The sequence below is a fragment of the Wolffia australiana genome, chromosome 1 (genome assembly GCF_029677425.1).
Source record: "Wolffia australiana isolate 7733 chromosome 1, ASM2967742v1".
Lineage (NCBI taxonomy): Eukaryota > Viridiplantae > Streptophyta > Magnoliopsida > Alismatales > Araceae > Wolffia > Wolffia australiana.
This window is the reverse complement of record NC_135835.1, coordinates 9,269,728-9,555,593: the sequence shown is the minus strand read 5'-3', so window position 1 is coordinate 9,555,593 and position 285,866 is coordinate 9,269,728. Positions and strand designations below refer to the sequence as shown.

The following is a 285,866-nucleotide window of genomic DNA, read 5'->3' as shown; positions in this document are numbered from 1 at the left end:
ACTGCAATCAATAATTATATGAACACAGATATATAGAGGAACAAAAGCCACACTTATACTGGCAATAGGTTTTTTCTTTCAAAAGAAATCGGATATTCCAAAGAGAATTAAAAAATCAGTCAATATGGACACAAAATTTCCAAAGCAGTATAGCCTGGGTTGTGAGCAAGAACACATTCCTAGAAGTAGGATATTCAAAAAAAAGAATCAGTCATAAACATGCATAAAATTTCCAAGGTATTGTTAACTCAATTTTGACAAAGAATATGCTCAAACAAAAAGCAGGGTATTCCAAGAGAATGAAATAATCAGTCCCAAAGAAGCATAAATATTTTCACATAAAAATAAACACATCATCAGATGGACCAAAGTGCTCGTGAGAAATATTCACCCAATCTTTAAGCCAAAAAATATTCTATAGGATCATGTAAAGCTGAAATCAGCGGATATGATAGAAGAGACATAATGAAATGCACTTAAATAAAAAATCTGAACTAATTGTAGAAATCATATAGTATTGTTTGCAGAAAATAGGATACGTAAACAGTACTAAGAGTAACCTTTACAATGAAAAAAACAAGCTCAACGTTTGAAGTGCAAAAAATAATATCAAGGACCGAGTAAAGCTTAATCTCAGAAGGTTTAAATAGTTGAAAAACTTGTAAAATATACTGAAACAAAAAAACAACAAAAAATTACACCCAAGGCAAACTTACTTTGACATTCCAGTCCATATCAACCAACAAATTCAGTGATTTTAAATCACAATGCACAATTGTAGCAGAACTGGTGTGCAAACAATTCATCCCCATGGCCTAGAGACAGAAATTTTGGTAAGCCGATTTCCTGATTCCATAAATAATTAGTTTTCCGAAAGTTTATCTTACACATCAAGGGCAATTTTAATCCGTTGTTTCTCATCTATTTGGGAGTTTGAACGATGAAGAATCCGATATAAGCTCCCCCTGAGAAATCAAAAGTCTTCTATCAGAAAATGAACCAAGTAAATTTTAAGTTGTTCCATATCGAAACTCTAAAAAATGAACATTCCATATAGATGCTCAAATTGATAACTTTAGAAAATTCACAATATAAATAAAATGCAAAGAATTTAAAAGATAAACGTTGAGAAAATGAAAGGCGCAAGATTTGAATTTGAACAAAGACCACATTCGAAATTGCCATTAGATATTCCAAAATATTACAGAACCAGTCTAAAAGAGATTACAAAAATTTTAAGCAATGACCTGGGTTTTGACAAAGAACACGTTCGAACTTGCAATAAAATATTATAGGAGACCACAGCCCTCAAAATCAAAACAAAATGTCTCAATTTTATCCAAATTTTCTGAGGATGCTCTAAACAAAGCTTGTTCGAGGTAATCAATGACATTAGCTCGTATAAAGAGATGAGGGATAGTCTGGAGTGGGTGGCGAAAATTTAAGAACTCCATTAAAGAATTTTCCATTTGAAGTAAGGATGATTTTGGCCTCACCGAATGTTGGGTCTACATGTTGGGCCTGCAACGCAGACTATGGTCCTTTCATCGACATTCCAACCATATTTAATGGCCAATCCTAAGTGGCAAAAGATAAAAGAGTCAGAGGATTTTTTAAAGAGAAAAAGAGACACAGTAATATGAGATTTCATATAACAAAACATGAGTCCGATGAGTTGTCACACCAGGCGTATCTGGATAGTTCTACAACAGAATTCTCAATTGATATCCAGTCTCATCCTCGAGAACACTGATCAATTTCAGATAGTTGTCATTGACAATGGATCAATCCAAGATACTTCAGAAGATTCTAGGATGGTAACGCAAGAGCATCAATGAAAAATTAGTAAAAAAGAGCATCAGACACTTTATGCTACACTTACCGGATTGCGACGTTGTGCGAGATTGGTGCTCACAACGTGATCGACGTCGTGCTAACCAAAAAAGCAATAGTGAAAATAGAAAATAGATACGAGGGTGACGACTAAGTTAAATTCCAAAAAGATAGATCCAAATATGTGAGAACGTTTAGTGATCAATCATCCAAGACACAGTAATTATAGAGTACTCTTGACATTGGATGGAGGATTAGTTTTTCACAAGAATTCTAGATGATTCTCGCATCTAACTCGCAGCCTTCTTCTATCTTCGTCGCCGGTATGGTGTGTTGGAAAACTAATCTGCATCATGAATAAGTGAAAGAATTTGCCATCACCATCATCATGATTTTTGTTCATCAAGTCAAGGAGAAATAATGAAGTTCTCAGTGTGTAAATAAACTGATAGTTCAATACAGCAGTCAAGGAACAACAACATAGTATATGTCATAAGAGGAAGACAAAATCTTGAGAGTCTAACTGGTGGGTGCATTCACACGAATGTCAAATGGCCCATCATCTTCATTGTCGTCTTCGTCCTCTTCTGCTCTCAAATCATCGTTATTGTACCATGACTTCAACATCATCAGGACTTCGACGCTCTTTGCAGTGAGCCTCCATTGCTGGTTGTTGATTACACGGTGCCCTTTTGAGAATAGACGCTCACACGAGGCACTCGTTGCTTGAACTGTTAGAAATTCCTTCGCCACCAATGCAAATGCAGGGTAAGAAAGCAGACCTGTTATGGGGGTAAAAGTAATCAGATATTCAATAAGGAAAGCACGAGATTTTGAATATAAACAATATAAATTATATGATACCCGTCGTCTTCCACCAATGCAACACATCCATACCAAATGTTGGTGGGGCCGTTGCATATACATCGAGCTCTTCAATCGGATCAACTCTTTGTGGTAGCTCAGACGGATCTAGTAGTTCTTCGAGCTCCATTTGTATGAAATCACTCGTCGTTGATAGAGCAGATGGTTTGGTGGGCCGACTCCCAACGTTTCTTGATGCTGAATGTGACTCCATGATATTGCGGACAGTAGATAGAACCTCATTCTTAGCATGTAGATCAATCAAGCGAAGCTTCATAGATGGGTCAAGAAGAGAGGCAATAGTGAAAGCCTCATTTCGTCTGTGCCTTGCTCCAAATAGCGACATAGGTACCGTGCTGAAGTGGTTTGAGTAAGTCAACAAAATTTTCTATTAGGTCCCATTCTACGTCAAGTAATACACGTTTTCGAAGAGCGGATGACATCATCATATCAATAACAATTTTCTTCTTAATACACTAGCGTAGCATTTTGAAATTAGAGCTCCACCTTGTAGGACAATCTATCGGGATCCTCCTCATGTTTGACCTATTTAACTGTCTGCAATAGGAAAAGTACTTTGCCTCTTGCCTCGACGATCCTCTTACAGCGATGACCACCTCTCTTAGGCACCAAACAACATCCCCTAAGGAAATAGCAGGAGGATCTGGCTCCTCTGCATCCAAGACATTATCAAGGTTTGTGAGGTCTACTTCATCAATAAAACTTGACTCGGGCCCATCGTCGACAACATTGAGCACCTTTAATCTGGCATGCATAACTGAGTTGATCACATGCGCAATACACAAGACCTGTCTCTTTGCAGTAAAACGGGGGTTCACTGGCCGCAACTCTCGTTCTAATGTCATCATCATTGTTGCTTTATTCGAAGCATTATCTGTCGTAATTGCGCATACCTTCGTACTTGGCTTAAATTTTGCACGAACCTCCAACACAATCTCACTCAAGCACTCCCTAGTGTGCGGGCCCTCCAACTAGCGTATAGCGAGGACACATTCACACATTTTCCATTCTGTATCTACCCAATGAACGGTGAGACCTATAAATGAGATTTAATTCGCAAAAGTCCAACAATCTAGAGTGATGGCCACTCTTTCAACACTATCCAATCGGTCAAGAATACCGCTCTTTAACTCAATGTCAATCTTGAAAGCATTTTCCTTCACAGCCCTTGTCGATGGAATGGATATCTCCTCTTGTGCGATGTATCGAAGCAGTCGCATGAAGTATTTTTTACAGACAATGATCCACGGTGAGGTTGACTGACAGATGAAACGTACAAGCTCTTCTTTTGTCGTCTCCGATGTGTGAACAGTCAACTACAATTTGTCATTACCTTGTTGATCAAAGATGTTTGCCACCGATAGTTGTTTAGAAGAGCTCCCTTCTTGAGCCTTCAATTCGTTATACTCTTTACGGTGAAGATTTAGCAAATGTGGCCATAGGATCGTACTGCAACTATACTTATGTTTCTCTATTGTCACAGCACGACCCCGAGTATGAGTCATACATAGATTGCATGTGAAAACCTTTGGCGCCACCTCTGTGAAGTGTATCCATGCAGCACATTCATTCTTTCTCTTTCTCTTCATTTGGTTGTGGACGATGCTCCCCTCGGACGATGCAGACCTCTCAAAGGAACCAGAAGCATGCGAGAGAGGTGTTCTAGGCATCCTAAATTACAATTGAAAATATAAATTTCTTAAATAATTCATCCAATACCAAACTAATTTCCGACAAAGTTTGATGTGCACTTATAAAGTAGAAATGTTCAAGTAGAGAAGTAAATTGAAATATATGAAATGTAGGAAAACTATAATATTGAACTGTAGATTCATCCTCATCCGGGTAGTTAAGGAAACAAAATAGATGAAATATATGACAATTAACTGACAAAAAAAAATCTACAATCCGTGCCTCATTTTTCACATATTTACGCACCTTATAAAATACCTCCGAGGCAAATTCAGGAATTTCTCTTATCGTTATGGAGAAGGCGGAGAACACTGCGTAGAGCTTTGTATTGAAAGGCAGAAAAGACTACAGATTCCCAGATATGACTTCTTGCTGATCAATAATTAGACAGAGAGAGAGGGGGAAATCAACAGCAAGAAAGAGAGATAGACCAATAGAGAGACAAAGAGAGCGAGTAATCAATAGAACGTACAATCGAGATGGATCAAAAGATAGACATAGAAGGAGAGAGAGAGATCAACAAAGAAAATGAGGGATTGATCAGAGAGAGATGTATATAGGAAACTAAGTTTATTCTTGCACAACTCCCAAATTCAAATCAGTAATGAAATTGTTGACATAAATTTTACATATTAACATTCATGACCTATTAACATTCTTGATTTGATTTAAAAACCAACCATGTTGTGCAAAAAAATTAAGTGCTAGGGATTGGTAGAATTGGCTAATCCAAGGTAGAAATGGTTGTTTATTTGTGAACGTTTTTCGTTCGATTTGTGGAATGAAAGCTCATGAGGAAATGAAATTCCCACTCAATACGGCAAGATAAAGTTTGGGAAATTAATATCCCTAATGTAGATGTGGAGGATCCAAAATTGGGCGTAGTGAACACGGATCCATTGGAGAAAAATTAGGTTTTTTCTGGATTTACGTTACTTTCTTCTAAAGAATCCAAATAAATTTATTCTGCAGGTTCATGATGATCTCAAATGGCAGTGAACTCGAATTTTCCCCCATATCCAGGAATTGGTGTAGCGCGTCGTTAATTTGTGGAATGACCGTTATGTACGGAAGGCTGCCTTAACATCTGTACCATGTAGACTTTGATCTGATTCCCAATTGGTTAAACAAGAGGATGAAAATCTACAGATTCTTGATGTGAGTGGTTTCTCAGAAAATCATTTCATTAAATTGATCTGTGGCTTTCTTTTAATTAGTGTACACTTCTTCGAGGTACGGGACTTCTAGTTGATTGAGATAAAGAACGGCTCCATGTTTGAAGGAAAGCCTACGAAGAACAATCAAATATGCTCCACCAAGTCAAAGTCAAGATCGGAAAACAAGCAGAAAAATTAAGCGAGAAGTCAGAGGAGATATCTTCTCTAAATAGCATGTGACTCAAATTGGGTTTCCAAGAGAAGAACTCAATGCTGAAGTATGTTAGTTCCTCACTCGACCAGCTGCGGGTGAGTTCCCAGGAGAAGCTGGCAATGCTTCATGAAGAGAAAATGACCCTCAAAATCAAGCTGAACGAGGCCAATGCCCAGATAGTCGATCAAGCTCAGAAGTTATCTTCGATTAAGGAAGAAATCAAGGAGCTCAAGAGTCACTTATTAGAATCTCAGAAAAGATGTGCTAAATTCGAGAGAAAAGCAGAGGTGGCTAAAGATTTGAAATGGAGGGAGGAGGTGATGATGGAGCTGGAGAGGGAGAATGGGCAGCTCCAGGAGAAGCTGAAATGGAAGATAGAGCAGTTTGCTTATCTCGAAGATGCCAAGGAAAAGCTTTTTGATCAGTTCCAAACGACCAGGAAGGAATGGGAAGCAAAGAAATTTGGCATGGTCGATGAAATTCTCTCGTTGGAGAAGAACTTGGAGTCCAAGTCCAGACTAATGAATGACCTCAATTTTTGTCTCCAGATGACAAACCAAGCTATTGCCCACAAAGAAAGCCAGTTTAAACTGTTGGAAATCCAGATGCAGGAGTTCAAACTAGCGTGTGAAAATGTTATGAAGGAGTATGAGGAGGCCGTGTTGAAGATCAACGAGTTATCAAAGAAGGATGATGATGAGATTACATTCCTTAGAAGCTCCTTAATGACTAAAGACACTCTCTTGAGGGAGTCTGAAAATGAGAAGAAATCAGAAAAATGGCTTGAGTAAAATTCTCACACCAGGATAGAGGTGATGACAAACTTCACATAATTTTTTGTGGCTGAATATCTCTCTCAAAAGAAGATTTGGATCAGTAAGACCTATGTTTCCAAGCAATAATCAATCCAACCAAAAATTAACACGGACACATAGAGAGAGGGAAATCAACGTAGAGAAAGGGAGGTAGATCAAAGCAAGGAAATTAACACAAACTGAAATCAAAATAAAAAAAACTTACCAAAAACTTAGCAATCCAAAAAAACTCTGCTTCCTATGCTCCTCAGCCAAATCCGGCGCCGGAGCAGCGAGTCTGCCAAGTGTCGACGGAAACCGTACAGACTGTAGGTTGAGGCTTGAGAGTGGAGAATAGAGAGTACATAGACGGAGAGATACGAGATTAGGGTAGTCAACTACAGCCAATCGGGGACGGACCAAAGAGAGAGTGAGAGACCAAGAGAAAGAGAGTTTGACACAGAGAGGGAAGAATCGATTTTGTTTTTTTTTTACTTTAAAAAATAATTCGCACAATTTGCACAAAACAAACCGCACAGGGGTCTGTGCAAAGTTCTGTGCAAATTGAATTTTGTTCTGCTCGGATAACTGAACAGAGCGCACAATTCACATAGATTCGCACAGAGCTAACCAAACGACCATGTCTAGTTCTGTTGATCTTCTCCACCTTTGTGATGAATCCACGAGTCCTTATCATTCCCTATGGGCATCCGTCCTGATATTCGATTTCCTGAAAATTTATTAGAGATCCAAACACCGATATCGGTTACTGGTCCAGATATCACAACTTGATGGATAAAAGTGGTATCAGTGTCTTATATTCGGATATCAAAAAATACTTGAATAGAACTAACTCTTGTAAAAAGGTTTGTACTTGACTTGTGCTGAAATACCTGGTATCAAGCACATTAAAGATCGTACTACTCAAATGATGGAGATGTGATAAAATATTTTTCTTGTGTTATCTCAACAATTATAATTCAAGAATAAATGAGGTTATTCCAAATAATCACCATTAAATGCTTGTATAAATTCCATTAAAACCAAAAAATTAAAATTGAAACCTGCTCTTTGTGTGCCATTAGGCGCTAACCAGTTGGAGTCATTTATGGGATTTCCCTGTTTCGTTGGAGGTGCCATTTTATTCCATATTACATATTTTAAAATTCCAATTTCATACCAGAATCCTGATTTAAAATTAGGATGTTAAAGGTTTTACCAACAGGATAGATAAAACATGTATATTGAACCATAACGTTTAGGTAAGAGTTTTGATGAACCTTCAATTTAGTTTAACCTACACCAACAAACGGTTAATGCATTTGACTTTTATGTTTTATTGATTGGGCATGGTGGAGATAATTTGGTTTAAGAAAATTACATTGACTTGAATTTTAAGAGTAAGTGATGTTGGGAAGAGTTTTGTTATTGGCTTGGAGGAGACTTAGGAAGAGGCTCATTGTGATTCAGAAAGTGATTCATAACGAGTCAGACTTCGACTAAAGAGGAGTCAATGAGTTTACATAGGTATTTTCCTCTGTATTAGTTTTGTCTCTCGCAAGATCCTGAGCACTGAAACTGAAAGACATACTCTTAAGGAAGTTTGGGATGGTGAAGATAATTTAGGACTTCATAAACGTCAACCAGTATTAATCAATTATTTTACAGTTAAAGTAGCTCTACGAGCTAAGAGGAGTCCTGAATCATCTAAACAATGCCTTGAGGAGTAGTGTAATGAGACATGTCTAAGCTTTTTGTTCGCTTGTCAATAGTGAATTTCAATGTGATCTGTTTCTACTCAAATAGGGTATTACTTGATATTGGTCTGGAGGATCTATGCCTAGAAGGCTCTGTAAAAAAATTTCCAGGGGCTGGTTTCTGGAAATTTGATCATCTATTTTTGGGTGTTGAGAGATTTTTGGTGATTGGAACTCGAGGATTATAAATAGTAATTAGCTAAATAGAAATATCAGGCATAATCCATGAATTCCGACATTTCATCACCTCAAATTACGACATGATTTTCTATACCATAAGTGAGTAATGTATAATGGATAAATAATTTCTCTGAAATAATAATATGGGATTTCATAGTTAAAACCTTATAAAATAATCATTTAAATTTCATGTCCAATCACATGCACGATGCATACTTATAAAAATACTTAAATTAATTTTAATATTCATTGTACAATTTTTTTCCTATAGTATCTCTGCCATGAGAATTTTGAAATGATTTTTCCAAGTATTCTAATAATTTAATTTTAATAATAAAATGATTGAGAGAGTGTGATTCATATTCTCAGTTTTCTGATGAAATCATCATTTTCATCTTGTTAGCTATCTGTTATTGGCCAGTAATATTCATGATATTTAGATAATAAATTGTGCTGAACCCAAATTACATACATAAATATTTGTATCTCAACTTGATCATATATTGAGATATTATAGATGTATTCTAAGGGTTGATCATGGGTTGAATAATGTCATATGATGTTGGAAAGTATTCATTAAAGTCAGTCTCCAAAAATTTGATTTTATAAATCATTAGGAAATTATATCTGAATATCTAAAGTTATTGGTCATTGTTGACATTTCCCATGTATGTTATGTTGATCAAGACCTAAAATTTTTTAGAACGTTTAAGAAGGATCCATTGGGGTCCTTAGAAGGTTACATAGAAGTATTTAGCATTATCAAGATATTTAAAGTTGTTGGTCAGTTTTGATTTTTCCGTGAATACTATGTCAATAAATACATCAAAATGTTCGGAAGAGTCTACAATTTCCTGAGATTTTGATAAGAACGCCTTAGAAGTCTAGATAATTTAGAAGAATCTAGAAAAGTTAAGATGATTCTAGAATAGGCTATAAGAATCTAGATACTACTACGGATCAGAGAGTTAACCAAGCAGACCCTCGCAAAGCTCCCCCTTGTGTTCCAATTAGATTAAACCAGTGCTTAAACATTGATATATGAAGAGTTTTGGTCAGCGTATCAGCTGGGTTATCCTTATTGCCTCTCTTCTGCACTGTAAGTTATCCATGCGCCTCATTATCTCTTACAATGTCATATCAAACATTAATATGCTTGTTCCTTTGATGGTGCATAGGATCTTTAGCAATACGCAAGATGTATTGCACTTTGGCTGTTGTAATATGCTATAGTCATCCCTTAACATGAATTTAGCTCATCAACCAATCCTCTTAACCAAGTTCCTTCATTTAGTGACTCAATGATGGCTATGAACTCTGCCTTGGTGGTAGATAAATGTGTTTTTAGGCTGGAGTGTAGCCTTCCATCTCAAAACACCTATAATGGTGATTATGTATCCCATTAAAGACCTTATTACATCAACTTCTCCAGCATTATCTGAATCAATGCAAACACAAATATTATAACTCTTTTTCCAAATCTAAGTAAGTATCAATGTTACCTCATAAATTTAAAAAAAATCAATTTCTATACTTGCTAATGAACCTTTCTTGGGTTTTGTGTTTATCTTAACGCTTATAATAAGTGCAAAGACTCGTGTCTTCATTACCATTGGTCTCAAAGTCTTCTAGTTGTTGGAAATAGATTTTTTCATCAAGATTACCATGAAGAAAGGTTGTTTTGGAATCCATTGTCTAAAAATTCAAGTCATGACATGAATTGAAGTATGTTTTACCATAGCTCAAAAAAACACTGTAGTCAACCCCCTCCACTTGACTACAACGTTAACAACCAAAGATTCCTTTTTTATTTCTTTTATTCCTTGAACCTTCACCAGTCCTCCTAGAAAACCATTTTCACCCAAAGATTTTCTTATCAATTGGAAACTTCAAGAGATCCCATGCGTGATTCTAGCAAGGATATTCCGTCATTCTTCCATGGCTGAAATCCATTTGTCAAATTCGGAAGAAGCAAATAATATTGAAAAAAATATTGGTTCTTGTTGAATAGTACCTTCTATAATAGATAGCATATTTCATAAGCGTACCTTAATGGTGATCTTAATTATCTCCTTTAATGATCTCGATCATGAGAGTAATCATATGTTGGAGAATTTTTTTTGTTTTCACATCAATCGAGCATAGAAATTTCTTCTAGCATATAGAAGAGATGTAGAAAACAAATGCCTCACATATTTTCTTGAATATTTTTTTCACGTTGAGTGATACTGTTTACCTTCTGGTGAAACAATGAGGACCCAATAAAATTAATATCATTCTCAATCAAAAGATTAGGATATGTTGAATCAAGAACCATGCACTTATTTACTCTTAGCTCTAGCTTGCCTTCATCAACATGAACAATAAATTAGAATAGTGAGGAGGATAACCTGACCACATATCCTCTATATTTTTAAAGTTGATAAAATATTTTGGTGAATGGATTATATGATATCAGGCAAAAAGCCTTTGTTGAGATATGTATTTGAAGGCTTGTAATGTGCTCTCTCCAGTAAGGTCTAGTTCATTCTTTCAGCCACACTCTTTTGTTAAGGTGTGTTGTGAATTATTTGGTGCCTTTAATGTCCTCATCTCTATACAATTCATTAAATCCAGATAAAAATATTATATTTCATTCTCAAATACCTGATCTTTTATTTTTTATCTTTTTTTTATGCAAGCAGCTACTGATGCATAGACTTCTATGTCATGTCAATCGCACTTCTATGTCATGTTTTTGTGCATTGAAATAAAATTCATTTTATTATTATTTGTATGATATCCTTGCATACATGCAATGGGTTATGGAATTGTCATGAAATCATAATACATCGGTCACTATTATTTATTTGCATTATTTAGATAAAACTTAAGATGGACATCAAAATATTCAGAAAGAATAACACTATTTGATCATACTTATATGATAAGTATAGATCATCATTGTTGGGTTATGTGCCTTGGTTCATCCATGGAAAACTTGATTCCATGATACATAAGTGTGTTAATCAATTCTCAATCGATCTATAAGACAATACATTAAATGTACCTTATGATGAACTTGTTCCACCCTTGACTTTCCCACTCTAAGATCATTTGGAAGCCGTTCATGTGTCCGGCCTCAAGAAGTATCTACACGATCATGTTCACTTTGATCTCCACCTCAACTCAGCTTGAAAATCTTGAAGATCTTCTCACCATGAAGACACTTTCCTTGGTTGAGTGGAGAAGAGAGTAGATTGGAGAACGGGGGGTTCTCAATTCAGGATGGCCTGGGCGCTTGAAATGAGTGCCCCTTCTTTATTTATATTTTACTTAAGTTTTTCTCAAAAACCCCATAAAGTCAAATATGTTCAGCAATGCCTCTATGATCTTATACATGTGACCCTCTAGGCCCATATATTATTCTAGTTAATAACTTTAGTATTCCAATAAAAATTATTGACCAACCTTATTAATTAACTATATCAACATATAGATTAGCAAACTAAGGATCGATTTAACCCAATCAATATGTTATGTTTCCAGCCAGTGGGGTGACAAGCTACACCTCGTGCTCTAGAAGATACCAAGTAGTGTTTGAACTCTCTCGTGGAACCTTTACCATCATCAGTTATATGTATAATCCATCATCTGTGCGAGACTCTCGAACGACTTAGGGTATGGTTGATTGTCAAATCCTAATCTGGCATTCGATTAGTATTGATGCATAACGGGGATCATTAGATAACTTCTTCCCCAATATCCTCACTACCCCGTATGGTGAGACCATTCAGATATTGGGTACAAAACTGGGCGCTTGAGACCAATTACGCAAGACATTTTGGTCAAAGTTTGTTCGTTATCTACATGAATGTAACTGATATCTGATATCTGTTATCGAATATTGATGTCGGATGATGTGAAAAATTTCAGCAATTATCTGTTACGGGCTTGTTATCCGTCTCCGTTCATAGACTTAACAATATTCGTTGTTTCGTTATCTGATATCATGTTTGGATATTGGATAACAATAACAATATGCGTAATGAGCCAACACTACTTTTTAATGTTATGTTGGGCCAATACATAAGTCTACATTCTACAACATCTTAAAAGGGTACTAATAATGATTTTAGGGCTTTGATTTTGCTTGAGGAGCTAATGCTCGTGGATGAGCAAGGGTGATTGAACTCATGCTGGCGGAGGAGCTGCTGGCAACAGAGCTGGAGCTAGACATGTTGGCGAAGAGTAACCACTAGAGCTACATCAAGAGTAATGGGCGTTGGAGCTTTTGCTGTTGGAGAAGCTATTGGATCTACTGTTGAAGGCAACTATAGGAGTTGGTGAATACGTTGGAGCTAGACTTTGTTCTCCTTCACTTCAGGTATGTTCTCCACTTCTGATTGAGCTACCTAACTCGACAAGAGTTCCTCTATTCATTTATGTATGTACCTACGGATATATCTACCTAAAAATATATATGTATATATCTTTTTCAAAAATACATAATGTTGCATTTCCTGCTCCCGTGCACATTTAATACCAATGTTACAATCATGCATCAATCTGTATTCCCCATGAGATGTAATGAGATGTATTGTTGCATGTATTTTGGAGTTCTTCTCTGCCATCATCTCCTACTTCCTTTTAAAGCGGGCTTTTTATTCTTCTTAATTAACCTCCCTCTTCATGTCCATGTTCCTCCGTATATTTACTTGTATGTATCTATATCTATTCATTTCATTATTTCTTTCCAGCTATGTATGCATCTATAAATGTAAATATCCACACATATATCTATCTTCCAATCTATCTGTGGTCCAACTATGTACCTATGCACATATTTATCAACTAATCTATCCAACTGTCTTAGTCCCTCGCCTATCTATTTAATAATTGACCAATCTAAAAATTTATATAACATCATACTTACCATCTATCGATCTATCAATGGTGGGGGACAATACAGCTTCGAAGACCCACTTGTATTAGCTCATCATGCGAGGGCTCATGCACGCAACCCAACCTTCAGTGTATCTAGCCTAGTCAACGGGCCACGTTTTCTTTCCTTATATTTTTCTTGTTTAGTAGGACTTGTATGTCGGCCGCGTATGTGTTTGTTTTTTTCTTTGTTCATACGTGTTTGGGCCGTTGTACATACCTACACGTTTGTGCGTGTGTGAGCTCATGTGTGGGCATGGTAGTTGGTATATCTCCTATTAAGGGGCCCTAATTACTTTTAATTGGGCCTTCTCCCCTTTACTTCTAAGGGGGAAGGCCCATATTTACCCCTATAAGAGGAGGGGTCGCCCATAGGAAGAAGAAGAAGAAGAAAAGTTTGAGAAAAATGTGATTTTTAAGGATTTTCCATTTTGTGTTTTTTGTTTTTGTCAAAATTACAAAACTGTCATAGTGACCTAAGAAACCCTAGTTTGGGTCATCAGAAACTACCATCGTCTCTGGTGCTCTCGCCACCACCCCCAGCCTTCCGTCCGCGACTGCCATCCCCCTCGGCCGCCCGTGCTGCCATCGCGGTTGACCGCGCCGCAGCTGCGATCGCAAACGCTGTCGGAACCACATTTACTGCCGCTAGACACGCCTGCAAGCCGTTGTCGTGGCCACAACTACATCCGCGATCGCAATCGCAGCTACAGCCATCCCGGGCGTCAACTGCCACCGCGACCGCAATCGCAACTACCAGCCATGACTACATGCCTCGTCATTGTCGTGCCAACGTGCCTCACAAATGCCGCACCTTGCTGCCGCCTCACCTTGCCACCACCACACTGTCGCATCACTGCTACTGTTCCGCTGCACTGTTCTGTCCTGTCTTGTCGGCACAACACTACCACGCTCTGCCATCGCCACGTTGTCGCGCCGCCTCCACGTCCTGCCGCTATCGTTCTGTCTTCCAGACACGCCCTGCAGGCGCCACACCACCGCGTCATGTTGTCTTCACGCTTTGACACTGTCACCGTGCCGCCACCATGCCATGTTGCTACTGTTATGCCACGCCACATCCTACTGTTGCTGCGTCACGTCCCTCTTTGTTGTCGCCGCATCCTACTGTTGATGTGCCTTGCCACCGCCGAGCCCTACCGCGCTAGACGTTGCGCCCCTTGCCATGCCCATCGTTGTGACCGTCGTCACGTCCATTATCCCGCCTTATTGCGCCATCGCACCAAACTGCATCGTCATCGAGCCTACGTGATGCTCACCTTCTACTGTTGTCGAATCAGGCATTGCCTACATTTACCGCTACTGGTACACTCCTAAACTCCCACTCAGCGGTATATTACTTATTTCAGTGCCTTTGAAACATTTTCTCCACTACCAGGGTTAGGTTAGTAATAGATAGGAATACATCAGTGGGAATAGGTTTCTATCAGTAGGATCTTGGTTGGCACTTCGAACAGTACACGTACGAATGATGATAGTCATACTCGCACTGTCCGCCTTCAACCCGTCGTCTAGGTCATCGGGAGCCTAGTGGCATTCCCATGTCACACTTATCGTAGCCTAGTGGTCATTGGTGTCCGTCGGCGATAGATTTATATTTCTTAGTGATTTCCTTGTTGCATCATCTCTGGCATTACATCCACGTTAGCCATTCCCACTACATGACATGACTGCCCTCGCCCTCCCTGTGGTTTAATGCGAGCCTTTCGATCCCGTATCAGAGCTTGTGTTAAGCGCTTCTAGTACATGATCTGTCTGACACATCGTATTGGTATTAGAGGCGATCGTGCTAACCTCTACGCTTAGCACCGTAGGTCAATTTTTTTTTTCATATTTGCACTTTAAAGCACGCATCGCATATCTTGAAATTCATAGCATGTACATTCATACATATATTTGTTTTCTCATCATCGTAGGAATCCTTATCCTATTCATAGTATCTGGCTAAGACAATGGGTCAGACACGTAGCGCCGTCCAAAGAGATTACATGTCAGTTTCAGAATGGGATAATGACCCCAATACTTACGATGTTCCTTGGGAAAATCAATTTTACATTGATCGTCAGGGTACTTACTCGGACGATGATGACTTGGACACTCATCAGGATGATAGAGAATCATTTCAAGGACTGAGGTGGCCTTGCCGACATAAACCAGAGCAGTATCAGTCACCCGAGCCGGTTGTCGCTACCTTTTATGGAACGAACTCGACTTGTGGGATGATCGTTTCCCCAAAAGCCCCTCAACACCACCGACCTTCACGGGCATATCCGCCTCAATACCTTTTATTCTTATTTTCCAACACGCCCACCTTACGTGCATCATGCACCACCCTACTCATCGGTGCTGGCACGATCATATGCGCCGCCGACGCCTTCCCATGACTATGACCCACCTAGGTACAGATACACCCATGTGCCGTCACGCCTAGTGCCTTCCCATGAATATGACCCACATGGGTATGGATACACCCATGTGTCGTCACACCCAAAACATTCCCATGATCATGACCCACATGTAGCGCCACCTTATGAAGCACCACTAGCACCTCCAGCCCCACCTAAGTGATGGAAATATATGTGGCCGGCAAGCCAATCACACATTCCGCATCTCGTTCCATATTCATTAATAGAACATATTCATTATAGTGCACGTGTGATGCTCATAATGAAGTCCATGAATACATGATTGGACTTAGTGAATTATGATGAGATCGTAATACGGAGATTACTAGTCTTTAAGCATGTGTTCTAAACATTCCTATTCAAAGGATACGCGAGAAGGACATCAAAGTATCCGGATAGAATAGCACTATCTAGCCTCGCTCATATGATGAGTATGACCGGTCCCATAGCCATTAGTGTGGCGACACTAAGGATAGATAGTGGGTGCTCTTTAGTGGAAAGAGTTCACTGAATTGATCCGTATGAATCCCTGAATGGTATTATACCGAACTGTCAATCAGGTTGATTCACGTCACGGTTGTGTAAGTGGTCCTCAGACCTGAGACACCAAAGACGTCTTGTGGACGGACGGTTGTACTTTGGCTATGGCCATCGAGTCTCTAATCATGGGATTCTAAACGGTCTTAGTTCGGGTGCATCAAGAAGTACACGAAGGCGATTGAGTGGTCAAGATGGGATCGTCTACCCTCGGTATAAGAGGTGACAGCTCAAGGAAGACGATGCAATGAAGTCCTTGGCCAAGGCAGTGAAATATCGGAGAAGAATTCTTCGATGATTTCCGAATGCATCAGTACTAACTCGGATGACCGATTAGGGTTTGACAGTTGACCATACCCTAAGTCGTCCAAGGAGCATCAAGTGGATGAGGGATTATACATACACGGTAACCGATGATGAACAGGTTCCATGAGTGAGTCGATACACACTCTTTTGTACCTTCTAGGACACGAGGTGTAGCTTGGCACCCCACGTGTTGGAGTCTTGACCTATCGATTGGGTTAAATCGATCCGATGTTAATTAATCTATATGATGATATAGTTAATTAAGTTGGAAGGCCAATAAAGGTTATTAGGCCGTTGGAGTCGTTAACTAAACTGATACATGGGCCTAGAGGGTCACACACAAATGGTCTTTTGGACGTTGGAAGATATACTTAAGTTTTGGGTGTTTTTATGAAAAATACCCACTTAGTATAAATAGGGGAAGGCCCTGAACGAAATTCACCCAGGCCAGAATTGTTCAGGGGCCTTTCCCCTTCTTCTCCACTCTCCCCACACCCCCTCTCCATCCCTGATGTGATCGGGACGACGTAACGACGCTGATGGAGAAAGAACGGGGCTCGTCAACGAGAAGGAGGAGATCCGACGCGCCGAGGACTGCGTGGATACGTCTAGAGGCTGCACACTTGAGCAGCTCGACTCATCTCACTCTGGGATCAAAGAAATCGCGAATGAGATTCGTGCAAAGGTACGCCGTTTCAATGTTTTTGTTGATGCCTTTCGATTCGCAAAGAGACTTCCGCTGCGCATCGTTTTAGATTTATTCATCCAAGTCAAGGCCCCTAGGACCCAACACTAAGTACCCTGCGCCTTACGCATAGACCTATTCCCCACAGGTCCCCTTGACAACACGGGCCTTGTGTGGCCAAGCTCAGATCCATTCACTATCGTATGACCAGAGGGCTCCTCCTGCACCATATCCTTATGGGATGCCTCACACACCTCTGGCACAACCCCCCCCCCCCCCGTACATGTCACGGTCGACCCACGCGCCGCGTGATCCTTATGCTGCATACGATATCCCACCGGCATATCATGTTCCGTCGGCTCAACATGCTTATCAGCTGGGAACGTTGACCAGGCATTTTGGTGCCCTGGCCCCTCCCGCTCCACCTCCAATTGCACTCGCTCCTTACGCACCATATGCGCCCCTGATCCAATATGGGCAGTATGCCCCACTGGCACCACCAATGCCTATGAACCATCCTGCACCTATGGAACATCATACGATGTGGTACTCGGACTACACGAGACCTTCAACCTTGACTCACCCTCCTAGGGCCGCTGATCTTGCACTAGATACCACGACTCCAAAGGATATGCGTGAACGCAGGAGGGATGACTGTCACGCTAGGATTCAGATGAGTGTCCCACGGGACGATTCAATCTACCAGACATGATCCCACCATCGCCACTCTTCTACTACACCGACATCAGAGCCTGCCACCCCTACCAGCCCAACACATGCTTATCGGACTACACCATCACATGCTTTTGCAACGAGATCCCCGAGGCCTGCTCCTGCGGAAGCTCCTCGAACTCCTATTGCCCCTCCATAGTCCATTGATACTGTCCCCACACAGCCTTCCCCCACCATATTATCACGTGCTACTATGACGAGATCCCTGATTCCCGCTCTCGCGGAGGTTCCTCGAGTCCTTACAGCCCCTTTGCAGGCCTCTAAGAACGCCCCTATGCCGGCCCCTTCTATAAAACCTTCCTGTTTGTTGGCGTCGTCCCCGAGCCCCGCTCCTACGGAGGCTCCTTGAGCTCTTGTTGCGCATTTGAGGGCTCCCAAGACGGCCCCCTTGCGGGCTACTTCTGCACCATCGCATTCATCTGCAATGAGGTCTGCGAGACCCGCTCCTTCACAGCGGGGCCCTACACTGAGTGTTCCACAATCGGCCCAACAGCCTACTCTGTTGCCAACGCTATCATTTGCATCGTAACCTGCCACTCCTACATCCCTACATCGGGCCCCCGAGGCCATCCTTGCATGAGCCTCACTAGCCGCACCATCGCGTCACCCTTCGACAATACCCCAAGCCCTGCACCTTCATACAGGCCTCTTGATCATATTTTTGGGAACTTATTACGTTTCATTCACCTCCAAGTTGACGGTGAACCACCCTTTTAGACACGTCCCATGTGAGATTGTTTTCAGCCAAATACCACGCAAGCCTCCCAGCCCATACCTTTAGTCATCCATTTTAGGCTCTCAGATTATGGAGTTGCATTCACGCATCATGTGAGAGAGTTACATCATAATATTCATGCATGCATTGCACATTCCAACATGAGAAGTATGAACTAGTTGTCGATTTACATCGACACCCAATTAGTTATTGTGAGGGCGTGACGGAGGACCATCCAGCTGATCGCGTCCAAACTCGTTGCCAGCCCCTACGCGGAGCCTGAGTCGACGTGAAGAACCAACACTTCCACTATCAGGCTTGAAGCAACATTCAAGTCGTCTTGGACGATGCCGAGCCATTTTTGTGTCCTTTTCTTTTTCATTGTCTTTGAATTGTCAGAGTCCCCTCCTGCGTGAGTACCGGCCTCCTGCGTGCGTTTTCATTTTTTAATTGTTAGTTGGCTATCATCTTTAGGGGGAGGAAATCCATATTGGGCTTCTTCGCCCCCTAAAGATCCCTTTAAGGGGAAGCCCAATAGACTTTCCCCTTAAGAGGGGGCCCCATTGGGCTTCCCACAACTGCCACTTCCTCTCTATAAGGAGGAAGGGTGGATGTGGGAGGCTTAAAGCTTGATCATTTGTGAAAAAACCAGATCTCGTTTGTGAAAGTAGCAGTTATTCTTTGTTCATCATGCTTTGTTTCTGAAAAAAGAAGAGGATTTCGTAGAAGAAGAAGAAGAAGTCTTGTTTCTTTGAGGGTGTTGATCATGTGAACTTGTGAGGATTTCATCGAATTCATCCGTTGAGTAGCATTCATCCTCATGGTGAAACAAAGATCCTCCCGAACATGAAGATTAAACGTGCTTCACCCTACCAGTTCGTCGACTAAAGCAACCTAGCTGGGAAGATCTTCTGGGTGTGGATCATCATGTCAAAAGGAGTTGTTCGTGTTGAAAGCCGCTGGTCCTACTCGTCGTATCTCTAAAGCGGATTTCAAAGATAATCCGGACGGTCCTGATTCTACCGTGGGAAAGCATTTTCGGCATCCATTCAGAAGGTGAAATCTGCTTCATCTTGATCGCAAGCATTATTGCTGAGTTTGCTGGATGAAGAACCCCAAGACAAGTGATTAAAATCTTCACATACTATCTTGCGATCGTGAGATCTGTTCTTGTCACCCCACTATTTTTTTTCTTGCATCTACCAGTGACGCCTCCATTGTTCAAGTATTGAAATATCCTTCTCGTACGCATGCTCAAAGGTGGAGGTCTACGAATGACCAAACAATCGCCCCGACTACTATCGACTATTTTTTGGATCGTGAATTCAACGGCAAGGAATCAACCACGATTGCATTCTTGAAGAGGTAGAGAGCTCTGGTAACACACTTATTATCAGACTCGAATTCGATCGTTTGAGCTGCTCTACTTAGCCGAGGCTCCTCGGATGGTAATCTGTGACATCGGTATGCCAATGCCAGGTGTGTCCATTCCCTTCTCTTCAATTGCCATGTTGATTAGTTCTTTAAGTGCCAATCTCTATTTTTCTCATCGCCGCGAGTGAATTAACATGAATTTTAGGATTAGCCACCGTATCTGGAATAGGACTTTTCTTTGTCGGTATTGGGACTATTCGATTGCGTTGACGGTGTAGACGTTCTTGGACGAGAATGTCCCCCACTCGTTATCATTGGGAGCTTGATTGTGACAAAACCCATCACGTGTCGTCAACTTGAAATGCAACCTAGGTCATTCACCGACTGACATGTTTTCGCTAGTGATTTCTCAAATCAAATACATTATTTCTGTCATTTTCATTGCATTTTAGATTTTACCCTCCGGACGTAACACGAAAGTGTCTACCCGACCGTCGTGTTACATCAGGGTGACTTGGTTATGGGTATGTTGAGGCTTGAGAGATACTCTCCAAGGGTCGCTATGACGCTCCGCGCTCGTAGTGTCGGGCCTTTCTCGATAGTTCGGATGGTTGGGAAGGCTGCTTGCGTTGCGAGTATTTCCCCTGATTGGGCGATATGCCCCATCGTCAATGTGTCCAACCTTAAGCCATACCATCCCATGCCACATCTTTTCTCCACCAAAACGTCGTCCCCTTTTGGCCCTAGTAGTCTACCTTCATTTGTGACTGAGTTTGCCAGTCCACCTTCCTCAGTTTGCAGCCCACTTAGGCATGAGAGTGGAGAGTAGGTGCTAGGGGAGATAATTAACGTTGTAGGGAAAGGCGACACGCATCAACTGTTCCTTATCCGATGGGAGGTCCCCCCCTCCTGACGAAGCACTCGTGGATATGAAAGGTGAGCTCCGACAGCCTGTCCGGCACAGTTTACCCATCGAGACAGTGTAGTTGGTCTCAAGCTCAACACAGTCGAGTTTTCCCCACCCTGGGAGGATGATGGGGGCCATCCAACTTTGGAGACCCGCTCGCATCAGTTCATCATGCGATGCCTCACCTACGCAACCCAATCTTCAGAGTATCCGGCTTAATCAACGGGCCAAAGAGGTTGATGTTATCTTCCCTAATATTTTTCTTATTTAGTTGGCCTTGTATGTTGGCAGCGTATGTGTTTGTTTTTTTCCTTGTTCGCATGTGTTTGGGCCGCTGTACGTACCTACACATTTGCGAGTGTGAGCTCATGTAGAGGCATAATAGTTGGTATATATCCTATTAGGGGGACCTAATTACTTTTAATTGGGCCTTCTCCCCTTTATTTCAAAGGGGGAAAGCTCATATTTACCCCTATAAGAGGAGGGGTCACCCATAGGAAGAAGAAGAAGAAGAAAAGTTTGAGAAAAATGTGATTTTTAAGGATTTTTCCTGTTTTTTAAGAGTTTTTTTGTTTTGGTCAAAATTATGAAATTGCCATTGCAACCTAAGAAACCCTCGTCTGGGTCTTCGGAAACCTCCGTCGCCGCCGGCGCTCCGTCCACGACTGCCGCCCCGCTGGGCCACATGTGCTGCCACCCGCTACAGCCGCGACCATAGTCGCCTGCTGCCGCGGCGGCTGCCAAACGCGGCCACCAGCTGCCGCCGCGATCGCAATCGCAACTGCCAGTCGCGACTACGGGCCTTGTCGCCTTCGCACCACCGCGACTACCTTGCTGCTGCCGCTGCGCCTGGCCACCACTGCTATTGTTCAGGGGAAAGGCCCTTGAACAATTCTGGCGTGGGTGAATTTTGTTCATAGCCTTCCCCTTTTTATACTAACTTTGTATAATTCATCATCAGTGTAAGACACCCAAATGACTTGCTAACCACTAATGACACATTATTTATTATATTAATATCATGATAGTTCCATTTGCATTAAACTGATTTTTTATGCGTGATATAATTTTTAGAAAAATATTTTATTTTTGGAATTTTTAGTAGTTTTATCGAATTCTTCAACATCAAATTCATAAATAAATAATTTTATAAGGTAGAAAATATATTTATACAATTTATAAAATTAAATTCACAAATAAAATAATTTCTTGAGTCAGAATAAATAGTTTTAGAATTTTTTGAAATTAAATTCGTAAAGAAAATATGTTTCTAAGTCATTATATATTAGAGAATTTATGTACTAAAATATACTTTCTAGAATTCTTTGAGGAGAAGCTTTTAATTTTTCTGGTTTTCCAAAAACTTTTTAGCTAGACTGAGAATCTATCACTTGGATGAATGAGGATACAGAAAATCAAGTGGTTAAGAATGACTCAACTTCAAATCATGAAATCTAATGTTCCATAAGAGTTTTGGGCTGAAAGTTTGAGGGTAGTTTTTTTATGTACGATGAACCAGGAATCAGTGTTAAATACAATGTTTAAGGCTTCATCACCCGGCACTTGGGGAGCGCCGAGTGATGGTTGACGGTGGTGGCGTGAGCAGGGTAGAGCAGATGAATGAAACACCATTGCTGATTGCGACATATATGCTGGTGGATACACGTCGACGAGCAGCGGAGTGGGTGCGAGCAAAGACCATTTTACCATCACCAGTGGCAATGGAGACGGAGGCATTTGATCATGTCTATCAAAGCCTCAAAATTCCCAACAATACATTCATAATGTTGCTAATTTTCTAAATATGTCTCTTACACTTATGTAGATTTTATCATCACACATAGTTTGACATCTTACTTTTAACTATGTGTAATAATACATTAGTTTCCAAAGAAGTTACTTTATCGAAATATCTCGTTAAAGTAATCCTATGAACACAATGAAGCAATGAAGAAGCAAGCAACTAAATTAGAGCCCCCATTGCTACTTAGATATTTAATGACATTGATATGATGTAGACATAGCTCTATGATTCCAAAGGAGTCACGGTGACGGTCGTAAATGAGCTGAAATTATCGTTTTGATATCAGAAAATAGGATCAGGTGAACATGAAAAAAAAAAACGGTTTATTATCGTTGTTTCTGTGAGCACTATGCAAATACTAAAATACCGGTATTTTGTCTTTTTCAATTTTAAAATTGATGAAAACAGTGTAGATTTACTTTTTTACTCGGTATTATTAAAGAAACGCAAGTTTCGGCGGCAAAACTGTTGCTCTAAGAAGTGGAGTGGGAAGAAATAGAGCGAAGGAAACGGCTGGGGAGATGAGCGACGACTCTCGAGGAGGATCCCCAGACTGGTTACGCAATTTCCAGGTTTGATTTTCTTCGTTGTTCTTGATTCCTGTTGCCTCTGCTATCTAGATAAACCATATTTTGACCAAAATAGAATTCAACTTTAAATGCTAGTTTTGTGGTTCATCGCCGGGTAAGGGTTCAGTTTTCTTCAGATTGACACTTTCTACGGCAGATTTCCGTGTTGAAGTTAATATAGGGTTGATTTTCTTGTCAGAATTATTATGCGAAGCAGATTGAACTCGATGTTTGTTTGCGACTCAGATATTTCAAACATTACTAAAGAATAACCTAGTTTTTTTTTCCAATGGTTGTGTCTATTTTCTTACATTTTCTTTTGATATTCTTTGGTCAGACGCCTATTACTGGCTCCATCCTCTCTTTGTCGTCAGACTCGAGCTCTTCTCATGGCAACAGCTCTAATCGAGATCTCCAAGAACGAGATAAATTGTCAGCGGAGAAGGATCTCGGGAAGAGTTCTATCCTCATTGAAAGTGGCGATGGGGGCCCTGAAGACCCTGAAAAAGGAGTCCCGAAGACGAGTCGAAAGCAATCTTCTTCCAATGGATCAAAGAGGCAGCCGAAAAAAAAAGGGAACTCTGAGAATCATATAACTCCCAAGGCTAACCTGAAGCGAGAGAACGATCATAATCTAGACGAAGGTTTGTCTGCCTCGCAGCCATTTGCTCTTCATTCTGTTTGACCGATCTCAACACTTTGTAATATTTTTTGTCTTCCCATGTTTATTCATATAATTTTCATCATTTTTATGCGCGGAAAGAACCCAGTGATCTGCAAGATAATGGTCCTGTGGAGGATGATGGGGAGAAGCCCATCATTACCAATGTAAGTTTTCTTAAAGTCACTGTCATCTCTGATCGAATCGTATCATCGTTCATTAACTGCTTAAGCTTTCTCTGATATTCATGATATTTGGTTAAAGTCAGATAATGAAGTTGGGCTCTTTGATTTCCAGGTGTCCTCAAGGTTGCCCCTAGTGATGTCTGACAAAGTCCAGCGTTCTAAGGTACCAATTTTCGGCAAAAATTCTAACTAAACTATGAAGAGACTGAAGGGATATATAAAGAAGGAAATCTGGATCAGAGGATCAAAGGATAAAGAGAATCTTCAGAAGGCAACTATAAATCTCCTTTTAAATTTTGGCTAGAAATATTCTTTTCTTCATTTCTTGACTTCTGCCTTTTTAATCTCTTCGATTAATTTGTTGCTTGATTCTGAGCACTTCTCTTTGAGAAGTCAGTTGGGGTAGCCTATCAATATGCCGCTGACGCAACCCTGATGGGGAAGTATAGAATGAACGTACTCAACCTGCAAATTTGAAATAAATGAACAATTCCAATAGATCGATCGTCTCAAGGTCTAGAGAGCAGAGAGGTTAGGGAAGTGAGAGAGACATGTTCCCAGGGTCAAGGAGGAGAACGGTAACAGTAAGGGGATGACGAAGGATCATCAATGGAAGGGGTGTTGCTTTCCTGTGGATGCTGTCGTCTGCAGAATGAGAGAGAGAGAGAGAGAAAAGGACATGAGCTGGGTTTCTCACTTCGGTATGCATTCCCTTCCCAAGCTTGACGAGGGGGTTGAAATGCTCCACTAGTGGGCCGGGCCTTCCAATTGGGCCTGCTTTTATCTGGTCTTTCTTCTGTGCATTGATCTGACTTTGGATCATATCAACCCCCGTCACGGAAGTTATGTAATCCCCGCATGAAATTCATCATTTTTATGTAACATCAATAAAAACCAATGTAGAATGTCCTTGGCTCTCATGATGCTAAAAAATTTTGAAAAAATTTTCATGCGAAAAGTCCTGAGTCATCAGGTGGGGTTTGGATCCTCAATGTGTGGTGGGGGTCCAAATCATGATTTAACATTCGGAGTCAATGTTTTAGATCAGTGTGATGTTACTTGTTCTATTGGAAGGCGTTTGCTGCTTCACGCCGACGCTGACTTGTAACTTTTACGAAGATGGTGGCAGACAGTTGACAAAGTGCTATTGATATCGGCCTTGGGCATTGACATCATCATCAACGCCAACTTGACAATGTCATTGATATCATTAACAATTTGTCAACGTCATTGTCATCTACAGTTTGTAAACATGTTTGAAAAAAATCTACAGTTTGTAAATGATAAGGCCGATTGACCTTAACAGTGTTGATGAATTTTTAAACTAGAATTTTATTATGTTGACTACTGATGCTGAAGTCAATGTTAAATCCCCATCAACATTAATGCCTACCATTAACAGTTACTAGTCAATATAATTGGTCAATACCGTCATCATCATCTTCAAAGGTTGATGACAGAAAAACAAAGGTAAGGTGGGCTTGTTGAAAGGAAGATCTAAACATTATTTCCATCAATATAGTCTTCTCCAGGATCATGTGCCCCAATTGGATCAGATTGAGTGAATGGACTGATCTATCGTTGAACAACCCTCTTGATCTTTTGGCTTGCTCATCACCGTCAGGATCCAGCCTATGCGATGAGTCTAATCTTTTGATCAGATTCGCAACTGGATGATGAATCTATCAAATCTTCCAATTAGAGGAGATTCTGTCTGACGTTGACTAAAATGTACCTTATGACTACCGGTTTACCTTTGTATCTGTTTCAATGGTAAGACATCCAAAAAAGAAACTGCATGGATGTGATTGGTGAGAATATCGTGCCCATTTTGTGCTCCTCAGAATTATTTTGTTCTTTGGATGGAAAGCAACTCTACTAAGTCGATTTGAAGGTCTTGGGACAGATGAATACCTGGCACCAATGTGGTGGCTGTCCCAAGTCAGACTCAAGAATGCTCTTAGCTCTTGAAATTTTTGGACAGCAAACCAATTTATGAAATGCTAAAATTTTCTCTATTTGGGGAAACCCTTTCTACTCACATCTGGAACTAATGTGATCATAGAGAATTGTTGAGTTGATTTTGAAAATTTTCTCTACTAAAAAGTCGAATATTTATTTTAGCTGATACACAGGCTCTCCTCACTGATCCCTGCCGTAACTAGCAATGATTGAGATGTAGTTGATTCGTCTGACAATCCAAAATGTACAAGCCTAAATTCCAAAAGCCTCAGTCTAGTGCTTAATGCACTATTTGTTAATATCTCTTTTAGTGATACTTATCAAAATCACAAAAATATTTGATTGACCTTTGATAAAATTGTTCTTTCACGGGTTTTATCAAATAATCAATCAAATGAAGAGATGCATATTAGGTCTTTTCAGTCAATGCAAAAGTGCTTTGCTCCGTTTTTCCTTAAATGCCGAATGGTTCTAGGTGAAAGAAAGCTTTTTATATCCCATTTTTTGGAAACAACAAGATCAGTAATGACTGAGATCTTGAGTCTTCCTCGGCAAGATTTCAGCCAGAAATTGTTCCTGCTCCATCTTGGATCTCTGTTTTCTTCCACCATTTCAAGTTGAGTTCGTTAAAATATCGGTTCTATTGGTTTTGAAAAATAGGCCCACCTTATCTAATTCAGAGACTGAATTTCTCTGCATGAACTTCATAAAAAAGTTCATCATAATCAGACTACATCATCCAATTTTTCAGAGCATTACATCCCATCCCTTCCCATCCCTGGCACAGACGCTGGTCGGGATGTAACAACTCAGATCGCCTCCATCCCAGAACTCAGGACAGAGGGCGAGATGGGAGGGGACAAGGAGATGGGTCCCTTCAACTTAGGGATGTTATTGTATGCATTTTTTGAATATTTTTTCAATCTTAATTTTGTATTATATTATTCAGTCCTACCCTGGATGCTTCCTGGATCCCGTCCAGCCTCATGGGATGCTGGATGGGACAAGATGCAGACATGATAGGATGGGATGCACGCCCCCCAGTTCACATCCCTTGTCGCATCCACCAGGCCAAGATGCCAGTGGGGATGTGTCTTGACCTGACCCATTTTGTCCTGCGTCCTATGTCCGGTACATATCAAATTATACTGAGGACGACAACTGCAAAGTGGATGTCTGATATGTTCCCGATCGGGAGTGTGATTGTTCTGCCCATGTTAGAAGATTCCAACAATGATATTCCAATAACCAAAGATGCGTCCAATGTCGTTTGCTGAGTGACAAGAGGTGGATAGGAGAGAAGTTCCCGCGGTCGAGACGACAGAATATGAATGGTGAGAGGATGGCGAAAGATTGCCAAAGGATTGTTGCTGTTTGCTGGGGGATGATGTCGGGCTTGCAAGCACAGAGAGGGAGAGTCACGACTGGAACAATGCAGAGGAGAGGGAGCTATAGAAACTCACAAAGTGATTTTCTTCCTGCCCTACCTTCAGAGAGGAAGGGCTTAAGTAGATTTTGAAGCGGGCCAGGCCTGCACTTCTGGGGTGGGCTTCTGTCGGATCTTCTTATGGAGATAGACACTCTAATGGATCGTATCAATATCCAGAGCCAATAAGTGTTGACTGTTAAAAGTTTAGTAATTCACTTCCATTCATGATTTAACTCTGTTGAATATGTTCTCCCTTGTAGGCCCTTGTGGAATGCGATGATGACTCTGTAGATCTCAGCGGGGATGTTGGTGCAGTTGGACGGGTTGTAATTTCAGAAACGGGAAGTAGAAGCCACGAAATGCTATTGGATCTGAAAGGTTCCTTCAATGCTCTCTGTCTCGGATTCATACAATCTTGGTCGATTGATGAAATTCAGAAATGAGTTTTATCTAAAACTCAATGATCATTAACTTCCCTTATTCCATGGAAAAAACTTTGAGTAGCTATGCATTATTTTCTAGGAGATGCATTTTTATCATTCAAAGATCATTATGATTAATAATCATCTTGGGAAATGAAAAACTAACAACATACGTTTCTTAAAAAAAAATAAAAATTAACCACATACGAGTAGGAAATTTTCTTTACCAAACGTTCATCGGGATGCCAGTTTTTACATGCTGATGTATTTTCTCGTGTTCCTGCTTCTTGGCTTTGCAGGGACAATATATAAAACTGCCGTAGTCCCTTCCAGGACGTTCTGCGTTGTAAGTTATCCATTTCAATGTGTTTGGTGTGATTCTTACAAAACTGACTTTGTATAACCCCAATGCGTTTGTGCAGGTCAGCTTTGGGCCGTCAGAAGCAAAGGTTTAATTATTTTGGATTTCAGCTGCCGTAAATCCGAATTTTCATTTTTATTTTTTATGGACCAACTTATTTCCTTAATCTTTTCCTTCTTTCTTCCTTTTTCCCGTCTCTTTTGCCTCCTGGATGGTTATCTGTAGAGTATGCATCTTCAAACATTCTATAGTAAGGAATTCTTCAAACATGTTGTAGATGATTTCTCGACACGGTCAGGTGCTTTCTCTCGAAAGATGCCCCTGAAAACATTACTCTATAGCTATAAATCTATTCGTTGGTACTCAGTTTTATGAATGTGGTAACCAGGGGGCTGTTTTCCATCTATATTATATTTGCTCCGCCTTACTACACATATTTTCAAAGATTCCAGATTCTCATAGAGAAGAAAAATGCCATTCCATCTTTTTTGAGAGAAACGTATAAAAAATGCGTTATTTTATATTTCTTCGTTTATAAATACACTTGTTGCCTTTATCTTAGGCCTCTGGTCGTTTTTCCAGACTTCTGGACCTTCTCTAATAACTCTTTTGGAAACGTTGTTATCTTCTCCCGTGACATTTCACTTACTCTCAATCTCGTGAACAAAATAAAATTGTTCAACAAAGTTTCTTCCTGTTTTCCAAACTTTTGTTGTTTAATAACTCGTATACAGTCCCTTGACAATTCATTTTCTCTTGATTTCTTCAGACATTAAATGAAATTTCCTGGAGATTCAACGATTTTTTCTTGTGCAGAAAACTCTTCTTCCTTTCTCATTCTGTCCGTTTTATGCACCGTCATTTGTCGTCTGTGGGTTAGGTGGAGGCTATCATGAATGATTTCATCCAATTAAAGCCCCATTCCAATCTGTTCAAGGCTGAGACTGTAATTGAAGGTTGGGTACTCTCAACCCACATTCTTCTTTCCCTGTAGTCATTTTGTTATTTCTTTTTCAGAGTTTTTAATTCGGCGTATTCCTACTTCCTAGTGATTTATTCCACGGTTGAAATGATCTTCTGGATAAAGTTTTTGATTCAGCCTATTTCCGAATATTGCGCAATATTTTTAGTGACGAAGCGTCCAACATGTAGACTGTTTAATTGATGCTTGGTGGGTCCTAATCCTTGTTTTCATAAGATGGAATATCAACTTTTTCATGAGAATCTCAACGTGGACTTGAATTTTCGAATACACATTTTTCATGAAAAAGTTTCAATATGATCCTGCGGCGAAATGTCGTTCATTGAGGCGTTATTCTTGCAGGCGTTCTTGATGGATTTTCCTTCGACATGGATGATGATCGGGAAGGGGACCCCAAGTCATCCGCTTTTAAAGGAGCACAAGGCGGTGAAAATGATGATCACCCATACGAGAAAAATCAAGGGAAATCTGATAAAAAAGTGGTAAAAAAAAATTCACCAAAAACTTCAAATCATATCCATATTTATTGTTGAACATAAAATATCAGCTCAGTAATCTCAATTAACTGCAACAAGTTAGTATTTGATTTGGCATAGTAACGTCAGTACCATTATTTCGCTTCTCATTTCTCGTTATTTATCTGCGAACTAGGTTATAATTCTCTATAATATTTCAGCCGGAAAAATATATAAACTGGAGAAGCCAAAATTTGATATTCAAATCCTTGACCGAGCTAAAGAGAAGTAGATTGTTTAACATTCTGACAGAGAGTATTTGCAGGTAACCAAACGCAAGAAGGCTACTGTTGCCGCGAAGCCACCAAAGAAAGTCGCAAGGAAAACCCAAACCTTGAGGGAAGCCAAAAACTTGAAGAAGTGAAAAACGTCGACAAATAACCTCACTGGGAAGCATTATTTATTTCCATCACCTAATGAGTTCCTAGATTCATACATGAGCTGATCAAGTCTGGAACTCAGAATATGGTGATCATTGTTGAGAATTTATTTCATCCACAATGTTCAAGAAGGAACAATACTATGATCAAATTTGCTCCTCCAACAAACTTCCATTTATGTTTTCGGTGGAGAAAGGTTTAAATTTTGAAAAATAATATAAAAAACTAGAATCAGGTGAGAGGGATCAGTTCTAGAAATTCATCACTTGTCTTCATCTTCATCTTCATCATCATTAACTTGAGATAATTCTTCACTTGGCGCAGAGGTTTCTGGCGTTGAAATCTTGCCGGTCAACGGGTCAACGGCACGTGTGTCACGTGGGCCCCCTTTCCTTGCCATGGAGAGTAAGGGCGGGGGAGGCATCAAACCAGCTCTAAATAGGAGCCGTTGCACCGGATCAGACGGCTGAGCCCCCACTGACAACCAGTACCTAAATCATCAAAGAAGGTCACTTACAAGAAGGGAAGCACTTCTGTAGTAAAATTATCAAGAATTTAGTACATTTGCCATTTTTTGGGATGAAATGATACAACTAACGAAGAAGAGGAATCCAGGGCATGATTGATACTTGTTTATCTTTCTGGGTTAGCATAGTAGTAATAGGGTTTTTCCTTGATCTGGGTAAATTATTTTGCAGTAAAAATCTAGATCTGAAGTAATGAAGAGACGTTTCTGATGCACAAGAGTATAATGATGGAGGCAAAAGAGCTAGCCTATGACTGATCAAGGGAATTGCCAAGGGGGAGAACTGCTAAAATTAAAATTTCAAGGATTTAGTATTTCGGCCATTTTTGGACCCGAATCTGTGACACAAATATATGAGAGAGACATGCAGGAACATGATGACACTTGTTCTATGTCGGGAGTAGTAATAATAAGCAATTCCCTTGATCAGAGTCAGTTATCCACAGTAAATTTTGCAGTAAAAATTTAGATCTGAACCAATGAAGAGGCACTTCTGTTGCACAAAGACCTAAGATTGATGGAAACAAATCATAAAGAGGGATAAAGAACACTGTAAACAGCAAGCAATGCAGAGTAGGTTTCAAATCAACCCACAATTCAGGATCCTGAAACGCGCAACGGAAACAGACTTACTTGACTCTGTCAAAATTTAAGCCCATTCGTTTCCCTCCATCTTGTCCTGCGAAACAACAGCGGATTCAGCCACACGAAAGAATCCGATCAGTCTTCGAGGCGTCAGATTAGTTCCACGAGTTCATCTCAAGAAAGACGAAGAACACGCATTGAGAGAAAGAAAGGGGGGAAAATGGAAGGCTTACCGGGTAGTGGGTTGTAGTAACCGAGCACCTCGAGATGCTTGCCGTCGCGCGGGGAGCGGCTATCGGCGGCCATGACCCGGTAGAAAGGCCTGTTCCGGCAACCTAATCGCGAAAGCCGGATTCGGACTACCATCTCCCCGCTCTGATTCTTATTCTTCTTCCTCTTCCTCTTCCTCTTCCTCTAGGGCTTTGAGAGACTGAAGCGTTGTTGCTCAACTACGTCGTATAATATGTTTGGTGGGTTTTCTTAGTAACTCTCTTGTCTTCGTCTACTGTTTCGGCCCATTCAATTCCTTGGATCCAAGTTTCGGCCCACTATGTGTCTTCCCAGTTTCCTTGGCTCTCTAGAGGATAGGCCAAATTCTGGCAAAATAAAAAAGTTGTATGCATATTGCCCCACTTGGAATATCATCTAGAAGAAAAGAGTTGGATATATATATATATATATATATATATATCGTTCCTCTCCAGATGACTATGGATCTTCTGTGTATTCTGGAGTTCCCCTTTCTCTTTTGGCTTCTTGTTGCTGCATTGTTCCAAGTAAAAAAGATGTTGGCAAAAACAACAATATTCTATAATGTAGAGGGATTTAAAGAAATTTATATGTACATATACATATATATGTGTGTGTACATATGTATCTTTAGTTCTTCAATTGATGATACATGCATGCTGTTTTACAAGAGTATTTTGGGCTTAGAAATATGCATAATGCATTCTTTAGAGATAATAACAAATTATGAGCTGCTTATAAAACCTGATCGTGTGACTATGAAGAGTAAGACATTGGTTATTGAAATGAGAGAAGAGAAGACCATCCATGATCACTCGACAAGTAGCTTTTATTTTCCCACCCAATTGGTAAATCATGGTTTGTACCAAATAATTATTCATCTTGTACTCTTGTCCCCTTGTCCCCTTAATGTCAGTTTTAAAGACGATAGCCATTGATGAAGGTTAGCTTTCATCTCTTTGGGTAAGAATTGGACATCTTGATGATGGTGAAAAAGACGCAAACTTTTCACGCTACAGATTTCAGTAGTGGGCTTTTATGTTGATGTCTTGCCCGGATACTGTTTTTCTTGTGCATTGCATTTTTCCTCTTTTTTGTGGACACTTTCTTTTGGCAATTTTCTTGTATATTTGTTAGCTAATTGCCTTTGCTATTTTTCATGCCTCCTTGTTGAATGCTCCTTTAATCATTTTTATTTCTCCTCGCAGTCTTCCTATGCTGGTTTTAGTTCCCTCCCTCATTGATAGTTATTCTAATCAAAATCCTCCAATGGCACAATCTTACAGTATGAGTAATCTTTGGTACAGATCATGCTCTATTTCATTGAACGACAGGTACACTCTCCTCCCCAGAAGAGCACACGAGACCCCAAGTTCTCTCCCTTCTCCTTCCTCAGTGAACTCATCTCTATTCAACTCAACAGGATTATCTTTATGGCAATGTAAGAGAAAAGTGACATTTTATAAATTGGGCCTATAATGCATGTCTTCATCTCTTTGCATGGATAGAAAATATGATGTTACGTGAGAAAGAATAAAAATTATTACAAATTAATGAAAATAATGATGACATGTATTACAATTATTCTATGTTTATTGGGCAAAAGGAGAGATGTCACCTGATATGCTATGCTGGTGGTGTATTCTTTGTACCATTCTTTTGTGGTGGTTTTGTGATAGATCTGAATTTTTTTTGAACTTTTGAATATGAGGGGACCTGAGCTTATCCATGTGAAATATGTCTCTTGATATTGGGCCATCCCCTAATGCACTTGTGCTGCCCTAGCGGGTCTGTTTTCTTAGGCATGCAACAATCTACCTATCTGCATGCTTGATTTCCTATATGTTTGTCCGTCTGTCTATCTGCTTGCCTGCCTACCAGCATGTCTGTTTTTCTGTCTATCTATTTATCGATTTTTCAGAAATAATTCTATGTTTCTTAAAGTTATTTATTTTCCCATATCTTTTACATGTGACATGGTATTAAGACACCGTGTGATATGCTTTCAAACTTTTTTCGCCTGACAAATTATTTTTGACAAACTTCTCTCGTGGTCATTCATCCCAAAATGCTCCAACCCCAGCATGCTAAAATTCAAAGTTATTGAGTCTTGGTTTTTTCTTTAGGAAGCCAAGAAGATATATCTATCTGTCTGTCTACCTATCTATCTATCTTTTTATTTTTTATTAGAATCTCTAGGTTTTTAAGCATTCATTTTATCCTAGAACTTTTATGTGTGACGTGGTATTAATACATCACAAATTTACCCAAACCTCATTCCTAGATTTATTAAATATAGTTTATATAGAGAATATGAAATGCATGAGGGTTTGAGAATGATTAAATTTTCTGATGAGGAGATAGAATAAATGTCAACGCCATTTATAGACTCAATCATTGGTAAATTTACTTGCGGACTACCGGAGGTGAATTCGATTCATGAAGAACGTAAATCTTAATATCTTCTTGGCATAAATTATAGTGAATTATCTGGATGAGAGGCATGTTCTCCTTCATTTTAAAAACAGAAATGACTTTGAGAAAGATTGAAAACTAAAAGCCAAGTAGAAAGTAGTATCCTCCAATATGTGATCCTTTCACTGGATTCCAACCTTCTTATCATAAGACAAATCATCCCTAGTACCTGTTTGGATATGACATCCAGGCTTCAGATCTCAATTCTTTAATCCTATCCCGTTCCAATCCATAATTCCCATTCTGGAAGATTCATCATCACAAATGAAGGTGTCAGAAACTTCATTAGACCTGGGTATGCCAGAGAATGAGTAGAAATTGACATTAAGAAATCAATTCCTTAATACATCATAATTCAGAACAGCTCTCAGGAACTCATAAAAGCATCTAACATAGTAGAACATAAGCCAATACAATGTGAACCATGCCCGATGATGGTCCATACTATACACAATTTTAAAAATAAACATGAGATCCATATATCTCCCATCTCTAGTTACCCCCATAATTTTGACCTTTTGTTCATGAAAAGTGCTTGATGTGATGATATATATTATATACATCAAGAAAAATAAACCTGGTCCATGATAGATAGAGAACAACAAATCTCTTTCATGGACATAATTCAAAAAAATTGAATTGTCCGTGTGCATTGAAGAGGCTATGCTATTTCTCAAATTACCAAAAAAGGATTTGTCCGCTCCATTGCTAAAAAAATTGAAAATGATGTCAGTTAGAAATTGAAGTATTATTGGTTTACAATAGTTTTGGATTTGATGAAAGATATATGTTGCGAGATATATAAAGATAATGGAGTTGATTTGAATTTTTTTTATTTGAACGCTGAATTGAGGAAGAAGAGAAACAAGTAGAGAAAATAAAAAATAGTTCAGTGTAAGGGCGTATTTGGGTGGACATCACAGCTCCATACAACTTACAAAAGTCCAAAATTATGGTTAGTATAACCTCAAAATGTGTGTATCAGCTCGTGAGACTCACATGTTGCATAATAGCATTCTAATACCTTCCCTCAATCCCATGAATGAATATGAAGCATTCCTAGCCTGGACACCAGAGCTTGATGTTGGACTCTCCGAGGGGCTTTGGTTAGGAGATCAATCAATTTTTGCTTGGTGGGAATGTCAATGAGTTTGGACTCAATGTTTTCATACAATTAAGTGGTGATTGATCTCAATGTTTGAGGTCCGGTAATTCTGAATAGGACCATGGACCAAACTGATCACATATTTTTTCGCACTAGAGGGTTGCAGGTTGCTAATGACATCTAATTATTAAATTAAATCATGAATAGTCTATGTTCATTGGTATTAAAAGTTTTATATGTGTTATTGAGCTTAAAATGGATAAATATATTTTTATACTGATATTTCAATTTTTTGTATTTTTCACATTTTTTGGATTTCGCAACATCGCATTCTCAAACAAAATACTTTTTAAAGTCAATAATATTTTCGAGAATTTTATAAATTCATAAATATATTATTTTAATTTTGGAAAATATATATTAATATTATTTTCTTTGTAATTATTAAAGGATTTTATGGTTTTATATCCCTCCGCCATGTGTCACCACTCGATTAACTCAAATAGCAACCAATCAATTATTTTTCCTAATGATTAATGCCACTAATCAATGGGATAATGTGACATTAGGAGAATCATTAGTTAGCGACTTCTTAAAATTTTAATACACAGTGATGTGGACTAGAGAAAAAAATAGGGTTAAAATCCCATGGAATGTTATGATATAGATGGAGGGACACGGCAGCAGGATAAATTTCAGGGATTTTGACTACAACCAATGCTCTGTAAGTGAAAATAATGGTGTGCAAACTTTTTGTCACTGGGGTGAAAGGATAAAATGTGTTGACATGGTGTGCGCTGATGCAATGCCTCACCAGCTATTGAATGCATTAATTATGACACATGTTTTTTTATTGCGACACAAGCTATGTAGCCTGATATCATTGGATGAAATCCAAAAATGTGTAGACATGTCCAATGTCACAGATTATATATTTATCTATGGTTAATTATTTGTTTTATTTAGTGCAAGATAGGTGGCACTTTCTGAGCCATAGATTGAGGACGACCTAAAAAACATGGGTAAATGATTGGCAAAGAATGTTCAAGGTTTATAAGGATGCACAACCTTAATAGAGATGCAGTGGCAGCACTAACAAGAAGATAGAGTATTTACATAAAATCAATCATTAGGATTGTTTGGAATTTGAACCTTGATGTCTGATGATCCAATAGGCTGATCTAGCTGACATTTGAGGGAATATTTTTCTTTCTATCCTCTATCCATCCATATCCTCCAATCTATAAGTAGAGGCACCTAACAGTGTAGAATGTGCATTGAACTTTCTTTCTAGAAATGCAGGCTCTTTGAGAGAAAGAGAGAGAGAGGGAGGGAGGGAGATTGAGAGAGACCAAGAGAGAGAAAGAGTCACAGAGAGATTCAGTGAGAGAGAGCAAGGGAGATTGAGAGAGACCAAGAGAGAGCCACAGAGAGAATTAGAGAGAGAGAGAGAGAGCAAGTGAGATTGAGAGAGACCAAGAGAGAGCCACAGAGAGAATTAGAGAGAGAGAGAGAGCAAGTGAGATTGAGAGAGGCCAAGAGAGAGTCAGTGAGAGAGAGCAAGGAAGATTGAGAGAGACCAAGAGAGAGCCACAGAGAGAATTAGAGAGAGAGAGAGAGCAAGGAGATTGTGAGAGACCAAGAGAGAGTCACATAGAGAATCAGAGAGAGTCAGAGAGAGAGAGAGAGCAAGGGAGATTGAGAGAGACCAAGAAAGAGTTACATAGAGAATCAGAGAGAGAGTCACAGAGAGAGAGAGCAAGGGAGATTGAGAGAGACCAAGAGAGAGTCACATAGAGAATCAGAGAGAGAGAGAGGGAGATTGAGAGAGACCGAGAGTCAGATGGAGAGAGAGATTGAGAGAAACCAAGAGAGAGTCAGAGAGAGAGAGGGAGGGAGAGACACCAAGAGAGAGTCACAGAGAAAGTCACAGAGAGAGAGAGTGAGAGGGAGAGAGAGAGAGACAGAGAGAGAGAGACCAAGAGAGAGTCACAGAGAGAGTCAGAGAGAGAGAGAGACCAAGAGAGAGTCACAGAGAGAGAGAGAGAGACCAAGAGAGAGTCACAGAGAGAGAGAGAGAGACCAAGAGAGAGTCACAGAGAGAGAGAGAGAGACCAAGAGAGAGTCACAGAGAGAGAGAGAGAGAGAGAGAGAGAGAGAGAGAGAGAGAGAGAGAGAGAGAGAGAGAGAGAGAGAGAGAGAGACCAAGAGAGAGACACAGAGAGAGAGAGAGAGACCAAGAGAGAGTCACAGAGAGAGAGAGACCATGAGAGAGTCAGAGAGAGAGAGAGAGACCAAGAGAGAGTCAGAGAGAGAAAGACCAAGAGAGAGTCACAGAGAGAGTCAGAGAGAGAGAGAGACCAAGAGAGAGTCACAGAGAGAGAGAGAGAGACCAAGAGAGAGTCACAGAGAGAGTCAGAGAGAGAGACCAAGAGAGAGTCACAGAGAGACTCAGAGAGAGAGAGAGAGAGGCTATTCTTGGTGTCATGGATGATTGAGGATAAGAAACAGATAAGAGGATCAGCTCACCTGCATTGTCAAATTTCCCTGGTCCATGGCGAAGATAAGGACCTAGGTTTAATTTACTTACCTTTCATTATTTTATCTTCATCATCCATATTTAGGTTGGATCAATGTCTTAACTTCTCCACATCACTTCCCATCATATGGAACATCTCTTATGCCTTTCCATATCACTTTGTTTCATCATCGCACCATCAATAAACATTCATAAATATTTGCATCAATTTATACATGCACTCTTACCCGTATCTCTTTATCCCCCTTCTCATTTCATCATCATTCCTTCACTCCACCCTCATCTTCATTCTCATTCACTCTCTACACCCCTATCTTCCACATTCGATATTTCATTGCAATATTCACAATAGCTCTATTAATATTATCTATCATCTTCCAACCATAGCATTTTGTTCATCTCACTTTCTTGTATTATATGAGTCTTAAATTCCTAGTCGTCATTCCCTATGGAGATGATCGTTATTCCTCACAGGCTAGATGTATCTCAATGAATCAAACTTTTATTAGTAATATTGATTACACTCTAAAACCAAAGACAACACAATTTTTACCCTGAAATTTGATTTTATCAGTTGTGTTAGAGAGAAAACCAACTCTTGGAGGATGCCTTGAATTCAAAGTGCTTCACACATGCCCTAACTGACAGCTCAAATTCAGCTTCGGTACTGTATGTGGAAACAATTGATTGCTTCTTGCTGTGCCAGGTGGCCAAGTTGCCTCACAGAAGAGAGAAATACTCAATCGTAGACTAATGATTGATATGGAATCCATCATAATAAAAGTCAGTATAAACTTTGAGACTCAAGAGCGCACCTTGGAAAAAATGTGAGGTCAAGACCTATGGTCCCTTTCATGTAACATAGAATCTGGTAGTAAGCTTACAAATGAGACACCTTAGGATGACATATAAAATGTCTAAGTACATTCATGAAGTAAGAAACGAGTCTTCCAATAAAGCATTGGTGAGTTCATGTTGCCAGATTACTTATTGCCTTATTTAAGTTTAAGGTTTTCTTACATTAGAGTAAACATAGGTTGGTAATAGAGATATCCAGTTTCATTGGGAAGATCAAATCTATATTTCTTCTGGGACAATGCAATATAACAAGAGGAACAATCCACCTCAATTCAAAACGGTCTAAAATAGTATCTGAGTGGGCCTAAAATTTTAATGTCAAAATGATAACTTAGTTACCTACTTATGGTAGGAATGCACTTGGTAAAGTTTCTGGTTATAATAATATCATCAGCGTGAACCATGAGAATGTGAATGTGATATGGAGTCAACAGTTGATAGAAAAGGGTATCATCACCGTTGCAATGCTGATACCCAAGATGATTCATGGCATGAGTTAACCGCTCAAAGTAGACATGGGAATATTATTTTAGTTGATAAAGAGCCTTTTGAAGTCATTGATCATAGTATGCATTAGCTGCCATTGGATTCACCAGCATAGGTGCCACATACTTGACATGGTCAGAGCCCACATAAGATTCACCAGTCATGGGTAGTATTGAGCCCAACAACCAAGTAAAGAGGATATCCTCTTTACAACACCATTTGATATACTTTGAGTAATGCTCTATAGGAGGATCATCGATCAGATGGTATAATTAGGCCCAAGGACAAAGTCTACGTTGACTGTATTTTGTCCACTGCTAAAGGTTTGACCTGTGAATAAGTTGTGTGGGGAAGGTGCGGTGTAACACTTCTCCCACATAGACATGAGTGTAGCTCCCATATCAGCACTAAAACTTGCTTCCATTTTAGCAATACATATAGGGAAATATTTCTGGGAGAGAATAAATGTTTAGAAATAGATAAGGAAGTAAACAAAATCCAATTCAACAAGGTAGAAGCATGCTGCAGTAGTACTCAGGAAGCAGGTGTTCCAACTCTTACCAGAACACGGCTCGGCCACTCAGCTAAGGTGCAACAGCCAAAGAAGCAGATACATGCATGCATTTGGACTCCGGCATCAAGATTAGGGTAGGCCAGGCAAGGAAGAGTGGAGACAAGAGGACAATTCAGCAGAGAATAGGCAGATCGCCCGCAGAGAACCAACATACAAGATTGGTGTGAATCAATGAAGACGAGAGGCAGGTAAAGCAGATAAAAGTGGCTCATTTGTACAGGAGCATATTGAGCTGGATTAGTCACATCACAATACCCGAGTTAAAGGGTCCGTAATAACAGCTGGTACAACCTCAAATTGTGTGCAGATTGGAGTACTAACGCATAATATTATCAGATGCTATATCTGCTGGCATCGGAAAGGATACAAATAAACGCTCTATCCTTTTGCATAACTACCACAGACACAAAATTTTGTAAGCCCTCCAATATTAGATTAACTGTCAGCAGAAGGGGAAAACCAGGGGTGGGGAGAGAAGGCCTCGTTTCCTAAGGCTGCCCTTGTTGTCTGGGCTGGCCATAGCCTTGAGGGTTTTGAGCGGTGCTTTGAAGGCCAGCCATGCTGGGCTGAAGGCCCTGCGCATTCATCCCTTGCATCCCTGGCTGAAGACTCTGATGGCCCATGTTCATCCCCTGCTGCTGCTGGACTCCCACAACACCACTGGGGTTTGACCCACCCATGCTATACACAGCTGCAAAGAATTACATTTTAGTACCCACCAAACTGTATAACCATTAATCATTACATCCAAGATCATCCGCTGAGCATGGCTGACCTGTGTGAACGGACTATTGACAGAAGTGGAATGATGAGAAGTTACTATTTCTTTGGTTGCGTTGGAAATTATTCAGTTTATACCGGGTTCTATGTGAGACGGATATATTTAAGGGAATAATATTGAAAGTTTGCTAAGATAGGTGCGTTTGGAGATTAACCCAAGAGTACGAGCAGAAAAAAAATTCGGAGAGAAATAATGTTGGGAGATAGACCTAAAATAGAAGTTTCAATGCGGAAGAAAAAAATGGAAAAGTACAGAGCTGTATCACATACTTTGGTCGCCTAACATTTGGGACTGGAGATTCCGCTGAGAAAGACCGCTGGAGAGGCCATACTGCGACCATAAAGTTATTAATTCCCACAGCCCCAAAAAATAAAATGCAGAAGATGATAAATTATCAAAAAAAAATCTGACGATGGGTGAACAGCTCTGGTGGAGAGCATATATATTTCTTATTTCCAAATTTAAAAATAAAAGAATGTAGAAAAGGAAGTGGCCCACTGAAATAGGCCAGGCCAAGACTTGTGAGGTGACAGAGCAGCCCATCACCGTAAACACAGGGACTTGTCAGAAGATACAAATAAATATCAGATGGGCATCAGCGGAAGATACAAATAAATGTCAGATGGGCATCTGATGGACGTGATAGTCATCTTCAAGCGCTCTAGGGCTGCTATACTCTAGCTCAAGCTTTGTGTAGGATTTAGACTGATCATTACCACTGGCATAATCGAATGAAAAGGGCGATGCTTCGGCAGGGAAACTCGACCGGAGTCTGTTACAAAAAATGCACCAGATATGTTCATCCAGAGCCTAGATCAGCTTCTAAGACAAATTGAGGTGGTTAGGGTCCATAAAATATTATCCAGGCAGAAGAGTACACAGAGAACCAAACATTGTGGCAAGCCAGGGTATTGCTCGACGTACACAGAGAACCAAACATTGTGGCAAGCCAGGGTATTGCTCGACGGCCTGATGATCTGCAGACGGGGGGGGGAGGATAGTGTTACATTGCAGAGTTAAAAGTGTCAGTCCATACTTGGTTACAGGGTTTTATGTAAAGTTGTAATACCTATTCACCAATTTGAGGCAGGTAAAATGCTAATAAAGGTGAGCAATTCTTAGGGTTCATTTTGAGCAACCAGAGCAGCAGTCTTCTCCCATCGCCATGCCTCCTCTCTCCACCAATCCCCCCAAATCAACAAATAGAATGATGTTTCTCTTCCAACACGAATATTTCTGTTTTTTTCTATACTTGGTCACACTAATCCATCTCTCATAGCTATCCTCTCCATCTAAATTCAAATCTGGGTCTTTAACAAAATCATAGCGGTTTCACGAAACTCTCTGCATCTTAAGTTTGTGGGTGACATATCCACGAAACAAACTAATCCGTCAAGATTTTTCAAAGAGTTCCACTGGACATTTGTCAAGGCACAATCATCCGATGGAAAAAATGCTATTGTTGGGATGCAGAGTTACTCATACATTTAGATAGGTATCCACTATAGCTCACTCAGCTGACTCTAGATGTTGATTGCATGTATCAGTTCTTATGAACTGAAGATCAACTCTCATTCCATCACTAGACAGTCTTAAAATGCTACTCTATATCTACCTCTGTGGAGTTCTACATAAATAGTGTAGGTAGGGAGGGAATATAAATAGAGAATAGAAAGAAGAAGAGAGAAAAAGAGAGAGAAAAAGAGAGAGAGAGAGAGAGAGAGAGGGAGAGAGAGATGGGAACAAAAAGAGAGCAAGGCGAGGCAGAACCCTATGCCCTGGGAGTCAGGGTAAGACCAATAAAACTGAAACCCTATTGACAGACGCAATAACAGTGAGAAGGGCTTCAGAGACTTATGCAGGGATATGAAAATTACATGAAAGACTCCACTTCCAACGAAGAGATTTACAAGAAATACTTCCCAGTGTTGTGGTGACGAAAGAAGCGTCAGCAGAATAGTGAATCAGGTGCATTATGGCCATTATCACTAGTTCATCTCGCTGTTCTTGCCAAAGTTTTCAGACAGATCCAAAACTTTAAGAAAAAAAGCCATTACTGGAAATAGTTGTTTCTTAAATGGGCATGACACGATTCTTGACCTGGAAGCCATATAGGAAGAGAGGGAACCTTCCGAAAACACTGTTCAACTTTTTGTTAGAGTACTCCCATATGAGAGCATAAATGGGCATAAGTACAAGAACCCATAAAGGGCCCTAATGAGATTCTCATTCATGGATCTCAGGAGGAGGCTCATACAATATAAAGCAAGAACTATACTAAATAAAGAAATACAAGAAATATTTGACATCTAGTAGAATACCTGTGTTCTCTGCAGAAGAGACTGGGATGGAATAGAAGCTGACATATTTGACATCTGGAAGTAATAGATAAAATATAACAGTAATGACTAAAAGAAACTAATAGCCAGCCGGAGTAAATCCAAAAAATATCTAACCATCTGCGGATGTTGAGGTGATTGCACTGCATTGAATAGGTTGGTATTTGCTGGCCCAGAAAATTGACCCAAATGGCTTCTTAGCTGATTACCCTGGCCAATTTGACTTTGTGATGCCATGTTATGCTGAATGTGCCCAGATTGAATCGGCCTGTTTTGGAATTGTGGCTGTCCTAGTGGCTGAGGATACTGCATCTGATGCTGGCTCGGTAGCTGGACGAAAATTGTAAATATTTTGAAAATCAGTCATTCAACAATTACCTGAACACATTAAAAATAAAGTTAATTAAAGACCAGACAGGACGTACTGTCTGGAATTTTTGCTGTCCCTGTCCCTGTAGATCATGAAACTGCGTGGTACTCTGGAAATAACAAATAATTAAACAGAATAAAACCGCAAGACAAACTAATCATTTTTTTGAAAATTGAATAAATAAAAAAATTAAATTCTTACCTGCCCTAGCACACTTGATATGGGAGACTGTCTCAATTGTTGCTGGGCAAGGAGCTGTTGCTGGTGCTGAGGTAGTTGTACTATCTTTTGTCTTTGCTGTTGTTGTGGCGTTTGCTGCAGTGGTGAAGGTATATTCATAATGCTTGACGACGATCGAGGCGAGTTAACTTGTGCAGGAGGTGGAGTCGATGCATTTTCAAACGAAGTAACCCCAGGCGACTGGACAGATCTCCCCATGAATTGTGTTCCTGAAACCTACATTTAAACTTAGTTCTTCAATTAAGATGTCATCTGTACGGGCAACTGGTAACCATGTCAAAGTTACATTGAAAAGGGAAGGTCAAGGAGAGACTAGAGTGAAGAATAAAATGTTAAGAAATAAATATAACAAAAAATTGTAGTTCCCAATACATTAGGTCTGTGAGGCTGATAAGAATCTTCCACGAGTATACCAAACCAAGAAAAGGAGAAGAGGAAATTCACATCTCGCCACACATGCGGGATGAGTCACACGTGGGACAATTTGAATAAAAGAGCGGGAACGGAGCGGGAAGCAGAGGACTATAAATAAAGAGAGAAAGGGAGCAGAAGGAGGCGTCAACTGTGGACTTCGTTCGATCGTCAGGAGATCCTCCTCGCGTGGTGTTGCCGATCCGGCGAGATCGTTGTCTGATCCAGGGAGCGATATTATTCTTTCATACTATCTGATGTTCGCCACGATCTTCTCTTGCTATTCTTTGTTCAAAACTCTCGACCGTTGTTACACAAGTGTTTTTCATTTGGAAGATCCTTCCTTATTTCTAGTATTCTCTGAGACGTCCGTATATAAGATCCAGTCATACTCTTAAGGATCTTAACAGAGGCAGGGTAAAAAAAAGGTACTTATTGTCGGAACCAAATAAGACATTCCTTTCATTGAACGTGAAGTCCCAGTATACATACTGGGTTACAATACAATCGGGTCTGGAAGACACAATACGGCAGATCTGATAAGAATCAGATCTCATTAGCGCATAATTACAAGACGGCAAGATCCATAGTTTTAAGAGGGAGAAAAATCAAAGCAAGAAGACGGGCCTGCATCTTCCGACACTTATTATATATACCGTTACATGCCCCACATAACATGCAAGCGACTCAATGATTTCTTCAATAAATCAAACTTTTGGTATAAAAATAAGCAAAAGTCAGACCAGACTAGACTTTATTTGGCTCGAAACTAGGAACCACAATATCAGATCTTCTGTGATCTTTATGTACCGATCAATATGGACCTTCTTGACGGGCATAACAGCGATGCAATGGAAGAACACACTTTTCCAAGCGTTCTTGCTTTAAAACTTACATCTCACTGATTTCGACAATATATGGGCTACCCTCCATAAGTCTTGAAAATCAGAGAGGTACAGTCAAAAGGAATGAGACATTCGATGCAGCCATCATAAATGTACGTACACCTCACATTCCTTTGAGTTGTATATAGAATAATATTTATCATCCGGAGTAACATATTAGACGACACGATTAGAACTCACCTGCATCACCCCTCCCTGAGAGTTAATGCTCCCAGGGTTGAGGGAAGACTGTGAACTCCTCAGGTTAGCACCTGCATAAGGGATACATGATCATAAAACTAAAATTTAATAGGTGGAAAAATTGAAATAAACAAAGACGAAGAAGGGCATAAAGAGAAATGAGGGCCCCTCTTATTCGAGCTGCTAAATAAAGAAATGACAGATGAATAACATTTAATTGAACAGAGAAATCAAGAGAAGTATTGGTATGTTTACCAGCTGCATCTCCGAAGCCATGTGATCCATCAGTACTGGGAAATACATCCATTAAATGCAAAGGCAATGATGATGAAGGCTGCCTCTGATCAGCAGGTAAGCGTAAACCTTCAAATCAAATGTGTTATCAATCAATTACTGTGCTTCGTTCCACGTTGTTAGAGTCCTGATGAGATAACTGATTCTTGAAATCGTAGGGTTATATATACCCCCTTGTAAGGTCATTAGAGGGACTTTTGATGAATGATTACCCTGTGGTTTCTTGACACGAGTAGCTGTATTCGGCTTTCATGAGGGCAAGAACTCCCGATTCGAGGTTCTTGAGAGTTTGTTCTCCTATCACTCTCTCTTCTTTTCTCTTACCTCTTCCATCTCTCCTATTCTCCTCTCTATCCCTCGTCCTGTTTCTTGATTTTGTTAGATCTCTATAGTGATGGCCTTGGCAAATCTTGGAGCGTCGCCTGATGCAGCTTCTGCAGATGACGTGTTGGCGGCGTATCTTGGATCAGCAGTGGATGGAACTGCCGATATGACAGAAACGGCAGCGATCGCTGATATCTTCTTTTCCTTCTTGATTGGTTGAGGTTGACAGTAGATTTGCTTCAATTCCAACAACTGCTCTACATTTTGCAGACTTCGCCGGATGCTGGCATATGAATCCAACTCTGTTGCCACAGGTTGCAAGAACTTCGGCTCTGATACCAATGTTACAATCCCCATGGAGATCTAACAACAATCAAGAAATGGAAGAGGGATAGAGAGGAGAATAGGAGAGATGGAAGAGGTAAGAGAAACGAAGAGAGAGCGATAGGAGAACAAACTCTCAAGAACCTCCGAATCGGGAGTTCTTGCCTTCATTAAAGCCGAATACAGCTACTCGTGCCAAGAAAGTACAGGGTAATCATTCATCAAAAGTTCCTCTAATGACCTTACAAGGGGGTATATATAACCCTATGACTTCAAGAATCAGTTATCTCATCAGGACTCTAACACACGTACATGGCAAAGTCAACAAAGCGTTTGAAATGTGTAGGGATGAACAGAGGCACCTTCACCATAATTTACAGCTGCTCGAAGTACATTTTCTTGCTCTTGGATTTTAGCAGCTTGAGCCTTGTCCAGGGTTGGAATTAGTGTTGATGATTGACGTGAGCCTAAGCCAAAGGACTTGCGTGCATCAGATATTACTTTTTCAGCACTTTCACATGCTGCGCCAATCATGTCGATTCTAGCCTGAGTACTACAAAAGAAGTTGAGCATGAGAGGATGGAAAAGGGGTAGATACAGGAAGAGAAACAGAGAGGCTTTATGAAAAACCGGCCTAAATAGCTTTACAGAACCTTCAACTTTTCGATCTGCATAGGTATTGGAAGGCCTTGCATTCCATACAATAACTGCTCTTTCTTGGTGTTATCTTCAACTTCCATCTCGGGTAATAACTTGGAGGAAATCATGACAGGAAGAACTATTCAAACAGTAAAAAGATAAGGATCAAGACTCAAGGTAAAACCGTTGAGCAAGAGACGTCAAGAATCACGAGAAGGACATACTTGTTGCATTATCTGCATTAACATTCTTTGGGTGCACAACAAAAGCCTTCGAGACTTTCTTGATGTCTTCCACTATGTTGAAGAGCTCTAAGTTTACCATGGAAAACTGCCCAAGAACCTCATGCCTGTAAAAGGTCACAAACTTATTACAGCTTTCGTTCTTAAATTTTTTTGTTTCTTCCAGAAAAAAATGAGGAGACAAGATAAAGTCTCTGAAAAGGAATTAAAAAAAGAGCCAAACCCATCTCCTTACACCAACATGTAATGATTTTATCAAGAATCAACATTAATGTTGATTATATTATAACCAACATGAGCATAAAATGCTTTCTAGAGCCAACACATGAACATCAAACTTTCTTCTTTCCAACAAGATTTCTAATTCATGGAAAACCTCAAGAATTATGAATTATGATATGATTTTCTTTCAAATAAATGAATTATGATATGATTTATAATTTTTACTTAAAAAAAAAGGGGATGAGTAGTCTGAAGGCCATGTGTAACAGGAAACGTTGCATGTTTTTCAATACCAAAATACTATAGGAAAAAATAAACAGAAATCGTTTACCACTATCAATTCTCATCTCTGGTTCTTAAACATGAAGAGACTTCTATGCGGATAAGTAACTTTTCTCTGTGGTTGTCCAACCGCAGTTTAAAGACAATGAGAGATTACCATTTTGGGACAGAACTGCTTCTTGCAATGATGTCAAAGTCCTCAAGAATTCTGGAAATAGCTTTATAGAGACCCTGAGCACGGGTTTTAACGGACTCCAAGTTGAGCTGCTGCTGCAAAGCTGGGTTCAGAGGCTCCACTATCTTCACAGGTGGTGGAGCACCAAGAGCACCATCCTGCATCATTTGCTGCTGCTGTTGCATTTCTGATATATTTCCCGCAATACCCCCGGCAACTTCCATGATTCAATTCTCCACAGTCACAATTATACAAGAGAACTGCAAGAAATGGTGAGAAAAGATAACTCCAAAGGGCAACTTGACGATATCCAAGAGGACAGCATTTATACAACAAAACTTTACTTGAGATGCAGAGGCAACATTTGAGAACCCACTATGCATATATAGGAAGGACAATAAAATATTCGAAATTCCAACACTAATAATCCAGAGAAACGGAATACAAAGACATTCAAAAATGTTCATCACTATTTTCCACACGAATCCAAAGGACCAATTTCCACAACCCTTGATGACTTTAATGGATGCTATCAGTATTCAGTTTCTCATCACACCAGGGCCATGAATAAAGCTAACCGTAAAAATTAAGCATGGCTGTTCAAATTTCTTCCCAAGTTTTTTTTCAAATACTATGTGATGAAAGTGTTAGGAGTCATCAAAATCTTGATCCTACTGCATTACATCCAAAAAGAGCAGATCCTAAAAAGGGGGTCGCGCTCCACAGAGTAAAACGAGAACAATAACTTCGGAAAAAAAAACAAAATAACTGGAAACAAGATCTAATGTTTCATTCGGCAAGACGGCGAAAGACAGCAGAATGTCAAACATAAAATGATATCAGAGCCAAAAAAATTACTTATCATTACTAGTCTGATTAAGAGAGGCAAAAAATAGGCGTAAAGAGTTTAAGCGATTCAATATCGTATACATTAGCTGTTCAAACAGAATAAAGATTTGTTCTCACCAGGTTTCCGAAGTGCTTGCAAGGGCAAAGAACAAGAAAATCCCCAGAAGTAATTTTCAGCGGCGAAACGAGCTGCTCTCCTAAATCAACACAAACACAAGCAGAGACAAAACTGCGGGGCGGTTTTTGGGCGGAAATGCGAACCTTCCACAGATGAAAACCGCCCGTATTGGCTAGGATTATATTATGTTAGTAGACCAATTATTAAAAAGTGTAATGTGTTGAATTTATTATCTAAAGTCTCGTAGGCTTATATGTATTTGGTACAGTTAGATTGAATCGAATTTTTAAAATCTGAATGTAAACTAATATTTATTTAATATTAAATACTGGGTGGTGTTTAAATAACTGTTAATCCTGTTTGATGAATTCAAGAGATAATAAAACATGATTCTGATATGAAAAATAATGAAGACAACATTCGTATAATAATTTAATAGACATGATGTAAGTTGAATCTTTTTACTTTGTGATTGATTTCACTTTACATTATAAAAAAACTCGTAGGTGAATCAATCACAAAGAATGGTTGAAAAAGTTATCTACTGTGGGTGAATTTAGGAAATACGTAGAACTTAAGTGATGAAAATTTAAAAATAAATTCAAAGAACTTTCATAATCACTGAACTCATATAAAATATATTCTTAAAGCATTTGAGACTAATATATTTAATGCATTTTAAATTAGTGTTGTGCATAATAACAGCAATTTTAATTCAATTTTTCATTTACGGGATCGTGTTAAATACCTTGAGAAAAATGGAGTGTAAATACCAATGAATCGAGGCTTTTGGTAAAGTCTACCATCAAATAGTCGAGTACATAATTAGTGAAATAGCTTTGAGAAAAAAACTAATAATTTTCAAGTTAATCGACAATTATGTCCTCATCGTTATCCTTACTAAGAAAGTTTCATTAATAGCGCACTTTGCTCCCACTGGCATTCCAGTGTAGCTAGAAGATTGATGCCTCCGTCGTCAACCTGGACCATTTGTAGGTTATAACACCATGACTGGTGGAGAAGAATTTCTCAGAGGGTGCACTAGTCACACCAATAGGAATTAATTGTCCATCCTCATTAACAATAGATACAACTGTTCTCTTGTCCTCTTCAACCACTATAACAATGTTTCTTACTTGATTGGAGGTGAGCTGTTGTGCACATATAGCTCGTGTTGGGATCCATGATTGGCATTTTCTTATTCCAAGGTAACTTCACACCAAGTATCTAGATAGAACCGCTGAAGACTTCTAAGCTGGATATAAACCCCTAGAATGAACTTCGCCAATACCATTCTCTTTTATGGTGACACTAAACATACTAACAATGTGCGAACACTTGTACGCGTGGTCAATTAACCACAAGGAGGGATCACAACTTCACCAATGTCATGATGGATATTATGTGGCCTTCAAGCCAATCTCACCCCCATGTTTTGTTTAAGTTCATTGAAAGAAACATTTATAAATTATTATTCCAGAGCAATGTTTCTAATGAGGTCAATGAATATGTGCAATGAATAGTGAATTATGATACAATTATAATATAATGATCACTAGTATTTAAACATGTATAATAAATATTACTATTCAATGGATTGCTGAGATGGACGTCAAATTATCTAGATAAAATAACACTATTGATCATACTTATACGATAATTATGGCTGATCCTGTAGCCGTTAGTGTAGAGACACTAAGGGTGCTCTTTAGAGAAAGGGTTCACTGAATTGATCTTTATGAATCCCTGAATGGTATTATATCTAAAATTCAATCAGGTTGATTTATATCACGGTTGTATAAGTGATTTGTTGATATGGATGGACATATTTTGATTACACCTCATAAGTCTCTATTCATGGAATTCGAATAAGTCTTACCTCATATATAATAAAATGTACACGTAGATGATTGAGTGGTCAAGACAGGATCGTCCACCCTTGGTATAGGAGGAGATTGACTCAAGGATGATGATGCAGTTAAATCCTTGGCCAGGGTAGTGAGGATATTAGAGAATATGTTCTCTAATGATCCACATTACACGCCAATACAAACTAAAAGGATAGATTGGGTTTGATGATTAACCATGCTCTAAGTCATTTGAGAGTGTTACAAGGACAAAGGAGTGTATGTTTACAAACTGATGATTTAAAGGTTCCATGAGAGAGTTCACTTGATACTATGTATCTTCTAGAGCATGAGGTGTAGCTTTGCACCCCACGGGCTTGAAACATGACCTATTGATTTGGTTAAAATGATCCCTATTTAATTAGTATATATCTTGATGAATTTAATCAATGAGTTTGGCTAATAATAATAATTGGGCCATTAAAGTTAGTAAATAGAATGATACATGAACCTAGAGGATCACATATAATAATATAGGGGCATTGGAAGACATACTTTATTGAATAGGTTTCTATGAAAAATGTTAAGTACAATTAGGGAGGGCCACCCGATTTTAGGCACCTTGGGCAGCTAGAGCTGAGCGCCTCCCTTTTTCTTCCTTCTCAATTTCTCCCTCCAATTAGGAAGAGTGTCTTCATAGTGAGAAGATGTACAAGAGTTTCAAAAAGAGTTGAAAAAGAAGTGGAGATCCAAGGGCACCTTGGTCGTGTTGATATTCCTAGAGGGCGGACATGTGAACTACTTCAGAATACTCTCCACGGGACCAAGTCAAGGGTGGAACAAGTTCTTGATGAGGTACACAAAGTTTTGTTTGTTTTAGAGATCATTTTGGAATCCATTTCAGCTTCAAATGCTTAAAAAATTATTTTCTCTCTTTCAATCAAGCCCCCAGAACCCAAGATGCCAAAGGCTTAGTTTTTCATGAGATTTGACACAAACTTACCCTCTTCTTCTTTGTGCTTGCAAGACAAGGGTTATAGATGGAGGTCCATTGTTAAATTGGGATAAAACAATTTACATAAAAAGGATTGAGTGTATGGTACATTTCATGAGAATGTCTAAATGACTCATTTTTTGTTTGACGATGACAATAAATTCATTTTCTATTTGTGCTTTTGATTAACAAGGGATGATAATAGCCTTCTCAAGGAATTGTAATATTTTAGTCATTCATTTATCAGTTTGAATTTCTCTTTAATTAACAATAGTTTCTTTTGCATCTGCAACACCGTTATGTCAAGAAAATATTTCTTATCAATGTTGCAACCTCCATATATATGTGCAATTTTTCTTTGGTTGGAAATCTAAGGGAAACTTCTTATGTTTGGTCAGCCCAAAATGATTTCTTAATTTTTCTTATCATTCTTCTCATGGCATCAATCCACGTAGCCCTAATTATCTACCTAAGTTAGAAAACAACATCCCCCTAGAGATGAACTGTGGTCATTCTCTATTTCTATATCACCTCTATCATTCAACCCATCAGCATTAGGGTCATCAATAATGATTTTCTCTCATGACACTTTTGTTGGGTTCTAGAGGCCTTGACATTGATGAATAAAGCAAAATATTCTACAGTGAAAGCCTTGAACAGAATCAAATGGCATCAACAAAACCATGAAACGATGTACCTTTCCACGGATCGCATCCGTGATTTCTTGGATCCTGGAGTGAGACGAATCAAGATGCTCATGTGTGCAGCCTCTAGACATATCCACGTGATCCTCGGCACGTCGAATCTCCTCCTTCTCCTTCACGAGCCCCGTTTTACCTCCACCGTTGTCGTTACGTCGTTCCGATCGCATCGGGCATGGAGAGGGGGTGTGGGGAGAGTGGAGAAGAAGCGGAAGGCCCCTGAATAATTCTGGCCTGGGTGAATTTTGTTCAGGGCCTTCCTCTATTTATACTAAGTGGGTATTTTTCATAAAACCCCTAGAACTTAAGTATATCTTCCGACGTCCAAAAGACCATTTGCATGTGACCCTCTAGGCCCATGTATCAATCTAGTTAACGACTCCAGCGGCCCAATAACCTTTATTGGCCTTCTAAATTAATTAACTATATCATCATATAGATTAATTAATGTCAGATCGATTTAACCCAATCGATCGAGTCTCCGACATGTGGGGTGCCAACCTACACCTCGTGTCCTAGAAGATACAAAGGAGTGTGTATCGACTCACTCATAGAACTTGTTCGTCATCAGTTAACGTGCATGTATAATCCCTCATCCACTTGACGCTCCTTGGATGACTTAGGGTAAAGGTCAACTGTCAAACCCTAATCGGTCATCCGAGTTAGTACTGATGCACTCGGAAATCATCATAGAACTCTTCTCTGATATCTCACTGCCTTGGCCAACGATTTAATCGCATCATCTTCCTTGAGCTGTCACCTCTTATACCGAGGGTGGATGATCTCATCTTAACCACTCAATTGTCTTCGTGAACTTCTTGATGTACCCGAACTAAGACTGTTTAGAATCCCATGATTAGAGGCTCATTGGCCATAGTCAAAGTACAACCGTCCGTCCACAAGACGTCTTTGGTGTCTCAGGTCTAAGGACCACTTACACAACCGTGACATGAATCAACCCGATTGAAAATTTGGTATAATACCATTCAGGGATTCGTACGGATCAATTCAGTGAACTCTTTCCACTAAAGAGCACCCACTATCTATCCTTAGTGTCTCCACACTAATGGCTACGGGAACGGCCATACTCATCATATGGGTGAGGTTAGATAGTGCTATTCTATCCGGATACTTCGATGTCCTTCTCACGTATCCTTCAAATAAGAATGTTTAGAACACATGCTTAAAGACTAGTGATCTCCGTATTACGATCTCATCATAATTCACTAAGTCCGATCATGTATTCATGGAATTCATTATGAGCATCACATGTGCACTATAATTAATATGCTCTATTAATGAACATGGAACGAGATGTGGAATGTGTGATTGGCATGCTGGCCGCATATATTTCCATCAACCTTAAGGACAAACAGACTTCTCAACCCATCTTGGATTACAAGGTTGATGATATGTGCGCTATAGAGTATGCACCTAATGCCTCCCTGCACTATAATGTGGATCCACTATTTTTAATTATTCTTCAAGGATGATCATCATTTTCCTATTATTAAATGCATTATCAATTGATCGCTGTGCACGCATGGAATTACATGGAGACACAATTCCGTTAGTGATAGAGAATAAATAGACGATGCATTACAACAACACAACTAAAACATACCTCAAACTTGAACCCCAACTTATCCACCGTCTGAAGTATGGTCTATTTCACATACTCCTTGGCAGGGAAATTTCAATTGGTGTTGGTTAGGCACCTGCTCACATAGTTTCCACTGTGTCTAACCAATGCACATTCTCCCCAAGAGAGCAATTTTGATCTCCAAAGTCCACACATCGAGGGTAAGTGTCACAAGATCAATATTGACCAAATTTATATCTTATCAATTTCAACTCTTGGGTCGAAAGCAATCTGTCATCTCTCTTCAACTCTAATCATGCGACAATGGGATTGGGTGAAGGCCAGGTATATGCCACCTTTTCATTATTTATTATTAATTGTTAAATATTATTTTATTATACACAACAAAAATTGATTCAAAGACTAGGGATGACATCTCTATGGATGACAGTAAGGCTTCCTATCATTAAAAACCATCACATATTTTGAATTAGTATACCAAAACAAAATTCTATTTATCAATGCAAAGTTAGCAAAGAATTAACAATATAGTATGTTCTATTACATGAAAGTGCGTCCTATCAAGTAACGTGGAGAGCTAAAGCCTCTATTAATGTGAACCATGTCTCAAGTTATTTTTTCAAGACATAAAAATATTCAGGGAGGATCCCACATAACAAAAATAAATATTTTTGGACCTCATTATTATTATGGTCTGCCTTGGTCGCTTATCGACCATCCAAAATTTTAAGGATGTCTTTGATTTTTATGCACAAAGTGATAATGTAGACATCAGAAGTGGGAAGATAATACAATTTTCAGCAGCTGGGATATTTACAAAGTAATGTCCAGGATGGAACAATTTATCAAGCATGTTGAAAAAATTTCACTTGCAATGGAAACTTGGACCACCTCCAACTGTGTTTCCATACTTGGGATCACTTTGCATTGGATTGAAGATACGTGGATACTTTGTGAATGAGTTATATGTGTGCTTGATTAATTGGTTCTCATAAAGGTGATGGGGGACCATCTCGCCACCAACACCAATGGACGCCAACAGCCACATCGAGCAGCACGAGTCGACGTCCGCGACCCGTCATTCAAGTACTCGGCTAAATGATGAGTCATCGGACGATTTATCTTCTTTTCGTATTTGCACAATTGTAGTTTTCTTTTCGGATTATGGACGGGCCTATTTGTGTTTGGGCCTCTTCCTTTGGATCATTTCTTTATTTTGTTGTTACGGGAAGGCCGCTCGTCACGAGACGATCCTTCCCCGTCATGGCCCAATTGGGCATACCCCTACCCTATATAAAGGACGGCATGCCCAAGAAGACAAGTTGGAGTTGATTTGAAAGTTGAACTCGTTTCTTCATTTTGGCTCCCCCCTCTCTATCTGGAGATAGTTTCTTTATCGTATTTAGTTTACATTGTGGGAACAACGCTCGCCACGCCTCCTGCCACGTCGAAGAGTTCGTGGGGAAACTGTCGCTAGTGCCCATCTTGTTCGTCTAGATCTTAAACAATAAACAAATTCCTTGATCTGTTATTTTTCAAGAAAGCTCTAGGATCACCCTCTTGGATCAATCTTGAAGCATCTTCTTGATCATTTTTGGAAGCTACAAACGCCGTGCCGCAACGACCCCACATCGCTGCCGCCACCAGTGGGGCCACCTCCGCCGTTGCTCTGCCTTGCCACTGATGCTGCCACCAGCGCACCTGCAATGCCATCGCCCTTGCCGACGGTGACAATAGCGCGCAAGCTCCGCCCTCCCTTCTCAACCTTGCGCACAGTGCCTGTGCACTGCCCAGCCGCATGCCACGCGCTCCGCGCAGCCCCCTTGCGCGGCTCTGCGCACCCGCGCGCTTGAGTGTGTGCTGTGTCCCGCGAACGGCCGCGCTCCTCCCCACTTGTGCGCCTCATGCCCATTAGAGTGCCCTGCATTCAACAGCACTCCTGCGCGTCGCGCCTTACACAGAGCCCCCGTGCGGCCTCACGCATCTGCGCGCCTTTGCGTGTGTCGTGCCTGCACATGCCTGCACTCAACCCCGTGCATACGCGCGCCTGCGCATGCGCTGTGCCCGCACAAGCCCACACCCAGCCTGCTGCTCTCGCACCGATTACCTACCTCGCCGGCCCCAATTGTCGTCTCGGACTAGCTTTCTAACACATCGGGCCTTAGCCCAACAGGTACATCGTCTTCCCACACTCGCAGTTACATTATTTATTACAGTGCTATTGACGTGTGTTACTATCGCCTCCAAGAGTGCAAATCATCATGTAGGATTTAGCCACCACAATTGTGTGAGGGATAGGGAATTCTTTTTGTGGTGCCACTAGTTCTAGTTGAGAAGGATTGAATACTGTTGGGTAATTAACTTTACCCCTCATTGTCGTAGACATTCAATTGGTCCAAAGGGACGTTGATTAATTCAAAGGTTCAATTGTGACCAATCAAACTCTGTCAACTTAATTTAGTGTCGAAATTAATCGTTGCTGCTGAGTAATTTTCATTAACTTTACGACTTTGCATTTCATTGATATCACATCTCCCTAGCTCGAAACCACTTCTCCTTGCATTGTAACATGTGCCGATTGATCTCGGCGAGTACATGTTACACCAAAAGTTGCATACTCCATGGAGGTATTACACATTCTGCTAAAGGCTTATAACCTCACTCACAAAGTAAGTAATTAATGATAAACTAATATGTCCAGATTCCTAAATTAACATGAATTTTCTCTTTTACGGGGGCCTGATATCAAAAGTAAAATGCCAGTAGTAATAAATCAATGGTATAAGGTTGCAAATGTCAAAGAAGGGTAGCAGCTCAAAGTTCATCAACCAATATCACACACCATGCATAGGCACATTTTCTAAATTTTGATGTGTACTGTCTTGAAGGAGCTAGGTTTTTGGGTATTTAAAAATTTCTTCATCCTAATGTTTCTTTCATAATTATTTAGTAAATAATTTGTGGGTTTCTCGTTTGATGAGGATAATGATGAAAAAAATTGCCAATAAGATTCATCTTTCCATTAAATAAGTTCTACATCAACTTCAAAAACTTTTCATTGCAGCAAAAGCTTCACTATAAATAGTTTGCCATTATTTTAGTTAACTCCATAATTTGGGCATGCAAGAGCACAAATTTAACATTAAATATGTCCCCAACTGGTGTAATTCTACAAATGAAATGATTCAAGTAGCCGTGGAGAACAGGAATGTATTAGACGAGATGGTGAGGGATAATCTGAATAAAAACAAATATAGTTACATCATCATGGATGAAGAGTAGGATCTCTTGAAAAGGTTTTCATGTGAATTTGAAGTTATTTCTTTCTTTCTTTATTTGATAGTTTATGGCTTAGTGACACCTAAATTTAGAAGGATGGTTTATATCACTTTTTTCTGGCTTCTTAATTTGATCTCTATTTTCATTTAAATAGTTTGACATGGTTGGTGGAATAAATGAAGTCAGAAACAAGGATGACAAGACTTGTAACGAGTTCACTACATGTACATTCAAAGTATTCTCAGCTGTAACTTATAAGAAGTTCATTACTAATAAGAATGATAAAATGATTTCCAAGAGTAGGCTTCATTATGATTTCGAGATTTTAAAGATTTTTTAGCCCATTTGATATTTTAAATGATTCTTATTATTTATAATTGACATAATCACATGTATAACAAATAATAAGAAGAAACTGACAGCTCAATGAACATAATACTGTAAAAAAATTGGTGAAAAAAATTAGTTCTAAAACACTATCAGATATGAATTTTTCACTAATAATAATCGATTTGCATGACAAAAAAATATTGCATTAAATTAGTGCGGGATCTAAGCAATATTTAAATGACTGCAGCTGATCCGACACTTTGCACATCATCACTGGTCAAAATGTTCAAACGTAGTGAATATTGTCGCATGATTACGATTTGAATAAAAAGATAATGTAATCCAATCAATCATTAAATGTTAAGACAATATATTTATTCCAGTATTAGAGATGTCACTTTACATGCCAAACATTTTCTCTGATACATCTGTTGAGACCAAAGGCCTTGAAACCATTATACTTAGGATAACATCCATCTAAACCGTGACCTTGAATACAATATGCAATAATCTGGATGCATGATGAAGAAAATGTTTTGATATCAAGTTGACACAACGTCACAGTTTTACGTGTATATACTATATATTGTATTTGTCACCTGAAGGTGATAGAGAAAATGGAGAAAGTAGATTGGAAATGTTTTAATTTCAAGATTTTCTCTTAAAAATTCTTTTAGATTCTCCTATGTTGGTATACATCATTTGAACCTTTGATGCAGTAAAGTCAATACTAAAGTCATTATTTGACCCTTTGTCCTCCTAGGACATCATCTTACCATTTTCATCCAGTTCAAAATACTCATCATCCTCATCGTCATTCACTGTTGTACCGGTGATTATTCTAGTCCACTTGTCATCCATGGGTGATTATGATGATGCCATAAATCATCATCATCCACGAACGCTAAGGCCAGCCCAATACAATATACACATGTCCCATCCCATCTGTCATTCTAACTATAATAGTTGCCCCTAGATCTTATTCTTAGGCCCTTTATCTTCTGTGTCTTGTCTCCATTCCCTTGCTCTGTACAAGTGGGGTTTACTCTCTGTTGGAATAAATATGTTGAGCTATTTCTTCTCCGCATAAATACCTATACCAAGTATGGCTCTTATCCTTGCATCTTACGTACTAGCCTATTCATTTATTGATTTTTCTCTCTTCATCTCGTTATATAGCTTTGACCATCGATTAATTACAATGCCATTAATTATTCAAAGTTTGAATATTTTGTTCAGTTAATAAATATTATCCGTTGAATGAATGAACGGGGGACGCATCCCATGTCCCGTTCCATGTCCCAGCCCTGGGCCGGGATAAAACGTTACGTACGTGCCGTCCCGTCCGCTGTCAGTAAATCTTCAACATCCGGACACTGAATACAGCTCAGGCAGTGGGACTCGCAGCACTAGCTAAAGGGTCTTTACCCAGAGTGGTCCCTTACCGCGTGAGAGAGCAAGATAGACTTAGAGAGAGAGTGTTTGAGAATGAGAGAGAAAGTAAGTTAGAGAGAGAATATGTTTGAAAATGAGAGAGAAAGTAAGTTAGAGAGAGAATATGTTTGAGAATGAGAGAGAAAGTAAGTTAGAGAGCGAATATGTTTGAGAATGAGAGCGAATATGTTTGAGAATGAGAGAGAAAGTAAGTTAGAGAGCGAATATGTTTGAGAATGAGAGAGAAAGTAAGTTAGAGAGAGAATGTGTTTGAGAATGAGAGAGAAAGTGAGTTGGAGAGAGAGAGAGTGTTTGAGAATGAGAGAGAGTGAGTTAGAGAGAGAATATGTTAGAGAATGAGAGAGAATATGTTTGAGAATGAGAGAGAAAGTAAGTTAGAGAGAGAATGTGTTTGAGAATGAGAGAGGGAAAGAGTGAGAAAGAGAGAAAGAGAGAGTGAGAGGGAAAGACAGGAGTGAGAGAGAATGACATGGGAGTGGCCAGTGGGAAAGACAGTGAGAGAGAATGACAGAGAGAGATGTACTATAATCGAAACGGCTGGTTAGTAATTATGCTTATAAAACTTCCCAAAGCAAATTAAAATCAGGGTTACGAGCTAAATCCGTTCTCAATAATACCCGCGGGGTATCTGACACGTATTCGTTAATCACTTTCGAATCCTTTTCAAAAACCTCCTCGGACCGCAGTTACCGTTGGGGCAGCCTCAATTACCGTCTCCGCTGGGCCGTCCGATTAGAGAATCGGACGGTCCACAAACATTCACGGGCAGAACCAAGACCAAGAAAGGCATTCAATTCAATCTGTCTTCTGGTTGTTGACTCTCTGTAACTTTTAACCCAGTTGACCGTTTCTTCACTCTCTTTTACTCTCTCTTTCTTCCTGTCTGTATTTCTCTGTCAGTCTGGTCTGCGGTTGAACACTGTTCTTCTGCCCGTTGCTATCTGTCTTTCGAGCTTTCCTCTGCCGTCTTCCTCGCCGACCAAGCGTATGAGTTTTAACACAGCGGGAGATACGCTAGTCAGCGGAGATGGGATGCGCGGCGTCGAAGCTGGAAGAAGAAGAGGCCGTAAGGCTCTGCCGGGAGAGAAGGAACTCGATCAAGCAGGCGCTCGACGAGCGGTCCAGATTCGCCGCCGGTCACGTGGCCTACATCCAGTCCCTCCGGCAGGTCTCCGACGCCCTCCGCGCCTACCTCGGCGACACAGCGAAGAGACTGAGCTCGCCGGAGACGGCGGCGCCTGCGGTCCGCTGCTTGCGCGCCGGCGGCGCCCCGGCGGCGGTCACGGCGGAGGAGGCGGCGCCGTCGCCGGAGACCGGCGCGGTCTCCGAGCACGAGGTTGGCGCGGACGGGTTCATCTTCTTCTCCCCTGCCATGGACTGGGATTTCTTCTGGAGCAGGTTTGCGGGAGACGAAGATCTCGCCGTTTTAAGGCGAATACGAGAAGCGGAAGGGATACCCGAGCTGGAAGAAGAAGAGCTGCCCGCTTCAAAGCCAGAGAGCCCCGCCATGGATTTGCCCTGCGAGCTTCCTTCGGAGGAGAAGACGCCCGGCTACACCGTTTACCTGAACAGGCGGCCGGCGAGCTTGGCGCAAGCCATGGAAGACATCGAGACCCAGTTCGCGATAATGCATGAATCCGCCCGCGAGCTGGCGTCTGTGCTGGAATCGGACGGCTGGCAGCAGCCGCGGTTGACGAAATCTCGAGCGCTGATGGCGAATCCGACGGCCGTCGTTCTCCCGGCCTCGCCCGGATCGTCGTCGTCCTCCGACGGGCAGCATCGCACCCTGGAGAGATTGTACGCGTGGGAGAAGAAGCTCTACGAGGAAGTGAAGGTGGGGAAGAGCGGTGACTACAGACGATCATTCAACCTTCTTATCTTCTGAGTTTCTTCAGGCGGGGGAGAGGATTCGGGCGGGGTACGAGAGGAGATGCGCGCAGCTGAGGAAGCAGAGCGAAGAGGGGGAGGAGCCGTCGAAGGCGGAGAAGACGAGGGCGGCGGCCCGGGAGTTGCAGGCCCGGCTGAAGGTCTCCGTTCACTCCGTGGAGGCGATCTCTGCAAGAATAGATCGGCTCCGGGACGAGGAGCTCTTCCCCCAGCTCGCGGAGCTCGTCAGAGGGTAATGGCGATCTTGATCATGATCTTGATTGATCTTGAGAGAGGGCTGATTGATGATGGGGGATTGGGCGCCAGGATGGAGAGAATGTGGGGGACGATGGCGGAGTGCCACCGGGAGCAGCAGGCGGTGATCGACGGGGCGAAGCAGCTGCTGGCGAGAGGCGGCGGCGGGGTGGGGGGGCCGGCGGAGGGGCTGGAGGCGGAGCTGAGGAGCTGGCGGCGCCGCCTGAAGATTTGGGACGAGGCGCAGAGAGGCTATCTACGTTGTCTCTCGGCGTGGGCGATACTCTGCGGCGGCGCGCCGCCGGAGACGGCGGAGGGAAGGCCGGCGGTGTTCGGGCTCTGCGCGCAGTGGAGGAGGACGCTGGAGGGGGTCAGCGCGGAGCGGGCTCTCGAGGGTTTGGACATGTTCGCAGCGGGGATCTCCGCCGTGGCGGCGCAGCGGCGGGAGGCGGCAGCGGCGGAGGAAGAGGACGCGGCGGCGAAGACGGCGGAGCTCGCCGCGAGAGTACTCTTCGCGGGGATGTCCGTCGCCGTCTCCGCTCTGGCCGAGTTCGCCGCCGCCTCTCGCGACGGCTACGGCGAGCTGCTCCAGTCGCATTGTCCAAAGGAAGACCCCGGTAGATAGAGAGATTGGTTGTTTGGGGGAAGTTATAGGAGTTTTATTTAAATTCTTTTGAAATTACGTTGCATGTTCCCGCGCTTTTACTGAAAATCTGGCTTGGGAATTCTAGGGACCTATGAATAAAAATCCCTCTCCTTCTTCTTCTTCTCGCGTCTTCCTCTTTCTCGTCTTGATTGCTCGTGAAGAGGTTCTTTCTTCTCCGAGAGATCAGGTAAGTAATCCAGGCCTCGTCTCTTTTTCTCCGACGATTGGTCTGTTTTCCCGGATCTGTCGTCTGGGGCTAAATCGGAAGATTGAGCCTCCAAAACTCAATCAGATGTCGTCTATTTCTCTCCGACAATTGATAGTTTTCTCCGATCTGTAGTCAGGATTTGAATCGGAAGACTGAGCCTCCAAAACTCACTCAGATGTCGTCTCTTTCTCTCCGACAATTGATAGTTTTCTCCGATCTGTAGTCTGGATTAGAATCGGAAGATTGAGCCTCCAAAATACACTCAGAAGTCGTCTCTTTCTCTCCGACAATTGATAGTCTTCTTCGATCTGTAGTCTGGATTACATACCAAACATATTACTTACCAAATGTCGCTCAAATCTCGTCTCTTCCTCTCCGACAGTCGACACGTTTCCTTGGATCTGTCATCTGAGAATAAATCGGAGGATTTCCCGTGTCATTCATATTTCTAAGACTACATGTTTTTAGAGTTAGAGATCAGGTAAGTAATCCAAACCACCAAAACTCACACTTGATACTGTTTCTTGGAACTGTCGTCTGAGAATAAATTGGAAGATTTCGCGTAATATTGATATTTCTTAGACTACATGTTTTTAGAATTAGAGATCAGGTAAGTAGTCCAAGACACCAAAACTCACAATTGATACAGTTTCTCGGATCTGTCGTCAGAGTCCGAAGATTTCGCGTGTTACTGATTCATAGAGTTAGAGAGGGGGCGGAAGGTTGGGCCGCATGTCGGGGCCGCGGGCGCCGGTAGCGGAGAATTCGGGGGGGACGGGGACGCCGAGGTGGGAGCAGACGAGCTGGATGACGCTTCGTGTCGTCCCGCCGAGGGACATCTTGTTGACGGTGACGGCAATCGAGAAGTCATGCGCGGCGTCGCAGAAGCCGGTGGAGCCGCCGATGCCGGAGTGCCCGAACGCCGCCGCCCCCAACCGCCGGAACCCCAGCCCGAACACGCCCTCGGGAAGGGCCAACTCTGAATACTCTCCCCGACCCATGAAAGCGTCGCGGATGCTCGGCTGTGAGAAGATGGTCTTCTTCTCGGGCACGTCCGAAGCCGGCGGCGCCGCCGCCGGGCTCTTTCCTCTGCTGCTGCCGCCGAAGAGCTTCTTGCTGGACTTGCTCGGCGGGGCCGGGAACTTGGGTTGGTGCGGCCGGCTGCCGAGCGGCGGCGCGGAGAAGGACGAGTGCGGCGGCGGGACCGCGCCGGCGGCGGCCAGGGCGGCGTAGTAGCGAGCCAGGGCGCGGGCCGAGCAGTGGCCGTTGGCCGCAGGGATGACCGCGCGGCGCGCGTTGAGGGTGTTGAAGAGGACCGGCAGACCCGCCGCCATCTCCGCCATGTTCCTCTCCCGCACCACCGCCGGTGCCTCCGGCGCGCCGCCCAGCTCCGCCAGACGCTCTATGTCGTCCAGGTCCAGGGTCAACGTCGCCAGCCGCTCCTCCACCCCTGCAAAGTCAAAGTCAAAGTCAACGACTTGCCGTTAATCTCTTTAACGGACGTGGGAAGAGTCATCTATCATCGCCCTTTACCCGGTGGTATGCCGATGTAGAGCTCCCCGTGGAGGCCCAGCGGCTGGACTATGGCCTCCTCCAGAATCTCTTGGAGCTTTCTTCCCGACGCATGCTGCAACATCCCCAGAAGAAGAATTACGATGGTGATGATGATGATGATGGCTATGATGATAGAAATGATGGATGAGGATGATTATGATGAAGATTACTATGATGATAGTAATGATGGATGACTGAGATTATGAAGATAGACATGATGGATGAGGATGATTACGATGATTATGATGATAGTAATGACAGATGAGGATGATGATGATGACGATGACTATGATGATAGTAATGATGGCTGACGATGACTATGATGATAGTAATGATGGATGAGGATGATGACGATGATTATGATGAGAGTAATGATGGATGACGATGATGACGATGACCATGATGATAGTAATGATGGCTGACGATGATTATGATGATAGAAATGATGGATGAGGATGATGACGATGACTATGATGATAGTAATGATGGGTGACAATGATTATGATGATAGAAATGATGGCTGAGGATGATGACGATGACTATGATGAAAGTAATGACGGATGACGGTAATCATGAAGAGGATCGCGTAGATGATGATGGTAATCATGACTATGATGATAGTGATGCAGATGATGATCATGATGATGATAGTCGATAGTTGTTAGAGCTGATGATGGATGCGGACAGACCTCGATGATGGCGCCGCAAAGCCAGCCAAAGGAGAGATAGTGGTACTGCTGCAGGGAGCCGGGAGGGGTCTCCGGGGTGGCAGCGGCGATCCGCTTCAAGGATTCATCCCAGTCGCACATCACCAGGGGGGAGTCCTTGATGACATCAGCCATGGCGTTGGCCAGACCAGAGGTGTGGTTGAGCACATGGTGGACCTTTATCTGGTCTTTAGACTTGACGCCAAACTCCGGCCAAATGCTCGAGACCGCCTCCTCATACCCCAGCTTCCTGCATGAGCAAAGAAAGACTCAACATAACTTTTGAGAATGGGTCAACGGTATATTTACGGAATCTGACCCTTGGTCAGCAAGCCAGTGAACCATCCCGGCTGTGACCCCCTTGGTGGCAGAAAATACAGGGAACAGGCTATCATGTCCCACAGGTCTTGGATCATATCTCCCAAGAACACCTGCAGCAGTGTCTATGATAACCTTTCCATCCTTGTAAGCGCAAACCTGAGCAACAGCCAAAAAAAATCTACTGTAATGATAAAATGCCTGAAGAATGCCAACTCCCATGAATAATTTGAATAACATTTTCATTTTTGCATCCAAACTGGGAACGTCAGAGAGGAGGGAAATGGTACCTGAATGCCTAGCACCTTATCCTTTCCCAATGCAACGAGGAGTTTTCGGAGTTCGGCTTCCACTTCGGAATGCACCTGTGAGTCAGCAATCCAGGTGGTGCTGCGCAAGGACTCGGGCCCAATTAATCTATTTTGGAAAAAGCTTAAAATTAGTGGAATTCCGGTTAACCAGGTTTTGTGGGTTAAAGAAAAGGAAAGAAGCCCTAACCCCTTTAACGTGGACTCTGCAAAAGGCCTCATGATTTCCTGATAAACAATCCTAACATTCAGGGTGGAGGAAAGCCCTGTCGATTGTAATCAAGACAAAATTATTTCCTCCCATGTAATTGTTTCCCAAATAATAAATAATCCCAAAAAAATGCGCTAGCCTTGCCTCGGAGAAGGTTTAAGACGCGGAAAAATATCACTGCATCGCCAGGAAAAGCATCAACCTGTTCACCAAGCATCGACCATAAAACCCATGTAAGAAAAGTTTTGAAGGACGATGAAAGTTATGAGTGGCACAGTTACTTACAGGATTGAACCGGGCCATTTCCTTGTTACTAAGGTTCATCTTCTCTTGAATGACCTTCATATTCTTGGTTCTCTGATCACTTAAAGCCTTCATGCTTTCCTAGAGAATGAAAAAGTCAACGGACTGGGGGACGAGAGAAAGTGATGGGTGGGGTTTCCTTTAATTTGTACCAGTGCTTCGTTTGCTGGAGTTGTGGTCCGGAAAACTACATTAGTAACCTCCATAGCTTGTTCTGGTATGTCGACACGCAGCTTTAATCCCATCTCCGCAAAGGCAGAAAGAAGGGCCACATGATCCCCCTGTTATCATGCATGTTGATATTGAGAGATTTAAAAACGTTAAACAACAGAAGAATGGTAAAAACATGTCTGTTCTAGAAAAAAAACAAAGTACCAAACCTCCACTCCAGCCAGGAACATTTTTGCGAGCGCCTGCTTCATTGAGACAGAGATGGACTTTGTGAGTCCAAAATCGAGCAAAATTGGACGATGGGGGGCTTCTCTGCTCACTAGGAAGTTACCTGCAGCAACCAAACACAGAAGATTTTGGCTAAAATAAATATCCAAAAGTTGTGTTTCTGCAAGAATGCCACTATTTCTCTTTCAACAGATTCGAGAAACCCCTTCACTACAACTCTACGCATCTTATGCGAACTATTTATTAGCAAGGAGATAATCTCCAGATAAAAAAAATTGAACATCCCCAAAAAATTGAACATCTCTACCAGGATGCGGATCTCCATTGAAAAATCCGTCAACATATAGCTGATGGGCATATGCGCGCGTAATTTCCTCCACTAGCTTCTGTCTGTCAACGCCAAGAACATCCAGCGCTTCATAATCATTCAAGCGCACCCCATCCATGAACTCGAGTATCAGGACTTTCTCAGTGGACTGCCCATTTTAGAAGTCAACAGGTGTTGCATTGAACATGTTATATTATTTCTAAGGATAAGAGAAGGTTCAGCATACCTGAATAATTTCCGGAATCAACACGTCCACGTCATTATGTCCCGAAATTTTCCCCTCGGCGGTCTTGCAACGGAGGTTCTCTGATACCCTCCTAGTATTTTCTAAAAAATAAATGGAAACTCATGTAAATATATTAAGAACGAATCCTGGATGCCCTCTATGAAATATGGATAATGTGGGTTGGGGGTTGAAGAAGGCGCACCAGCTTCAATATTGAAGTCTAACTCTCTTGGAGCTTCCCTGCACCACTCGTCAATCAATGGATTGAAATCATATTGAGGTTCTGCCCATGCTATCCAGTTAATTATCGCTTTTGCATTTTTCAGATCCTGCAGAAGAACATGACCCACTTAAGAATTTGCTGTTTTTAAAGCAGACATCGTAAGAATTATGTTATATAAGATCAAAGAGGACCTCCAGAATGACTCGCTTGATGCCCTCGTGTTGAACTTTAACGACTACCTCCTTCCCATTAGCCAAAGTTGCGCGGTGAACCTGTGCAATCTACAACCAACAGATTCGCACGACCAAGAAAGTCAATCAACTTTGAGATTTTCAGTTAGAAAAAGATGACCACAATACTTACAGAAGCTGTCGCCAGAGGTTCATCATCAAATTTGGAAAATAAACTCTCAAGTTTATCTCCCAACTGTTCCTCTATTGTCCTCTTGACCTGCAGAAAGGAAACATGAACAATATCTCTTAATTAATATTAAAAAACGCTCAAAAAGGATAAAGATCGATGCAAGATGACCTGCAGTCAGAGTCAAACGTACCTCCATGAGAGGGCGAGGAGGAAGGGAATCTTGCAATTGTCTCAAAAGACAAATGTAGGCCTCAGGAAGAACATCTGCTCTGGTAGACAGGTACTGACCAAGTTTGACCCACAGGCCTTCCAGGCCAATGATTAAATTGAGCAGGCGGCGGGCGTTTCTCTCGTGAGTTTTCCTCCATATTTCCTCTTTCTTGATTTTGGACACCCATTTGTTCCTCTTCTGAGATGCCTACAATCACAAATAACATCAGCACTACCATCTTTTCCTGATCTTCCGTTTAATGGGAAGATTAATCAATGGTGGATTATATACCTTGTAGTCCATGTAGATCACCAGCGCAAGGCTGAACACCTTTAGCCGCCTTCGGCAGATATTTGCCCATCCCATCAGAAATTTCAAGACGTTGATCTGAGTTTTCTTCTAAAATATTAGCGTTCATCTATCAGAATGGCGCTTCCCCTTTTTGATGAGACATTTAAAAACTACAGGGCAAACAAAATTGAAAGCAAGATGTACGATTTCGTCCGGGTTACAAAAGAAATCTAAGTTCCTCGTTCACGAAATTGAAATCGGCTCCAAAGTAGCCCGCCCAATTGACTACAAAAAACTAGAAAACCTCGGAAGATTGACCGTAAATTCACAAAAAAGCGACAGAAATAGCCTCAAAAGCACTAGTCTCACCTTACAGAAGAATTTTCCGCTTTCCAAACAATCCAAAGCTCAGCAACAAATAAATTCAGCCGGGAAGCAACAGGATTCAAGAAAAGCCAGCAAGCATCAAATTCTGGGCAAATCGACTCAGCGAGCACGCGATGCAAAGAAATCTACAGGAAGTTTCCTCCTTGAAGCTGGAAAAATGAGATCGCAAAGCCCAGCAGCTTCTTTGGAGAAATGAGGAGGGACTCTCTCTCTCTCTCTAGTCTCTATCTATATATCAAACTATATATCTCTATCTCTCTCTCATACCATCATGTGATAGCCATGAGACCACATCGAACCTATGCCGGGTGAAGATCAGGAGCAGCACTGCGTGACGGTGGAACCGCAGCGAGAGAAAGGCGGTTTGTAGGGGGAAGACTAATTCCCTTGACTTGGCATCTTGATTAACCAATGATATTTGCACACGTGTCGCGCTCTGGATTCCTCATTTTTATAATTATTTTTTTGTGTAATTTTTTGTAATGATAGTCAACGAGATAATTATTTTTCTGTAAATTAATCCAGTCTTTACCTCCTGAATATTTAATTGTTTCACATGATAGATCCAGTCTTGACATGCAACATTAACCTATAAATAATCAGTTGAAGGAAAATATTTTATGCACAACTGGCAATAAACTTTTTTATGGTCAGAACACTTGTTGGAAGCTTCATGGGAAGGTAGGGCTTGTTAAGCCAAGGACATGATAAATAATTATCTCTTTATGAATGAAAATTATGCTTAGTCCTTACATGGAAATAATGGTCTTCTATTTTCATTAGTTGGTGCACCCTTGTCTCTACTAAGAAATTGATGTATCCCTCTCTCTTCCTCTGTCCCTTCCTTCTCTCCCTCCCTCTTCTTCCTCTCTCTCTCTCTCTCTCTCTCTCTCTCTCTCTCCCTTCATTCTCTCCCTCCATCTTCTCACTCTCTCTCTCTCTCTTTTTCTCTCTCTTCCTTCTCTCCCTCTCTCTCTCCCTCCTCCTCCCTCTCTCTCTCGTTCTCTCTCTTCATTCTCTCCCTCCTCCTCCCTCTCTCTTCCTCTGTCCCTTCCTTCTCTCCCCCCCTCTTCTTCCTCTCTCTCTCTCTCTCTTTCTCTCCCTTCATTCTCTCCCTCCCTCTTCTCACTCTCTCTCTCGTTCTCTCTCATCCTTCTCTCCCTCCCTCTCTCTCTCGTTCTCTCTCTTCATTCTCTCCCTCCTCCCTCTCTCTTCCTCTGTCCCTTCCTTCTCTCCCTCCCTCTTCTTCCTCTCTCTCTCTCTCTCTCTCTTTCTCTCCCTTCATTCTCTCCCTCCATCTTCGCTCTCTCTCTCTCTCTTTTTCTCTCTCTTCCTTCTCTCCCTCTCTCTCTCCCTCCTCCTCCCTCTCTCTCTCGTTCTCTCTCTTCATTCTCTCCCTCCTCCTCCCTCTCTCTTCCTCTGTCCCTTCCTTCTCTCCCCCCCTCTTCTTCCTCTCTCTCTCTCTCTTTCTCTCCCTTCATTCTCTCCCTCCCTCTTCTCACTCTCTCTCGTTCTCTCTCATCCTTCTCTCCCTCCCTCTCTCTCTCGTTCTCTCTCTTCATTCTCTCCCTCCTCCCTCTCTCTTCCTCTGTCCCTTCCTTCTCTCCCTCCCTCTTCTTCCTCTCTCTCTTACATTCTTATCCTTACATAAGCTTCCATCTTTTCTTGATATTGCAAGGTTATCTTCTCTGAACATGTCCTGTGGTGAGAATCATAGTCTATCTTATACTGGTAGTGGACTAATTACCTGGGATCTATAGTTTTTTTTGGTGTGGACCTTTTTCTGGAAATCAGAAAATACAAACTGGTAAAAAATAATTTCTTCCATTTGGAATAATTAGTATTCAGTAGTGTCTAAGTTAACGCAATATGTGATGGTTGCCATGTTCCTAAATTATTAATAAACTAATCATCAGGAAAATAGATGTGGTTCTCATTGGAGGTTATGTGATTGAGGTCTAACAGCTGATCTTTAAAATCCCAAACCTTTGACTGAAGCAAGAGACATTGGATGGACCTCAAACTCTATATATATTGTGATGTACGTTTGTCATGGATTTAGAGTCTTAAGACCATCTTATACTGATTTTATTGATAAAAATATGGCCTCATTGATTCATAACCGGAAAAGTGTGCCAACCCCCTTGCGTTAAATGTGATCATAGGTGCGATTAAAAACTTTCTTGTGAAACTAGCAAAAGATCAATATGCATTCAGTGCTCAATGTTTATCTCAAGTCTTTGTGTGCCACGTGTCTTTGATCTTGCTTTTATTTATGCTATGGTGTACTCATGTGAGCCCTGAAAACTAGGGGACATATACACTGACATAAAATTGATGATATGGAAATTTAATCTTGAAAGCTTAAAGAGCTTGTGCTGAAATGAACATGACGATGCTTACCACTAATATCTTAGGGAGCTACCTGATACTTCACGTCTAGATCCAATGTTAGTGGCGCTTTAGTCCCATATGAAACGTTTCCACAACCTTCAACATTATTTTAAGCTTATTTTAGGGATATGGAACAAAAAAATGAGACACGATGGGTCCTTTCTAAGACCCACGGCGAGGCAGCTGATGAGTAGACGATGCATGTCATCTAATTTGTTGGGAATCTTTTTCTTTTCATCCCCCGTGTTTATTTTATTTGATCACTTAGTGTCTTAGAAATGTTAATACACCTTGAGTTGTAAAGAGAAAGGAAAAAATATCGAGGCCTAAAAATTCTTAAAGAGTTCAAAAATAGGGAATCTAAATATCGACATACTTTGCCACATTCAGGTTCATCACTTGCCGTTTAATATAGAAATACTCAAAAAAACTTGTAAAACATGATTTTAGCGATGTAAAATGGCATAGTAAGAATATCTTGTTCGAAAATGCAGCCAAAATGTGGCCTTGCTCGCTTGTTCTATAATCACATTCTATATGATATCATATGATGAAAATATAAAAACCAACTATGTGATACATCTGTGAAGAGGGTTAAACGTTTTTTTATAATTTGGAATCGTGCTTAGAGACCTTATGTTAATCACCCGTTATTTGATGGAAATGACTGGGAACCGATGGTGTTATAAGCTCCTCCTATCTGCAGGAAGAGATTTCCGTGTGCGAAGGCCTAGAGGGCCTATTGCAATCCTTTTCTCTCCCATTTTTCTTTATTCTATTCTTCATATCTCATCTCGATATCCTCTACAATATGATGTTCAAATGCTCAAAGCGCCTATCTAAATTGGCATTAGAGCTTTCGAGAGAATGGAGGTAAAATGTATCTAGTTTTGCTTCACTGAACTATTCCCACCTCACATCTAGATCCATTACAATATGGTCGTCAAAAGATCAAAAGGAAGAATCAAAATTAGTCAGAGTTATGGGGAGATTGGAGGTAAAATGAATGAAAAATATGTTAGCAACTGTACAATGAAATTTGGTCTATGCACCATATAGATTCACTCTTTAATGGTGATTAGTTGACATGGTTTTCCGATGCAAACATGCACACGATGAAAACCTGTACTACGACGGTGGCACCATTGCGCGTGGTTTGCATCGGCGGCAGCTCGCTGCATCCCACGTAACGTCTGTAGCATTTTACAGACAACCGAAACGCCTGACTCTACCTGAAGTGCAATAACTGCATGAAATATAGATAAATTTTTATATAGTCAAAGGACTGAACGTTTCAGCGGGTCGAACCAGTTGGGCAGAGTGTCCTCTGTGGCTGAATAGCCTGCATAGAACAGTCTGTGCCATTCACAGAGATAGTAAAGAGAAGGGGGCTAGCCAGGTCGCCTATTGCCCGGCTCTGTGGTCCATGCATTTTGTCAACATTGTATGCGGCAAGATTAATACCTTGAAAGGAAGAAAGAAAGAAGAATGATCGATTTATCTTATTTTTGGATAGTCATGACTTCTTTGATTCCGTTTTGCATTTCATGTTTACTTTTGAATAATGGGTTATTCATTAACGGGTTCTGTTGTTGTTGAAGGCATGTAAATTTAATCAGGAAGTCACTTTTAAGATTATTTCTTATCCTTAGAATGTGGCACTTGAAGAAAGAAAGTGAGGACATTGACTTATAAAGGTTTTATTAATGTTCAACATTAGGCTTCATTGATTGCCTAAATCACCTGGAACAATCAAACCTTGGTCAGTGTAGTCTGACCTAGTTCAAATAATAGAAAACCATAGAAATGTGTTCATGACATGATGAGATATCAGAGGACAAAATGAAATAACAGAGATAAAGTCACTACATTAAATCATCTTGTTTATGAAAAGAATTTGAATTTAGACAGCTCGGTCAACTGGACAAGCTATTTAGTATGTTGTGTGTCAGTGGAAATGTGTCCATTGTGCATATTGGTGGAACAAGATTACCGGTCCTCCCGCTAGATACCCAAGATTTCTTATGACCGTGTAGTTTAGAAGGATATTTCAGCAAGAAGAGCCTGCTATTTATTTGGAGTTTGTATTCTGGATGCACTTTTGTATATAAACATGTAATATTTTAATTCAAGAATGAAGTTAATGTTTTTCTCCACTGTAAATTTATAAAGATGATCTCCCTTAGGAGAATGAGTGTTAAAAGTCCACGTGAGAATCCCATTTCTTTTAATTTTCGTGCTACACGTTGATGGTTAGCCTAATTCATTCGCCATACTTCTATATGTGATTAATTCTGGTTTTAGCTGTAAAATTTAATGTCATAACACCTCATTAAAACCTATTTTAAGTATGCTGATGGATGGGACGGTAAAATGCTTTTTCACGAATTAAAATAATATTTTCTCAGTGTTCCAGGACAAATGATTGTATGAAAAAATAATACCTCATTTTGTATCTTCAGTATCAGACATAAATTATAAAATCACTGCCCCCGGTTTAGAGGTCTCATAGATGATTATTAGATCTGAGATGTATTTCATATGTAGCTGTTATTAATGTTTCATCTTCATGATACAAGACAAGAATCAAATACAAAAAATATGTTTCATATTAATTCTAAAATTTCTGGGAACTTTGTGACATGTGAGTTATAATTAATTTACCATTCATATTTTTGATAACATGCATTTTAGTAGCTTAATCTGACCATATTTACATGATTATTTGTATTAATTTAATTATATATGCATTTATCAAGCTTAAAATCATTAAAAAAATTTTAGAATGATACTCTAAATTTCTGACATATTATGTATTTTTGGAGATTTTTCTAACATCAAATTCTAAAATAATATAATTTTCTGCATCATAACATGAATTTTCTAAGTCGGAATTTGTATTTATTTGTATTTTTGGGCCTTTATTTTATTTAATATGGATTTAAAAATATATTTTAGGACCTTTATTTCATGACGCCACGTGTTGTCGTTCGTTTCGTCGAACGATGATGGATTAGGATTAAGTGTAATGATTGGCGAAAACCACTCATTAAGCTCAATTAATGATTGGCGTCAGCCAATCATTTCGCTAAGCAGTTACGGCATTGCGATTAGCGATGCCATAATTGCATTTAATGACTAATGAATCACTTTTTCACTTCTTCCTGGCTCTGACGAGGACAAGGAGAGAGAAATATTTGAATTAAATTAACGGCTAGAAATTATCCAACTTCCAGGATTGATATCTGACGGTCCAAAGCTTGGATTGAGCTCAAATTATATGGGCAGTTTCATCTTTTTATCCTCTATCCATCCATATGGTTGGATCTATAAATTGAGCCCCCAATTTTTGTAAAAAACATCTTTAAGCTCTCTTCATCCTAGAGAGGCAGACTGAAAGAAAGTGAAGTTTTGAAGGTCCATCAAGTGTTCCTTGGTGTCTCTAGCGCTTGGAGAGGTTCAATAAAGAAGTGGGGAGGTTGATATGTATCAGGAAGATGCCATGATCCTGGCGGAATATAGGGATCTTAGGTTAGCATTTGCCTTACATTTAATCATCTCCAACACATTCAGCTAGTTTAACCATTTTCACCATCCCTCACCTTCATCCATTACCATCATTCCTCCACTTCGTCATCATCTATTATTATCCATCCTCCTACACCACCACAATCTCGTCACCTACCTTTATCTTTCCCATTTAAGCCAACATTACTATCTCCTTACTCCACTCATCATCCTACATCAATATCACTACATCATTCAACGTATCCACCACCTACCACACCGTTGTTACGATATCATCTCGCTTCCCATTCTCGTCCAACTCAATCCCTAATTAGTAAAACCCTAAGCCATCTCTCATCTTATTGTTCACTCTCATCACAGATTCACTACCGTATACATAACTCTTCTCATCTTTGCTTCACCCAATTGAGATCATACTTTCCCCAACATCCGTTCCATGTAGACATGACCCTTACATGTAACTAGCTAATTAAATTATTTAAGAGTATAGGTTTATAAATTTTACTGATTAAACTCAAATTCTGAAGGACTTAATTTTACCTTAATTTTGAGTTTATCAATTGTGATGATTTAATTTAGTTTTTATTGTATTATTTATGTGAACATACAATTTTATGGACACAAATATTTCAAAATAACTGCGGAGAGGAAAGTCACTCTTGAAAGTGTCATGATAGAATGTATGCATCATAGACGTAGCTTATTATTGGAGGTTTTGATACTGAAATTTTGAGCCTATCTATTTTTTAGGACGGAAATGTTTTCAAAACCAAAGCTCAAAAACATAATTTTTACGTGAAGTAGTGAAAATGAATCTTCAACCATATATCAATGGTGAGTTATTTTCTAAGAGGAAATATCTGAATACTATTCTTTATTAAAATGCAGACCTATGTAATAAGGTGTTTTTTATTGGTGGAGGATCAATAAAATATTAAATTGAAGGTAGAATTCAAATAAAATAAATCTAAAACTTAAAGAATTACTCTATATCTTAATCTATATTGATTGAGTCTCATGTAGTAAATGCAGATTAAAAGTGAGTCAAATGCTTTAGGTATGAAGGAATTAACAATTAGAAAAAAAAAAGGCAAAGCTGGAGATTAAAAACATATGTTATCCTGATTTAATTTCAAAAAACAACAAATTTATCATGGATGACATAAAACCAAATCAACTATACTGAAAGTGAATTACAGCCAAATCTCTTTCACTAAGATGAGAGATTGAAATTTTAACTGTTTGGCCACAGATGAAACTTGCTAATCCTATTGAGTATGACTTCCATTTAATATAAGCATTTTACTTTTATTTTCTTGTAATAGCGCATACACGTCTTAATCCATTATATGTAATGTTTACTATCAAAGGTATATCAAGTGACATAGATATCTGGAAATGGATTCAACTGATTGTGACAAATATGATATTATTGCTGAATTAAGAATATGTTTCACGCATGAGCATGTTTGAATACTCTCTACATATATATTATTCAGAACTATCTATGATCTTTCAATTTTTTTATGGCTTATGAGCTTATTTATGAAATTTTTTTCAGTTTGGTTTATGTTTCATTACGAAACTTTTCTTTGAGATAAATTTTGAAATAGTTTGGATTGTTAAGTTCAATAATATTCCATGTCCATCCTCTTCTGTCTTTGTGCTAGAGATTTCATAAATTAATATCTATTAACTTTGATGTAAACTTCCTATTTTAGTGGCATGTTTCAGTTAACTACAAAAACTATTACGATACTATATAGAAACTATCTAAATCACCCCTTGTATTGGGTGCATACATTTCATGTTGGAACTAAAATTGACATCTGAATCATTTGATCAACTCAAAATTAAGGTTGTTAATTTTGTTCATATTTGAGTTTAATCAATACTATTTAATAAAACCATTTCTTAATTAAATGTAGCTAACTAGTCATGAGTAAAATTTTCTCCATTGAGAAAAATGGCTAGCAATTTAATATATTTTTAAAATGGTGATTCAAGGTAGAAGACATGATGCTTATAAAATACTAGTTAGTGAGATGAAGAAACTGGCAAGGTACGAAGATGATAGATAATATTTATAGTGTTATTATGAATATTTATATGAAAGATAGAAGGTAGAAGACAGTGATGAAGATAGGGAGTGAGAAACAAGATAAGGTGGGTAGAAATAAGGAATGATGCTGCTATGATAAGGTGGATAGAGAGATACTGGTAAGTTTGTATGTATAAGTGGATTTAAATATTTATGAAAGTTTAACAAAGATGGGAGGATATAGCGAGGTGATAAGAGAGGGTTTAAGTGGCGATGAATATGATGTAAAGTGATGTGATGAAAGGTAGAATGGAATAATTTAGGGCAATGGGACCGACCCTAGGTTCTTATGTTTGGCTAGTACCACATTGATTTGTAGATGTAGGTGAGTTTCTCCTTTTTTTTCAAATAACCTTCAAATTTAAGAAGCAAGTTCACAGACCAGATTTAAGTGTGTGTTATCTCTAAAATCATAAGTCATGGATGGAAAGATGGTAGAAACACTTAGAATCCTTCAAAATATCAGCTTGATCAGCCTTCTAGATAATCATATATTCAGGTTTGACATTTTTGATTGTGATGTAAATGTTCATATAACAATTCACACTTGACCAATGCTTTTTATTGGAGTTTGGACTTCATAAAATCTCATTCCATTATATCTGCATTAAAATCCATGTAGAAGATTCAAATTTTTTACATAAAATATCATAATATTTAGTTATTAGTTATTATCACTCTAGCATGTAACACCCCTTTAAAGGTGGTAAAAAAGGTTAATTTCAGCCTGGAATTTGTGCAATAGGTGAAAGAAAAAAATAACACTAATATATGGTGGTGGGATTCTGGGCCATGTTCTCCTCAATGTATAACTGCTCCCGTATATTCATCTTGACAAATTGGTTTTGAAGTCGAGATGCTCTCATACCTCGCATACTGGCACCCCTAATGTGGCTTTGCCTCATGACTTTGATGTTGACATGGCACAACTGATGTGGCTATTCTATTAACATGATTGTGCAACGAATGAAGGAACACTGTTGATATAGCTGTTTTGGTGATGTAACTCTCAAGTTGGGCTGTTTTATAAGTAGTGTGGTGCTCCTAAGATTGTATTGATGGCTCATACGTCTTCCCTTTCATTTCATATGATTGATGGAGATAATTATCCCGAATATCTTGAGGGTCTCTTGAAACACCTAAAATGTCATGAAACCCTATAGGTCTCCCACAGCTCTTGTGTGTCTCTTGTCGCTCTTACTATCCTCTTCAAATTAGGAGACTTGGCTTCGAGATCTTGAACAGGATGCCTAATTGATGGGGGTTTCTATCTTTGTATCCTAATTATGGGTCATGCTAAATGTGAGGATCCAACCATGAGATATTAAGCATGGACCCTTGTATACGTGGAGGTTTCCATCTCAAGCTCTTCTATAAGACTCCGTATGTGAGAGGCAAAGTATGAGGTATTGGGTGTTTATGTGATAACATGCATTTTTAGTACTTTAATCTGATCATGTTTTACATGTTTATTTGCTGTAAACCACTTATATTTGCATATTATCAAGCTTAAAATAATTAAATCTATTTTTAGAATGATTTTATGAATTTTTATGCATTTTTTATGTATTTTTGGGGATTTTTTATAACAATAGATTCTACAAGAATTTAATTTTTTGGGACGGAATATGATTTTTCTAGAATTTATCAACATTAAATTTGGAGAGATATGATTTTTATAAGTCAAAATATATATTTATTTGTATTTTTGGGATTTTATTTTATTTTATATGAATTTTATAAGATTTTCTAGCCTTTTTATCTCACGCCACCATGTGGCGTCATTAGATTCATCGAACAGCAACAAATCACAGCTATCAGTAATGATTGGTTTGATTTTTGGATTTTTCCAGCGCAGGGGCGACGTGGACCAATAAAAAAATAGAATTTTTGCAATAAATGCTTGCATGGACTGAGGCGCAAAAAGACAAAAACTGACCTTTTCTTCTCTCCCTCTTTGAAAGGCGATAATGGGGGGCGGGCGACGAGGCGCAATGACATGATGTCGCGTGTAGACATGGCGCCAACGTGTACACGTGGCGTGCACCTGTCAACCAAAAATAAGAAAGCGCTGATGTGGCATGCTCTGACGCGATGCCACATCAGCTGCGAGAAGAATAAAGCAAACTTTTTAATAATATAATAGAATGATTCTTTTTTTGTCTTTTTCCAACTGCAGGTATAGGTGGTGACTCCGAAAGATGTGAGTACAGAAGATGAGAAGAGACATAATTTCCAATGATGTGACGGTTCAATGGATAATAGGTGTGTTTGAGTTATAGGTGAGAGGTGTTATGTGTTATGTGTAGACGGTGATGAGGAGAGAGAAAAAATCAATTGCTAGGATTGCTCCAACTTCAAACGGCAATATCTGATGATCTACAGCTCCGATTGAGCTGAAATTTTCAGCATTGCTTTGTCTCTACCTCCTCTTTCTATCCATACCATCTGATCTATAATTAGAGGCCTGGATTACTATGAAATTCATCTTGAACTTGCTTCCTACCTGAGTGGGCTGATTGAAAGATAGTGAGTTTTGAGATCTATCAAGTGTGTTCTTGGTGTCCTGGTTGCGTGGGAAGAAGCAATAGAGAAGAGTGGGAGCTTACCAGAAGTCACAAATTACCATGATCCTGGCAGAACGTAAGAATCTAAGGTAAGCATCTTTGCCTTACGTTGCTCACTATCATTCCATTTCCTTACACCCCCGTTATCTCGTCTCTATCTTTTCCATCACATCACTCCTACATTCAATCACTATTGTATCCTTCACATTCTCTATCTCACCCAAATTTTACTTCGCATTATTCTACGTCCACTTCCTCTTTTTCTTTACTAATTTACGCTAAATATTCCAAAGTACGGTTAAATATATTTTTATTGAATAATCTCAACTACCAACGACGAATTAAAACCCCTAAATTTTAGATTATTAGTATGCCTTCAAAATGAGTTTTTTGTCAATTGTGTATCCTTCCAAAATAAAGTCCAAAATCATCATCTGTAATGATGATTTATTGACATCCTTGTCTTAGAAAATGAACTATTATCATTTTTTCTCAGAACATGATTAAAGTTGTCATAGTTTCCAGAAAGGATATTGCTTCCTTGAGCACTAATCATGATGCCTTCAGAACCACAATCACACACCTTGATGACCATCATGATACCTCTTGAAGCAAAACAACATCACCGCCTTGTGGATTTAAATGATATGCCACACTAGATGTCGTTGATGAGCTCAATTAAGTGTTTAATTTTTGTTGACAATAAACCCACATTTGTCGAGTTCTGTTGGGTTCTGTTGATTTAAGTATAGAACATTTTTATGCAATTAAAGCTATGATTGATTCCAAATCAATCACTAAAATAAATCAAAGTTTATGTACCTTGTCAGAAACTTTTTCTACCCTTCACTTGCTCCCTTAGAGATTTTTATGAAGCCATACACGTGTCCAACATCTTGTAGCAACCATGCTCTCATGGTGCTCTTGGATCTCCACTTCCTCTTCTCCAATTTTTATTGAAGCTCTTTCATATCTTTTCACCTTGAAGACACTCTTCTTGGTTGATGGAGAATATGAGAAGGAAGGAGAACCTTGATCTGGATGGTCTAGGAGCCAAAAATGGGTGCTCCTCCCCTATTCATACTTAAGATGTTTCACAAAATCCATTAATTAAAATTATATCCACCAATGCCTCTATAATTGTATGAACAAAGTCTCTAGACCCATGTATCATTCATGTTAATAAATTTAGCGGCCTAAAAATAATTATTAGCCTTATTGATTAGTTAACTATATTAAGGTATAGGTTGATTTATTGAGGATCTATTTAACCAAGTCGATAGGCTAAGTTTCCATCCTATGGTTTGCCAAACTACACTTTTTGCACTTAAAGATATATAGTAGTGTTCAAAATCTCTCATGGAACCTCTATCATCGTTAGTTAAAATATATGTATAATCCTTTGTCTGCATGATAATCCTGAATGACTTAGGATATGTTTAATCATCAAACTCTAATTCTTGAGGATATTAAATTAAATGTAGCCTAAATATGTATCCAAACAAGATCAAGAATTCACCTAGAGTATACGGATTAGAGTGAAAAAAACACACACATTCATTGGAGAAAAACAACCTCCTTGTGTGGGATGATCAATGTTCACAATAAAGTACAAAATATCAAGTAAAAATCGAGAAAAGAGACCAAGTTCACCAAAGGGACTAACCAACAAGAAGATACATACTCGGGGTCACCTCCTCACAAAATCCTCTTTGGAAGATGCTTTATTGTCCCCCACTATTCTCCAATCTCCAATTAGCTTATCTTGAACCCTCCACGGTTTCTTATAGAATCCTCTCAAGAATTCCTTTTAGAATTCCCCACAAACCTGATGAGGCAGGCACCTTTGGCATATACCAGAGACCTCTCTCTAGGAGATTCCCACACCTTTTTTGAACTCCTTTTTAGATCCCTTCGCTTCTAGAATAGTCTGGAGGACTCCATAAGATTCTAGAAGCATCTAGAAGGCTTTTATGTTGAAAATTCTAGAAGTATCTAAACGATTCTTGGAGAGTCTAGAAAATTCTATATTATTCTGAAAGCTTCTAGAACATTAAAATTCAACAAGTCCATCCTCACACAAATCCATCCTTTGGTTAGTACTTATGGATAACTAGGATCAGTAGATAATGCTTTCTCCAATATCCTCATTGATGGATATTATGTGACCGTCAAACTGAATCACACAATCATGTTTTATTTAATTTCATTGAATAAAATATTATGTTCATTATTATTCCATTGTGATGTTTATAACCAAGTCTATGAATACTATAAGTATAGCTGATCTTGTTGCTATTAGTGTACCGACACTAAGGATAGAAAATGGGTGCTCTTTGGAGAAAGAGTTCACTAAATTGATCCAAAGAGTCCCTGAATGGTGTTATACCTAAACGTAAATCAGGTTGATTCATGTCACAATCGTATAAGTGATCCATTGACTTGTGAAGAAAGAGTATCTCGTAGATGGACAACTAAATATTGACTATGACTTACAAGTCTCTAATCATGAGATTAAAACGAGTCATAGCTCGGATGTAGTAAGAAGCTCACATAGATGATTGAGTGGTCAAGGCAAGATCATCCTGATGGAAATATATGTGGCTGACAAGCCAATCACACATTCCACATCTCATCCCATGTTCATTAATAGAACATATTCATTATAGTGCACGTGTGATGCTTATAATGAAGTCCATGAAAACATGATTGGACTTACTGAATTATGATGAGATCATAATATGCAGATCACTAGTCTTTAAGCATGTGTTCTAAACATTCCTATTCAAAGGATACACGAGAAGGACATCGAAGTATCCGGATAGAATAGTACTATCTAACCTCACTCATATGATGAGTATGGCTGGTCCCATAGCCATAGTGTGGAGGCACTAAGGATAGATAGTGGGTGCTCTTTAGTGGAAAAAGTTCACTGAATTGATCCGTACGAATCCCTAAATGGTATTATACAGAACTGTCAATTAGGCGGATTCACGTCATGGTTATGTAAGTGGTCCTTAGACCTGAGACAGCAAAGACGTCTTGTGGACGTACTTTGACTATGGCCAACGAGTCTCTAATCATGGGATTCTAAACAATCTTAGTTCAGGTACATCAACAAGTTCACGAAGATGATTGAGTGGTCAAGATGGGATCGTCCACCCTCGGTATAAGAGGTGACAACTCAAGGAAGATGATGCGATGAAGTCCTTGGCCAAGGCAGTGAAATATCGGAGAAGAGTTCTCCGATGATTTTTGAATGCATCAGTACTAACTCGGATTACCGATTAAGGTTTGAAAGTTTACCATACCCTAAGTCGTCCAAGGAACATCAAGTGTATGAGGGACTATACATACACGGTAACCGATGACGAACATAATCCATGAAGTGAGTTGATACACACTCCTTTGTATCTTTTAGAACACGAGGTGTAGCTTGGCACCCCACGTGTTGGAGACTTGACCTATCGATTGGGTTAAATGGATACGACATTAATGATGATATAGTTAATTAATTTAGAAGGCCAATAAAGGTTATTAGGCCACTAGAGTTGTTAACTAGACTAATACATGGGCCTAGAGGGTCACACGCCAATGGTCTTTTGGACATTGGAAGATATACTTAAGTGTTGGGGGTTTTTATGAAACATATCCACTTAGTATAGATAGGAAAGGCCCTGAACAAAGTTCACCCAGGCTAGAATTATTCAAGGGCCTTTCCCCTTCTTCTCCCTTCTCCCCACACCCCCTCTCCATCCCCGATGCGATCGAGACGACGTAACGACGACGACGGACATTGGACGGGGCTCATCAACAACAAGGAGGAGATTCGATGTGCCGAGGATTACGTGGATACATCTAAATTCTGAACACTTGAGCAGCTCGACTCGTCTTTCTTTGGGATCCAAGTAATCATGGATGTGATCCGTGCAAAGGTACTTCGTTTCATGATTTTATCGATGACGTTCAATTCTGTTCAAGTCTTTTGCTGCATAATATTTTGATTTATTTATCCATGTTAATGTCTCTAGAACCCGACACATCCACCCTTGGTTTGAATACTACTTGGTATCTTCTAGAGCACGAGGTGTAGCTTGGCATCCCATGGGCTGGATATTTAAGCTATCAATTGGGTTAAATCAATCCTTAGTTAATTAATCTATGTGTTGTTATAGTTAATTAAAAAGGTTGGCCAATAATTGTTATTGGATCACTAAAGTTATAAAATAGAATTATACATGTGCCAAGAGGGTCACATGCATAAGATCATAGGGGCCTTGGTGAATGTATTTTACCTAATGGGTTTTCGAGAAAAAAATTAAGTGAAATATAAATAAGGGAAGGGGCACCCATTTTAAGTACCTAGGCCAGCCATAATTAATCCCCCCTTTTCCACTATGTTCTCTTCTCCACTCAACCAAGGAGAGTGTCTTCATAGTGAGAAGATCTTCCAGATTTTCAAGGAAAGTTGAAAAAAAAGTCGAGATCCAGTAGTAACATAATTGTGTGGATACTTCTAGAGGCTGGGCATGTGAACGGCTTTAGAAAAATCTCAGAATGAGCATGTCAATGGTGGAACAAGTTCCCCATAAGGTACATGTGATGTATTGGTTTTAAAGATGAATTTGGAATCAAATCACTTTGGCATTCATGGAAAAACTCATTACACTGACCATGCTTGAACCAAGACATGCTTGAACCAAGACATAGAACACAGCACTCATTACACTGACCACTGGTTTAGCTGGATTACCTTCCTTTAGTCAATGTCCTCTTATACTTAGGACAGAAAATCCATTTTGACCACTCAATTGCCTCCGTGAGCTTATTACTACATCCAAGCTAAAATTTGTTAGAATTCCATGGTTAGAGGATCAAAAGCCATAGTCCAAACATATCTGTCCATACTTAAGATGTCCTTGATGTCTCATGTCAAGGTATCACTTATAATACCATGAAATTAATTAACATGATTGACGTTTAGATAATACCATTGAGAGATTTATACGGACCAATTTGGTGAACTATTTTTCCAACGAGCACCCACCGTGTATCCTTAGTATCTCCCCACTAATGGCCATAGGAGACAACACTCATTACACTGGCCACTGGTTTATCTGGATCACCTTCCTTTAGTTAATGTCCTCTTATACTTAGGACAGAAAAAATCCATCTTGACCACTCAATCACCTCTGTGAGATTATTACTACATCCAAGCTAAAATTTGTTTGAATTCCATAGTTAGAGGCTCAAAAGCCATAGTCCAAACATATTCGTCCATACTTAAGATGTTTGATATGATGGTTGTTCCATGATTTTCTCAAAAAATTTTAAGAGTGGTTATCAGCATGTTAGAATCTGAGCTAGTGATGAGTGAAAATTTTCTTTCAAAATAAAAGATGGATTATATGAAGATGCCATTTGGGTTATCGAACGCTTCCAACACCTTTCAGCTGTTTATGAATCATGTTCTTAAACCTTTCATTGAAGAATTTTCTGTGGTATACTTTGATGATATTCTGATATTTTGCAAGTCTAGGAGTGATCACATCCTTCATCTAAGACAAATAAGTGAAGTCCTTAAGGCTGAGCAATTACTTGCCCACCCTAAGAAATGCTCATTCCTGATTTATCGTGTTTCCTTGTATGGATGTATCCTATTAGTACAGGGCGTTTCTGAGGATCCCGCTAAAGCAGACACCATCACTAAGTAGCCAACCCCTAGGCGTGCCCATGATATTTGTAGATTCCAAGTCCTAGGTACATTTTATCGCCGCTTCATCCTGAACTTCCGCATCATCGTGGAACCTATGACATAGTGCTTGATGGATAGCCATTTTGAGTTGACTACGATGGCTGAAAAATTATTTGAAGAGATCAAGGTCAAAATGATGCAAGCATCCATCCTCCGCTTACCCAAATTTTAACAAGGTCTTTGAGGTTGCATGTGATGCATTTGGTTTCAGAATTGGCGGTTCTTCTAGTGAAGAAAACCATCCCATTGCATTTTTTCATGAATGTGACACTAAGCTCAAATATTCTATGCATGATAAGGAATTGTATACTATTGTTTAGTCTCTATATCACTTGCTTCAGTACCTACTCCTTATGGAGTTTATTCTTTGTTCCTATTATGAGGCTTTGAAGTACCTTCATCCTTTCAAAAGGTAAATTTTGGACACGATTGTTGGGTTGAGTACATCCAATCATATAAATTTGTTTTGAAGCATGAGAAGGGAGTCGAGAATCTGATTGCTGATGCATTGCATAGGCAAACCTATTCACTAATTGTTTTGAGAGTTCAGGAGATCAGCTTTGAGGACTTAAAAGTATCCTATTTGAAGTGCCCCAATTTTTCCCTTATAATCCAGTCCTTGGAGAACGGTTCCACGCTGAAAAAAAAGGCTATATTCTTGAGGGTGGCTTCCTCTTTTATGATCATCATCTATTCATTTCACGCACATCTCTAAGAGTCTTTCTTGTTTGGGAGTTACACGTTAGGGCCTTGAGTGGACACTTTGGTCCTGACATGACCATCGCCTCTATTCAATATAGATTCTTTTGTCCTAGTTTGAAGTGAGATGTTACAAATAGTGTATCTCAATGCTGAGTGTGTGCAATGCTAAGCAGGTCAAACAAAATAATTTGAGCCCTCGTAAACCATGGGATAATGTGAGCATTGGTTTTCTCTTGGGGCCTCCTTACACTCTTAGGCGTCATGATTTGATTATGGCGGTCATTCATTGATTTTCTAAAATGACTCATTTCATCGCATGTTTTAGAACTTCTTCTGCTTCTCATGTTGCCCAACTCTATTTTGATGTAGTCATTCATCTCCATGGTCTACTAACAAGTATAGTGTCAGATAGAGACGTTCAATCCACTAACAATTTTTTGAAAACTATTTGGCACATTTTAGGTAGCAAACTCAAATTTTCTATGACTTTTCATCTACAAACTGATCATCCAACTAAGGCTGACAATAAGAGTCTAGATAATCTCTTATGGTTTTTAGTTAGGGATTTTTTATAGGCAAAACACACAATGCCATGTATGGCCAACCCAAGGGTTGTGCTCGTAGACTGATCCAGCCGTGCTCTGGTAGCCACCCATGGAGGTTTTATATATTAAATGAAGTGTTTATAAGCATTTATAGGTGTGGAGCAAGCGAAAATGTCCCAATTACACCTGGACCCTACTAGCCCACACCCATGATGCAAAAAAGGAAAAATACAAATGTGATACCTGTGAAGCTCCCAGAGAAGGCCGCGGACGCTTTTTTTTCTTAGTCAAGGATAACCTCAAATCTTGTGAGTGCACTATTCTACGCACCAAGTTTTCCTACAATGCATCAGTTAATTGCACCACTAGCATGAGTCCTTATGAAATTGTCCACAATCACCCCCTCATAAACCTGCCAATTTGATACCCATGTCCCCCAATGCCGTAGTCTATGATGGCAGTGAGTTTTTTGCCAAATATATTAGAAGTCTGCATGAGGAAATGCATCATCTCATCACAAATAGCAACCCCTCATACAAACAGACTGAAGATTTACAAGTCAAACCATGTATTTAGGACTTGTATTTTCTATAAAATGAAGATAAAGATATTTTCTAACACTGTTCAGGTATTTTTGTGAATTTGTCTTCATTTGATTTGTTGAAGAACTTATTTAAAATCCTATTTATTACCTTTGAGTATTTAAGGCTGAATTCATTGATGATTTAATGAAAATTAATTACATGAAGATATTATTATCCAATGGTAATATCTTTATTAAAATGATGTGGTAAACATACCTAAAAGCTTATGATTATTTTAAAGCTCCAATCCTGGGCAGAATGACTTGTTTTTATTCTTAATTCTTGAAAGGAATTTTGAACTTATGAAAAAATTGTAAATATAAAGAAATTAAATTAAAATAATTATTATTTTATATCTCTTAATCATAATCAATACATATGATTATGAAAATTATGAAAATTACCATTATGCCCTTTTGGAGCTCTAATTTGAAACTCTCTTCTCCTTGTCCTTTGAAAATCACACTCTAGAAGCTAGCAGGATGTTTCAAGATTCCAAGGAAATAAGGCTGGCTTTTGAACTTCGCACATCCTCCACCTTGTGATAAGTTTACAATCTTTAGCATAACTCTCATATTGATTTTTAGGTTTTGTTCAACATATGAATTGTTTTAACATCCATAAAAAACCAAAGAACCTAGAACTGCATCATTTCATTGAGTTTTGAAATACTTACATGGGTTTAAAGTTGGACACGAAGGAATCGGGCGATAAACTAAGGACGTGGAAAGATTGATCTCTGAAGATTTATTTGATTTCATATTTAACACTTTGTGTGAGATAACAGATGTGAAAAATTGAATTATAAAACGATTACAGGTGGAATCATTGCATTTGGTGAAGGAATAAAAAATATATTTGAGTTTTAAGCACCAAAGGTCAAACATAAATCAAGAATTTAATCTTAAGAAAAATGTGGAGGAGAAGAGGACTGAAGAAAGAACAACCACAAACAAGGAGATATTACTGAAGGGAAGTCATAGTTACATGTATGAATCTTTATCTCTGAATTTATAAATTTTTTATATAAAAGTATTATTGTTGAAATACATAAGATTGGTCTTTGTCTTGAATACTATTTAAGCAGTTATCATACTAAGTGTTGTTTATGAGAAGACATTGTTCAGAAATATATTTTTATTGCTAGATCTTTGTGATCAGTTAGATTAAGTCTTTGGGGACCATAAGATGAAGGCTTTGAAGGGCAAGTTGAAGTAGATCAAGTGACGTCATTCTTGTTGGGTTCTATAGGCCTTGAGATGGATGAACAGAACAAAAATGATGCGCAGCAGAAGTCTTTTGCGAATCGAACGGCATCAACAAAAACCATTAAAACGACGTACCTTTGCACGAATCTCATTCGTGATTTGTTCGATCCAGAGCGAGAGGAGTCGAGCTGCTCAAGTGTGCAGCCTCTAAACGTATCCACGCGGTCCTCGGCGCGTCGGATCTCCTCCTTCTCGTAGATGAGCCCCGTTCTATCTCCGTCGGCGTCGTTACGTCATCCTGATCACATCAGGGATGGAGAGGGGGTGTGGGGAGAGTGGAGAAGAAGGGGAAAGGCCCCTGAATAATTCTGGCCTGGGTCAATTTCATTTAGGGCCTTCCCCTATTTATACTAAGTGGGTCTTTTTTCATAAAAACCCCAAAACTTAAGTATATCTTCCAACGTCCAAAAGACCATTTGCGTGTAACCCTCTAGGCCCATGTATCATTCTAGTTAATGACTCCAGCAGCCCAATAACCTTTATTGTCCTTCCAAATTAATTAACTATATCATCATATAGATTAATTAATGTCAGATCAATTTAACCCAATCGATAGGTCGAGACTCCGACACGTGGGGTGCCAAGCTACACCTCGTGTCCTAGAAGATACAAATAGTGTGTGTCGACTCACTCATGGAACCTGTTCATCATCGGTTACCGTGTATGTATAATCCCTCATCCACTTGACGCTCCTTGGATGACTTAGGGTAAAGGTCAACTGTCAAACCCTAATCGGTCATCCGAGTTAGTACTGATGCACTCGGAAATCATCATAGAACTCTTCTCTGATATCTCACTGCCTTGGCCAACGATTTAATCGCATCATCTTCCTTGAGCTGTCACCTCTTATACCGAGGGTGGACGATCTCATCTTAACCACTCAATTGTCTTCGTGAACTTCTTAATGTACCCGAACTAAGACTATTTAGAATCCCATGATTAGAGACTCGTTGGCCATAGTCAAAGTACAACCGTTCGTCCACAAGACGTCTTTGGTGTCTCAGGTCTAAGGACCACTTACACAACCATGACATGAATCAACCTGATTGAAAATTTGGTATAATACCATTCAGGGGTTCGTACAGATCAATTCAGTGAACTCTTTCCACTAAAGAGCACCCACTATCTATCCTTAGTGTTGCCACACTAATGGCTACGGGACCGGCCATACTCATCATATGAGCGAGGCTAGATAGTGTTATTCTATCCGGATACTTCGATGTCCTTCTCGTGTATCCTTTGAATAGGAATGTTTAGAATGATGGAAATATATGTGGCCGGCAAGCCAATCACATATTCCGCATCTTGTTCCATATTCATTAATAGAACATATTCATTATAGTGCACGTGGGATGATAATAATGAAGTCCATGAATATATGATCGGACTTAGTGAATTATGATGAGATCATAATATGCAGATCACTAGTCTTTAAGCATGTGTTCTAAACATTCCTATTCAAAGGATACGCGAGAAGGACATCAAAGTATCCGGATAGAATAGTACTATCTAGCCTCACTCATATGATGAGTATGGCCGGTCCCGTAGCCATTAGTGTGGCGACACTAAGGATAGATAGTGGGTGCTCTTTAGTGGAAAGAGTTCACTAAATTGATCCGTACGAATCCCTGAATGGTATTATACCGAACTGTCAATCAGGTTGATTCACGTCACGGTTGTGTAAGTGGTCCTTAGACCTGAGACACCAAAGATGTCTTGCGGACGGACTGTTGTACTTGGCTATGGCTAACGAGTTTCTAATCATGGGATTCTAAATGGCCTTAGTTCGGGTGCGTCAAGAAGTACACGAAGGCGATTGAGTGGTCAAGATGGGATCGTCCACCCTCGGTATAAGAGGTGACAGCTCAAGGAAGACAATGCAATGAAGTCCTTTGCCAAGGCAGTGAAATATCGGAGAAGAGTTCTTCGATGATTTCCGAATGCATCAGTACTAACTCGGATGACCGATTAGGGTTTGACAGTTGACCATACCCTAAGTCATCCAAGGAGCGTCAAGTGGATAAGGGATTATACATACACGGCAACTGATGATAAACAGGTTCCATGAGTGAGTCGATACACACTCCTTTGTATCTTCTAGGACATGAGGTGTAGCTTGGCACCCCACATGTCGGAGTCTCGACCTATCGATTGGGTTAAATCGATATGATGTTAATTAATCTATATGATGATATAGGTAATTAATTTGGAAGGACAATAAAGGTTATTGGGCTGCTGGAGTCATTAACTAGACTGATACATGGGCCTAGAGGGTCACACGCAAATGGTCTTTTGGACGTTGGAAGATATACTTAAGTTTTGGGGGTTTTTATGAAAAATACCCACTTAGTATAAATAGGGGAAGGCCCTGAACGAAATTGACCCAGGCCAGAATTGTTCAGGGGCCTTTCCCCTTCTTCTCCACTCTCCCCACACCCCCTCTCCATCCCTGATGTGATCAGGATGACGTAACGACGCCGACGGAGATAGAACGGGGCTCGTCTACGAGAAGGAGGAGATCCGACGTGCCGAGGACCGCGTGGATACGTTTAGAGGCTGCACACTTGAGCAGCTCGACTCCTCTCGCTCTGGATCGAACAAATCACGAATGAGATTCGTGCAAAGGTACTTCGTTTTAATGGTTTTTGTTGATGCCGTTCGATTTGCAAAGAGACTTCCGCTGCGCATCGTTTTGTATTGTTCATCCATCTCAAGTCCCCTAGAACCCAACATAGAACACATGCTTAAAGACTAGTGATCTCCGTGTTACGATCTCATCATAATTCACTAAGTCCGATCATGTATTCATGGACTTCGTTATACGCATCACACGTGCACTATAATGAATATGTTCTATTAATGAACATGGAATGAGATGTGGAATGTGCGATTGGCTTGCCGGCCACATATATTTCCATCAATTCTGTGCAAGCCTTCGGGGGTTGAGGACGACAAAGCTTCATTGACATTTTCTTTTTCTTGGTATATCCTTATTCAGCCTTATTTCCAAGTGACTTGCTTGGGGGACATTCACACAAACACACTTTGGGCACATCATCACCTTGGGACAAATACCCCCGAACATCATTAAGGATTAGCCTAAGCTGTCTAAAAATAATAATTGTGTCTCCCATTTCCTCTACCTCATTTCTTAGGTAGAAAAATATTGGCTAATTAAAAATAAAAATATAATATACATAGAGAACCTAATTCAACCCCCCCTCTTATGTTATTCCTTGACCACCTAAACTAACAGGATGAACTGTGATTCCAGAAATGAAAAATGTACCTTGTTAGTTTTAATGGAATTTGCATTCAAGATGGACTAACATTTGGGATATTCGCTTGCATTGTGCGATAGTTCATGATGTTTTAGAGGTTGTTGTAGAAGATTATATAGAATTCCATATATTGATGGTGGATCAAAGCCTTTAGACAGACCGTCCAGTTACCATGTAGAAGATGGGATGTAAAAATCGGAGAAGAAAGAAAAGATGAGAGAAGATGAGAAAGAGGGAACAGACCCAACCAATCAAGAGGACTTCAAGAATCATGACTACAAGAATTACAGATATATTGATCTAAGCTGAATGACAATCGTCTAGGTGTATAGTTATTATCTATATTTTGGCAGAGATTACACTTCTGAAATCGCGCATTCAAAATTTTTAAAAAAATTCTTGTTCTTTCACGAGAGGTAGAGGTTTGAGGGATCTATATTTCATTATTTCTCCATTATTTCACTGAATCATGTTTATTGAAATCAACAGAAAATTTTGGTAAAATGTAAGATATTCAGTCATTGACATTTTCATATAATCATAAATTTGTAATTCATGTGAACCATAGACCTAAGATATATCAAATGACAAACAAAAATTAAGGGGCTTATACTCAAATAGAAATATTAACCAAATCAACAAGTCAAGCCTTACATATAGGTTGACGTTAAAGATTCAATATTTCTATCCCTCTCATTCATTCCGTGCTGGGAGACTAATCTCTTAAGTGTTTAGGGCATCTGCTTGGTGCTTCTTGTATGACTAATAAAATATGGTGAAATTGTGAGAACTGATGAGATATAACAAAATATGGTGAAAGATAGAGATTGCACCTTCAATAAAGATAAAAATCACAAATTACAAAATGGAGCTGACAATATAGGGGTAGTAGCTGATGGAATTCTATGGCCTACAAACCAATTGAACTTTTATATTTTGGTAAAGTTTACTAAAATGAATCCTATTATTATTATTATTCTTGTGAGATATTTATAATAAAACCCTAGAATATATCTAATGATTTGTAAATTATGATGAGATCCCCATACTTAATCCTTTATCTTAAACATATATTTTAAAAGTAAAACACATTTGTGAATAATACTCTTAGAAGGACATTAAAATATATGGATAAAATAATATGTTATTCTAATACTCTTGATGATGACAATGGTTGATCCCAAAACCATACAGGTTGAGATACTTATGAGTGACAATGGGTATCTGGTAAATAAGTAATTCAACGAACTGATATGTTCGAACCCCTTGATGTTTTAATACCTAAGTATTAAAGTGTTCAATCAATATCACAATTGTATATGTGGTTCTTAGACCTAAGGCATCAATGACATTTTATATATTCTTAAATTTAAACTATAGTCCACAAGTCCCCAATTGCACTATATAAAAAAGGTCTTAGATCAGATGCAACATTGAAGGGTCAGTGTGGGACTTTTTGCCTACATCATAAGAGGAGATAAAACTCCAAGACGACAAAGAGATGCACTCTTTGGCCAAGGAAGTGTAGATATTAGAGAACGAACTATGCAATAATTTCACTATGCATAATAACTAACCCGGTTGACTGATTAGTGTTTGATGATTTAGGATTAACGTAAACATGTCTATTGAAAAAATCAATAAAGTTCTTTCTACTTTCCTGAGTAAAGAGTGTAGCTTGATATCTCATGTTTTAAATTTGATACATTATTTGATCCATTATTACCTAATTCATATACCGTTCATAGTTAATTAACATGTTTAGCCATTAAAGACCTATTGGGATAAAGTATTATGGGAAGAGAAAGATACAAAGAGACTGGACAGAGGGAGTATGGAGAGAGAGGATGGAGAGATAGAGACATAGATTGATAGAGAGGGAGAGAGATAGAGACTGATTGACGGGAGAGAGAGATAGAGAGAATAATAGAGAGGGAGGAAGAGAGCGTGAGGGAGGGAATAATAGAGAGGGAGAGAGAAAGATAGAGAATGATAGAGAGGGAGGAAGAGAGCGTGAGGTAGACATAGAGAGGGAGGGAGGGAGAGATAGATAGAGGAAGAGAGAGCGTGAGGGAGAGAATGATCGAGAGGGAGGGAGAGATAGAGAACAATAGAGAGATTGGAAAGAAAGAGAGACAGAGGATGATGGAGAGATGGGAAAGAAAGAGAGACAGAGAATGATAGAGAGAGATTGGAGAGACTGTAAAGAGAGGGAGATAAAATGATGGAGAGATTTGAGAGAGAGATATCTATAGAGAATGGTAGAGATACAGAGAGACTGGAAAGAAAGAGAAATGTGAAGAGATTGGAGAGAAATAAGAGATAGAGATATAATGATATAGAGATTGGAAGGGGAGCTATATAGAGAATGATCGAGGGATAGAGAGATTGGAGAGAGAGACACAAATATAAGTTAGAGAGAGAGAGAGTCAAACCTAACAAAGGAACAGACAGTCGTAGCTGTCAGATGTGGGATATCGGGACCTGCCGTCGAGATCTTCGGAGTATCCAATATTAAAGAATCAAATATTCAATTTCTGGATAAGAAATTGAATGCCCTGCCTGAGTAAATGCCACCATCCTAAACATCGTCGGCTTGCCTCGCATTACCGACGTCAAATCTCTGGCCCCAAAAGCATTTCCTTGATCAGGTACGTCTACAGTCCCTCCACGTTCTGCTCTCGCTCTCTCTCCGACTCCCTCTATCCGCAGACTGAACCTTTCATCGTGGCGAAAGGAGGGATGGAGGGAAAGAAGGGATTTCAGGCGCGTAGGTCGTGGTCCTCTCATCGTGAGTTGGTCCTGTCAGAGAGGCCCGGGAAGCAAGGGAGCCCGTGACCGTGGTACGGTACATGCACGGGCTAGCCACGTACATCCCGAGGAATAGCTTGACCATGCTGTACTGAGGAACATTGAAGCTTCTAATGCCGCCGCAAGGTCTCCTCTCGCCGGCGCCGGCGCCGTTTAAGACGACCATTCTCAAAAAACTGTAGCTTTACTCGCGGTTCAGGGCGAAACGAGAGGTACAGGAGGCATGATAACAGAGGAGAAAGAAAGAGGTCGCGGCTAAAGAGAGCGTAATAAACAAAATAGAGCGACTTTGCAAGAGAGACGTAGAGAGAGGGAGATCGATGTAGGAAGGAGAGGATAAAGAAAGAGATAACAATGAGAGATAGAGAGAAATGGAGAGAGATGATAGAGTCTCTTTTGGAGATGCACTTTGGAGGGTGATGATCCTCGCTCCCGTGAGTTACAGAGAATGGCCGCGGAAAAGAGAGATAGGGAGAAGGAGACATAAGTAGAGAGAACGCAAGAAGGAAAGTATAGAGAGTGATAGGCCGTGACAATTGAGGGATTTGAGAGAAATAGGGAGACGGAGAGAAGACGAGAAAAGAATAGTGAGAGACGAGAGGATTGGTGTCACAGTAATTTTCTTACGACTATCTGGCCGGTTTACACATTTTGGAGAGTCTTAAACATTTCATGGGTGATGGGTACATACGAACTCATTTTGATAGTTTATCTTATTGCGAAGAGTCTATAACATCTCATGAGTACACACTTATAGACGTTCTCAGAAAAGCTGATTTGATCGAAACCTTGAGACCGTACAGCACGCTGAGAAACGTCAGCTCATAGGAAGAGAAAAGTAACAGGATTATCCCTCAAAAGAGCACGGTCGGATGCATCAGCCCAAAAAAAGCTACATCACAACCCTAACAATAAGCTTCAAGCGCTGGTCTTCCAAAGACCAGCCGAATACGAGAACTGGGACTCGTCCCTGCAGGAGGACGAAAAACTAGATGCTCCAGGGCCGGCGAGTCCGCTCAGCTCCATGAAACCCTCAATCCCAAGGTTCTTGAACCGGGCCTCATCTCGAAAGAGCAGCTCCAAAACTCTGCCAAAGAAATCGGCGTCGCAGGGTAGAACGAGGCCGCCTTCGGCGGAGAAGCCAAACTCTTCTTCGGCGAGGCTGAGAAGGACGGAGAAGACGGGGAAGTTTAAGAAACGGGTCGGGATGACGAAGCGCCGGCGCTCCGGGCCTGCGTAGACGGCGAGAAACCCCGGCGGGACGACGCGCGTGGCGGCGCCGACGTCAATGACTGCCGCCAGACGGCGGCGGAGAGCGGCCGCTCGCCACCGCGTCACGCGCTGCTTCAACTGCACCACCCGCCACCACATCTTATCCCACTTCTTCTCCTCCGTCGACCCTTCCTGTTCGCCACCCGTCACTCTACCCATATCTTTTGTAACTCTCCGAGTGTTTGAAGAGTAAATATGGTGAGGCGAAGCTGTGTTTAAATAGGAGTTTCTCGGGTAGAATGCATTCTGAATCTTTAAAATGGATATTTTGGAAGTTTTCGATATGGGTGGGAGGGCGAGGATTAGCATATCCTTGGGTGCAGTAGATTTAGGGAATCCAACCGTCGAGTTGAAATCTAAAGGCTACGAGCTGTCCATCGGGGATGGCAGAAATCTTCTGATTCCTACACCGACATGGGTTACAGGGTATCCGTCGGTTTCTAGTTGTCATTTGTTCTCTACGGGTTCATGAAAGAGAAAAGAAATTGAATGCGCAGTGCCGCTGGAGAGTCTCAGAGAGAGAGAGAGAGAGATGACGAATGGTTTTTTTAATATTGGTCCTGTGCGCTTTGTTTACCATCTCAAATTTTGATTACCAAGTTGAAAGTGCTATTTTGTTAATCATGTGTTCAAAAGTAATACATTGGTGGTCGGACGGCAACTTAAAGGAGAGAAAGTTGGATAAACTGATACAACCAGAGAGGAAGAAAGACCCGTTGGATGGATACACCCGGAGAGTTAATGTACGTCCGAATAAAGAGGTTCAATGCCCTCGGTTGTGATGAATGACTGAATGGTAATTGTATACAGATCGTGGCGTCCCATCCCAAGGATCTACCCTTCTGGGAGGACGCCAGGGAAAAAGAGAGAGAGAAAGAGACGGAGAAAGAGAGAGGGAGATCAGCATGAGACTGGCTTCTGCGACTGTTGACGGAATCGATACAAAGGAGTAGCCTCCGTTGAGCAGTCCTTGTCCTTCTTCCGCTTCTTCTTCCTCTTCTCGCTGTCGACCAACTCCAAGATTTCCTCGAAGAAAGACACCGAGCAGGGAATCCTGAGCACGCCTTCGTGCTGGAACCCGAATTCCTCCTCGGCATCCTTGAGAAGAGAAACGAATGACGTGTGTCCTAGATGGGCCGTTGGTATCACAAATCTCTTCATCTCCTCGCCAACGCAGACATAGAGGAAGCCTCTCGGCAAGCCATCGCCCTTCTTCTCGCTGCTGTTCTTGCGAGAGCCCGCCTCATTCTTCCACCTCTTCAGCATCCCTCGTAGCCTCACGATCTCCACGATCTTGTTGCTCGACTTCCTCGCTCCCTCCATGGTTGGTAGATCTTAATTGGCTTCTATATCTATATAAAGACTCTGGACGATGAAAAACCAATAACTTTAATGATCATAACATGGCTTGGTTCCAACCGCCCCTGCCCTCTGTTTTTTCTGCAACTTATTTCTTAATCGATCACGCAAAATATGTAAATGGTTGGAGACGGCGACTCGGGAATCTTTCTTGCGCGTCGGGTTGATTTTTCCCTACATTAGTTGTACATTTTGGAGTTTTCTCTCAGTTTTCTTGAGGGAATTCAATTTGCAATGTTGAGTGCAATCAGATGAGAGGGACTCGTCTGGCTGCATCTAGAGCTGACGTTGCCGGGAAGTGCTTAGCAAGATGGGGACTAGGCATCTGATTCTGCTTGGACTTGCACGGGATGTATTCGCCTCCACCACTCGAGTTCATTCGGCTGAAAAGACGCCCTTGTTGCTACAAACCGCTGATTTCATATTAAAATGTTATAAAGTAGTGGAATATTAAGTCAAATAAATCACACCTTGGTTCATAGAACTTTTGCACTGCCAGACAGTAAAACCTCACTAATGAAGAAGAGATGGAGCAAAATAGTGGTGAACCAGAATATAATCAAAGACACGATTTAGCTGCTCTCTTTAGTGTCCTTCATCATGTGGCCGAGGTCTCATGAGAGAATCGATGCATGAAAAACCAATCTCCAGGCAAAACTTGAGCTAAATATAAGTTAAAAAGCTTGAGACCATTTACGTTGTTTTTCCAAATACCGCAACTCCAACGTTATCTCCTTCAAGATATCCCTCGACAGCACTTTGTGTGAAGGAATAAACATCCATGGTTTTGTGATGTTTACTGGTGGATTTTTTGCTTTCGCTAAAACGACATTTATTTATGATCTTTTTGTATGTGTCCACTTCGCAACAACTTGCAGTCCGGATGCTGTACCGTCCAATACCATATGGAATCAGCACATGGAATTGTTCCCTCTGTTTCATTAAAAAATGGCCGAAGCACATGCGTGCTGATGTCTTCACTGTGAATAAATAATTAAAGGCGATGCTCCTACAGATGAACTGTTTGGTAATTACAGTAAGCTGCTCCCTGACTGTCTCGAAAAGGAATAAACATCCATGGCATAACTTCCTCGGTCTTACTTTGAAAGTTCCATCATCCTATTAAATCCCTTACTACGGATAACTATCTATCCATCCACCCACCCATCTGTCTGTTTTTTCATCTATCTACAACATGTTTTCCATTACACCTCTGACGCGACCTATATACCGCTCTTTCCTTCTATCAATTTACCTATCTATCTACCTAAAAATGCACACGTCAATTTATCTAAATTTCAAGCAATCTATTTTAAAATGTATTTTTTATAGATTCCATCAGGAAAGAGGAAAATATCATTTGGATTGATTTATAGACACTTCAACCAGTATATACTTATTTCACTACGAAGGGTATTTTTATCAGTGGCAATGATGAATAAAAATCAAAGAGGACACTGGATGGTAAAAAAACTAAAGAAACTTATTAATTCCCTATCAATAAAAGGTCAGTATAGTACTTTAGAGAGAACACTTTTAATTATGTGTGTATAAAGCCCAATATTCTGTGTATGCACCTTCGAAGAAGACGTTGACATCATGGGAAGAGCTGAGCAAATTTATCTGGAATAAGTTGGAACTAATAAGTTTAATAATAATCAAACTCATACCATCTTAATAAGATGTTGTCAATGTGACTACTTCATCATTAACAATGATAGTTTACATAAACAACATTCAGATGGCATCGTATCCATATTATTGAGATTAATCTTCATATATGTGAGTTTCGTTAAATTTCCCCACTGCTGCGAATAAACATCCAATTCTCACATTGACCTTCAGGTGGTGAAAGATAAAGGAGAAAATAAATAGTAAAGGGTGATAGAAAAAGTATAAATACTTCCTTCCTTTAAATGTTTGCATTAAACTTTAGTAGATGAAAGATAAAAAGAGAAAGGAACCACTTAAGGATAATAGAATGAGGAGGATATGCTTGATTCCGTGTCTTCTCTGTGTATTAGTTTCTGATACCTGCTCGTTCAGACAGCTAATTTGACTGATAATGGTGCAAAACGCTCATGAAAACCTCTGAAAAAAATAGAGTATACAAGAAAGGAGAAGAATAGAGTGTTGAGTGAATATTTGTGTTTATTATAGTAATTATTACGTTATATTTTTCATGAAGGTGTGTGCGTCAGAAATAAAAACTCAGTGGAAGATCAAGATCAAGAATACCGTTGGAGAATAAAATAGAGATAAGGTGATTTGTAATGGATTTCTAGATTAAACATTTTTTGATATTTAACATTGAAGGGTTAGGTGGATCAATTGGAGTTAAGTGATGATATGTCCATATGTGGAAGCTTTTGATGGTTGAGGATGATAACTTATTAAAGAATAACTTTTCCTTTATGATAACCAATCCATCTCGTCTTTGTCAGTCGTAATTTAGGGTCAGTACTTAGCATATAAATTAAATAGCAATAACAAGTTGCGAACTTAATAAAATGTTATTAACCCATCTTTATATAAACCTTAGCTAAAAAAAACAACATGAGAATATTAATGGGAAGAAAATAAAAAAAATGGAGAATAATTAGCAATCAAATAATATAGCTAAAATTTATTGTTTTCATTTTTTGGCTAGACTTACTTTAAAGAAAGAATACAGCTTAAAATTAAAGCTGTAATGATCAAGGGTTGAACAAAAAGAATAATATAATTTGAGCAAAATAAAATAAGACTGGGGAAAAGGAAAGTCTTTGAAAGTTCAGCTCGGTAAAAGTAGGATAGTTTTGTTAATACAGGTTCACTTATTTTTAATAATAGTATCAAGTTTTTATTAAGTACTGAGGTGAATAAATTTGAGTATTTTGAATATTGAAAGATGGGATACTTTAGAGACATTTCAAAATTGCACTGATGGATAACACGGGCCCACTATAGGCTTAGTAACTAGAGATAGAGCATAGAGCCTGCACACGCAGCAGGAGGTATTGATTGAATTCAAAATTGTTTTAGTTTTGGAATTTTATGATATGGGACTAAAAAGTTTGTTTCTTGTAGTTGTAGGCAAGATGGGCTCATGAAGATCAAGAAATGGATTCCGGCCCAACAGGCCGCGAAATTAAAGAAAGGAGATATAAAAAGTGATTGGGATTTGAACAACCCCAGCCCAAAGACTGCATCTTAATGGGCTGATTTTAAAAAAACAATATAACTCACCCAATCTTCTAAAAGAAGATCAGATGGTCCAATTTTAACATCTAACCTCTATTGTATTCTCTCTCTTCCTCAAGTTTTGATTAGTTGGGGCGGTTGACGTGGGCAACAACATCCACATTATCATGGCTTGTGATTTGTCTACGGATGTTGATTGGGACGTCAACCACTAATGAGGATTGGTTCATGAGGCATGGTGAGCACCATTTAAGAGAGGGTTCACCGCTATGATTTAATGGCAGTCAGTTGGTCCCTTCCATTAGATAGAGCGGACAGCCAGGGGCAGATCCATTATTGCCTACCAACACCTGTCATCCTCCTCTAGTTGTATGTCTGTTTCTGGCAAAGGGAATTCCCAGATGGGATCCTACAACCCCTGGCGGATGGCTTTGAGGTGGTACATGCCTCAAAGACCTACAAGTCACGATTCACAACCTTTTAAAAGTTTTTAATTGCTCTTTGATTAATTTCCAATAGTGAAAATGAAGCAAAAATGGAGATCCATCCTAGTTTGTTTATCTAATCCAACGTCATGATAGCTCCATGCCAGCTTGATTAGCTCACAAAGGCACCAAGGAAGGTTCAAGAATGGGTGGTGATTGGTTCCCAAAAGACAGGATCTGGAGAAGCACACCAAGGCTAGGGGGTGGAGATTGGTGCCCTTTCTCTTGCTTGTCAAAATCAGGGAGATTCTGGTCTCTTGGAAACTTCTTATGGTTGAGATTGAATCGCTATCCTTAAATTGACTTTGGTGAAGCACATCAGATTCAGTATAAATTGACTTTGAAATCAAATTTTCATTTGAGTTTCTTACAACACCCTAAATGAGGCATTTGTAGAACGATTTCTGACCCTTTGAAATTCTATCAATTTTTACTTATTTCTCTTCAATTTATATCAATTAAATAGCATAAATTAATGTTTTGGATTCATCAAATAAATAGCGTAAAATAGCATGTCAAATTTTACTTATATTTTAGTCTTACGATCCATCTTATTCTTATTCCTTTTCCTCTCTATTCATTCTCTTATATTGTATTTAAAAAGAAAATACACTAATTCACTATCTCATTACATCTTTATATTGCTTTAGTTATTATATCAAGGCTATTATCTAGCACTATTACCACACTATTTATCCATACCTTTCCTTATAATAAAGACATATCTTCTATTAAGAGTATTATCTGTATTAATCTCTATCTTTCTGTACACCTTAATTTTCTTGTATTTTATTGAAAAGTAAAAAAGACCTTTCCTACTATGCATCTGAATCTCTATCCTTATCACAGTACTATAAATTAACTTTATGTTCGCAAGTATCGACTACCTCTCATCTCTTAAAAAGATTAATGACACAAACATAAAAGTATATGATCTCACATACATATCATTCCTATTATTCTCTAATCCTTCTTTACCTTTATTATCTTTCGCTATTATATCATCTTAAATAACACCTTTTCCAAATTACCATAAAAAGACAGTTATAATAATATTATCTCACTTCTCATCAGCTTTACTATTACTCTACTCCTTATCTTGTTTTATTATAAACTAAGTTATCATTAATTAAATTTATCCATAGTTCCCATACGATTCTACTTGACTGTTCAGAGTTTTCTTTCAAATAGTCACTGGAAAGATTGATTAGTAAAATTTGTTTCCGGTTAAATTTTATTCTAGCCGGTGATGACATCACCCGAATTTCTGCTTAAATCTGTTACTATTTTTAAAAATAGCTATTTGAAGCAAATTACATCAGAAACACCATGGTAAAATATAGAATTTGAGAAGAATCCCATAAAACAAAGTTCGTAAAAATTTCATAGGGAAATATATCAATGACGTACTGTGGATTGATCAATTCCAAACCTCCCAGAAACCAAGAAGACACTAAATTAACGACATTAAAAAGGTCCCCACCCGACTGGAATTTCAACTTAATCAGTATACATCTCTAATATCATTGATCTTCACGAATAAAGAGGGCACAAATAAAGAAACGACAACGATGTAAAAAGTATAGTTAGGAGGGAAAAGAAGAGATTGAGAGATGAATTGTTCCTGACCTATAAAAAGCATGAACAAGGCAGAAGAGTCGTCTCCTTATTAAACCATTACCACCGCAAGCGCATCATTCCAGGATTTTGATGACGTCTTAATTCGAGTAAAAATGACAGGAAAATCGTTTAAAGGAAATAAAAGACAGACACCAAGCACCTAGAAGGCTTCGTTTATTCCTCAGGAGAGTCGGAGCGGATAACTGCCAAAGACACAGAATAATATTACTGCAAAGTATACGAACAGACACTACAAATTCTACAAGATTTACATTTAAAATTAAAAAATTTAAAACCAAACATTTAGGAGATGAGGGGGATTTAAAACCACATCGACGGTACTTTTATTAAAACAAAATTTTTCTGCTGTAATTTGTACAAGTAAACACGAACTTTATCAGTAAAGACTAGACTTTTCGGAGGAAAGTATGCACCGTTTCTCCATCAAAAGCCTGCCCAAAGTACAAAGCGAAAATCACAAGCATCAAATGAAAAACGGATAAACAGTGCCCATCAGTATCTGTCTATCACTCACTCTTTGCTGGGTTTTATAAAAAAGGAGTAAAAACATGTTTGAGAAATCATTTCTTCATAAGGCAAAACATAACAAAAATGATATGTTGCCGACACAAAAAAAATCTCAATGATGTTTGGATGAGAGCCCTGAGGAAAAAATATCGCGTTAATTCACAAGAGAAATGAACGAACCAAGGAGAGATCTTAGAGTGAATGTGTCAGACAGGCTCATAATAAGGGATTTAACCAAAAGCAACTAGCATAATGGATTCTATTAGAAACTTGATACCAAGTGAGACAGAGGCAACATAAAGTCTCTGAAGAGAAGAAAAACGAAACGAAAGGAGGGGGAAAAAAGTCTAGGACAGGAAGACTTCATTTGAAAATTTAGGATGACGAAAGTGAATTAGACTTCAAACAAAAGATATGAGATGCAAGGCGCCGATAAGATAACCAGTGAAAACGCTTTATTAAAATTCTGTGCAGACCCGCAGATCAAGATAGAGTACAAATCAAAATCCGGATTTCACTGTCGGCTTACGCATCATGACCAACGGAACGAAAAATAGATAGAAAAGAGAACACGAAAGAAAAAATAGAGGGTCCGAAAAGAAAGATCCATCAATCTACAAAACAAAAAACGGAAAAAAAACCGAAAGAACCCTAATAATCCGGGCGATCACCACAAAAAAACATCACTAGGGAAGAAAACAGCAAAATTTCCCCGAAAGAGGGAAGCTCACCGGGCTTCTCAGGCTTCCCGTCAGCCCACTTGGAAATGGCGAAATGAACTTTCTCCCTGGTCGCGGCCTCGGCCTTGTGCGGCTCCTTGAGGCAGTTGCGCACCAGCGAAGCGCAGATATTCGAATAGCTGATGTACGTCATTCCCGCCGCCCTCCAGAACGGCACCGCCGCGCCCGACGACATCGTCTCCTCTCCTCGCTGCCCCTCCTCCCTTCTTCCTCCCCACGTCAAAATCTGAACCCCGTACACAGCGACGGTGAGGGTAAATCTCAACCGTCAGATCAACGGAAATCGGTCAGCCCCGCCCATTAAAACAAGCCCGTTCGAGCCCAAAACTAAGTGATTTGGGCTGGGATTCACATTTAATTGGCCCAAATTGTAGTCTTTGATGATTCAGTATCCATTGTAGGGTGGCTACCGTTCAGATAACGAATACAAGTTTTACCTGGTGCCCTAGAAGATACAAAATATTATATCACATAATCTTAACCATCATCGATTATCATGTATATAGTCCATTCACACATGACTCCTGAATGACTTAAGGTATGACTAACTGTAAAAAAATAATCAATTATTTTAGTTAGCACCAAAGTATGACAAAATTATCAAACAACACCTTCTCAGATATTTATACTACCCCAGACAGGGATTTGACTACATCTCCTTCCTTAACTCTATATTCTCTAATACCGGGGGTAGATGATCTCACCTTGACCAATTAATCATCATTGTGAACTTCATGTTCCATTGAGCTGAGAGGGTTTGAAATTCCATGATTAGGAACTTATAACTAATTAATGCTCAAAGCCCAATCATCAACCCACATGACATATTCAATGTTGGAGATCTAAGGGTCACTTACACAACTATGACATAAATTAACTTAATAGACAGTTTTTTATAATATCATTCAGTGATTCGTATGGATTAATTTAGTGAATTATTTTCCCTAAAGATTACCCATTATGTGTCATTGAATGTCTCCACACTTATGGACACAAGAACGATCATATTCATAAAGTGAACGGGACTACGCAGTTTTATACTTTTCGGATATTTTGATGCCCTTCTCAAGTATCCTTCAAATATGAATATCGATAAACACATGTTTAAAGGCTATTGATCACACTGTTAGGTTCTCATCATAGTTCACTAAGTTGTTGCATGCATTCGTGGACTTCAATTTTGAGCGCCACATGTGCATAATAATGAATATGTTGTATCCATAAAATATTGAATGACACACAAAATCTGTGCTTGGCTTGGTTCATGCTGCTGCAACATATACCAATAGATATTTATCTTCCCCCTTTCTCATCTTTTCAACATTCCTACACTCCATTCTTCTGATGTTTCTCTCCCATTCTCTATTTACATCCACAACCTCAATCTTCCATATTCCATGTTAATATTCATATTCTGTATTAAAGATAGTTATGGCCTTCTTATCTCATCATTTCTCTCTTCTACATAACTCTTAAAATTATAACTTCCACTTCACCATATTAATTAACACTCAAGGAATATTAAATTATTGATCACATTTTCCATGTGGAGATTCATCATCATTAACTATCCATATTCCTCTAAGTCAAGCTATGAAAGTATTATTGGTTAAACTCAAATACCAATTAGATATTAAATATAAATTGGAATTAATCATAGTTATCCTATGTTAGTGCATCTTTCCCCATTATTGTATAGCTTTCAGTGAAGAATGGATCCTCCATGTAAGTTTCTATGCGAATGATAACAATAGCTGGAAGAAAAGGTTGATTACATTATGAGCTTTCAGAAACATATTAGGTTCCTCAATTTATGGCTCAACGATGGAAAACAAGTATGTTTGATCTCAAATTTTAAGAAAACACAATTACACGCATCCAACAAATATAGTTAGACCAATTTGAATATTAAAATTCATTTTTCATTATAATTTTATTTTTTAAAAGACCTGTTCATCATTTATCATAAAATATTTCTTGATAAATATCCAATAAAATAAATTAAAAAACTCAAGACAATCCAGGATTAATATATAATATGCAGTCGCCAAACCAAGCATACTTCTATGTCATATTTAAGTTCACTGAAATAAATGTTTACTCATTATTATTATCATGTGATTTTTGTAATAAAGTGTTTGGGTATGATAAATGACTTAGTGAATTGTGATGATATCATAAATAAAAATCACAATTATCCATGTATATACTCTAAGTATTCCAATTAGAGTCATCAAGATAGACATCAAACGATATGAAAATAATTTTAGTATTTGGTACCGCTTATATAATTATTATAGATGACTCGCAACTTTAAAAATCATTGCCATTATTGTAGAGACATTAAGGACAAACAATGGATGCTCCTTCGTGAAATATTTTGATGAATTCATTTATACAAATCCCTAAATGTTATTATACACAAACATCAATCAGGTTGATTTAGGACATTGTTGTGTAAGTGGTTGTAAGACTGGAGACACCAAAAACATCGTGTGCATGGGCGATTAGGGACTCATAAAGCATAGTCTTACAACCATTGATATGCATTATGCATCGGCACTTATTGGAACACCAAATTTAGTTTTGATGGTTAACCAAACCCTAAGTCATTTGGGATCTTTTGAAAATGAAGATTTATACTATAATTGATGATAATTAAGGTTCCTTGAAGGTTTATAAGTTTATAACCTGATGTCACAAAGTAAAGTTTGCCACTCAGGTTATAAACTGTACTTATGAATTAGGTTGAATCGATCATTGATTAATTATTCTATGTGCCAATGTAATCCATAATAAGGTTGGTATATAAATATTATTTAATCATTAGAGTTATATTCTGGACTAAAACATTGGCCTCGAGGGCTACACACATAATATATATAGATGTTGGAGGTTGTCCTTAAGTTATAAGGACTTTTATGAAAATGTCCAGATTATTGTAAATGGAGGGGACACCAATTTTGGGAGCCCATATCAGGGAGACCTTGGTACTACATCTTTGCCCTCTGGTGAGACTTGAACTACTTGATGGTAGGAAGATCAAATACATCTTCAAAAATAATTAAATTTCAAGAAGATAATTTTAGAAGCCAAACACATGAATAGCTTAAAGGTACACTTCAGTGTAACAAGTTGATAGCAGAATCAATTCTAAACATGGATATATGATCATCTCTCATTTTATAGTTTAATAAGACCCCATTATATGCATTTTTCTATGTAAATTGATTTTGGAAAATTATTTAAGTTAAAAAACTCAACAAGGATGGCCTTGAATGCATGCACAATTCAAGAGGAAATGATGCAACTAATGATAATGACATAACTGGATAATATTTATTGAAATCCCAAGTAAGAAAACATAGCATAATAAGACAAAAATCATTCATGCAAAAACATATGATTCAAAATTTCAAACCATGTGAACTCAATCTCCCAAGTTAACTAATTTAATATATATATATATATATATATATATATATATATATATATATATATATATATATATATATATATTGGTGCTTAAGGGGATTGGGAAAGATAGATAGATAGAGAGAGAGAGAGAAAAGGAAACCGATTAGAAAGTAGGGAAGATAATTATGAACATATTCAGAATATGCAGATTATGTATTTTATCTTTTTTTAAGATAACCGACTAAAATAACATGCTTCGATGGAGGTTTAAAAACTTCAAATGTAAAAAATGTCTGGTCCAATTGGAAAACTATCAAATATTTTCATGGTTTTCAAGTAAAAAGTAGAGAGACTGAAAGATATGTCTAGTCTAATTTCAAATGAATGAAAGTATTTATAATTACAATTATTTATAATTACAATTTAAAGATATGTTTCACTCAATAAAGATATCATAACATTTAATCATTAGACAGTTTAAATATGAATGCACTAAACAAATAGTTTACCCTAAACAATATTAATTGAGCATACAATAAATAGAAGGCAATGAGTTACCTCCATATTTGTCCCCAAGATCCACTCCCTTAAGCGGCCCATATCAAGCTACCCAAAACAAGGTCAAAAAAAAACATTACAAATGGAAAATTAAAAATCTAGATGCTTCCAATGACACAATAATTTATTGATTACTTCATGTTTGACATTCATCTTTCCATGAATCTTTTACGACAACAACATCTTGTCGAGAAGGATTACTTTTGTATATCCCCAACTAGCACTTCATCGTGATCATAGGGTTGGTCGTGCGGTTCTGTTTGATTTTTTTGGCCGGCGTGCAAATTTTTCAATTGCACGAAAGGACAGTTCGATGACAGGTGTGAATTTGTGCAAAAAAATTGCATTGCACATCGCACAAATTTGCAATGGCGAAGGCCCATCAGTAATGTTCAACTGTAATGGGCCATTACTGTGATTTATGTTCAATATGTTAAGTTCATGTTCAATAACTAATTTCCTTAAAATATTGAAGATATATATTCAAGTTAAATGCATTTGATGATAATTATTATGTTTTATATTCAATAACTAATTTCCTTAAAATATTGAAGATATATATTCAATATAAATGCATTTGATGATGATCAAATTAATCCCAAAATTATTTATTAATCACTAGAAAATGGTTATAATGTTCTTAAAATATTGAAGATGTATATTCAAGTTAAATGCATTTGATGATAATCAAATTAATCCCATAAATATTTATTAATCACTAGACAATGGTCATAATGTTCTTAAAATATTGAAGATATATAATCAAGTTAAATGCATTTAATGATAATAAAATTAGTCCCATAACTATTGAGTAATCACTAGACAATGGTCATAGTGTTCTTAAAATATTGAAGATATATATTCAAGTTAAATGCATTTGATTATTTGATGGGCTAATGGTTTTTTAAAAAATATTATAGGTGAAATTTAAATTTTATAATTATTTGATTCCCCCTCTAACTAGGAAATAATTATAATTTTGGTAAAACATAGCGCATTATGTTCAATATGTTAAGAACGTTAGTTGTCACGTGGACTCATAGTATTGTTAAAAAAAATATGATTCAAAATTTAATTGATAATTATTTGATTCCACCTCTAACTATATAATAATTATAATGTTGTTCAAACTTAGTGTATTCTATAATATAGTATGGAAGAAAACATTTGTGGACAATAGAAATGAATGGCATGTCACCAAAAAGTATTCAAAATAGAGTTTCAAAAGTTCAACATGCTAATCAACCGTTGGATCCTTGTCATCATCTTCATCATATTTGTTACTACCATTGTTCACATCTTCACCCACTTGCCACCAACACTTCAGTGTCATTAGTAACTCGATGTTCTCCGCCATCGACCTTGATAGCTTGTAGTTGATGACGGCGCGACAACGGAGAAAAATCTCTCTGAGAATGCACTTGTCGCCGAGACTGAGAAGAACTCCTTTGCAATTACTGCTAATCTTTGATATGAGTACTCACCTGTGACCTCCACCAATGTAACGCTTTTGTCCCCTTGATAGGAGGTGAGCTAATGTAGACATCTAGCTCGTGCATTGGATCAAAGCTGGGTGTATGGTCATTATCCAACAACAACCCATCAAGTGCTTCAGTGAAAAAAGCTGTCATTTTCTTGGGGGGAGTAAAAGCTCCAAAATAAGCTGAATCAGCCATGTTTTGATCATTGTTGACCCTGTGCGTAGTTAATAAACTTCACACATAACTAATGAGTTCATCCCAATATTCATGGTCAATTAATTGTAACTTCATGGATGGATCAATGAGTGCAGCAATGGTGAAAGCCTGGTTGGAAGTGAGGGCAACTACATATTTCGTCAGCTTGGTCTTCATTGCTAGACACACATTGTAGACAAAAGTTTGCTGACGTGAAGATATGACACTTTTTACTTGAAACCTCTTTGACTCTCTGATTCCGCGCATGACAACATCGAGATGCCTCATTATCGCTTTGAAGATAACAATCGCTTCATTCGTTGTTGGTGCCTTTGATTGGCAAGCGAGGATGGAAGCCAACACTAGGGGTTGTAGTATCCTTGTAAAATCCTTGATCATCTACCATTCTTTGTCAACCAGCACAGGTTTCTTCAACACATTCACTACCATGACATCAAGAATATCCCTCTTCTTGACACTTGCAACAAGCATCTCAAACATTGAATTCCACCGGGTAGTGTAGTCTAAGGGAATCTTTTTCTGGATCAATAGGCCAAACTGCTTGCACAATGATATGTAGAGCTTGTCTCATTTTGTTGACCCACGTACTACAGTGACAATGTCCCTCAGCCGGAGTAGTGCATTGCCCAACGTAGATGAGCTGAAGTTGTCATATGTGTTGAATTCTTCACTATCATTGCCGCCAAGACTATGATCATCCAAAATGAGCTGCTCTGATGGTGACTTTGTAACCCATAGTGAGCTTAGGCCGGCCAGGACTACGAGGCTGATGACGTGTGCCACTCATAACACGTGCCTACTTGTAGTCAAATGAGGATGTAATTTCTTCAATTCATCTTCTAGAGTAGTAATCATTTTCTTGTTATTTGATGCATTGTCGATGGTCAGTGATCATTTGCGTAATATTACATCATAAAGGTAAAAATGACATAGTACAAACTATTAATTTGATGCATACCTTTGATTTCAAATCAAACTGTACCAAAATTTGGAGAACAGACACTCAATTTTTTCCCCATTGTGGAGACCTTTCAATCGGCGTATCCCAAGCACATGCTCATAGAGTTTCCACTTCGAGCCCACCCAATGCGCAATCACCCCTAAGAATGCAATGTTGTCTTAGAAGTCCATGTGTCAAGTGTTAGTGATACACGGGCAACAATGGCCAATTTTTGTCATATGTTTTTTTTCATATCTGTGTAAATATCATGTGCTTTTGTTTTGATAACTGATAAGCCCAAAATGAGTCATGTATATTTTACCCAATTTTATGAAATATTGCATTTCATGCACTAAATAGAGCAAATGATAAAAATGTTGCATTTTAATGTCATTTTATGCATGTTATACAATTTAAATATTTTTTAAGTTGAACTATACATTTAATACCTTTTTAATCTTCTCGTCTTCTATTTAGTATGTTGCCTATGAAATTGTAGGGGTGAAATCTGTATTGAATTTGAAGAACGAAATAAGGAAAAATAAATGAAAAAGAAGGGGGCCTTATTGGGCCGGCTAAGGAGCACACACAAAGCGCCAGGCCTCAAGCAAGCAGGCAGGCTGGCAAGCTGGCACAGCCGGCAGCGAAGCCCACCTCACATAGAAGCCCACAAAGAGCCCAACACAGGCTTACAGATCGCATGGAAGAAGTACAGCTTTCGATTTATTTCATCTAACATCATACACCGAAATTTATATACTCTTTTGTATTTAATAATTTTCCAATATGGGATTGCAAAATCCCACTTTTAATTAGAATCGCAACGGGCTGGGCCAACGTGGAATCTATGGACCGCGACCCAACGGGCCGCGATCTTAAGGAAAACAAAGAGAAAAAAGATACCGGGCTTCGAGCCGACCCGGCCCGAAGCCACTCTCATTTCGGGCCTTTTTAAATAAGAGGTCTAGATCTTAGCCGTCCGATCTTCTCAAGCAAGATTAGACGGTGAGATCAGCCTCTTGTTTTCTAATATTTTTGTTTTATATGTTGCAGGCTTTTGATTGGCGAGGATCGTGAGACCCCTCGGCGATGAATCAGAGAAGACGACGTGGACAGAACTCTGACGGAGCAGGAGACGGGGTACACCATCCAAATCGGGGTCCACGGTTTTGATTTAATCGCAACCATCGATCCCAAATGAGGCCCATCGAATGGCCGGGGGCAGTTTAGTCCAACGTCGCCCCTGGCCCTCGACAAGGCCATCGGGCCTGCGGTTGATGGCCGGCAGGGGGACCGCCAGGCCATCCAACAACGTGGGAGAACTCCCAGGTCCATCCCCCTCCATCGGACAGCCTAAGGCGCCCCTTCCAAGCTATTAAGAGGGGACAGAGAACCCCAATTCGAGATCTCCGGCCGCAAGAAAAGAAGGGATGGCGAAGGACTCTCCAAGGTGACCCAGTAGTTGGCGAGGTGTCGTGACACGCCTTTAAAGGCTCAAAGGACTCTCAAGAAGGTCTCGGAGGTCAGTTCTTCATCAGGTCGCACCCGAACGGAGGAGGAGAGCAGGTGAACGACTAAACGGAAGCTCCACGATGGCGACTGGTGCCGCTATCCCTGTTCTCCGAATCAGGGCGTTCGGTGAGATCTAATCTTGGTAGATAGATCCCTTATTTATCCGTTTTGAGCCTAGCGGAAAGTTTTATCAAACATTTCACCGTATAGTGCATTTGCGATCGATTTTGATTCACAAATTTTGTTGGGGAATTTGAGCGAGGCTAGATAGTGTTACTCTTTCCACGACTGGTGCCTGCAATCACTCACAAACTTTTTCTTCTTGTGGTGGGACCATTCTTGAGGTATTAGTCCTGTGGCAAGGTAATTCACATAGTGGGCAAACCAAGGGAAATTGTTTCCTTGCACAGATAGAAGATATTCATCAGGGAAAGTAGTACAAATAGGAGTTTCATTAGGAACATTTATTCTAGAAAGATGATCTGCTACTACATTTTCGACTCCTTTCTTATCTTTAATTTCCAAATCAAATTCTTGCAAAAGCAGTATCCATCTAATGAGTCTAGGTTTTGCCTCCTTTTTCTTTAACAAAAACTTTAAAGCAGAATGATCAGAATAAACTATTACTCTACTTCCTAATATATAAGGCCTAAATTTTTGTAAAGCAAAAATTATAGCTAGCAGCTCCTTCTCGGTAGTAGTGTAATTTAGTTGAGGTCCATCGAGAGTCTTACTAGCGTAGGCAATGGCCACCGGCTTCTTGTCGTTCTTCTGGCCCAAGACAGCTCCCACAGCAAAATCTGAAGCATCACAAAGAATCTCAAAGGGTAAAGTCCAATCTGACGCCTGTAAAATAGGTGCCCTTATGAGGGCTTCTTTTAATGTGTCGAAGGAGGTCTTGACCGATTCATCCACTACAAATTCTGCATCCTTGGATAATAGGTTAGTCAAAGGTTTGGCAATTTGAGCATAATTTTGGATGAACCTTCTGCAGAAGCCGGTATGGCCGAGGAAGCTTCTAACTCCCTTGAGGTTGGTGGGAAGAGGTAGACCCTTGATTACTTCTATCTTGGCCTTGTCTACCTCCAACCCCTCCTTGCCGACCTTGTGCCCAAGGACGATCCCCTCCTGCACCATAAAATGTGATTTTTCCCAACTTAAGACCAATTTATTTTGAATGCAAATTTGAAGAACACGAGATAAGTAGGATAGACATAGATCGAATGATGACCCAAACACATAGAAGTCATCCATAAATATCTCCAAGCATTCCCCCACTAACTCAGAAAACAATGCATTCATACAACGTTGGAAGGTAGCTGGTGCATTACAAAGCCCAAATGGCATTCTCCTAAAGGCAAAGGTTCCTTCAGGGCATGTGAATGTGGTCTTTTCTTGATCTCCTGGATGGATGCTAATCTGATTGTATCCAGAATATCCATCAAGAAAACAGAAGTAATTCTGCCCTGCAAGTCTTTCTAAAATTTGATCGATGAAGGGAAGAGGATAATGATCTTTTTTGGTCACTAAGTTGAGCCTCCTGTAATCAATACAAACTCTCCAACTTGTGGTCAACCTAGTGGCAACTTCTTCCCCTTCCGAATTTCTATCTACAGTAATGCCAGATTTTTTTGGGACCATATGTACAGGACTAATCCAAGGGCTATCTGAAATGGCATAAATGATATCAGCACTTAGCCATTTCAATATTTCACTCTTCAATGTATCTCTCATGTGGGGGTTCAATCTCCTCTGAGGCTATCTGGAGGGTCTAGCATTGTCATCTAAAAATATTCTATGTTCACAGATCTGTGGGGGGACCCCCCTAATATCCTCTATTCCCCATGCAAGAGCAGCTTTGTTATCCCTTAAAACTTTCATCAGAGCCTCTTCTTTTTCAGAATTCAAATGGGAAGAGATGATCACAGGGTAATTTTTGAAGGAATCCAAGTAAGCATACTTCAGGGAGGACAGCAGGGGTTTTAGCTCACGGTTTTCTACAGATTCACTGTCATCATCAGGAGAGAGGTCCAATAAATCAATCTCATCTTCCTCATTTTCCAAATTTTCACAAGATCGTATCTCTTCACAACTAGCTACAGAAAACTTCGTGAGCCTAGATACATTTAATTCCATCTCTTCCTCCCCTATCCTCAATTTTACAACCCCCTTTTCCCAATCCTGGACTGCTCTAGCCGTGGCCAAAAAGGGTCTCCCTAGGATTATAGGAGAATGTGATAAATTTTTTGGTTCACTAGTATGGGTGACAATGAAATCAACTAAAAATTCATGCTCCTTGACTTTGACCACTACATCAGCTAATCTCCCAATAGGTTGCCTGATGGATCCATCAGCTAGGAGTAGATCCATACAGGTTGGTTCAGCTTCCCCTAATTTTAAGGTGTCAAAGAGGATCTTGGGTAGAATATTTACACTAGCCCCTGAATCAAGGAGGGTTTTTGGGAATATCTTTCCTCCTATTTCACAAGTGATAAGAGGGGCTCCTAGATCCCTTTTTTTGGTGGGAAACTGATCCAAGAGAACCGAGCTTACAGTCTCTGAGAGTTTGATTCGCTTGGTTCTTTTAGGGGTAACTAAATCTTTCACATAAGATTTGTAAGTGGGGATGTATGTCACTGCATCTACTAAGGGAACTGGGATTGTAGTATTCTGAAAAGCCTTAAGAAGTGGGTGTTCCAATGAAGGTGTGTGTTTCCTATGGTTTCTAATGGCTTGAGGAAAGGGGACCGAAGGTGTCTGCTCAACAGCTTTTGGTTTCTCTTCCTCACGCTCTTCATCCTCCTCTTCATGATCATTTTCATGCTCAGATTTTGGTTCTTCTACCATTTGTTCAGGCTTTTCTAAAATCTTTCCATTCCTGAGTTTTGTCACACCTAAGACTTCCTCATGATCATCCATTGAAACACACTCAGTCATGCATAAATTCCTAGGATTGGAAAGAGGTTGGGTAGGAAATCGACCTTTAGGGGGACCTGTTTCCATCCCTTTACCTTTCTGGAGCTGCTCCACACTCTTCTTTATCCCATTTAGCTCCTCATAAAACTTGTTCTGCTGATCCTCAAAGAATTTCCTCTGCTGCTCCATCATCTGCATCATCATCATCATCATGTTATCATTTGAAGTACTGGATGTTACCTGTTGAGGTAGGGCTTGAGTAGGTTGAGCAGGATATGATGAAACTTGGTATGATGACTGCTGCTGGTGTGGAGGGGCATAGGGCTGAGGCTGGTGATGAGGTCGGTGCTGAAATGCTGGCCTCGCCGATCGGGTATTGAAGTTCCCTTGCGACCCCCTTTGTTGATTCCATGGTTGGGTGGAGTTGTTAACCACCCTGATCTCCTCCTCGTCCTGCTCCATTGAGTCTGGCTGGCATGCCCCATCTTCATGATCATATGAGCTGCAAAATGAGCAGATTTTAGTTTTAATGAGAGGGGAATTCACCTGCATTACCTTCTGAAGTGCCGAAGTGATCTCATCCAGCTTCCTGCCTATCATGGCATTGCTAGGTTCTCCCTCTTTGTTGCCAATGTGGAGCACTCCAGCTCGCCTTGTGCTCCTTCCATTCCTATTGGCACTTATCTGCTGCATATCTATTTCTGCTATTCCTTCCAGAATATCAAACACTTCATCATCATAAGCTTTGTAAAAATAACCACCAGCAGCATTGTCAACTCTTTGCTTATATGCTTCACTCAACGAATCATAAAAAATTTCGGCTAATTTTGATTTGGCCATTCCATGATGAGGACATTGTCGAATTAAATCATTAAACCTTTCCCATGACTCACAGAATGATTCAATGTCAGATGGTGAAAAATTCTGGATTTCTCTGATGAAAGCTTTCGTCTTCGAAAGGGGGAAATATTTCCTCAAAAATCTAGTTTCAATATCTTCCCAAGAGTTTAAAGTAATTCCTAGCTTCTTAAACCAGTCCTTAGCTTTATCTTTAATAGCATACTGAAAATAAAGCATCTTAAGCTGTTCAATAGAAATTCCAGCAATAAACTGCCCTGAGCAAAGCATATTGTATTCTTCCAAGAAGCTCAGAGGGTTTTCATTCGGTTTGCCATAAAATGAAGGAAGGGATAAAAGTAAAGTGTTGTCAGGTTTGAAGGTTACCCCCTTTCCGAGGTCAACATGAAGCTCAGTTCGGTTAACCATGCCTCTTCGGTCTGAATTTTCCATTAATGTGCTTCGGTGGGGAATTTGGTTCCTCTCCTCTAGAGGTGGGCGTCTCACTTCTTCCCCAGCCATGTCTGGTTGTCTTCTCCCTGAGAACGATGGCTCTGGTGTAGTCTCTTGACTTTCTTTGTCCAAGTCTGCGGTTCTAGACCTTGTAACAACCATGAAACTCAAAGGAAAAGAAGAATTAGTAGTTTTAAGAGTGATTTCTCACCCTTTCAGAGAATACCACAATAAAGATAAGAATGAATATTAAAAAAAATCAATCTACTAAAATAACAGCCTACTCCCCGGCAACGGCGCCAACTAATAATCCAGAAAAATTGGGTAAAATGTGTCGTTTAATTCCCTGATTAATCCAGTAAAATTTATAACCCTTGTTAGACTATAGAGAAATTATAGTGGTGAGCAAGGGGTCGTCCACAGGGAGCAGGAAATAAGTTTAGTAGAATTGTTATCAAGAAAATCTCTTTTGTGTGTTTTTCTTACTAGAAAGAACTAGTGATAAAGAGACACTTAAAATTATAAAGAATTTGATAAACTATAGTGAAATGAGACAGAAATGCAAAAAGAAATGTAAAATATCCTAAGAGATGGTCAAAAAACGTGAAAAAGTTACAAGAAGTAGCGCCCGTCGGCGGCAGCGGCGGTCTTCGCGGTGATGGAGGTTCCTCCACTCAAACTTGAATATCCGGAGCTGCAGACCTCCGTTTCAGGAAATCTTGGAGGCGTTGGAAAGAGGAGACACAGGCCTATCCTTCTGGATAGTTACTGGTCAATCTGGAGTGGAAAAAAAGAAGGAAACTTGGCAGGGAAGAAGGGGGTCGTTTCTCTAGCAAGGGACTCTCACCTATGACAAGGGTTTACAGGATTCCTGCAGAGCTCCTCTCTTGCCTGAAGATTCCTGAGCTGGGATGTTGCTTCTATCCTCTCTCCACTCTCAGGATCAAGATCCAGAGCTGAAAAACTCCAACAATTTCTTGATAGAATCAAGATCCCTTACAAAGAGGAGGAAGAGAAGCTTAAGTAGGGTTTCTTGGGACCAAATCTGGGCTGTTGATTCCTGACATGGAATGAACGACCAGATTTGGTTCTGGGGCCCTACAGCCACGTGATAGGCCCCCCTCCAATCATATTACAGTCTTCAGAAACCCTTTTTAGCTAGATAATGATTCCTCCCTTAGTTAGGATTTCTTCATTTTCTCCTTGATCCTTCCACATTGGGAGCTGCTTTGGTTGGTTTCTTGACTCTGTTCCTGGGCTTCTCTCACAGAATGGAGCCCATGTTTTTGGGCATGTGTTGAGTCTCCTGAAGTCCTCTGAAGATCCCAGGACCATGGCTTCAGCTCCCTTCAATTTCTTCATGCCGCCTCCATCATTTGAGTCAGTCTTTCATCCTTCATTCAGAACACTTCATACTAGCATTAGATCTTCACCACTAAACTTGATGAGTTGAGTGGGGGTTAGTGGTAGAATTCGGGAGTTAACAGCAATACTAAATCAGGGTGCAAATGTGAGGAAGACATGAAGATCAGTTAATTAAAGTATTTACATGTATTTAAGTAATGATAATGACGCATTTTAGCATAGAAATACATATAAAATCATGTGATAATCTGGGATTATCAGTGTACTAGGTAAATTGAAGCCAACTAAATAGAAGGGTTTAACATGGCTGTATTGTTGATTGCTATGTTTTTCCTTCATGGCAATGCAAGAATCAAAGACTGTTGTCCGTAATAGCAATATAAATTTGAAATCATGCCATAGTGGTGTTCAAGTGGATAATTAACAACTTCGTAGTGCTGTTGACTTCAAGATCTTGTTGAAGTATAACAAGGTGACCTACTACTTTTGGCTGATGGTAACGGTAAGGACCATGTTGAACAATACCTCTCTTGTCTCGTGGATTGAACTCCTTATTGGCATGTTAATCTTCACCTTGTTTCAGTTTGCAACCTCTAATGATTCATACATTTCTTAACATATTTTGCACTTTTGGTTGAATTCCGAATCAAGGAATCTCTAACCCATGATAGAGCTGGTGAGACTAGCTTGGCCTTACGAGTAAAGGCCTTCTTTGCAAGGACTCTAACTCTAAGTTGACTGATATGATCCTTGGTAGGATCCTTAACCTACCTCGAGGGTAGTTTCATCATGTTTGCCCATTGGGGCATTTCAGTCATTTGGCTATTATGTATTTCCTTTATATGGGGATGCCCTCCCTTTGAAGTAAGGTATCTTGTCTCCCCTCCCCAAGACTAGGTTCTCTCTCTCCCTCGATGATCCCCGTCACTCGTGATCGCCTCTACCTCAGCGCGTCTTCAGGCGGCTTGTCCTTCGCCGATCCCTACCCCTCTGCTCACCCTCCTCTCAAATCCTTCCCGTTCCTCCTCTCGACCCCAGGAACTTCTACCTCGCCTCGTCCTCTACTCTCCTTTGATACGAGCCTAGTTTGAGGTTTGTATCACTCACCTACTCTCCTTATTGGGATTCCTAGCCTTGATTGACAATCTGAAATCAATTGAGAGAAAGAAAGTTGAATTAAAATTTATCTTAAAATCAAAAATATAAATGATTATATCACCTGTATCAAGATAACTTTCGTAATCACATGGTCCTTTTGATGAGTTTCTTTAAGCCGTTCAGATGCCCTACCTCTAATTGTATCCTCATGATTTTTAGAGCGTTAAACATCAACTTCATCACTCAAACTAAGCTGATGAAAGGATTTCTCACCATATAGTCTCACTAGAAGGAACATTTAAGAAGCAAGAACAATAGAAAAAAGGTGGGAACACTAAACAATGAATCGCAAGGGTATTTGATATAGTCAATTTTAGGGGTTTGATTTGTGGTTGGTAATTGAGTTTATTCAAGAAAAATATATTTAACCGTACTTAAGAATACTTAGTTAGTGATGAGTACAGATTGTCTCCACAAGGAACGATGATTAAGAATTAATTTCTTATGCTAGTGATGATCAACGAGAGGATGAGGACAAGATTCGAAGATATGAGCTAGTGATATCGATTAAAAATACGTAAGTTGTTTGTTAATTTAACTTAAAGAAAAGAGTAATTGAATGTGAAGGACAAGATGATGGACTATGATATGAACAAGGATAGAGATTGGAAGTGGAGTGTTACGATGGAGAGGATAGAGAGACGAGATAAGAGAGTAAAATGTGAGTGAAGATACGATGATAAACCCTAATTACGTTAACTATGGTGTTGAGAAAGAGACAATGTAAGGCAAAGACACTTACCTTAGATCCTTACGTTCCGTTAGGATCATGGTGATTTACGAGTGCCAGTAAGCTCCCCCTCTTCTCCAATGCTTCTCCCCTCACACCTAAGACACCAAGAACACACTTGATGTATCTCAAAACTCACTATCTTTTAGTCAGCCTACACAAGTAGGAAGCAAGTTCAAGATGAATTTCACATTGATCCAGGCCTCTATTTAAAGATCAGAGGGTATGTATGGAAAGAGGAGAGGAAGACAAAGCAACGCTGAAAACTTCAGCTCAATCAGAGTTGAAGATCAAAAGTTTTGGTCATTTGAAGTTGATCAAATCCTAGCCCTTGATTTCCTTCTCTCCTCGCCAACGTCCTCATTTTACGTGCCTGTTAAGAAATCAAAGCGCATGATATTCCATGTTTTTCATTTTCTGTGCGGGGGCTCTTTGTATTCTATGCCATGTGTACCTGAAAAAGGACAAAGAAAACAAAATAAAAAGCATTAAAAAAACTCTTTCTCGAGTGCTCACATGGCAGCGCGTCAGTGTGCCACGTTACCCTCTTCTTTCTTCTTTTTTTTGTTTTAAATGAGTGAACGTGAGCATGCCAAAAAAGCCAAAAATACTTCAAAATTTCATACTATATAAGATAAAAGCCCAAAAAATACGTATAAATATATATTTTGACTTAGAAAAACCATATATTTCCAAATTTAATGTCTAAAAACTCCAGAAAAATCATATTCTTTCTCAAAAATTATATTGATTTAGAATATATTGTTAGAAAAATCCCAAAAATGCAGAAAATTATTATAAAAATAGATTTAATCAATTTAAACTTGATAACATGCAAATATGAGTGACTTAATGCAAATATACGTGTAAATAGGTTCATATTGAAGCGCTAAACATGCACGTTATCAGTATCAAATGAAGGTGTCCCTCTATTTGTACTCTAGGAAATTTTCAAAAAATCATCCGTAAAATTCCTTAAAACATCCTGTCCCAATTAACATTTCATAAAATACTCCAAAGTTTGAATATATCTACCAACATCCAAGAATCTGGTGTGTGTGAACCCATTTTTCTCTATAATGAATAAATTTAAGGGCCCAATATACCATTTGTTAAACAAGGCCCATTAGGCCTAATCCACTATCCTTTTCTCTCTCTCTTTTTGTCCCACATGGATTAATTCTCTAATCCTACCATCATTAGCCTATATAAAGGCATGTAGTCCTCTCTTATTAATATAAAAATGAATACAATTGTTCACTCTTTTACACATGGTTTCAGAGCTTCAATGATACTAAAATTAAAAAAAATTTGGAAAATCCGTGTTGGCTCCTCTGCTCTTCCAATGCCAACGTCTCTCTCAGGTGCCGCCTATCCTTCTACCATCGGCTTTCCTCCTCAACGATCATCCTCCTCGCCATACCAATCAGGTGACCGTGTCTCCTCACCGTCCTCCTCCTCGTCGGTTGTAGAATCACCATGCTGTCGCTCCTCAATTGCGTGTTGTTTCTACTGCGGCCCTGCCACGGCCTCTTCCGGCCTCCTGCGGTCTCCTATGTGGCCGCTCGCAGCCCCCACCGCGGGCTTGACTACGGCCCATGCCACCTTGGACAACATTGAAGAACATGTATGCCAATCGAAGTAACATTGGTCGCATAGTGGAATCTTCGAAGCACTCCTCTCATGTAAGCAAGGAGAATCTACGCTCCAAGCTCACTTTGAGAAAATCCAGGCAATAATTCAAGAATTGGCTGACTACCAGCTAGCTATGACATAGTTGCGAAGGCTAAAGCGTTATCATTAGGAGTTGATAGCTGGCGCCTAACTTGGCGGACTACATATGTCTATCTCCTCGCAGATCAGGGGTCCTCTTCTCTCTGGAGATCGTGTTCCTGACATCACTCAAATCTTCTCTGATGCACTTCGAGTAACCACAGGAGTGTCACAAGTCTCATTGGGGGCCTCTCCTACTTCGTCTTCAATGGCAGTATCGACACCGTCTATTCCGAGGACTGAAGACAATCGACCACCTCGCGGGAAGGGACATAATTCTTTTCCTCTATGCTCCTACTGTGGTAAATAAAATCACCCTTCTAACAAATGTTGGAAGAAGTTTGGGAAACCGCAATCTGCCTAGCCAACGGTGGAAACTTCAGCTAATCAAATTCCACCCCCTCGCCATCAAGTGTCCCATTACCGACGTTTCAGGTTACACTCACATCAGCTGAGTTGGATGCATTCCGACAATTCAGAGGCCTATCTGGATCTTCTCATCCATCGCCAACATCTGCCCCCTCCTTGTCAGGTACACACGCCTTTCTTGCTTCTTTATATTCGTCATGGATTATTGACTCAGGGGCCTCCAAACACATGACCGGCACATCCTCCATCCTCTCAACATACAAACCTACCTCCTTATCTCCTTTTGTCACAATTGTCGATTGTTGGACATGTCCAATCAAAGGCCTTGGTGATACCACAGCCTCATCACACCTAGCTCTCACCCAAGTCCTCCATGTCCCTAGATTTCCAGCCAATCTTCTCTTAGTAAACACCATCACCTGTACCCTCCAATGCTCCATTTTTTCCTACTTATTGCACCTTCCAGAATCTACATACCAGGCGGAGGATTGGTTTGGGCCGTGAGAATGGACGAGAGATCTAAAAACTCGTCTCCGATGACATCCCTTCTAGCCCTTGGGCACTTTTATCTTCTCCTACTTCAAAATTATCTTCCTTTTGTGGCATTAATGCTTGGGACATCCACCTTCTGAAAAATTAAAGAAAATATTTCCTTCTCTCACACCTTTTTTGTGCAAATCATGTCAATTAGGGAAACATCATCGTTCCTCCTATCCATGCCGTGATGGACCACCCACGTCTTCTCCGTTTGACCTAGTCCATTGTAATGTTTGGAGTCCCTCGCACACTCCTTTTATTACTGGTCATCGGTACTACATAGTCTTTATTGATGACCATACCAGAGTTTGCTGGACCTATCTTCTCCACGATCGCACCGAAGTTTCATCTACAATCATTCAGTTCTTCAATGAGGTACAAACTCAATACTACACTACCCCAAAAGTCTTTCGTAGTGATAATGTCTTCGAAATAATTCAAATCTCACTTCAAACATTCTTTAGTGATCATGGTATAATTCACCAAACCTCATGTCCTCGTTCCTCACAACAAAATGGCATCACCGAACGAAAACACCGCTCCCTACTTGACATAGCTTGCACACTTCTTATCGAAATGCATGTCCCTCGGTATCTCTGGTCGGATGCTATTCTCACCACCACATACCTCCAAAATTGCCTCCCCTCCACGGCCCTCAACGGTGACATTCCACTTCATCGTCTTCATCCGAATACCACTCCTTTTTCTTTACCTCCAAAAGTGTTAGGCTGTTGTGCCCTCATCCAAGATCGCTCCCCATCTCTTTTTAAACTAGCCCCTCATGTTTAAAAAGGAGTCTTCATTGGCTACTCTCGGATGCAAAAAGGGTATCGTGTTTATTTTCCACATATTCGGACTTACGCCATCTCAGTTGACGTTACATTCCATGAGGAGTCTCCCTTCTTCTCTCTAGAAATGACTCCTCTTCGTGTCCCTTTAAAACCTCTAGCGGGCTTCTCTCCTTTGCTTGATGTTATGGATTCCCCTCCTCTCCTCATCTGTCCAGGATTTGATTCATCGGCTCCCACTAGATCCTCCATGGCTCAGTCTCCTTCACCGGCACCAAATGCAGATCCGCCAATCTCTGATGGTGCCTCAACACCTGCCTCTTCACCTTCATCGGCACCAGATGCAGATCTGCCAATCCCCTATGGTGCCTCAATACCCACCTCTTCACCACACCCACAAATGATCTTCACCTTCCCATTTCCCTACGCAAAGGTACACGTATGTGCACTCGACATCATATCTCTAACTTTGTCTCCTATGATCGCTTCATTCCTTCCTTCCGCACCTTTGCCCTGGTCGTGGCCTCTGAGTGATTACCTAGGAAGTATGATGAGGCAACACAGGTACCTACGTGGAAAGCTGCCATGGATCTTAGAGTAAATGCACTTGTCTCACAGGGCACATGGACATTAGTCTCTCGTCCACGAGATGCCAATATTGTAACATGCAGATGGGTGTTCGCCGTCAAACACAACCCCGATGAGTCAATTGCCATGTACAAAGCTCGATTTGTTGCTCGCAACTTCACCGAAGTATATGAGATTGACTACACTGAGACTTTCTCTCCTATAGTTCGTCTCAATTCCATCCGAGTGATTTTCTCTTTGGCGATTAATGAGGCATAGAGTATGCATCAGCTTGATGTGTCTAAGGCATTTCTTTATGGTGATCTAGAGGAGCAAGTCTTCGTGGAGCAATCTTCAAGATGTGTTACTTCGGGGGAGTCATCCAAAGTATGTCATCTGAAAGAGGCTATCTCTATGGCCTTAAGTGGATTCCTCACAAGTGATTTGTCAAATTTGGCAGACTTCTCAAGAATTTTGGCTTCACCTCGTGCTAGGCCGATCCTACGGTGCTCACCAAGAGCACTAATGCAAGTATTATCATACTTGCAGTCTATGTGGATGATATGCTTATTATAGGTAGAACCAACGAGGGTATTCCGGCAACCAAGGCCTATCTCATGCAACATCTTAGTCTGTGTGAATTGGGGACTCCTTGATACTTCCTCTGCATTAAGTTTGCTTATTTGGGTGACAAACTCTCTCTCTCTCTCAAAGAAAGTATGCCCTAGATATATTCCAAGAAACACGACTTCTGGGATGCAAGGCGGCATCATCTCCTATGGAGGCTCGTCCATAATTTTGGGATACTTCATCGTCACTCTTGGCTCATGCGGACCAGCATCGACGATTGATGGGGAAACTCATCTATCTCATAGTGACACGCCTCGACATTGTATATGCGGTTAGCGTCCTTAGCCAATTCATGCAAGAGCCACATCAAGTTCATTGGGCAGGAGCTTTACTTGCGTATATCAAAAGTGCGCATGGGAGAGGACTTCTTTATTGATGTCATCATCATCTTTGAGTTGAAGCCTATTCAGATGCATCATATGTGGCTGACCCAGGGGATCGCAAATTCACTACTGGCTATTGTACTTATGTCAGTTGTAATCTGGTCACATGGCGCTCTCGGAAGCAAAAGGTGGTTGCATGCTCCAGTGTGGAATCCAAATATCGTGCCATGGCTTCCACAGCTTGAGAGATGGTATGGCTTCAGCTTCTTTTATAGGGCCTTGGTGTGGAGTCTCCAACACCTATGCCTATGCATTGTGACAATCAAGCCGCTATCTTCATCGCAAAAAATGAAGTGTTCCACGAGCAGACCAAGCATATTGAAGGGGACTGCCATTACATTCGCGACAATGTAATGGCAGGGATCATTTCGAACCTATTTGGTGCATCATCTCAACAGCTTCCGGACGTCTTCACCAAGAGCTTGCCAGGAATCTCCTATGATAAGATTAGTACCAAGCTGGGCATGATTGATCTATATGCTCCAGCTTGCGGGAGAGTGTTAAAGAAGGCCCATTAGGCCTAATACTCTCTCTCTCTCTCTCTCTCTCTCTCTCTCTCTCTCTCTCTGTGTCCCACATGGATTAATTCTCTAATCCTAACGTCATTAGCCTATATAAAGGCATGTAATACTCTCTTGTTAATATATAAAGGAATACAATCTTCTCTTTCTTACACACCTTTATTGGCCAACTTTATTAATTTACTCTATCCACATGTAGATTAATTAATTAAGAATTGATTGAACCCAATGAATTAGATAATTCGTCATCCTATTGGGTGCCAAGGTATACCTCATGCCTTAAAATATATAAAAGAGTGTAATAACTCTCTCTTGGAACCTTTCTTTCATCAATTACCATGTATGTATATTCCCTCATCTTCTTGATACTCCTAAGATGACTTAGGGTGTGGACAACTGTCAAAACATAAACAATCATCTCAATTAATTCTTACACACTTGTGAAATCATAGAGGAACTAATAGTCTAATATTCGACAACTATGGCCAAGGACTTCATCACATCATCTTTCTTGCACGGCCAAGATGGATGATCCCATCTTGACCACTCAATCATCTTTATGAAATTTTTGATACATCTAAGAAAAGATGATATGAAATTACATCAATAATAGATTGTAGGTCATAGTTGAAGTACAACTTTTCATCTCACAAGATGTCTTTGGTGTCTCAATTCTAAAGGCCACTAACAATACATTAACCTGAATCAACATGACTGATAACTAGGTGTAATACCATTGAGGGATTCATATGGATGACTTCAGTGAATTCCTTCCCTAAAGAACACTCACTATCGATCTTTAGTGTCTCACGTAATGTCTACGGGATTAGCCATACTCGTCATATGAGTGAACTAAGACAATGTTGTTTTATTCGGCTATTTTAATGCCCACCTCGATTATTCTTCAAAAAAGAATATTAATGACATGTGTGTAAAGACCAATTATCTCCATATTATAATCTCATCATAACTCTATCTGTCATTGCATGTATTCTAAGACTTCAGTATACACATCACACGAGACAAATAATAAATAAATTTTCATTCAATAAACATAAAAAAAATAGTAGTTTGAGTGACTTGGATGCCGCATAATGTCTATCTCTCTTGTATAAGTTCGGCATCATTTCCCAGAAACAAAACATTCTATGGTATGTAAAATTTCATCAGTCTTGCTTGGATGAATACTTTTATTACAGATGGAACTATACATAGCTTGGTGGTTAATGACTTATTCCTCATGTCGTTCATTACTTATTAGTATGACAACACTTGGGAGTTTCTAGTTCAAGAACTAGAGGGACATTCTACTTAGAGAGGGTTATTTTCAATCTTCATATTGTCTGAACAATGTTACTGAGGGGATGAGATGAAAAGGGACCCATACCTTTGCAAACCTTAAAGGTTTATCAAGGGATAACAAAGGGCATCAAAGATTAATTGAGTTAGTTAGTAATGAGCCAAAGGATGAAACAGAGTAAGGATCAAAATAAATCATAACCCCAAAATAAATTCTCACACATGCAATAATGAAAATATGACCAGCATAAAAAGGATAATGCATTGGTAAAAAAAGAATTCTTCCAGCAAACTGTTGAGTTTGTGGAAAGAGGATGTGTGGATATGATTTATTTTGACTTTGACATTGAGTAGTCAATCTGACCAGGCTTTAAACAGACCAGGACCCAACAAGATCAGGACGGAATTGGACCGAACTTTTGGTGAAGTTTAGGTTATTGTTAAAAACTGGGATGGGACCAGGACCGTCAAACCCTAGTGGAGGTAGGAGGAGAATGTCTGCCCCTGCACTGAAGACCTAGCCGAACATTCTCAAGGTGAACTGACTCATAAATCAAAATGTCTCCCCTTTTTCCTTAATATTTTTGTTATTTTTCATAACTTCCCACCTTTTAAATAGTCAAATCTGATCGATCGTATGATTGATCGGATCGATCCTTTAAATAGTCAAATCTGGTCCACAATCACCTATTTCTAAACGAACTATTTCTAAATCAGATTGTCACACGGTCAAATCCCGAGCTAGGTCTCTTGCTCGAATTGGGCATGTGCCGGCCTCAATGTTCAGGGAAAAACACTGAGCAGCCTTGATCTCTTGCAGCGGAAGCTTTGTAGATTGCTTAAGATCTCATAAAAAGGGTTAGAGGAGATTGGTGGTGCACAACACCATCAGGGAATAGGGTCGTTGCATTAATATCATCAAAATTACATCATCGTTATATGGCGGAAGACGAGGGGTGATACAAGGAATGAGACGAGGCACCTTGCGCCGAGGTAGTGTCGCCACACCGTCTCAGGGCCGCCGCTCCGTGCACGCGCACCCGCTCTGCCGCTACACAAGTGCGCCGGGCCAGGCGCCATGCGCCCGCGGGTGTGGCGATCACACACGTCGCCCCTGCCTTGACAATCACACACGCCACTAGCACCCGTGTCAACACTCTCACTCGTAGTCCGCGCGACGCCACCGCATTCGACGCCCCCGAGCTGGGCGCTGCGCGCCCAGCACTACCCGTAGGATCGCTACGCGCCCGCTGTGTCGTCTCGGCGCTTTCAGGGCGCCACATGCCTTAGTCCCCTAGCGGGATGTCTCCCGACCCCGCGTCCCGCACACGCAATGCGCGCACTGCCCGCGCGGCCACTGCGCGACACCCCACACAACTCCGCATGCTGCAACCGCGGCACGCCGCCGCCCTTCGCATCCCGCACCTGCAGCGCTCAGCGCTAGTGCGTAGCGTAAGCGCCCGTGCGTGGCACTTGGCGTTGGCACGCGCGCGCGCACTCTAATCAATGTGCGCGCCCAGCACGCACGGACCGTACCTGATCTGTCCCACCTTGGGCGTGGATGAGCACGTGCATAGTCTGTCGTGAATCACCACGGGCAGTGGCAATAGCCTGAAAGATCATGTATTTGGGCATCGCTACCCATAATGACTCAGTCCTTTAATGTCGTGAGCCGAATTACACTAACACGCCCTCCCAATAAGCACGCAGGCCTCTGGACAGGGAATGCCGCCTAATTAAGGGCCTAACACGCCCCCATCGCCTGAACTTGTCAACACCCTCGTCGACGCTCGTTGCTCCACTTCATATGCTCGCAATAGGTCCTCGAACTACCATAAGTCCGAGTCGCGCTCCCAGGTGGCTGATTCCTCTAGTCTGTTCTTCCACTTGATTAGGTACTCGATCTTGTGATAGCAACCGTGACGTCCTCCCCGGTCAATTTCCCGCTTCGCCAGGACTGCTTTTGCTTCTTGGTCGAAATGCGCCCGCACATTGGACGGCGTACGCTGGGGCTGGTTCCTCGTCGCGTCTTCGAGATCTGGTATATATTTCTTCAGAACCAACACATTGAAGACCGGATGGATCGCCAGCCGACGGGGAATGTTGAGCCGATAGGCAACCCGTCTGATCTTCGCCACCACTTTGAAAGGTCCATCATAGCGGGGTACCAGACCCTTGTGACGCTGCTTTGCTTGCTTCGTCTTCAACATTTGCGCGTTGGTCTTCAACAAAACCTTATCGCCAACTTGGAACTCTACGTCCCTTCTGTGTTGATCGGCGTACTTCTTCATTCTTTGAGCAGCATGCTCCAGTGCCTCACTGATGGCGCGGCCCCATCCAAGACCGTAGGACCACCGCTCGAGGAGTCCGCATCGCCTTTGATACCGCCACCGACTCGCATCCAGCCCGCAAGACGAGCCAAAGCGATAACGCATGCACCCGGATTCAAATATCCCGGATAGCGGCGCGCCCCCCTTCGATCCCATCTATCTTTTTATTTTATTGCACTTCTTGTCTTTCATAGTTTTGTCGTCTTATCTACGTTGTAGTGAGGGAAAGTTCCCATATGAGGATACCTTCCCCTCCCATCAATCTAGTGGGCCTAATAAGCCCCTTTTATTTTCTTTTCCTTTTGTAGTTTAAGGGGCCCATTTATCCTTCCTATATAAGGGAGGGGTGGGCGCCCCCCCAGACCACTCTTGATTTTCTTTGATAAATTTATACATTTTGAGAATTCAAAGAGTCACCTTCGTGAGGAAAGGAAGAAGAAGAAGAAAGAAGAAGGAGGAGGAAGAAGAGAATGAGGAAGAAGAAAGAAGGAGAAGAGAGAAGCCGCCCGCCACTGCATCCTGTCCCGTCGGTCGCCACCGCCGATTCCGCCAGGGAAGGTCGAGAACCCACCGCTACCACCAGATAAATCGAGAGCCTGATGTTGTTGCCACCGCCTCTGCCTCGAAGGCCATCGCCGCCGTCGCCGACGTTCGTGGGTGGCCATCTGCTCAACTCGTCCCTCCTTAGCTCCGCCCGCCGCTCAAGCCCGCCGCCCCACCGCCGTTCGCGCACGGAGATAGCTCACTCGCTCGCGTCGAAGTCTGTCGGCGTCGTCCGCCGCCAGCACGCTACCTCTACCGCCCGTGCAGCCCTGTTGCACGTCCGTGTGCGGCCGCCGACGTTCGTGGGTGACCGTCTGCCTGTCTCGTCTCTCGTAAGAAAGGGAATAGTGTTAGGACACATGGTGAGTGATAAGGGAATCGAGGTTGATAGATCTAAGACAGATGTAATCACAAAATTACCTCCTCCTGAAAACCTTAAATCCCTCAGATCTTTTTTAGGTCATGCCGGCTTTTACCGTAGATTCATAAAAGATTTTTCTAAAATTGCAAGACCATTAAGCTCACTCCTAGTCAAAGATGCCCCTTTTATATTCTCAGAGGATTGCCTAATAGCTTTTAATACACTCAAGAAAGCATTAACAGAAGCTCCCATTCTACGATCACCAAAATGGGGCAAACCCTTCGAAATTATGTGTGACGCATCAAATATTGCCATGGGGGCCGTTTTAGGTCAGAATATAGATGGAAAAGCAGTTGTATTGTATTACGCTGGTAGAACTCTAGACGAAGCACAAAAGAATTATACTACCACAGAAAAAGAGCTCCTAGCAATTGTATTCGCTTTAGAAAAGTTTAGATCATACCTCCTTGGATCTAAAGTCATAATTTACACTGACCACTCAGCCTTGAAGCATCTCCTAAGCAAGAAGGAATCAAAACCCCGATTGATTAGGTGGATCTTACTACTACAAGAATTTGACTTAGAGATTAAAGATAAAAAGGGGTTTGAAAATGTCGTTGCAGACCATTTATCAAGAATTAATGGAACCCACCATTCTTCGAACGATGCATTTCCTGACGAACAGTTATTGACCATCTCAAAATTAACCCCTGGTATGCACATATTGTCAATTACTTGGTTTCTGAAAAAATTCCTTCATGGTGGTCGACTCATGATAAAAATGTTTTCTTCGCCAAATTGAAATATTTCTTTTGGAATGAACCTTACTTGTTTTATTTGGGATCCGATAATATTTTGAGGAGATGTGTGGCAGAAGAGGAACAGTTTGACATCCTCAAAATGTGTCACTCTTCACCGAGCGGAGGGCATTTCTCAGGACGTAAAACAGCTGCAAAGGTATTACAATCTGGTTTTTATTGGCCTTCCTTGTTTAAGGATGCCCATAAATATTCAAAAGGCTGTTTAGAGTGTCAATCATCCACGAATATATCAGCCAAGGATATGATGCCACTGAATCCAATTATTGTAGTAGAAATCTTTGATGTTTGGGGTGTCAATTTTATGGGTCCATTCCCATCGTCTTATGGGTATGAATATATCCTATTAGCTGTAGATTATGTTTCGAAATGGATTGAAGCCATAGCCACAAAAACTTGTGATCATAAGGTGGTCTTAAAATTCTTAAAAAGTCATATATTCGCTAGGTTCGGATGCCCTCGCACTATTATTAGTGACAATGGCACACACTTCATTAATGCCCAATTCAAAGCCCTCCTGAAGAAAAATGGTGTCAATCATAAAGTGTCCACACCTTACCACCCTCAAACCAATGGTCAAGTAGAGGTATCAAATCGTGAAATTAAGAGGATCCTTCAGAAGATTGTAAGGCCTGATAGGAAGGATTGGTCGTTGAAACTAGAAGATGCACTTTGGGCCTATAGGACAACATATAAAGCTCCTCTAGGAATGTCTCCTTATAGGCTGATTTTTGGAAAAGCATGTCATCTGCCCGTAGAAATTGAGCATAAGGCTTACTGGGCCATACGACAGCCGAACATGAACATTGATGAGGCGGGTAAACATAGAATCCTTCAGCTTAGTGAGCTTGACGAGTTAAGGAACGAAGCATACATGAGCTCCCGCATTTACAAAGAAAAGATGAAACTTTATCATGACAAACACATTAGACGAAAGAATTTTGTTAAAGATCAAAAAGTCTGGTTATTTAATTCCAGATTAAAACTCTTTCCTGGGAAATTGAAATCAAGATGGGATGGACCCTATACCGTGATTCATGTTACTGATCATGGCTCAGTAAAGATCTTAGACCCGCGGAATGGAAACACTTTGGTTGTAAATGGACAGAGATTAAAACCTTACTTGGAGCATCAAAGTGTCATGTCCCAGGAAGCCCTTATGTTAACAGATAATGAATATTGGACAGTCTAGCTAAGGACTCTAAATAAAGCGCTGCTTGGGAGGCAACCCTAGAAAATGTGGCTCATCTTTCTTTTTGTTTTTGTTCTCTTTGTTTGTTCTTTTCTTGGTTTCTCTCTTCTGTCTCGAACAAGTTCCACAAATAAAGCGCAACGTGGAGCTCAAATGCACAAGAAGCACACAACCGGAGGCTATCATCATATCTGCTCGACTGCCCTTCATATCATCAGGTGACATCCTTCCAGATTTATTTATTTTTCATGACATTGAGGGCAATGCCGAATAATCTGGGGGGAACTAGATGCCATACACATGTAGTTGAGCATTCTCCAATTTTAATTGCATGAAATTAAACTGATTTAACACTACAAACCCATCTATGTAGAACTTTATCTTATCTCTCTCTTCCCTAATGAGCCCACCTTGGTGCGGATGATCATGATATCCTTATGTGGAGAAACGGCACTGTTAGATTCACATGTGTCCTCTTAGAATTGGATTCAACGCGTCCATTAACCTCAAGTATATGTGTCCATTGATAGGGAGGCCTGAGATTTCCGAGGTCCTTAGGTGCTAAAGACCCTCACTTCCTAAAGAAGCCTAGAGGTATATCATCTTGTAAGCCCCTGGTAGCTGAAAAAGTATGAAGCTCCTAAAAAAAAAAGGAGCAAGGATAAAGAGCGGGGTAGAAATTTCATGAAATTCAAAATTGGAATTTAAAAATTCCAGTCCTTCAAAGTACATAGTTCAATGCTTAAAAAGTCAAAGCCCAAAGTTTCTCAAAGTTCACAGCTCAAAGTCTGAAGCTCCAATTTCAATGTTTCAATCCCTACGCTTCAACGGCAAGAATCTGCCAAAGTGGCAAAGTATGTAATTCTCAGCATTGTATATCAAAGTCTCAAAGCATGATGATACATGAAAAAGGTCTGCCTACCCCAATCCTTATAGCCATGACCACGGCCTAGAGTACCTTCAGGCGGAGAAAAAAGGGGAACGAGGGGGATGAGATCCAAAGGGGCATAGGAGTCTCAACCTAAAACCCTTTCAAGGACACATGAGTAGTGGATAGCGTTTGCACCACATTGTGGTTATTACTTGGTGCTTAGGAAGGACATGAATCAGTGTTGTGTCTCCCCACATTTAAGGTGTACCTTGTTATGGTGAAGGATGGAAAAGATACACTCTCTACCTATATAGGCTTAATGTAATCATCAATTTAATCATTGCTAGGGACTAGCAACACTTAAGTTGGGGGCTGTGATAATAGCATAATAAATATCTATAAGTATATCAAAAATGCTATTATATGTTACAATAATCTCATAAATATTCCTCTAAGCTCATCATTTTGCACTTTGGTATTATTATGGTATATTTCCATGAAAAGATGAACTTCTCTACATGATTCTTGAATTATTTGTTTTAGAGAAAACCACAAACCAACAAGGAAGACCTCTTGGGAGTACAGAAGAGAAGCAGTCAAAGGACGTCAATTGAATGAAGTAAATGTGCTTGGAGATGAAGAAGAAAAGCCCTAAAAGGAGGAAAGAGAAGAGATACTCCAAAAACTATAAAATCTGTCTTCTTCCTTCCTCTCCAGCTCTTCTTTTCTTCTGCGTTTTTCTCTCCCGATCTTTCTCCTTGTCTGCTCTCGCCCTTCTTTTTCTTCTTCATTTTTTCTCTCGCGATCTTTCTCCTTGTCTGCTCTCGCCCTTCTTTTTCTTCTGCGTTTTTCTCTCTCGATCTGTCTTCTTCTGTTCTCCGATATTCTCTCTTTCCTGCGATTTTCTCTTCTCGTCTTTACTCTCCTCCTCGCCTAGCTTCATCTCTTTCCTTCTCCACAGTTACGCCCAGTTCTCTCTTCCTCTCTTCCCCTCCACAAATTTCATCCAGCTCTTACCCTTTTCTTTCAGTTCTCTCATTCTCTGTTTCTCTCCCGATCTATTTTTCTCCTCCTTCTTAATCTGTTTTTTTCTCTCTCGCCCCTGCATTTTCTTCTCTGCGCTTTCATCTCTGATCTGGTCGTATCTCCTCTCTTATTGTCTTTATGCTCTTTCTACTCCATCGATCTTATGTTATTCCTGGCCTTCACATCTGAAACACTATTATTATAATTTCTCTTAATCTTGTGTCTCTTCTCTGAAACCTCTCTTCTCGCATGTTCTAATTACTCTTATTTTCTGTAGTACTGCTTCTCTCCCTTATAGCTTTGAATCTTATTACTCTGCTCCTTCTGAAATCTCTTTTATCTACTCTATTCCAATCTCTTCTCCTCCCTATGGTTGTGGAATCCAGTGGCTGCTATTTGTCCTCAACAGGTCGGTGAACAAGCCCTCCATCCCTCGTTGTTCAACTGTGGACTCCCGTTGCTCATCGAACCTGTAATGTCATGGAACTTCTTTCTTTTGACTATTGAGTATTTTTTTTGAAGGATTGACTTTGAAAGGATAGTGAGTAATTGAAGTACAATGTGCATCTCCCATCGTTTGTGAACTTATCTCTCAATCCCTATCCTCGTTTAATTCATCACTTCCTCTCTTTTTTGTCTCTTCTCTCGTCTAATTCATCTATCTCCCCACATTAGTTGATATTACCACACCCTGAAATCCCTGAGGATCGACCTAGAAACCTATACAATAATACCCCTCACAAGAACAACAGTTTTCTAGATACAAATAACAAATTTGTGGGTACAAGCACACAACGACATTTGGCGTATCAACAACTTCCGGAGGAGTGAGTGACTGTCTTCCCATTGCAATCTCAAACAGTGAGTGACTTGTAACCGAGCTCCGGTTGATGTTGTATGCAAATTGCGTTGCATCTAATAGCTCCACCCAATTCTCCTGATTGACCGAAACGTAATGCCAGAGGTATTCTTCGAGTGTGGAATTGGCACGTTCCGTCTGATTTGTCTGGGGGTGGAAGCTCGTAGAAAATTTGAGCTTGGAGCCCATGTACTTGAACAGCGACTCCAAGAAACGACCAGTGAACCTTGTGTCTCGGTCGCTAATTATGTCCAGTGGAAGACCCCAGTACTTCGTCACATAGGACATGAATAGATGAGCCACGCCATCTGTGTGTACCTCCGACGTGATGGGAATGAATGTCGCATATTTGGAGAAACGATCCACGACAACCAGGATGGCGTCGTGCCCACGAACACGCAGAAGGCACGTGATGAAGTCCATTGAGATAGACTCCCACGGTCTGCTCGCCCTCGGAAGAGGTTCCAACGTTCCATTCGCCTTTGCCTTCTCCGTCTAGTCTTGTTGACACACCAGGCACGAACGAACATAGGCTTCTACATCCGTTCCATTCCTAGCCAGTGATAGCTGCTGGACAAGAGTGCAAGCGTCCGGGCCTGCCCTGGGTGTCCAGCGTGGGGAGCATCGTGTGCTTCGTAAAGGAGCTTTCCGTGCAACCCACCCACACGCGGCACATACTGCTTGTTCCCATTTGCGTATATAATGTCGTCCTCCATCTAGAATCTTCTTGTCTCGCCTGCAGCAATGTACTTCATTAGGCGAACAGCCTCTGGATCATCTTTCAGCACCAACTTGATTTCATCGAGAATGCTTCCTTGGACAGCTAAAAGAGCAGCCACAAACACTTCTGGTTCTTTACGGCTTAGGGTGTCGGCCACTTGATTGGCGCGCCCCGGCTTGTACTTCAAGTCGAAGTTGAACTCTGCAAAGAAGTCTTGCCATTTCGCTTGCTTCGGGGTCAGCTTCTTCTGGGACTCAAAGAAACTGGTGGCCACATTGTCAGTGTAGACCACAAATTTTCCTCCGAGGAGATAGTGGCGCCAAACTCTCAGGCAATGGACCACCGCTGGCATCTCCTTCTCGTGTACTGAGTACCTTGTTTCCGCATCGTTAAGCTTGCGGCTCTCGTAAGCCACGGGGTGTCCATCCTGCATCAAAATACCTCCAAGTGCGAAGGCAGAAGCATCAGTGTGTACCTCGTACGGCTTGTTGAACTTGGGCAATCCGAGCACCGACTCGCTGGAGACTGCACTCTTCAACTTGTCAAATGCTCTTTGACACCGGTCTGTCCACTACCACTTCACATCTTTCTTCAACAAGTCTGTTAGAGGGGCAGCTAGTCGGGAGAAGCCTTAGCTGAACTTCCAGAAGTAATTAGCCAACCCGAGGAAAGATCTCAGCTGTGGCACTCCCTTCTGCTCCGTCCAATTCCTGATGGCCTTCACCTTCGAGGGATCCATGCGCACACTTCCCTTTCCGACTAGGTGTACGAGGAACTCAATCTCCTGCAAGACAAACTCACACTTTTTGGGGTTGAGGTAGAACTCGTGCTCCTTCAACTTGGCCATCACCTTCCTCAGGTGCCTCACATGGTCATCCAAGCTTTGGCTGTATACGAGAATATCATCCAAGTATACAACGACAAAATCATCGATATAATCTCGAAAAATATTATTCATGAGACAACAAAATGTAGCAGGAGCATTTGTGAGCCAAAAGGGCATCACACAAAATTCAAAGGATCCGTAGTGAGTCCCGCACGCCATCTTTGGTTCATCCCCCTCCTTGATCGACACTTGGTGGTACCCGCTCTTCAAGTCCATCTGTGAGAAGTAGCGAGTCTCACCGAGCTTGTCAAACAGCTCTTCAGCATTCGGTACAGGATATTTATTTTTCACTGTTACCTTGTTCAACGCTCGGTAGTCCACGCAAAGTCGGAGCGAGCCGTCCTTCTTCTTCTGGAAGAGAACTAGAGCGCCGAAGGGAGCCTTGGACGGCCGGATGAGTTTTCTTTCCAGTAATTCTTGGAGCTGCTTCCTCAGCTCCTCGAGGTAAGCGAGGAGCATCTTGTAGGGTGCCCGCGCAGGGGGACGTGTACCGGGGAGCAATTCGATCTCGTGGTCCACATCCTGCTTGGGCGGCAGCTTCGCGGGGAGTTGTGCGGGCATCACCCCGGCACCCTCGCGTAGTACGCCCGCAATCAGCCCCGATAGTCCACTCGCGGCTACACCGGGTTGTTGTCATCGTCATCACCCCAACTAAGTGTCACCAAACGGGCTGGTGCATATCCCTGCCTTTCACCTTTTTCACAGTGTGCCGACCCTCGTATGGTGACGAGGAAGGTCTCTTCCCCCTTCCTCAATCCGTCTTTAATTTGCATGGCAAACAGGAGAGCGGTGTTCCGCAATTTTTGGACCCCTTGGTCCCTCACGAAACATGGGTGAGATCCCTCCAGGAACAGTATGCCGCGGTAGTGGGGGAACACGACAATGCGTGAACACATTAGAAGGTCGAGACCTAGGACGACCGTGAAGTCCTCCATGAGGGACACCATGAAGTTGGTCCGGCCCTCCCACGTTCCCACCTACAGCAGCACCCCCTAGGCCATGCCAACAATGTCTCGAGCTCCCAAGTTGACAGCCTTGATCTTCCCCGCACTTGGGGCTAGCTTCAGGCCGAGCTTCTTGGCCTCTTTCTCGGCGAGGATGTTGTGCGTCGCCCCTGTGTCGACCATGGCCGTGGAGGGCTTGCCGTTTATTAGTACCGGGATGTGCAAGAGGTTCAGGCCCTCATACTAGATTGGGGCACCCCCCTGTAGTGCCTCTAAGCACTGAAGGGGGTTTAGGGTCACCGTACTACTTCCCCCGGGAACATCCGGTTGGGCCGGTGACACGACCATAGCATTGACGTTGGTGGCCGCTGTCGTCCCTCTTAGGCAATTCATCATGAAATGTAGTCCTCTGCAAGCAAAATAAGTCAACTTGTTGCCCCCACCGCCTGGGTTCTATTTCCACAGTCTCGGGCTCTTGCCCTTGTCTCAGCTCTTGTCGTAGCCTGGCTTGAACTTCCTCTTCAGGCCTTGACTGCTTTGTATTGCTGGTGCCTCGGTGCGTTCTTGGCGCGGCTTGTTCCCCTTCACGGGGTTATCCTCTGCTTTGGCAGGTCTAGAGGGGCGGAGCTCTGTTCCTTCCACGACCTTGTAGGCCAAGTTTAGGTCTCTACATTGTCTCCTCTCTAGCTCTGTCTGGAGCCATTGGGGAAGGCCCTTGGCGAAGCAGTAGAGCTTGTCCGCCTCAGACATGTCGGTGATCCTCTAGATTATGGACACGAAATGGCCCACATATTCCCTTGGATTGCCCGTCATCCTAAGGTTTTCAAGTTCTCCCCTCGCGATCCACGTCGTGTTGTGTGGCATGAAGTTTTCCTTTATTTCCCGCACAAAATCTCCGTATGTCGGAGGTGGCCAATTTCCATACTCTTCCCTCTGTCGCCACCACAACTTCGCTTCATCTGTGAGGAAGTAGCTAGTCTGCAGTATTTTTCTTTCGTCTGAGAGTTCTCTGTTGCCAAAATACCGGTCGCAGTCGTATAAGAAATCCGCCACTGCATCCTCCCTGCGAGATTCGTCGAACCGCGGTCGAGGGAGTGAGTGCTTCTCTCCGTCATCGCTGCTAGGACGACTGCCGGGGCCTTCTTCTAGCTTTTTCATCTTGAGTTTTAGGGTCAAGACCATCTCGGTCAATTGCCGGATGGTGTCTTCGTGTTGTCTATTAGTTTCCTTGAGGACCTCATGCCTCTAGCGAGTCTCCACCTGCAAGTCTTTCACCTCCAACTTTAACTCATCGTAGTTCCTGCCAATGTGGGTCTTCAAACCCAACATATTCTTGTGCAGCAGGCGAGTAGTCAGCCTCTGCTCCTTCTCCTTTTGCCATCTTTCTTCGCATAATTGTGCGCGAAATGATTCCATCTCCTCAACCAGAGTCAGAAGCACAGGAGGAGGCGATCCAACCTGGCTCTGATACATGTTGTCACACGGTCAAATCTCGAACTAAGTCTCTTGCTCGAATTTGGCGTGTGGCGGCCTCAATGTTCAAGGCAAAACACTGAGCAGCCTTGATCTCTTGCAGCGGAAGCTTTGTAGATTGCTTAAGATCGCATAAAAGGGGTTAGAGGAGATTGACAACACCGTCAGAGAATAGGGTCGTTGCATTAATATCATCAAAAGTACATCATCGTTATATGGGGGAAGACGAGGGGTGATACAAGGAACGAGACGAGGCGCCTTGCGCCGAGGTAGTGTTGCAACACCGCCTCAGGGCCGCCGCTCCGCGCACGTGGGCCCGCTCTGCCGCTACACAAGTGTGCCGGGCCGGGGGCCGTGCGGCCGCAGGTGTGGCGATCACACACGCCGCCCCTGCCTTGACGATCACACACGCCACTGGCACCCGTGTCAACACTCTCGCGCGCAAACCGCGCGACGTCGCCGCATTCGACGCCCCCGAGCTGGGCGCTGCACGCCCAACACTACCCGTAGGTGCACTACGCGCCCGCTTTGTCGTCTCGGCGCTTTCAGGGCGCCACATGCCTTAGTCTCCTGGCGAGATGTCTCCCGGGCCCACACCCCGCACAAGCAATGCGCGCGCTGCCCGCGCGGCCTTCGCGCGGCACCCCGCACAACGCCGCGCTATGCAACCGCAGCACGCCGCCCGGCCTTTGTGTCCCGCACCCGCGAGCAGCGCTTTCCGCCCCCACGTGCAGCGCCCGGCGCTGGCGCGTAGCATTGGCGCCCGCGCATGGCACATGGCGTTAGCGCGCGCGCGTACACACCAATCGGCGTGCCCGGACCATACCTGATCCGTCCCACCTTGGGCATGGACGGGCACGTGCACAATCTGCCGTGAATCTCTACCATAATGACTCAGCCCTTTAATGTCGTGAGCCGAATTACATTGACACACCGTCCCAATAAGCACGCAGGCTTCTGGGCAGGGAATGCCGCCTAGTTAGGGGCCTAACACAGATTCTAACAGACCCGAGAGAGAGAGAGAGAAAGAGAGAGAGAGAGAGAGCATTCAATCTTCACAATGGCGGGAGAAGTCCGGCTCGTCGGGCTTCATCAACGTTGGAATGTCGCTGGCGTCGATCCCATGCGATCGGCCGCCTCCAACCTCGCCGATGAGAGGCGAGATCGAGGCAGGAGGATGAGATTCGCGTAGAATCAGATCCTTAGCAAGTCGCCTCCTCTTGAATCTCTGCCAAGCAGCTTGGATGAAGCAAGCCGCCCAAGATCTCCAATGGTGGGAGTAGAATCTGAACGTCTGCTGCAGCTTCTTGCTATGGAGCCTCCTGAACTGGTTCGCCACGAATCTGAGGTCCTCGGCGCGCAGAGCGAAGCCTTCCACCTCCGTGAGAGTTCTCACCGTCCTCGTCGATAGGGGAAGATAAGGCGAAGATCTCGGAAGCAGCGCCCAAACCAGAAGCTCCTCCCCGCAGAAATCGCCGCGCCGGAGCGTGATACAGTTGAAGAACCCCGTCCTCCCTCCCCCAGTCGTGGAGCTCTCCAAGCTCCCGCGGATGACGAACACCATCTCCGTCACCGCGTCTCCTTCTCGGATGATGTACGTCCCCTTTGTCCGCAACAAGGAGACCAGCCGCTCGCAGATCGCCCCCAGCAGCTGATCATCCACCTGGGAGAAGAACGGCACCTGCGACGACGGAAGATCGCATCAATCGATCAACGACGGCGAGAGGCAGGCGTTGGTTCGCTTACCCGACGGACGAGATCCAAGCAGAGGTGGAGCTTGATGTCTTTTCGGAGGTCCGACGGCAGGGATCGGAGGATGGCTTCCTCGTCCACGCCCTGGTTCACCACCCAAGTATACTGCACGAATCGCCGGACTCGGTCTCGGAGATCGCGGGGGAGCTTCCGGTGCTCCATCCACTCCTCCGTGTCCCTCCTCTTCAGCCTCCACTCCTCCAGCCTCACCGTCGTCGATTGCAAGTACGTCTGCGGAAGAAAAGAAATCAACACCCCCCAAATCAAAATCCCCGCCGATTTCATCGAGAATCGGACGGCTCTCACCTGCATGTTCCCGATCAGATGCGCGAACAGAACCAGGCCGACGATCGCGATGAGAATGGCGAAGGCGGTCTCCCCCAGGAAGGTGCTCGTCGAGAGATTCTGCCCGTAGGAGCTTAAATTTTGAAGCCCCCACCAGAGACAGTAGAGGTATTTCTTCAGGAAGGTCTCCGAGACGGCGCCGGTGGTCAGCGCGCCTTCGAAGATCCCAAACTGGAAGACGACGCCGCCGCCGCCGGCGGTGCATCGCGAGAAGACCCGCGTGGCCGCGGCCCAGCGCCGCCGGGCTTCTTCGTCGCCGCCGCCGTCGCAGTCGAGGTAGCGGGAATGGCACTGGAAGTCCCCCCTCTCGTGGCGACACGTGGACTTCCAGCACTTGGTCAGCCGTTCGATGGAGAGAAGGTACCAGCTCGCTCCCAACACCTGCATTTCCCCCACCCAAACTTTATAGAATCAAACATCATGAAAATGATGGTTGAGAGGAGGTTGAAATACATGGCTGGCGAGCATGTAGAGAAGAAGGTTGTAGGCGGCGCCCCCCCACGCCGTCTTGGTGACGACTCCAGAGGCCTTGATGATCTCCCGGCTGAGAGGGAAAATCACGTAGAGCCGCGGGATGTACTGGAAGAGGACGATCAGAACCAGCGTGTTGCTGTTCTGATCTTCGTCGGAGCTTCTCATCGCGGGTATGATTATCCAGATGAGAATCTGCGTAAAAAACCCTTGATTTTCATCGGAAGAAATGGGATTAGCTGAGATTTGGGAGCTCGCCTGAGGGAGAGGCAAGGCGGCCGCAAGATCAACGACGAAGTCGGATCGGAGGTATCTCCGGGCGATCTTCTTGGGATCGTTGATGAGCTCCCCCCGGCCGAAGATCCTCGAGCTGGGCGCGACGTAGGCGGTGCGGAGCTTGACGGCGACGTGGAGGAGGAAGAAGAGATCGGTCATCGTCCTCAGCAGGGTAATGGAGGTGTTCAAGCTCTGGTCCAGCTTGATGCAGGGAGAAGAACCGCCGCGACTGGAGCTCACCGAAGGGAGGTAAAAGTACAGTGGATCGACGAAGAGGGCGACGAGGCTGGTGAAGAGGAAGACCCGGTTCCAGTGTAGAACAGCGTCGCCGGCGGGGTCGAGAATCTTTCCTCGCCGTGATTTCTCCCTTTCATCGGAGCCCTTCGCTCTGTGGAATCCGACGGCCTGGATCAAAGGTCTCAGCGGGCTCTCCGCCTTCACGGAACGGAACCTGCAGCAGCAGATAAAGCAATCGGAAACGGAAGCCGATATCGAGGTTTCTCAGAGAACAAGACCTGACGATCTTCTCCCCCCGGCTGGATGGAATCTCCATAGCTTCAATCTTCACCGAGTTCAATCCTCGCCGCAGTGAAGTTGGCGAGGGGGGTTATTCTTATACTCAGCGGGCCGGGCTGGCGTACCGTCATCCTTTCGTTATCCGTCCACGAGATTTACAGAGAAATAACGGCAAGCCTAGATTTATAGAAGGTCACATAAAGGTTGGTTCATATAGGTTAATATTTTTTTGGAAATTAAGGGGAAAGTGGAAGGTGGGTCAGCGGCGGCTGGTGATGCTGAAGGAGCTGACTTTCATGGGGGTGGCGACGACGAGAGGCGCTTCGGGAGAGTCGGTGATGGCGAATTTGTCGTGCATGAAGCGGCTCTCGACGATGGACTCTTCCTTGGGGACGATCTTGTAGCAGTAGCAGCTCTTCAGGCCTTCCTGCCCGCGGTAGCAGTCGTGGCGGCTGTCCTTCACCTTCTGAAAGTTCCAGATCACGCTGAACTTCCCCACCGTCGCCACCAGGTGCCGTTCTTGTTTCCCGTTCTCCGTCACCTGAGCCCAATCCATAGAAAAAACAAGCAAGCTTCCTTCAGGTTCCATTCAAGAGAAGAAAGTCTTGATCTTTTTTAAGAAAAATAGTCATGTTGGGTCCAATGGAAGATCAAACAAGTTTCTCGAGGTTTTCCCCCTGGCGAAGATAGTATTTCTTTTCTTAGAATTGTACCCAACTTCAGTCGAATCGTTCTAAACAAGTTTCTCGAAGTTTTCCCCCAGGGGAGGATAGTATTTTCTTTGTTTAGAATTGTACCCAACTTCAATCAAACGGAAAACTAAACGACTTTCCTGAGGTTCCACCCGAGAGAAGAAAAATATCCATCTTCAGTGAAATGGAAAGACAACCCAATAGACTTCTTCCAGATCCACTGGAGAAAAAAGAAATTGCATCTTTTTCTAGAAAAATAATCTTGAAGTTCCGCCCAAGACAAAAAGTTCTTTTTTTTAAAGAGACATTCAACTTGCGTACAATAGAAAACAAAACAAGACTCTTCGAGTTCCACCCCAGAAGAAAAAAAATTTTAAAGAAAATTATTCACGAGTTTCTTCAAATAAAAAGGTTTTGTGAGGAGTTGGTCGTACCCAAGAGAACTGGCCTCCGTGGAATTTGTTGTTAGGCCCTGCAAGATGGGTATCGAGAGGAGTCAACTTCAAGAGTCTCGGAGCAGCGATCCTGTTGCCCATCCGGCCATTGAATCCCGTCTTCTCTCTTCCATCCTTGTCCTTGAAGATGGAGGATATCAGCACCAGGTAAGTATCCGTGGTGCCCAATATCCACTTACCATCAAAAGTAACATCGACGTGAGTGATGGGCGACCCAAGGCCAGGGAAAGCAGTCTTCGCCATCCTCATCGAGCTCTTAGAATACAATCTGATCTTCCCATCCAAAGAACCCACCACAATCGACCCATCGCCAGTACTAGCAAAGCACTGGAAATTCGTCCCCCTGGAGAACTGATGCCCTTGAGTCCACTCCAAAACGGGAGTATCCATGGAATTCGCCAAGTTCTGGACTATCCCTTTCCTGTCTCGCATGTCCCACCTGCATAATCTATTATCATCAAGCCCAAGGAAGGTGGATTCAGACGGGTCCATCTGCGCTCCCTTGCTGTCGTTTGTGATGTCTCTCATGGTTATGTCAGTCCCATCCTTTTCAAACTTCCACTGAGTGACCATCTTCCCCGTTTCGATGTCTAGTTGGTGAACTCCGGTGGAGTGAGGCTTACCCTTCATTCCAGGGCTCATCAGCAGCATGTTGGTCTCTGCCCTCATGAGAAGAGCCTTCTTCGGGGTAGAGTACTCCGCCGCCAGACCGCCGCCGGCTCTGGGGAGGTTTACGGTCACCCCCTTGCCGTGGATGCCATGGCTGAAATTCTTGACCACTTGAATCCCTGAATTGCTCACGAGAAAGCTGTTCTCCAGAGCCCCCAGTGCGAGGCTTTGAATGCCTCCACCGTCGTCCGCCGCCTCCTCAAACTCCTCCATCAGATCATGGCCGACCTTTGATGGCGTCTTTTCGAAGCTTTCCCCGGCGTCTTCCCAGATCGAGTCGTCGGCCAACTCTGGATTGGCCCAGCCCATGAACTCCTTACCGTAGATCTTCACCCTGTTGTCCTCGTTGGCTTCCACTCCGTAAGTGTTCTCAAAGAGGCAGCTCTGGTACTTGGCGTGAAACGCCTTGTAGGCATCAGGTGTGAAGAACTTCAACGCCCAAACGCCGGCGGCGACGAAATCAACGCGCCGCTGGTCGGGGAATGGCTTGAGCTGCATCAATTGATCCACCCTTGCTCTGACCTTGGCCCCGACCTTCAAGAACCACTGCCCTGGGGACGAATCCTCGCCGTCGGATTCGTCTCCCGAGAGACCGGATCTGATGAAAGAGTAGGCGGTTAACTTGTCGGAGATGACCCATTTCGCGTTCTGAGAGGTTCCCCCGACGTGGAGGTAGAGCTTGACGGCGTTGGCAGCGTTTGGAGGGAGATTTAGGGATTTGGAAGAGGGAGAGGAGTACTTGAGCTTGAGGGATTCGAGCCTGGCCTCGACATCGTCGAGGGAAGGCGATGTCGCGGATTTCTCCGCGGATTTGTAGGGAGTCCCTTCTTCGTCTTCCTCCGTCTCCTGGCTCTCTTCTTCCTCGTTCTCCTCTTCCTCGCTGTCGGATTCGCTCAGTTCCAGGCCTTCCCGACTCTGAGATCCGCCCATGGCCGCTTCCTCGGAGAAATCTCAGAGCCGCGTCTGCAACCGAGCGAGAGAGTTGAGAACTTGAGATGCAGAAACAGAGGAATGTTCAAAATTTGAACTGGCGGTCTGCCGGACACACCCTGGTATTTTTACAAATAATTTATGCTAAAGCCCTTCTTGCAAGACTAGTTTTGTTTGAGGGCTACATGTTTATTTTTATAATGAGCCTCGCAAGAGTAGTTTTCTTTTAGGTTATATACTTATACGAGGAAGAAGAGAGCCAGGAAACAGAGGAATATTCAAAATTTGAAGTGGCGGTCTAGCGGGCACTCCTTGGTATTTTTTTAAAAATAATTTATAATAAAGATCTTTTTGCTAGACTGTTTTTATTTGAAGGTTATGGTAATTTTAATAATGGGCCTTGGTCCAAAACATATTCGGCCCAGTATTACCTTCTTCTTCGCCTACTCTTCAAGCATCCCGTAAACCTCAGAGAAATCCTGCGTTCCTATCGGGATGAACTGTACCTACTTCGGCGTCTATACTGTCGCAGGCGCCCGACGCGGTGGCAATGCGACCTCTATCTCATGGCCGTGTAAGGATTAGCCGATTGTTTTTTCTCTTGATTTTTATCGTTGATGATTTGGTTCTTTTTTCGTTGTTGCGGCGTTTCTGATTCAGGGAATGGTCTCAATGTTTTGCGAAAGAATTCCCCTCGATGTAGAGTGTTTAAGGTCAACGTGTTGGCGAAGGGAAGAAAGGAAGCAATCCGCTCGGCGTGGGATGACGAGCCTTTCGAAATACTGCCGAGTGGAAAGATAGTGCACCTTGATGTGCAGGACATTGTGACCATTCTAGAACCGCCAAAGGAGCTGATTCCTCTTGATCCAGCCTCGTACAATCCTGCGACCTATGTTTGGTGAGCCGTGATCCTCATTTTCAACTACATGAACTAGATTTAGCTCATGATCAGTCGTGTAGACTAAAGAGATTATCTTTTCAAGATGAATTTCGATGCAATTCGAGGGCTCAGGGCTTATTCTTGTGGCGAGTGAACCTGTTCATTGGTTTTTCAGTTCTATTTGCTTCCTTGATATGAATTCTGATAGTGTTCCTCGATGCGACTTCTCACCCGAACCTTTTCTTTCCGAAGGAAGAAAATTGGTGACATTCCCGAGGCTAGGCGGCATCAACTTTTGTTGCTTCTGAAACCCAGGTGCAGTAGATTATCAATTTACCTTAGTTTTTATCTTTTGTGTCGTGGATGTTAGTCTTGACAGTCTCATAAATAATTCAAGATTCGACTATACAGATTGAACCCTAGTGAGATGGTTTCTTAAGTTGATTAATCCCATTCTATAGTGAGGCTGATCAAAGTTTTTTGCTTATAACGTAGACTTGTGTCGCGACTTTGGGCGGTCGCTGGATCACGTTTCGACGATCCTAAACTGATGAAGAAAAGTGCGTCGAGCTTGACCTCTATGCAGGATGCCGAATGGTCTCGAGAATTCTGGACTTGCCAGAAATCTTTAGGCATGCTACTGCATTTTTAAGTCCTCTCTGTAATTTCCGTTTTTCGTGGTCAATAATTCTGAATTTGTCATCAGGTCCATTTCCTATCTCCTGGGTAAACAACTTCAAGAAGGTTTGGCTCTTCTCTGGGTTCATTTCCCTACTGCAGATAGAAAATAAGCCTGTCAATTCCTTTTCTTGTAGGTCCTCTTCCGCGGTCAAGACGGAGCAATTTATGGCCGTCTCTTCCTCGGTTAGTCCCTTCCTTATGATTATCGCTTATAATACTTATGATTATTGTGTATAATTTTTTTTGAATTTCTTCCATGGGTGCATTGGAAATGGAAAAAAACTATCAACTGATTACGAACTATGAATTAAGTGAAAATTGAGGTCACTTGACTCATGTGTTCAGGTGATACTGTGTTGGGTAGAGCTGCCAGCTCCTTCAGCCCATTATACTTCTCGGTGAAGGAAGTGAGCGAAGTGATGGCTACAGAACAGCCTTGTGATCTGGCTTATGACTTCGGAGATGGTCTCCTTGATCCAGCCAATGTTCCGGAGGGCTTTCCAGTCCCAGGTACTTCAAACAACAGATATAAAAATTAAAAAATTGGTAAATTCCCTGCATTTTTCCAATCTGGCAAGCACACTTAGTCCCAATATGGGCCAAAAAGTAGTTCTTAACTGACTCTCTATCCATCTATCTATCTATTTATCTAGTGAGTCATCGGCAGCCCTTTGCTGACCAGCTGGTGGTCTACATCCGGCATGCGGGCCCAGGGGTGATGGTGGGCCAAGCCTGGCAAGAGGGGAAGGAGCTGGAGCAAGTGCCGAAGAAGTTCTGTGGAGAGATTCTCATGGTAAAGGATCCTGGGCCGGTTGAGGAAAGCCCTGTTCCGAGAATCACATAAGCTCTTTTGTTTTCTCTCCTCTTCTCCCAGCCATCGATCCTCGATCAAACCGCTCCTTAACCCTCCGCCGGTGGCGCTTCTCGCACTCGAGGTAGCAAGGTGCGCCACAGGAGAGGAACTTGGGAGCAATGTGCGCCGCCAGTGCCACCACACTAACCTTGCAGGCAATCTCAGAGTGAGCAAACAGCACCAGGCCCAGCCACAGCGCTACCACAGCCAAGCCCCCGAAGAAGAGCCCCTCCATGGCATTGCCGGTGATCGCCCCGGTGGCAGCGGTCAACGCCCAGAGCAGCAGCGACGCGGCAGCAGCGAGCAGTTCCACATAGGCCAACGTAGCCGCCGGGCTTCGCCAGGTGCGGCGGGCTCGGCGCGGCGTGCCCAGCGCTCCACCAGCGGCGGAGACATAGACCATCGCCACGACCGCCACCTGCGAGAGGACAAAGCCCAGGGGGTTGGCCGCCTGTAGCGCCAGTGCGAGGCGGAGATTGGCTCCAGTGAGCTGTAGAGAGAGGCAGCAGAGGACGAAAACGGCGGCGGCGACGTACTGCATCATCTTATTTTGCGCTCGTTTGGTGGATAACGGATTTTTAAAAAAAGGAAGGTAGAGGGAAGGAAAAAGGACCGTTGTGGCGGCCGGTGACGGTGGTCTCAATCGGCGGCCCGGCGCGGGTCGTGCTGACTCGGTGACCGAGGCTTAGGCTCACCGGCGTTGACGCGGACCATGATTAAATGGGCCGGCCCAATAAGAAAAACTCGGGGCCGAAAGCGCGGCCCGTCTTGGTCGCCTGAAGAAGCTTCAGAGAGTGGGAGCGGGCAGCGGTGTAGGGGGGATCTTCGCTATGAGGCGGCGGCCGGGGATCTCCGGTTTGAGGAAGGAGGCCGACGCTAGGGTATTTTGTGGATTTTGGTTCATCTGATTCGGTGTTTCCCTGATGATATTTGTGTTATCTGGTTCTGCCGCAGGATCAATTCCGGTTGGTTGGGCAGAATGTCGCCAAGGTCAAGGCAGACGTGATGAAGGAGCAGCTCGCTACTTTTAAAACTCAGCTGGAAGAGTTTGCGCGGAAGTACAAGGTTCTTACTCGCTTGCTCGCCCCTGGACTGACCGGTTTATTCTGGTGGCATGATTCGATTATCACGCCGGTTTTTTTTTGTTTTTCTGAGTTGGTCTCTAGCATAATCCTTCTGAATGAACCAAAATTTTGGGGGTACCACCGACGCATATACCGAAACAACGCTGGAAAATCTTGTAGTGTACAATTCATAGGTCTTTGTTGACTTTTACAGATGAAAATAATTATTCCTTACAGGGTGCATTAGATATGTGACATGTGTAGTTTAATTTGCGTAGCGTAGTGATGCATAAGCTAATAGATTGACCGACAGGCAAAAGGCAAAACAGTGTTGGAGAAACGACCCGAATATATGAGTAAACACATCAGGGCACAGGAATACATAGCTCTTCTCTTCATTCAGCCTCTATCCAATAGCAGTAGGGACATTATTTTTGCGCTCTAACAACCTCTAGTATCAATGAATTGAGTAAATGAAATTTTGAAACGGGAAACGTGGTGATATTTTTCTCTAAATATTTAGTAAAAGTTAACTCACAAAACTCTTTGACGTTGCAGAATGACATACGTAAGAACCCTACATTCAGAGCCCAGTTTCACGAGATGTGCGCCAATGTTGGAGTGGATCCTTTGGCTTCAAACAAGGGATTCTGGGCAGAGTTGTTAGGCATCGGCGACTTCTATTATGAGCTTGGTAGGCGTACTTGCGGTCTATGTTCGTGTTTTTACTGAACCTTTATTGAGTAGGAATCAATTTAGGATCGTTACTTATCTTGCCCTATTTTATTTTTTTAATACGCTATCAAGTTGTGTCTATTGTGTTCGCCCTATCTCTAACTTCCAAAGCCCAATGAAAGTTTTCTTATTTCTGAGAGTACTCAAGTTGAAGAGTAATCGTTGATGTGTTATTCATGCGAGTGAAAAATTTAGCAAGGACTTTCAGAACGACTGATCATATGGGCCAGCCTTTAAAAAGTCTAGAGTTTTGTCTGTAATTCAATGATTTATACTAGTGGTCTATAATTGCTGCAACTTCTATATGTGGATGCCGGGTTACAAGACAGAGAATGTTAGAAAAAACAAGGGGAAGATCGTGGCGCTGAAGTGAAAAACTCAGGAGCTGACGAAAGATTCATCATATGGTGCAAGAATAGGAAAAGGCGCAGAATTCCCTTGGTGGGCAGAAACGACAGAAGTACCCCTAACTGAGGTTGGGGTTCATATCAGTATCAATGAAGCTCAATTGTGTCATTCGAGTACTATATTGATGTATGATTTTCTAAAAAATAAATTTTAATCATTTGTTTACTCGCCATTGCAGTTTATAGAATCTATACTGGAGGTGTTAATTTTATCATAGCAAATGGCTTTTGTGGTCGTGTTTTGGCTTATCAAGGAACAATATTTTGCGTGATAGATGGTTAAAAGGACTTCTCTATTCCCTAGACAGGGATTCAAATTGTTGAGATTTGTTTGAAGACGAGACAGCATGATAGGGGCCTCATCGACCTGCAGGAACTCCATCGTTTACTCTGCCGGAGACGCACTGCTTCTGCAGAACAAGTTTCTGAAGATGATTGTATACGTGCAATAAAAAAACTGAAGGTACATAATCCGCATTATCAATCCCGGAATGTCAGATATTTGATATATCTATTACTTTAAGAAACAAAATATGATTATATAATCTTTAAACATTTTTTCATTCATTGGCCAGTTCGACGAGATGGATCCTCTGCTTTACTTATCATTAAATGAGCATTTATATCCGCAGTTTTTGAAAGTCATATGTAGAACATATTCTTAGTTCGAATGATTTTGTCCTTGATGCTCACGCAACGAGAGTTTTCATTAATTTCAGATTTTGGGTAGCGGTTTTGAAGTGATTTCGATTGGGAGGAAAAAGCTTGTCCGATCAGTTCCCACCGAGTTGAACAAAGATCACAATCAGATTCTAGAACTCGCCCAGGTATGACCATATTTTCGAATATCCCCTGAAACATGATTTTCTGTTTTACATCGGTCATTACTTTCCTGCTTTCCATGTTAAAATTTAAAGTTTCTGATTAACGCTGCGGGGTTCATTCTGTGGACTCAGGCTCGGGGATTTGTAATTGTGGAAGAAGTTCAGAGTGTCCTCTCGTGGTCCAGCCGGCGCACAGTCGATGCCCTGGAAATTCTTTTAGAGGTGACGCACTCTCTAGTTCTCTCTCGTTGCTTATATATTTATATATCGATCGATTTATTTCTCGCTAACTCTCAATATATCGATCATTTCTTCCAGAAAAAGAATCTCTCGCGATCTATCTCAATACATCTATTTATCTCCCTCTATCTCTACATATCTATCTATCGATTTATTTATCTCTCTATCTCTATATGTCTATCCATCTATTTATCTCACTCTATCTCTATATATCTATCTATCTATTTATCTCTCTCTATCTCTACATATCTATCTATCCATCTATTTGTCTCTCTATCTCTACATATCTATCTATCCATCTATTTGTCTCTCTATCACTACATATCTCTCAATTTATCTTTCTCTATCTCCACATATCTATCTATCGACCAATTTATCTATCTCTATACATCCCCATCTATCTAAATAACTCGGATGGTTGCAGGAGGGTCTTGCCATGGTTGACGATGGACACCGGGACAGGAGGCGGCGCTATTGGTTTCCTTGTGTCGCTCCAATCTCTGTCGCATCCTCAAGTGGCTGATCCTGGTCAGAAATCCAACCCTCTCCATTTCTTGATATCATTGCATCTATTCTGATTTATGCAGCATTACGTGGAAGGATGCTTGAATTACAGAATAAAACAAGAAATGTTGAATTAAAATTACACCAAGGACCAAGGCAACTATTCTGAGCTTTTATTAAAATGTTGTCGAGGAGTGGGTGCTGCATGATTGTCCGATAAATTTACTAATAAAGTTTGAAAATTTTATTTTTTCCAAAAAAGTTTGAAATTTTTATTTATAATGGGGTTTTGGTTAGTTGGGCTTTATGGTTCTGACATGCACAGACGCAGATAAAAGTTGCACTTTTATTTCAGAGAAAGAGAGTATTAGACAAATCAGATGCCGTAAGATGCCTTGATTATCTACCCATTTTCCTGCCACGGAAATCTCAGTAGTCAGTTCAGATGAAATAAACTCGAATTTATGATTATTTCCATTTTACTAAGTGTGCATTTTTTACCAAAACCTAAGAGCTTTTCCAGTAACTTGATAGCTTTTCGGTAAACTGGGCTTCTGCTCTTGAAACATATAAATTGGCCACATAATCATGTTCATTGACCAACGACTTGGAATTTTCAAATCTCATATATACTCTTGGATTCTAGATCTCATAATCAGTACTTGGAAACCTAGTTAGGCCCAGATGAATCATTGACTGAAGAATTACAATCATTTTATCATTGGAGTTTTTATACAAATAGGGTGGGAAACCCCTCGATTAAAATTTACTTAATTAGGTATTTAACTGAAGATGCGAACAAATTCAAACTTCTGGAAGATGACATGGGCTCCTAATTCATTTTCAATTTATCACTGGTAGAAATTGAGTGACATAATTTTATAGTAGCTGTTAGTAGGACATGAACAATCTACTGACAGAAATCACCATATCATATAAATTTGTCACCTCTATTTACTCACCACGAGTTTCAACTTACCATTAGGATTAGATTTCATCATTGACGAGGATTGTGCTACATAACGCAGCTAATTGATTTAATGATTTAATCTTAGCTAATTGATTTAATGATTTAATCTTAGGATGTGTATGTGAGACATATATCCAACTGTGGGTAGCGGCTCATAATGTTGACAACTGTCCATGGATACTACACATATTGAAGAGGTACCAAAAGCCATTCGAAAATATAATGATGGAAGGGGCTCCACGATGTTGACACAATAACATTCAGTGTCCCTCGTGTATCTTTGCGACTTAAAAATAAATAAATATTTGCAATAAATTTGGTAATTTCTTCAAAAAATGTGCGGCAATCATTTTGATTGTCCAAAATTCCGAAAATGTTCTACCAACAGGAATTAGAATCCCTGTTGGTAGCTCTGAATTAGAGCAAGCGCATCAAGAGTTCTCAAGCATATCTTATCCTTGGGCAAATTCTTCGTGTTTATTTGTTGCAGTTCTTGACAGATAATGAAGAAAGGTACATAACATAGATAGTACTTAACACTCCATTCTTTGAGAATTAATGAAGGTGTTTTAATTAGGCCTAGATTAGGGTTGATTGCATATGGTTTGGTTTGGAATTTGACACCAGTGGGCAAAATTTTGAACTGTGAAAAAGCCATGTACGAGCATTACGCGTGAGACGAGGAAGCGGGCAAACAATCTGGCATCTTACTGCAACTGGGACAGTGACAGCCTGTAGAAACCCTTTCCCCATTCGCCTTAGAGATGTGGAGTTTGTGTTTGTTTGGTTGCTAAGGCACGAACACAAATAATAAACCATTTATTCTGGTGTTCTTTTAATCCTCTCTGGAATCTTCACCATATGTTGGTTTCTCAACTGGGGTATCCTTCATCATATTCTTTAATCGTCTTTCTTTGCCCAGGTGAGAAATAGTAATTTTTTTGTTGTCTACGTCCATTTCAGAGTTGAGAGTTGGTGGTGATTAATCCACATTGTGGAGTGATCCTCTATCCATGTCATTCAAACTAGTTGGATACCACTTTGAGGTGAATGGTCAAATAATTTTGATAACAAAGAGAGAATAGTTATACCATGGATTTGAATACTCTCAACTTAAAATTGTATATGTTATAAAGACTGAAGTTAAATAAGATTGATCCGTTATTAGTTTGAGTGGTGGAGGTACAATCCAAAGGGGTTGAATTAGGTTCCTTCAGTTTTATTTATTTTAATCTTGTTAACTATGTGAGATACACACACCAGCGCCTCTAGGGGACTCAAACCCATTTCCAGAATTCAAGACATAGTCATAGACATCCCAAGGTATGATTTTTGTATGCCTTTTCTTTCTATATTGGGCGTAGACAAGAGTGATTCATGTGTAAATTGGGATATTTATGCTAAGGCCATGCCTACAAGCTTTTGCAAACACTAAATTTTAAAATATATAAAACCCTCCTCGGTGGCATCTGAGGCATGGTTGGATCAGTCTACAAGCACGGCCATGCGATCAGCTTTACTTGGCGTCATGTTTTTGCATTTAATAAGAAAACTATGTGAGATACAATCTATTTATATAAGGAATGAGATTTCTGAGGATCTCCATCCAAAGTTGATAGTGAGGCAGGACCAAGTTTTTATGAATATCCCCAAGAAAATCACAAGGAAATAGGATGCAACAAAGGTGCCAAGAAAACAAAAAATGGTCACCCTCAACCTCCAAATTCTTCCATGGCATGAAGATGGTAGACTTTCTTTGACTGAGCCCCCAAAACCTCCTCTTGTTTAGTCCCCAAAGATGTTTCTTAGTTGACCCCCAAAGCCTATTTGGTAATACTTAAAGTATATATATAGATTTAGTCCAAACACTTGCAGATCTGCAAGTATTGTCATCCACATACATAATCAAGCATGTTAAAGAGAAAAAATCTCTCAATATATTTCACAAAAATATTTTGAATATTCAATTAAGTTTAACAAATGGTTCGATATGCTTTCCGCTTACCTATATCATTTTCTCTCCTTCCCTTCTTGTTACTTCTATCTAATATTCGATGATGATGTATATTTAATCCCCACTATCAAAGTCACCTCCATTTAAGATGTTGAGAAATTAAGATTCCTCATTTAAAATCTTCCAAGAAAACATATGATTGTTTTCTCATTCTCTTGATTAGAATTTTCAATATTGTTAGTAGACTATCCACATGCTCAACAAAACTTGAAGAATTATTGGGAGTTGATTTCAGGATTAATTGTTATGTGAATCTCTGGTAAATTTCTTTACAAGTTGTTTCCTAAACTTTTTTATGTGATACATTTCAATGTGCTAAACAAAAGACAGAGACATTTAATGGGAAAATAAAGCATAGTTTTTTTCATTAGTAGTCCATAATGATGTGTAGGATTGTCTAAAAGAGTTACTTGGGTTCCTCTCCTAAAAGAGAAGGGGGAGGTGAGATAGTTTGTCAATAACTTCCTAGAAACGGTGAAGAATCAATTCATCACTGCTATCAAAAGTTTTAGAACTGAAAATGACATGGACTTGTTTATGAATATTTATCTACCTATTCCATGATTTAAGGGGTGATACATGAATCCTCTAGTGTAAATACACCCCAACAAAATGGGGATTCAGAGTGGAAAATTTTTCATGTGGTGACAACTGTAAGAACCCTAATTCAACATCAAGATTTACCAATGTATATCTTGGGAGAAGCAGCACTTACATTAGTACACTATTAGTTACATGTTATCTTCAAATACATCAAGCTATGACAGTCCTCTTGTTTTGATGATGAGGTATTTTTATTTAACTAATGTGAATAATATAATTTCAAGGATATTTTCATGTGTGCCATATGTTCATAATCGTCATCCGAGAAATCAATTCAGCTCTGTGGGAGTCAGGTATGAGTTTGTAGGCTACTCTCAGGCTCAGAAAGGGTACAAGTTATATATTTCTGCTAATGTCATGTTTCATGAAGGGGTAAAACTCTTATCCACCCAGGAGAGCTCTAGTAATAAGCATTTTCAGTCAGTAAACATGTATTTAAGCGTGTGAACTACTTGAGATCTGGTATTGGAATCTGATGAAAAAGTGACAACTTTATTTGATGGACCACACTATTCTGATAGGATTCCGCTATCATTTAAGGACCAGACCCAGATAGTATCAAAAAACTCTATGGATGGAGAAAAGTAAAGTCAAGAGAAGAATAAGAGAATTTTATGCAATCAAACATTACAGGAGATGATGATGATAGTGGATGACCCATTTCATTAAGGAAGGGGGAAGAGCATGTGTACTTACAAGGGGGATTATATCATGTCAAAAAAAATTGCATATGAGAGCATTGCCCTACAATATCATTATTTATTTATGTCACTCAACTCTATAATATCACCAAACTCATGGCAGTGCACCTTGAGGATAAGAATTGGGGGAGAGCTATCGATGTTGGAATGGAGGCATTAAAAAATAATGGTACATGAGAAGTCGATGATGCCTCCCAAGGGGAAAAGGCATGTGAGGTGTGTATGGTTGTATAGAGTCAGCTATCAGATAGATGGACACCTGGAGATATATAAGTCAAGACTAGCTGCCAAAGGTCATACACAGTCCTATGCGACAGACTATGGAGATACATTTGCTCTAGTTGTGAAAGTCAATACAGTATGTATCTTAATTGTCTTGGCCAACAGTTCGGATTGGACTCTGTATCAGTATGATGTGAAAAATGTCTTCCTTCTTTTACATCTTGATTAAGAAATTTAAATGGAACTGGAACCCTAATACTTTAAATGGGAATATGGACACAATGTGTGTAAGTTAATGAAAGCAATATATGGCCTTAAGCAATCACCAAATCCTTGGTTTGATAAGTTCCCTCATAGCATGAGAAAGTGGGATGCCATCAAATAAATTCACATCATTCAATATTTTTAGAGAATTTAAAGGCTGGAGAAAGTTTCTATATTGATTGTGTGAACCACTAATCGAGTGCCCAAATGTCTCAAACATTCGAATAAAAATGCTCGGGAAGATTAAATTGTTTTTGATCATACGTGCTACAAATTTAAAGGTGATATTTTCATTTATCCACGTAATTATATTATTGGCTTGTGAGTGAAACAAAAATGTTCGAGTGTAGCCATCCTCTACACCAGTTGATCCTAACATCAAATTGGGGTTATGTTAAAATATTTCCCAGTAAATTGAGAACAGTTCTAGAGGGCAGTTGGAATCTGAATCATAATCATTTGACATTGTGTTTGATGTTGGGTATTTTGCTGAATTTATGCATGGCCCTCGAGAGGCACAGTAGAAAATAAAGTTCAAGGTCCTGATGCTCCTGAAAGGACTGCCGGGGGTGGATTTGTTCTTCACCCAAGTTGGAGGAAACAATTTGACGAGATTCACCAGTGCAATTATGGGGGCTTAGTTGCTGATCTACTTCAGAATATTCTGCATTTCTAGGCAGAAAGTTGATCACCTGGAGGAGTGAAAAACAAGATTTAGTTGCACGATTAAGTGTTGAAGTAGAATATAGATAAGTGGAAAAAAAGAATGTGTGATGCAGTAATCTGATTCAATAGGTTGGGGAATTCTAATCGCAATTATGAACGGTGTTAGAAAGACAGCAATTGATATTGTAAATAATCCAATAATGCATGACATGATCAAGCGCATGGAGCTAAGCATATTATGAGTGAAAAAATGGTTTTGAAATGATAGGGAACTAAAGAGGACTTATTTGGAGAAAAGGAAAAAACAGAAACACACTCACGTCGCTCACGCACCAAGCACCTCGGGTCAGATGCTGGATGAGACGAGGTCGGCTAACAACCTATAAGGCTCAAGGGCACACCATAACAAGGGAAGGGAAGAAGGGTTGGTTGTGGGGAGTTCCAGCGCGAGCTACGCGAAAGTGGTGGGAGATCCTCTCGCCATCTTGCTGGTGACATTGTCGATTTGGCTTGCCTATCTTTTTCTATTGTTGAAGTTTATTTCTCCATGAACCTTATCTTTCTCTCATTGTCAACTCTCATCTCTGAACATTTTACTCTCGAAGTGGATATTGCTAGAGTCAAGTTGTCTCCTTCTTTTAAATGGCCAGTGTGGAATTTGTGCATCTCTAACAACCATTACATTCCCGGGCTCAGAAGATCGTAAAAACTGGTATCAGAGCCTCAAGCTTTCCAACGGGTCATCACTTGTTCGATTACCAGCTTCACTCATCCACCAGTATTCAACCTACGGAACACGAAGCCAGAAGTGAAGGGGCCATGCTCGAGTTCCAGAAGTGCACCAACTTCGTCCTAGAGCACATTATGGAGAAAATGAACGAAATGAGGCTTCAAATGGACTCAATGAAGAAAGCCACACCCCCAAACGTGCTACCAGCTGGGGAAGCTTGCCCACCATTTGAACCCTACGGGGATCCAATTCCCCTCCAGAATCCAAGGGTAGGAATCTATTCAATTTTTAAAAGAGGAGATCTACAGATTTTCCAGGGTGAAAATCCTGAAGGATGGATCAGAAGAGTGGAAAGATTTTTTTGATTACACCCAGTGCCAGACGAACAAAAAATGCATTTATTGTTCTTATGGATGAGGCAGCTCAAGATTGATTCCTCTACAATGAACAAGAGTTTCACATGACCACTTGGGAAGATTTTAAGTAGCACTTTGAGGGTGGTATAGTATCTCTTCTCATGCCCTTTTTCAAGCATTATTTGAAATTAAACAGACACTGTTCGTACCATAATACAGAGTTGAATTTGAGAAACTCATCGCCCATATTCCAAACTTAGCTAGAAACATCAAAGAGAATGCTTATCTCAAGGGGTTAAAGGCTGAAATTCGTCAGGAGGTCCTGAAATCTAATCCTTATGAGTTAAAGGAGATTATGGATTTCTCTCTCTCCAAGCCGAGCTCGAATTAGGAGTGTTATGGTCAGCCTTCCAAAACAACCTGTGCTACCCCATTGCTTGCATCACAGATAGCACCAGAAGGGTACCAGCATTGATGTATGCTCCCACCTCAAGCAATGCATTCCCTAGCTGTCAACATGCACCACCAAAACCCAGCATACCAAATCAAATTCAATCAAGTCAGATTTACCGAGCCTGCAATCCGGACCGCACAAATTGATGTCTAAATCTGAAGTTGACTGAGTCAGAATTCCAACAACGAAAGGACAAGGACCTATGTTATTACTGCAACGAAAGATTCACCCCATGGCATCGATGCAAGCAAACCTCAATCTCATCCTGGTCCTAGATGGAGACCAAGACTCACCTCCGTTAGAGGATGAAGCGCCTGATTATATGCATACAGATGAAGCGCCTATCAGCTCAAGTTCCTTATTTACAACTCAAACTTCTTTCTATTTTTCTGAATGCTCGTCCCCCAATGGAGTAATGAAGCTATGGGAAAGTATAAAGGGACACAATGTCAGAATACGGATAGATAGATTGGCTACACATAATTTCATTCATGCAAATTTAGTAGCTGCATTATCCATCAAGGTATTCCAAGGTCAACCATTTGATGTCATCCTAGCAAAAGGCGTCCTAAAACAGTCACGAGGCATATGTTTAAATGTCCCTGTCAACATGCAAGTATTACAGATTTTCTGAGATTTTATTCCTATTTCACTTAAGAACATGGAAGTCATCCTTGGAGTACAATGGTTAAAATCACCGTAATGGTTTTATAGCAATTATATGCGGGTGACTCTCAACATCTTGTGGAACAAGAAGGTGCATCTCCTACAATCCAATTCTGATCTATTAATAAGAGGGGTTTCCGATCATCTCACTGTTCAAGACACAATAAATAACAAGCATTAGTTCAAGGAGCTACACCAAGCATGTCATCCAGATACTCCCAGGTATTTCATCTGCAACTTTACCCCCCTTCCTTTTCTTGATTTCCCAACATTATATCCCATGGTTTTTACCCAACAATCACATTTTCCTCCCAAGCGCTCCATTGACCATCAAATCCATCTACTACCCAACTCCAAGCCCATTAATCTCCGCCCTTTAATATATTCCCATCTACACAAAATGAACTTGAAAAGGTCATTCAAGAACTCCTTGATTCCAAGTTTATCAGACCCCTGCGAGCCCATTTTCAAGCCCTACTCTGATGATTAAGAAAAAAAACTGGGGGATGGCGAATATGTATTGACGTCCGGGCTCTCAATAAAATTATAGTGCCAAATAGGTACCCCATTCCAATAATGGATGAATTACTAGAAGAGCTGCATGGTTCGGCTATTTTCACCAAATTTGATCTTAAATCTGGCTATTGTTAGATTAGAATGTCTGAATTCGACGTCTACAGAACAGCTTTCAATACACATCAAGGGCATACGAATTCACAATAATGCCTTTTGGATTGACCAATACACCAACTACGTTTTGGGCTTTAATGAACCTTCTTTTTAAACCAATTCTTAGGAAGTGTGTTCTTGTGTTCTTTGACGATATTTTGGTTTATAGTTCCTCCACGGCTGAGCATGAAATCGCCCTACATCAAGTTTTACAAATCTTTTAGAGAAATCAGCTTTGGGTCAACCTGTCCAAATGTCAAATTGCAAAAGATCAAACTGATTATCTGGGCCACTACATCAAGGAGTGGCCACGAATGCGATCAAGATTGAAGCCATCCAAAATTGGCCCTTAACCATTTCAGCCAGACAATTGCGAGGGTTCCTAGGGCTCACCAATTATTATTGCAGGTTTGCTGCTAATTATGCCTCAAAGTCTAGTCCTTTAACTTCACTGTTGAAGAAAAATGTCTTTCATTGGGATGAGATAGCCACGTCCTCTTTTGACGAGTTGAAGTAAGCACTGGCCACAACACCCGTTCTCAAAATGCCAGATTTCTCTAAACCATTTATTGTGGAAACGAATGCTTCAGGAATAGGCATTGGCGCCGTACTGTTGCAAGACTCCCATCCCATTGCCTACTTCAGTAAAGCTTTGTCGAAACTAAAACAACACAAATCAGCTTATGAGAGAGAGCTCATGGCAGTAGTCCTCTCCGTCCAAAAATGGAAGCACTATCTGTTATTTCAAAAAAATTATATCCATACAGATCAGCTTAGTCTTAGGTTCTTAAATGGTCAGAATCAGATTCCCCAGCAGTACCACAAATGGATAGCAAAACTCTTGGGTTATGATTTTGAAAGTAAGTACAAGGCAGGAAAAAACAATGTGGTCCCAAACTCTCTATCCCATTCGGTGGAAGCGGTAGTACACTGTCACTCGATTTCGACGACTCATTGGTTGGATAAACCAATTCTTCTTAAGGAACTCATGGAAGATCCAAAATTGTCTGAAATATTTCATTCCATCCGCTCCACCAATCAAGCACTGTCAAATTATTCCCTACAAAGAGATTTACTGTTTTACAATAAGAGACTTGCTCTTCTCCCAACAATCCTCCCTGAGTCCTTTGGTTCTCCGAGAATTCCATGATGCCAAGGTAGGAGGGCATGGGGGATTCCAGAGGACGTATAAAAGAATTTCTCATCAGCTTTATTGGCCCGGCATGAAGAAAAATATCAAATCTTATGTGTCATAGTGCCAAATTTGTCAACAGCATAAGGCTTCTTAACTGGTTCCATACGGCTTATTGCAACCAATACCTATTCCAAATCAAATATGGGAAGATGTCTCTCTTGATTTTATAGAGGGCTTCTGTCATCTCAAGGGTACGACTCGATTCTGGTGGTTGTGGACCGACTATCTAAATACAGCCATTTTATTGCCTTCAAACATCCGTTTACTACTCAGTCTATAGCAGATATTTTCATTAAATAAATTGTCCACCTCCGTGGAATTTCGATCTCTATTTTATCTGAACGAGGCAGTATATTTACCAGTTCTTTCTAGAGAGAACTACACAAGGAGCAAGGAACTTCACTGAAGATTAGTTCCTCCTATCATCTAGGAACAGATGGGCAGACTGAGGTCACCGATTGAAGTTTAGAATGCTATTTGTGTTATTTTTCTTCACAATGTCCTAAACAATGGCTCAAATGGCTACCATGGGCAGAAAACAGTTACAACTCGTCTCATCACTCCTCCATCAACATGACTACTTTCAAAGCAGTTTATGATTGGGATCCACCTTCAGTGCTCAAGTATGGGGCCACACCATCTCCTATTGACTCCTTGGACACAATGTTTCAAGAGAGGGATGTCACTCTCGACTTTCTCAAATCCCATCTAGCCAAAGCCCAATCTATTATGAAATGACAACATGACAAGCACCGACGAGATATTCAATTCCAAATCAGAGACAAGGTGTATGGTAAGATTCGACCCTACCGAATGAAGACTTTGGCAAAGAGACCCTTCAAGAAACTTTCTCCGAAATATTTCGGCCCTTATACAACCTTAGAACAAAACAGCACGGTTGCATACAAGGTAAATTTGCCTTCCACAACTACCATTCATCCTGTTTTTCATGTCTCTCATCTTCGCAAAGCCATATGCGAGACTACAAAAATTTTACCTTTGACTCTAACCTATCTTTGACTTCTTTCTTACAGGTTCGCCAGAGACTGTATGCAAGTGCTCTCAAGTGGAGGAACTTCCGAATTATGAAGCCACTTGAGTGGATGTCTCCACTCTGGAGAAACAATTTCCTCATTTCCAAATTGAGGACAATTTGGTTTTCAAAAGGGGGTATTGATTGGGAACCGACAAGTACTTATTTGGAAAAAAGGAAAAAACAGAAACACGCTCACGTCACTCACGCACCAAGCACCTCGGATCATACGCTGGACGAGACGAGGGAGGCTAACTACCTATAAGGCACAAGGGCGCACTGTAACAAGGGAAGGGAAGAAGGGTTGGCTCTGGGGAGTTCCCGTGCGGGATAAACGAAAGGGGAACGAGATCCTCTCGCCATCTTGCTAGAGACATTGCAGATCCGGCTTGTTTTCTTTTCTATTGTTGCAGTTTTATCAATCCGTGAACCTCGTCTTTCTCTCATCGTCAACTCTCATCTGGGAAAATTTTTCTCTCAAAGAGGATATCGCTAGAGTCCAGTTGTCTCCTTTTAAATGGCCGGTGACAAATTCGTGCATCTCTAACAACTGTTACATTCCCCGACTCAGAAGATTGTAACAGGGAATCATCTAGTTGACTCAACGGCAAAAGGAATCAATATATAAAGTGGCAGATATGTTGACTAGAGGGGTAAGGGGGAGACTCTTCCGTCGGCTCACTGATGAGCTTGCCATCAAAAGTTCATATGCACAAAGATGAACGGGGTATCCGTGAAATATTTGTTGTTCCATTATTTTCATACATTTTCTTATGTTTATTTTTACCCTCGAGGGTATCAAGTGTAAATGCCTCTCTTATAAGGTTAAGACCAACACTTTAAGCATATAAGTACAGTAGGGGGCACCATTTTGAGTGTGAAGAAAGTTCTCCACATCAGGGTTTCTCAGTGAAGCATCATAGGTGAAAGTCCTTCAGATGTCACTATTTTTGATAATTTGAAGTCGTTAAAAATTATGATATTTATTACAAATAATTTAAGCTTTCTAAAATAATCCATTAATATGGATATGAATATCTATGTTAAGTAGATAAGTTCACGTTGTCCATCAAATGATGTCACAATCAACATAAGTATTTTACCAGTGACATATATATCATATAAATTGTGAGTTGTAAGTTATTGACTTAACTCGTTGATTGGATAGTCAAGCATCTAATGTCCTCATGTATGCTTTATAGTTTTTTTAGAGTACTCGATAAACTATAGTTTAGGATTAATTTCATTATTTAAGGTGTCTGATTAATATGAGGATATTTATAATATTTATTTTAAGCATAAAGCAAGTACGGTTGAATCCGTTGGGAGCAACTATTGAATAAGTGAACTATATAGCTTTCTTTTATTTTTCAAGGATTCATATATGTTACGAATTAAATATAATTTAATAATACCAAAGTAGTGACAAATAGTTCAAATTTTCTGAAATATTATAAAAATAGCCCTCATTAACCTGATTCATTAAAAAATTAATGATGTAACTATGGGACTTTAATGGATTTTACAGTACAAACTATTAACTTATTGTAAGTTAATACCATAGTTGGCACTTTGATAGAAGTGATGTGAATGTAATGGGTGGGGGAGTTTTACCATCGCAAATTATGGCACTTATGACTACTGATACATGTGAGCAAGCATTAGAGCTCATGGATACTATGTGGCCATCAAGCCAATCACACTCCCATGTTGATTCACTTAAATTTAAATAAATATGTAGTTATTATTATTCTCGTGTGGTGTTTATAACAAAGTCCCTGAATACTTGAGCTGACTTAGTAAATTATGATTAGATCCTGATACATTGATAAGTAGTTTTAAAACAAGTATTATAAATACTCCTATTCGACATATATTCGGGTAAAATTTTCAAGTATTCAAAAAGAGTACCATTATCTAATCCTTGTTAGACAACAAGTATGTCTAATCCTATGGTCATTAGTGTGGAGACACTACGGACATATAGTGAGTGCTCTTTTGGGAAAGAGTCAAAAAAATAGATACACATGAATCACTGAACGGTATTATACCTAAATGTCAGTCATGTCACAGTCACATAAGTGGTCTGGTGATATGAAAGACCAAGTATATCTTGTGAAGGGTTGACTCTCAACTCTATAATGGAAAATTTACTATCATCAGTTACTATACATTTATAATCCTTAATCTGAGCTGAATATTTGAATGACTAAGGGAATGGTTAACCAACAAAACTCATGGCTAATTCCCTCTGGTACTAATGCATGACATAAATCCCAGACAGCACCTGCTTTGATTTTTACATTATATTGGCAGGAATTTTATTGCATCTTCTTCATTGAGTCAACTTCCTCTTATACCAAGGGCATAAGATCCCATCTTGACCACACAATCACCTTCATGTAGTTCTTGTTATATCTAAGCTAAGATATGTCTGAATCTCATGATTAGAGACTAAATCATCTTCTTATTGGGGTCTTACCACATCATGAGTATTTATTTCTGGGTTATGGATTTATAAGATCTCTTCTGACTGTAGCCAGATTTATGTGTTATTGAGAAGATCAACGTGCTACTAAGAGAAGCTCAAAAGGATCCCAAGAACAAGCTTTGTAGGCTGACTGAGAGGGTTGGGTAGATTAAATCATGGAGGTGGGGTGTTGAAGTATACTAAAAAGCCTGAATCAGTTTGGTTGACTCATAATGTGGAGTCAAACCATAAATAAGTTAGAATATGGATACATTGACCCGCAGACTCAGCCCCAAAGAGATCCTTGCAAGAGATCAAGAAGAGAAAGGTGAATGAATAGGGTAAGAGTGAAGAGAAGGAAAGGGAGATGTAGGTAGGGTTTCACATGGTTTCCCATCTGAGGGAGTTCCCCTTTGTGACTTATTGTGTGCATGTGAGTCATGTTGTTGGCTAGGCCAACTAGAGATGGTCCTTTTCTGGCCTCAAAATACAAGGGTTTCTTCGGGCCATTTTATTTCAGGTAATTCTTGTCTAGGGTCTCAACACAATATATTCTGACATAAATAAATAACTTAAAAATATATCCCATAAATTTATGAAATATCTCAAAATTCCATAAAAAATAATATTTGCTCAGGTAGAATTCCATAATATGTTGAATTTAAAATTTCATGCACAATATAAAGTTAGGAATGATTATGTTAACCCATGAATAACTACAATATGTATAAATTCAATGAGATCATTCATTATTTCACTAATTCAGATCCATAAAACCAAGAATAATTACATAAAATGCATGATACATGTGTATTCTCACATTGATGAAAGCTCAATTTTATCACTCATTATAGCATAAATTTGCATCCATTTGCATTATAATACAAGGTATATATCTCAACTCTCATGTGAACACAAACTCATGCATGGTTATAGTCATACACAAATGTTTCAAAAAGGTATGCACAAAACAGATCCTATCATTGCGTGTTAAATGATGGGGGCATTGCGGTCAAATCAATAGGAAACAATTTTAGTGCTCGATTAGAACTGTCTATCCTAAATTACTCATGTTCTCAAGATATAAACATCAGTGTGACCATCTCCCTCATCCGCCACGTCCTGAGCACTTTAAACTCATATAGACTCAATATGGAAACATGGAGGCCTCACTTGATTCAGTGGATCTCTGTATAAGATCCTATGAGCAAGTTACCGTATGGCTGTGAAATCTTATCCCAATTTCCGTCCGAGCTTGGTAAGCCAAGCAAGCATTGTTTTCTATGCAATATGGTAGGACGTGGATTAATAATGAAAATAATGGACTTCTCCAAAATGTAATGGATTGGTTTGGGTCGTGATCAACCAGACGGAGGAGATATCCATTGCATTCAGATTCTTTAAGCTGTGACTCAAGGAGCAAAGTCACAACTTTCTTTCATATCATGTCTTCTCGCTCTCTTGGTCTGGTCGGAGGTGAATACAAGCAAAGTGAATCATTCATCAGTGGAGTGTTCATAGAATCTTTACCAAAGTTTTCCAATCATTTGGCATTGATTTTCCCCTCCAAGTTTTGTAAAAAATAAAGCATGAGTAAGACTAAACTTAAAGCATAAGATAGAAGTATAAAAAAGGATGGATTTGTGAATGAGAAATATAAGTTTACCACCTTCATCAAAATCAATGGGTTAATGGCAGTTGGTTTATGGGGACCATCTAGCACCATAGACCGGTCTCAGCCAGCTCCAAGATCATGGGCGGACGTGAAAGAACGAGCCTTCAAGTATTCATCTTAGTCAACGACGCCCATAGGTTGATGTTATCTTCGTTTGTGCTTTTATAGCTTCTTTTTAGTTTTGAAGGTCGTATATGTGGGCCTACGTGTTTATATGTTTGGGCCTTTGTGTTTGGCCCCGTGTGTTTGTGTGTATGTGGGCATATATGTCTTATGTTAGGACCCATAAGACCTAACATGTGGGCCTTTCCCCTTTGTTTCTTAGGACAGAAGCCCATATTCACCCTTATGTGTGGGGGGGGGGGGGGGGGTGTTATCAATGACTTGTGGCATTCCCAACCCGTGGTCTAAGTCATTGGTAGCGTTGTGGCTTACCCAAGAACCCTTTACCATGATTTATTGGTCGTCGGTGTTATCAATGACTTGTTTGTGCTTCTCATCAATTTTCCACTTGCATCTCCAACGACATCCTCATTGCATCTTTACCCGCCTAGTTGACATCGGAATGGTCGTTCGATCCCTACCTGTTGTTCCGCATCATTGGTCAAGTGGGTTGTTGTGTATAATATGTATAAACTCCTAAAAATATATCTCTACTTTAGGTTCAGCAAGCACTTAAAGGCAACTCCTAGTAGATGTGATAGAATTATTCGAAGTATTTACATTGGAACAACAATCTTGTCCTAAAGTTGTAGAGCAGAAGTGACGAAGCAGAAGTGGGTTCCAACTTAAGGAATGATGAAGAAACTAAGAAGCATACTATAATGGATCATTGAATTCATTGAGCATACTAGTCTGATGTCTTGCACGAATGTTTGACTCCCACTGCATAAAGATTAAACATGCCACATTTTGTGAACAGCTCTGAGAATAAATTGTGATTTAGCGCCGCACCAAATAAGTAACCTACAGTTGGAAAGAAAATGTTAGGCCTTGACTTCTTCAATAGGATGTACCCAGTAGTTAATATAGGAGCTACTGCGGCTTCATTCTTATTCGTGGTTATGATGTTCAATATTCATTGCAGAGACTCCTGAAGAAGTATTGTGCCAATTAGGTGTGTCAATCAGCCTGGTCCAGATCTTGGAGGCATTGTCTTATATCCCCTTTAGCCCTCTCTTGACTATTTACTAAGCCCTGCTCTTCAGATTTGTGAACCCGCAATCCACTCTACTAATCCATTAAGCTTGTTGTGAGATTAGATGGGTCAATCTGAGAAGCCTATAATTCCTGAGATAAATCCTTTAAATATTTATTTTTTAAAAATAGATCATTGGTTTATGAGATAAAATTAGAAATCCAAAAAAATCTAAAATCTAAAAATAAAATATCTCAAAGAAAAATCCAGAATATTTTGTTGTCAGCATTATAACAAATGAGAAATTGTAACCAAGGACTTGGTTGTTTCTGGATGACCATACAAGCCCACAAATCTGATGCAAATTTGATCACTCAAGCGTGAGGTTAGCTAGTGATTACTGATTGCTTGAGAATAATAATTTGTCTAGAAATGGATTATAACCGTCAATCAAGCGCACATATTTTTGCATTTCCTGCCATCAAAATTTATCGATTCTTGACTTTTTGGTGGTTACCTGGATAAATCACAGTTTTATCCAGGTTTCTCCATTTGATTCCATATCTTACTCATCTACTCTTGGATCAACCTCATATCACCTTTACGAAAAATCTGATATTTTCAAAGTGAATTTGAGTGATAAATGATTTTCGTAGCAATATAAAAAACTGCTAGGATAATATTAACAATGAACTAATCATATGCAGGTCTAAACCATAATTCATATTGTAGTCATGGAAATTGAAGAAAACTAAAATAAGATACTCTATCTTAGGTACTTAATCACTAGATTGATCTAACCTTAATTAATCCGCGAGATATGAGTTGTTTTTAAAAATGGAGACACAGCTGCTCCTTAGTTTTATCAGTATTCTAGATCAGATAATTATGTTAGACAAGATTAACCGAAAAAAAAATTATTTGGTACCTGGCTGAGGAAACCATGGGTCCAGGACTAATGCTTTATTTTGTGTGCAAGTGCAACCAAGCAGAATTAATGCTTTATTTCTGAATTGGGGTTCCAAGACACGCGCTTTCTTCCTGTATAGGATTCCAGACGAGCGAGCAACCCATCGAAGGGGCTGTGCTAGGCGCAATCGAGAGCTTAGAACCCTAGTACGCCATGGCTGGCCCTGGCATTCATCCTTACCACCAGCCTTGGGCACAGCCTCCGATTGGCGTAGAGAACCCTGGCCGGGGCGCTGCGGACGAAGTGGGAAATGGGTTTTCTTCGCTTGATTGTCCTCGGATTTGATTGAATGCACTGAATTTTAGATGGGTTTTGGCTGATCATTTGCAGGTGCGCACGGTCTTCATAAGCGGTCTTCCTGTCGATGTGAAGGAGCGTGAGCTCCAGAACCTCTTGAGGTGGCTGCCGGGTTACGAGGCATCTCAGATCAACCTCAAGGCCGAGCAGCCCATGGGATTTGCCTTGTTCTCCTCTCCGCAGGCTGCTATGGCTGCCAGAGATGCGCTTCAGGTTTTTTTGGGGGCTGTATTTTCTAGTTTTTATTTGACATAGTGGGGGTTTACTCTAACTCTTTCCTACTTTTTTCCGGTTCAGAATATGGTTTTCGATGCCGACGCGAAGTCCGTTCTCCACACCGAGATGGCGAAGAAGAATCTTTTTGTGAAAAGAGGTCATTTTTTGTTCTTGATTCATCAAAGTACCTATCATCTTATCTTCACTTCGTGCCCAAATCATTTTTATTTGACGCTTGGACTTGCTCCAGAATAAGATTTATCCCAACTGCCAATCCACTGGGAGTTTCAGTTCAAAACGTGTCAGAGTTCGTGAAATGGCGTAGTTCTGATTATCAGTATGTTATTAGAGTAATTTGGGCAGATGTTTTGTTTGCTTAAGCAGTCGCCCTTTTACATCCCTGATTTATGGAGCCGTTGCCAAGAAACATTCATCAATCTCCTGACCATTGGCGTTCAGCCTTAGGATAAGAATATTCTTCATAAGAGTACGTTATTTAATGGTCGAATACATCTTTCTCGTTAATTTTTTATCATTTCTGGAAAGTTATTTTTTTTAGTTTATTTGACCAAGCGTCCTTTATCTCTGCATTTCATTGCGATCACACCATTGGAGAATCCCGATATATTTTCCGTACTGAATAATGTGTTCATAATTTTCCAAAAAAAGTACTCATAATGTTTAACGGGGTCGGTTTGGTAGGCGATTGCATTCAAATTTGTTGCGAACCGTTGTGTCAAGCGCATCATACCAGCTGAATGTATTAATGGTTCTCAAATTAGTTTTCTAAGTTATTGCAGTAGAGCACTCAAGAGTGATTGACAACAACTTATCCTCAAATTTACTAAAGAGTTGAATCTTCCTTCTTCAGGTGTGGTCACTGATTCGAGCTCCTTCGATCAAAGTAAACGATTGCGAACAGGGGGTGATTATGCAGGCTACGGAAGCCCGGCTCCTTTCCACCCCCATCCTCCTGGCCCTGTCTGGGGCGCAGCTGGGTAAGTTTTTATTTGATTTATCATCTATATTTAAGACAAACACGACTGACTATATCATATGTTCTCATCTACTTGTAATTATGCATTACACAGAGAGAGAGAGAGAAGGAAGGAGAAATAAACAAAGAAGAGGGATGGAGGGAGAGATGTGTAGCGATAGCATGCAATATGGATGTGAGAGTGTGTGTGTGTGTTAGAACTGGAAGGTAGGGTAGAGGTAAAAGAAGAGAAGGGAGAGATAGAGAGAGATGGGAAGATAGTAATAGAAGATTATCTTAAGACAGCGCGATTGACAACATTAAATGCGGAACAAGACCTATAGAATCTTGTTTGAGGGGTAATAATTTATTTTCTTTATATGATTGGTAACAGGTACATGGCCCCTCCACCACCTGCCCCTTATGATCCATACGGAGGTTATCCCGTCCAGCAGCTCCCCTTGCCTGCTCCTTCCCCTCTGCCTGCGCCTAGTGTCTATGCACCTATTCTGGTAATCCAATCTTGGGTTTTCTATCATTGTTCACTTTAATTTTTTTTCCTGATTTTAACGTTAATTATCCAGTCCACTAGCATAGATTATTTTTCAAGCCTTTTAGCCATGTTTTTAATTGATATTTAGCAGACGACCAATGTTCTTTCTGATAATATCCTATCAAAGTTTTCTTTCAAACAAAAATATCCTATCAAAGTTTCTTCTTGAAATGGTTTTGATTATGAGGTTTTTTATTTTGAAAGATGCAGAATACGAAGGACAATCCTCCCTGTAATACCCTCTTCATTGGCAATCTCGGGGAGAACATCGTCGAGGAAGAAGTCAGAGGGCTCTTCATCGCGTGAGCAATTTGATTTCGAAAGTAGTTAACTAGTAGATCCGGTGTTAATTTTTATTACTGCTTCTATTTTTCAGCCAACCAGGATACAAGCAAATGAAGATCGTGCGACAAGAAAGAAACACCGTCTGCTTCATCGAATTTGAGGTTAGCCACGACTGATTTCTTTTCTCATGTCTAACCATGTCTCAATTTTTATTTCTTTATTTATCTTTTTGCAGGATGTGAATAGCGCGACCGCTGTTCATCAGAGTTTGCAAGGCGCGGTGTTGCCCAGTTCTGGACGTGGGGGAATGAGAATACAATATCCTTTTTTAAGCTGAATTTTTTTTTGAATTTCGTTGGGTTTGAAATTTCTCGAGTTATGATTAATTTTCTTGACGATTTAAACGTTTTCCAAGAACCCGTTCGGGAGGAGGAAGGATTCGATCGCCGCCTCGCCGGCAGAAGTCAACGGAACTCCGTTCTAGCCTGCGGGAGGAACGTACTCTGCTCTTCTCCTTTATCATTGATGAGTCATGATCGCGCACCATGCAACATAGATGCATCATGCTCTCCTTCTAATGGCGGGCAAAGTGTGAAATCCATGCTCCTCATGTCGCATTATTTATCTGCTTGATCATTATCACCTTGGACATGACACATGGTGCATAGTTTAATTTTGGTTCCTCCTGATGAAAGATCAGTTATTCGTCATCAGCATCATCATCATCGGCATGAGGGTCATCATGGGCATCATCAACATCAATCATCATGGCATGGCCCATCTTGCAAGCTAGAGAGACAGTTTAATCAGGAACATCCATCCATGTGCCATCATTAGCCAGATTTTCACTCCCACCTTTTTTACTAGAGAGATGATGATGATGATGATGGCGGTGGGGGATGCGATGGCGATGCTCATAATGGTGATGATGATGTGCCGCAGCGACATCCAGCTGTCAACGGCGTTCCCACGGTGAGTTGACTTTCCAAAATCGGCTATTTCGACCACCCTTGCCTACTTAATGACGTTCTCTCTATCTAGATTCTGTATAGAGGAGAGAGTCGTACTGCAACCTATTGATCCGTGTCCATGAAAACTGTCAGCGCAACCTTGCCTACCACAATAAGGGTGTTTAATTGATGTGATGAAGTCTTTGGACAAGGCAGTTGATTATTGAAATTATTAGGTTAATTAAGCGGACATGCAAAAGCACTTACACAGTATCCATCTAAGGCCCGGCAGTGGACAGATAATATACAAGATGAAGTGGCTGTGGCGACGACCGTCAAAAAGAAGGGACGAGGCCATAGCCATTGTCGACGACGAGGGAGGCGGAGACGAAGATGTGATCGATCTCGGCGTCCATCTCGGTCCGCTTGGCGAAGCGGCCCTTGATGCGAGGCCGCGTCTCGGCGTAGGCCTTGCGGGAGGCGTAGCGGATCGTCTTCTCGAACCTGCGGTTCTTCCTCTTCTCCCTGTACCTCATCACCCTGGCCTCCCGGTCCAGCCCCACCGCCGCCTGAGCCGGCGGCGCCTGCACCACCATCCCCGGCGCGCCGGCCACGCCGTAGGGATTGCTGATGTCAGCCATGGAGCTCATGTCCGGCACCACCCCCACGTCCGACGACGACATCTGCAGCAGCAAGCCAGCAGCAATTCAGGAGCAATTCTCCATGGAATTTGGGGGAAAATCGGGATTACTCACGCTGTGGCTGAGGGAGGGGACGGCGGAGTAGGCGGCGTAGTCGGGGCAGCCGTCGGGGGCGATGAACGGCGGGATCTGGGCCACGGAGGCGGGGATCTTGGGCTGGACGGGGACGACGCAGCCGTCGTCCATGGACGACGCGCACTCGAGGTCGAGGAAGCGGTCCACCTCGGAGAACAGGAACTCTCCGCCGGCGGCCTTGCCGTCGGCGGGGATCTTCTGCGCGTGCCACGCGGCGGCGTCGGCGCCGTCGGATGGGTGGGTGCAGTCGGAGGAGGGCTTGAGGAGGAAGTCGTCGGGGGGGTCGGCGGAGCGGGCGGCGGGGGAGTCGAAGAAGGGTACGACGGGGACGCGGTCGTGGCGGCGGGCGAGGGGGTTGGCGGAGTGGATGTCGGCGTCGCAGGCGAGGCAGAGCGCGGCGGCGTCGGCCTTGCAGGTGACGGCGGCGGGCGCCTGCTCGCACACCTCGCACATCCACACGCGCTCGTGCCTGGACGCCAGCTTGTTCGCGCCGTGGATCTTGCCGTCGCACGCCCGGCACAGGAAGGCCGAGTCCGCCCGGCAGAAGAGCAGCGCCGCCGCGCTCTTGCACGAGTCGCACTCCCTCGCCCCCATCCCCCAGTAGCTCTTCCCTTCCACTCCCTCTTCTCTCCCCATCTCTCTCTCTCTCTCTCTCTCTCTCTCTCTAACTCTCTCTCTCTTCGATCTCTCTTCTGGAGAGTTGCAGACTAGATTCCGCGCCGGGGGGCGGGCCTATCTACAGAGGAGACCGGGGGTACGTGGCCCGCTCCTGGCCGCGGAGTTCCACCCCTTTGTAAATTATTACCAATTAACCGGGGGCCCGCTGAGATCGCGGGCGGGCCCCCCGGAACCCGATCACCCTGCCACGTCTGCCGGCCGCCGAATTATCTGCTGGTGAGTTTCTTTTTTTTTTGAAATTTCATTTTCTAGAACTCTCCCCTACAGTCTGCGTACCTCCGGTGAGCTTTAAAAACTTTGACCCAACGCGCCGACCTCCGCCCCCCGACGGTGACCGTACCCGCAACCCGACACTATTGGATAAATCTCCCTTTCCTCGTGACGTAAGCGCTTACGCACGGGGGAAAAGGAACCAAACGAGAGCTGGCCCGCCCTCGTCCGCCTGGGCCGGCCCAATAAGGAAACTTTCCTTCCCAGCCCAATAATACAACGAGACCCAGCCCGTTTTTTTCTTTAACGATTTAGTCTGGGAAAGAAAGTCAAACAACGAGACTGAATGAAAAAAAAGTCAACGACATGGCCGTCTTACATGTAAAGCCCCTCGGGAACGCCTTCCTTCTTCTTGAACATCACCTTCTCCTTGGCCTTCTTGAAGTCCGTGTGGGTGACCTGCGAGGAACCAATTTAATTTTAATTTTTGAACTTGGCTTTCAATAGAATGCGATCAAAGTTTGTTAAAATTACCTTCATCCGCCGTTCTCGAAGAGCAAGCAGCCCAGCTTCTGTACAGATGGCCTTGATGTCGGCTCCAGAGAACTCGTCCTTGGTCATCACGAACTCCTCCAGGTTGACGTCGTCCGCTAAGGTCATCCTCGACGTGTGAATCTATCCGAGTCAAAGATTCGAAAATCAAGTCAACCCATGAGAAAAAACAGATCTGCCCATGAATAAAAAAAAAGAAGATATTTTGAAACCTGGAAGATGCGTCTTCTGGTTTTGATGTCTGGAAGAGGGAATTCAATCTTCCTGTCGATTCTACCGGGCCGGAGTAATGCCGGGTCGAGACTTTCGATCCTGTTCGTCGCAAGAATGACTTTCACATCTCCCCTCGAGTCGAATCCGTCGAGCTGGTTGAGCAACTCCAGCATAGTTCTCTGAATTTCGCGCTCTCCTCCCGAATGGGCATCGTACCTTCAAACAAAAAAACGTGAATTAATCATAGAGAAAAACGTGATTTTTTTTTAAACAATACCATACTAGCTCGTATAATCTTCTAATCTTGTGAAGTAATCATAGAGGATTGCACACCTCTTGGTTCCGACTGCGTCGATTTCATCGATGAAAACAATTGAAGGAGAGAGTTCGTCGGCAACTCTGAAGAGCTCCCTCACCAACTTTGGACCATCGCCGAGGTATTTCTGGATTAACTCGCTTCCAACCACGCGCAGGAAGGTGGCAGATGTAGAATTTGCTACGGCCTGAAATATTAAGAACAAATTAATCGTAAATGTTTAAATTAGTAGTTTGAAAAAACAATTGGGCGGCACCAACCTTTGCGAGCAGCGTCTTTCCGGTACCGGGCTCTCCGTAGAGTATGACTCCCTTGGGAGGCTTAATTCCAATATCTTCGTAGAGTTCGGGATGCGTGAGGGGAAGCTCGACGGCCTCCTTAATCTCCTGAATTTGAGAGTCTAATCCACCGATATCTGCGTATGATTCTAAAGGGGCCTTCTCAACTTTCATCACTGAAACCATCGGATCCACTTCGTCTTGAAGGATACCCACCACAGAAAGAACCTGAGGAAATGAGGAAGAGGATATTCGAGTCATTTTTTAAAGCACGACTTTGTCGACACTTTCTCAAGATTGACAAATATCTTCCAGATCCGCATAGAACTCAAGATCGGCATTTGGAATATAGATTTTTTAAAATTACGCTTAAGAATATCAGGCGAAGATTGACAAATATCTTCCAGGAAAAAAGCAGGCAGCACGGCATGAGGAAGACCTTCACCAACACATCAAACAAGGAAACTTCCATCTAGAGTTTGCAGACGATTTCGTAATCATCTCGTCATCTGAACGAGGGAAAATGATGATTTTATCATCGACATCCTGGCGAGAACAAATGATGGGCACATGACGATGAACACTACATCCAGCACCGCTAACAAAAATTTACAGAAATACTTTTTGGCATCCACTTCGCCTGGTCGTTTCTGTAGAAAAACTGTTTATCGCCAAACATCGATTAAATCAAACATGGTTGCATCATCGGCTTTAGTAGCGTGACAAAGATAAGGATCCTAATTTGAAACAAAGATAGGAATTGAAATGGGGTAGAATGCGCAGAGTTTCATGAACATAAGCCAAACAGCCTCTTGAGAACTCATCGCTGTTTATGCTTCTCCCTTGGAGAGAATTTTTCATCTTACGGCAGATTATTTTTCATATTTGGACATCATCATAAAAGAAAACTATAAACAGGAAAAGTTACTCATTGACTCCTTCAAATAAGTATCCGATCTTGACAATGAGACTGAGGCAAACACAGAAAAAAAGTTCCCTGTGTTACGAGCTATCTAGGTTATCTGTCTTTTAAGATAATACTTGTTAATAGCCTAAACGTTTCTAAGAGAATTCGGAAGAAAGTATATTTCTTCTTCGTTCCCACCCAGTACAAAGATACGATTGGGGTAAAGTAATTTGGACTGAAAAATAGAGAAAGGTAAAAGCCAAGATAAAATGTAGATCCAATTTTTCAAATCTAAAACAGGGGACATAAGCAAAAAGCGCTGAAATAAAAGAATTATTGACGTAGCGGTAAAAAAAATCCTAAAAATTCGCCTTGAGAAATGAAACTGGACACATGAAAAAAGCTGAAGCTCGGACGCAAGGCAACCCCAAAACTATTCTCACACCAAAATGCGAAATTAACAGATAAATCTTTCCAAATTACCTTATTATGGGTGAGTATGGAGCACCCGGGCTCCAGTTGATCTTTATCGACGAACGACAATATCCCCACATAGTACTCCGGCCCCACAGAAGACGAAACAATCGCATGATTCTCATCAATCAGCTCCTCGAGGTTCCCCACACTCATGGGCGATCCCCGAAGGTCATCAACCTTAGATCTATCCTCCTCGTTCTTATCCTCTTGCGGTTTCAGACGCTCCTGATTGCTGACGAACTCCTCTTCCATGAGCAGATAGTCCTTGATCCGCTCCAGTTTCAAGTAGCGGAGTCTACACTTGGTTAAGGGCGTTACAGCGGGGACCCTGGCGGCAGCCTCGGGGCCCTTCTGCTTGCGTTGCTTGCGTCCGACTCGGCTGGGCGGGGCGGCAGGCTCGAACTTCTTGTCCTTCTTGTCGCCATCGCGCTTCCTGTCTCCAGGAAAACCCTGCCTGTTCATGCCCCCCGGCGTCCCTTGCCCCATGATGAACGCCCTCTGCTCCGCTTCCGCCCTAGAACTTGCTTGCTTGTAGAGGAAGAAGAGAAGAGCTCAAACGCCGAATTTCAATCTCTGACCTCTGTATTTATAGTCGAAAGCTTAGACAAGCCCCTGAAATAAAATCAGTTTAATTTATATTTTTAACATTAAACTGTAGTGGCATCAAATAATCGAATTTATCAAAATCTAGTTTTTAACATTAAACACTTGTGAAAAATCAATTTTAAATTTTAACGTTAATCGCTTGTTAAATAATTAATTTATAGTTTTAACATTAAACTCTTGGTAAATAATAAAATTTATGTTTTTAACATTAACCACTTTTTAAAAATCAAATTTATGTTTTTGATATTAAACACTTTTTTAATAACCAAATTTATGTTTTTAACATTAAAGACGTGTTAAAAATCAAATTTATGATTTTAACATTAAACACTGGTTAAAATGAAATTTATATTATTAAAATCAAGTACGTGTTAAAAAACAAAATTTATGTTTTTCCAAAAAAATGAGGATTTTAATTGTTCACTTGTATCCTTTAAATGAGAAATATTTTGCATCTTGATTTCTTCTGTCTTGATAATTTCACCTTTCCTCTGTATTTTTTATTCAAAACTTTATATGATCCACGCACTTGTGTTATTTTACCAGTAAACACCTTTATGTTTTATTTCGAAAAATATGAAACTGTGATTGCTCAACTTCACACCTTTGGCCTTGATATGGGAAATGTCATGACTTCTTTCTGTCTTGTTATCTCACCCTATCTTCTGAATTTATTCTCAAAAGTTGATATGAAGCCCTCAATTACTTGATTTCAACAGTAAACACTAATAACTTTATTTCCCAAAATATCAAAGTTTGATTGTTTACCTGTGGCCTTGATATGGAAAAATGTGGAGTATCAATTTCAATTTTCAACCACTTCACTGTTTTTGTATCCGACGCTGACATAAGCCATCAGTCGTCTTTATTTTAATAGTAAACATCTTTGAGCCTAATTTCCAAACATATGAGAAATTTAATTGTGTAGTTTGGCCTTGACATGGTAAATATTGTGTATCATTTTGTGTTGAACAATAATATTATGTATCATGATTTCTTACTTTCTTGATTATTTCAACCTCTCCTCTGTATTTATATTCAAAAGTTGACACAAAACCCTCGTCCATTCAATTTTTTGTTTATTTATAAAACCCTCTGTTAGTTTAATTCCAATATTATGAAAACTTATTGATTACTTTTGGCTTTGATATGGAAACTATAACGTATCATGATTTTTTTCATCCTGATAATTTCAATCTCTCCTATGTATTTTTATAGCAAATACCGGTGACTTTCATTTCCAACAAATATGTGAAACTTGATTGCATACATTTGGCCTTGATGTGAGAAATACTATGTATCATCTCAATAATAACATTTATATCTACAGTGCATTTCTTGCATTTCCTGAGACCATATGTTCTTATTTAGTCAAATTATAATAATCTACACTCTCTGTTTCCAGACCCTCTCAATGCCTAAAATATATTTTTTGCTATTTTCTTTTTCAATTATCAATTTGTGATCCATTATTACAAATAAATATTCGTCTTATACGTCATTCCAATGCACTGTATTTAGAATGAGCTAAACTCAAATATACCCATTTGGTCAAATTATAATGTCTATAGTTGTCTATGTTTTATCTCTACAATCGTTCATAGGTCAGTTAGATAAAATTGGATACTCCCACATAGACGCCCAAGAATAAAGGTAGACAAATAGATATATATCTTAAATCAAGTGGACTGAGAGGATATGGTCTGGTCTACAATAATCGACTTGAGATGATTGCTACTGACACAATTTAATAAATATAGATAAGCTTCATGTTAAATAAACATTGAGAAATATAACATTCTATAGTCAGATTCCAATGTCATCCAATACACATCTTTATTTTCACTAATTCAAACTCCGTGTCACCTTCTAATGCATGAAGCAAATGGATTATGTCAGGAGCATTATATTATATACTAGGAATATTCATGAACGATAAACGACTGCTATCATAATAAAAATCATTCATTGACAAGAATAAAGGAAATGTGTCGTTATGTGATTCATCAAATCGCCTTTTGAATGGGTTTTCTTTGTCTTTCATACTGTTTTAGAGCCAATTTAATTCATATATTTATTTTTTACAATGCTTCGTGTTTTATGCATGTATTTACATCATATGAGATTTTATCCATCATTACAGCTCTATACTATTGGGTTATCGAGCTATGTTTTTGTTAATAAATTGAATGGCTCAATAACAATTGTGGACCAAACTTATCGAGTAATGATATCGACTTATATTTTAATTAACCGAGGTTCTATTTAATCCAAACAATGCATATCAATGTTTAGGCTCTCTCGTGTAACCGTTTTCAACATCCATTACCACGCAGGTATAATCCTTTATCTATTTGAGATGCTGAATGACTTACTCGTCAAAACCTAATATGTCATTCAGTTAGTACTCACAGGTAACATAGATCATTGGAGAATGTCTTCTCCCATGCCCATACTATCATGCCCCGCATATTTGATGCTTCTTCTTCCTTGAGTCAATCTCCTCTTATATTAAGGGCGAGCGACATAGTCTTGACCACTCAACCTCTTTTGTGTATTTTTGGCTATGTCCGAGCATAGATATATGAATCCCATGACTTGGGAATTGTACACCTAGTCAAAACACGACCAATCATGCACAGTATGTCATCAGTGTCTCAGGTCAATGGACCACTTATACAACTATGACATGAATCAACCTAATTGGCGTTAAGGTCAAATATTATCGTCAATGTTTGGTGGACTCTTTCTCAAAAGTGCACTCGTCAAGAATCCTTAATGTCGGCACACTAGAGGCAACCTGATAAAAAATATTTATCATATAAGTAAGACTATATAGTGTTATTCTATCCGGATAGCTGTATGTGCGTCTTGAGTATCCATCCAATGGGAGTATTTGGAATACACATTCGAAGACTAGTGATCATTGTATTGTTATATTATCACAATTCACTATGTCATTGCACATGTTCGGGGACTTTATTTTAAGCACCACATGAGAATAACCATGAAAATTATTTATTTTAACGAAATTAAATAAATCCTGGAAGCGCGATTGGTTTGATGGCCACATAATATCCATCAAGTATCATAGAAAGTTCAAAACAAGTAAATAATCTCTTATAGTGTTTTTTTCAATGTACCACGTCACATTGACTCAAGTTACATCATGCTTGATCTACACATAAATCTTCATGATATCCAGAAGTAAATTGACGTAGGACGACAAAGGAAAAGGGCGACTAAGGAGATGGATGGTTGACGATGGGAAATGGGTCTGTAGGGAGGGATAAAACAATCCACAGAAATTCACACGGTCGGATTCGGACTTTAAAACCGATGAAAATCTGGTGGTGCAGCTCCGACCCTTCTCGAGGGCGGGAGTATTGTCTTCCCCCACCGCGACGATGCCTAAGCACCAAAATCAATACCCGAATTCGTGTCGTGAGGAAACACTCAGGAAAGAGAGAGAGAAGAGGTGGACATCCAAACCAAAACTAATTCTGACGGCGGTGGAAACTTCTCGAGAAAACACTGGACGGAGAACACTTTCGACACCAAAGAGTTCAGGCGTACCTCGGCACTGTAGTGTGTGAAGAGGATGCAGGAAATTCTGATTGTGACGAGGCTGGGCGAATCCGGGCATTGAGCGGCCCACTGGACGAGGATGATGCTGGGCGTTCCGGGCGTTGAACGACCCTGGTTTAGTGCAGATGTCATAGTCGCAGAGTCAAGCGTAGGCGAACACCCGTGCGCGCGAAGTGCGCGTAGGGTGCGCGGAGCGCACGGAGTGCGCGTAGCGCGCGCGGCTTGGAGCATCGAACGGCGTCGACGATGACCGACGGCCTGGGACGCTCTGGGTGGCGGCCTAGAACGTGGCTTGGGCGGCCTTGGCGAGGACAGCCTAGGCGTCCTGGCGGGGCTGCCTGGGCGTCCTGACAGGGCGGCCTGGGTGGCCTCGGCTGGGGCGTTTTGGGCGGTCCAGGCGGGGGTACCTGGGCGGCCTTGGCTGGGGCGGCATGGGCGTCCCTGGCGGGAGGTCTGGGCGGCCTTGGCTGGGGCGGCCTGGGCGTCCTGGCGGGGCAGCCTGGGTGGCCTCGGCTAGGGCGTTCTGGGCATCCTGGCGGGGCGGCCTCGGTTGGGGCGGCCTGGGCGGCTTGGCTGGGGCGTTTTGGGCGGCCTGGCTGGGGCAGCCTGGGCGTCCTGGCGGGGCGGCCTGGGTGGCCTCGGCTGGGGTGGCCTGGGCGGCTTTGTTGGGCGGCCTGGGTGGCCTCGGTTGGGGCAGCCTAGGCGTCCTGGCAGGACGGCATGGGCGGCCTCGGCTACGGTGGCCTGGGCGGCCTGGGCGGCCTGGGCGGCCTGGGCGAGAGAGATAGAGGGTGGGAGAGAGGGGGGAAAGAACAAGAATAGGAGAGGGAGAGAGGACGGCGAAAGAGGAAGGAGAGGGGCGGGAGGCCGACGTCGCAAGGCAGCGGCGGCGGCGGTGGCAGTTACGGCTAGGGTTCAGAGGGGTAGGGAGATTGGGCAGTCCTCCAAGAAGAGTTAAACAAAACTCGATTCTTGAAATTATGACTGCCTAAGAGTTTCTTGAAAACAATGGCCTTTATATAGGCCTTGGAGGAAAGAGAAATTGATGAGAAAGTAAAGACGTGCGTCGTGTCACGCCAAAGGGCAGTTGTGGATCTGCCTTTGGCGTCGTGTCACGACGCGCGTAGAGACGTGCACGGGTGGAGACGTGCTAGTTGGCCGTTGTGGCGTGTCAGCTTTAGTGTTGACTCTGGTTGACCGTGGCGGGTTGACTTTGGTTGCCTCCAGTTGACCGTGGTTCATAGCAGGCGTGTTGACTCCGGTTGACCGTGGTGACGCGTCCGTCGATGATATGTTGGCATCCTCGCCATCATAAATACTACCAGATCAAATACATCTAGACTATGTGTGATAATTACACTCATTATTAAGAATAACAGATATACATTTGAAGTCATTTTCATTAATTACATTTAATGTAAAAATTATAAGCCTTGCTGAACGTTGATATTATATTAAAAATTTTAGGTTGATCCACATGGATGGAGAATTGGTCTACGATGAAGAAAAGTGGTTTTGATAGAATAATAGTAGGCTAAGATGAGAATGATTTGATTGGGAAAAGGGACATTAAAGTGAAAATCAAAGATAGTAAGATATTTGACAAGATGAGAGTATAAAAGTGATAGATGATTTAGTTGTCTAGAGAAGCACCTTGTTGATTCTATCCCATTATAATTATTTCCAATGTTTTTAATGATCGCCACACCAATAATACAGGTTCATGAAAACCTAAAGCCATTATTTATTCCTCTTTTGTCAGTGGCCAAGAGTTCCTTGGCTTGAATTTCATTATCCCCACATTAGAGGGAGTCTAATGGGTTAACGGATCAAAAAGGTCACATATCACATTGGAATGTCATGGCCTGAAAACCAATGGAATATCTATATGTTTTTTAAAAATTGTCGATAAAAATTATACTCATTATTATCCAGAAATATTTTAATGAAGTCCAAGGATATGTATTACGATGAGATTATGCTAGGTAATCATATAACTTTTTCAAGCACGTATCCTAAATATTTATTATTAAAGTATGCTCGAGAATAACGAGAATAATGAGAAAGGCACCAAAATATGTGGATAGAGTGTATCTATCTAGTCCAGCTCATATGACGTGTGTTTTATATAAAACGGACGTATAATGTGTATCATACCTATTAAATTTCATCTTAAACAATATGCAAGGGACTAGTTTCTTATAAATTTAAGATCGAAGATTATGATTTAGTGTGCTTTGGTGAAAAATTCATGTGTTGATTGTTTGTAGTGGACCACGCCAAGTCAATTCTCAATAAAGGGTTTTGACATCGTCTTATAAATGATTAATATTATACTTAATCATGCATGCATAGAGCACTAGCTTCATATGATTATGACTATGCACGCCACTCGTGCATTGAATTATTGCCTTCGTGTATATGAAGAAATTTGACATTTGACTGTACAGCCAATGGGTCACATCGTTGATTTTGGCCTCAAGATTTATACGGCATATTGATGCCTAACGTGGACATAACTTTCCACTTAGTTTATTTATTTCAAGATTAAAATGTTATTTAATATAGATTAACTATTTATGAATATATTTCATTATTTTAAACATTTCTAAGAATATGATTTCAGATATCTAAAAGATACTTTTAGGAATCTTTAGAAGTCATATTCATGGCGAAACTTCAATGGTTGGTTTCATCTTTCATATTGTATGAAATGAATGAAAATGCCGTAATTAAGCCAGCTCAAAATTAAACAGTTACCCTTGCATAATATTTTCTCTTGTTATTAATTCAGTTGAGCATTTTTTAATTATTAAAAATACTGAATTTCCCATTTAAGTTTCAAATTCTGTGAATTCAGATTTAATCCTAATTGAAGACTGACACCCCCCCCCTCTCTTGGCAGAATATGCTCTGCAAGTTTAATACTATATATCTACATCTGAAGAATTCTGAACGCTATTTTTGAGAAATATTTCAACACCATATTTAAAAAATAATAATACCAATTATATAGGATTTAAATTTTCATTTCTCGGTGCAGGTTTCAAGATCTTGGATGGAGGACACCATTGTGACAGAATTCACACCATTAGAGACATTAGCCTGAAGATCATCGCTTGGAGATTTTTGTAAAAAAATGTTTTCAGGTTTCAAGAAGATATTTATAACAATTGTAAACATACATATAATCTAAGGTTGTACCATTTTGCGCATGAATGAATAATTTACAATTGAACATTGGGAAAAATCCTATCGAAAAAAAAACATCCAACTTGCGGGGTGATTTACAAGAGATTCACTCAATGATTCATCAAAAAAATAATTCTTATTTGTTATTAATGTTATATTGATTATTTGAAATTCTTAGTAGTACAGGTATTTTGACAGTTACGTGCAAGGGAATGAGGAATTATCTAGAGGTGCTGTAATAAGATGTCAGATGCAGAATCTTTATTTCCAGACTTGTTTTCTAATGGCGAGTTGTAATACTTAGAATGATTAAATATGAATTAAAATAGAAGGGGATATATATACATATAACATTGAACGAAGAAGTGAATCAAAGATGGGTAAAAGGAAGGCATATTGAACCATCTCATGGTACTTAATTAAATGTTCAATGTATGCATTTATTGAAAAATATATTCATTGATTGTTTCTTATCAAATACTCTATGATACATATAAAGATGAAATTATCTGAATATTCATGAATTTTTTAATTAATTCGATATACAAACTTTTAGTAGAGCCTAGTAGGCTTTGTGACTGAACAAGATAAGGTTTCGGGACCTGAGTGGAAGGAGGTCAAGTGCCATCATTCCGGGGAAGATATTGAGGTTTGAATATAACATAGCTTCAAAATTTTATTGGCCATACTTATTATAACTTATTTCCTGGTCTTTGGATTGCGGGTTAGTCATACAAACTTGGTTTGGGATGACCATCGCCTCGGGTTTCATAGCCTAATAACATCAAGGACTACCCTAAATTGCCTAAAAATGGCTGTCTACCCTAGCATCTGTCTCATTGCCTGGTTTGGTAGATTTTATCTCGCGCGTGTGATTAGATTATAGTAAATAAAGTTTAAAGAACCAAATTTACCCCCCTCTTTGGTTATACCAAAGTAAAACAGATTTTCTTCCATCTACATTAAAGTCAATCTACTTTTGATTTTCTTCTCATAGATTTGATGGTCCTACACGCTAAATAACAAGTAAAGTTTTAACTCAAGAGTTAATCATTAAATTTTGGGTTAGTATAACTTATACTAAACATTTTAAGATTATCAATACAAACATCATTGTTACAATGTATCTTTTATATTGACCTATAATATGAATTATTTTAGTCTATTAATGTAATTTTTTCTCCATGCCATGACGTTGGGTAGCCATGACGTTGGATATTCATGGCATTAGCCACAATGTTAGAGACCACATTTGAAATATAAGTATAGCACTTTCATTCTTAATGCGAGGATCACCCTTAAAATGGAATACTATTTCAATGTTTTGGGGGGATATTCATTACACACATAATTTTTAGCCATGATAGATAAATGATAAACTTGTTAGTTTGTTCGGAGGGTATAAAGCCATGAGCCATCTATGTTATATAAGAAATTGCGAAGATAGAAATCCTCATTTTATTTGGAGTCTCCCTACTAATGTGGATGATTCTTTTCCCTACAAATACCTATCATGATTGATCAAGTGACACGGTCCTTGATTATAAGGTTACTTATAAAATTATTTGCGGGCATCCTTATCCCATTAGATATTTATCCATACTGGAGTTTGAATGCAAATTAAAAAGGGTTAATATCATGGTACAGCCCAAACCAGGTCGAAAGTCTGCGAGCTAACCTTAGCGTTTTTTTTGGTACGGTAGATCCCAAACTCACCAAGTCATCTGCGATATATCCTGGTGATGACGTGGAGTCCATCGTGGCTGCCAGGTGGATCTCCCGCCAGATTTTGACCTGGCGGAACCCAGCTGGCAGCCACGCTAGATTCCACGTCATCACCGGGATATGTCGACCTGCCAAGGGTTTTTCGATAAGAGAGAGGGGCATTCTAGAGAGAGAGAGAGAGGCGGCCGAGAGAGAGAGAGAGAAGGAGAGAGAGGTTCTAGAGAGATAAAGAGAGGTGTTATAGAGAGAGGCATTTTTTAGAAAGAGAAAGGGAGAGAGAGGCGCTCTAGAGAGACCCGACCTCTCTCTCTCTAGAAAGAGAGGTGTTCTAGAGAGAGAGGCGTTCTGCAAAATGTTTAGTCAAAAAACACCTCTCTCTAAAAAATGCCTCTCTCTCTAGAATACATCTCTTTCTCTCTCTAGAACCTCTCTCTCTAGGCCGCCTCTCTCTCTCTCTAGAATGCCCCTCTCTCTTATCGAAAAACCCTTGGCAGGTCGACATATCCCGGTGATGACGTGGAATCTAGCGTGGCTGCCAGCTGGGTTCCGCCAGGTCAAAATCTGGCGAGAGATCCACCTGGCAGCCACGATGGACTCCACGTCATCACCAGGATATATCGCAGACGACTTGGTGAGTTTGGGATATACCGTACCAAAAAAAAAAGCTAAGGTTAGCTCGCAGACTTTCGACATGGTTTGGGCTGTACCGTGATATTAACCCAATTAAAAAAGGCGAAGTTGAGCATGAAAAACACAAAGTATCTTTCCATATTTTTTAAATGTCATAGATTTAAGTTTTCTATCAATAGACACAGCATAGCAATTTATTTAGGGATGTCTATAGGGTTTACTTTGTACCCAGGTACCAGGAAATATCCAAAACTAGGGTGGATTTGTGATATCATTCATAAACATATCTATCTTATTATATCATCCTTATATTTTGAGGGTTTCAGTGAAATGATTTAGTATATGCGTTTGAATGCATTTTAAAATGGATTATATGATCACGATACCTTTAGAAAAGAACCGAGTTCTCTCTCTCTCTCTCTATCCCAGCATGATCAAGAACCGAAGCCTCTAACTCCTTATATTGTTTTATTTCCCTAATTCTCTAAGTTAATCTATTATTTAATTAGTCTTATTTATATTATTTCATACGCCTAAGGAATTTTTGGCTCAGTTGATCAAAACCTGATCCTTTCGTCATCTTGATTGTTCATCCTTTTTCTTAACTTGCACTTATGACACAAAGTTATTGATTTTTGCACTTAAGCCAAAAATTGATAAATATTGATACTCTCATTTCAACCACTAGACAATAGCCACATGCAAATCTGTATTGTGATATGCAGTCGGGTGGACATACAGACTCCTACTGGGCCTCTCTGCTCATTCAAAAATAATTTAGAGGCAGCTGGGTCTCCCCAACTTTGCACTTTTTGCCCAAAAAAAAGAAAAAGAGAGTAGATGATGCAGTCATTCTTCATTTCATGATCCTAAAAGGCAGCATATCAATTCCAAATAATGAAACATCCATTTGTCTCAGCCATAATTTCCTGAGCAGCAATGTCATAGAGATTTAATAAGGAGTCTCAACAGCGAAGCTTAGCGTTTTCATCAATCTTATTCAACCTAATTTTTGAGATAGGAAGAAAACTTAATATTAGATAGTATATCCTAAATTTTACTGATGTCAACCATTTTATAATCCAGCCCTCGTAATTTTCTTCACTTACAGCAAAGCCGTCTACTCTACCTAAGAAGGGTTAATATCACGGTTCAGCCTAAAGTTTTCCGAAAATTCGAGTAACAGCCCTATCTTTTTTTTCGCCGCGTCACAGCCCGAAACACCCATTTGGTCCGCCGCCGCAGCCCGGGCGTGACGTGGACTCGACGTGGCTGCCATGTGGAATTCTGGCGGCGTCCACGTAAGCGGAATCCACCTGGCAGACACGTGGAGTCCATGTCATAACGCGATTTGAAGAAAGTGAGAAATAGGAACGATTAGTCACCTGGGAGTGAGTCACCCGGGAGAGAGCGCAGAAGGGTGGTGAAGGAGAAGGAGACGGTGGAGAAGGAGGAAGAAAGGGCGTCGGGGAGAAAGGGCTTTCGCGTTGATCAAGGACTTTGGCCACAACGGCGACCACGCCCTTTCTTCCTCCTTCTCGCCGTCGCCCTCGCCCTCCTCGATCGGCTGAAACGGCCACTCGACTCTGTTGCGCCGACGGTCCTCACCTGCAACACCGTCATCAACGCCTGCGCCCGGGCCACGGAGGTGCCCTGGGAGAAAGAGGAGATGGGCAAGCTAAATTCATGCTCTTCCATACCCATTTGCCCATTTGCGCTTGTTGTTCTAGGGTTCTTCGAACAAGAGGATGTGGGCAGAGAAGATGTTCTACGGACGTGCCTGGTTATGTTGGGAGCAGTTGTTCTTGCTGTGGCTTTCTTGACCTTCTCTGTCAAGAAGATGATCGCCACTTATATCTTCGGTATCCTTGGAATCTCTGGGATTATGCTTACGGATTGGGAGTATTTCGATCGTGATTACTCTCAGTGGCTGACTCCCATGCCTGCTGATAGCCACAGTGGCACCGTCGGCGCATTCGACCAGAGCTCCAGGTTTGATTGATCTTCAATTTGGGAAGTATGATATTGCAATCTAAATATCGCAATCTATCTCAATTTCAATCTATCTTAATTCTACTAAATTTAACTTCCCAAGTGGAATGTAAATTTTTAACTACCTTGAATTTTGTGATAAAAATCTGAGAAAGTATTCCTTCCCAGGTTGTTATCAATCAGATTGGAGAGGCCCTCTCATCTGAAACTGAGGTTCTTGAATCGTTAGCTTTCCGAGTCTTATGTCTCTACCAAAGGGTTTCTTTTTCACCAGATAAATCTCATCATTTACTGGGAAGCAGCAATTGGAAATTTAGTAGGCCCGTGTATAATTTTTCACCAGGTTGAAGGAATGCAGAGTGTTGCTTCTGATCTTGCTGAGGTGGTATGTGAAGAACGAGCACTTACTGAAGAGTGCGGAGAGCTCTTGGCTCTGACGTAGGCACTGAAGGTAAGTGAGCTATCCACTAGTCAATAATTTCTTTTTTTGTAATATGAACGTTATTCTTAATAAGACATTTTTTTTTGTTCATTCATAAGTACCAATTTCTGTTAGACAATAATTATATTTGCTTTTGTTAATCAGTTCAGCCGACTTCCCATTCCACGAGAATCTTGGCGTGGGAGATGATCTTCCACCTTAAATTTTTTTCATAATTTAATGTCAAATTTATAGAATTGTAGGTGTCTCTAAATATAAGAAATCTGTAAATTGTTAACTTTAAATTTTCTTGTGCAGATGCGTTCGAACAAATAGAATGTCTGAGAAAACTGATATTTACAGTTTTGGGGTCGTTCTGCTTGAGCTCGTTACTGGAAGGCCAGCAATTGATGTGGACAGAACCCACATTACTCAGAGAGCTCAAACAAAACTGGAACAGGGAGATGTATGCAGTATTGTGGACCCAAGAATATAAGGCGAATATGTATCCCCATGACAGGCCGTCCATAACTGATGTTGTTGTGCAACTGAAGGAATTTAAATTTGTATCCCCACTTTCACATGCTGACTTCTGGTTATTGCACTTAATGTTTAGTTTGGTTTATCTTTTGGTTAATGAATTAATTGAGCAGGCCAGAGGAAATTAAGCAAATTACATTATAATGCTGATCTAGTGCCTAATGAAATTGTCTTCTAAATGTTTGAAATTATGCCACCTGAGGAAGCAAACACATACAAATTTCATGACGTTTTTAACAGGAATTATTGATACACATCTATGTCAATAAAACCATTCACATTAAAAGCAACATCATAAACAGTGTTTTGAAATGTTTTGACAAATCATTACGACCACCTGGATCATACGTCTTCCGCCTGTATATGTACCTTCCATTTTCATCCTCATCATCGGTATCATTGGGGGTTAACATGTCACCCTCGGAATCATCATACTCGCTATGATATCCAGAAACAAATGTTTGTTGTTGGACATGTTCGTTTCTAAGTCTGTGGCCGTCTACCAATTCCTCATTCCATTCGTCACTCGAATATTCGTCGGGGGCACTTAAGTACACTTCACTTTCCTCCTCTTCCCTACCTATATCATATTCAGAGTCATCATCGCTATCGTAATCAGAACCAAACACCTTACACTCGTCATCAGCCCTGTATAAGAGATAGATGGAAAACAATAATTGATCATGCGTGCAAAATACTTAAATTACCAAGGAGATCTTACATTCTTCTATGACAAACAGATATCTGAAAGTACATTGGAAATAATAAAAAATACAATATTTAAGTACAAAGGGAAAAATAAAGATAATAAAAACTTACATTACTTAAAGCCAAGCGTCCACCGTCAAAGAATAGAAGAACGCCTAAAAACTCAAAAAAACAAAAGGATGTTCGCATTGAGCCGAGGAGTTAAGTCAATTAGAATTCCAAAACGTATGGGTTAAAAATGAATTTTGCATCAAGGTAGATATGTACAAAGATAGAGAGCTACGTAGCTAGACAGAAAGACTGTAGATATGTACATTGATAGGTAAGAAATCATGTAGAAAAAACACATTAATAAACTGACATAAAGAATGAGATATACAGTCCACAGATATCCTCTGCGGTTTAAAAAAACAACCAGGTCACCACACAAGGAAACAGTCCACATATAGAAAGATGGTTATATCTAACAAATTATAAGATCATTTAAAATCCACCTATCCCAACTAAAGATCATTTAAAATCGGCCTATCACAGAATGAACACGTGGATGAATGACTCAAACCATTCAATGTTAATCCATCGTCATTAAATTTTCATAAAATTTCAGCAACATGGGCCAAAAATTGCCGGCAATAACAAGAAATAGACAGTAGGATAGCTTCTACAGCCCAGGCAATGAATGTTTAAGGAATTTTAAAAGCCAGTACTGTCAATCGACGCGCAATAAGATACATTCTTAGAAAATATACATGAAAAATCTGAGAAAAAACAAGGAGATGAAAGATGACTCAGCAAATGAATATGCATATGAATTAGTCGAACCATTCAATGCTTACTCATCATCATTAAATTTGCAAAACATTTCAGCAATATGGGCCAGAAATTAGCGGTGATAAAAAAAATAGCCAAGAGAATTTTAGGACAATTTTTCACACGCAAGAACTGTCGACCGACACGCAGCATGATACATTCGTCGAAAATAAACATGAAAAATCCGAGAAAAAACTAGGAGATGACCCATGATTAAGTGAATGAACACGCGGAAGAATGACTCAAACCATTCAATGCTAATCCATCATCATTAAATTTTCATTAGATTTCACCAATTTGGCCCACAAATTGGTGGCGATATCAAGAAATAGACGGTAGGATAGCTTCAAACTCTGTTGAATAGATGTTCGCTCTGGTTTGATACGACTTTCCTCAGATCAATATCACCTTGAGGAATTTAACATTACAGAGTTTGTGTTAACAAAAAATCAATGTTACATAGGTATATCTTAGACCTCTAATTAGCAGATCAGTGGGCCTGAATGGCTACGAAAAGTGTTTTAGTTGAAGTGGCCTCTGATACGAACCTAGATGTTCTATTCGGGAGAGAAAGGAAGAAGAGAAAACTGGCTCAATGTATTTGGGAATAGGAATATGCAGGTGGAATGTGCATAAAACGGTAAGACTGAAATGTATTTCCTCAAACTAAATGCCCTATAGATCGCCCAAGTGACGCAGCAAAAAGGAACGATCTGCCTGATTAGAACCTTAGTAGGGACATAGAGCCAAGAACCCTACCTCGTGGAACGTCCGTAGACATGAAGAAGCTCGCAACGAGCTCTCCTCTCCTCTCCAACGAAGCTCACGTAAAATGGAATCCCCTTCTCCCTGACGCCCTTTCTTCCTCCTCCACCGTCTCCTTCTCCTTCACCACCCTTCTGCGCTCTCTCCCGGGTGACTCACTCCCAGGTGACTAATCGTTCCTATTTCTCACTTTCTTCAAATCTCGTTATGACGTGGACTCCACGTGTCTGCCAGGTGGATTCCGCTTACGTGGACGCCGCCAGAATTCCACCTGGCAGCCACGTCGAGTGCACGTCACGCCCGGGCTGCGGCGGCGGACCAAATGAGCGTTTCGGGCTGTGACGCGGCGAAAAAAAAGATAGGGCTGTAACTCGAATTTTCGGAAAACTTTAGGACGAACCGTGATATTAACCCACCTAAGAACCGTGATATTAAACTGGGATGGCCGAAGAACAGGAGAGATCAACCGATCACACTTCCTGAATTTTCTACCGGTCTGTCATTTCTCTCGAATCTGATCTTGATTTCTCTCAATAGCGGCAATTTTTTGCTTGAATTGAAGACTGGGAGTTGCATTGGAAGTTGCTCCTGGCCATCGCCTCGTGAAACTCATCCAGTCTGACTACAATTTCAACGCCGGTTGGGATGAGTTTTAGGACTTCTGTTAGCGAGCAATACCTAGTTCGCGGTTGGAATGGGATGCGATATTTGGTCATGGGATCGGCGTCTGAAAGTAATAGATATTTGAGGAAAACTCAGTTCTTGCGGGATAGAGGACGCTCTGGAGATTCAGTGAGGATTCAATCAAGTCAGATGATTCGTATTGATGACGAAGTGCAATCGTCGGTGTCATCCACGAACCCCCATCACCTGGTTGTGATGGTCAATGGTATCATTGGAAGGTAGTATTGTTCTCAACATCTTGGGCTAAAACATTTGAGGAAAAAACTGCTCATCTTCTTTCTTGTAATCTTATCATCAACGCACGAAAAAAATCGATCTGTGCCAGAATTCATCTTCTCCTTCAATTCCGAATTCATCTTCTCCTTCAATTCGAGTCCTCCAGCTTGATGTTGGTGGGGGAAACAATATTACGGATCAAAATGGGAAAACTTTCTGTCGCTATTTCATTAAAACTTCATATCATAGTCCAAAGATTCATGCATCTTATCGACATTTCATGGATTTTTTTAGCGCAAATGATTGGAAGTATGCCTCCGAACAATTTCTCAAGAAGCTTCCCGGCAGAGTAGCCGTGCATCGTGAGTCTCTTCCCTCAAATTTTTACTCCATTTACGGTTAGAAATCAGAAAATTAGAACCTGACTGATTGTTCTAACCAGGCAGCCAAAGCAATTATCTCACGCTAACATTTGATGGGGTGGATATGATGGGGGAAAGGTTAGCGGAGGAGGTAACCCTCATGAGAATTAGATTAAAGTCTTCTACTTGATGCCTCATTAACCAGTCTTAGGGAGAATTATCGGTTATTCTCTGTTAGGTGAAGGCTCTGGTCAAGAACAGACCTGGGTTACAGAGCATCTCATTCGTCGCTCATTCTTTAGGTGGGCTGATTGCTAGATATGCTATTGGACTGCTCTACGAGCCACCAGGCAGAGTGGTTGGATTGGAACCGGCTAATTTCGTCACTGTTGCTACACCACATCTGGGTTCTAGGGGGCATCGACAGGTGAAATCAATCGATCTTATTTCTTTAACTGAAGAATTATTTTTTTGTATAAAATTTTGATTGAAGTTGCAACTTAATTTCAGCTTCCTTTTCTCTGCGGTGTCCCTTTATTGGAGAGAAGTGCTTCTCTTGCTGCCCATTTTATAGTGGGGAGGACGGGTAGGCATCTTTTCTTGACAGACAGTGATGGTAGGAAACCTCCCCTTCTTCTTCAAATGGTCAACGACACTGACGACATCAAATTCAGGTTTGACTTTTTTTTCCTGCTCGGATCATCATATTCATACCTTCACATTGACCCATCATTCAATAAAGTTCGTACCTTTATTCCTTGCCAGGTCTGCTCTGACCTCCTTCAAGCGCTGCGTCACCTATGCTAACGCAGATTATGACCGTATCCTTTTTAGGATTCTTATTTTAAAATTTATGCTACCCATTTATCTCTCCGTGCCGATGTTGGAATTCACTGAAACCAGATATGGTGGGATGGAGGACATCATCGATCCGGCGGCAGCACGAGCTTCCTGATGTGGGTTTTTTTCCAGAATATCATATAATTATGTGACAGGTTTCGCTTGCATGATCTAAAAATTATTCTCATTAATCGGCAGCGTGGCGTTCTTTTAAGGAATGAACGGTATCCTCACATCGTCTACATGGAAAGAAGAGAAAGGGAGATATCATCGTCAGAAACATCTGAAACTTCTGATCTCGAAGGTTTGTTACGTTTGATCACTCTTCCTCATTCTCTCTCTGTGTGTCTCTCTCTCTTCCTGGGTCTCTCGTTTTCTCTCTCTCTTCAAGTCTGAAAGTAATTGTATGTCAGAGGAGATGATTAGAGGGCTCGGGCAAGTGCCATGGGAGCGGATCGACGTTAGCTTCAGTCAGAGCAATCAGAGATTCATTGCGCACTCAACCATCCAGGTGAGATGAGTCCAGTTTCCTAATTTTGAAATAAATCCTTCATTCCTCCTATGTACTTCACAGAAAAATTCATATGGAATCTAATTGTGGTAGAAAAATCCTGAAAATTTAAAAGAAAATCAAGATTACCTTTAAATTTGAGTTGGAAATCTCCTATCAGATTCTGAGGTGAAATGGACTTTACGGTAATTGTTCATTCTGATCAATGTTTGTAAAAATTTAAAAGAGTATCTTTTTCTTTGATCAATTGAATTTAAATAATAATTTATGCAGAACACCAAGTATTCTCCTCTTCTTATTCATGAGTAGTACCATCCATATGTCTACTGTCTACTTAATCTAGCACTGAATGGGAATATGATTTAAATCTTCTTTAAGCATGATATTTTAGACTTGTCTTGCCCAGGTCAAGACTTACTGGATGAATTCCGACGGTGCCGACGTCATTGCCCACATCATCGACCGCTTCCTTGTCTGATGTCTCAGAAGCATCTAAAAAAAGAATTCCTGCAAATGATCAACGAGGCAGAAGAAATCCATGAAGAAAGGGATGCCCACACTGCCATAGTTTCTCCAATTCTCACACTGCCATAGAAATCACATGATCGGGACGGGGACGCTGGACGGTTCAAATCCTATCTTTTCGGGTCGTCCAAAACCGTCCCGTCCAGAACCGTCCTACACGTGCACCCTTGGCGTTCTATTGGGAGTGGAAAACTATTGACTCTGATTCACTGAAGTTTTAAAATTCGAGAGAAAATCATAGCATAAAATTTTAGTACATTCGTCCCACGTCCCGTCCAACTCTTATGAACGAGACGATTTACTCGTCCCATAACAAAAAACCGTCCCGTCCGCGTCCCATAACTCTGTCAGATTTGTATAGTGCAGGGAAGCAGACGGGACGATTTTTTCGTCCAGGGACGAAAAATTGTCCGGTCCAAAGATACGGACGAATTTGGGGACGAAAATTCGTCCCTGGGACCAGCGGACGGGACGGTTTTCGTCCCATGGGACGAAAAAACTGCCCGTCCGGAGGTCTCGGACGTTGGACGGATGAATCTGGACGGAGAACAGCCGGACTCACATCTGACAGTTGAGATGTAGCCACGTGGCCTCGCAATGACAATTTGCATTAAAGTCCCTGTTTTTTCACGCGTGTGCAAAAGGATGCCGCTCAGAAATAATTGTACATATGGCCCCTCACATTTTCTCTCCTCCGTAATTCCCTAAAAAACTTAGAAAAATCTATATTAATATATTAAAAATATAAAATGGGTTTTTTGTCCGAAGGATGGAACGAAAATTCGTCCCAGGACTAGACTCCTCGGTTTTCTAACTGTCGGACGAAAAGTCGTCCCGTCCTTCATCCCTGCACTGAATCCGGACGTTGGGTGGGACGAAATTCGTCCCGTCCCGTCCGGTCCATCGTCTACGTCTGGGACGATCCGGAACTATTTAGACTTGACAGGGCCGTGGCGGGGCGAATGCGGGCGATGGGCGGTTCTAATTCCCGCCCAAAATTCGATCCAAACTCGGACTAGGTTCGGAGTGAATTTTCTCTTCGAACCGTCCGCCTTCCCCGAGAAGGCTGAACCTTATGTATATATGGATTTCTTCACCGCAAGCTCTCATCGTTGCTGGGGTTGACGAAGGCGGAGCTACGGCGGCGCCGCTATCCCGGGGGAACAATCGCCGGAGGAAATTTGAACTATCCCAGCGGCGGGAAATCTCATCCTGTTCTTGGATCGTTGATCCGTTCTTGAACCATGGCAATCAGCTACAATCTATGCAGGCGCCATGGTTATTCGATCTCGAGATTACTTTCACGACGCGGCATTTCCAAATCCTCTGCAACTTCTTCCGATGGCGCTGAGGTTGATCTTTCTCATCCTGCTTTTATGATATGGGGCGCCAACACCGGCGTAGGGAAGACTCTGGTCTCCGCTGGCCTCGCCGCGTCTGTGTTATGCGATTCTCAATCTTCCGCGAAGCCTATTCCGTCTCAGTTTTTGTACTTGAAACCGGTGCAGACTGGTTTTCCCAGGGATTCGGACTCCCGTTTTGTGCACCGTAAGGTGTCGGAGCTTTTCCGCAATTGGAATTCTTCTCACATTGGTTTGCAGGCATCGAACCATGTTCTGAAGGTCTCGGTCCCGGCTTCTGAGGAGATGCCAGGTGTGGAGGTTTTGGAGGGAGCGAGTGACGGTCTTCGAGATTTGTGGTTTTACGAGGAGAGAAGAGTTGGTGGCTTGGATTATGATGGGGATGATTCGAAATTGCTCTGCAAGACCATGTACGCTTGGAAGGAGCCGATCTCTCCTCACCTTGCTGTGGAAAAAGAGATGGGCGCCGTCCAGGACTCGGTTCTGCTGCAATCTCTGAAAGAGTTGATTGCATCTGCTTTTTCCAAAACTATAGATCGTACTTGGTGTGTTATTGAGACTGCTGGTGGTGTGGCCAGTCCAGGCCCTTCTGGAGTTCTACAGTGCGACTTATACAGGTAACTGCAGATTTTTTGACGTATAGATCAAAATATTTTCTGTGCTCTAGCTTGGTTGGATTTCATGGTTGATCACTATGACCCATCTGCAGTCAGTCGTTTTCATGCTTATCTCGAATATTCAACTTTGTCCATGTTATTTTTCATGTTTAACTTTGTCCATGTTATTTTTTGTATTTAAATCTAATTCTGTCGGATGTCTACCAATGAGATAAGATGATCGTTCGTGCTGACTTGCAGGCCCTTCAGACTTCCAGGCATTCTTGTCGGAGATGGTCGTTTAGGAGGAATATCATGCACCGTGTCGTCGTATGAAACCTTAAAACTTAGAGGATATGATATAGTTGCTATAATATTGGAGGATCATGGGCTGTCGAATGACAACGCTCTATTATCCTACCTGAGGCACAAGTAAGTCGCCCTTGTTTAATCCTTTTGCTTTATTTTGCTGACGATGTCCGTTAAGCATAGGTACTTATCCCTCAGGTTTATTTTCTGTTTTGGTCACTTTTAGCTGTTTTATTCATGCAAGTGTGAATTAAATCACCTACAGTGGTCATGGGCCCATGTCTGTCGCACTTAAACAAGCAAATAAGGTAAGTCGACTCGCAGGCGTGAAGGATCTGCGACCAGAAAGAGGGAGGAAGGATTGGCAAATCCGCCTCAACGAGTCTACACCCATTCCCATTATTCCCTGCATTTATTTTTCACCGTGTTGAGATTTCTCTCTCTCTCTCTCTCTATTTGGATTGGAATTGTGGAGAATACTATTCTTGAAGGGAATTCTTTGATTTCTATATTGAAGAGTACGATCTATAAATCAGATCGTATCAGCCTATTCCTGGGCTCAGCCCTCTCTTGTATCCTGTTGGGTATTTACACCCTACTCTCCTAGAAAGATGGTATGTTGTACTTTTTTCCAAACCCCAAAAGAGGAGACTAGTTGCTGGTCTGTTCTGCCCCAGCAAAACTGATGTGGTATCAGGGTCATTGCGAGAATGCCTCTGGTTCAAATTGTGACTGTCTTCTACTGCTGATCATCGACAGCTTCCACCACTGGGAAGGAGAAATCGAAATGAGATACTACCGAGAATAGTGCTCAAACCTTTTTGTCAACTTCCCACGATGGTACAATATATTGTATTCAACATTAGAGTAACTTAAAATGGACAGCAGTATGGAGACAATCCTGTCTCTATGAAGATTCTACATCCATTGCTTCAGGTACCTATGAAAGTCAAATTTTCTGGCATGAATTTCTACCAGTAGAAGAAGTTTGTTATGCTGAACTGAAGGCTAGGTGTTCGATTTAACATCTGGTGAATGACCCAGTGGCAGAAGATAATCATGGGCCATAGAAGAAGCCTTCATCCAAACCTGGATTCTTGGCACCCTAGCCCCTAAAATGTATAGCAACTTTATTCACAAAAAATCCAGGTTGGTTTGTATGACAGTTATTCTTTTAAAAAAACTATTTACTGCTTTGTTTGTTGGTTTTCTTGTTAAAACTCTGGCGTGTGTGGCATGTCCACTGGCCAAACACAAAAAGGTTTATTTTAGTCATGTGTGTTAACCTACTCCAATTCCATTCCATTCTGAGGACCTTCCTGTCTTTCGTCATACAAGGGCACACTGGTTTATCTTTTTTATTAATGAGTGTACACATTACACATGGATTTACTTTTTAAAGGCAAAGTCAGAAGTCAGCCAAGTCCTCAAAAATTTCTGTGAGATGATTCAGACTTACTTTGGGGTTATCATAGAAGGTTCAGATCTGACAATGCCAAAGACTACTTAAATAAATAAGTGTCTGATTATTTTGAGCATAGGGGTGTCATTCATGAATCATGCATGAGCACTCCTCAACAAAATGGGCTAGCCGAGAGACGGATCGGGTATGTTGTGTCTTCTGCTATGACACTGTTACTTATCTGAGATGTCCCAAATTCTTCTTGAGAGGCCATTATGCCCAGCATGCATTTGATTAACTGCATCTCATAAAGGAACCTGGCGTGTGTCAGCTCTGGGGAGAAAAATTACCTAGTTCCCTCAGGTAAAGTTGAAAATCTATCTTCTCCCTCAGTTCTTTGGGCGTGTAGCCTATGTGCACGATCCCTTTCCTACAGTGGCGAAACTCGACACCCATTTATTTAAATTCATATTTGTTGGCTATTTGTTCATCTAATCAGAAGGGCTACAGGTCTACCACCCCTTCACTAGATGTTTTTTTGTCTCTGTCAGTGTAACATTTGATGAATGTGCATCCTTCTATGGAGGTGAGAACTCCCAGCAGCCAACCGATGCATCAGCCAGCTACCAGTTGATCCATTGAGTCTGCCATTTCCTTTACAGATACCAGAAATAGTGAGTGATAAGCAGCAAAACTCCCAGGCTGAATCTGATGACATCTGTATACCTGATTAGCCGAGTCCAGAAACATGGCCCGACTATCTACCAGTGGATTATGATGAGGCAAAGCAACAGACCGAGTAAGGTCTTCAGTGGCCTGGAGCTGGATAAGAAGTATGTTATGATAAGAAGGGGACCCGGAGCTGTACTCAGAGACCACTTTATCCCATTAACAGTTATCTATCTTTGATTGTGCTAATCAGATGTTTCTCTCCAAAGTTGACTTTGTTGACGTCCTTGGAACAGTTGAGCAAGCTCTGTGTAGCAAGGGGTGGAGTTAAGCTTTGTATGAGAAAATCGCAGCATTGAAGAAAAATAGCACTTGGGAGTTAGTACCACCAACTCCTGGCAAGAAAGGAGTTAAATATAAATGGGTTCATACACCCAAGTATTGAGCGGATGGAGAGTTGGAGTGCTATAAGGTTTGACTGGTAGCTTACGATTTTATACAGTCCTATAGGGTTGATTGTTTTGGAACATTTGCTCTAGTGGGCAAGCTGGATCCTTCTAGCCTTAGTTTTTTACATGGGCTGGAACATTCTACAATGTGATTTAAAGTATGCATTTGTCCAAGGTGAACTGGAAGAAGTTTACATGCCCATACCCCCGAAATAGAAACATGCCTATAAGGTGGGTATGTTTTTCAAATTAAAGAAGTCCCTTTATGGTCTAAATTGGTATCCACAGATGTGGTTAGGAAGATTTGCCGAAACTATGAGGAAACTGGGGTATCATCCAAGCAATGGAGACCACACCATATTTTGAAATTTCAAGTGTCCGGAGTAACTGCCCTGATCGTCTACGTGGATGATATTTAAATTTCTGGGAATTATCCAGTTGAAGCCAAGAATTACTTGCAGCAGAGTTTGATATTAAGTCCTTGGGAGATCTAGATATTTCTTAGGCATGGAGGTCACCTATTCCAGAGACGGCGCATTTATGTCACAGCACAATTACATCTTAGATTTTCTAAGGGAAACTGGTCATCTGGCGTGTGTAAACCAGTGAGCACCCAGTCCATCCAAACACAAAGCTAGGGATTGGAGAGGATAGCCCACCAGTAAACTGGGATTTATATCAACAGCTGATCGAGAGGCTAATTTATCTGAACTATACTCTGCCTGATATTGCATTTGCCGTGAGTCTGCTTAGCCAGCATATGCACAAACCTTATGAAGTACAGACCGCTCATTGTGTTTTAACATATCTAAAAGGTACACGTGGCTTAGGTGTATCCTTCAAGAAAGGGAACAATAGAAGATTCTTAGTTTACACTGATGCTGATTATCCAGGTTTGGTGGTAGACAGAAGATCAACATTGGCATATTGTGCGCTTGTGTGCGGAAGCTTTGTGAGCTGTGGAAGTAAGAAACACCATGTAGTTGCCAGTCTACTGCTGAAGTGGAGTTCAGATCGCTAGCTCAAGATATATGTTGGTGAGCCTTTGCTATTTTTCAGAGCCCCAGATATTCAGCATGATCACACAGCATGTTGAGATCGATCATCATTTCATAAAAGAAAAGATTGAAACCATGGTTATCCAGCTGCTTTTTGTGGGATCTTCTAAGCAGGTTGTAGGCATATTAACCAAGGGCCGTCATCCCTTGGCATTCCTCAAGATCTTTGGCAAGCTTGGCATGGACACCATCCACACCAAACCTAGGATCTTGTTCATGTTTATTTTCTGTTTTACTCACTGTTTAAACGACATATTCTATGCTCGTGTGAATTCTGTTAAACTGGTCGGCCCAAGGCCTGCTCCAGGGCCCAAGTCTGGTCTTGTATCCTTCAGGGTATTTAAATCCTAGTCTCTTAGTTAGATGATAAATTGTTCCTTTTCCAAACCCTTAACGTGGAGGCTGGCGGCTGGTATGTTCTGCACCTGTAGATTTGACAATATCTATGCATTTTAACCTGGGGTTGAGGTTTAAGATCTTATCCGTGATATGTTCTCTGTTACTTGTTTTATAAAGTGTGATTTATACTATGCTAAATGGTTTTTGAATGTTTCTGTTTCTCTGTTGCTCAGGATTCCTGTGCTAGTGATGCCGCACATTCCCTGCGATCCATCTGATGACCTGATGCGGTGGTTTTTTGAGAGCAGAAATGTATTTATCTGCCTTCAGAATTTGATGTATGCAGCTTACATGAAAAGAGTGGACAGATTACGTCATATGGCATCAAAGGCTGGCGAGATCTTGTGGTGGCCATTCACGCAACACAAACTTGTCTCGTCAGAGACCGTTACTGTGATTGACTCTCGTTTGGGCGAGCATTTCTCTGTACATAAGGTACATTAAAATTCAAAAAATTCGCCACATATGATCATCTTTGGATGAAATGCCAGATTTGTATCCTTATTTTATCATTGGAATTGTTGAACCAAGAAAGAGGTTTGAGAAAGAGAAAACCAACTTAATTAAAAAGATAATAGGGGATTACAAGTGTTTATATAGGGGAGCCCTAATGGGCTAGTTAAGAATGTCCCATATGGGACTATTAGTTACAAAAAAAAGAGCTTAAGTGTCAACACTCCCCCTCAAGCTGGGGCGTGGATGTTTTCCACACCCAGCTTGCCACAAAGCTCCTCAAACCTAGGGGCATGGAGCCCTTTGGTGAAGATGTCTGCGATCTGATCTGCTGAAGGCACATACGGCAGGCAGAATTTTCCCGACTCCAGTTTCTCTTTAATGAAATGTCGATCAATCTCTATGTGCTTTGTGCGGTCATGCTGGACTGGATCATGGGCAATGCTGATGGCCGACTTGTTGTCGCAGTACAGCTGGACGGGAGAGGAAACCGGACAACGTAGCTCACGTAGGATCTTTGTGATCCAAAGTGCCTCACAGAGACCATGTGCAAGTGCACGAAACTCCGCTTCGGCACTGGATCGAGACACCACCTTCTGCTTCTTACTCCTCCACGTAATAAGATTGCCGCCCAAGAAGGTGCAATATCCTGAGGTAGACCGACGATCAACAATGGACCCTGCGTAATCCGCATCGGTATATACCTCTAGGCGAAGACCACTGTGGCGGCGGAACAAAAGTCCACGACCAACTATGACCTTTAAGAACTGAAGAAGTCGATGAGCAGCGCGAAGATGACTCATGCGAGGAGTCTGCATGAACTGACTGAGAACCCCCGCAGAATATGCAATATCAGGTCGGGTGTGGGTGAGGTAGATTAGCTTGCCCACAAGTCGTCGGTACTGTCCAGGCTCTGCAGGATCTTCATTCTCATCGGCGCCAAGGCGGTGATTAGCGTCAATAGGTGTAGTAATGGGCCTGGAATCCTCCTTTCCAAGCTCATGAAGAAGATCCACCGTGTACTTCCGCTGACAAATGAAAATCCCGACAGAAGAGTATGCAACTTCAATGCCAAGGAAATCCTCAATGGGCCAAGGTGGCGAATAGCAAATTCCGACAATAGATAGGCTGCCAGTTGTGTAATAGCCTCCGTAGCATCACCCGTAATAATGATGTCATCCACGTAGACCAGAAGGATAGCGACTCCCCCTGACGTGGAATGATGGTAGAAGAGGGTGTGGTCCCCATTCCACTGGCGATATCCAAAACGCTTCATGGCCGTAGTGAAACGACCAAACCAAGCGCGAGGAGATTATTTCAAGCCATATAGTGCCTTCTTCAAGCGGCAAACAACCGAGGAAGGAGTAGAGGGGACCAAGGAGGCATACCCAAGAGGAAGAGCCATATAAATTTCCTCAGTTAAGTCGCCATGAAGAAATGCATCCTTGACGTCATATTGCTGCAGTACCCAGCCACGGTCTGCAGCAAGAGTCAGGAGAATGCGGACAGTGTTCAGCTTGGCCACTGGAGCAAATGTCTCCTGATAATCGACGCCATATTTCTGCGTAAAACCTTTTGCAACAACGCGTGCCTTATGCCTCTCAATCGTGCCATCGGAGTTTTGCTTTGCAGCATAGACCCAACGGCTATCAACCAAGTGCTTGCCCGGTGGGAGAGGAACAAGATCCCACGTATCATTTAGGGCAAGAGCTTGAAGCTCCTCCTCCATAGCCCGACGCAATGAGGCAAGGATAAGGCAACGTCCACCGTCTTCGGAAGGGAGATGGAGTCAATGGAGGTAAGCAGTGCATGGTATGGTTTGGAGAGACGATGGGAGGAAACGTAATTAGTTAAAGGATATAAAGGAGGAGAGCGGGAAGGAGGCACAAGGGCCAAGGAAGATTCTGGTGGAGTGTCTTGGAAGGTAAAGGATGAGGCATCCAAAGGAGGAGAAGAGGAGGGGGTGCGGCGAGAGATATAGGTGAGGCCATAGCGTTTTTCCGGAGGGCAGCGTGGTAGATTCGTAGGAACACCCGGAGGAGGGACAAGAGGAGGAAGTGGATGAGGAGCAGAAGAAGGTGGTTGGGGAGAAGAGGGTTGTGGAGAAAGATCCACGGGTGTTACATGAGAATCCGGAGGAGATTCGGATGGCTCTCCAATGGGAATCGACGCGGTGGCGGGGAAGGGCGGAGACGATGGTGCGGCTGGAGGTGAAGGGGCTGGGGAGGATGACGGGACTGTTGTAGAAGTGACTGAGGAGGAAAGAGGAGGGAGGATAAGGAACTCGAGCGGGTCCGGCTGAGGAGATAAAGAAGGTGGTACCGTGGAGGAGGGATAGTAAGGAGTAAACTCATCAAAGGTAGCATCTTTGGTGACAAAGAAGCGACGGGAAGGCGGATGGTACCACCGATAACCCTTTTGGGTAACGGAATATCCAATGAAAATGCACTGAATGGCGCGAGGGTCAAGCTTGTCCCAACCGAGCTGATTGTTGGGGACAAAGCAGACGCACCCAAAGACACGTGGAGTGAGGTTTGTTTTGAGGGAAGTGGTGGGAAAGAAGCGCTGGAGACAGTCAATAGGAGGGGAATGGTTGAGGGCACGAGAGGGAAGGCGGTTGAGAAGATGGATGGCGGTGAGAACGGCTTCACCCCAGAAATACTTGGGAACATGCATATGGAACAGGAGGCTCCGGGTCGTATCAAAGATGTAGCGAAATTTCCGTTCTGCAACACCATTCTGCTGAGGCGTGTAGGGACAAGATGTTTCGTGAACAATGCCATTTTGTTGGAAGAAATGGGTGAGCGTAGAATTGACATAGTCTCTGACATTGTCGGAGCGGAAGCGACGGATTGGGGTGGAGAATTGGGTTTGGATAAGGGAGTAAAACTGGGGAATGATGGTGGAAAGTTGGGATTTGTGTTTTAAAAGGTAAGCCCACGTGAAACGGGTAGCGTTGTCAACAAAAATAACAAGCCATCGAGCGCCAGAAGTGCTGTGAAGGGGGGCCGGACCCCAAACATTGGTATGAACAAGAGAAAAAGGCGTGGATGCACAAGATGAAGATAAAGGATATGTAGTGCGATGATGTTTAGCAATTCGACATGCGTCACAAACAAAACAGTCAACAGCATGACCCTGGAAAAGTTTAGGAAATAGACGATAAAGGGTGTCAAAAGAGGGATGTCCGAGGCGTCGATGAAGAAGCCACAATTGGTCATGAGACGTCGAGAGGAAAACAACAGCAGCAGCAACAGCAAGAGAAGAGTAAGAAGGTCGAACAAGATAGAGCCCCTCACGCTCCTCAGCAAGTGAATTCGTTTCCCCCGACACCTTGTCACGATAAAAGCAGGAATTTGGAGAAAAGGTGAGATCATGGTTTAAATCACGAACAAGTCGGGATAGAGATAGGAGATGATGAGCAAGACGAGGGACATGAAGAACGCGCGAAAGTTTCATAGAAGGGGAAAGAGTAACATGACCAACACCCGCGACGGTGAGAAGATCTCCAGAGGCGGTTTTGACTTTGGAATGACTAGAAACGGGTTCATAGGTTGAAAAAGCTCGAGGATTAGGAGTCATATGAGCGGTGGCACCAGAATCAAGAAGCCAAGTGGAATATGACGAAGGAAAATTTCTGGAAGTCAAGGTTGGAGAGGCAAGAGCGGTGGACGTACCTGCGTGGGCTAAAGAACACGAGCCCACGACGGGAGGATCAAGAAGACGTCGAAGACGCTCCATTTCCTCAGGAGTGAAGATAGGAGATGAGGAGGCATTGGCCGGAAGCAGAGTATACTGCATAGGCACTTGTCCTGGACTCGGCACACTCGGTGAGCTGGCAGGAGGGGCGGCGGCAGCAAGGTGACTCTGTTGAGTCCGCTTCCGTTGGAGCTTGAAGCAGGTTTCCTTTGAGTGACCCCTCTTCTTGCAATAATTGCATAAGAGTGTGGGATCGCCCTTGGGAGACTCCTCCGAGCGAGATGAAGTCCCTCGGGCGGAAGAATTCGGCGATGAAGCATGAGTAGCCACAGCCGGTGTTGCCGCAAACGCCGAGGTGAGGGAAGGTGCATGCTGAAACCAAGACTCCTCAATCCGTACACTCCGGAGTGCATCTTGGTAGGTGAGCATCTTCTCCCGATGAATAAGCTGGCCACGTAGTGATTCATATTCCGGGTAGAGACCCGTCAGGAATTCAAACACACGAAGCTGTAGCACATACCCCCGCTCCACCGAATTCACCTCCGATGGCATGTAATGGTCGATCTCATTCCACAAAGAGGTGAGTTCGTTACTGTACTCCAATACCGTCCGATCCCCTTGACGAAGATTAGCGGCCCGATGCACCAATTCGTACAAAATGGCAATGTTGTTCCTCTTGGAGTGGCTGTTGAGGGCGGCTTCCTAGACTGCTCGAGCACTCGCCAAAGACAGAAACTCCCCCTTAATATTAGGGGCGATACTGTCAAGTAGCCAGCGCTGAACGACTCCTTCAACATCGAGCCAATCATAGTATGCTGGGTCCTTCACCGGTGGTCTGTCTTCCGTTAAATGACGCATTAGTCGTCCTTTTAGAGTGATCTGCACGTACTGTCGCCATTGAAGGAGGTTGACGCCGGTGAAATTTCCATCGGGCGGCATCTAGGGCAAAGTAAATGGTGCTGGACCGGTGAGACGAGTCGATGCAGCCGCTGTCGGAGGCACAGGAGAATGCACCGGAGTCATCCCAGATGTCTGAGAGGCGGAGGTCTGTTCTTCAGACATCGGACAGCACGGATCGAGGCGCAGGAGAACCCGGATGAAGCAGATCACCCGCGGACGTGCGCAGAGAGGCTACTCCGCACGAGGAAAGAGAGGGTCAGCGCGAAGGAGAGGGTCCGCGCGCGGAGAGAGAGAGAGAGAGCCGGTCGGTCGGTCGGCCGATTGAGCAGAGGACGCACGACGATGACAGGAGCCGGTGAGTCGGAGTGATGATGAGTCCGAAATTTAGGGTTTTGGCTCTGATACCATGTTGAACCAAGAAAGAGGTTTGAGAAAGAGAAAACCAACTTAATTAAAAAGATAAGAGGGGATTACAAGTGTTTATATAGGGGAGCATTAATGGGCTAGTTAAGAATGTCTCATATGGGACTATTAGTTACAAAAAAAGAGCTTAAGTGTCAACAGGAATAAGTGTTTAACTTAGAAGTGTCTGATATGATCTCGAATGGATTACTGACCATATGATTTCGAAATTAGGCTGCATTAAATGTTTTGTATTTTGGACATTGTGTCTAGGTTGTTGGAGTCCACGACTTTATCGTTCCACAATTTGATGCATGTGCTAGTTGGTGGACTCAGGGCCCAGATGCTACATTACAGGTCATCCTAACAAAATCCTCATCCAATTTTTTCTCGAGTTGATTATTTTTTGGTATTTGTAACCCAAAGAAAATCCCGCTATTTTTTAACTTAAAATATGTTAATCAAGTTTCAAAATATTGCATCTGTATTTTGTTGTCGTAAGGCGAAGTGTTCTTACTTTGTCTTCCATTGCTTTAGTTACCTTCAGATTGAGCTTGCAAGAGAGACCGGTTATGCCACCTCGCGATACGGACACGTCATGTTCCCTGAGAACGTTCATGAACCGGCATTGCGCTGTGCTGAGCTCATGCTTGAGGGTGTGGGAAAAGGTCGGACAACGCTATAGCTTTCATAGTTTTAGTTCGATTCCTCAATATGCCTTATTATCTATTTTCATTTATTCAACACTATACATGTAAGGGTACTTCGCTTTTTGTGATTTTAATCGTGTATTCATTTTTTGCAGGTTGGGCCTCACGTGTTTTCTTTTCCGATAATGGGTCAACTGCCATTGAAATTGCGCTCAAGATGGGATTTCGCAAATTTTTGGCAGACAGTGGCATTCATGATACTATAGCTAAAAATATGGACTTCAGGGTACAATTCTGACATTTGATATAATGCATGCTGAGTTAGTGTTTGTGGACAATGGCCAAATCATCATTGTTAACCAAAAACCTGTCAACGTCCACAGCTTGATTGATGATGACAACTTGACTGTCATCCTACCTCAGATGAATGACGATGACGATGATCTTTGGTCCTTGTCTCTTTGTTATCTGATTGAGGATAACACAGAAATGATGATGAGAGGCGATAACACAGGTGACAAGTTGTCATTGTCACCATTTCATCATCATCCTGCTTGCAGACAAGAGATGGTGATGACAATTGCGTCATTGTTTTTTGTCATTTTGATGATGTGAATGATGACTCGTCATCATCATTGGTGATGGCAAACACTGATGCTCAATAGCTTTTCTGAGAGAGAGAGAGACTAGTTCTGTCAATCATCTAACCTTTGTCTTTTATCGTATCAACTCTGCTGCGTGTATTTAATGTGGCAACATTAAATTCAGGTTCTTGCTTTGAGAGGTTCCTATCACGGTGACACCTTGGGCGCCATGGAAGCCCAGGCTCCATCCACATACACAGGTTTTCTGCAACAGCCATGGTTAGTTCATCGCAAATGGTTTAAATTTCACGAAATGTTATAGCATTTAATTCGTTCATCTCCATATAACGCTATTGAGTTACTGTTATCTTTTTTTCGTAGTGACAAATCTTGTATGTGTTCCTAAGAAAATCTAATATCGTTATTTATACCGCCAATAGATTTTCAAGACAATGATGTCCTATTCTATTTCAGGTACTCCGGGCGTGGTGTTTTTCTGGATCCGCCTACAGCATATATTAGCGACGGAAGATGGAAAATTTCCATTCCTGAAACTTTAATGTGTGGAAGAGAGAAAACGAATGATATGTGTATGCAAAGTAATTATAAGAATCCCTATTTTTACTTACTTTGGGCGTTAATGAATGTTATTATTTTTTCAGCTGGTGCAGATTTCAGTTCTGTCAAAGACTTGTTTTCATTTCAACGTGGATCTTCAGTTCTAGCTGATGGGTATTTGGCTTACATCTCGGAGCAGCTAACTAAAATTTCTGGTGGTGGTCTGTCGACCGTTCTTGGAGCGTTAATAATAGAGCCAGGAAAGCAACCAATTGAGCTAGGACACTTGGTTATTTTGAAAGTTTATGATATTCATATGTTGTGAACTTATAAACTTATGATTTCATGCAGTTATCCATGGTGCTGGCGGGATGCAAATGGTTGACCCTGTTTTCCAGCGGATTCTAGTGAGAGAGTGCCAGGCCCGGAAAATACCCGTGATTTTTGACGAAGTGTTCACTGGCTTCTGGCGTCTTGGCAGAGAAGTATGCAGCAGCTCACGTTTCATTTCCTCTATGTTCTCATCCTCTCTCGTCTCTCTCCAGCCAAGCTGGCTTCTTTCTTTATTTAGCAATGCCTTTATGTTCTCCTCATTTAAAATTTTCCTTTTTAATGCAGTCTGCCGCTGAGCTGCTGGGGTGCCAGCCAGACATCGCCTGCTATGCGAAGCTTTTAACAGGAGGGGTTGTGCCTTTGGCTGCTACTCTTGCCAGGGAAGAAATATTTGAGGCTTTCTACAGGGATTCCAAGGTGATTGATGAAATTTTGAGTCCCGATGACAGTAACACAGCACATTGATTACACTGTGATGGACAATGGATGATTGACTAAGTTGTCACCGTCTACCATCCATGCGTTTAGAAAATTTCGGTCAATACTGTGGTTGTCAACTTGGTCAGTTGTTGGGGGGGTTGACAATTACTTTAGTATAATTTTACTAAGTTGATGGCTGATGTTGATACCAATCTGGTCAGTGTCATTGTCACCGTAAACTACCTTAAATTTGTCAATTACTTTAGTATAATAGAAGGTTGATGACATTGATGATGGCATTAACGAGTGCCAAACCCCATTAGATGATGATACTATTAATATGCCCAATCCGACCTGTTTTTGACCTATTCACCCTTTTTTTTGGGCCTATGGTTTTTACTTCTCTCTTTTTGTTTGTGCTGCAGGAAGAGGCACTTCTTCATGGGCACTCTTACTCTGGTCACCCAGTTGGCTGCTCAGTGGCTACCAAAGCCATACGATGGTTTAAGGACACTTCCACCAACCCCAATCTATGCGTCGATGGCAATGGACTCAAGGAGGTCTCTCTCTCTCTCTCTCCCTCTCTTCTCTCTCTCATAGAAATTTGAAGTGATATGGGCCATTAGATGCTTTAATGACACATTTTTATCTTGATTGTGTAGCTTTGGGATGAAGGGCTAGTGCAACAAGTGTCATCTCATTTTGCAGTTCGTAGAGTTGTTGCTCTGGGAACCCTCTGTGCCATTGAGCTTCGTGCAGAAGGGTCTGATGCAGGGTATTTCACTCCCCTCTATCTAAGTCATATTTTAAAGTTCTCCATGCCCCCCATAAATATCGCATGGAGTTTCTTCCAAGCGCATCTCTGTATACATATGTGTCATCCTTTCCCTCTCTCCTTTTTCTTCTCTTATATTCTCCTCTCTATATCTCTGTTATTCCACCCATCCATCCTTCCATCTATCTGTCTGTGTCTGTTTGTCCGTTCATCTGAACAACTCTCCATCTATCCTTTAAATTCATTTTATATGACCTGCTAGGCCTTTCATTGAGTCAATCTCTACTGGTGCAGCTATGCATCTTTGTATGCCAGCTCGCTTATCCGGATCCTGCGTGAGGACGGCGTCTACATGAGATCGCTAGGAAATGTCATCTATCTTATGTGCGGGCCTTGTACCTCCCCTGATGTCTGCCGTGCACAGCTTCTCAAGGTGTATCGCGCCTTAGATCGGTTCATTGCATCACAATGAATCGTCTGATAGATGTTTCCCTCTTTGGCAGACTCTTGTTCTGCAATGTTAATGTAGTCGGATGTCTCATGTTGTTAGGATATATATCCATTTATGGCCTTCTTGTAATTCTGATACCCTTTCTGTACTCTTCTTTCATTTCCTCTTGAGGGTTAAGCTGTTTCTGAACCCTTGAGCAGATTGGAAAAAGTTACTGCCAAATGCTCTTTTGTTGTCTCTCTTCCTCACCAACATCTACAAGGTATCAAAGCAGGGTGATCTGCCTAAAGTGCTAGCTGAAGAGGGAGGCTGCTATCTGTTAGCCCGTCCTGATACGGACATCTGATTACAGTATCGGGACGGATGCTGTACTGGATATTGGAAATCACATTTCCGATATCCGTTTGTAATGATATCCAGTTATTGGATATTGGTTGCTACAGCACCGATCTCCGATATCATTATCCGTCTCGATGTCGTCATCGACCTCCGTCTCTCAGGAAGGATGATGATATTGGATTTGATATCCAACATAGAATGGTTGTAAAAATATATTTTTTCCATTATATCTGTCAACGTGCAATGGTGTAGAGGAAATCTGTCGTCCATCAGGTAAGCAGAGAGCTTTTGAAGTATTTAATTACCTCGTTTGATATATACACCTCAAATTTTTTGTTTTCTTCCATATGGGATAATAAGATTCGGAGTTTTAATATTAAACTCCGAATCGTGTTATTCTATATGGAATAAAACTAAAATTCTGAGGTTTATATATTAAACCAGGTAATAATATAATAAATATATATATTTATGAATTAAACGTATTATTAATTCATTTTGTATACACCCCTCAAAAATCTCATTTTCTAGTGACCTCGTTTAATATATACACCTCAAAATTTCTGTTTTCTTCCATATGGGATAATAGGATTCGGAGTTTAATATCCATTTACACTTTCTCTATCACTCTCTCTCTCTCTATTACTCTATCTTTATCACACTCTCTCACTCTTTCTCTCTAGCTCTTTCTCTTCTCTCTTGCTCTAGCTCTTTCTCACGTGCTCTCTCTCTCTTTCTCTCTAGGTCTTTTCTTTCTCTCTCCTATCTTGCTTGCTTTCTCTCTCTCACTCTCTCTCTCTTCTCTTCTTCCCTGGGTTTTTTTCTCTGGCTCTAGGTCTCTTTCTCTGAAGCACACACACCATTGTTCTCTCTCTCTCTCTCTCACCCTCTCCCTCTGTCTCTCTCCCACCCTCTCTCCCCTTCTCAAACTTTGTCCCTTTCCCTCTTACTCTCTTCTGTTCTCTACCTCTTTATCTATCCCTCCTATCCCTCTGTCCACCTCTGTTTCACTTACAAACACACTCTCAATATGAATTTTATATCTTCCAAGATTGACTTTATACATTTTATTAGACATATCTGGAAGTGGGAATTAATGCCAATATTTTATTTGATTTAAATGTATTACCTCTCTTTTAATATTTATGTTTGCTCTTAACTTTCATTAAAACAATACCTTTGACTTTAACACTTAGTCAACCTGACTAAACTGAGATTGGACAGAAACAGTCATTGATTTGACTGAGATGGGACAGAACCACCAGTTCAGGTTTAGTTTTTGCTGTAACTAAGACTGAGTCCATACTATGACATTCCCTATGTACAGATTCGTTTAACTAGTTATTAATGGACCAGGCCCTTTTTTCCTCTCCATTGACTTTAAAACACTACGGAGTTATGGCTTCCTATATGAATTTGCTTCTTTCTAAAAATCCCCGAATACTATCATGAATAAAACAAATAATCAAATTATTGAGCTTATATTAACTGTTTCCTTCATACATAAATCATGAAAAGCTTTGGAAAAGTAGAAAAATTATGTAATATGTGAAGGAATGCATGAAGTGATTTTCTTCATTGAATACCAAAAAGACATCATAATTCAAGCTTTAGATAGATGTGACATAACCTTTAAAATATATGACAGATCTTCCTCTCTTGTAACTAATCTTGTAAGTGCTCCAATATCTTCTTCCCTAAATCTTAAAAACATCTTCCATTGATGCACAGTCAACTGAGTCGTGGCCAGACCTGTCAAACCAACCCAAACTAAAAAACCCAAACTGTTCTGACCTGAACCAAACCAAAACAATTGAAGCCAAACTGAACCAAACAACAAAGGCATTTTATTTAGTTTTTAAATTATATTTTCCATTGAAATCCATAAAATTAGAAAAAAAATCCCAAAAAATTGAAAAATTCTAAAAATATATTGAATACAAAATTAATTTTACATAACCTACTTCCTACGTATCTATCCTTAGAGACCCTGTACTAAGGAAGGTTTTATAATCATATTTGCATAAATAAGAACCTTTAAACTACATGTTTTAATCTAATATATGGTTTGTCAGCCTGTTGTTGTGTTATTTAGTGTTGTCTGACTGTTTAAAATCATACCTTATGATATATAATAATAAAATGATTCAGAATAAGACTATAAGGTACATGATGATCATATAACCTTGTGTGGAGCTAATTCCTATATTACTTTTTCCTGGAAGGGTAAATTCAAGCCATTCACGTGTCTGACTTCTATAAGTATCCACATGATTACTATAACAAAAAATATTCGCTTAAACTTATGAAATCCTCCATGAAGATATAATTGATCTTCTCACCATCTAGACATACTCGAGGGAGAGAAAATTTGGAAGATGGATAATATTGAAATAGGGGGGGCCGATTTGGCTGTCATTGGTACTTAAAATGGGTGCCTCCTCTGTTTATACCTAATTTGGACATTTTCATTAAGGCACCTATAAGTTAAGCCTATCCACCAACATCCTAGATCTTGTGCATATGATCGACTAGGCCATTCTATCAATCATATTAATAAATTTAATGGCTGATAACATGCAAATAAGAGTTGATAAACTGTTAATTTCATCATATTTTAGGGCTTTTAATGTGTAAAACATTAATTTTTAACGCATGTTATCATGATTTTAGGTTAAAATAATAAATTCCTTGAATTTCAAGTTAAATAATACTTTCAATCAATATTTAGATCAATTTTTACACTTTAAATGTTTTTAAAATGAATTTTAAATGAAATTAAATGATTAATTGACCTATTTCTATAAATAAAAAGAAAAGAAGTAAATAAAACAAACTTTAGAAAATAATAAAGTCATTTTTTTGGTATTAATACATATTTTTAGGGTCTATTTTAGGTGTTTTTCCATTTAAAAAAGTTTTTTTTTAAAAGACTGGCCCTTATTGGGCCAGTTATAGCACTCACCTATCTGCAAGTGGCACAGGGTGCACGAACGACGCGATCCGCACGCAGCGCCATATAAGCAAATCAGGAGAAGAGTTCGGGCCGTCGGTGCGTGACACGTACGTACGAGATTTTGTGCGTGTCGCGCATGGAATGGAGACATGCAGAGGCACCACGAGCCAATCGCATCACGTTGTACGCTCAGCGTACAACATGAAAAAGATAAAAAAAATTGACGGAATCGGAAGAAGCTGTTCTTCCGATCCTGCGGCCATAAAAGGAGAAAATGAGAGATTGAAGAGGGGTTCTTGATTTTGAAGCTCTAGGAAGGATCGCCTACCTTCCTATAAGACTCAAGACCCTTCCTGGAGCGATTTGGAGCTAATTTTGAAGACCAAATCGACGATCTGGCCGCCGTTCTTCCCCAGACTCAATCTTCAAATATGAGGAATTTGGTGTTGTTCATTGCGCGAATTCCCCTCAAACAGAGCCATAATCTCTTCATGGTATTCCTAGGCACTCTTTGAATTCATTCTGCAATTAATTTCACGTTCAAATTTTCAAAAGCCATAGTTCATTCCGATTTACTATTATTTGATTATAAATTTCCTATTTCGAATCCTAGCTGTCCCTTAAATCACATAAAAATCGTAAAGCGTATTCACGATCTCGTACTTCTTAAGTTAGCAAATCGTGAATCGTATTCACGATTTGCTAATTTAGGACATTTTTACAATTTCTATTTAATTAGGATAAAATAAAAATATGATAAAAATGCTCTTAAAAATAGCATGAAAATTAGTTTTCTGATTCTTTGAAAATAGTAAAACATCCTCTGATAAATAAAACAAACTAAAGAAATACAACAAAACTTAGAGTTGAATCCATTTTAGAAATAGATTTCTAATACATTAAAAAGAACGTAAAAAACTTATATATAATTCAACACAATTAAATATTTTAATCAAACAAAAAGATAAATTTAAGTGATTTTAGTTCTCTGTTATTAGATAACAGAGAATTATTAAAATCATTTAAGTTCAAAAAAATAGAATTTTGTGCAATTTACAAGTATTAGCATTTAAATAAGTAGTTAAACCATCATTTCATTTAGGTTTTGAATTCTAAACCCTAATTAGACAGAAATTTGAATATCACCACTGCCTCCCTAGGGTTCAACCCCTTAAACACTAAGGGATAAAATAAATATTTTTGCTCAAGTTCGGAAACCCCTAATTAACGACATATAAACACCTATTTTCGAGCTTATCAATGGCCTGGTAATATTTTTTCACCAATCTTACTCACTAACTATATCTACTTAGACATTATCTAGTCAATGATCAATTTAACCCAATCAATGTCCAAACTTATGAAATCCTCCATGAAGATATAATTGATCTTCTCACCATCTAGACATAAGGGAGAGAAAATTTGGAAGATGGATAATATTGAAATTGGGGGGGGGGGCATTTGGCTGTCGTTGGTACCTAAAATGGGTGCCCACTCTGTTTATACCTAATTTGGACATTTTCATTGAGGCAGTTATAAGTTAAGCCTATCCACCAACATCCTAGATCTTGTGCGTATGTCTAAGTAAATATAGTTGGTGAGTAAGATTGGTGAAAAAATATTACTGGGCCATTAAATTTGTAATTCATAATAACAAATTTAATGGCCCAGTAATATTTTTTCACCAATCTTACTCACTAACTATATATACTTAGACATTATCTAGTCAATGATCAATTTCACCAAATCAATAGGTTCAGTTCCCTGCCCATGGAGTACGCCTTGTGTTCTAGAAGTTACATAGTAATATATTAACTCTTGAATAGAATCTTTATCCTCATCGGTTATCTTATACCTACAATTACTCATTCACGTGAGACTCTTAAATGACTTAGGGCACGGTTAATCATCAAACACTAATCTGTTATCCCACTTAGTAATGATGCATACGGAAGATCATTTGAGAGCCTCCTCTCTAGTATAAAACTACACTAGCTAAGGACTCCAACACATCTTCTTCCTTGAATCAATCTCCTCTTATATTGAGGACAAAGGTTCTCATCTCGAATACTCAATCACTTTTGTGTATTTCCTCCAATATCCATGCTATGAATAACTTAAATCCCCTCATTAATAACTTGTAAGTCATATTCAAATCATAGAAGTTCATGCACAAGATGCCTTAGGGACACTTATACGACTATGACATGAATCTACAAAATTCACATTTAGCTACAATATCTTTGAAATATTCACACTAATCAATTCAATGATTTCTTTTTTGAAAGATCACCAGTTTTTGATAGAGTCTCTACATGAATATAGTGCTATTATTTCAATATGTTTTGATGCCCATGTTGCGTATCCTTTGAATAGGAATGATTTGTATGCATTTTTAAAGACTATTGATAATGGGATGAGCCATACTTATCATTTTGTAGGATGAAACAATGATATTCTTTCAGTATATTTTGATGGCGATGTTGCGTATCCTTTGAATAAGAATATGTATAATACATTTTTAAGTCTAGTGATTATAGGTTGAGCCATACTTATCATTTAAGTAGAACGAGATAGTACTATTCTTTCAATATATTTTGATGGCGATGTTGAGCATCCTTTGAATATGAATATTTATAATAAAATTTTAAAGACTATCGATCACTGTATTATGATATTATCATGATTTACTTGTCATTACATACAATAAAGGACTTCATTATAAACATCACACAATAATAATAATGAGTAAATATTTATTTCAGTAAAATTAAATAGGACGTAAAAATGTGATTGGCTTGAGGGCCATATTATACCTATTAACTGTTCCCCATCATACTTAGGATCTTGTAGGTTCATCTCTCGACATCAAGGATGTGAGGCCTTAGTGGGTTTTTACTATTGAATATGACCGTAATGGTTCTTTTGATCACTACTAGGATGTTTGATTACCTTATGATATGTGCAGACTGACGTCAAAGAATATTTTGAGACTGATAGTTGTACTCTTGTTTCATCAATCTTAAGCCTTAAAATATTTTTAAACCCTTAAAAAGAATGAAAAAAATGATGGCCCACTGTTATTTTGTTTTATCTTCATTACCATTCCCTTCTCTCCAACATCTACACATGTCTCCAAGTAACCATTTCATAGATGATGATAAATTTATTGTCTATCTTTTTTGTCTCAAGCCATGATGATGTTTATGATGTTTAAATATTTCTGAGTAGTTTGAATGACAGTACTGATGCCGAGGTGGTGGACAGTATTATGGTGGGGATTGCATATACAGTGTTTGTGTGATGATACTTAATAAAGAGGCATTTGAATGAACCTATATCACTCATATGATATCTCTCATCCCCACTTTCTCCAATTGTGATTTCTCAATGTACCATTTCAGTAGCTCCGTCTTTTCATAGCTTCAATAGATCCCATTTTGAGCTTTGTATAGTTTATTTTGATTCTAAATCATTTATTATCTACACCTAAGTCCAAAGATTCTAGTTCATTTTGATGAAATATTAGGTAATATATTTGCAGGGGCCTACACTTGATAATGTGATTGGTGATGAGTAAAAACCACTTGTTGATGACATATAACATATTTCTCTATTGAAGTGACATGACATGTGATATATGAATCCATGAATCTTACATGACGAGGGATGATAACTTTGTTGAAAGTGGTTACAACTTTAAAAAATAATAAATCTCTCTCTCTCTCTCTCTGTGCACCCGCAATGAATCTCTCTTCACATATTTACATGTGGCAGTGAGAGGTTGAAAGTAGAGAGGGAGGGAGGAGAGAAGAGAGCACATGGAATTAGATGACATTCATTGGTGATGATGTATTCTATTATAATTTACAAAATTTAATGTTGCATGATATGATGACAGATGATGATTCCATAATATGCTTGTCATTTCCACATCATGTCCGAATGTGTCGATCCCTATAATTGTTTCCCGAAGTTTAATATTAGATAAATCCACAAGATTGTGATTAATCATCCACATAAAATTAAGTCAAGTTAAACCATGTTTAAACACTAATGTCAATTAATCATATTTTTCCTGACGAGCTATAGTCAATATCTTGGATGAAGAAGTTCATATTCATAAAGTTTACGGTGGATACGATAATGCAATTATTGGAAAATATAGCCCAACAGAGGATGTATGGAAATTTGAGCCATATTGTAGTCCAAACAAGTTATATTTATTTAACAATAAAAATGGCAGGAAATATTCTAGGCCGAGTTAGCCATATAAAGCCTTTGGGATTATTTCTTGTGATTTATTTATTTTAAATTTCTTTTATGTAATATTTTTTTGTACTCTCAATGAAATAGTTACTTATTGAGATATGTTAAGTCCAAATTATTGTATGCTAATTTTATGGTGGATTTCAATTATGAAATATGTAATATTTTATTCTATTTTTATTTTTAACAAACTATTTATCTGAATTATATTCATTTTCAATTTTATATTTATAAATAAACACTAGAAACTGGAATTTATACTAGAATAAAATATACATCAATAAAATAATATACCTAGAATAATTCAATCCCCCATATTCATGTAACCTTATTTTTGAGCCCACATTTCATAAAAAGATAAGAAAACTCTTAAGATAGTAAAATTTGTGTGCAACATTTAAGTACTGATTTAAATGAAGAAAAATCAGTGGGAGACACTTTCATTCATTGGAATCTAGTAGAAAAAGTTATGATGAGATTATAGGGTGATCAGGGGATGATGCTGACCACCTCTGGTAACTAGCCCAAGTGGGCATCTAACAAAAAGATACAGAGAACCAGGTTCTATAAAAAGTATTCCTTTATCATTTGTTTTCATCCTTTTTCAGTGATATTCTTAATAAATTTAAAATGAAGAAAAAAACTCATCAGAATGGAAAATGAATTTTGATAACTCATTAAAGTTATACAAATCAGATGCCATGTCTCTCAAAATAATTCCAGTGAGAATTTACTTGATATTACATTATTACGAGGTACACATAAATGAATCAAAATGGTTTATGCTTATTGATCGGATACCATAAAAACTTGTCAGAATATATCTCAGATAAAAATTTTGGGAGTAAAACCTGGTACACGTCAATATTTTTGAGTATCAATAATTTAAAATATGAAATACAATGTAAATAAAAAATAATTGTGTCTTCCAAACCACGTAATTGTTGCTAAAATGATGATTTAGTTCACTTTTAAAATTATTTATTTCATTTCGCACTACTCTTTAAGGATATAATAAAGTGTACTGTAACAAAAATATTCAAATATTCATTTTATGTATTTAAATTATGAGTATTTTATTATTATTTTATTCAACTAGTGGAGCTAAATAACATTAATTAGGGTGATGCGATAATAATTATTAATAAGAAGCATATAACTTATATTTATAGTAGATGCTTTTGATTAGATGAAACAGTTAGATGATGTATTTATACATAAACAATCAATAAGATGAATGTGATATGAATAATGTTCTTAATTACCATTGTGAAAAATTTAGTTTTTAATTTATAAGCATTTTCCCATTTGTAAAACATAAAATAGTGAAGTATACTAATTATAAACATTTATAGCTATATATTCAATTATTGTGACTTTTTATGGATAATTCTCAAATTAAGACCATAAATTTAAAAGACATAAAGAATCATATTAAAAACTCATTTCTATTTAAAAAATTAAAAAGGAAAATGAGATTTGAGTCTGTCTAAAGAAATAAAAATAAATACTTAATTTTGCATTCTGAAATGAAATGTGAAACCGGGGAAAATTACATCCAAAAGTTTCAACTTTCTTCTCCCAAGAATACTCAATTTTAATTTCTAAAAATAACTTATCACCTTTCAAAAAAACACTGAAAACATGCTTGAAAGATACTATGTTTTTTCAACCTTATAATTAAATGTATATATATTTCACTTTGAAATAATTATAACTATAATTTTTATCATGTAGGATAGGATACATCTTTGTTTTTTGATTTACGTGATATATATTTATAAATGAAAAATTTAAATATAAAAACAGCCATGAGAGACACAGGTTAAGTACACACGTTTCTAACCTCCAAAACATATAAAAAACAACGTCAAAGAAGAAACTTAAATTTATATAATTTTATTGGCTGAACTTGAACTTCATTATTTTGGGGTCACATCTAATATTCAGAGTTTACCTTGATTTTTTACCGCTCTCATGGCCTGCACCAAAATAGTAGATCACTTCTAGACGTCCAGTCAACTGCTGCACCTCAGCACATTTTAGGGAGAAACAGTTAGCTCTGGGTACGAGTAGCATTTCATCCATTACCACAACTCATATGATGATTCTTCAGCATCAGTCAGTTAGGACTTCCACTAAAATATAGAAAAAATATTGAAAAATATAGAAAAAATGGAATAAATCTAGATAGGAGATCAGTACAAGTCATCTCCACAAGGAACATATATTAGGAATCCAATTATTTCTAAATAGTGATTTGAAGTGGATGATAAGGGATACTTATCGAATAAGACGTAGTGATGGATGGTTGATATTAGATTTTTAATGATGGGGTGACAGTCAATGAGGGATGATTTCCAGAATTAGAGGTGAAGGTATGGTGACATGAATATGTCTAATGGAAGTGATGGAACAAGAGAGATGAATACGTAGGGAAACAATGTACACAAATTTATCTAATGTTATGAAGTCAACGAAGATTCAGATTCAGATGAAGTGTAGAAGTCAAACTCCACTCTGATTTTAGAGTGGAAATCCATAGCTTTGTAGGCTGTAGGCCATGTCATTCAGCATGTAACCGAAGCCACGAGTGGACGAGGAAAAAGAAAAATGGTGAAATTAGGGATTTAGGGTTTTGTGATTAAATGAAAGTGACGAGTTCAAGATTGGAGGTAGAGGTGTTAGGATGAGATGATTGAGGACGGTGATGAGAACAAGATGATGAAGATGAGAATATAGATCTAATTAAAGGGGTGTGAAGGAGAGAAACCAATGTAAGGCAAAATACTAATAAATCCCTCACTCTCTTTCAATCAGCACTCTAGTAGGAAGAAAGTTCAAAGATAGTTTTTTAAATTTACAGTTTCCATTTATAGATCCAGTCATATATTTGGATAAATGATATAAATACAAAGCTGCTACCAAAAGTTCAGCTCAAACAGAATTCTTGATCGTTAATATCAAGCCTTGAAGTTGAAGAATTCCTGGCCGTGGATTTCATTCACTTATTTCTCTTTGCTCATCCATGTCACTGCTGTCACATAAGTCTTAGGGTTTTGTCTTTATTTTGGAATTACGTGTACAATGATGTTTTGATAACTCATAGAATACTCACCTGACTAATTTAAGGTTCCATGATTTTAAGAATATTTATCTATTGAGTGATTGCAAATTTCTGGTTTTGACATGTATCCAGAAAGAGAAGTTCAGAGGTAGCTTGATTGGGGCCCAAATCGAGCTCACATTTTTGCGACAACGAAGATGTTAAAGCTTATATAAATGTTCAATGTAACACTAAACATCTTTTTCTTCAGTTACATGCGCATTGTTTTAGTCTTCTCGTGAATTATAACATAAGAGATTGAAGTTTCAATGAAAAGACACCTCTTCAGTTTCTTTCATCCTTTTTCACTAACCCAAAATCCACCGGCGTTAAAAAAAAGGCAGACTATTCCGATTACCTTTTTTTCTTTAGTTATATCAAAACAATGAAAGAACTCATGAACTACAGCCACCATTATTCAGTCAGTTCGTCAAGTGCTGTAAAATAGGCTATTTTCTTGTCCATAAAAGAGTCCGATATCCATTGGGCTTTTATGGGCAGAAATGCCGTCCATTATAGGCCCATTAAGAGGTAAATTTTCCGGTACTACTATATAATCTCGCCGAACTCTCTGCTGTTTCATGAGAGAGAAGAGAGGAAAGGCGAAGGGGGTTTCCTTTTGCGCTCGTCCTCCTTCGGTGCTGCTGCGATCGCTGCGTGAGGAGAGTTCAGGAAGTGGTAATCAGAATGGGAGGAGGAAACGGGCAGAAGGCAAAGATGGCGAGGGAGAGGAATTTGGAGAAGCAAAAAGGAGCGAAAGGTGCATGAACAATCACATAAATATATATTTTGATGTGTCTTTTTCTTTCGATTTCAAGCCCTTGTTCACCCGGTACGGCGAAAGACTAAATCTTTTTCGGGATTGATGGTTTTCATAGGTAGCCAACTCGAGTCGAACAAGAAGGCCATGTCCATTCAGGTAAGGCTTCTGTCCGTTCTTTTCGTTGTTTAATTTCTTTCCTAAATCGTTGTGGTAGGTATTCCTTTTCCTTTCGTGTTTATATTGGTTGAATGAAGGCTGTGAAGTGACGACGTAGATTTCGCTTGGCACTTCCCCGAATCGTTACTGAATGTCGATGATGTGATTTAAGTCGGGATCGGAGAAAATCTCGGCAGAGAATAATTTGGGCTATCTATCGTAATTACCTTTTGTCGATTTCGCTGCTCTTAAGCGTCATGCACTATATATGCAGTGTCCTCAGGAAAATTTCACTCCGATTCTTTAAGGGCCCAGTGCAATAAATTCTCTCCTGTATATGTTTTTGAATTCAGATCGTTGAGCATTCCGAATGGGTTCTTCATGAAATACTAATTCTAATGTCAAGTTGCTAAGATCGTGCTTTTCTGATTTACTGCTGCCACTATCTCAATTTTGTGCTCTTGATCTTCCATAAGTTTTTTAAACTATCTCAATTTTGTTTCCCTAATATTTTCTTATTGTTGGGTACATTTAATGCTATGGCTTCTGTGAGAACATTGTTGCTAGCAAATCCCCTGTGTTAGTAAGGTTAAATAATTAAGGATTTATTTGTGAGTATCGAGCGAGGAGGTGAGGGATTTTCCTATTATTATCGGATTGCTTTCGTTATTTGTCCTTTTATCATTTTGTACTTTTCAGTCTTCTCTCTAACATTTGAGATGTACCAGTTGACCCAGTCGTTCCTTCTTTGGAAGGAAATCACTTTGGTCATGATTCTCAGAAGGATTTTTGCGCTGGAGCGAATTAAGAATTAAGAATCTGAGATTTTTTTCATCTGAGATTTGTTTGATGAATTAAGAATCGCAATTCTGTGATAGATTTTTCTCATTCTTATAAGTTCTTTTTTTGAAACATAATACAAAACTCTTTTATTTAATGAAAGAAACATTATTCGTCTTTCATATGTTGGAACCCTTTTTATTTCTATTTTACTTATGGGCGTTTCTAAAATGATATGATGCTTGATCAAAACACCACGTCGCTGAAACTGATAGCATTAAGTAACAACATCTCTCGGTCCGAACAAACAAAAAAAATGATAATCTTAAATGATATATTTTTTCTGCAGTGTAAGGTGTGCATGCAGACATTCATCTGCACCACGTCGGAGGTGAAGTGCAGGGAACACGCAGAGGCAAGGCACCCAAAGAACGACGTCTACCTATGCTTTCCCCATCTCAAGAATTAATGCAGTCTGCTGTCTCATATAGTTCAGTCCGTCTATACATAATAGTCTATGTCCGTTTCGTTGATCATGTGAATGCATGGAAATGCATGTTTGACTTATGTGATCGTCATTGAATTATTTGGTAAGTGTGATGTTTATCTCGTGGGTCTATCCCTGTTGTGTCCAGTTGGCGTTCTTGTGTTATCATTTTCTGACCAACCGATGGATAAAGGCAGGTGGGCTAGTTAGAATTTGCCTTTTGCCCCTTTTCCGGGATTTCGTTGATGGTTTTTCTCATTCTTGTTTGTGATAGGCTTGATAATGCCAAGCTTTTGGATCTAGCCATCATGCCTAGTTGGCTTTTTCTTTCCACTTGTGTGGTATTATTTGAGGCAGGTAGAATAGTAACCTTTATACTTTTTTTTTGGGTTGTTTGTTCGTCCGTCCAACCTCTTTGCCACTTGGACGACATGTGAAGTGCAAAGCAAGAATTACCGTGATCCTAGTCATAGAACTGTGTTATTAATCTTCAGTAACGAATTCCAATTTTATACCGAATTGATTCTGGGATTTTTAGTATAATTGAAATCTGTTGATCTTGCTTTTAATAAAAAAATGGAGAAAAAAATATGATTAGGGAGACCTAGTGCAAAGCCGGCCAGAGGATCTCACCCTTTTTTTCTTTTTTTTTGTAGAATTGCTGTGGGTTTAAGTCAAATATTTAAGTAATTATTCAAATCGACTCTTTAATTATTTACGCCAGCATGTATCTTAATTATATTCTGAAAGGCGCTCTCTTTTTACGCTTCAAAGAAGAATTCATCGAAAAAAGCATGTTACATGAAAACTTCGGAAAAAATGAAAAGAAAGTCTGGATTGTACTTGTATACAACATAGATAATTCCCACTTAATTCAGAGCTAAAATAATAACTTAAGTCCATGGATTTCTCTAAAAACTAATTGTAAGACGCCCACAGTGATATTTTCTAGATTTATAATTTTATAACTTGAATAACCCCAGTAAGCAGGACTAGGTTAGACAATTATTCGTCTGTCCTGTGAGGGTGAGTACGTCATTGGGAAGTGTCATCCAGTTGGATTCCACCTATAATTTGATCCTTTATAATTATTGACAAATACATTTTCAATCTAATATATCTTAAAAATATTTTAACATTTAGAAAACTTGAAACTCATCTTCTGTAAATTTTATCCGAACATGCTTCGGAAGGTAAGGTCTCCATGTCACTGACAACGATGACAGAACCTGTTGACGTGTATGGCAACAATAGCATTAACATTATGTCTGGGCACATCGATGCATCGTCGGTTTACTTTTTAATCTCAGAAATAAAATATCGACACTCAACCGAATACATGTAAAAATAAACTTAATTGAATTATGTTGAAATCTATAATCTTATCAATCGATAATCACATATCATGCCTGAGATAACATGGTTAGGAATATTCTTCAATACTATGATTTTTGATGCTCATCATTTCAGCCTTCTTGGTCTTATGACTCAAAACAGGAACCATCTACACTAAGAATAATTGATTTTAATGTGATTATCTTCTGAAAGTTCTAATAAAACTGTATACTGTTATAACTATATAATTCATGATTATAATATTCATTACGTTTTGCATTTTATGAAAATAAATTAAAGTACATCAATTTATGGATGGTATGTCACCTATAGAAACATCTTGATAATTCCAAATTTAAGGTTATTTAGTCATTTAGTTTACAAAAGCCTACAATATTTAAATTTTTTTTACCTCGAGTGATCAATATTATATGGAGGGTAAGGGCTGACCAAAAGGACTCATGGAATTAAGTTCTTATTATTTAAAAAATATGAAAGAGATTAGGTTAGAAGGAATAAACCTCCAGGAGCACGGGAAACATCACATTAGCTCCTGAGTTCTCATTCCAATTGGTTTCCAGACAACGTACTGCAAAGGTGCCCAAAAATACATGTGGAGTAGCAGTGATGGTGTAGCATGGCAGTGTTGATGAAGTAGAAATCACAGATTTTGAAGTCTGATAAGACAGGATCACTTCACAAATATTTTTGGTGAGCTTCTGATGTTACAAAATCCTCCTAGGATTATTATTTTGTAATATTTTGAAGACATAATAGTATTTTATGATGTTATATAAATCCTCTGAGGATTAATATTTTCTTAATAGTGTGAAGACGCAATGGTATTTTCTAATGACTTAGAAATCCTCTTAGTATTTTCATAATATTATGAAACCTTAATGGTGAGCTTCTGATGTTATAAAATCCTCCCAGAACAGATATATAGTGCACATGCCAGACATTTTACTTGTGAGAAGGAAAATACTAAGAGTTCATAAAACTTACTTAACAGAACCGTATCAACCTGGACTTAGAACTTGATTTTTTACTTCCGGCCAGCTTCTGCTAAAGCGAGATCTAGAAAGAGAGAGGGAGAGAGTTAGAAGGATTGTACTTCTAATTTTTCTCCTCTCTTTCAGGAATTATTTCACATACCATATTGTCCTGCATTCCCACTAGTTGAGAGTTCCATGAGTCAAAATTTGTGCTCAACCTTTAGGTGGGGAATGTTGAGAGACTAGAGGGCTGAGAAAGATATTTTTGCACATATTAGTGGCACACCCCTCTAAATTTCCTTTTAATCCTAATTAAAAACATTTCTTCCTCTTGGTAAAAAAATGTTAAATGGATCTTCTCACAAGTCCATTAAATCTTACTGCAACTAAATAAAATTATAATTTATTCCCTTAAAATACAGTTATTAGAATTCTAATATAGGTAGAAAAAGTATGAGAACGTAAAACCCAGAAATTGAAAGATATACCCCCACATATCATAGGGTGTAGAGTACATGATAATGACAACATTTCTCATCTTTAATCTATTTTTTGGGAGCTATTTTCCCCTCAAGGGGGGCATAAGTTGGAGGTGTATTTTTGTGATCTATCTAGAGCTTTAATAGTCTTTTCCAACAATCTTCAAGAGGCAGAAGGTGTTGGGTCCTAGAGGCCTTGACATGGATGAATAAATGAAAACGATTCGCAGCAGAAGACTTGAACGAATCCAACGACATCAACAAAAAATTAAACGAAGTACCTTTCCACGAATCTCATTCTTGATTTCTTCTATCCTGGAGCCAGACGAGTCGAGCTGCTCAAGTGTACAGCCTCTAGACGTATCCACGTGGTCCTCGGCACGTCGAATCTCCTCCTTCTCCTTGACGAGTCCCGTTCTACCTTCAGCATCATCGTTACGCCATTTCGATCGCATCGGGCATGGAGAGGGGTGTGGGGAGAGTGGAGAACAAGGGGAAAGCCCCTTAAACAATTCTGGCCTGGGTGAATTTTGTGCGTTCCCTTATTTATAGTGAGTGGGTATTTTTCATAAAACCCAAAAACTTAAGTATATCTTCTGACGTCCAAAAAACCATTTGCGTGTGACCCTCTAGGCCCATGTATCAGTCTAGTTAATGACTCCAGCGGCCCAATAACCTTTATTGGATTTAAAAATTAATTAACTATATCATCATATAGATTAATTAATGTCAGATCGATTTAACCCATCGATAGGTCGAGTATCCGCCACGTGGGGTGCCAAGATACACCTCGTGTCCTAGAAGATACAAAGGAGTGTGTATTGACTCACTCATGGAACCTGCTCGTCATCGGTTACTGTGTATGTATAATCCCGCATCCACTTGACGCTCCTTGGATGACTTAGGCTATGGTCAACTGTCAAACCCTAATCAATCATCTGAGTTAGTATTGATGCATTCGGAAATCATCGGAGAACTCTTCTCTGATATTCCACTGCCTTGGCCAAGGACTTCATTGCATCATCTTCCTAGAGCTGTCACCTCTTATACCGAGGGTGGACAATCCCATCTTGACCACTCAATCATCTTCGTGAACTTCTTGATGTACCCGAACTAAGACTGTTTAGAGTCCCATGATTAGAGACTCGTTGGCCATAGCCAAAGTACAACCGTCCGTCCATAAGACGTCTTTGGTGTCTCAGGTGTAAGGACCACTTACACAACCGTGAAGTGAATCAACCTGATTGACAGTTAGGTATAATACCATTCAGGGATTCGTACGGATCAATTCAGTGAACTCTTTCCACTAAAGAGCACCCACTATCTATCCTTAGTGTCTCCACACTAATGGCTACGGGAACGGCCATACTCATCATATGAGGCTAGATAGTGCTATTCTATCTGGATACTTCGATCTCCTTCTCGCGTATCCTTCGAATAGGAATGTTTAGAACACATGCTTAAAGACTAGTGACAAGTGATCTCCGTATTACGATCTCATCATAATTCACTAAGTCCGATCATGTATTCATGGACTTCATTATAAGCATCACAGGTGCACTATAATGAATATTTTCTATTAATGAACATGGAATGAGATGTGGAATGTGTGATTGGCTTGCCCGCCACATATATTTCCATCAGAAGGTGCAAAGATTCAGAATGGACATAGTAGCCTCTTCAACAGACTTTGTAATTTCTGCATGATAAGTTGAAATGTAGTGTCTAAATATTAGTGTCTCAATTTTTATTTATCAATATTATAATTAGTATAACAGAGTATGAGGTAGATCAACAAGGAGTCAAAAATTCAATGGCGTATTTTTTAAGCTTGGAAATGAGAGAAATGAGTGTATAAGTCATATATATATGAGGAGTTAAATATCATATTTTCTAGTATTTATAGACAAACAGAAAGGAAATAAAAATGAACAAAAAAATTATATAGTATTCCATAATATCATTTAATATTTTAAATTCAATAAAAAACTAAAAATGAAGTAAAAGGATAAACATGTGTTACATATTTTTGGAAAAACAATTGAAAAATAAAATTTGAAAGAATGTTAAAACTATTTTGATATATTTTCTAATTTCACTTAGTTAAAATTTTAAAAAATATTTTGAGTTTATATGGCTAAGGTATGACTTGCAAATGACATGGTCCAGACTTGCAAAAAAACCTAGACCATGAATTGAATTTTGGCCGCATCTTGGTATTGGTCTGGTTCGGTCTTGGTGCGATTGGGTTGATTGGTCAATGACAATGTTTGTAAAGATTTTCAGTTAATTTTAGAAATTATTCAAAAAAAAATTAGAAAATATAATGTTCTTATTAATCGGTATTCCACTGAAAACGGCCTCCCTTTTTCCTACTTAGCTTACTTCACACGGATGGTCATCTCATTGCCATCTAACTAGACTTTGTTTGAATGTCTCCTCAGGTTTCTAGTGACATTTGATATTGTGTACCCAGGAGAAGCAATGCTATTCATGATGATTGGAAATATAAATATTAATGCATAAAATAGAATAAAATCTACTAAAAATTAGAAGAAATGATTGTACATTTTTAATGTTTGATTTCCTCCCCTCCCTGTCCTCCACTTTCCTATCGACTCTTTCGTACTCTACATTATTCATTGAAGCCTGAAATTTTTTTTTCTAAATATTATGATCCATTTTCATCTAAAAAAGGCCTCTGATGTAGTACTCAAGGCACAAATATGAAGGATTCTCTTTGGAAGCATTGCAAGGCATGGATATTTTAACGACCCAAATGTACTTTACTATTGGAGTGAAGACTTATCAGAAATAATCCCCCTTAGCTTAAGGTAATCATCAAGTTCTGCTCTAGTAGATTTTGATGTTGCCATATTGCTCATTTTTCCAGGTTCCATCAATTCGATCATCAGTTTTGAATGTTGACAATGGTAGTAGATGTATCCTCCATATTTGTTTGTTTTCTTGAGGCTGATGAGTTGGTAAATCTGCCAAGAAACAGGTAAAAAGTGTTGATAATGAAATATTTTTCATCCTAATAGATGAGCTGGAGCTTTCTTCTTGTATCTTACATTGTTATGATGACAAACATTGACTTCATTGGAGAGAGAGATTGATTATCGACTTCTTCTTCATCACAATGCACACACTTTTCAGCGAACTTATTCGTTCAATTTTAAATTGTGCTCTTGGGACGCCTTCACAATGATGGACCAGTGCATCAATCATAAACTATGATTGATTGAGTAAAAGTCGATACACATGTAAAATATTATTCCAGATCCTGTAATTACATGTTAATATGAAATAATTTTAGTAACTTTTCAAAAGGTAAAAGTTCTTACAAAAAAAAAGTTCTTAAAAAATCTCTTCATCCATGATGGACTATTTATTTTGTTTCATTCAGATATTCATTCACCATTTTGTCTAATACTTTTTTCTTTCCCCTATCGTCTTCAGTCATATCAAGTGTGGAGTTACACATGGTGGAATGTCTTTGATGAGACAATTTTTATTTTTGACCTGAACTCACTGCAAAACGTCTGATAGTGACGAACCCTTTATGGTGAACCTCCATCTGCATAGACAAGTTCTGAAGCGTAAAAATAATTTATCTAAATGAAGGTTGAATGTATAAAAGCTATGATATAGTCAATTACCTAGCTCCATTAAGCCTCATTATACAGGTAAGTTGATAACATGTGAAATACATGGCATGTATATTGGTTGATAAAATTTGAGCTGATATCCTCCAAAGACTTTTCCAAAGCACCAACTAGGTGTAATAGTGATAACATCAAATTATATCAATAAAATTATGCTTTTATATTTCTTTTTGATTTATATTTATAGATTTTAACTAGCATTGTTTACCATTTAAGGATACAATGATAAATTTATGATTCATTTTCTTATGATCTATTTTTATATATTTTATTAATTTTTGAGACTAATCCCACTTAACTCCTTAGAGTCAAGTGGATTTCTCGCATCTTCTTGGAGTTTATTTGAAAAACAGGACTTAGGTAAATACAATGGTGAATTTGAACTAAAAATGGGAGTAAAGTAGAAACTCAATCCATCCAATAGATAATAAGAAGGTGCCCATTACACAAGAACCCCACTTTAAGGACCGGGTCAACTAAAGGCAAGAACTGTGGAACTAACCCACAATTTGAATTTGAAAGGCCTTTTTTAAATATTGAAAGGAGAGAAACTGGGTCCAGGCTGGAAATCCAGAAATCCTAGCCCTATAAACCCTTGTAATTAAATCTAATGGTTGGGAGAGTTTGGGCAATTGTATTTATTATCTTCTCTCCTCTCTTTGTATCTCATCTTGGATTTCTGGTCCCAACTTGTCGTTGGAGGCCTAGTGCGTCAGATTTCTTTTATCCATTCTTGTTCTACAAGAGTTTGGGAGAGAGTTCAAGGGTGATGAAGATTCTTGGAGAAAGAGCACCACTGGCCCTTGGGGGAAGTGACAAAAAGGTTCATGTGATCTCCTGAATGTTTATTTTGAATTTTTTCACCATTTTATATTGTTAACCCAAGGATAGCCTAGACTTCAAGCTTTCCAATGCATCAAACAACACTGGAAAATTACTATTTTAGCAGAAGTTACAGCAATTTTCATCCACAACTCATTTCTGTCGCAATTTCATCGCGGAAAGTGTGGCCTAAGGTTCTATTTGTCCATAAACTTTATTTCTTGAACTAATAAAAATACCAATTTTTTTAAAAAATAATAAGTGATTAGAAATTATGATAAATAAAATAAATATTTATTTTATTTATTCAAAATAATGTTGACTAATTTTCCATCATTTAGTTGATTTGCTCTTTAGAAAATAGTTAAAAATCCAGAAATGTATAAACTCAATTTTTTTAGTAAAATATATTTGAATTAAAATTTTACTCTCTCATTACCTGCTCTGTGTGGATTCAAGCCTTACCCTATTCTAAGTTAGGAAAATTTTATAAATAGTGTTGCATAAATCAGAGCCTTAAAATGATTTAATTAACCCAACTTCTGTTTTTTTATCAACTGGCATTGTTGCCGGGGAGCAGGTGTCATTCAGATGATCAAAATGGTATTTCTATGAATGAGCATCACGTGAATGATAACTGCTTAAGAAAAGAAGAATTCAATGAAAATGATCATGTGAATAATTCAAGTAATGCTGACGATAATTTTGGTATTCAGCTATTATTCATGGATAACCAAAATGATACTTCAAAGGATCAATCTTATGATCAACATCTGAGTATGATTAAAATTTATAAGGTTTTGATGAGTTTCTCAATGAACCACATGATCATGAAGTTTAGCCCTTCAGTGTACAAAGAGAAGTAATCTTAGAAAGGGTTTGAATCAGAAGTAAATGGAATAAAGTTGATGACAATACTTTTAACAGATTGAGATGATCATTTGTTTACAATTTAATAAAAAAATATTTCTTCACTTGTATTCCATTTCCTTTTGATTCAAACTAATTTTCTAAGATTTCTTCTCTTCACGTAATTAAGGGCTTAATTTCATGATCGTGTGATTCATCTTCTACATGCGTCATCACATCACATCTTCATCTGTCTCACTCTATCCTTTCCATTGTGTAAATAAATAGCACTTTGATCATATGAAAATAACAAGATTCAGATGATCAAAATGGTATTCCTCATTGATGCCGAATGTTGTCAATGGCATCGTTCAACGGGTAATTTGCTAAGAAGAATGTAACTACTTGAGTGCAATGTCCTAGGTGGAATGTACGTGCAGGTCCGACTCGTAGGAATTAGGTAATGTCCAAGTTCCAAGGCGGGAGACCGATGACAGTGACGGTGACCTCCTGACCCTTGTTAGAGTGATGACAGTGAGTACGATGTTGAACGGAATAATTCCGTTGATGTTTGCACGTAACTGACGGGCTCTACCCGCACCTAAGAAAATCACTCGACTTGTAGTTTTCTGGATAAATATTTATCTCAACTAATGTAACCCGCGCGCAGTGGAGTGCAGCCAAAAATATACTGAAAACCGTAATATAATTGACGAGAAAGAGGAACAGGGTACCTCGTCGGTGGTGGCGTACCTCGTCTTTAGAAACCAACGACTTGTGAGAGAAAGAATGTCAGTTGGGTTAAAGGTCAAATCTAAGCCATACGATATTGTTAATAAGATTGGATGAATAACATTAAAAAATAGAATCGTAAAGTATGATCATTTTGAAACAGGCTTTGGGAGGAACTAGCTATAAGCCTAGAATCAATTTCTAAGAGTTTCCTTTTAGTGTGGCCCTTAGGGATCTACAGTTCATTTATTAATTTTGACACAGCCCATTTGATGATATAAAAATGTTGCATGTTAGTTCTCTGTGGATAATTGAAATAATAAATTGAAAAATATAAAAATTTGACTCTAAAAAGAATGATTAGCTAATGAAGAGCCAGAATTGTCTCTAAACAGACTTTTTTGGGAATTAACACCTTTTTAAATGTTTATTAGGTGATGAGGGAGCTATACTTTTTCTCATACGAAAATAGTGAGATGAGAATATGATAAGTAAGGACATATATGTAGTAATTAAGGTATATAAATGTTTTCAAATAGTAAATAAATGGGCACGATGCTAATAACATGATAATCGTTATAATAATTTTATGTATTCATTCTCCTTGAAATTATCTTAAATCCATTTTAAGGCAATAAATAATTTAAAACATTTTTAGAATGAAGCTAAATCTCTTTTATATTTAATTATACATTTAACATAATTTTATGACATAATTTCATAAATAAAATACCTTTTTTATGTAAGAAAATAACAATTAATATTTATTGAAATTTTATAAGAGTTTATTATATATTAGAATGATATTATGAATTTTATAGATTTTATGGTTTTTCTCGAAAATTTATCGGTTAAATTCATAAAGAATATAATTTTGAATTTTTTGACTTTTCCCACTCCTAAGATTGTGTGCCACACTAGGGATCTGCCACACAAATTGGAGGAGGGAGAAAATCAGATGGGTCAGATTGCTCCAAATTTAAAGGAGAACATTTCGTGATCCATAAGAAATTTTAGCCCGAAATTCCTTTTAGATTTTTAGATATCATCATCTGAATTTGGAGCCATCTAAGCCATCCCCTTTTTCTCTCTCCTATGATTTGTATTCAAGATCCCCACTATGGCACACAATCCTACTAGTGGAAAAAGTCTACAAACTTAAAATCATATTTTATGAACTATAAGACTATTTCTTTATAAATCTAACGTCAACAAATTCCATAAAAGCACCATACAACACAGAAAAAATCAGAATATCATTCTAAAAATTTAGATAAAATTGATAAAATCTAAATTTCTATTTTCTGACTTACAAAATTTTCTTTATGAAATTTATGTTAGAAAGTCTTGCTAAAATACCAGAAAATACAGAAAAATTGAAAATATTCTAAAAATATAATAAATCGTTTGAATCCTTAATAACATGGATTTTAGATATTTTGAATGAGAGTAAACACATAAAATACATGAAATTACTTTGAAAATAAGCATGTTATTTGGGACTATCAATGGGTGATATGGTTTTAAAAAAGGTGGATGTATATGTATAGAAGAATGTGGAGGGATATGTATATTTGGGCGTTGAGAAGAAGACATCAATCTAAGTTCATGGAAATAACATCAGATTTCATGTTGCACTAAGATCAAGGAGTGTTAGGCAACGTGAGAGCCCCTTGGACTTTCATTCACTCTGATCACCAATGTTGGACAAATAATTATTCAGCCATATGCTTGACTTGAAAGGTCATGCATTACCAGGGAATGAGCTGCCAATTGAAGAGCATTATTTTTTTTGAATGCCAATAATTCATGTATTAGTGATGACATATGAAAAGGTAATAATCATGTGACTGTAAAAACATGCATAAAACATGTAAACTGAGCTTGAATGCATGCCTAAAATTGGAAATGTGTGAGTAGAAATTAATTGAACACCTCCATACGACTAGCCCTAGGGACTTGTTCTCCTAGTTGTTCTCTAACCATCCCCCAATTTGTAGTTGAAATCCTGGACAAGAAACCAGAGGAGACTCACTAGCCTTGTTTGCGAGCGGGTTGTGTTTGTGTTCAGTTTGTTTGCGAACATTCATTTTTCCGATGAGACATTCCGACTGAATGAATTATCCTCATTTTGATCCAGATAAGTTCATAAGTCTTATTTTTACAAGTGTGCACATATATATATATATATTTATGTGGCTAATTCTGAACATCATATGACGGTGATGCTTTGTTCAAACTTGAATGTCTAAATAAAGTTATACATTAAAAACTAAAATATGAAAATTTTTAGGGGTGTTCATGTCTCTCAAGAAAAATCCGTTGGCATTCCCCTTAATTAACTATTCAGTCCAGATAGGAATAAGGCATTAAAAACGGAAATCTAATGTTAGCATTGAATTCCGACTGAATAAATTATCCTCATCTTCAGTCTGATCAGTTCATTATTCTTGTTTTTAATTGTGCTTATATTTATCAATCCCAAACGAAACAAATATGCAGCTAATTTAGAACATCATGTAAGGGTGATCCATTGATCACACTTTGATGTCTAAAGAAAGTTATCCATTATAAAGTCGAGGGATGTACACCATTCAGTCCAGATAGGAAGAAGGGATTATAAACTGAATATTTTGATCCGACAATTCTGATGTTGCAGGATTGCTTCATGGAAACGTGGACTTATCAATCATCAAAGTCCCTCCATAAACTCGAAATCGTAATCGTTCCTAGCATTTAATTCCGAACTGTTCGCGAACACTGTCCCAATATATTCGCGAAAAAGTTCGATAACGAAGGAGCCATTTTCGGAAGGGGCCATTTTCATCAACCCATGAAGAATAGAGGATAATCCTCCTACGGCTTTTGGTACAACTGGGTGGCAGGAAATGCGGTTTATTAAGACAAACGTGACTTACAATTTTAACAAACAAATAAGTTATGGTACATGGCGACAGCGCGTTCAGATTATGTGTGGGAAGCCGGCCGCGAGCTTGGCCCTGAGATCTTTCCTCAGGATCTTCCCCGAGGGTGCCTTAGGGATGGTGCCCACGAAGAAGACTCTGTGGAGTCGCTTGTAGAAAACCACCTGCTCGGCTATGTACTTCTTTACGTCTGCCTCTTCGACGTTCGCCTCGGTGCACCTCACCACGAACGCCACAGGGACCTCGCCGGCTGCCTCGTCCTTCATCCTGTGAGACATAGAAAGAAGAAAAGAACGAGAGAGAGAGGGGTGTTCAGCTGCTTGTAAGGATAAACGAAGAAGATAACCAAAGGGTAGAGATAACTCACGGGACGACGGCGGCGTCAGTGAGCTGGGGGTGGGCGAGGAGAAGAGCTTCGAGCTCGGCGGGGGCGACCTGGAAGCCCTTGTACTTGATCAGCTCCTTGAGACGGTCCACGATGAAGATCTCGTCGTCGTCGTCGACCAGGCCCACGTCCCCAGTGTGCAGCCACCCTTCCTCGTCTATCGTTCTCGCCGTCGCCGCCGGGTCGTTGAGATAACCTGCAGCAGTGCACAGATTTCATATGTTTAGATATGATACAATATAACCAAGTCTGTTTAGATATAATCGGACAGGTATCATTGGTCGATGCATAGATAAATCAAGATACAGTAGTAGATACGTATAAACGGATATCCGAGTAAGAATATTGATACATCAGACAGACAAGTTGATGGATAAATGCATGATGTATAAATATAAGTAGAAATGAAGATTTTGATGGATAGAAAGACTGAGATAGAAAAGATGATAATGGATGGATGGATAGACAGACATGTGTACGTAAACAGACATACGTAGATGGATAGATATTGATGGAAGAATGAACAGATGTCCGGCGGGATAAGTACCTTTCATGATCTGGTTGCCGCGGATGCAGATTTCCCCTGCGCGGTTTCTGGGGAGGGAGGCGCCGGAGATGGGGTCGACGATCTTGAGCTGCGCGTTGCGGACGATGGTCCCGCAGGCGCCGGACTTGATGGGGCGGGGGTCCTTGGCGAAGGCCAGCGACATGGACAGCACGGGCCCAGCCTCGGTCATCCCGTAGCCCTGGCCCAAGCTCGCCCCGGGCATCTTCCTTCTCAGAGCATCCTCCAGGTCCTTCCCCATGGGCGCGGCCCCGGACATGATGGCTCGCACGGAGGACAGGTCGTAGCACCCTACCGCGGCGCTCTTGACCAGCGCCAGCACGATGGGCGGCACCAGCGGCAGCACTGTGACCTGGTGCCGCTGCACCAGCTCCATCATTGCCACCACGTCGAACTTGGGCATGATCAGGATCGCCGCCCCAGCCCGCAGCCCGCACAACAACACCGAGTTGAGCGAGTAGATGTGGAACATCGGCAGCACGCACAGGATCACGTCCTCCGGCCGGAACCAAAGATTAGGGTTCGCCCCGTCAACCTGCTGAGCCACGCTCGTCACCAAGCCCCGGTGCGTCAGCATCACGCCCTTCGGCAGCCCCGTCGTCCCGGACGAGAACGGCAGCGCGACCACGTCATCGGGCGCCACGTCCACCGCCGGTAACTCCGACTCGTCGGCGGAGGCCAGCTCCGAGAACGGGATCCCGTCCTCCGCCACCGCGTCGGTGAAGACGACCGTCGCCCCCTCCAGGCCTCGGAGCTTGTCCCGGTAGCAGGACTGTGTGACCACGACTCGCGCGCCGGCGGCGGCGGCCTGCTTGTGGATCTCCGCCGCCGTGTAGAACGGGTTCGCGGTGGTGGTGGCGGCGCCGAGGAAGGACGCGGCGAGGAAGGTGAAGACGAACTCGGTGGAGTTGGGGAGGAGGGCCATTACGACGTGGCCTCGCCGGACCCCGAGCCGGTGCAACCCGGCGGCGACGCGGCGGGCCGTCAGCTCCACCTCCGCGTACGTGTAGACGTCGCCGGTCGGGCCGTGGATGAGGCACGGCCGGTCCGCGACGGCGGGCAAGTTCTGGAAACAGTACGCGTGGAGAGGGAGCTTGTCCGGGATGTCGATGTCGGGGAGCGTCGAGCGGAAGATGATCTCCTTCTCCTCTGGCGCCACCCCCAATGAACCCATCTCTTTCTCTCGCCGAACTGGGCTAAAGTAGATCTTTTTTAGGTTGCTTGGTTTTCCCTTGGAAAGACGAAGAAGAACAGGAAGATGTTGGTTACACTTGGGATGAGGTTTCTTCCTGAGAGCCGGTAGAGGGAGGGTTGGGGGGTTAAGTAGTAGCGGCGGGGGCAGGACGAAGATGTCAAGACTGTAGTTTTGGCTTCATGCAGGGGCAAAGATGAGCTTGAAGGAGTTGGTGAAGGGACTTTGAGAGGCGCACTGAGAAATCCCGCCGCCAAATGGAGATGAAGCGGGGCATGCGAGTTGGTGAGCCACCAACCGGGGACGATATCGGATGCATCGTCGTACGTCGGATGCCTGAAATTGGCGGATCCGACGGTGGGGATGGCGCCGCGGCGGTCAGAACGGAAGACTGAGCCGAAGCCGAGTGGGCGAGGTTATTTCTCACCAACTCCAGGGTTCGTCAAAAATCGGCGAGAAGATCTTGACCCATCCGATCTGACTGCCTGTCCGAGATGTTAAGGTCAAAATGAGCTGGGTTTGACCGTTGATGAAGTATTAATGAGGTCACTGATTCTCTGGGACATCCCGAGCGTGATTATTGTAAGTTTCTAGCTTTCTCGTTCGATGCTTATCATATATTTGACTGGCATTTGTAATGTTGCATGATGGATGATTGGTTTACCAGGATGCCCTCATCTCTCTCTCTAAACGCAGTCTACAAGGGCACGCTTTAGGACACCTACCACTCACAGTTGTCGTCACGAAATACAACGCCTATTTGGTGGTCGACGGGTCTCCTTCATAATATTTGACTGTGACCCATTTCAATAATTCTAGTTTTAATCAGAGATAATACTTGAGGTGTGAGAGGAGCCTCAATGTCCTTGAGGGCAAAGATAACCAAGCAACCTAACCAAGATAACAGATGGCTGCCTGAAAGAGTTAGGCCATTGATAAGATATATAAAAAAAAGACGTTTGTTCCATTGGCTAATTATATTGAAATTGAGAGATATTATCATCATAACATTGTCCTATGGTACCAGTTTTTTCGTATTTTATCTCTTAGAGCTCATAACATGATCTCGCTTGGCCTACATTGGTGCTTGAAATCGGGTCACTGATGAATCTCCATCTTCAATAAAATTTTGGTAGTTTTTTTGATTTGGATATAATGCACGATTTATATGGTATTGAACTTTACTTTGAGTCGAGAAATCTGAAATTCACTTGAAATGCTTCACTTTTCTGTTAATCATAGACTTGTTTTTTTCGTATTCATCTTTTTAATTTGAACATGAATACAATAAGAATACTTGGGCAGAAATGAACTTGATACTTCCGAATGGGACGCAAGACGAGCCAAAGTCATGAGCTTCTTCCTGGAAACCTGGACTAGATACTCAAACATGGCGGCTATCTTTTCTCTCCGAATCAATTATATTGTTCTGTAGGAGAAAACTATCGTTTATGTATTCGAATTACACGCGCCGGCAGCGTATTAGCTGTCGCATTTACTCGTTTGTTGTCATGTTAAAAATTCTTTAGAAATCAAGTTTTGCATTTTGATTATTTACCACAGGTTGCCGATCTATGCTCTAAAAATTACGTTAAATTTGCTTAGCCCCACATAGTTAAAGAGCCCTGTGGGCCTCCAAGAACGTACCGTCATCAGCCAAAAACTGAGACGCCATGAGTGTTACACATGTCTAAATTTTAATGCTAATATTAAAGAAACTAAAGTTCGCGCAATTATTTTGGCTTCTCGACTGGAAAGGGATTCTGAACCACCTAATGACGATTTTCAAACAAAAAACATGAAGATAGGTACTGGAAATACCAGAAAAGCCTATTTTCTATAATATTGCGTCAAATAATATCAAGCGTTCTGCCATTTAAGGTTAAAATTAAAATTTCGCTTGCAGTACTCTTCGATCATTTCGCACCATTTTGATTCGAGATCCTGATGGAAGACCATCGAAAAACTATCTTGTAATCAGAAAGAGAACCAAAAAGATTCAAAGATGTATAGACCGAAGGATTTGAGCTCCCATGGAACCGAATTACGCAACTGCAAAGGTTCATGAAACTTCCTCGGTCAGCATCATCATGTCAAGGTATTGTCAAAAGAAGTATCTGCAAGGACAATCCAAGGCAACTGAATGATGATGAGAACATGCGGGCCATATGAAAGTGGGGTGATGGTGACACTTTCAGTTGTTGAAGAAAGTAGGAAACAAACGAACGTGGAACGTCCATGATGGCTGCGGTTATTTGGGGGAACCCTGAAACGTGGAACCAGATTACAAGGATCATTAGCGACTTGAAGGAGAGCTGGAACTCCACAAAGTTTGTAGAGTGCTCTACGAGAAGACCTCCTGGTTCTACGGCGGAGATTGACGTGATCTCGAGATCCTCGAGAATCCTACACGATCTGAAAGGATCAGTGAACCTGCATGCTTTCCCACCGTTTATGGATGTCCGCTTTTTACTGCCAAAACTCCTCTTTACTCATTCGGATCGATTTTTCATGATCCTTAAGTTACAAATCAGCATTTTTTGTCTGTGAAACATGGTTAGATCTATTGCTTCCGGCCGTAATCATTTGCTTGGAACCTTTCCAATACTATCTTCTTAATGAAACTATATTATCCAGAATTGTTATCCGATGATTTCTGAGAAGTCCAAATAACATGAATTAATTTGTCATCCTAGTGATTTTATTCAGTAGCATCTATGAAATTCACATTAAACACTTGAAACTAAAAATGAGTTAGAGGCGGATCCTCGGGGAGATAGGGCTTTGAATCTCCAATTTCAGTTTCTAGTAAAAAGAGGGAAGACCTTGTTTTAGAGAATGCGTGATAATGTGAAGAAAGGTAAAAAAGGAAATGAGTTGTGCGCATGTGTGAACACAAAGGCGCATGTACAGAATTCTTGAAGAGAAAGTGCGAGAGACACATGAAGATGATCATTATTCTGATCGTATTCCACAAATCATATGTTTGCACGTTAGTATCTATTGATCATAAAATAACATAGATCATCAAAAAGGATTTCTTTGTTTGATCTTGGCCGTCTATCTTTAAGCTTATATATTTATTCCTGGCTGTCTGATAGAGCAAAACTAGGTGTGTTAATCTGTCCTTGTTACTAATTTTGCTTCAGTCAAATAATATTTAAGCACTTTCAATCTTACTCAAAGACATGTGGTAGAGAGTAAGGTTGTCTCCACAAGGATTGGCTCTTAGAGGTAGAATCAGTTGAGTTGGAAGAGAGGGATCAGAGATACTAGGATAATAATGCTAATAGGAAATTGTATTGTTATTATTATTTAAATTCTGGATAATGAAGATTTAGGAAGTTATCTCTGAAGAGGGATGAGTGGAATATAATGATGTATTTAGAGAGGTGAAGGATTATCTAGAAGGAGAGAAAATTAAGAGAAAGTACTTAGTAAATGATATGGAATTAAACGTGTTCGCTAAAATGCCTAGAAGAGATGAGAGGTTAACTAGTATTAATTTCTATGAAGAACTTGCATTATCTTTGTATCGTCCTACGTCCATTGTTAGCGTAGGGATGAAGGACGGGACGGTTTTTCGTCCACCGATAAAAAACCGTCCCGTCCAATAATTTCGGGACGTTTTTTTGTCCCGTCCAGGCTAAAAATTGTCTCGTCCTTCGTCCCGGACGAAAAAATATAATATATTAATATCTAAAGCTTCAATATTTCATAAGGGCTCCCGTGCTTGAAAGATTTAGGGCGATTTCTGATTCTCTGAAGGAAAAGGAAGACCACCCCATCCGGCGCTGGGCGATCCTCCACCACTTCTGCAACATCCAGGTATGTTGTGAAAGAAATATTTTCACCCGTCCTACACCCTCTTTATTCATTTTTTTAAGATTGGTATTCTATGGAGCGGTGTAATCAAATGTATTCTACACCTTGCTTTTGTAATCGTTTGTTGAATAATTTGCTAATAATCTTCAGTGTATTCAATCCTAACTTCTAAAAAGAGGTAGGGTAGATCCGATGGACATATAAGTGAACTCTATTTATTTACTGTCGTTGGAGCATTTTAAATATAATTTAACACATTATCTTCTCAAATCCGCAACTCATCTCCTAATCTCCTAATCTCGCCTTTTCAATTAATGAAACTTGACATGCAGGTTAAATGGCTCTGGTTGACTTTAGTCATGTACTCTTTTTCCTATTTCCTATTTTATTTCTTATTTTTTCTGTGGTTCATAGATCTTGGATAATAATACCTTTCATATCTCAATGGATAAACGGTCAGCCTTAGGTATGGTTCCCTAAGGAGGCATACCTTCTCAAATCATTTAACGCATTATCTTCTCAAATCATAAACGAGAGGTAGAGATGGCCCACTTATCTTCTCTTTGCGTTGTACTTTTCACTAAAAAACTAAACGTATTAATTCATTCTATCTAAGTTTAGTGTTTGTTGTGGATGAACTGACGTGTAGGACTTTAACCATTCATTATTAAAATTGACGATTTAAGAATGAACTACTTCCATGTATATTAATGTAATGATGTTGTGGTAATTCAATTTATTATTTTATTCTGACTTATGCAGTCTTCGCCTTCCAGGGGTACTGCCGGGTCTTGGTCGCGCTCTTCAGCAAGCTGAGTGGCCTTGGCTCCCAATTCTTGTGGCCTATTTAGGGATTGTAATTGTTTTGCAATCAGGTATGCATATTCTTCTTCACGTTCTTTGATGGTTTGTATGTTCATTGGTGGTTTCTATATTGATCGATTTTTTTTTAAATGAGTTATTTGTTGAGAGCCGGTTCTTACGACATAACAATAAAATTGTTCAAATAATGATTATCTACTTTTGGTGGATTTATTTTCTTTGGAGAATTGTATTGTTTAATTTTGATACTATTACTTTTGATATTGATTGTGGTGTTTTGAAATTTTGAGTTGCATGTATTATCATACTATAGGAATAGTACTGGTTATGACTTTATTTATCATAAAAAGGACTCTACAAGTCTGTATGAAGGCATGTGCTTAAGTAAACTAAAATTTGTACTAGGATTATTAAAAATTTAAACTATTAAAAAGTCAGAAATGTTTTTTAAGTACATGTTAAGTGTTTTGTCTTTTTGAAAGATTTATGATTTTATAGGATTGATGTAAATGTTAGTGAACCAACCATGGTAATGGTAAATGTTAGTTGCTAATAGTAATACATCAGCATTATTTCCTGTGATTCTTATTTGTTTCTTAAATTCCAGTTCGATGCATTTTAATTGTAAATGTAGGTGACATGTATTTTACAAATGATTGCATCTTGTGAATTAACTTGGTAGAGTAATGGAGTCTACATCTACTACTACCCCAAAAACGACGGCTTGGGCTACACCGTCGATGTCCGCGGAGTGCGTCCCAATAGAGGTTGATGACAACATCTCAACTCGTAGAAGAAGACACAATCGATTTAAAGTTTTAGATCAATTTGTTGAAGTTGTGCCGGGCGAGTACGAGTGCACGCTATGTCAAGCAGAGAGCCCTACCCGTAAGGTCATCATCAAGAGGAATAAGTTGTTCGGTAGAGTAAGTTGTTGTAATTCAATAGGGTAAGTTGTTCGGTAAGGGGGTTCCTCCCTTATGTAGAGGAGAGAAAATCCCTAGAGAAGGAGAGAGAGAATTACAAGAATACCCCAAGGGGGGGGGATATTCACTCACACTCCCCCTCAAGCTAGAGCGTAGATATCAAACATGCCCAGCTTGCAGGAGATGACGTCATATGCAGTGGTGCTCAGTCCTTTGGTGAAGATATCTGCCAACTGCTCTGAAGATCCCACGTGTGGAGTAGTGATGAGGCCAGCGAGCACGCGATCACGAATTGCATGATAGTTGATCTCGATGTGCTTCGTCCGCTCATGAAAGGTGGGGTTGTTGGCGATGAAGATATCGGCTTGATTGTCACAGTACATTGGCATAGCCTTCTGCACAGGAAAATCAAGCTCGCGAAGGAGAGAGCGTATCCACAGTAGCTCCAAAGAGGCGTGCATCATGGCGCGGTACCCGGCTTCCGCACTTGAGAGGGAGACAACCCGCTGCTTCTGACTCCGCCATGTAACCAGGTTCCCACCAACAAAGGTGCAGAAACCGGAAGTGGACTTCCGATCACCGCGATCCCCGACGTAACCGGCGTCCGAGTACGCCTCCACTCGGAGATGTCCATGGCACTGGTAGAGGAGCCCCCGGCCCGGGGCATGCTTCAAGTAGGCAAGCACGCGTAGGGCAGCGTGCCAATGTATGTCCTGAGGAGCATGCATGAACTGACTGAGGAGTGCCACCGGATAAGCAATGTCAGGACGTGGGACCGTCAGGTAGATGAGCTTCCCCATCAATCGTCAGTAAGGCTCGACGTCATTAAGGAGCAGAGAAGTAGAGTCCCAGAAGCAAGGTTTACTGTCAATAGGAGAGCTGCGAGGTTTGCACCCCAGTAACCCGGCTTCCTCTAGCATATCCAGGACGTACTTTCCTTGATTCAAGATCAACTTACCCGACTGATGAGCAAACTCAATGCCGAGAAAGTACTTGGGCGTACCCAAGTCCCGAATGGTCAGATGCTGGTGGAGGTAAGCTTTTACCTGAGCAATGCCTGCATGATCACTGCCCGTAAGTAAAATATCATCCACGTACACCGCAAGTATGACCGTGCCAGTGGGGCCGTGTCTGCGAAACACCTTAGGGTCCACCGTGCATGGGGTGAGTCCCAGAGCAAGCACAAGTTTGCTGAACTTGGCGAACCATGCACGTGGACTTTGCTTGAGGCCGTAGAGGGCACACTGAAGATGACATACCCTGCCAGTCGAGCTTGGAGTGGAATATCCGGGCGGTTGCTCCATTAAAACCTGCTCGGTGAGCTCCCCATAGAGAAAGGCGTTGGAAACATCCAACTGATGTAGTGGCCAACCCTAATTTACCGCAATGGATAGAAGGACTCGAATAGAGTTCAAACGTACCACGGGAGAGAATGTCTCCTTGTAGTCGATGCCGTATGTCTGGGTGAAGCCGCGTGCTACTAGCCGAGCCTTGTATCGATCGCCGGTGCCATCTGGTTTATACTTCACCGTGAATATCCATCTGCAGGTGACGATATTCGTATTGCGCGGACGAGGAACAAGGATCCAAGTCCGACGCTCGGTGAGGGCCGCATACTCCTGATCCATAGCCTCCTTCCAGTGGGGAATGCTCAGGGCCTCCAAATGGGACCGTGGTATCAACTCGGAGGTGAGGGATAGGGAGAAGGCACGATAGGTGGGGTGAAGGCGGCCATAATTTACATAGTGGGAAATAGGGTGAAGGGTACAAGAGCGAGTACCTTTCCGAGGAGGCAGGACAAATAGCTCGCGATCAGGGTGAAGGCGAGGGAGGGGAACTTCACCACCCAGAGGAGAGGAGGGTAAGCGGTTAAAAAGATAAGCGGAAGTGAGTAGGGCGTCCGACCAAAGGTAGTGTGGGACGCCCATCTCGATGAGGAGAGTGCGGGTCATGTCCAGAAGATGACGGTGTTTCCGCTCGGCGACACCGTTCTGCTGGGAGGTGTAAGGGCACGTGGTCTGATGGATAATGCCAAGTGAGGAGCAAAGATCCGGGAGGGCTGACTGAACAAACTCCAAGGCATTGTCCGTGCGAAGAATTTTAGGGGTGGAGGAGTATTGGGTGGATATCTCTTGGAGGAACTGACGAACCGAGGAGAGAACGTCAGTGCGGTCATGGAGGAGGTAAACCCACGAGAGACGAGAGAAGTCATCGACAAAGACGATGTAATAGCGAAAGTTAGAAATGGATGAGACACGAGACGGTCCCCACACATCACAGTGTACAAGATCAAAAGGTTTCGTGCTCGAAATAGAGTCAAGGCGAGAGTCAGTAGAACGAAAATGCTTGCCCAACTGGCAAGACTCACAATCAAAAGGAGATAAGTTTAGCTAGGGAAGGGCCTGTCAAAGTTTGGTAATGCCAGGATGACCCAAACGACAATGCCATTGGAGGGAAGTCTCCAACTGGGAGAGAAGACAACGAAACCCAGTGGGAGGAAGATCGGGAACGAGCTCGTAGATACCCCGGCCGGTCTCACGTCCCAAACCAATCCTCTTTCCCGTCCGCAAGTCCTGAAAAATACAATGATAAGGAAAGAAAGACACCGAGCAGAAGAGGGATTTGGTGATAGCGCTGATGGAGAGGAGGTTAACGGGAAAATGGGGTATGTAGAGAACGTCAGATAAGGGAAGTGAGGGGGTCGGTAGGGAATGTCCTTTGCCCCGAACGGGGCAAACACGGCCGTCCGCAATGGTGACAGTCTCAGGATGAGGGAGGCTAGAAATGCGGGAGAGGAGAGAGGGGGTACTTGACATGTGTGCAGAGGCTCCCGAGTCGATGATCCAGGAACCCGAAGGAGAGGCAAGAAGAGCAGTACCTGAGGTCGAGGCCGACGCAATATGAGAGGTATGAGAGCCCGTGGTACTCGAGGTATCCGTCGGAGCCCGAATAGCGAGTAGGCGATCATATTCCTCCCTGGAGATAGTGAGGACGTCCGAGGCCGAGGAGCAGTCCGTCGTGCTGGAGTTGGCAACCTGGCCGGGCTTACCAAATTTCTGCCAGCATTTGTCGGAGCGATGGCTAAACTTCTGGCAGTGAATGCAGGGGGGGGTAGAGTTTGCCATCGCGACCTCGTCCCTTGTCCCGACCATGACCACCGCCATCCGATCCGCGACCGCGAGGTCGGGTCTCCGAGGAGAGGGCGGTTGAGTCAGTCGACAAGGGAGTGGTAACGGGGATAGCCGACCCTGGGGAGCTAACCCGTAAAGCAGTGGAGAAGGCCTTACCCAAGGTCGGCAGAGTGGCGGAACTCAGAATGTGGCCGCAAATCTGAGAGCCAAGGGTGGGGTTGATGCCCGCCAGAAAGAGGCCAACTACTATCTCCTCACGGTAGCGACGCTGCACGGTGAGATCGGCCGTGTATGGCTGATAGATCTTGTGCTGGTTGAGGAGGGAGCGCAGTGTGGCATAGAAATCCTGAAGAGTACGAGTACCCTGGAGAGCTCGAAACATCCCTTCCACAATCTCCACCGTCCGACCAATGTTGGACCGATACCCGTACATGCGGGCCCATTCATCCCAAATGGCCTTCGACGGAGAGATGAGCTGCATTGGCTCGGCGATGACTGGAATAGCCATCTTCAGGAGCCAGGCGGTGACCGCCTGATCTTGAGTGACCCAGGTGGCAAATCTGGGATCTTCAAGAGAGGCCGAGTTTTCGGTGAGGAACGAGAGCCGGCCATGAATCTCAAGAAACCGACAGAACCCCGCAGACCACGTAACATAGTTAGTGCCGTCAAGGAGGATCGTCGGGCCTTGAAGGCCGGTGATGAAGCTGTGGGAAGAGATGTAGGTTTCCGGATGTGTACCCGGATACAGAGTCATCGGCGGAAGCGACGAGGACTCTAACGAACCATCCCGACGCTCCATGAGAACCCGGAGTGGAGAGAAAGCCAAATGGGGGTGGCGCGAGCAGGGGGCGGCACCGATCGCAGCAGGCGGCGGCGGGGTCGATGCCGATCAGAACAGTCGGTGATCGGAGCAGGCGGCGACGGCGCCGATCAGACCAGGCAGCGCCAGCGGGGTCGACGCCGATCGGAGCAGCAGCGAGAGGCGGGCACCGATCGGAATCGGCGGCAGCGTTGGTCGGCAGGCGGCACCGGAGCGACAGCGCCGCTCTGGAGCAGGGGGGGCAGCGCCGGCGGCGAGGCGGCACCGTCTGGAGCAGGAGGCGGCGGCGGCGAGGCCGTGGGCAGGCGGTGCGGTGAGCAGGCGGCGCCGGCGAGCAGGGGCGGCGCTGCTGGGAGCGGGGACCGATTTGGAGCGGGAGCGCGGCGAGCAGGCGGCTGAGCAGCAGCGGCACCTGCGAGCAGGGGGGGCGGCGCCGATCTCGAGCAGGAGGGGGCGGCGTCGCTTGGAGCAGGGGACGGGCGCCGATCTGGAGCAGGAGTAGGGTGGCGCCGGTGAGCTGGGGGGCCGGCGGAGCAGGAGGCGGCGCCGATCGCGAGCAGGGGGCGGCAGCGGCCGGAGAAGAGGGAGGTGGTGGTGGAGCAAGGTTTACTGTCAACCTGGCTCTGATACCATGTGGAATGTTGTAATTCAATAGAGTAAGTTGTTCGGTAAGGGGGTTCCTCCCTTATGTAGAGGAGAGAAAAACCCTAGAGAAGGAGAGAGAGAAGGAGAGAGAGAATTACAAGAATACCCCAAGGGGGGGGATATTCACTCACAAACATAAGAGCACAAATGTATTTTGGAGACATGTGGAGAAGGCACAACGTAAATTTCACGATAAAATTAAGGGACTCAAGATGAAGTCGAGAACCATTCTCCAGGGCAAAATTCTCTCCCACAAGTTGTACTTATGCAGCATCACCAAGGCGCAGACGAAGGAAGAGTTCGTTAGGTTCATCTGTGACAACGATCTTCCTTGGCGTGTTGTGAAGAAGAAATCATTTTGACGACTGTGGTTCTACGGGACACAGGTGGTCAGGGACATCTCTGGTCCAGATGCGGTCAAGGCGACGGCTGAAATGATGTACATAGAAGTCCAAGGGAAGCTGGTGGAGATGTATGCCGACGTCTCTAGCATCTCACTTACCGTGGATGCTTGGACATCCCAAAATAACCTCGCCCTTCTACGAGTCACTGCCCACTGGATTGACACCGACTCAAAGCTCTATGAGCTTCTTCTTGGTCTGCGATAGATCAAGGAACCCATTGTGGCACGAACTAAACGAGGATTATCGTGGAAATTACAGATGAATACTGCATCAAGTCGAAGCTATGTGCCATCACCACGGACAATGCATCTAACAACAGAAAAATAATGGCCTCCATTGTAGATCAACTAAAGACTGTAAACTTCCAAATTCACTATGGACTGACAAGTACCATGCGTTGCCCATATGCTGAACCTCATAGTCCAGGCCGGACTCAAGGTCATTCGCAATCAAAAAGCTCCTGGAAGTAATACGCTACGTGTCCGAGATCTTTGCCCAGGTACACCGTTGGACACAGATGACCCAACCGATTCACAGGTCGACGAAGATACTGCGGCAATAGTTGCACCTTTGGGACAAGCAGTTTCACGCGTGAGAGACATTGTCAATGCCATTCTGGGATCCACGCAGCGTATGGAGAAATATGTTGATTGTGCAAAATGTTTGAGCTCTCAGATTCGAACAAGATAAAGGTTGACTGCCCAACGCGCTAAACTCCACTTTCACTATGTTAGAGCGTGCCCTTGCAAAGAGAGAGGTTCTGGACCAAATGGCTGTGTGGTTCCTTTCGACGTCGACTAAAGATTATGCCCTATATCAGGAGGACTGGATGTTGATTGAAAAATACCTGGGCATCCTCAGCCCACTATGCCAGGGAACTGACTTTGTATGTTTGGCGAAGAAATTGCCAATTACTGAAGTAACGTCACTGGTCGTAGAGCTGAAGAATCACCTTGAGCAGGCTACGAACAATGCAGGGGCATCATTGGATGCTGAGCGATGGGATGCCCTACTGTTTGCGTGTGCTATGCATAACAAGTTAATGCAGTACACATTGGTACCTTGGGGCAATAATAGCGTCGCTACAGCGGCGACGTTGGACCCATTCTCTAAATTAGAGGTTGTGCATCCGTCATGTCGTCAAAGTGTGCTTTCCTATCTTGGTGATCTCTTGGATTATGCATCTACTACAAAAGCAGTTGAATGTGACTCAGAGTAGGGAGACTTCTTGGAAAGTAACCATTCGACACAATATGTTTCGTCCAAGTGACAATATACGCGTCCGTGCAGTCGTCATCGACCATGCATCAACGTTGAGGTAAGAGCTGGATAAGTATCTAAACATCCCATGCATCAAGGAGGAGGATAATCCTCTAAGTTGGTAGAAGGATGTCAAGTTGCAGTACTTTCCGAATTTGACAAAAATTGCTTCCCAATTTCTGGCTGTGAGTTCGACTAGCGTAGTGGTGGAGCGGCTTTTTTAGTCGGCCGAGGCATCACAACATATCGACAATTATGCCTGGATGCAGAGAGCATTGAGATGCTCATGATGCTTCACTCATGGTTCCGTCATTAAGAGCGGGCCTCCTCCGATTCTGATGATGACTCTGATGACGATGACAGCTCGGGTGCTGGTGTGTTATGCCCTATCGCTTTCCAAATTTTTGTAGGCATGTTTCTTTTTACTGACTCTCTCTATTCCATGTAATAGAGTAAGGGAGAACAACATGATCGTAGTGGACGTTATCTTTTGCATTTTAGATGGCTGCATATGGACATGCACTTATTTACCATAAATTTATCGGTTTAAAATCCTACACATGAAACTGACCTGTTAGCACTCCATATTCATTTAGCACATAAATGGTATCTTTATTTCATATCTTCCATGCTTGAAACATCTCCATATTCATGTAACGCATAAATGATATCTTGATTTCATACCATGAGATATTATTTTTATTTCATATCTTCCATGCTTGACACATCTCGATCAAAGAGCCTGATGAAAACAGACTTGATTCCATGTGAGAAGCTCTCGTGATATAATTTTGTTCCACTTTAAGCTGTCTATTTTGATTCTTTTTTTTGTTGTGTGAATCATGAATAATTTTGGGCTATTATTAATTGCAGGTTTTGAAGAGTCCTCTCGCTACACGTCATGGCCTCTCCCAAGATCCAACCTCACCTCGCCTTTTCACTAGCCGTTGTTTAAACATCTTCCCATATGGTGAATTGGTGATGCTCTTTTGCTGTTACTTTTACTCAAGCCAACAGAACTATTATTTCCTACTCGATTTTCACCCATACAGTTATTCCATTGTGAAATATCTAGTTTTCCTTCGTACCCATAATGATTTAGAGACTTGGATTGGGTTTCCTGCCGTCCTCTCCCAAGAAAACTATGAAATTCTGTGGGACAAAGGTCATTTACTCTCTGTTCTCTGTCAATCAATCGACGCCAAAAACATCTCCATAATTTAATTAACTTTCCCTTAAAAAACATCTATACCCGTTATGATTTAAGGGCTTCAGTTGGGTTTTCTTGTAGTTCTCTCTTAAGAACAGTTAAAAAACTTGGGTTCAGATTGCTTTCGGATTTTCACACCACTATTATCTTCTATATAGTTGTTTTTCTTATTTCCTTGGCGCTCATCCACCAGATCTTCCAGTTGTGGCCTGGAAAGTATAATGTTTTCATCGGGGGTTGGCGCTGACTTTCCAAATATAGCAATTGTTTCACAAAGTCTATAAAAGGCATATTTTTACAGGGATAATTGCCAATTACAAGTTAATGATGAGATAAATTATGATAAAATATCATTCGGATTACCAGTAAGGTTCCAGGAAGTTGTATAAATTTGTGGGTTATTACATTTTCTCCTGATGAACTCTACACAGAGAACCCATGAGATCTTTCTCCATATTTATAATTAAATTCAATTAATTAAACTCCACAATCAAATTCGATTAATTAAATAGCAAAGGGGCTCAATTTTAATAAAAAATTATTTCACTGCAGAGGTTACCATGACTCATTCAAAAATTCATAGAATCTCAAAAAAAATGTTTGTTCTCTTTATTATCTAAGGACTTTGGATGTACATGAAGAATGGATTTATTGGGACCAGAACCAAATTATTTTCATAAGATTCAAGCCAGTGCTATCAGAGTACTGGCTAAATGAGATAGTGAGGATACATCCGCTAAATGAGATAGTGAGGATAGTGGCATGTGGACCCAATTTTATACAGATTTGGTACTTGATTCCACAATGAAGCATCAATATCCTGTATCAAAAAACTATTTCTTGATTATGATCACATGATAAATGAAGTATTAATTGTATGCATTGAATATTATTTAACACTTATTCATCCTGAATTTATCACGATATTATGTGATTTAACTGAATGTTCATACATCACTTATTATTTTCAGAAACTTTTAACTAACTCTCCTTGAATTCTTTGAAGTCAATAAATTTTTTGCTAATGAATACTGCCTAGCTCCAAGTGTGTTAAGATTTTCAGAAACTAAATGGCACAATTACCATTGGGTTGGATCACCTAATGGAGCTAATTTGTTGGGGAAACTAGTCTAAAGATTTCAAACATTTTTTTTGGCTTTCAAATGCAAATCAAAGGATTCTGGGCCGTATTCTATATAAACATTTAAACTGAAATCACCGATTGGAAAGAGGGAAATATGAAATCTCAAGGAGAAGCCCTCAACCAAATGTGAAAATGATGTCAAAATGGCAAGAAAAGAGAATAGAAAACCTTGGAGGGGGCTTTTAGCAATTATCCCAAATGTATAAATCTATCTTTCTACTCATTTCCATCCTTCTAGATGTGCTCTAGAAAATGGCTAAACAGTAGGACAAGGCATTCTCCAAGGTCCAGGTTTTTAAATATGCTTCATGTAAGTTTCTTGAAGTTTTCATTCAATCTTTTCTCTTGCTTGCACTTGAAAATACCTGCTCTTGTAAAAAATAAGGATTCAGATGTGATAGGAAGCATTGAGTGCTCAGTATATGTGCATTCAGGTTTATTAAACTTAGATTAATATGTTTGTATAATTTCCTATCCATTTCCCCTTGTATTCTTCTATTTGCTCCTTCTAAATGCCCCCTTTTCCCTTCTCTCTCTCTCTCTCTATAATCCTCTTATTCTTTCTTTAAACCTTAATCAATATTTCCATTTTACTTCTGTAAAGTTTCATGAAAAATCTCAAATGTTTTCAACTTCAAACTTGATTCCCAACACCTCCTACACCATTTCTTTACTTTCTCTATCTCTTCATCTGGACCACTTTATCTCTCTAGAATACAGCCCTTTCTCCTTATAAAACCCCACCTACATCTAATTTTACTCTCTCTAAAAGCTTAAAAAATCCTTCATTTAGCCATCTATTTCAAGGTTTCTTGCCCATCGCCGCTCCTTTCAGCTTGAGTGGGTGTCACTTGGAGCAGGCCAGCCACATGCGTGCCCATTCGCCCATTGGTTTGTTGGGAGAGTGATAAACTAAAAGTGTGGCATGTAATTATAAATATTTTAAAGTCATTTTGGGATCATTTTAAGTGTATTATCTTCAAACGTACAAGAATTTTCATCCCATGCACTAAATGGATAAATTGAGAAAACTATGCATTTTAATGTGACTTTTATATATTTCACAAGTCCAAGTATTTCTTATTAAAAATGATTTTAAAACATTGTTAATTTTAATTAAATCAATGCTCCTTATAGTATGTCAATCTATGCTTTTTGCAGGGGGAAGTGAAAGTTGGAGAGAGAGAGAGAGAGAGAGAGAGAGAGAGAGAGAGAGAGAGAGAGAGAGAGAGAGAGAGAGAGAGAGAGAGAGAGAGAGAGAGAGAGAGAGAGAGAGAGAGAGAGAGAGAGAGAGAGAGAGAGAGAGAGAGAGAGAGAGAGAGAGAGAGAATGAATTATGTTTATAGATAAATATTAAAAAATGGTTTTTTTTGGCAGCCAGGAGTAAGCCAGGGCAAAGCAGCACCCAAACCAGCCATAAGCGAGAGAACTTGGGGTGCTAAAACCCACCTGTAACGGGCAAGCGGCAATGCCTAACACAAGCCCATGAAATCCACCAAGGAGCCCATCGAGGAGGCCACAAGGGTCCATGCATGTGCATGAAAGGGGAGTCTCTTATTTATTTCAATCAATAATATTGGACCAGATTTATATATAATTTTTTGATATGGGATTTTATCTGACTATCTCTGTCAGCTCTGGACTAGTCTGGGCTGACAAGTGATGAGATGGATTGTAGCCCAACGGGCCTGATCTTAAGACAAATATAAAAAATATTGATGAAGCCTTGAGTCAACCTGTCCCAAAGCCTGGGTCATAATGGGATTTATCAAACACTTGATATAATCTCGGTTGTCTAGTCTTCATAAAGACGATCAGACGGTGAGATTTAAGACACATGATTTTAATATAATTTATCTTTAGTAGAGTTCTGATTGGTTTCAGCCGTTGATGCATACGATGGAACCACATGGGCTGGAGAACCAGGAAGAATGCATTTGACAAGTCATACTGACGAGGACAACTGATGTGGTATGGTGGGTGCACCACTTAAGACTTGACCACGTCTATAATATAATTGAAGGCGTTGGTCCAGCTCTTTAAGAGATCGAAGGGCCAGGGGCAGATCCATCCACCTTTGCCCCTAATTATTGGCTCCATCGAGCTGGTGGTGGTTTTTGACCAAAGGGGACTGCATCAGGTAATCTGACGACCTGGAAGGACCCTAGGGCTGTCCCCCTCTATGGACAACCAGGTCTTAAAAGGGACACTAGGTCCTCAATTTTCACATCTTTTGACCAATATCAAGAGCGACAGTGGGAGACCCATTCCGAGTGCGTCCGACCAAATTGGGGAGAGGGAAGATTCCAATGAAGTGGGCCTGTCTCAATAACGCACCAAAAGAGATCAGTAGTGCCACATAATGTGCCAACATGGAGGAAGATGAGGTGAACTGCACACCAAAGTTAGGGTGCGACGGTCAGCGCCCCATTCCTCAGCTCGCCAGAATCATGGCATTTCCGGTACATTTATAAACTGTACCTGGTTGATAACAAGTTTACCAACATATCTGAATACATAGATCTATTCATAATCAAAATCGAAGTCAGATTTCATCTTGTTCTAGCACTAGAGCCTCTTTGAGGAATTTTATCAAACATGCTGCTGCCATGTGGATTGAACCCTTTCCTACCTTATATATTATAGACTATTAATATGGAATCTTTTTTAAATATTGTTGTTTAGATCTAAATCAATACAAAACATAGAACCTTAAAATTGGGCTTATTAGTTTCCCATTGTCATCACCTTTGGCAAACCAGAATAATGAGAAACTGCTCACTAATGACATAATAAAGTCTTAGATAAATAACATGATATGGAGAGAAAAAATAATTGCCTATGGCTTGCCATCACTAATTGAGGAGTTTGATGCATACATCTATAAGGCCTTTAAGCTTGAAAATCGAAAATCTATAAATTGGTAGTCACATATGTTCTCTGCCAGGATGTATGATCCAAAAAGACTCGTGTAGTTTAACAAAATGAATCAAATAAAGCTCTAATACCAAAAACCAAATGAGTAAATAATCACTTAAAACATAATCAAACACAAACAATTTATTTCTTGAGTGACTTTATTTGAGCAAAAAAAATGTGCCCATGTGGTCCTCACTACATCACATGTCCAAATCTTCTTCACAAAAAATACCAAATTGCAATGTTCAGGCGGGTCCTCCTGAAGTTGATAAGGAGATCAGGAAAAAAAAGTAAAGGGGCACCAATGGAAAACTTTCATAGGTATTTCTCCGAAGGGGCTTCGTCTTTTGATACCAAAATGAGATTACTTTTATTATATCCTCCAATGTCTTATCAATCTTATGCACGCAACCCTCTATGCCAATGAACAGTAGTAAGTAAATCCCTCAGCCCAATAATTATTTATGTGATTAATCTTTCAAATAACTGTATGCAATATATAGAGTGCTTAACAAAAAATAATTTCACATCATGCATAGGTCTAGTCATTAACATGTGAGTTGCGACGCTACAATGCATGATCCAAAAGGTACAAAGGAATTTTTTTTATGGAGCTATTTTCATCAATTAGGACGCGTAAACTTATAGTAAAAAACTATAAAAAATTATAGTTAAGTATCACACCCTAATAATTCATTCCAGTTATCCCTAATGCATTAAGAAATTAGTCGAAAAACTGATATTCTCTCAACTTGGGCAAGGATTTCATTAAAATGTCTTGCTTGAGTTTGTCACCTCTTATAACATCTTCAGTGCTTAATCATGTTCATTGACTTGTTTCTGCATCTAAGATATGCCAGTTTAAATATTGTGATTGGGAATTTTTCAGTCACAGAAATAAAATCATCATTCCACAAAATGTGTTTTGACCCACTGACAGGTAAACATAATATTATCTTGGGATTTAAACATATCGAGTCAGTGACATGGTTCCCTGAATAATATCCACTCTTCCCACACCACTGATTTTCTGATTAACCATATTTATAAAGTGTTTGGAAGCAGATATCATTACTTTATCATTATATTCTGATGTTCATCTCAAATATCTTACATAAGGAATTTTGTTAAAAATGTTTAGAAATAAATGATCACTTTATTATGATCTTATAAACATTCATCCAATAAGCCTAAAAATGGTGCGATTAAATGAAAATTGAAATTTGTTGTTGGATTTAAACTTATGCAATAAAATTCTATTTTTTAAAATATAGGCAGTATAGATGAGAAAGGGATCGATCTAGAGGGAGGCAATTGTTCACAAAATCTGATGCCCAAGAAACAGAGGAAGCATGTAAAGTAAAGAAGGGTATCAAGCGCGGTGAACCTACTCCTGAAGATTCAGATCACCTAAACGAATGATGAGAATGGTAATGGTGCATAGGGATTGATCCTCCTGAAAGGATCAGTACTTAAGGGAAGAAATCCAAGACCTTCTTGATCTTGATTCTTCCTCGGGGAATCAAGATCCAGAAGAGGAAATGAATATAAAGACTGAATAGGATGTGGGCAACAATAGATTTAATCTAAACGTGCTCCTAGAAATGGCAGATAACCTATCTAATTTATTGGATTTTAGCTTGCACTCTTGACTTAGGTGATGTTCTCTGCTCAATAACTCCTCCTATAGCATGAATATTATAGCCATGCTTTGCATTTTGGAAACAAATAAGAATAAGATCAGGACGGAAAGAAGAAACTCACCATAACAAATTAAGAACTGCAGAAAAAATTGACGTCAGATTTATTCCTGGACAACTAGGGTTGGGATAAGTTTGATGTGTTCTCCCAGTCTCATTTTTATAATCCAACCATATGGACGGAAAGAGTAAGAAAAGATGGCACTACCCTGAAATTTCAGGTTAATCGCACAATTGGATCTTGAGATTTCAGGTCGATTACACATTTCTCCCTACTACTCATATATCGTCCCAATTTCCATGACACTAATTCACCCAGAAAACGGTGCCCTGTTGGCACGAAATTCCCACCATTGCTTAGTAAAATTGGAGGACATCCATGCACACACATGCCCCGGTGATCATATCAAAAATCCAAGACCGTTAGATAAAAAAATAAAGAATTCACCTCGTTGACGTTAAGAGCCCGCAACGTTTTCTTGCTCTCATCAAACCATGTCTGCATTCAATATGAAATTTATTATTATTATTATTTCATGCGTGAAATGTAGCCCAATTATGTGTGCATTTATTGCACATAAAAGGATCCCACTTTTCTAATAGGATCACATAGGTCTCTTAACATTTTGGACATATTTTATGCCTTCTCTCTCCACCACGTGTCTCTACAAGGATCAAGGAAAGCCAAACATTAGTTTTAATGAGTGTTTTGCCGTTGCAAATTGCAAGGTCAAAAAGACGTATCTTTTTATGACATGACAAACCATTCATTGGAGAATGAGATTCTTGCAAATCTTAAATATATTGCAGGATGACACGTGTGACAAAATTTAATTCAATAAAAGTAAAAAAAGGGTTTAAGAAGTTTTGATGTAGTACTTTTGACTAGACATATATTTTCGTAATGAATCTACTGTCAGAAAAATTCATAAAAGTATGGAAAATGATTGTAGAAAATAACTAGAAGTCTATGATAATTCAAAATAAATATTTCCTTGTTTGATAATCCAAAGGATTGGATAAAGCCCAAAAAAAGAATTTCAACCTGTATTAAGTAAAAATATTTTTTTATCATTTAATCTCTCTAATTACAGGTCCATTGCTAGAATATATCAACATTAGAAGCATGCCCACGTACAGTAGAATTTAAAGAAGAGGCACATCATGAACATCCAAATCAGGCCAACAAAATCCCTTCCTATCCCATTCATGTTTTCTATATTCCTGTCTATATTAGTGGAATTCCACTGACTTCTGATGCTGTCTCTGAGTCAGATTTTTATTCCAATTTAGGGATGCACATTCCTATTATGCACTCAGAAATAAATCTGACTGACTCCATGTAATTGATTATCATATAAGAATTATTTTACAAATTATAGACTCATCCATAAATCATACATGCCAGCTCATGTTACAACACTATTCAAGAGGTATCCTCGGTCAATCAAGCCCACAAAGACTCCTTTCATCTTATTACTCACCATGCACATTAAGTGCGACTTCTAGACATGAATGTGCATATTCCTCCAATAAATCAATAAAACCATTATGCTTAACATTTGAAATTAAACTCAGGACATCTGAATCAACTCTCCACAAAGAATATCACACTGAGACAAAGGTTTGAATTTTTAAGATTCAAACAGCAGTTACCCTGGAGTCAACGATAAGATTCCTCATGAGCCAAAACACTTCCTCCTTCTAAGTCGCTGGTATATCTCTCTCCTATACCCAAAAAAGTATCTTCATGTTTAAACTTGATGCAATATTTAATGAAATTTTAGGTGATTATATAAATCCAATTATGATGCATATAGTATTCAAATAAATCTTCAATGATGATATTTATAGGTTATGTTTGTTGAGGGTGATGATCAATTTGAAATTAAACACCACAGTTCCAACTTTGAAATTAGGTACAAGAATGATTCAATCCCAACTACAATCTATTTTGATACGAACCATACATATCAATGCAGTTCCCCTCTACTTTTTAATATCACCTTACGCTATCACTGATATCCCCTCTTATGGTTATCAACCTTTTCAATATGTCATATTTCCAAATCAGTATGCCTATCCCAAAATCAAATAAGTCAAATTAAGGAGAGAGGCAAAAGACATGGCTGAATATTAATGAACTTAGACTTAATTTCCATGAAATTAATATTGTCCAATATCAAATCATTAAAATGAATCATAGATAATTAAAAAGGATTTATCAAGAAACATATGTGTTAAGTTTGAGTCATCCCAAGGTATCTGAGTTATATTCAGAACATTAGTCACGAATGTTCAATTTGAATCTGAGTACATAAGAAAACATATATTAAGTGCAAGACCTATCTAAAGTTGTGACTAAACAGTCCAAATAATATTTTAAAATTATTTAGGAAAATAGAATGATAAATTCTGAACGATTATATGACGAGTGCAACTACGTAAATAAAATTAAGTATAGTTTAAAATATTTTTCTGTTTTGGATAAAAACTTTTGTAATTCTGAAAAAATGGTTTTCTCATGTTTTGATATCAATGGACAAAATAAACATTTCTATGATTATTCTTGTATTATTTTAAGATGACAAAAATAACCAGGTAAATATTTAGCAGCCAAAAAAAGGTTTTTAGACTTCTGATTATTTTAGAATCTTTCTTGATTGATGATGAAATAAATCATAGTTTTATACGTTTCAATTTTACCTCTCTTTGCTATTCTAGGTGGTTGCTAGTCTGCTTTGATTTCAAAGATTTGTATTTTTGTTGAAATTCAGATAACATAGATGAAAATTTTGATATCATGCTGTTCACCAGCGATGATAGTGAGAAACTTCAGCACTATGGTGAATTATGGTGATAAGAGTAATTATGAAATTGATACTCAAAACATGAAGATGTCACAATGCAAAAGATGTTTGACTGCTTGAAGTTTGCGGGCAACTTAAATTACTTTGGTGATGTATGTAGTGTCATAAAATATAAAAGCAAATTAAATGTCTAATGAAACAAAGGCTTGGGGTAATTTTTTTGTGGTGATCTCTAAATTATGAATTCAAAGCCATATTAAGTTGAAAATGTGTGATGTTAATCAAATTAGAAACATTGAAGCTAGTGTCGAACCTAAGGATGAGAAACAATAGATATTATTGCTTATCATTCAAGGCTAAATGCCTTGACCATCCATTGATTCAGAGGAACTCTGATGGACATGGTGATCCAGAAAATGTGCCAATGTCAATATGCATGGTAGGTGGTTGATTAAAGAGAATAGCAGACTAGTGTACAATAATGTGAAGGAAGCACATGTGGATAAGTTCATGGTAGTACACCATGTTCACGTCATGGTTGAAGCCTGGAGAATTGAGAATTTAAGCCTTTTGGGTGTGACAGCCCATTGGATTAAAGCTAGTGCCAGGAGATTATACAATCATTTAAGTTGGTACTTTTTTACAAGTTCAAGAAAGTTCAATGTGTGTCCCTAACGGTATACACTTGGAAAACAGAGAACAGTTAGGCCCCCTTCAGATTACAGCTCATTTGATTAACATCAAATGGAAAGTCCACAAGTAGGTACTTTGCCTTCGACACATCAAAGAGAAGCATCATCATAGTCATAAATTAGTTCAACCTTCTCTCAGAGATACTAAAAAAGATTACTATGAATATTACTACATCTAACACTTCTAATGTTTGATTCAGGGATCACTGACATCCAGATTGCAATGATCTATACCAATATAGTCGGGAATAACTTTACCATGATGCCTCTATAGAAACCAGTTTCCAGCTTGCCAAATGGATGTTCACCAATGATCAGCATGTGCCATGAGTCACACACGTCTTGAACCTGAGTATATCAGTTGGCATGATAAGCTTTAATGTGACTAAACTGAACAAGGAGCCCTCATTGTTTAAGTACAGAAGGATAACATTAAAAACCCACATCAATGCTTCATTGGGGAGGCAATGACCAGTGCCTGAGTATTTGTAAACATAGTCTTTAATTCACGTGCACAAAAGGCTACCTAAATTATATAATGTAAGAATCTTGATGTGTGAAACACTAACAAAGTTTAACTGGATTGCCAATGAGGTGGACTCGACGTACTTCATGTTTCCCACCGTGGTAGAGAAGCCAGAAGTGCTTCAGAAAAGAGCATGCCGTTTCGCCTCATTGAACACAAAGAACTACACTGTTGACATTCAGGAGTAGGCTACGTTGGAAGATTTCTTCTACATTCTAGAGCCATTTCTTGAGCCCACAAACTGCCTTGTGATGTCTTGGACTAGTTGAACATGTAATGAAAGGGAGTCCAATTTGGCTGCGCGTGAGGTTGTAAACAATAATTAGAAAATTATTTTGCTACCATTGCTGCAATCATTGTGTGGAGCAGAAACACTCCTAGACCAATCAAGAATAGTTATGTTGGTTGATCCTCAAATTTATGCAAACACTCTTGCATATGTGATCTGGTCTCCAAGGCACATTTGAGAAATACATTCAACTTAGTCCATCTGGAGTTACCGACATCAAATATCATCAGCAACATATTCCATCACTCATTTCAAACGCAATCAACAGGCCAAAGCAAGAACTCAATCAATGCCATAGTCCGAACCCATATAGGAACTTGTGACTAATAATCACAAATAACATGCTAATTTTCATATTAGTTTCATGCCCTTTTGTGTTTATTCTCCTTAAAATTATCATAAATGCATGTTCTTAGTGATTAAAATTATTTATTTCACTCTAAGAATGAATTTCCCTTTTTTCTTTATTGTATGGTATTTTAACAAAATTTATGACATTATTTTCATAAATAAAATAATTTCACAACTCATAAAATATTTATTTAAATTTATTTAAAATTTTAAGGTTTTAGTTATATTTTAAAATTATATTCTGATTTTTCCATATTTTCTAGTATTTTTATGGAATTTTCTGAAGTTAAATTCATAGAGAAAATAGTTTTATAATTCATAAAATATAATATTAATTCATTAAAAAATTAATGAATTAATAGAGTTTTCTTGCTTCTAGAACTTCGTGCCATGCTGACAATTTGCCATACAATGCAGAGGTGAGAGAAAATCAGATGGCTCAGATCACTTCAAGTTGAAACGACGATATCTAATGATGCAAAACGAGTTACGAGCTGACATTTTAAGGGTAGTTCTAAATTTCTCTCACCTATCTATCTCCCATCTTGGATCTGTGAATAGAACCCCCATCATAGTTAAAATACCACCATGGATTATTGTTTCTTGTTACAGTTAGCCGAGTGATTTGCTCATTCCAAATCACTTTTGGGTATGTTCTTGTACTCCAAGAGCGAAGGATTGAAGGAGTGATTTTCAATTCAAGAGACATGAAGAAAAAATACCTCTCAGGCCATTGGGCACATGATGAGGAGGCTATTGTGATCTGTCTTTTTCCAAGTTATGGCATTGTCCTTTTTCCATGGTTGTCATTGCCGATAGCTTGGGTTTCCACCCTCACATACACCACCTTCAAGTTCATTCCGGGTCGCCACATATACACCTGTATCTCCATTGCACTAGTGATGGTACAAATGTCATCACTCAGCCCTACTCTGCTGTTGTATAAATAGTAGCCTTAAATGACTTATTTAACCCTAATTTATGGTTCATTGATGACCTATGTCAAAGCCTGATATCAGAGAACCCTCTACGATGCATGGACACTAGTGTGTGATGTTATCCAAATATAACGAGTGTGGAATGGAGTAGCTCTCAATGTCATTAAAAAGTATGCTAGTATAGGGGCTTTACTTGTTGGGTTTTGGCGTTGTGAAATTATAAAGGGTATGACTAGATGCATATCACATTGAGCTGCTATGTACTTTGCACTATTGGATGAAATCCCCATCTTCCTTTCGCAAGGAGGAGTGGGGTGTTACTTCAATGAGGAGATGAGCAAAGTACGCATTATTTCACAGTTGATCTTGTTTTTTAATTATTCTAACATTGCTATTAATTAAAATGCTAAGTATACACTTCTTGGTTCATTGAGGCTTCTTCTAAAAGAATCGCATGAGCATCTAGATTCAGTAATCTATCCTCAAATGTCATAGTCAAATCCTGAGCTAGGAACAATGATTGAATCTGACGCGTGACGACCTTAGTGCTTGGAGCAGAATACTGAGCAGCTTTGCTTTGCTGTAGTGGAAGTCTTCGCAATAGCTTAAGTATGCTTAGAAGGGGTTTGGAGAGAAGGTGGGGATGCTGCCGCGTACAAGAATAGGGCCATTGCATTATATATCAAAGAGGTTACATCGTAGTCATGGACATTACATGAGGGAAGATGAGAAAGGATACCAAAGTAATGAGACGAGGCATCGTGCGCCTTTGTAGTGTCGCTCTTGCGCTTTGAGGTCCGCCGAGCCACGCGTGCCCGCTGGCTCTATCACTACATGCGCGCCCTCGGCTTGGGTGCTCCGGCCCCTTGGGCATGGCACTCAGCCATCCAACGCCCTATTCCAGCCTTGTCGCTCCACGCACCATCCAGCACCTGCGCTGAAACCTATCGCGCGCGTACCTCACAGACGCTGCCATGTTTGGCGCTCAAGCTGCGGGTAGCGCGCCCAACACTACTCGGAGGAGCACCACACACACTCATCTGTCTTGGCACTCTTTGCACGCCAATGCTGCAGTCTCATGGAGGAGTGTCTTCCGTCCCCCACCCCACACATGCAGAACGCACAGTCGCGCGGCTCACCTACACAACTTCGTGCGCAGCGCCACAGTACTATAGCCTAGCCTGCGCATCTCGCAGGCGCGTGGTGCTTGGCACCCGCACATGCTCTCTTGGCGGCCCACACGCACATCACGCGCGGACCTCCTCTGATCCGCCATACTTAAGTGCTGACGAGTGCACACCATAAGGGCGATGGTTTTAAAGATCATCGTCAAGCATCACTACCCACAATGCATTTTGTAGTGTCACACTTAATGACTCAATGTCCAATGATGAGTCCAGTACATGGACGTGTCCCCACAATTAGCATGCAGGCCTCTGTGTAGGAATTCCACATACTTTGGGGCCTTACATCATAGCATACCATTATTCTACTTGAGACCTTTTTACTGGTAGAGTATAAATGTATGTCGAATATTAATTTATTGTCTACAGATCATTTCATGGACATATGAAATTAATAATTACTAAAATAGTCAAAATATGCTTCAAATATGTAAAAAGTATAAAAATCAGCAATTGCAAAATATATGAACATGTAACATTACTTGATATGCACTAAAGTCTCCATCAGCATGAATATTTATCAATTTTGACGAAAAGATATGTAGTTATCATAAATGAACATTGATTCTGCATATTGATGAGGCTTCCATTAATGTTGGTCATCCCTGATGTAGTGAAATTTATCATCATTGTCAATTATAGTCATCCTCCCCATCAATAATAATTAGGTTTATGATATCATCATCGTGGTTGTCGTAAAAAAAAACTCATAATTGAAACATATTCATCTTCAATGACAGTCATCATCCCCATTGACGACACTCACTTCCACATTCTCTATCATCATCCTAGTGACAATCATCATCATCTTCATCAACAATGATAATTGTCATCCTTACCAATGACATTTTGTCAACGTTGTCCCTTGTCATTGTAGCTACAATCATCCTCATCATCACAAGCAAAATTTTATGATCCATGAAAATTGACTTTTTTTTCATTGCAGTTGTCATCCTCCTCGAAGATACTTCGGTCAACTTTGCACATTGACATAACAAAAACAGTCTTAATTGTCATTGTTGATGAAAATTCATCATCAATGACACTTGTCATCCTTGTTGATGACTCTTTCCTTGACATTATTGTAGAAAATTCATCATCTTCTTTATTGTATAAATAATCATCATATTTCTATCATAACAACAACTGTGATTTTCATCGATGATAAAAAGTCATTGTTTGTCTTCATTGTCAATGAGGATAGTTTTTGTCATTGCCAGCGATGTTTTCTGCCAACCTTCTTTGTATTCATATTCAATGAAAATCCTATTTGATGTTAATGAGTCTTTTGCCATCAACATAAACAATGTTTATCTTTGTTATAGCAAAGGTCATCATAGTCATGATAACAACAATCATCGTCATCAGAGGTTCATCATCCATGATGTTTGATATTTTTCACAATGGCACTCATTATACTCGTCAACATGATTGTGTTGATTTTTCCCATCCTCATAGAAATAGATGTCATTATCAATATAATATTATCCATAATGAAAGTCATCTTCATCAATGGCAGTCATCCTTCCAGTTCACAATGTTATGTCAATGTCATCCATCATAGTCATGTTAACAGTCATTGTACCGTCAACAATAATGTTAGTGAAGCTTACATTGGTGCTGTATGTCTTCATGTATCAATAGCTTTCATTCTCGTTGCTTAAAAAAGATCATCGTGAGCGATAGTTGTAGTCATCATCTATGAGTATGATTATCCTTGTCAAGAATGCTTCCATCGACACTGACTGGCACGTAGTGACAGATCTTGCGGTCATAAGATTTTCTAATAGTAAAACACATGGGTTTTAATTTTTTATTTGTTAAATACCATATAAAATATATATATTATAGATTTATAACCCAACTTTAACGATTTTTTTTGATTTTTCCCACCTTTCTACCGTCTCTCATCCGTTACCTAGATGACTTAGGACTCATGACAAAAATGTCTCTTTCCATCCTCCAATCCTATTCCCATATTGTCCTTGGGGTTATCTCAATATTGTTGTCACTCACTACAAAAAAAGATAAGGGTTGTCTCAAGTAGCCAAATCTGGAGGTGAGGAGGATAGGGATGACATGCTCACTACAAGCGAGCAACGTGCAGGCATGGATAGGGCCAACATACTCACTTAGCCTTGTTCAAAAAATAATGAGCCACCATGTGTTACATTAAAAGATGTCATCCATCACTGTCTAAAGTGGTTGATGGATGACTGAATAAATTGTATTTGGTCATCTGTCATCAGTCATTCATCACTAACTAAGCGGATGTCGGATGATGGAAAGGATGACATGGACGCCTGATGACGTTCAGGATGACAAAGATATAAAGTAATATAAAATAAATGGAAATAAAATATAGAGATGATAAGCATTAAAGATGACTGAAGAGGAGTGGGATGGCAATGGAACACGATGCTGACGATGACCAGTAATAATATTAATGAGGATTGTCGACGATTGGTGATTCCTAATGATGAGGGTAAGACAAGTGTTGATAATGGGGACAACAATCACTAACAATGTATATGATGAACGCTGACATGGATCATGATTGTCGACATTGGGGTTCAACGACCATTGACGATCAGGCTGATGATCATTTAAGATGGAGGCAAAGACCATGGACAATAAGAAGAAATACTGCCGATGACCATTGAGGACAGAAACCATGACCATCAAGAACACAAATGATGACCACGGACAACAAGGATGATGATTCTCATAGACGAAAACAATGCAGTTAGAGGTTAAGAACGACGAGCATCAACCATGAGGATGAACCCCTCTAGGACAGGGATGACCTCCCTCTAGTACAGAAATGACTACCATCAAAGAAGGAAGTGACAACCACTAGTGATGGGGACAATCACTGCTCGGGATGGTAATGATTACTGCCAACAAGTATTGACAACCCCAATGATGTGGACAGTGACTAATGGCCACCAAGGATGTGGACGATGACCGCAAACAAGAGTTGATGACAACCAAATATAAGCACAACTATGGATGACCATCAACAATGAGAACGAAGACTGACATGGATGGGAATGACAAACGCTGATGACGGGAAGCCTATCATTAAGGATAGGGATGAAGACCTTTGGCGAAGAAGATCACCATAGAGACCGAGGACAACGGTAGCCAATGAGTGTCGACAACTAGTGACAATTGACATGACTACCAATGATTGCCACAGTTAGGGATGACTAATGACAATCATTGTCAGAGGTGAGTAACAATAACTATAATAATGACAGATGACTGCCAACTATGGGATAAGTTTTTGGACATTAAATTTGACATAAAGTGATCAAATTTTACAACTAAATAAATGCTACACCCAAAAAATAAAAGAAAATGTCAACTTAGGAAGTATGTCCTTCTTATATGACTCCTTTCAAGCTTGATGTTTCGGTCTATGTCATAGAAGAATGCTGAAATAACTAATAGAAGTGGAGTTACAAACAAATAAAATGCTGAAAAATCCGTAAAAAAATAATTACTTGTTCACATACTCAAATGAAAAGACATCATTTTCCTTGCTTGATGAAGTTTTGGGTTGCCTCCTATAGTACCACATACTCAATAGCTTCGTACTCTCCACATCTAGGACTAATATTTCGTGTGTCACAACATTACAGCCCAATAAGAAGAGTTGGTCAGATGGTGTACCTCTTGTTGGTATAAAAGGTACTCCATCACAACCTTTTCAGATCTGGAAAAGATTGCACAGCAGTGTCCATCCACCATTATAAAGGGTTCGTGTCGTATCCAATACAAGACTCAGAGACATATGCCTCATGCTCTTCTATGGTTTCTGCTTTTTTCCAGAATTTGATGCCAGCTTTGGATTGTTTGATAATTTAATATATCTATTAGAATACTTTAATGTGTTTTGATGAATTTTCAAAGTAATGCATGCCTGAATATGGATTGTGACCAACCACAATAGGTCCTTAGTCAACTAGCTGACTAGTTGTAAGTAAGATCTAACATCATCCATAGTTATACCAAAAGTTTACTTATTTTGACCATATGACTTGGACTTGGATTTGCTATCACCTGAAGATAAACATATTCTATAACATTGTTCTAAATATTTGTGTGAAATTGACCTTATTTGATTGGTTTAATGACTTTGTCAAATTCTTGATTACCACCTGTGTGTATTTAAGACTGAATTTGTTGATGATTTTATGAAGATTAAATATCAGAAGATATAAATATCCAATTGATATCAAAAGTAAAATGATTTAATAAACATGACTGAAATTTCCATATTTTTTAAAAACCTGAGGTTGTTGGCATAATGGTTAGTTTTAGTCTTGACACTTGAGAGGGGTTGTCAAATTATGAAAAAATGGTAAATAAAAAAAATTTAAATTAAGATTATTAATCTTTCATTATTTCTTATCATAATCAATAAATATGATGGTTGGATTCTTGATAAATTACCATTGTCTTTTCTTATTTCTCAGTCCATATAAACACTGTTAAGTCCTAATTTCAAAACCTCTTCTCCTTCCTCTTTGAAAATCACTCTATAAAGTAATTTTCAAGCTGTTTTTCAATATTTCTTCAAGATGATTTTTTTGTTAACGCCAATACGAGTCCATAAAATTTCGAATCATATTTTTTTGCGCAGCATGTTTCAACATTCAAAGGAAAGAAGGGTGGCCTCCAATTTTCACACGTCCTCTAACCTTGTGACAAGTTTTAGATTGATTTTGAAATTTTTGCATCTTATAACTGATCACTAACATTCATAGAACCCGGAATCATATCTTTTGATTCAGTTTTAAAAGAGTTACAAGGGTTTGAAATTAGGCATGGAAGAACTCGACAGTGTAGTAAGAATGTGAAAAGAACAAGCTCTACTGATTGATTTGTTTCAATTTTGAATATTTTGTCTGAGATAACAGTAGTTGGTAATCATGTTATGAATTCATGCGAGTTTAAATCATCTTATTTGGTGGAAGAATAAATACTATACTGTAGTTTAAGCACCAAAGGTCAAATAGGAATCAATGAATTTCATCCAACAAGAAATGTGGAGAAGAGGACTATAGGAAAGAGTGATCACAAACAAGGAGGTATTGCTGCAGGGAAGTAGTAGTTACATTTTTAAATTTTTATATATGAAGCAAAAAAATTTTAAGCTAAAATACTCCTCCATAAATACATGAAATTAGGCCCCATCTAGAATACTACTTAAGGAGATTGATTGTATACTTAGTGTTGTTGAGGAGAATGCATATTTTTCATAGATATAGTGTTCTTAGTTTATCTTTGTTTTTAGTTAGGTTAATGTTTTAGGGGCGATAAGAAGATGGCTTTGGGGGCCAAATTAAAGAAGGCTTTTGGGGGCCAAGTGGAAGCAGCTCAAGTGATGTCGCTCCATGGAAGACTTTGGCGTTGAGGAGGATAGAGCTTTGCCAAGTTTTTCCTTCGTTTGATATCATTATTCAGCCTTATTTCCAAGTGTTTTGCTTCAAGGGCATTCACACAAAATATAGTTAGGGCACATTATCACCTCAGGACGGATAACCCCGAGTAGCATTAAGGATTAGAGTAAGTTGTTTAAAAAATAATAATTGTCTCTCCCATTTCTTATACCCCAAGTTTCAGTTAGAGAACTCCTAGGGTTATTAAACAGAAAAAATAGAATCCTTATCAAAATTTTGTGGTGATTATTTTTTAACTACTTACACAGTTTGTTGCCTCGAGAAATATCTCCAATATGTTGGAAATATCCTCCAACATATTTCACTCAAGGATATGAAGGTCAACGGTGTACTACTTTGCAATAGCATAGACAACCACATGTGCCATTTCATGAAGAACCTCCCTCTTTTTTTTGGCACCACGCAACATAAAATATGTCCAGTTCTATCTGTTAAGAAAACTAGTTCAATTTTTTTGGTTTTTGGATTTCCAAGATTCTTGCATTCATGGAAGTAGCTTGCTTTCTTTTGAGGTAAACCAGATATAGTTTTTTATAAGTGCATGAACTCAGGCCACTGTCTCCCCAGGAGGGGTATGTTACATCAATTTGAGCTGTTAATTGAATATCTCTCTCTCTCTCTCTCTCTCTCTCTTTGTCACACACTCGCTAGACAATCAAGTTGAAGATGCTACTCCACATTGAATGTCAGATTCATAGGCTACCATCTATTTACCTCAAACTGGGTCAATGAATCAGATTCTAAGGCCTTTAACTGAATGAAAAACTATTTAAGTAGATATGTTTTATACAAACCCCCAAACTTTAAGTATATATTCAAACATCCAAAAGACCAATTTCCATGTGACCCTATAGGCCAATGTATCAGTATAATTAATGACCCTAGTGGCCCAGTAACCTTTATAGGTCGTCTAAATTAATTAACTATATTATTATGTAGATTAAATAACAAGCGTCTGCTTCTACCTAATCGATAGGTAGAGTCCCCAGCCCATGGGGTGCCAAGCTACACCTCATGCTCTAGACAATAGGAAGAAATATGTATTGACTCACTCATGGAACCTGTACATCATCAGTTACCCTATACGTGTAGTCCCTCATCCACTTGACACTTCTAGGATGACTAAGGGTATGTTCAACTATCAAACCCGAATCGGTTCTCAGTTATTGTTGATGCATTTAGAAATCATCAGAGAACTATTTTCTTATATTTCACTGCCTTGGGCAAGTACTTCATTACATCATCTTCCTTGAGCTGTCTCCTCTTATACCGAGGGTGGATGATCCCATCTTGATAACTCAATCGCTTTTATGAACTTCTTGACGTACACAAACTAAGACTGTTTAAAATCCCATGATTAGGAACTCGTAGGCCATAGTCAAAGTACAGTTGTCCATCCGTACGATGTCTTTCGTATCTTTGGTCTAAAGACCATTTACACAAGTGTGACGTGAACTAACCTGATTGACACTTTGGTATAAAATCATTCAAGGATTATTATGGATTCATTCAGCAAACTCCTCCTACTAAGAAGCACCTACTATCTATCATTTTTGTCTTGACACATGGCTATGGGACCGTTCATACTCATCATATGAGTGAGACTAGATAATGGTATTCTATCACGATACTTTGATTACACATCTCGTGTCTTCATCGAATAAGAATATTCATAACACGTGCTTAAAGACTAATGATATCTATATCATGATTCGATCTTAATTCACTAATTCTGATCATGTATCCATGGACTTCATTATAAGCATTACAATGAATACATTCTATTAATCCATATGGAATAAGATATGGAATGTGTAATTGGCTTGGCATCCAGATACATTTCCCACACAGAGGTGACAGTAGAGACTTCATGCGAGTGAAAACTTTGATATTTATATTTTCCATATAAATATTTATAATAATAATAAAGTTTGATCACACCTTTGACTAACGGTTAAAATCTTCTACGACTTAGCAATGAACTACCTTGTTGTCGCCCCATCTTGCTCATCTTCAAGATGTCTTAGACCAAGGACCTGCATTTGAACTTACATCTGAGATCAATCCAATGGGAACTTGTGCTGAAAAATCCATATCCATTCTCTATTTCCCAAGCATCCACCATGAGGGATACATAGTGTACATATTTGAACCTATTTACAAGCATGGGCTTTAACCCAGTTTAGACTTTCTTGATATCCTCTATAAAATCCACTGCCCATGCATATTTATGTTTCCATATGCTCTGAATCACCATGCCCATTAAAATCCCTCTTTAACTCACCAAATGACCATGATAGTATAATACAAATGATGAGCTCTAGACTCTTTTGCATCTCATCCTCTTGTGTGACACCACTATAATACTAGTTTTTTTTACGACAGGTTAGAAATAGGTCAGCAACAGATCTTTGTGAAGTCACTTTGGCTTTGATTTCATTGTGTAGTTGATTGACTCACAATTATGGTAAAAACTACGTTGTCCTGAAATTGACTTTAATCAACAATATTTATCAATGTTTACTAGTATAAATGTTTACGAGTAATTTGTTAATGTTTATGAATAATAGTGAAAAAGCTCTCTCTATTGGGTGAATTTGAGAAGGCGAGAAGGATTATGTATAGCGTATCGAGGTAGTGAATGGCTGAATATAGTGACCATGATAAAGGAAGTAGTAATTTAAGAATATGGGACAAGTATATTACTAGTTGTGGATCGTTATCAAATGAGATGGACTAGAGCTTAGGGTGAAGGTTGACCTGAAAGGTGACATGACATGAGATTAGAGTTGATGATAAGAAGTAGTTGATTTAGTGTTGAATGGTTTAGAGTTTAATACTTAAAGGTTAATTGATGCAACACGTCCGGCCGGGATCGACGGCTCGCGTTGCAACACAGGGCGAAGTAACGATCAGCTATAACTATTCAATGAATAATGATATGATGCAGAATTTGTAAGAAAATAACGAGAAGTATAATGTGGCAACCGAGGTAAGGCGAAGGCCCTGGAAGTGATCCTTACGTGCCATGTACGATCCGACTCCCAATGACCTGATAAATCAACGTTAAACACTAACAGGACGGGTATCCTCGATCAGACTGTTTCCCCTCGACAAGAAGACAGGATTGACGGACAGGATAGTAACTCTCCCAAGCCCAAAGAACAGGAAAGGTATAACGGCTAACCCCGGCGATGGAGCACGCAAGAATGTATTGAAAGAAATAATATTACTCAAAGGGGTGGACGGTTTGACCTGCGGGACCGAGGTCCGGAAAGTCGTGGTGGATTGAAGCCGAGTCTGGGTGGCAGGAATGGTCCGATGCAGCGGCGACGGAGAATGAGCTGTGGCGGTGCGACGGGGTGACCGGCGGCGTCCTGGTGACGGGTGAACATGTCCGGTGGCGGGCGTTCCTGGTGGACGCCGGTCACACCAGTACGGTGGACGCCCGAGCAGGGCGTCGGCCGGGGACAGGCAGCGGGCGCCCTAATCGGGGGCACCGGCGGCCGACTAGGCGGCGGAGATCATGGTCGAGGGGGCCGGCCACGTTCGGGAAGGGTGCCCTGGTCAGGGTTGCCGTGCGGGGGCCGGAGCGGGCGCACCGGCCAGGATCGGTCTCGATCGGGCGGGAGGTCCGGCGATGGGCACCGAACTGGGGGGGCCGCCGTTCGCGGGTGAGCGGAGGGCGCGCCGGGCGGGGCCGAACGCGGCCGGGCCGGCGGGCGAGCAGGCATCCCCCTCGGGGGCGTCGGTGATGAATCGGCGGGCAGGTCGGTGGCGGCGGCAAGCGGCGGGAGCGGTGGCGAGCGGCGGCGGCGGCGGCACTTGGCGGCGGCGGCGGCGGTGGCGACTCGTTGAAGACCTAACGCTTCTCTTTTTCTTTGTCTTGACAAAAATGCCCCTTTCGGATAGATATTTGACCTTCGAATGCCCCTTGTTAAAACCGAGTCACACTGAGTCGACTCAGCGTGTGACTCGTCGGTTACTTAAAACCGAGTCACGCTGAGTTGACTCAGCGCAGGAATCGGTTGGTTGCACTGAGTCGACTCGGCCACTGACTCGGCTCGTTTCTTCCCCGCGCCTAGGTTGTCCAGCGGCGGCGGCAGCGGACGAGGCAGGCGGGGGAGGCGGGGATAGGGCGCCACAGCGGCCCGCAGGTAGATGCCCGGGTGACGTTGGCTGGCGGACGCGGTGGGGCGCCCTGCCTGGGTGTCGGCCGCGAATGGGAGGCAGGCTCCCGGGTTGGGGGAAACCGCCGCACACGGCGGGCGGTGGTCGCGCTGGGCCGGCATCGACCCTGAGCTGACTGGCGGGTGCCCTACTTGGGCGATGGCCGCTGATCGGTGGCGGGAGCCCTAACTAGGGCGTTCGCCGTTGGCTGGCGGTGGGCGTCTAACGAGCGCCTTGGTGGGTGGCGGCGGCGGGCATCCTGGCTTGGGCGCCGGCAGCTACCGCTGGGGCGCCGGTGTCGGCGGCGGCGGCGGCGGAGGTAGAGTGTCCCGGCGGCGGCAGCGGCGTACTCCGGTGGTCTCTCCTCTGAGAGACGGAAGTAGGGGCGGCGGCGCGCTCTGGCGTTACTAATGCAAATTCCGATCGACAGCGAGTGGCGGCGGCGGCGAGGCAGCAGCGGCTTCCTCTTCTCCCTCAGAGGATGCCTCCCTCTCTTGGAGGTTTCCTCTTCTAAACAAGCTGCAAAACAACAATAATCTTCCTTCTTCTTCCTCTAGGGTGATGGAGGACCATCTTGGAGACGACACGACGGGACATCGTCAGCCACGACGAGCAGCTCGTGTAGACGCTCGCCACCCGGGGTTTAAGTACCCCGCGTAAGTATTTACATTTCACTTACGTTTGTTTTTCTATTTGTTGTATTTCTGGATTTTATGGATTGGGCCAATGTTGGGCCCCGTCCTTCGTCTTTTGTTTTATTTTCGTCTGTATTTCAAATTTGTAAGGAGAGGCCGAACCACGTCTCGTGACGGTTCGTCCTCTCCCCACGTTCACTTGGCACCCATCCTCACTATATAAGGGGATGGCATGCCCAAGGAACACTTGGAGTCATTTGTTGAAGAATTTTCAAGCTTGTGTCTCCCCCTATCGTAGGAAGTAGTGTAGGAGACTTGGCTAGTCTCTACCACGTCGAGATTACTCCTTGGCGTAAAGCCCTCGTATTCCACGTCGAGATCACTCCGTGGGAAACGTGTCAAGCGTTCCGTCGAGATCACTCCGGAGTGATCAAAAGAAGTCCAAGAAACCGCCTGCACCAGGAGCTGAAGACTCTCCCGTCGAGACCACTCCGAGGGAGCCAGCAGTTCCGGGATCATCGCCGTCTCACTCCACCCCAAGGGTGTTTCGAATTCTGTCCAAAGAATTCCCCAAGAATTTCCAAGAATACCAATTCTTGGGCGTTCTTGAAGTGTTCTCGTCCAAGAAAGCCAATTCTGGGCTCAAGAATCACCGGCCGCTGCCAAGTACGCCTCCATCGCCAGCCAGCCCCTTTCCTCCACCCTGCCCTCGACCCATTCTTCCCCATCCTCGCCACCCTCGCCCTGCCATCCTCGCCGAATCTCCCTTTCCTGTCTTTCTTGTTCTGCCACCCACCCTCATCTCCTTCCCCGTTTCTCGTCCCCTTGTTCATGCTCGCTCACTCCATCGTCCTTGCCTTGCCACCCACCCTCGCTCTTCCCCCTCGATTCTTGCCGCTCGTCCTTGTCCCTTCTCTCTGATTCTTGATCCATCGCCCTCCCCCGCCATCGCCAGTCGCACTCCTCTCGCACTGCCGCGTCCCGATGCCAGCCACGAGCGCGGCCTCTTCCCCACGCTCCGCGCCCGCGCCGATCTGTCCTGCGCGCCTAGGGTTGTGAGTCGCGCCAGCGCGAGTCGCGTCCGCGCGGCCCGCGCCTTCGTGCCCTCCTCCGCGCGCTTGGAGCTCAAGCTCGCGCGCCCGCCCCTCCTGTGCCCCGCGCGCGCCCGGTCGCCCGCTGCTCTCAGGCGCCTGCCCGTGTACCCTTCCTACGCGTGCAGGTACCCATCGGTAACGTGTGCATTCCCACCTGCGCGCGCCGTGGATATGTTCCCCGTGCGCGCCGTGCGTTACTTGCCAGCGCGTGCCGCGCGCCTGTGGACCTGCGCGCACCCCACGCCATCAGGCCGCCCTGTGCTTCGCCCTGCTCTCGAGCGCCTCGGCCAGCGTGGTGACCTCATCCACGGGGACGTCCTCATCAGAACAGCCGCCTCCAGTGACACTACCGTCACCCCCTCGCCAATTCAAGAGAGATCTTCACGCCGTGGACCAGCAATATCCAGGTACCCTCTCGTCTCCTCTCCATTTTTCCAGTATTATTACTTTTTTGCAGTCTCGTCTTCTGCTATCACGTCCTCTGCCGTCGTTCCTCGATTCATCTCTCGGATAGGACTAGCCACCTCGTCGAGTGTAGGAATTCTTGTGGTTGCACGGATAGCCATTGTCTTAGACGCTGGACACTCCACGGCCGTCAAAGGCTCCTCTCTACGTAGTCGTCTAGTAGTTCTCGCGGATCATTGGGAGTTTGATCTAAGATCATTCTCTCCTCTTTGACCGGCACGGCTTGCACCTTTACTCGGTGATCCTTCCACTGCTCATTCGTTCTTTTCATCAGTTCATCATCTTGCATCGTACGATAACGCATCATATTCCTGTGGCGTAATACGAGCCGACCGATCCCGGCAGGTCGTATTACATCATAGGGCCTCTCTTCTCCTTTTATAGGGGGAAAGAGAAAACACTAGGGTCGGCCCGTAATTAGGGAAAACCCCTAATCGAGCCGTAAAACCACGGTTCGAAATACGTTGGAAGGGCCAAAAACACGGAGGCCCTCCCCAAAAACACGATGACAAAAATCCATGAAAACTTAAAGGAAATGATTCGGGGATGCTTCCTCCTCACGTCATGCACTTGAACTCCGGATCCTTCACGTTGGCTCGGGCTTCGCAGCGTGGCTGCTCACGTGTCGCAACGGGTTGGTCGTGTGCTCTGGCTTGCGGATGGTCCCCCATCATTAATGTAATATAAGAGAGTAGGAGGATGAGAAGGGATCATGACGGTGTAGGTGATAGATAGGGATTGGATCAAGTGATGCTAGATAAGGATGGTGATGGATGAAGGTGATGGATAATTATAATAGTTTAACTACCTAAGTCTGTTGAAGAAGAGTCAATAAAAACTAAGAAACTAACATTACATCCCTATCTGCTGCTGAAATTAAGGCTTTTTCCTGATGTAGATCAACTTTCTCAACTTTTTGTTGACCTTGTCCAAGCACTAGAGGCATCAAGACACCCCTGATGGACCTTCAAAACTTTACTTTTTTCAGTCTGCCTCTCTAAGAGGGAGTGAGCTTAAAGAGCTTTTTTACAAAGATCAGGAGTTCAATTTATAGATCCAACCATATGGATGGATAGAGGACATAAAAAAAAGCTACCCTTAAAACCATTGATCGGAGTTCTTGATCATCAAATATCAAGCCTAGAAGTTGGATGATCCTAGCTGTTGATTTAAGCAAAAGATTTCTCCCTCCTTGTCCTCATGAGTGCCATCATGTCATTCAGTTAGGGTTTTGTCTCATCTTGACATTTTATGTGATGATTAGCTCAGATTCTTTCTCCTCATCCACGATCAACGGCTCCTGTCATGCTGTGTCACTGCTTGGAAAAAGACAAAATATTGTAAAACAGTATATAATTTAGATGCACTATTTAATTACTCTATCACAACTGACATGATGGTGCACCAACTTGTGCTACGTCAGCATGTTCCCCTTTCAAATCCAATAAATGGATGTTATATCCGAGCCATGTGTACATGCGGCACCATGTGTTGCTGACACATCGCCACAGCTGAAATTATTCACTGGTTAAAAAGAAAGAAAAGCCAATAGTTAAAATCTTTGAGCCTCGATCCATGCACGACATTTATAGCAAAAAAAGTATCATTATTTTAACTAAAAGTAAAACCATGAACTTTAAATGTCATTATGGAATAACTACTCGTGATGCCATAACAGTTTTGGTTAATGATTGGCTGATGCCACCCATTAACCAGGTTTAATGATTGGATGTTTCCAATCATAACCGCTAACCATTGTTGGGCGTCATTTGATGAACGGTGACAGGTGGCATCGCAGAAATAAAAGGGTTCAAAACATTCTGAAATTTATATTAAATAAAGATCTAAAAATTATACATAAATATGTAGTTCAACTTAGAAAAATTATATCTTTACCACTTAGAAAAGTTCCAGAAAAATTATGTTTTGACTTAAAAATTATATTATTTTAGAAATTAATCTCAAAAAATTCTTAAAATATGTAAAAATTTGTAAATATGGTCAGATTAATACAAATTCTTAAAAGGTGCTTAATCTGACCATATTTACATGTTTATGGTCAGATTAAGCACCTTAAAATGTGTGCTATCAGTAGCCGAGGATGACCTGTTTGAAAATGTCACAAGAAAATATGTGTACTGACATATTGACTTCATTGTAAGTCCGCTTTGTTCGCAGAGTTAATATCACAACATACTTCACATACATACATAGAGTTGCCCTCTAGCATGAAGTACTCAAAGAATTTTGGTCTAGGTTGCCTCTTAGTATTTTTAATTGGCCCTTCAAGGTAAGCACTCTCATTTACTACCTCCACTACCTGATAATGTTTCTTAGAGGCATCGTGATGGGGCAACACATTGTCTGTACTGTACTCCATTTCCAAAAGTGAATTACCTACACGTCTGAATTAAAAAATGAAACACATTCTAAAAAAAGAAATCAGTTTTATAATCTATCAAAGCATTTTGTGAAATTACAGATGATTTATGCAGATCTTTTCAGCTTCTGGAAAATTCTCCACCCTGGCCCACTATCTATTAGTGAGCTTCATGAAATTAGCTACTGCGCTAAATCATAAGCAACATAGTTATTAGTTGCCCACCTCAACTGTTATGCTTAATACCTTAACAGAAAAACGCCAAAGGCTTTTAGCCTGACTTAATTATACCCAATAAATTATAAATCACAACTGATACTTTGAAGGAATCACAAAAGTTACCGGGGGAGTAAATTCATTAATTTTTTCAGATGAAAAATTTGCATTAACTCAATTTAATGTTTGTTTCATGATGGACCAGAGAGCAAGCTTCTATTTGAATGAAGACTACGGATGCATTATACCTTTTGGAATAATAAAGGCTTCGTAGAATCAGTTGTCCTTCATAGTATCAGCTTGAAATTAAAAAAAAAACTATGAGGTTTTAGCCCGACTGAAGCATGCCCAAGAAATTATTGACGATAATTGGTGCCGTGAAGGAATCACAAAAGTTACTCAGAAGGATATTCACAGATATTTTGAGGTAAAAAGTGGGCCTTGACTCAACTCAAGGCATGATTCATCATGGATCGGTGAGTAAGTTGTTTGTATAAAGATTGCTGATGCATAATACCTCGTGATTTTATTCGGATAACTGTTTGTAATACTATATTTTTTCATGATCAATTAAAATATATAGTATCAAATTCTCAAGTGGTATGTATGGAAAAAAATTTAGATCTTAGTTAATGCTAGAGAAATGAAATCTTCTATAAGATCATATGCACGGAATAATATTAGCCTGCAGATAGAAACTAATACTAGTATGATGACTCTATCGTCAGCCCACAAGCAGTCATTTTTTTCACACCTTCCTTGGACAGTTGTGGCATGGAAAGGCGAAAGTGGAGCAAACGAAGGGTGTTGGGCGGAAGGCGGGGGGTAGTGGGTGACAGTGGCGGGTGGCAAAGGGTGGCAACTATGGGTAGGCAAAGCAAGGGCAGCTCTTATTATTAAGGGGAACACGGCGAGGATGGGCTTGGCGGGCATGGCAGGCACGACTTTAACTGTAAGTCTGTAATATGTTTATTTAAAGTTTATTCAATATTTCAAGTTTCATCATACATCCATCCATGATCTATTCTGTTTTCCATCATAGGCTTATGACGTAACTGATGGAGTTGTGACGATGATGAATCATTGACGGATGCCAATTCGGACAGGAGGCATTGTCTTTCACGGATGACTGAACGAAAATCTCAATGATTATATAAAGTATATATGTTGAGTTTATTTAAATTCATCTCGTACAGTTGGACTTTTCTGATGTTGGAACCTATTCCTCTCTCCGTCGGTAACTCACACAAATAAGGGATGACGGGGCTCTCACTGATATGGTAACTCACACAGATAAAAAAAGAGTAAGCTCTCACTCCCTCAGTCTCACACAAAGAAGAAAAGAAAGAATAGCAAAGCACACAGAGAGGAGGGAAGGAAGGGATGCACACAGCATGCATTCACTTCAGAACTCGTACATATCTATAGGCATTTCCCCTTAACTGCCTCTAGACACACATTAAGCAGGACCACACTCTTGTCCCAAGGCTTCTCCTATGTAAACACTTGACCCTTTCAAAAGCTTGACCCATTCAAAAACTAACCCCCTAAAATAAGTTACCCAAGATTAACCACCCAACATTCTGAATCATGAGCTAATTATTTGATTATTTCTGTTCAAATTCTGGTTTATGCCAGTAAGTGGTCCTTATCCGCAACAGGTGTGCCTCTTCAGCCGCCCGACGAGCATCACACAAATGAGGACCATCTTTCCACCGTCACCCCACCAGCCTGCGAATGCATACCATTTATCCTTGCAGCTTACGTCTGGAGTAAGCCGTTGGGCACATTGGTATCCCATCGATAGACCAACATTCCCATACGCGCTGCACACGCAAAGACGGCCACCAGAACGATGTCAGCATTTTCAAAAGAGAAACATTTACCTTAAGAATTTACTTCATGCGTGCGCCGCATGAATAAGAAACCTGACGACTTCAAAGACGACGCTGAAGACATTAAAGTTGAGTGGATCTTGAGCAAACTTTCTCCGTTCTGCAACGCATATCGCCATGACGAAGACAGAGATGTATCCAAGATGCGGAAAGACGAGCGGTTCCTTCATCAAATTCCTTGATCCTGGCCGTTCTCCCCTAGACGCATCCCTCTCGCCCGTCAGTGAGAAGTATGTGTAGGGTGGACAATACCTGTGACATAACGCGTTCTTCGTCAATCTCTGATCTCATCGTTGGTCGGAGATAAAAGGACGGTTAGGATCCAACATCGTGACGACGTAAAGCACCAACACCGTCGGCGATATAGTAGACATGTCGAAGATCGACTCCCCGGCGTGTCTCGCATTAACTGACTGGAAGAGCACTGCCACCGTCTTCTCCCACCCCGACATGTTGACGTCGCGCAATACGTCCGAATTCCACTCCATGCTCACAAACACAAAGATTTGAACGCTAAGGATAGCCAACGTGGCGAAGGCAAGGTAAACGCAGCGACGTTTTCCGAACAAGTGTTGGAAATCTAAGTGCAGCCCGTCGCCGCGACAAAGCAAATAATCGGCAGCTGCCCTTTTGCCTTTGAATAGACGTCCCGAGCTCCATACCAGCCCCCTTAGACAAGGAGGAAAAAGAATATTTCCAGCGAGGACGAGAAAGACACTCAGTAATAAGAGTCCTGGGTGGCTCTTGAAGGGCATCATACTCTCGTTCGTGAGGACAAAACCGCAGTTTGTAAACGAGGATACGGACAGGAAAGCGGCGAAGTCCAGGACAGGGATTCCCTTATTGCTTAGAATCTCTCTGGCCTCGGCGGCTGGTCCAGAGGCTAAGTAGATTTTGATGGTGATAAAACCAAGAGAAACCATCCCTACAAAGTACCCGAAAACTACCATGCTTAGAAGATTGATAGATTGAGATTCTATCTCGGCTGTCTGCGAAATCATTAACACTTCGTCTCTCGCTTTTCTGCTTTCTCCTGAGATTCGGGCCTTGGTGAGGTGGAGGCGAAGCAAAGACGTGACGGCATCCCCCCCTGCAAGCATTAAGAGGATGAGAACGAAGGCCTGGCCCCGTGAGAAGTCCTCCATCTGCACTGTCGCCATGCTCGACACCGTAGATGCAGATACCGCTGTGAAGAAAAGATCAATACTTCGAATTCTTGGCTGTCCAGCTCTAAGACCCTGATTCTTCAGCAGAACAAAACCCAATAGAGAGTTACCCACGTAGTAGCTTAGGAGAAGCCAAAATGGGGGCACAGATGAAGCAAATCGCCAGTACATGTGTAATATCGACCTTACTGCGCAGTGTATCCAACGGCATACACTTGAAGTGGCCAACCTGACCCGGATGTTTAGCTCTGTCCAAGTCCGAATGAAATGGGAAACCATTGCGACAGTGCTTTCCAGGATGAAGATAGAATGTTATATAGAGATACGGCTCCGAGCAGCCTAATTTTCGGTGCTGCAGTCACTAGACGACAGAAACTTGATAATAGCATTCGGGCAAGCTAATTGACAGGCTGAGTAATCGGCGACGGATGCTGAAGATGTTTCCTACCGTGTTCCCCTCCAAATGGGCCGTTTTTGGAAAAAGATGACATTTTCTGCTCACAACAGAATCTCTCAGACGCAGAAAGCAACCGCGGTTCCGACGCGACATGCACGCGGATGTTATTTGTGTTGTCTTTCTTGCGATACCGAGAGAGAATATGTTGATTCGTGAGCAACTAATGTTGCTAGAAAAATCATACTGTGTTTACTATCCTAAGATATAAATTATAAATTAGTGTCACGGGAATTATCCGTAACTCTCCGTTTTTGAGGTAGGTGAAGTTCTCATGAGTCGTTTTGCCACAACTTCAGCATGAAAGAACTTCCCAGCCATCTCGCACTCAAAAGAAATCTGTCCCAACATCTTTATGAAAATATTCAACATCCCCGAAGCTACGGACGAAATATTTGGCTACTTCTCTTTCTCCCGTCATTAAAAGACTGAACTCCAGGTGGTCCCGCCACTAGTTTGGTTCTCTCGTCAAGCAGCTTATCGATGCAAAATGGGTCTGGCCAGTCATTAGAATGAAGAGAAAGCGTCTACAAAATTCGTGCATAGAAAAATAAATGCGCATAGATTTTAAAAATGGAGGAAACAATTCTAAAATTATGCATCAAAGGCATTTTGATGTTCATTAGAAATTATCATTGGTTTATTTTTCACATGCCGAGCTCTAGATGAAGATTATAATAATTGATTTTTATTCTTTACTCTATTTTTATTCCCCAGGATTCTTATATCTACAAAATTCGTGCATAGAAAAATAAAGGGTTAATATCACGGTACATCCCATACTTTTTCGAAAATCAGTGTTCCAGCCTAAAATTTTTTTTTTGCCACGGTACAGCCCGAACTCCCTAATCGGTCCACCGGCGTATCCCGGTTATGACGTGGAATCCACGTGGCTGCCAGGTGGATTTCTGGTGGAATCCACCTAGGCGGAATCCACCTGGCAGCCACGTGGATTCCACGTCGTAACCGGGATACGAAGAAAGTGAGAAATACGATCTATTAATCCGTCCAAGTTGAATCGCCCGGGAGAGAGCTCAGAAGCATGACTGAGAGAGAGGGGACGGTGGAGAGAGAGAAAGAAAGGGCGCGAGAGAGAAGGGCATCGGATTGGTGCTGTTTGCAGTGAAGGGGCGTCGGACTGGTGCTGTTGGCAGTTTCTTCTTCGCTGCGGGAGTTCCACGAGCTAGGGTTCATTGCCGTCGTCAAGGGCTGCCTTTTGGATGTTGTTTATGAGAGAAGCATTGCTCGTCTGGGGCATCTGATTATCTCCCCCATTGGTCTTGTTTATCCAAGAAAGGTGCTCTCTGTCCCTCCTAATCTTCTTATTATGCAGCTCAATGTTTTTTTTGAAGGATCAATCTACCGTGGTTTAATTCTTTGTGGTTTAATTTTTTTTATTCTATGTCTCTGTGGTCTTATTCTTCATCGATGGAATTCTATGTCCCTCTTAATCCCATAGATTGATCCTTCGATGAAGAATAAGACCATAGAGACATAGAATTAAAAAAAAAAATGAGCTGCATAATAAGAGGATTAAGAGGGACAAAGAGCACCTTTCTTCCCAGCAAAAAAAAATCATCAGTAATGGAATTCAATGTCATCCTGGGATGACATTGATCGATTTTTTTTTTGTTCAGTAGGATTTCAATCTGCCACGGTAGATTGATCCTTCGATGAAGAATAAGACCACAGAGACAGAAAAAAAATTAAACCACGAAGAATTAAACCACGGTAGATTGATCCTTCAAAAAAAAAATTGAGCTGCATAATAAGAAGATTAGGAGGGACAGAGAGCACCTTTCTTGGATAAACAAGACCAATGGGGGAGATAATCAGATGCCCCAGACGAGCAATGCTTCTCTCATAAACAACATCCAAAAGGCAGCCCCTGACGACGGCAATGAACCCTAGCTCGTGGAACTCCCGCAGCGAAGAAGAAACTGCTAACAACACCAGTCTGACGCCCCTTCACTGCAAACAGCACCAATCCAACGCCCTTCTCTCTCACGCCCTTTCTTTCTCTCTCTCCACCGTCCCCTCTCTCTCAGTCCTGCTTCTGAGCTCTCTCCCGGGTGATTCAACTTGGACGGATTAGTAGAACGTATTTCTCACTTTCTTCGTATCCCGTTTACGACGTGGAATCCACGTGGCTGCCAGGTGGATTCCGCCAGAAATCCACCTGGCAGCCACGTGGATTCCACGTCATAACCGGGATACGCCGGTGGACCGATTAGGGAGTTCGGGCTGTACCGTGGCAAAAAAAAAGTTTAGGCTGGAACGCTGATTTTCGAAAAAGTATGGGATGTACCGTGATATCAACCCAAAAATAAATGCGCATAGATTTAAAAAATGGAGGAAACAATTCTAAAATTATGCATCAAAGGCATTTTGATGTTCATTAGAAATTATCATTGGTTTATTTTTCACATGCCGAGCTCTAGATGAAGATTATAATAATTGATTTTTATTCTTTACTCTATTTTTATTCCCCAGGATTCTTATATATTCAGTTGTATGTCATTCATAGTTGTTCTAATGGATACACAAATTGTGCTCCCATGGCAAAACATATCTGCCCAAAAGCTAGAATTTACAAAGGTATTTGTAGTTACAATTTCTGGGAATTGTGTCTTAGATCAACTCAATTGCACAGCTGATATCGAATAAAAAATGGATAAAATTTAATTTGCCTAAATAAAATAGAAGTTGTAAATATCTGGTCTGACTCAAATATGTCTAGTCATGAGTTATGTCATCTGCACGGGGACTGGCCTTTACAGATAGATCTAATACTTGAGTTATGATTTAGAAGAATAAGGGATAATACAGATAATAAGAGGAATTATTTCTATGGTAGGATGAAAAAAGGAATAAGTGATAGAAGGAGAAGATAGTGAAAGCTGAGAAGATAGGTAACAAGTGGAAAGAAGTAATTAGAGTAAGGTAGAAATTAGGATGATATATAATAATAATTAGCAATAGGTAGTGTACGGAGAACTATAGAAGGCAGAGGTAATATATCTTTAAGACAATATAATATTATTATTATTATTGATAATGAAATTTATTTATACTATTATATTAAAGAAAGAGAGTAAGATAGATAGTGGAAAATGTATTTTTATTTTTATTAAGCTAAATATATTAATAAGTGAAGTATGCTTACTAGGAGATATACATAGTATTATTATTTATTTTAAGTGATATTTTGGTTATATGTAAGATATGATAGTTAGATATAGTAAATGAATGGATGCTAAGATGTAAGGGAATAGTTAATAGGGGTATTTTATTTTTAATTAGAAGTTTAAGAGGAGGGATGGAGACAAGGGAATAAGGACTATAATGATAATAAGGACGAGATTATTTAAATGTAGATTATTGGAATGGAGAAAAATTTTATATATGATGAGAGTTTAAGATTAAGAGAGATGAGAGAATGTATTTTAATTTATCGGGGAATATAAGAAGTTAGACAGAAAGAGGGAGAAATAGAAGATAGTTGAGATTAGTAAGAAGGGTTAAGAGATTCAATAGATATTAATATATGGTTAGGGTGTAGATTATACTAACGGATACTATTTATATATAATCTATATTTGATACATAATGTTTTGGTATTTTATAAGATAAAATGAATAGAGTCGACGGTAAAATAGGATGATTATCAATAGAGCCGCAAACTATTCAACAAGATGCCTCCATGAGGTCATTTTAAGAAATAAAATTCAAAATCCTATTTCAAACTTGATTCTGATTAAATCTATAAATCAGACTAAGATCAAGACATATAGATAGTGATACCTATTCAACACTCTCTCCAACCTAAATGGCGATTTGCTCATAACTTTGTGTCTAACCTCCGATCGCCCTGAAACTTTTTTCGTTGGATTTGGAAGGCTGAAGTTCAGGGAGACAATCCCAAAATCGCCCAAATAGATCATTATAGCTCTGATTTGAAGGGATTAAAGCTTTGAGGTAAGTTCTCATTCCAGATTTTAAATTCCTCATTATCTTGTATTTCAGAATACGTATACCCCTCAAATCTGGACTCAAGCTGAAAGTTTCATAGTAGAGAATACATGGAAATATTTTTTCCCCATGATTTTAATTATGTTGACTTTATTTTAATTATCTAAACTTTCATTCACCGGTAGCTTCGAGCAGCTTGCTATCCGATGTGGCCTGCTGAGTCGGCGGGAGCCCGAAGCCACCCCCCTGATATATTGATATAAAACGGCATGCCAGGATTGACAGTTCATGTTACACCACAGGGAGACGGGCGATATGAGATGCAACGAGTGAATGATGGAGACATTTATAAATCAACAAAAGTGCACACCCGGGTGTCGCCGACTGGGATGAGAGGACCTGATAGACACCATGAGGAGTCTAGGGGCTGGACAGGCTCCCAATGACCCGACAGATCCGCTCGAATACCAGCAAAGTGGGTAGGCAATCACTGCCCAAAGGCATCCACAACCATCACTGATAACAAACCTAATCCAACACCTACGAATGAGATACCCTACCCTCGTGATAATGGCTAGCCCTAAGATACTCTGCTCATGTAGAGGAGCAACGGAGCTGGCACTAAAGAAGATGATTATATTGAAAACAAAGGGGGACGACAAGTAGGTGTGAACTGTAGCCAAGGGCCTGGACGGTGGCCGGGCACAAGAGACCTCGGGCAAAGAGGAATCCCGTCGATAGACTCTGGTTGGTAAGCAAACAATCTCCCTTGGACCAGTGTGGTCAACGACTGGTCAATGCACGAAATAGGTGGGTGGAAGACCTAGGGGGGCCCGATCAGGCTGTTCGGACGTTGGGGGACGGGTTGGCAATCACGGTCAATGGTGATCGGTTGAGCATTGAGCTGCAAGTGTCCATGGTAGATGGGCGGCCATGGCCGCTTCAACCATGGGCATTGCAAGGATATGACCACAGGCTGCGATGAGGTCGACGAAACACGCAATCTACTAACGCGGCAGCTGCGATCATGGCCACGACTGAAGCGGCCTCGGCCATGGGCGAGCATGGTAGCATTCACGGTCAATGCGACTGAGGCCGCGAGTGTCGTGATAAGAGCTGCGGGTGACCAGCTGCCGAGGATGCAGTCGTGGTCATAGGTGATGTGACATCAACGTGAGTCGGTGATGCTGAGATCGAGCTTGATGCAGTTGAAGCCACAGAGGGCGGGGCAGGAACTGCAGATGATAAGGCTTTGATTGCAGGTGGGCGCGGGTGCGATTAGGCACAAGCCTGACTGGCTGGGTAGCTGTAGGCAAACTGGTTTCGCAGCAACGTGCTGTCAACGGTGTTGACGGCAGGGCGCGGTACTATGGCATAGGGGGGGAGTCGGGAGAACTACTACTGATAATGGATGCGGCATCAGTAAGCAGCAGCAACGGTTTTTCTTCCAGTGCCGATATGGACTTCGTGGCAATGAACTAGAGACGACGACGATGGCAATCGGCAATCGTTGTTGATGGAGGACACCAAACCACCCCTTTGGCAACGTCTACAGAGCTGCCATCCTCGCCATCGGCAGCCCCGCCAGTTCGTGTCCAACCCAACCGACATGCCAAGGCGCTAGTGAAGACACATGGGTTCAATTACCCCGGGTAAAGCACACTTGTAATTTTCACTGTTTTGATTTTTGTCGGTATGTGCTCGTTCAATTTATCATTTATCATGTTCATGTGTTTGTGTTTGTTGTCGTGTCGTGTTTGTGTCTGTTATGTGTCATTCTGTGTTTTCATGTTGTTGTATTTTGTGTCGTCGTATACGTGTCAAACGTATTTTGATTTTGTGTTAAAGGAGGGTCCTATGTATAAGACCCCCCACCCTTTGGTAAGGGCACTTGGGCCCTTACCAAGGGATTCCCTGCCCTTAGTAGGGCCATCGTACCCATATATAAGGGGGCATGATGGTACCCTAGTCCCAGACCAGGAATTTATCGTGAAGTTGTTTTGTTAATCTGTTGGTCTCACGTAAGGGAGAAGAAGGGAGAGGAAGGAGGGAAGAAGGAGAAAGAGAGAGCGAGAGAGAGAGAGAGAGAAGATAAGACTGGGAAGGTGAAGAAGGGAGGGGGGAAGAAACCGCTGGAACCCTCAGCCACTTAGATCACCTTCGCTGCGCTGCCAGGCGCGCCACCCTTTTCCTTCGGCCGAATCTCGTGCGTGATGGTCTCATTGCACCCCACCGGAAGTCTACAGAACCACTGTGACCCCATGAGACAAGGCACGGCCATGCTGATTGCTGTCTGACGTCCACAATGGGTCACAAGGTTGCCCATACAAGGCACTAAAGCCTTCGCTAGGGTCAACGTGGTAAGGACCACTCACGCAACACTTAGTGCGACCTCGAGCGTGTATCCTGTGTGGTGATCGCTGCTTGAGAATGGCGGCCAAATACTCGGTGCGAGATGTCTTATGCGACAGCACCACCATCTTCCACCCCAACCGTACAAATATTAAGTCGTTGTGGGACTAAGGAGGACAAGTCACACCCGTGGGACTGCTGCTAGCGAACGGAATGATCGTTGTCGTCTGTGTGCTTCACTGCGATCACTCTGCCCATGCTCGTGCCCTACTCGCACGCCTCGCACCACCTATAGTTGACGTTTCTGCCACCTGCATCCACTGCTACCGCCACTCGTGCTCGCGTTTAGGCGACACCCATCGCTGCTACCGCCTCACTGCCATTGTCTATGTCCAGGATTACACCCGTGCCGAGGAATGCTGCCCGACCTGCTCCGCCTGCATTGACCCCTTGGTACGGGCGTGCCCATCGAGTTTTTGCCATTCGCTCGTGCCAAATCATCGTCGTATATCTCTCTCTCTCTCGCCTTCCTCTCCTGCTTAACACTCTTGTGCCGCACCTCCGCACGATAGTTACACCACTAATGGTGTACGTCGTTTCCCTTGCTCATCAGTTATATTACCTTTTTCAGTATATCTTGGGCTGCACTCCACCACGCTTGAGCTAGAATTAGGTTAGAGCTTATATTCCTATAACTACATCGTGAGTAAACTCTTGGGTGCGAGTCAAGCCTGTTTGTTTTGTGGGAGCGCCAACGGACTTAATCTGCCTAATGTCCTAGTCACCGTCGTCGCCCTGACGCGGGTCACAAGGTCACTGCTACCATTAGCGCTCATCCACCTTGGAGCTCGAAGCTCGGCGAACCCCACAAGTTGGGGCCTACACGTACATCAGCCTGGGATACATCATCACGTAGTTACATTTTTGTAGGGAAGTTATCCGTCCCACGACATCATTGACGACATTCGGCCTCATCTTGGTATCAAAGCATTGTCTCGGTACCCGTCGGACGACATCCTCGATGAAGTTTGGCATTAGTCGTCCTCATAGTTACTCTAGGAAAATAGAAAGATAATCTCCAGTATGGAGAGGATGGGAACCCCGAATGAGAAGAGCAAACTCAAAGTTCTGGAAATGGAATTCCAAAGCTCACTAGGGGCATACCATCCCTTATAGGTAAGGGTGGTTGCCCTAATGGGCCAAACTTAAGCGAAATATCCAATGTGAAAGGACATTCCCGCAATGGTCGGAATAAACTCAAAAAATATAAGGGAAAACTTGCGGAGCCCAAAAAACATGGGTCACCATGAAAATCCATAAAGATTCAAACTCGATCGAGTCAGCCCAATTGCCCCTAATTGGTGGACCGACACTGACCGGGTCAGCCTGACCGACCATGATTGGGTCGGCATGACCGACCTTGATCGGCTTGGCCAGACGGACGCTGATCGAATCGAACTGACCGACCCCAATCATGGCAGCCCAACCGATCCTGCTCGGATCAATTCACATGGGCTCATGATTGATTAGCTATACCCCCTCATTTCACTCAAGCCTATGTGAGCGGGCTCTATAAGGCTTACCTGTACAGGGTCGGTAAGGCTTACCTTGGCCTATGATCACATCTATTCACACCCAATGCCCTTGAATCATTGGCCAGCGCTGTAGGAACATTTATATGTCCTGACAAACACTTAAAATTGTTCAATTGCTCTAGACATGCGCGTGTATTTGTTGAGAATGACCTATTGGAACCTCTTTACCATATGATCCACATTAGGAATGGATATGAACTGATTCATCAGCCCATTGTGTATGAGAATTTACCACAGTTATGTACACACTACACTCTTCTGCGACACACTATCCACACGTGCCACCAAATGACGATGCAAGCTTCCTCGCTGGCTACAATAGAATTTCTTCCCCCACTGCCCTACAATGGGTACATCGTAGAGGCAAAGAACATTATCGAAGGGCGTCGCCCTGATCAAAGGTCGCCTCCCACTACGTGATCAAACCCTGCACCACATGGAGAGAAAAGAGCGTCACCCACCCTCGTTCATGCCCATGTCTTTGCCAAACCTACATCTATAGCTCAGTAGTGGGTGAAGAAGGATGCTGCCAACCTTCCCAAAAGTTCCCCCTTAGGCCA

The 285,866-nt window shown here is 40.9% G+C and overlaps 21 protein-coding genes, 1 long non-coding RNA gene, 1 other non-coding gene and 3 pseudogenes across 39 annotated transcripts; 10 read left to right on the top strand and 16 right to left on the bottom strand.

Moving 5' to 3' along the window:
- Positions 1–3,569, bottom strand: part of LOC144716628 (20 kDa chaperonin, chloroplastic-like) — a 4,424-nt pseudogene extending 855 nt beyond the window's left edge.
- Positions 3,570–23,390: 19,821 nt separating this feature from the next.
- On the top strand, positions 23,391–31,023 carry LOC144705450 (uncharacterized). Of its 2 annotated transcripts, XM_078578132.1 has the most exons (10): positions 23,391–23,490; positions 23,825–24,131; positions 24,251–24,315; positions 24,446–24,496; positions 27,985–28,102; positions 28,446–28,492; positions 28,569–28,595; positions 29,388–29,463; positions 29,832–29,971; positions 30,270–31,023. In XM_078578132.1, exons 1-10 carry the CDS (start codon positions 23,440–23,442, stop codon positions 30,366–30,368), a joined length of 981 nt encoding a protein of 326 aa, XP_078434258.1. In that variant the 5' UTR covers positions 23,391–23,439; the 3' UTR covers positions 30,369–31,023. The 2 variants fall into 2 exon arrangements, with proteins under 2 accessions (XP_078434258.1, XP_078434265.1); XM_078578139.1 differs by lacking the exon at positions 29,388–29,463.
- LOC144705462 (Ribosomal protein S16 family protein) lies at positions 30,471–31,950 on the bottom strand. The gene is made up of 3 exons (XM_078578152.1): positions 31,729–31,950; positions 31,544–31,589; positions 30,471–30,875 (listed from the first exon to the last, which is right to left on the bottom strand). Exons 1-3 carry the CDS (start codon positions 31,859–31,861, stop codon positions 30,647–30,649), a joined length of 408 nt encoding a protein of 135 aa, XP_078434278.1. The 5' UTR covers positions 31,862–31,950; the 3' UTR covers positions 30,471–30,646.
- An 8,195-nt stretch (positions 31,951–40,145) lies between these two features.
- Positions 40,146–48,638, bottom strand: MED8 (mediator subunit 8). 2 transcript variants are annotated; one of them, XM_078578111.1, is made up of 13 exons: positions 48,476–48,637; positions 47,492–47,769; positions 46,813–46,937; positions 46,603–46,727; positions 46,312–46,495; positions 45,263–45,370; positions 45,008–45,078; positions 43,473–43,727; positions 43,327–43,380; positions 43,019–43,231; positions 42,884–42,937; positions 40,832–40,892; positions 40,146–40,472 (listed from the first exon to the last, which is right to left on the bottom strand). In XM_078578111.1, exons 2-13 carry the CDS (start codon positions 47,731–47,733, stop codon positions 40,270–40,272), a joined length of 1,695 nt encoding a protein of 564 aa, XP_078434237.1. In that variant the 5' UTR covers positions 47,734–47,769; positions 48,476–48,637; the 3' UTR covers positions 40,146–40,269. The 2 variants fall into 2 exon arrangements, with proteins under 2 accessions (XP_078434237.1, XP_078434246.1); XM_078578120.1 differs by lacking the exon at positions 42,884–42,937 and having other exon boundaries at positions 48,476–48,638.
- Positions 48,639–59,578: 10,940 nt separating this feature from the next.
- On the top strand, positions 59,579–61,571 carry LOC144705433 (uncharacterized). The gene is made up of 3 exons (XM_078578104.1): positions 59,579–60,519; positions 60,581–60,804; positions 60,879–61,571. Exons 1-3 carry the CDS (start codon positions 59,713–59,715, stop codon positions 61,429–61,431), a joined length of 1,584 nt encoding a protein of 527 aa, XP_078434230.1. The 5' UTR covers positions 59,579–59,712; the 3' UTR covers positions 61,432–61,571.
- Positions 61,572–62,198: 627 nt separating this feature from the next.
- Positions 62,199–67,831, bottom strand: LOC144705424 (ABC1 family protein). 2 transcript variants are annotated; one of them, XM_078578089.1, is made up of 18 exons: positions 67,472–67,831; positions 67,103–67,210; positions 66,791–67,018; positions 66,601–66,687; positions 66,429–66,518; positions 66,217–66,343; positions 66,015–66,115; positions 65,768–65,936; positions 65,442–65,563; positions 65,214–65,342; positions 65,044–65,142; positions 64,903–64,960; positions 64,738–64,813; positions 64,530–64,656; positions 64,241–64,398; positions 63,904–64,171; positions 63,194–63,287; positions 62,199–63,110 (listed from the first exon to the last, which is right to left on the bottom strand). In XM_078578089.1, exons 2-18 carry the CDS (start codon positions 67,175–67,177, stop codon positions 62,365–62,367), a joined length of 2,754 nt encoding a protein of 917 aa, XP_078434215.1. In that variant the 5' UTR covers positions 67,178–67,210; positions 67,472–67,831; the 3' UTR covers positions 62,199–62,364. The 2 variants fall into 2 exon arrangements, with proteins under 2 accessions (XP_078434215.1, XP_078434220.1); XM_078578094.1 differs by having other exon boundaries at positions 67,103–67,198.
- Positions 67,832–93,801: 25,970 nt separating this feature from the next.
- On the bottom strand, positions 93,802–94,491 carry LOC144705417 (indole-3-acetic acid-induced protein ARG7 pseudogene; annotated as a pseudogene).
- A 459-nt stretch (positions 94,492–94,950) lies between these two features.
- On the bottom strand, positions 94,951–95,725 carry LOC144715800 (indole-3-acetic acid-induced protein ARG7-like). The gene has a single exon (XM_078590832.1). It carries the CDS (start codon positions 95,618–95,620, stop codon positions 95,198–95,200), a length of 423 nt encoding a protein of 140 aa, XP_078446958.1. The 5' UTR covers positions 95,621–95,725; the 3' UTR covers positions 94,951–95,197.
- A 5,246-nt stretch (positions 95,726–100,971) lies between these two features.
- LOC144705409 (ATP synthase epsilon chain) lies at positions 100,972–102,453 on the bottom strand. The gene is made up of 2 exons (XM_078578072.1): positions 102,204–102,453; positions 100,972–101,147 (listed from the first exon to the last, which is right to left on the bottom strand). The coding sequence occupies exons 1-2, from the start codon at positions 102,385–102,387 to the stop codon at positions 101,119–101,121; spliced, it is 213 nt and encodes a 70-aa protein (XP_078434198.1). The 5' UTR covers positions 102,388–102,453; the 3' UTR covers positions 100,972–101,118.
- Positions 102,454–108,732: 6,279 nt separating this feature from the next.
- On the bottom strand, positions 108,733–115,792 carry LOC144705374 (uncharacterized). 8 transcript variants are annotated; one of them, XR_013582031.1, is made up of 3 exons: positions 113,318–115,792; positions 111,071–111,464; positions 108,733–108,984 (listed from the first exon to the last, which is right to left on the bottom strand). XR_013582031.1 is itself a non-coding variant. In XM_078578027.1 (3 exons), exons 1-2 carry the CDS (start codon positions 114,702–114,704, stop codon positions 111,355–111,357), a joined length of 1,497 nt encoding a protein of 498 aa, XP_078434153.1. In that variant the 5' UTR covers positions 114,705–115,792; the 3' UTR covers positions 110,900–111,259; positions 111,322–111,354. The 8 variants fall into 8 exon arrangements, 7 of the variants coding, with proteins under 7 accessions (XP_078434153.1, XP_078434167.1, XP_078434183.1 ...); XM_078578027.1 differs by lacking the exon at positions 108,733–108,984 and having other exon boundaries at positions 110,900–111,259; positions 111,322–111,464; XM_078578041.1 differs by lacking the exon at positions 108,733–108,984 and having other exon boundaries at positions 110,900–111,136; positions 111,322–111,464.
- LOC144714314 (small nucleolar RNA R71) lies at positions 114,091–114,197 on the top strand. The gene has a single exon (XR_013584322.1). It is a non-coding gene; the product is annotated as a small nucleolar RNA R71 (small nucleolar RNA).
- Positions 115,793–137,552: 21,760 nt separating the features above from the next.
- Positions 137,553–140,183, bottom strand: LOC144705329 (putative cyclic nucleotide-gated ion channel 14). The gene is made up of 6 exons (XM_078577945.1): positions 140,046–140,183; positions 139,513–139,981; positions 139,237–139,449; positions 138,745–139,164; positions 138,433–138,669; positions 137,553–138,367 (listed from the first exon to the last, which is right to left on the bottom strand). The coding sequence occupies exons 1-6, from the start codon at positions 140,081–140,083 to the stop codon at positions 137,735–137,737; spliced, it is 2,010 nt and encodes a 669-aa protein (XP_078434071.1). The 5' UTR covers positions 140,084–140,183; the 3' UTR covers positions 137,553–137,734.
- A 23-nt stretch (positions 140,184–140,206) lies between these two features.
- On the bottom strand, positions 140,207–142,855 carry LOC144705338 (protein CYPRO4-like). The gene is made up of 2 exons (XM_078577955.1): positions 141,173–142,855; positions 140,207–140,587 (listed from the first exon to the last, which is right to left on the bottom strand). The coding sequence occupies exons 1-2, from the start codon at positions 142,790–142,792 to the stop codon at positions 140,306–140,308; spliced, it is 1,902 nt and encodes a 633-aa protein (XP_078434081.1). The 5' UTR covers positions 142,793–142,855; the 3' UTR covers positions 140,207–140,305.
- On the top strand, positions 142,846–145,730 carry LOC144705348 (WD repeat protein). 3 transcript variants are annotated; one of them, XM_078577974.1, is made up of 9 exons: positions 142,846–143,366; positions 143,453–143,690; positions 143,925–143,987; positions 144,168–144,304; positions 144,379–144,416; positions 144,488–144,536; positions 144,699–144,863; positions 145,007–145,146; positions 145,228–145,730. In XM_078577974.1, the coding sequence occupies exons 1-9, from the start codon at positions 143,288–143,290 to the stop codon at positions 145,255–145,257; spliced, it is 939 nt and encodes a 312-aa protein (XP_078434100.1). In that variant the 5' UTR covers positions 142,846–143,287; the 3' UTR covers positions 145,258–145,730. The 3 variants fall into 3 exon arrangements, with proteins under 3 accessions (XP_078434100.1, XP_078434093.1, XP_078434108.1); XM_078577967.1 differs by lacking the exon at positions 145,228–145,730 and having other exon boundaries at positions 145,007–145,211; XM_078577982.1 differs by lacking the exon at positions 145,228–145,730 and having other exon boundaries at positions 144,699–144,899; positions 145,007–145,211.
- A 186-nt stretch (positions 145,731–145,916) lies between these two features.
- On the top strand, positions 145,917–149,122 carry VPS22 (EAP30/Vps36 family protein). The gene is made up of 7 exons (XM_078577994.1): positions 145,917–146,087; positions 146,161–146,271; positions 146,829–146,964; positions 147,721–147,875; positions 148,132–148,239; positions 148,369–148,458; positions 148,901–149,122. The coding sequence occupies exons 1-7, from the start codon at positions 146,037–146,039 to the stop codon at positions 148,997–148,999; spliced, it is 750 nt and encodes a 249-aa protein (XP_078434120.1). The 5' UTR covers positions 145,917–146,036; the 3' UTR covers positions 149,000–149,122.
- A 5,646-nt stretch (positions 149,123–154,768) lies between these two features.
- Positions 154,769–159,992, top strand: LOC144705321 (uncharacterized). Of its 2 annotated transcripts, XR_013582027.1 has the most exons (3): positions 154,769–156,848; positions 157,465–159,399; positions 159,525–159,992. It is a non-coding gene; the product is annotated as an uncharacterized LOC144705321 (long non-coding RNA). The 2 variants fall into 2 exon arrangements; XR_013582026.1 differs by having other exon boundaries at positions 154,769–159,399.
- Positions 159,993–165,802: 5,810 nt separating this feature from the next.
- LOC144705308 (RNA-binding (RRM/RBD/RNP motifs) family protein) lies at positions 165,803–169,243 on the top strand. 2 transcript variants are annotated; one of them, XM_078577924.1, is made up of 10 exons: positions 165,803–166,019; positions 166,107–166,286; positions 166,371–166,446; positions 167,161–167,287; positions 167,660–167,777; positions 168,029–168,120; positions 168,195–168,264; positions 168,339–168,421; positions 168,509–169,075; positions 169,145–169,243. In XM_078577924.1, the coding sequence occupies exons 1-9, from the start codon at positions 165,930–165,932 to the stop codon at positions 168,585–168,587; spliced, it is 915 nt and encodes a 304-aa protein (XP_078434050.1). In that variant the 5' UTR covers positions 165,803–165,929; the 3' UTR covers positions 168,588–169,075; positions 169,145–169,243. The 2 variants fall into 2 exon arrangements, with proteins under 2 accessions (XP_078434050.1, XP_078434044.1); XM_078577918.1 differs by having other exon boundaries at positions 168,023–168,120.
- Positions 169,244–169,269: 26 nt separating this feature from the next.
- LOC144705300 (zinc finger protein CONSTANS-LIKE 3-like) lies at positions 169,270–170,719 on the bottom strand. Its single transcript, XM_078577908.1, has 2 exons — positions 169,809–170,719; positions 169,270–169,736 (listed from the first exon to the last, which is right to left on the bottom strand). Exons 1-2 carry the CDS (start codon positions 170,463–170,465, stop codon positions 169,389–169,391), a joined length of 1,005 nt encoding a protein of 334 aa, XP_078434034.1. The 5' UTR covers positions 170,466–170,719; the 3' UTR covers positions 169,270–169,388.
- Positions 170,720–170,989: 270 nt separating this feature from the next.
- LOC144705291 (26S proteasome regulatory subunit 4 homolog A) lies at positions 170,990–174,029 on the bottom strand. Its single transcript, XM_078577896.1, has 6 exons — positions 173,467–174,029; positions 172,059–172,304; positions 171,816–171,985; positions 171,482–171,698; positions 171,252–171,392; positions 170,990–171,176 (listed from the first exon to the last, which is right to left on the bottom strand). Exons 1-6 carry the CDS (start codon positions 173,944–173,946, stop codon positions 171,093–171,095), a joined length of 1,338 nt encoding a protein of 445 aa, XP_078434022.1. The 5' UTR covers positions 173,947–174,029; the 3' UTR covers positions 170,990–171,092.
- Positions 174,030–188,888: 14,859 nt separating this feature from the next.
- LOC144705275 (putative lipase C4A8.10) lies at positions 188,889–191,831 on the top strand. Of its 2 annotated transcripts, XM_078577877.1 has the most exons (10): positions 188,889–189,339; positions 189,632–189,699; positions 189,780–189,850; positions 189,938–190,126; positions 190,210–190,373; positions 190,465–190,520; positions 190,603–190,655; positions 190,738–190,843; positions 190,953–191,050; positions 191,457–191,831. In XM_078577877.1, exons 1-10 carry the CDS (start codon positions 189,083–189,085, stop codon positions 191,526–191,528), a joined length of 1,134 nt encoding a protein of 377 aa, XP_078434003.1. In that variant the 5' UTR covers positions 188,889–189,082; the 3' UTR covers positions 191,529–191,831. The 2 variants fall into 2 exon arrangements, with proteins under 2 accessions (XP_078434003.1, XP_078434012.1); XM_078577886.1 differs by lacking the exon at positions 189,780–189,850 and having other exon boundaries at positions 190,002–190,126.
- A 133-nt stretch (positions 191,832–191,964) lies between these two features.
- On the top strand, positions 191,965–207,265 carry BIO1 (adenosylmethionine-8-amino-7-oxononanoate transaminase). Of its 2 annotated transcripts, none has more exons than XM_078577864.1 (14): positions 191,965–193,553; positions 193,794–193,964; positions 197,992–198,253; positions 203,546–203,629; positions 203,820–203,940; positions 204,078–204,208; positions 204,691–204,785; positions 204,981–205,096; positions 205,169–205,324; positions 205,416–205,549; positions 205,683–205,814; positions 206,243–206,377; positions 206,480–206,592; positions 206,887–207,265. In XM_078577864.1, exons 1-14 carry the CDS (start codon positions 192,820–192,822, stop codon positions 207,062–207,064), a joined length of 2,562 nt encoding a protein of 853 aa, XP_078433990.1. In that variant the 5' UTR covers positions 191,965–192,819; the 3' UTR covers positions 207,065–207,265. The 2 variants fall into 2 exon arrangements, with proteins under 2 accessions (XP_078433990.1, XP_078433982.1); XM_078577856.1 differs by having other exon boundaries at positions 204,981–205,105.
- An 11,035-nt stretch (positions 207,266–218,300) lies between these two features.
- On the top strand, positions 218,301–220,046 carry LOC144705255 (uncharacterized protein At2g23090-like). Its single transcript, XM_078577844.1, has 3 exons — positions 218,301–218,473; positions 218,592–218,632; positions 219,762–220,046. Exons 1-3 carry the CDS (start codon positions 218,401–218,403, stop codon positions 219,879–219,881), a joined length of 234 nt encoding a protein of 77 aa, XP_078433970.1. The 5' UTR covers positions 218,301–218,400; the 3' UTR covers positions 219,882–220,046.
- Positions 220,047–231,658: 11,612 nt separating this feature from the next.
- Positions 231,659–233,953, bottom strand: LOC144705245 (4-coumarate-CoA ligase 1-like). The gene is made up of 3 exons (XM_078577833.1): positions 232,636–233,953; positions 232,071–232,284; positions 231,659–231,970 (listed from the first exon to the last, which is right to left on the bottom strand). Exons 1-3 carry the CDS (start codon positions 233,825–233,827, stop codon positions 231,742–231,744), a joined length of 1,635 nt encoding a protein of 544 aa, XP_078433959.1. The 5' UTR covers positions 233,828–233,953; the 3' UTR covers positions 231,659–231,741.
- A 4,471-nt stretch (positions 233,954–238,424) lies between these two features.
- LOC144716474 (secreted RxLR effector protein 161 pseudogene) lies at positions 238,425–240,218 on the bottom strand (annotated as a pseudogene).
- A 6-nt stretch (positions 240,219–240,224) lies between these two features.
- On the bottom strand, positions 240,225–244,327 carry LOC144716399 (uncharacterized). Its single transcript, XM_078591530.1, has 6 exons — positions 244,269–244,327; positions 243,333–243,992; positions 242,680–243,253; positions 242,157–242,474; positions 240,840–241,772; positions 240,225–240,773 (listed from the first exon to the last, which is right to left on the bottom strand). Exons 1-6 carry the CDS (start codon positions 244,325–244,327, stop codon positions 240,225–240,227), a joined length of 3,093 nt encoding a protein of 1,030 aa, XP_078447656.1.
- Positions 244,328–275,420: 31,093 nt separating this feature from the next.
- Positions 275,421–277,472, bottom strand: HKT1 (high-affinity K+ transporter 1). Its single transcript, XM_078590727.1, has 3 exons — positions 276,095–277,472; positions 275,801–276,019; positions 275,421–275,698 (listed from the first exon to the last, which is right to left on the bottom strand). The coding sequence occupies exons 1-3, from the start codon at positions 277,210–277,212 to the stop codon at positions 275,521–275,523; spliced, it is 1,515 nt and encodes a 504-aa protein (XP_078446853.1). The 5' UTR covers positions 277,213–277,472; the 3' UTR covers positions 275,421–275,520.
- Between the last annotated feature and the right edge of the window lie 8,394 nt (positions 277,473–285,866).

Coding starts and splice junctions, on each gene's coding strand:
- LOC144705450 (XM_078578132.1), top strand. CDS start 23,440: ATGAGCGACGACTCTCGAGGAGGATCCCCAGACTGGTTACGCAATTTC. Junction 28,493..28,568: donor CTTCCAGGACGTTCTGCGTT/GTAAGTTATCCA, acceptor GCGTTTGTGCAG/GTCAGCTTTGGGCCGTCAGA. Junction 28,596..29,387: donor TTGGGCCGTCAGAAGCAAAG/GTTTAATTATTT, acceptor TCTGTGGGTTAG/GTGGAGGCTATCATGAATGA.
- LOC144705462 (XM_078578152.1), bottom strand. CDS start 31,861: ATGGTAGTCCGAATCCGGCTTTCGCGATTAGGTTGCCGGAACAGGCCT. Junction 31,590..31,728: donor TTACTACAACCCACTACCCG/GTAAGCCTTCCA, acceptor GTTGTTTCGCAG/GACAAGATGGAGGGAAACGA. Junction 30,876..31,543: donor TTAAATTTTGACAGAGTCAA/GTAAGTCTGTTT, acceptor TTGATGATTTAG/GTACTGGTTGTCAGTGGGGG.
- MED8 (XM_078578111.1), bottom strand. CDS start 47,733: ATGGAAGTTGCCGGGGGTATTGCGGGAAATATATCAGAAATGCAACAG. Junction 46,938..47,491: donor AGCAGTTCTGTCCCAAAATG/GTAATCTCTCAT, acceptor GACCTTTTACAG/GCATGAGGTTCTTGGGCAGT. Junction 45,079..45,262: donor TGGCTTCGGAGATGCAGCTG/GTAAACATACCA, acceptor TCCCTTATGCAG/GTGCTAACCTGAGGAGTTCA.
- LOC144705433 (XM_078578104.1), top strand. CDS start 59,713: ATGGGATGCGCGGCGTCGAAGCTGGAAGAAGAAGAGGCCGTAAGGCTC. Junction 60,520..60,580: donor AGCTCTACGAGGAAGTGAAG/GTGGGGAAGAGC, acceptor GAGTTTCTTCAG/GCGGGGGAGAGGATTCGGGC. Junction 60,805..60,878: donor CTCGCGGAGCTCGTCAGAGG/GTAATGGCGATC, acceptor ATTGGGCGCCAG/GATGGAGAGAATGTGGGGGA.
- LOC144705424 (XM_078578089.1), bottom strand. CDS start 67,177: ATGGGATGGGCAAATATCTGCCGAAGGCGGCTAAAGGTGTTCAGCCTT. Junction 64,657..64,737: donor GCAGAGTCCACGTTAAAGGG/GTTAGGGCTTCT, acceptor TTTCCAAAATAG/ATTAATTGGGCCCGAGTCCT. Junction 64,399..64,529: donor ATAAGGTGCTAGGCATTCAG/GTACCATTTCCC, acceptor GCTGTTGCTCAG/GTTTGCGCTTACAAGGATGG.
- LOC144715800 (XM_078590832.1), bottom strand. CDS start 95,620: ATGGAGGGAGCGAGGAAGTCGAGCAACAAGATCGTGGAGATCGTGAGG.
- LOC144705409 (XM_078578072.1), bottom strand. CDS start 102,387: ATGTCGTCGGGCGCGGCGGTGCCGTTCTGGAGGGCGGCGGGAATGACG. Junction 101,148..102,203: donor CGGGAAGCCTGAGAAGCCCG/GTGAGCTTCCCT, acceptor TGTCTTTGGCAG/TTATCCGCTCCGACTCTCCT.
- LOC144705374 (XM_078578027.1), bottom strand. CDS start 114,704: ATGGTTGTTACAAGGTCTAGAACCGCAGACTTGGACAAAGAAAGTCAA. Junction 111,465..113,317: donor GGAAACAGGTCCCCCTAAAG/GTCGATTTCCTA, acceptor TTTATGGTGCAG/GAGGGGATCGTCCTTGGGCA.
- LOC144705329 (XM_078577945.1), bottom strand. CDS start 140,083: ATGGAGATTCCATCCAGCCGGGGGGAGAAGATCGTCAG. Junction 139,450..139,512: donor CCGCCTTGCCTCTCCCTCAG/GCGAGCTCCCAA, acceptor TTTTTTACGCAG/ATTCTCATCTGGATAATCAT. Junction 138,670..138,744: donor ATCTGATCGGGAACATGCAG/GTGAGAGCCGTC, acceptor TTTCTTCCGCAG/ACGTACTTGCAATCGACGAC.
- LOC144705338 (XM_078577955.1), bottom strand. CDS start 142,792: ATGGGCGGATCTCAGAGTCGGGAAGGCCTGGAACTGAGCGAATCCGAC. Junction 140,588..141,172: donor ACGGAGGCCAGTTCTCTTGG/GTACGACCAACT, acceptor GATTGGGCTCAG/GTGACGGAGAACGGGAAACA.
- LOC144705348 (XM_078577967.1), top strand. CDS start 143,288: ATGAACTGTACCTACTTCGGCGTCTATACTGTCGCAGGCGCCCGACGC. Junction 143,691..143,924: donor AATCCTGCGACCTATGTTTG/GTGAGCCGTGAT, acceptor TTCTTTCCGAAG/GAAGAAAATTGGTGACATTC. Junction 144,305..144,378: donor GACTTGCCAGAAATCTTTAG/GCATGCTACTGC, acceptor ATTTGTCATCAG/GTCCATTTCCTATCTCCTGG.
- VPS22 (XM_078577994.1), top strand. CDS start 146,037: ATGAGGCGGCGGCCGGGGATCTCCGGTTTGAGGAAGGAGGCCGACGCT. Junction 146,088..146,160: donor GGAAGGAGGCCGACGCTAGG/GTATTTTGTGGA, acceptor GTTCTGCCGCAG/GATCAATTCCGGTTGGTTGG. Junction 146,272..146,828: donor AGTTTGCGCGGAAGTACAAG/GTTCTTACTCGC, acceptor TTGACGTTGCAG/AATGACATACGTAAGAACCC.
- LOC144705308 (XM_078577918.1), top strand. CDS start 165,930: ATGGCTGGCCCTGGCATTCATCCTTACCACCAGCCTTGGGCACAGCCT. Junction 168,265..168,338: donor TCTGCTTCATCGAATTTGAG/GTTAGCCACGAC, acceptor ATCTTTTTGCAG/GATGTGAATAGCGCGACCGC. Junction 168,422..168,508: donor CGTGGGGGAATGAGAATACA/ATATCCTTTTTT, acceptor GACGATTTAAAC/GTTTTCCAAGAACCCGTTCG.
- LOC144705300 (XM_078577908.1), bottom strand. CDS start 170,465: ATGGGGAGAGAAGAGGGAGTGGAAGGGAAGAGCTACTGGGGGATGGGG. Junction 169,737..169,808: donor TCCCCTCCCTCAGCCACAGC/GTGAGTAATCCC, acceptor TTGCTGCTGCAG/ATGTCGTCGTCGGACGTGGG.
- LOC144705291 (XM_078577896.1), bottom strand. CDS start 173,946: ATGGGGCAAGGGACGCCGGGGGGCATGAACAGGCAGGGTTTTCCTGGA. Junction 171,699..171,815: donor GACGCAGTCGGAACCAAGAG/GTGTGCAATCCT, acceptor TTTTGTTTGAAG/GTACGATGCCCATTCGGGAG. Junction 171,177..171,251: donor TTCGAGAACGGCGGATGAAG/GTAATTTTAACA, acceptor GGTTCCTCGCAG/GTCACCCACACGGACTTCAA.
- LOC144705275 (XM_078577877.1), top strand. CDS start 189,083: ATGAGTTTTAGGACTTCTGTTAGCGAGCAATACCTAGTTCGCGGTTGG. Junction 189,340..189,631: donor GTCAATGGTATCATTGGAAG/GTAGTATTGTTC, acceptor GGATTTTTTTAG/CGCAAATGATTGGAAGTATG. Junction 190,656..190,737: donor GGCAGCACGAGCTTCCTGAT/GTGGGTTTTTTT, acceptor ATTAATCGGCAG/CGTGGCGTTCTTTTAAGGAA.
- BIO1 (XM_078577856.1), top strand. CDS start 192,820: ATGGCAATCAGCTACAATCTATGCAGGCGCCATGGTTATTCGATCTCG. Junction 203,630..203,819: donor GCCCAGATGCTACATTACAG/GTCATCCTAACA, acceptor AGTTACCTTCAG/ATTGAGCTTGCAAGAGAGAC. Junction 205,550..205,682: donor TCTGGCGTCTTGGCAGAGAA/GTATGCAGCAGC, acceptor TTTTTAATGCAG/TCTGCCGCTGAGCTGCTGGG.
- LOC144705255 (XM_078577844.1), top strand. CDS start 218,401: ATGGGAGGAGGAAACGGGCAGAAGGCAAAGATGGCGAGGGAGAGGAAT. Junction 218,474..218,591: donor GAAGCAAAAAGGAGCGAAAG/GTGCATGAACAA, acceptor TGGTTTTCATAG/GTAGCCAACTCGAGTCGAAC. Junction 218,633..219,761: donor AGAAGGCCATGTCCATTCAG/GTAAGGCTTCTG, acceptor TTTTTTCTGCAG/TGTAAGGTGTGCATGCAGAC.
- LOC144705245 (XM_078577833.1), bottom strand. CDS start 233,827: ATGGGTTCATTGGGGGTGGCGCCAGAGGAGAAGGAGATCATCTTCCGC. Junction 232,285..232,635: donor CGGCAACCAGATCATGAAAG/GTACTTATCCCG, acceptor GCACTGCTGCAG/GTTATCTCAACGACCCGGCG. Junction 231,971..232,070: donor ACTGACGCCGCCGTCGTCCC/GTGAGTTATCTC, acceptor TATGTCTCACAG/GATGAAGGACGAGGCAGCCG.
- LOC144716399 (XM_078591530.1), bottom strand. CDS start 244,327: ATGAACCTAACGAACTCTTCCTTCGTCTGCGCCTTGGTGATGCTGCAT. Junction 241,773..242,156: donor TCACCATTGCGGACGGCCGT/GTTTGCCCCGTT, acceptor GAGTCTTGCCAG/TTGGGCAAGCATTTTCGTTC. Junction 240,774..240,839: donor AGGAGACATTCTCTCCCGTG/GTACGTTTGAAC, acceptor CCACTACATCAG/TTGGATGTTTCCAACGCCTT.
- HKT1 (XM_078590727.1), bottom strand. CDS start 277,212: ATGGTTTCCCATTTCATTCGGACTTGGACAGAGCTAAACATCCGGGTC. Junction 276,020..276,094: donor GTGCTTTACGTCGTCACGAT/GTTGGATCCTAA, acceptor GTTATGTCACAG/GTATTGTCCACCCTACACAT. Junction 275,699..275,800: donor GTCGTCTTTGAAGTCGTCAG/GTTTCTTATTCA, acceptor TTGCGTGTGCAG/CGCGTATGGGAATGTTGGTC.